The sequence below is a fragment of the Rattus norvegicus genome, chromosome 17 (genome assembly GCF_036323735.1).
Source record: "Rattus norvegicus strain BN/NHsdMcwi chromosome 17, GRCr8, whole genome shotgun sequence".
NCBI lineage: Eukaryota > Metazoa > Chordata > Mammalia > Rodentia > Muridae > Rattus > Rattus norvegicus.
The window spans coordinates 73,276,460-73,543,522 of record NC_086035.1 but is presented as its reverse complement, the minus strand read 5'-3'; the positions used below and the strand labels follow the sequence as shown (position 1 = coordinate 73,543,522).

The 267,063-nt window shown below is 44.1% G+C and overlaps 4 protein-coding genes, 1 long non-coding RNA gene and 1 other non-coding gene across 27 annotated transcripts; 2 read left to right on the top strand and 4 right to left on the bottom strand.

The window, feature by feature from the left end:
* Positions 1-25,469: 25,469 nt before the first annotated feature.
* Taf3 (TATA-box binding protein associated factor 3) lies at positions 25,470-178,361 on the bottom strand. Of its 2 annotated transcripts, NM_001271342.1 has the most exons (8): positions 178,060-178,361; positions 171,878-172,120; positions 60,254-62,079; positions 50,992-51,074; positions 31,507-31,756; positions 28,589-28,695; positions 27,314-27,467; positions 25,470-27,229 (listed from the first exon to the last, which is right to left on the bottom strand). In NM_001271342.1, the coding sequence occupies exons 1-7, from the start codon at positions 178,223-178,225 to the stop codon at positions 27,350-27,352; spliced, it is 2,793 nt and encodes a 930-aa protein (NP_001258271.1). In that variant the 5' UTR covers positions 178,226-178,361; the 3' UTR covers positions 25,470-27,229; positions 27,314-27,349. The 2 variants fall into 2 exon arrangements, with proteins under 2 accessions (NP_001258271.1, XP_006254290.1); XM_006254228.5 differs by having other exon boundaries at positions 25,470-27,467; positions 178,060-178,225.
* On the top strand, positions 176,771-199,597 carry LOC102546431 (uncharacterized). 16 transcript variants are annotated; one of them, XR_010059245.1, is made up of 5 exons: positions 178,512-178,635; positions 184,457-184,559; positions 184,809-184,970; positions 186,445-186,633; positions 190,614-190,897. It is a non-coding gene; the product is annotated as an uncharacterized LOC102546431 (long non-coding RNA). The 16 variants fall into 16 exon arrangements; XR_010059253.1 differs by lacking the exon at positions 190,614-190,897 and adding an exon at positions 199,463-199,597 and having other exon boundaries at positions 178,528-178,635; positions 184,453-184,559; XR_010059244.1 differs by having other exon boundaries at positions 178,528-178,635; positions 184,453-184,559.
* Atp5f1c (ATP synthase F1 subunit gamma) lies at positions 187,651-209,939 on the bottom strand. 5 transcript variants are annotated; one of them, XM_006254231.5, is made up of 9 exons: positions 202,275-202,372; positions 200,426-200,460; positions 199,585-199,716; positions 193,088-193,292; positions 192,431-192,639; positions 191,233-191,388; positions 190,751-190,847; positions 188,366-188,402; positions 187,651-187,778 (listed from the first exon to the last, which is right to left on the bottom strand). In XM_006254231.5, the coding sequence occupies exons 2-8, from the start codon at positions 200,442-200,444 to the stop codon at positions 188,396-188,398; spliced, it is 825 nt and encodes a 274-aa protein (XP_006254293.1). In that variant the 5' UTR covers positions 200,445-200,460; positions 202,275-202,372; the 3' UTR covers positions 187,651-187,778; positions 188,366-188,395. The 5 variants fall into 5 exon arrangements, with proteins under 5 accessions (XP_006254293.1, XP_006254291.1, XP_006254292.1 ...); NM_053825.2 differs by lacking the exon at positions 202,275-202,372 and adding an exon at positions 209,745-209,838 and having other exon boundaries at positions 187,661-187,778; XM_006254229.3 differs by lacking the exons at positions 188,366-188,402; positions 202,275-202,372 and adding an exon at positions 209,745-209,930.
* LOC120097988 (small nucleolar RNA SNORA17) lies at positions 204,968-205,096 on the bottom strand. The gene has a single exon (XR_005495941.1). It is a non-coding gene; the product is annotated as a small nucleolar RNA SNORA17 (small nucleolar RNA).
* A 41-nt stretch (positions 209,940-209,980) lies between the features above and the next one.
* On the top strand, positions 209,981-220,334 carry Kin (Kin17 DNA and RNA binding protein). Of its 2 annotated transcripts, NM_001109529.1 has the most exons (5): positions 209,981-210,141; positions 212,833-212,927; positions 217,588-217,631; positions 217,717-217,839; positions 219,354-220,326. In NM_001109529.1, the coding sequence occupies exons 1-5, from the start codon at positions 210,028-210,030 to the stop codon at positions 220,154-220,156; spliced, it is 1,179 nt and encodes a 392-aa protein (NP_001102999.1). In that variant the 5' UTR covers positions 209,981-210,027; the 3' UTR covers positions 220,157-220,326. The 2 variants fall into 2 exon arrangements, with proteins under 2 accessions (NP_001102999.1, XP_063132818.1); XM_063276748.1 differs by lacking the exons at positions 209,981-210,141; positions 217,588-217,631 and having other exon boundaries at positions 212,834-212,927; positions 219,354-220,334.
* Positions 220,335-221,967: 1,633 nt separating this feature from the next.
* Positions 221,968-258,242, bottom strand: Itih2 (inter-alpha-trypsin inhibitor heavy chain 2). Its single transcript, NM_001419801.1, has 21 exons — positions 258,051-258,242; positions 256,684-256,758; positions 255,232-255,264; positions 253,553-253,722; positions 250,848-250,952; positions 247,163-247,325; positions 244,927-245,034; positions 244,186-244,314; positions 242,818-242,934; positions 240,006-240,174; positions 239,057-239,182; positions 235,302-235,483; positions 233,830-234,015; positions 233,366-233,505; positions 230,982-231,151; positions 229,221-229,358; positions 225,643-225,756; positions 225,076-225,274; positions 224,209-224,381; positions 223,608-223,719; positions 221,968-222,272 (listed from the first exon to the last, which is right to left on the bottom strand). The coding sequence occupies exons 1-21, from the start codon at positions 258,132-258,134 to the stop codon at positions 222,125-222,127; spliced, it is 2,841 nt and encodes a 946-aa protein (NP_001406730.1). The 5' UTR covers positions 258,135-258,242; the 3' UTR covers positions 221,968-222,124.
* Between the last annotated feature and the right edge of the window lie 8,821 nt (positions 258,243-267,063).

Genomic DNA, 267,063 nt, shown 5'->3' with positions numbered 1-267,063 from the left:
ATACATTTCAGCTAGGGTGAAATGAAACCCCATAAAGCCAAGGTAGAAAAGGGACAGGGTCCATTTGTTTTGACAGGTCGAGTTTTCCCTTCACAATATTTATCCAAAAAGAATATGGAGACTGACTTTTAAAATAAATACATATTTGGGGAGAAAGAAAACAAAGTTTTGTCCCTGGCTGAACCATGAAGTCAATAAGCTTGGGTCGTTCCAACCGGTTGGGTAGGAAGAAGTGACTCAGTGTCCAGTTTGGGGGTGGCCAGTCCCTAAAGGAATGGTCAGACTCAAAGGCACTCCTTAGGTGGGGCGGAAGGAGGAGGAAGCAGAAGCTGGGAGGCCCAAAAGTGTTTGTGGGCCCCGGTGGAGGGGAGAGAGGTACCGGGTCGTGGATATCACGTTGCAGAGTGGGTGATACCACGATAGGCACGCTTTCCCCCTAGATACTGTCAGCACACTGTCTCTACCTCCACAAACCTGAAATTCTTTCCATTTAGACAACAACCCGCTTGCCAACGGGTCTGCGCCTCGGCGGGGCATCCTCTAGGGTGCGATGAAGCCGAGTGGAGTCAGCTGAGAGCACCATTTGCCAATCTGGCAAAAGGAAAGAAGAGAGGTGTCTTCTGGTCCGTTAGGGAAGAACCATCTTCGCCAAAGCAATCCTGCCTGTCCCCAGCCCTGTCGCTCTAGCTCTCCGCCACCAAGTGGCAGAGTCACTCTCTCCAGTAAGCTTTTAGGATTCGACTGGGGCCATGCTCTCAACAACAGACGCCCAACCTGTTGCCCTAATGCACCCTATGGACTGTCCCAGGAAAGCCCTGGGTCCTGGGAAGATGTTACTGGTTTCCGGGACGCAGAGGAGACACAAGCACCCTTCCTCTTTGCACATGACTGGCTGGGGGCTGGAGCAGAGACCGGGGAGGCACGCATGTGCCCACGTGACGCCTATAGTCGATCCTCCCAACCCCCTGCCGCCAGAGGTATCTAGACCCCACTTCTAGATCCCGCGGGCGGGTGGGGCCTTTCACGGCTTTCCCATACTCCCCATTCATGCTTCTTGCCCCCCTTTAAGCTTCCTGCTGTCCCTTTCCCTCTTTCTCCCTACCTTCAACAAGTTCGCCTCCAATCTGAAAGCCTTATTTTCCCTTAGAATGTATGTCCAGTGCTGACACTTTCGAAATTCAAAGCAGGCTTTCTTCCCTCTCCCACTCCTCTTACTAAAGCTCCCTAGCCCGAGCGCCTCCCGTCCCCTAGGTCTCCGCCGGTCTGCCCTGCGGGCCTGGCCGCGCTCCTTCCCTTCTGCGGACACGGGCTCCCGATCCCTTACAGTTCAAAACCGTAAAGAACCGTGAAAATGGGATCGCGTCTCCCCTAACCCCCGCCATCGCTCCCCAAAGCCATAACTGGAGGGAGTTGGGCTTCCAAAGAAAGTCGGGGGTTAAAAAAAAAAGATCGTAGGGACCCCAGTGGTCCGACAGGGGCTAAGGGCGTGATCTGTCTCTCTTAACCGAAGAAGCATGGGACAGGGAGTATGGGGAAGATTGAAGGTGGGAAGGAAACGAGGTAAAGAAAATAGAGGGTCCAGCGTAGTAGCAGGCCTTTAATAAACTGCCTCATTCCCAGCACTCCGGAGGCAGAGGCAGGTGGATCTCTCTGACTGGTCAGCCTGGTGTACAAAGCAAGTTCCAGGACAGTCAGGGCTTCACAGAGAAACCCTGTGTTGAAAAACAAAAAGTGTGGGCGAAGGAGGATTTTTTTGCCTGAGTACTAAATAAAGTGAGGGGAAGGCTCTGAGTCATTTATTCCTGATAACTAGACATCACCTAGGCACATTACAAGGATAATGTTGTAGTGAAGCCATGAGTCTGTCTGATTTTACAACGGAGTTGCTCATGTTCGTTGATTCTGTTGAAATCTCAATTCCTCTGTCTCTCTGTCTCTCTCTGTCTCTCTCTGCCTTTCCCTATCTGTCTCTCTCTGTTTCTCTCTCTCTCTCTCTCTCTCTCTCTCTCTCTCTCTCTCTCTCTCTCTCTCTCGTTTGCTCGCTCCTGAGAGCACGTGTGTGTGTGTATGTGTGTGCATGTATGTATGTGTGACAAGAAATGACATTGCCTCTTTCAAAGGTGACTGTATTTCACACTATTTACTAAAGAAGCCAGGGCTGCTGGGAGGCTGCCTGGAGTTAATCCACCAGAGAGCACAGGATGGTCCCACTCACTAATTTTAGGGAGTGATTTCCTTGAGGGCTTTTTGTGTGTTCTCTGGATACCTAGATCACAAAGACACAGGCCACTCCACCGCCGGGAGACCTAAAGACGTCACTGTTGGTCTGCACCTGTGGGTTTTCTAGCCTGCTACCTCAGGTTTTCCTGACTCCACTTCTCCAGCATGGACTAATCACTGAACCACGGAAATGACTGCTGATCTCAACTATTTAGTTTGTGTTTGGGGTAGAAATGGGACCAAGAGTCAGAGGTCACTACTCACTGGTAAGAACTGTGAGCTGAACTAGCTAGTATGGAGCCCTGGGCCTGAGGATACACACATATTGGCTTTGGGACAGTTCCTGGAGGCCATTGTGCCCTCCTAATGGCTACCATTGCCAGCTGCTTCAAATCCAGTTCCATAGCTTTTCTGAGATCAGAATCTAAGGCACTGGGTTTGAAATATAAAGGGAGGTCACCACGCACGTGGGAGAAGAAGATGAATCAGTAAAGGACTGTGGGATAAATGAAACACGGGTGCCGGTCTCTGTGATGGCCATGAAGATAGGTTCACTCGATGGATAAAGAAAGGGCTTCCCCAGATAGAGGAAATAATCCCTGACAGGATCGCCAATCTTTCTAAGACGGTGTGGTCAGTTAGTGGGGCATTGTTGGGTGTAAGGATGAGGGATTCTTAGCCATCCCGCTGCATCGTCCCATTTCTTCTTTCCCCTAAAACCAGAAAGTGTTTGTCACTGTGTCCATCCGTCTCCCCGACATCACCCTGCCTCTCCAACCTTCACGTGCACGCTTCGAGATGCCTTAGAGCTTTAAAGGACACTCCGCCAAAGGACAATACACTTAATGATTACCCCCTGTTAAAAAGTTCTAACCCTTCGAGATGGGTGTGGTTGTACGCTCAGCGTTAGAGAAGCTGAGGCAGGGGAATGATGGTTTTTGAGGCAAATGTGGGCCACAAAAATCTGGGCTTTCAATTGCACTTATTGGAGAATTTATTCTGGAACTGTCCAGGAAGAAGGTTTGGCTTGAAAGAATTCTAAGGCCACACAGCATGGAGCCCAGAACCCTCTGTCATTTCACATCCCTCCACCCCCCCCCCAACAAAACCTTTTCATCAAAATCAACTTCCAGGGTTGTGATCCAGAAAGTGTTTTCCTGATTCAGTGTGATGGGGGTGGGCTTGCTAAAAGGTGGCTGTGAAGGTCTCCAAAGGAAGTTTGGAAATAGAGCTACTAGAAATTCAAAATAAAACAAAACAAAACAGACCAAAAAAAAAAAAAAAAAACCACCAAACAAAAAACAAAACCAAAAATCCAATCCACTCAGCCATCCTAAATAAATAGCCCCGTTTGCAAATTCCTATCAATTATTACGCGATGGGGAGAAAAAAAATCCTATCCGAAAATAGGGCACGTGGCTGGGGAGAATTTTAATTAAATCTTACTGTGGATATAATGGCGAGGAAGTGATTTCTCATTCGGTGTTGCCTGCTCACCAGTGTTTTATGGCGTTTTCTTGCCTCTGACTTTATTTTAAAATATTAGGCGAGGTGGAGAATTATAAACGGCTCTCCCCTTATCTGTACTGCTCACATATCCAGGATCAGAGGAGCTGATTAAGAAAGAAGTCAGAGGCAACGCTGGATTCATAATGATTTGGATAATGAATCCTTATCTCCGCTTTCCAGATTATCTGCTTTTCAGCTCCCAATGTTTTGTTACATGGGATAATTTATTGCATCTAATACATCACAATGAATCTGATGGTGGAAAGTGATGGCCAACGTTGTGAAAAGGGGGCCCTTATTTTTTATCCCTGGGCAATGAAACTGCTTTTTGCAGTTTTTAATTGGGAAAATATAAGGTAGATCTGATAAAAAAAAAGGGGGGGGCTGGGTATAATCTTGCCTGCTCCTGCTTTACCACACTGCTCTTTAATTAGTGTGTCAATTTCAGGCTGAAATTAACAGGATCGACCTGAAAACCAGTGGTTAGTTTCTCCCCAGCGCCGAGATCCTAATTTTTAACATGATTTATTTTTATGAAAAAGGAGATAATTAATCATAAACACTGACTAAAGCTCGGGGCCAGGTTAAGATAAAATGCTACTTGCATCTCTATATAGAAAGATAGCAATAATGGTCACTTTCCCAAGATTCCCTCTCTCCTCAGCATCTCTTGTCCCCTCCCCCCCACTACCCACTGCAGCCCCAATTCAACCAGAAGATCAATTCCAGGCTCCTCCAGTTTCCTCCAGTCATCTTGTTCATGAAGTGCACACACACACACACACACACACACACGGCTTTCAGCTTGCCTGGCTTTGTCTGTTGACACATGCAGAACAGACACAGGTTTGATTTTCTTAGAGAGCACGGGTGGGGTGAGTGGGTTCCCCCTCCACCCCACTCACGTCCACTCACATCAACTTCTTTCCATTTTACAGAGAAGGTGGTGGGGCGGGGGGGGGCACATCTCATTTAATGGCTAATTAGTCCCAATAATTGGCATTTTTGTTTTCTTTTGTCTCTCGTCCTAACACCCAAGGAACAAAAGCCATCAAAATGCAACAGGCGCCACTCCTCAGAACTAAGCAGGACAGATGTCAGGATCTAAGACTAAGGCGGCAGCCCCTCCCGCCTCCCAGCGTCTGACAATACTTATGGACACCCAGGCTTAGGGACGAGAAAGGGACATGGGTCCTTGGTAATTCGCCCTTTAAGCTTTCTGTGCCTGTTGATTACTTTCTGGTTGTTTGGATCCAATAATCACTGGGAATATGTAAACGAATGAGGGGAGACTCATACATATTCCCCTCCAATTGTTTCTCCTGACGTCAGATGGCAATTTCTTGGTAATTGGATGGCTTGCACCCCCCTAACACGGATGGTCTGAGTTCCCGGACCCCTCCCCCCCACACACGTGTGTCTCTCAAGGAAGATTTTGTGGTGGGTGAGGAACTTTTTCTTAAAGTTATTTCCACGATTTCTAATTTTTTTTCTTACCCTACACTTAAGATTTACTTCTTACGGTGTGAGAATTTGAGGTGTGTTCCTGAAACTAACTGCCCCAGATAGTTCTGGAGGAGACTGAGTCGATCCTGGGTCTATGGCTAGGCCAGCAATGATGGGGGAGGTGGCACACAAGGGGAGGCAGGGACAGGAATGACTTTCCATGGGGGAGCCAGTCCAGGTCCTAGCATGGCCCTGTGTTCCCCCACAGTGGGTTTACCCAGGATTCACATTTATCTCAAGTTCAAGTCTCAATTCCTGAGCGTGCCCCACACCCTTTAGAAAAAAAGAGGAAGTCAAATAATTATAGTCTCTTTAAAACTTGCATTTTGGTTCTAAACAATTACCAGGTTTTAGGTTTGTACAAAAGAAGACACCTGAGTGTCTGCCTTATCCCCCTTTTATCCATCAGTTCTCGACCCGTCCTTGTCACAGTGGACCCCAGACCTCCAAGTCCTAAGTCTGTGCTTGGTATCTGGATGGCTTCCACTCTTCCTTCTCCATGGTCCCCTCCCCCCTCTCCGTGTCCCTCTTTCTCTCCTTCCTTTATGACACATCCCTCCAAGAATTTCAAGTATCAATTATAAGTAATATGAATTTCTCCGCCTCAGCCATCGAAGTGCAGATGATCTGATAGGAGACCGGAGACGCAGATTCCCTAGATGAGGCAGACTGCTGGAGCCTACTGGGCCGTTTCCCATGCCCAGATGAACATTCAATTTTCTGGCATTATTTCCACACTTAAACTCGCTTTCTCCATTTCTGTGCCAAGATAAATTTGCATAATATTTGCAGCTGTAATTAGCTGATGAGCATCTCCCAGCTCCCCCTTTTGTTTCCCCCTGCATTTGGTCCTTCTATTGATGCCACGTTTGATCTTAATATCACAGGATTCCCGATAGAGGGTTGAATATCTTATCTAACGGGTACCAAAATCTTCTAAGGAGGGAGAAAGGAAGGGGAGGAGGAGCTGGGGTAGAATGGCGAGCGAGGAAATGAAGCTTACAGTTATCAGAGTTGGAAAGGTTGCTTTGCAAGGAGGTGTAGGTGCTGGCAGAGCCAATACGGTGAATAGAGAGTTGGGGTGCCTCAGGGGTGGGGTGCCGGCACCATTCTAGGGAGGGGGAGAGTCTGTGATAAATTGTCATTATTAAATGCACAGTGCACTAGATAATAGAGGAGATAAGATGGAGAGTTGAGCCATGGACACCTTGTGGGGGAGTGTGCGTTTGTCTCCAGCCTCAACTCTAGGCCCCGGATCTCTTCAAAGGAGGGTGCGCGGGGGGGGGGGGGGAGGGGGGGGGAGGCAGAAGTCGCTCTGCATAGGAAGTCTTCACTCCCCTTAAGCGGAAATGGGAAGTTTCTTGATAAGTGATTCTCTCATCCTCTCGACCACCAGTTTGTCCCCCCTTTTGCCCAGAATGTCGTTTACAGTCTTCCCAGCTTTCACTTCTAAGAAATGGGAGCGCTAAGGGAAGCGGGGTGGGAGTGGGGGAGGGTACAGGAGACTAGGAAGAATAGATACAAAGTGCTACTCCCCCCCAAAGTAAAACAAAACCAGAAAAGCATTTACACTGTGGCCCCGCCCTTGTTATTTGTCTCCAAATTGGAAGTTTGGGAAGGACAACGCTGTGGGAGGGAAGATGGCTTTCAGGAGCCACTGGCCGTAGTGGTATCTGTGGGAATCCGGAGACGGGGAGGGAGAGAAAGCAAGGGGAGGGGGCGAAAAGAAGACAAGAAAGAGTCGATTTTCACGGCAATCATCGGAACAAATAGCTAACATTTAACATTTACACCCGCACTGGCGGCGCCCTGGCGCTCCGCGGACCTGGAGCCGGGCTAAAATGTCCCGAAAGCCTTTGGAGAAAACGAGTTTCCAGCTATCAGGTTCTCCCCATCTCCTTTTTTCATAAGGCTTCGATTTCAGGCTGGACTTGTCCAATGTCTGCGTTACCGCTGCGAGCTCCTAAGTGAGTGTCAAAGAGGCAAATATCAAATAGCGCCCAGGTCAAGGCGATTTAGTTAACCACAGGACGCTCAGGGCTGGAAATTTGTGTAGGACTCTGTGGGGGAGGGGAGGGCTCAGGGATGGATGGGTGGTTGGGCACCCCCAGCGCAGGTAGGTGGGTGGTGGGGAAGCACTCCCTGTGGCGACCGCTCACAGAGAGCAAGGCTGAGGGAGGAGTCAGCCTTCTCCCGGTCCTGGCCTCGCCTCGTATTTCGTTGCTCTTCACAGACTAAGGTTAAAGCTCTCAGACAAAAGTTCCCTTACAAGTTTTTTTTTTTTTTCCTTCTTTTAAATGGGACCGGTTTCCTGAACCAAGGTCCAGAAAACTGGGCTCTCGCCACAACTCTGGCTTTAAAACCTGTGCCATCTCCAGGTCTCAGTTTCCCCTTATGCTAACTGAAGGGGTTATACAAGATGACTGGCCAAGGCTACTCAGGAGGCCTATGTAGCTAGAAGAGAAGTGGGGAGTGAGGCGGCTGCCTAGTGTCCCTCTCCCACCACTAACCTAACCTGGTCTACAATCCCTGACAAGACAGATTCTCAGAAGCAAGAGCTCACAACCCCGGTAGCCCTAAGATACTAGGCTTCACCCAAAGGTTCCCCCACCTCAGCGGGATCTGTAGCCCTGAGCTAAGGGATTACTGCGGTATCACCAGCGCACAAATTCTCGCACATGCATTCAGGTTCCACTCCCACCAGCCTTGGGCTTTTCAAGTGTTTGGAGGGGAGTCTCTTTGGGGAGAGGCGGGAGGGCAACAGGTTGAGTATTCTAATTCCCAACTCAAGCGGCTGAATGGACAAGTGAACTGAGGCAGAAGCAGGACAGGGCCCCCAGTTTTTCACCAAGCCTGCTCCTTGGCTCTGCAGAGGGTCTCTTATCTGTGTTGAGACCCCGGGTGTCACGTGTGTGAGAAGCAGCGTGGGTGGGCGTATGTGTTCCTAGCCAGAGAGTAGGTCTCACAAGCTGAGGGGCCGGATGTGCAACACAATCGACTTCTCCCCCCCCCCCGCCCCCTTTCCCGGAACACAGAACAGAAAGCCCGAGAGTCTAGCTAGGCATCAGCTAGGGAGATGAGCCTTGCCTAGATTGCCTCTGCATTCCTAGGGCAAATGGTGGGGAGCATCGCTGGGCCCCCACCTCTTCCTCCTTAGGTTCAGTGCTCTGTTTGGAAGGGCATGAGCGCTCCCATCTCTCAGTCCAGGGGGGAGACTAACTATGGAGTGGGGGGTCCCTAAATGAAGCAAGAGGGAAGGGTAGAGACCCCCGGTGGCCAGGTGTGAAGGGATAGAGTGGGAAGGCACCTGTCTTAAATGCTTTTGATAAGCTTTTCCCTCACCTCAGTTTAATTATCAATGACAATCATGAAAAATAATCGGGATCCTCTCCTTAAACTGAAAAAAGGTATAGGGAGGGAGGGAGAGGAAAAGGAGAGAGAGAGAGAGAGAGAGAGAGAGAGAGAGAGAGAGAGAGAGAGAGAGAATGCTAACCTCCTACCATTTGGGCACGGGAGAAATTCTCAAATAGAGAGTGTAATTTCTCAGTTGATTTTGATTGACATACTGTCCCTGGGATCATGTGTTAATCCCTTCTTCACTCAAGCCTTTTCATAACTCATTTCTCTCTTGCTAGATGGGGACTCTGATGGTTACCGAGGCAACGATGATAGCACTAAGCTATTTCCCTCTCTGCAAGGAGGCCATTATTCCGCATGCATAGGCCATTTGCAACAGAGGTCGCCACAAAGTCATCCACGACATAGCACACGTTTATTAAACTTTTATTCTCTCTTTTTACCCAAACACAGAAACTAGTTTGTACTTGTGGGGAGGGGGTGGTAGCTCGTCCCGTTCTGTATTGGTAACAACTGCCCTGGAGTGGAGGAGGAGCCCACACAGGGGTTCATTTGCACAGTGACACAGACAGAGGTCCAGGCCACTGTCCCCTTGCCCTTGGCATCCATCTCCAGCAGAAAGCTCTCCTTACAGCTTCGTCCACCTATGGGGTCATCACAAAGATGGAAACGACTTCTCAAGCCACCTGCACTTCTGCTTCAGAGACCCCAGTCACCCCATTTGCTCAGCTCCCCGCCTCCCCACAACACACACACAACCTCCCCTGTCCTGGATGGGGAGGACCTCCTTGCTGGTTTAGTGGTACCTCCTGGCCTGGCACTGGGCTGTAAATTTCCTACTCTGACTTGGCCAGGGTGCAGGATCTTGGGTTATCCTGGTTCAGGCTTCTCTCAATAGCTTTAGTGGGCTACTGGAATATAACAAGGAGAACAGCTCTAGATACCTTGACTACCAAAGGGCATCCCAGGAGAGTCCTCACCGCAGGAAACTCGACAAACATTTCTATTCTCAATCCACAAAGCCACCCAAAACTGACCTGTGAAGGTCACTGACTGTGGAGGCTTCTCTCCCCCACCCCCACCTCCACCCCCAGTGCCTGCCACCTCCTTCCCTCAGGCCCTTCTCCCTTTCCCTTTCCTTCTTCCCACACTGAGTTCCTTTTATTTGGCTAAAGGAAGGCGAGAGACAGATCCACCAGGGCCCTAGGGCTCACACTCCAGTCCCTTCAGTCTCAGCGACCCACTGAGTCCCAGCACTGCACCGTCCTCCTTAGCCCTATTGTCCCCTAAAAAGGTCATTGCAGCCCCCTGGTGTGCTCTATGCTTGTGTTGTTAAACAATCAGAAGAATGTTCCCAAAAGACCCCTTTCTGGAACCCTCAAGACAGAAGCAGGTCTCCCAGGACAGGTTGCACCACACCACACATAGAGACCGGGGCAGGGCAGCCTAGAGAAGTGGTCCAGCTTCCTAAGTGATGGGCAGAAGCTACTCTAAAGCTGTCAGGGGTCAACGTCCTTCTGCTAACCCTGGGTCTCTATTCATCCCAAGCCATTTTTACTCTACATGCTAGACTGCTCCACACTGGGGTATATTTGCTCTGGAGATTTCAAACAAACAAACAAACAAACAAACAAACAAACACCCCCATACATCATTAACTCCCTTGGCACTGATCTTTAGAAATTCCCAACCTGTATCTACATTGCTTCCTAGTAGTCTTAGTAGTAGTAGTAGTAGTAGTAGTAGTAGTAGTAGTAGTAGTCGTAGTCATAGTAGTAGTCGTAGTAGTAGTAGTCGTCGTCGTCGTCGTTGTCGTAATGCAAAAGGCAAAGGGTGTGCAAACGCCCCTTGGAGGCTGTGTGCAGCCTCCCAAAGCAGGTGCAGGTCAGTGAGCAAATGGGGAATTGAGCGGCGCTGAGGAGACTGTGGCTACAACAGGCAGAGCCCAGTGCTCACATCTGGTCACCATGAAGTTCCAAGTTCCAGTGAGAAGAAGCTGAGGGCAGGAAGGGAGGCAAGGGAGGAGCAGAAGGAATTTCTCCCCCAATAAAAAGGTTAGAAGGCTCAAAGCAATGTCCCAAGTTCCTAAAACCGGGATGGGATAGCGACTTGGAGATGGCAGAGGTGTTCTACACACTCTTGGAAGCAGGCTTGTCAGCAGAATTGAAAGTAGTGATGGGTCTCGAGAGGTGGAGGCAGGGGGATTGCTGTGAACTCAAGGACAAAATGGTCTACCCAGTGACTTTGGGGTTGCCCAGGGCTCACACAGTAAGACCTGTCTTCATACATAAGCAAAGCAAAGCAAAATGAAACCCAGAAACTAGTAACAGAGGTGCTTAATTAAGAGCCTGTGGTACTGGAGTGGCAGTTCTCAACCTGTGGGTCTCGACCCCTTTGTGAAGGGGCCGAGTGACCCTTTCACAGGGGTCCATCGTAAACCATCAGTAAACACAGATATTCACATTAGTACTCATCCCAGTAGCAGAATTACAGTTATGAAGTAGCACTGAAAATAATTTTATGGGTGGGGGTCACCACAACGTGAGGAAACTATTACAGGGTCATGGTTTTAGAAACATTGGGAACCACTGAACTGGAGTTTCAGACTTTTGTGGGCCACCACATATTCTAGGAACTGAGCTCAGGTCTAACCACTGGGCAACCCCCCCTCCCCTTTATTATTACTCTTTGAGTCTCAGTTTGTCCTTGTGGTTTAGGTACCTGCGCTTCTCACTCCTTTGCTGAGCGACCCTGGGGGAAATGGAACTGAAGGAATTCTCTCCTAAGTCCAAAGCTGCCTTTACTGTAAGTTTCGACCTACGCACCAAAGGATCTGGCAAGGTCGTTCCTGAATGGTAGCACTTACATCCAGTGTTACATCCATTAGCTTGTTAAATAATGCAGAACACCAGCTAAGGTTGATTGTGGTCTGTCTGTCTGTCCGTCCATCCACCCATTCATCCAGCTGTCTGTCTATCTGTCTGTCTATTTGTTAATATTTTTTGTGCATATGCCTGCATGTATGTCTGTGGGAGGGTGTCAGGTCCCCTGGACCAGGAGTTACAGACAGTTGCTCTTAACCACTGAGCCACCTGTCCAGCCCTGTTATTGTGTTTGTATCATCACTATGAGTCCTGCTGACCATGACGCCTCTTCTTGCTTCTGCCAGTTCTCCTTGGGTTTCCCTCCAGCAAACCTCGGCCTATGCTAAAGTGTATCAGTGGAGTTAAGAACGTTAACATCCATTCATTCATCAATGCTTTCTGAATGGGACTCCTGATAAGCTCTAAGGCTGGCACGGAATTTTCTGTCTCCTTAAGATGCTCACAAGTCCAGCATGGAGAAAAACAAGCAGATAGCTCATTCCAGATACAATAAGAATCTACATGAGGCTGGGGGTGTGGCTTAGCCAGCAGAGTGTTTGCCTGGCTTGCCGAAGTCCTAGCTCGGACTCAGAACAGCATGAAACCAGGGTTGCATGACTCTAATCCCAGTACTGGAAAGGTAGAGACAGGAGGATCTGAAGGCTCAGGGTTCAAGGCCACCCTGGACTATAAGTCCTGGACTACATAGCCTGTCTCAGAAGAGAAGAGGAGGAAGAGAATGAAGAGGAGGAAGAAGGGGAGGAAGACTAGAGGGAGGAGTTACCTGAAATGTTGGTCCGACGGAATGGAAATCTAGAATCACGGTCAGAGATATTTCCCAACTCTACCAACGAGGCCAGCTTGCTGTGACTCTCAGAGGACGACTCAGAGTTCTCCATGGTGTCAAGAGCAAGAGGATTCCAGATGAAAACAAGTAGACAGACAGACAGACAAACGGGCTTGGTAGAATAGGATTGGGAAGGGCATGGATAAGTCAACCAACGTTGTGAAATATGATGTGCCCTAAGTAGGGGGGCAAGTAAAAATGATGGGTTCATGTCGCAGTGAAGAGAGGTGACTTTATTCTGTGAACCTTTGGGGACCAGTGGTGACCTTTTTTTTAATAGACTTATTTTATACATGTGAGTGCACTAGCTGTCTTCAAACATCCCAGAAGAGGGCATCGGATCCCATTACAGATGGTTGTGAGCCACCATGTGCTGGCTGAGAATTGAACTCAGGACCTCTGGAAGAGCAGTGCTCTTAACCACTGAGCCATCTCTCCAGTCCTAAAAGTCCCCCCCCCCTCTTTTTTTTTTTTAATGGAGATGGGTCTCAGTACTTAGCTCAGGCTAGTCTGGAGCTATCCCAAGCTATCCTTGAATTCGTAGCCCTTGTTCTTCAGCCTCGAAAGTGCTGGGATTATAGGTGTGCCCTACCACACCAGGCTCTCTGTGTGTTTTCAAGATTTCTGTGCAGATCCTTGGTCTTATGGGGCCATAGAAGTATTAGGAAGAGCAGCTCTGTTACAAAGCCACCTCTTCGCTCAGACCTAACGTTGTCCGTTGTCCGGAGTTTAACTAGAGCCACAGAGGTGAAGGGAAGCCCGGATGCGAAGCAGGATGCCGCACAGAGAACTAGGATCTATCTGCGATGAGAAGGGGAGAGAGCTGGGGGAATCCTCGCTCATGAATATATGGCAGGTATCTACAAACCTTCTCACTAATTGATGGGCTCTCTATATAATCCTGATAAAGGGCCACTGGGCAGTTAAACGCAGATGCTTCGAACATCCCGATAGGGCTTTGTTAACACGGAGATAACGGAAGAGCAAGATATGTTTGTTTCGGTGCCTGTAGATAAACCCAGTAGGTCTTTGTTAACTTCTCCTGACTGATGACCACCACTAACCATGATAAATAATCCCAAGAGGAGGAACTTCATGTAAAGGGCTGGGAATGGGGCTACATTTTTCACTCTTCCGCGTGCTTTTTCCTTAGCGGGGTTGTACGTGTCACGGTGCATCCACATCTAAGTAAGTTTAAGCCATCAGTGGAAATTCTGAGTAGGCCTGACCCTCCGTACTTCTCCAGACAATGCTATACTCCCACCAGCTGAGGCCTAAGTGAGTCTGAGGCGGTGGATCTCACAGAGGAGCTGTCAGAGGACTGGCAGGGTCAGCAGCCATTAGCTCACTCATTTTCTCTAGCAACGAGACCGGAAGAGGACACACTCAAGATGCGCGGTGGCTTTTGTTTGCTCAGTTGGGTTATTCTGTTTTGTTTCTCAGTGCTGGGGACCAGGCCTTCTCTTTTACACAAGTGCTGTACCTCTGACCTGTCTCCTCGGACCCCAGTATCTATGTAACACTTGTATGTTACATCTGTAACTCAGTGGTCACGGATGCTTTTCTCTTTACAGCACATTGTCAGCTGCAAAGTCTTAGTCCAAATCCATTGTTAAATGTATTTGTATGGGGGTCCCATACAAATATGTGTGTGTATGTGTGTGTGTGTGTCCGTGTGTCCGTGTGTGTGTCTGTGTCTGTGTGTCCCTGTGTGTCCATGTCTCCGTGTGTGTGTGTCCGTGTGTGTGTGACCATGTGTGTGTGTCCATGTGTGTGTGTCCGTGTGTGTGTGTGCATGTGTGTCTGTGTGTCCGTGTGTGTGTGTCTGTGTGTCCGTGTGTGTCCATGTGTGTGTGTCCGTGTGTGTGTGTCCGTGTGTGTGTGTGTCCGTGTGTGTGTGTGTGTGTGTGTGTGTGTGGGTGTGGGTGTGTGTGTGTCTGTGTAGCTGGTACATGCAGGCGCATGCTACAGCGTGAGTGCCACAGCGAGCATCAGGAAGTCAGGGGACATTTTGTGAAGTCAGTTTTCCCCTTCTATCCTGCGGGTCTGTGCAGAAGGACATTCTCAGGTCGTCAGTCTCAATGGAAAGCACCTTTACCTACTGAGTCACCTCATTAGCACTTCATCAGCCTTGGGTTTTAGGTATCTCACCAGCCTGGGCTGATTAAGCTAAATTTGTTGGCCAAGGAGTCCCAGGCCTTGGCTCATCTGGCTCCCCACTGCTGAGATCACAAGCCCGGGCCGCCAGGTCTGGATTTTTTAACAAGGGCCCTGGATGTGGAACGTCGAGCCCTTCAGCAGCTGAGTCATCTTCCTAGTGTCATTCTTGCCTCTGTGATAAAACATCCCCCAGGCAGGGTGAGACACGCGGGGAAGAAGAGTTTATTTATTAGCTTAGAGTTTCAGCTCGCCGTCCATTAGTGAGGCTGAGCTGAGGCTGCAGGGGAGTGAATCAGCTGGTTACATCGTATCCATAGTCAGGGGTGCTGAGGAAGAAACGTGTGGCTTGGCGTTGAGTTGCTTGTTTGTGCTCGCCTCTCGTTCTCTACTCTTAAACGGTTCGGGACCCCGCCCCGCACCTAAGGTGTGCTGCTGCCCAGTGGGCCGGCGAGGTCTTCTTATGTAAATTAGCTCCTGGGCTGCAGAGATGGCTCAGCGGTTTAAGAGCTCCGACTGCTCTTCCAGAGGTCCTGAGTTCAATTCCCAGCAACCACATGGTGGCTCACAACCATCTGTCCTGGGATCTGATGCCCTCTTCTGGTGTGTCTGAAGACAGCGACAGTGTACTCATAGACATAAAATAAAAATAAACATTAAAAAAAATGACTTGTAAGATACGCCACCCTCCCCAACGCTCATGGACGCACTCTTGGTACCAAGCTGTGCCAAGTTAACAATTAAACCTAATCACCATGCCAGCCCTAAATGCTTATTTTACACATAGTGCACAACTGTGACATTAGTGCTCAAACGGCAGAGCAAAGGGATCTGGCATTTCACATCTGAGGCTAGCCTGGGTTTACTCTTCCGGTCTTAGAAAAAAAGGAGGTGGGGAAGGGAGGGAGGAAGAGAGAAATGACCATATTGAGATTTACATTTATTTTGGTTTTATAAGACAGGAGTGTGTGTGTGTGTGTGTGTGTGTGTGTGTGTGTGTGTGTGTGTGTGTAGCCCTGACTGTCCTGAAACTTGCTCTGTAAACCAGGCTGGCCTCCACCTCAGAGACCTGCCTGCCTCTGCCTCCTGAATGCTGGTTAAAGGTGTGTGCCACCATGGAAGGACCTCAAAGTTTCATAGGTATGCTGTCTTCGGAACCCACTCAAAGCATGGCTATGTCTCATCCGTCCAGTATTCTTCCCCTGGAATCTTTAACGCTTTTTTTTTTTTTTTAATTTAAAGAAGGCAATCATTTCTATCACAAGTGTCGTTTGAATTTATCTTTGTTAAGAGACTTGGGAGGAAGGAAGGGAGTTTATAATTTTCCCTAACCTGCAGACAAGCAATTTCGATGGAAGCCATGATCCCAGACTTCCAAAGTTAACCAGATTTGCCATAAATGGAAGTTCCTGGGGATGAAATAATGTTTGCGTTAATAAAAAGAATATTAAAAATAATTTTGTCTTAGCATAGAAAAATTACTTCTTGCAAAAGGCACAGGATAAAATACATTTTAGGTTCATTTTAGGAAAGGTGTGTGTGTGTGAGAGAGAGAGAGAGAGAGAGAGAGAGTGTGTGTGTGTGTGTGTGTGTGTGTACAAATAAGAAAGAGCTATTGTAATTCAGTTTGCTTTTGGGTTCTCAGAGAAAGTGCCAGTTTGATTCATTGTATGGGGCAGCTGAGTCCTGAAAGCATCAAATTTGACTTCCTAGACTCCCTGGAACCACAGCCCACATCCCAGAGGGGCTGGGCTCAGCCCTTCCTCCTTCCCAGGCAGTAAATAGCATGGAAACCAGGTTATCTACATGGCCAACTTTCAGGAAAGACCTTGAAAACAGAGACCCAGGGGTGGACCTCGGAGGTCACGTGGTGCTTTCCATAACAGTGGGGGGTTTGCGGCAGGGGTGGCTGGAACTTATTGGGGCCAGGCGGCAACTAAATGCCACGCTGATCCCAGGAGATAGACAACTGAGGTTTTTCACAGAAGTCTATTTAGAAGCCTGCGACGGACTGGCCTGCCAGCGTCTCCACTTACCTCAGGCAAAGCACTGGTGGCTCCATCAGATCGGGTACCAGGACGTTAGGGAATCTGGCGTATTCGCTTTCGGCGGCATTTCTGTAGTGCCATAACGTTTTAGCACTCTGTTTTGTCTTTCTGATTAGCAGGTTGGCAAAGGTACAGCGTGATTAATGGTTCGTTTTGGGTCTCTCTCTCTCTCTCTCTCTCTCTCTCTCTCTCTCTCTCTCTCTCTCTTCTTTTTTTCTTTTTGGCTCTATGAGGCTCTACCCTCACCCAGGTCTGGTCGCTTGACGCTCTGACACTTTTGACAAACCCTGTGCTGATTCTTTCCATAAAATGTACTGTTTTCCTCTCACTTTTGACTGCGGCTTGTCTAATTCGGACAACAGTCCCCTTGCTAGTGATAATTTAGAGTCCAGTTTTTATCGAAGAAGAATGAAGAAAGGCTGGTGGTAACCCAAAAGTTAGGCTAAGGTTTGACTCGCCGTCAGTGACGTGGGACATTCATGGAGTTTGCTAATGGCCAGAGGCAAAGTAAGGGAAGCTACCTTTTTTTTTTTAATATTTGCTCTGAAACCTTTTTTTTTTTTCTTTTAAAGGTCGAGTCCTCAGAAAACACAGTTACGAACTGGATGAAACATATGAGTTTGGAGATATGCCAAGCATGTGGGTATAGCCAAGGGTATCAGATATATACAAGATGATAGCCGTCTGAGGCAACGCTTGTGCCTAACCAAGATCGTTGAGAAAGTCTAAATGTAGATGAGTGTGACCAACGGTGAGCTGCACACAGTGTACACAGGCACTATATTTACTTATCGATGTATTTACTTTTTAATGGTAGGCTGACTTTGAGTTCTCTGTGTGGCCAAGGGTGGCTTTGAAATTCTGACCTTTCTGCCTCTACCTTCTGAGTGCAGACATCTACCAATCACCTCGTGTGGTCTGGGATCAAGCCTGGGGCAGGTAAATGCTCTGCGAACCCAGGTTCCTCCCCGACTCCTTTTCACAGTTTTATTTAAATGTCTTTCACGTGTCTATTTATAAACTTAGAGACCTGTCTCAGAGATTGACCGTCAAACATCCGTGTCTGTCAGCTGCTTGTGGTGGATCTGAGGGACTTCTTATTTCTAAATTCCATGTTTTAAAAACAACCAGGATTTCTGTGGCTTTAAACTGCTTCATTGTCTTTGGCAACCCACCGAAACCCCGGGGGCTGACTTTGTTCTAGTGGCCCGGACACCTGAAACTCTCAAATAGGTATTGGTAATTTTGTAATCCACTGGAAGATCTTTCCTGTTGCTTTTCTAGTCGTTCGGAACACAGTTTAGTGACACCAATTTGTACATTTAAAAAACATTCGAGGGATGCCAAGATGGTTCTGCTAGCGAAGGCAGCTGTCGCCAGGCCTGATGACTAGAGTTCAGTCCCCATGGTTGGAGGGAACTGATTCTCGGAAGGTGGCCTCTAATCCTATATGCTGTGGTCCACACGCACTTATATGTCATGACAGGAATGCACTCATACACACGCACTCACCATCGAATGGACACTCGCGCGCGCGCACACACACACACACACACACACACACACACACACGCATACATACATGTAAATAAAAAAACAAAAATAAAAAATTCCTAGTCGGTACTGGACAGTGTAAAGATTACGGATAGAAGCGTTTCGCTGCCACAGGAGGTCCTGTTGTACCTGTGAAGCTCTGCCTTGAATGAGGATAAAGAAGACAAACGACTGTTGCAAGAACGCATCCCCAAATCTGTAGTGTGGTACCCACCAGTTGAGCAGGCTCTAGTCTATAAAGAATGGCTGCGGGGTTGGGGATTTAGCTCAGTGGTAGAGCGCTTGCCTAGCAAGTGCAAGGCCCTGGGTTCGGTCCTCAGCTCCAAAAAAAAAAAAAAAAAGAATGGCTGCAATGGCCGGAAGGTAGTCACCTGAGAGTAATCACTGCTCCTGTAAGAGCGAGCTTCCTTCCTTCCTTCCTTCCTTCCTTCCTTCCTTCCTTCCTTCCTTCCTTCCTTCCTTCCTTCCTCTACACCAAAGCCTGGGCAGACTGGGCTTGTCGAACATGGAGGAAACTAACAATAGCTTTTCTTCTGAGATTCGGCGTTTTAGTTCCTTGAAATCACTGACTAGAAACCATCAGTGCCACTCCACTGTACGTTAACTCGGTGGTGCTGAGTTCCTGTGTGGTAAGCTCTCTCCTTATGTAGCTCCGCTGACCTTGAACTCCCCCTGCCTCAAACTTCTGAGTGTCACCTTAGTGCCTTGGCTTCGTGCATGCTAACATCCGCTATGGTCCAGCATGTACCAGAGGCATGTGCTGCCACACCCCGGCTTAGAATGAGTTCCTCTGTTTGTTTTCTTGAAGCATTTTGTGCTGACGATTGAAAGACGCTTTCTTATTCATTGGTTGAGGTTCTGTGTAGCCTCCCAAGAGTTGGGATCCCCACCTCAAGATAGAGTTTCTCTCTTGCAGCCCTGGCTGTCCTGGAACTTGCTCTGTAGACTAGGCTGGTCTTGAACTCGGAGACTCAAAGGGGTGTACCACTACTACCTGGCTCATGTGGTTTTTCTTTTTTCTTTTTAATTAACTTAAGGATATCTTGGGGGGAGAGTCAATCTAGGGCACTCCTGAACTCTTCAAGTGAGGATAGCCTTGACCACTTGAGTATCCTGTCTTTCTCTCAGGTGCTGGGATAATAATCTGGCAACACCGGCCCCTCTGGTTAGTGAAGAGCTAGGAACGGCCCCTCTGGTTAGTGAAGAGTAGGCACTGTGGGAAGCAAGCACTACTGACTGAGTTACTTCTCCAGCCCATGGGTAGCCTCTGTGCAGCTTTACAGCTGACAGTGAGTCTATAAGTGGTAGCTATTATATATAGTATTTTTAAAAGCTTACACTCTTAGTATGAACTCCTTGTTTGTGTGCATGGGCACACACAGGCCCAGCATGGTGCCTATTAAAACACACACACACACACACACACACACACACACACACACACACACACACACACAGAGTTTGGGGTGACAGCATGATGCTTCACATGCACAAGTCTCAGTTCATCCCTCCCCCCTCCCCCCAAAACACCCCCAAACTAAACATTTAGTGCAGATATGAAGGCAAGGCTATAACAGCCCAGTTTACCTGCCGGGTGTGACAGGCTTCTGTGGCTACTTCATCTTCACTCTCCTAGTTTCATTTTTGTTTTTTGTTTTTGTTTTTTTTTTTTATAAACTTCTTCTACCTTGCACCCAGGTCTCTCTCTTTTACCTTTTGATTAATTTGTGGGGGTGACGAGGTGGGGATGCAGCTGGTCCTCTCTGTCTTCAGGGATCAGGCTTGACCACAAGTGCATCCAATTGGCCCCTGAGCACAGTTTTGAGCAGTAAATGCCCTTTGGGCATCTTGCCTGTGTGACTTCTTAAAGCAATGGCCACGGGTTCTTCAAATTCTCACAGGACACGACGTGTTCTTTCCACTGGGGATGACAAACATTTTCTTAGAGAAATCCACAGAAATAGGTGAGTCCAGGATGTTTCCTGCCTACTACTTAATTTTGTGAACGTCGACATTTAAGCATGCCACGATTGAGTGACCAGGTGTGGTGAACCTGGCCCTCAAGAGGTGGAGCTGAGGAGGAGCAGGAATTTGTGGTCAGCTTGGACTACAGAGCAGGACCCCACCTCAGTACACACAGCAAGTAGTGAGTAAGCAGACGTAGAACGGAGTGGAGATGACGAATTGTCTTGAAATTCTAAGAATTACTTTCTACAAGCCAGCAAAAGCAAGTTTAATCATCATTCCAGAGTCAGACAGGCCAGGTGATGGGTGATGGGTGCTCTGAGCTTCCTCTAGGAAGTTCTGCTGAAGATCTACCTGAGCAGGCTGGGCCCAAGCCAGCGCTATCATCAACCCCTTTAAGCCGGCAGTGGTTAGCTTGTTCAGGACAAAATTGTGAGGACTGCGTTGTTTTGCTTAAGGTAGACTCCTTCTACAGGGCCAAACAGGAGGCTTCAAAAGCTTCAGAAAGCCTGACCGAGCCTCCAAGATCATAGCAGGAAGTTACTGTGTCACTCCGGAGGCAAATGGCGAGGATGCCTGATGACTTGAGTTCAGTCCACATTGGAGAAGGAGAGAGTGGGTTCCTGAAAGTCATCCTCTCACCCGCACCAGTGTCCTGGTACACATGAAACAGCACACACACACACACACACACACACACACACACACACACACACACACTGATAAATAAGACAGAAAAATTTCAAAGGTTGCTTCTGTCCTGAAAACCTAGCATGTTTAGATCTTGCAGGATATATACTTATGCCTTTATATTTTTCCTGTATCATCTACTGTTAGCTCCTAGGACTGTTCATGTAAGCATTTGCTGAGTTTTTAAATTATATATATATATATATGTATATATATATATATATAATATATGTGTGTGTGTGTGTGTGTGTGTGTGTGTGTGTGTGTGTGTGTGTGTGTGATGATCATTGGTTTGTCTAAGGCAGTAGAAAATCAGTTAAAGAAAATTCTTGACTAGCATGTGTGAAACTCCAGGTTCAGTCCCCAGCATTGCACAAACTGGGCATGGAGGCCCATGCCTGTAAGCTCTGTTCTAGGGAAGTGAAGCCAGGAGGGTCAGAAGAAATATTCTAGGGACTCAGGGAGTTTGGGGCTAGCCTGAGCTAGAGACTCTAACCAAAAATAGGGGGAACAAGAATGCTTTGAATTTGATGAAATTCTTCTTTTTCCTTTAAACTTTTTAACTAGTCTCAAATTCTCCATGCTCCTGCCTCAACCTCTGGAGTCCTGGAATTATAGGTACATGCCACCATGTCCAAATGATGCAGTCATTACAAAAACAAAAAACAAGGGCTGGAGAGATGGCTCAGTGGTTAAGAGCACTGATTGCTCTTCCAGAGGTCCTGAGTTCAATTCCCAGCAACCACATGGTGGCTCACAACCATCTGTACTGAGATCCAATGCCCTCTGCTGGTGTGTCTGAAGACAGCTACAGTGTACTCACATACAGAAAATAAAATAATCTTAAAAAAAAAATCCAAGATTTATTTCCTTCCTTCCTTCTTCCCTTCCTCCCTCCTCTTCTCCCTCCCTCCCTCCCTCCCTCCCTTCCTTTCTTCCTTCCAGGGTTTCACTACATAGCCCTGGCTCTTCTGGAACTCTCTATATAGACCAGAATGGCTTTGAACTTACAGAGATCTGCTTACCTCTACCTCCTGAATGCTGAGATTAAAGGCATGCTGTACTGTGCCTAGCTTCTAAGATTTAATTCTTTTTTTTTTTTAAGATTTATTTTATATATGTGAGTACATAGTCACTGTCTTTAGACACACCAGAGGAGGGCATCAGAATCCATTACAGATGGTTGTGAGCCACCATGTGGTTTCTGGGAATTGAACTCAGGACCTCTGGAAGAGCAGTCAGTGCTCTTAACCACTGAGCCATCTCTCCAGCCCCTAAGATTTAATTCTTAATTGTGTGTATGTGTGAGTCTTTGCAAGTAGGCATATGTATGTAAGTGCAAGTGCTCCCAGAGATGCTGTGTCCCTCTGGAGCTGGAGTTAAAACAATTCCAAGAAACTTGATGTGGGTGCTAGGAACCAAGTGTCTTAACTACTAGCTCTCTAGTCCCTGCTGTGATCATTTTATCTCAGAGAACACGGAGGACAGCAGGGTAAAATCGTGGGAGAGTGCAGATGAAGGGACCGCAGAAGCCAACCATACGCAGGAGACACCACCTCACTGTGGGTGAGAGCTGCCTTCAAATGGGCAGCAGATGAACAAGTCAGGCCCCATGCTGTGAACAGTCATTTGTCTAGGGAAGATGGGAGACTAGTAGTCATTGAATTTTTTCTTTGATTTCACTTATTCAGTATGTTCTGGGTGGAGCAATGCGCCAGGACCCTGTTGTTGGAAGCCTGAGGACAACACACAGGACGCAGTTCTCTCTTTCAATCACATGGGCCCTGGGGATCAAACTCAGGTCCTTAGACTCAGTGGCAAGTGTCATTGCCAACATGCTGAGTCATGCCATTGCCAACATGCTGAGTCATGCCATTGCCAACAGCAATTACTTTGAGAGCTCATATATATGCTGTTTATTCATTTTGGTATATTTGTGTGTGTGTGTGTGTGTGTGTGTGTATGTATATATATATACATATATATATTTATATTTGTCTATTCATTTTGGAATATTTGTATATTATATATATTTGTATATATACTATGTACTATATACAAATATATTTTTGTAATAATATATATTATGTCTATGTAATATAGATATAATATATGCATGTATAAATATATATAATATTATATATCTATATCTATCTCATATATATACATATATAATACAATATTATATAAATTTAATCCAGGGCTTTGTGCATGCCAAACACACATGCTCTACCACACCCTCTGCCCAAATGTTCTGTTTCTTTTTCTTTCTTTCTTTTTTGGTGTATGTGTGTGTGGCGTGTGTGTGTGTGTGTGTGTGTGTGTGTGTGTGTGTGTGTGCATGTGGTGGTGCATGCCTGCATACCAGCGTGAAAGCTAGAGGAGGACATTGATGTGGTTTGCTATGTTGGCTAGGCTGGCCACCCAGTGACCTGTGGGGATCTGCTTGCCTTGGTCCATGCCCCTCAATGGGGTTACAGGCATACCTAGCCATGTGAGACCTTTATAGAGTTTTAGAGATTTGAACTAAGGTCTTCTTGGTCTTACAGTAAGAATTCTTACCTAACGATTCTTCTCCCCAGCCAGAAAACGTTGCATTTAAGTGAAATGAAAGATAAAGCGTCCAGCTGGAGTGCTCATTTCAATGTCATCTCCTGGCCGCATAGATGAATGCAGGCATCCCAAAGGGACGGTTTCCTAACAGAAAGGACTGGTAACTGCAGTATAAGAGAACACTCCCTCATTCTTCAGCCAAAGCAATTCTTCCTTAAAACTCCTAGAGAACAGAGACGATGGGAAGAGACAGGGTATGAAACCATTTGTATTGAGAACCGTGCGCTCAGTGAACCTCACTGGTTAGCCTTCTCGGTGGCCAGCTTTTCCTATCTCGGCGTTCATTTTATACTTTAATTTGGCTGGCAGGTCTTTGTTTAATCGTCCTATTGAAGGGAGAACAAAGGTGGTTTGGGTGACTTGGTTGAGTAACGCAGTGTATTTTTATCTCTGTAAAAAGCCCCCATGGTCGGCATACTGAGAGCCTCTGGTTCTCTCCAGGTTTGGGATCACACATCAGTTGGCGGATAAAGATCCTCACTGTATTTAGTGGCAGACGCCTTCTGAAGACAGACACCTCGTCGGCTACAGAGACGACGCCTTGCCAGCCACCCTAGTCCCCGATGGCTGGTTATCGCACCGCGAGCAGTTCAATTTCCTCTGGGTATCTGTTTCCTTCTATAAAACACTGGCAGGGTAAGAATACTTTGCCTCCCTTCTTCTTTAGAAAGTATGGATGCCGCTCAAATGATGGCCTGGGATAAAGAAAAGGAAAAAGAGGCTGCTGCTTTAAAGAGGCAACGGTTAGCCTTCCTAATGAGAAATACTTCTCATTCTTGTGCTTCAGATTGTTACAACTCACATTCCTGTAGCCGGGTGCCTTCGCTTTGCAGAGCGAGCAGTTTTCTTTATTGTCTGTGTAGTGTGTGTGTGCGGACAGTGTGTGTGCTTGTGGAAGCAAGAGGTTGCCTCTGGGTTTCCTTCTCTGTTGCTCTCCACATTAGTGTTATTATTAATGGTGTAGCCAGGCATGGGGGTGGATGACGCCTTTAATCCCAGCACTTGGGAGGCAAAGGCAGGTAGATCTCTGGGTTTAAAGTCAGGACTACACAGAGAAACCCTATGTTGAAAAAACAAAAACAAAACGGCCCATGTGTACATGCATGTGCATATCTGTGTGCTGGGGCTCATGGAGGACACAAAGCATCATACCGTTTGGAGCTGAGGTACCTGCATCTGTGAGCCTCCTGTTGGTCCTAGGATCTGGACTTTGTGGACTTTTAACTGCTGACCCATCTACCCAGGCCCTCTACTTGACTTTTGCCGTTGTTGTTGTTGAGGTCTTTTAAAGAACCTGGGGCCTGCTATGTTGGCTACCCTGACTGGTCAGCAGGCCTCAGAAGTGTATGTCTGCCTCCCTGGAGCATGCTTCACGCCCAGCCTTTTCTGTTGGAGACAGATCAGGTCCTCGTGATTGTCCAGCTTTACTTATGGGGACACCTCTCTTCCCAGGCTGTCACCATCCTGTATTCATGCCTGTCCTCTTTCCAGTCCCCTTCTGGTTTTACCATTTAAAGAAAGCTGCCTCCACTCTGGTGAAATCTGTGGTGTTTATAATTCTCTCTCTCTCTCTCTCTCTCTCTGGAGAATGATTTTGACCAAGTTTTTTAACTTTTCTTCGTAACATTGATGTTTCATTTTCTAATCCACACTTTTTAAGTTTCTTAAACTTCCTTAGGTTGCTGTCAGACAGCCCGTCTAGTGGAGACTGCAGCCACCAGTATGCTTTGCACGGGCCACTGAAGAGTCATAAGATGGTGACAACTTTGGGTCTTTAGTGACCTGGACTGGATTCGACTCACTGACCTAGAGGTGAAAGGCTCTGTATTTCATTACTAATCCCTTGAGCCATCCAGCCCCCTGAAAATGATTCTTTGGTTTTTATTACTGCAAAGACCATTTATAAAATCATGGACTGGATTTAGGAAAGCAACCATGAAATAGCAAGGGACAACAAATTGATTGAAATTTCTTAAATGTTATGTGAGCTGGAGACTCTCAGACTGGAGGAACGGGAAAAAGTTCTATCTCCTTTCTTACTTCAGGGGTGCGACCTGCTCACTTAGACGTGGCGACTTCAAATCCACTGACCATGCCTCAGGGAACCGATTCCTAAATAAAGAAGACGGAAAAGCAAGCTACGAAACAGCCAATAATCTTTATTTTGTACTTCCCCCATCCTTCGTCTTCTCCAAAAAGCACTAATGGGTATTCTTTGTGCATGTGAAAATATTGTATAAAGTATTTAGAATGATCTCTAGTGAATGAAAAAGAAAAGAGACACATATCTCGACATAGATACTTTTTGGGGGGCAGGGGTGACGAAAACTTCTGGCTTCTAGAACAAGGAGGGGAGTGACTTCCACACTCTTCGCAGGTTGACTCCGTTACCACTGTTCTGCAATTTAACATCAAGGCAGAGAACCACATTTCTGAAACCACATTATATGTTTTAAAATAGGAGTGACTATAATACTAATGTCAATTGAGTTGGCAGTAAAAAAAAAATCACATTTCTACTCATATATTTGTATTAGGTTCAAATTCCGAGTTCTAACATTCAAGATCGCCTTCACACATGCCCAGATTGGGATTATTTCAAAATCAAGTAAAGGTCCATAGTTATTTCAAAGCCACTAAAATATGCTAATAAAGTTAAATTTGATGCTTTTTTTTACATTAAAAATAAAACATTTGGTTTATGTTTCAGATATCTATAACATATAATAAATAGTGGGCAGTATAGCAATATAATAAAGTTTTGTGATACCCTGAAATTTGATGAGTTTTCTTAAAAAAATCCATAATATACTTCATTTCAACCTTAAAGCACAATATCCATGAACAAATCTGTAGAAATAAAACAATATAAACACAAAATGCTACAGTATTTTTTCTTTTTTTACTTTTGTGGAAACTACATGTCCTTTTAGTAAAAGTGAGAGAAATTTACAGGAAATATGTAACAAACAAAACGATTTCAAGCCATTGACTCGAGGTGTCAATTGCCTTGTTTCCTTCCAATTGCTAGGGTCCTCTGCCCGCCATGTGGGCAGGGTGTCTAGGGAGGGACATGGTCTGGGCCCTTCTCTCTCTTTGCCTATGTACAGCAGCAATTACAGACATGGCTGAAATCACAGTGGATTCCAGAGAAAGCCAGAATTAAACACGATAAAAAAATTTTAAAAATAACTACTTCATAAATATTTATTATTTACAGTGGGGGATTTTTCTCAGTATCAAGAGTTTTATACAAGTTGATGGGATGCACACGCAGCGAGAGGGACTCCAGCAGCTCACACAGTAGAATAAGAATCCAAGTTATAAAATACGCTAAATGAAAAGAATTTGCAGAGGTGGACAGGACATGATAGAAACCCTTTTCTTAAAAAATATAAGGTATCTCACAAAAGCCTGAACATTTTACACGCTAGTAATAAAAGTTGGGTGAGGTGGGGGGCTTCATATACTCTCATCACAAAAATATTTACCAGTCCTCTGACTGGAGCGCTCTCTCCTGCGGGTCACCTCGCTGTGGAGGGAGGGAGCGGCTTGCAAACTGTAGAGCGACTGACGCATCCTCCAGTCAGTCTGGGCGTTTGTACAGACGTCTTACCTAACACCGGAATAAAGGTTCTGAGAGAAGAAGGAAGTCAAGAGGGAAGATGTGTGGTGTCTTTATTAATACTTGTCACTGGTAATAGGCAGATGGAGGTGCCAGCCCTCAGGCCAGGCCTCTACTGGAGTTTCTCTTCAGCAACATGCTGTGGGAGCTCAGGCCCGTGTGTTTCAGAAGGGAGCGTCCAGAGCAATGGCATGTTCTTGTCCTTGCTCCTGGGGATGCGCTGTCCACAGGGCCTGGGGGAGACGGATGGCAGAACTGGGCCAGCCCCGGCCCGCTGCGGGGCAGCAGTCCCGCCCACGCAGACGTCAGTGCGCCCGGTCAGTGCGCCCACGCAGACGTCAGTGCGCCCGGTCAGTGCGCCCGGTGCGGGGCAGCAGTCCCGCCCACGCAGACGTCAGTGTGCCCGGTGCTTCCTCCTCTTGTGCTTCTTGTCTTTCTTTATCTTGTTGGCACACTTGGGGCAGAACCACTGCATTTCTTCCGGAGGAGCAGCCATGATTCCCACACAGGGCCTAGACACCAAAACAAGTTCACGTTAGCCAAGTTTCTTACTGTTTGTAACTTCTTTTTCCTGAGGCAGGGTCTGCAAGCTGTACGCTTCCTAAGAAAGAAACTTCCAAGTTTTTATTGTGTGTCATATGTACGGGTGTTTTGGCTGTGTATTTTTTGTGTACCTGGTGCTGCCTGAGGACAGAAGAGTGTGTCTGATCCTGTAAGTGGAGTTGCAGCCCACTGCGAGCTCCCAGAAGCAGCAGCAGACAGTGCTCTTACCATGGGGACATCTCTTCAGCCCTTGTGCCATGTTTTCAAAGGGGTCACTTCTTCCTGGTACGGTCAAGGCTAGCTCTGAACTCCTTACGTAGCCCAGGATGACCTTGAACTCCTGATCTTCCTGCCTTTACTACCTAAGCTGGGATGTGTGCACCCTACAGTCAGCTTTTGCAGCTATGGGGATGGAACCTAAGGCTTCTCCTCCTGCATGCTAAGGAAGCACTCTACCAACTGAGGTAAACCAATCCCTTCTCTTCTGGTGCTTTAAAATGAATCTTTAAGGCATGGTGGCTCAACAGATGAAGACACTGGCCATGATGCCCAACAGCACGCGGTCTCTGAGCCACGTGCTGTGCTCAGAAACAGGGAACGAAATGGTGTGCAAACCAATACAGCACGCTCCAATCCCGCAATGAAAATAAATGCCAAAAATGATGTATACACCAGAAATCTGCCCAAACACTGTAGCACTTACGCTGGGTATTTGGGCTATATTATATAGCGCCTTCTGTATAGTGAGACTAATTAGTTTATTTGTTCTTTCCATCAGGAAGAGTATAATGCAATGGCTTTGCTTGTATGTTTCACTTGGGGGGAGAGGCTGAGGGTGGGAAAGAGTCTCAGGTAGCCCAGGTTGACCTCAACTTCACTATGCAGCCCAATGCCAGGGGCAGGGAGGAGAGGGGAGTTACTATTCCTGTAGGAAAGGGTACAGAACTGAAGCAGGACATCCACAGTCAGGCTCAGGAACAACAGCACGACCAACAGTGCAGTTACTGACCCTGTCCTGAGTCGCTCTGAGATGCTCAGGCTCGGCTGGCCGTCTTGCGGTCTAGCACTCTGGGGATCTGGGGGCACTCACCAGTGGTACCAATCGTCACAGTCGTCACAGCCAATCATTGGGCTGCCGTCATCTGGCTTGTTGCAACCTGGACAGATCCAGATCTGATTGCCCCACTCATCACGGATCTGGTGGTAAGGTGCAGAGCCCGAAGAAATGGTGTGGGGAAAGAAGCAGAAGAGGCCAGATAAGAATGCTGCTTTATGCTGTGCACACTAAACCAACAAGCTAGGCGTACAGACCAGCACTGTCTGTGTGTCACCATCAGTCACCCCCGCTCTGGAACCACACAGAGGAAAACAGCTACTTAGTGAACAATAGTCCCCCTACACACACACACACACACACACACACACACACACACACACACACACACACACTTTCTTCCCCCCACACTCTCTCCTCACTATCTCTCTCCCTCTTGCATTTCTCCCTACTCTTCCCTCTCTCTACCCCATCCTGCATTGTTATTATTATTATTATTTTGGAGGTAGGTTCTATAAGCTTAGGCAGGCATGGCAGCCACTTATGGTCCAGGCTGGTTTTGAACTACAATCTTGGCCTCACTTCATGAGTGCCGGGGTTTCTGGTATGTGCTGCTGTGCCTGGATAGAACGACATGTTTCTGATGCACATTCTAAACTGCTCTGTAAATCATTAAAACAAAGCATTGCAGAGTCGTCTCTGAAACTGTCACGACTGGCAGACAGCTTCTCCTAAGAACTCCTCTCATCTCCCGAACCCCTCGTGAATCTGGCCTATCGGCCACACAACGGATAGTTCTGAAAGCTCTCGGTTTCCCTATTTTCTCAGCCACGCTCATAGCATGGGGTTAGCACACACAGTCGAGCGCGCATGCATTCCCTCATTACTCATTAGCCAAGCCTTCTCCTGAACTAGGTGATAAGATCAAGGATGTAAAAGAGCTGTTACTGAGTAACTTTCCATTCCCTGCATGGCATCTTAGAAAAGCACAATCCACTAGAGGGCAAAGGGAAGCAGAGGCTCATGGGCCAAAGAACTGCACACTTAATTATCATTATGCTCCAAATACCGCAGGTTCCAGGGTTCCGGCTTCATTCTCAGTAGGGAGTGTTCCTAACTGGATGGCTTTCTAAATGTCACAATATCGAAGCCAATTCTGCATGGGTGCAAAGGAGCACTGAGGCAAGTCTACTTTAGATGGCCACAGAGTAAGGTGTCCTCTTCCTATGCCTTCAAGTGCTACACTGACTACATGTGTGAAAGGCCAGGGTTCCTTATGAGGGGGAATCAAGAGTGGATATGTTCTGTTGTATGCATGGACTCATTCAAGGGTTACTATTTCAAAAATCTCTATAAAGCAATCTACACTCATCTGAAGCCTGTCTAGAGGAACGTGGAGAAAGCTGCTCTGACTGCCAGCTTTAACGTGGGGACAACTGCACCAGTAGTCACCAGGCACTGGGTGCTCAGTGGGCGAACCCACCATGCATGGCTGGTCTCGCTGCTGGCTGCCCTTACTTGACATTAGCAGGCTGTGACTTTGAGATACATTAAAAAAAAAAAATTGCTGTAGCACCACAGTAATACACAGTATTTTCTTGGGTACTGAGTTCTTTTAAAACACATCTTTGGATAGTTTAAAAATGGGGAAACAGGGCCTACAGGAATCTCACTGTCAATGGTACAGTAGTAGGCAGTGAGAGAATCGTCCTGTGTGTCCTCCATCTATAAAGTGTCTAGTTAGACTAGGAGACATTCGAGCGCTGTTCCAGGTGCTTTCACATCTGTGAAGTCAGTTCCGATATCTACTGGAAAGCCACAATCTTCAGAGCCAGACAAGAGTACAGAGATTACCGAGTCTAATACAAATCCCTTAATTACAGATAAACAAATGGAGGCTGAGGAGATTAAGTATAAACTCCTTCCTGGTCAGCTCACCTGGGGGTGATGCCTCAATTATACTCCTCGGTGGAGAGGAGTGGACCAATCGATCCTCACAGGTTTTTCTATCACATTGCCAATTTACTAATTTTAAGTTAACTTTTCCTGTCTATCTACTCTGTGAATGCATTCAGGATTTTTTTATACTTGTGTCCTTATACTGTCTCACATATATAATGGTTTATTTTTTTTCCAAACTCCCCCATGTAACATGCTATATAGATACTTCTCAATCATTCATCTCTTCAAGGGCTAGGCTAAGTCAACAGCCTGCGGAGCTTGTCATTCAAAGGCATCAATATCTCCATTTACAAATACTTAGTGTGCTTGTGTGTGTCTTCACTGTGCCCTGAGAACATATCTTTATAAAATACTTCATTACTGGATTGAATTTGGTGTTGGAATCAGACCCCACACAATTAAGTGTGGGAACAGCCAAGGGCACTCTCAGGAGAACGCAGGGCCATTCGATGTGATGAGAAGCGTTTGCTACTCACTTTCAGCACGAGGGGTTAAACTCAGGGCCCTGTACGTGCTAGGCACACTCTCTACCACCGAGCTAGGTCTAAGAATAAAAAAAGCACTTGAATGCTCAGAAATTCTTATGGTCTAAAGGTTCTTTCTAGTTAAGATGTAAGTTCCTATATATTCTGGATCTCAGCAAATAAAATATAATGAATAGTGCTACCATTGAGAAATAATAGCCAGCCCATAAGATCTATGTCTAATACATAAATTATATTGACGTCAGTAATTTACTCACTCTAGTAGGAATCCACTGAGGTATTTGAATATCACAGTTGTACACTGGTGTTCTTATATTCAGGTATAGACATGATTCAAATCAACACAAATGCAGGTTGGCCTCATTTATGTAGCTGAACATCATCTATGTGGTTTTGAGCCAAGAGCTTGAAAAGGCAATGGTAATGCTTCTCCATTTATCAAGCACTGCTGTGAGGGCCAGCACTGCAGAAGCAGCCCCCCCTTAAACGCTGTGGAGACACACGTACCACGTAAGTGCTGACTGTCTCGGTCACGACGCTCCGCACTGGGGCTTTGGCGCTCCCTGCTGCAGAGAGGGCAGGGGCTGGGGATGGCATCAGGGCAGGGCACACCGCAGCCTGGGCGAGGAGTGGTGGCGGCAATGGAGTAGGGCTCACTCGTACAGGAATAGGGACAGGGGCCGGAGGCGGGGTTTTAGGTCTGTTCAGAGAAGGAGCGGGCTTAGCCTCCGGGGCTGGCACCACCTTGCTGATGACACTGTCAAGGAGAAAAAAAGCCAAGGTCAAAATGTACCATAGATTTAACAATTCCTACAAAGACCTTTGTCTGGAAGCAAAGTAGATTTGCACGGCATTTATTTATGTTGTGAGACAGTCAGAAGACGATGTGCTGGGAGACGCTTCCTTCCACCACATGAGTTCTAGAGATCAAACTCAAGTTGTCACACTTACCTGCAGAGCCATACTGCCATCCATGTTTATTAATTTTATTTTGCAGTGTCTCATGCATGAATGGCAACCACTCTAAGAGCTGAGTTATATCCCCAGTCTTGAAAAATATGCTTTAAAGTGTCCAGAAACAGTTAAAGAGCTCAGAATTCAAGGCCTATCCCATTATCACTGTTGAAACTTAGGCTAACTTTCTCAGTGATCACACACGTAGAGACATTCTAACAATCAATACCCACGTGTATGTTTTTCACAGATACATAATAGAAGGATTGTGTTTTTCCATAACTTGGTTACACACTCCTCCCTCACGACTTCAGATGTGTCAACTGACTGACTTCTGAGAGGAAATGTGAGAAGTGCTGTGGCGTTCCTTGTGAGTGGTTTCTCTTGAGCCGTTGGCCTGGAGTCTTACTGGCTTCAAAGGAATCCCTTCCTCCCCAGAAGTCATGAAGCCCTAAAAGATATGCAGGTGTCTTTTCTATTTAATTTGAATGAGAAGGCCCATAGGGTCTGGTGCTTAAACACTTGGTCCCTAGTTGGTGACGTTCGAGGGAGATTTATATGGTACAGCCATTACTAGGGGTTGGCTTTGATGTCACTGTCTCACCTTGCTTCCAGTTTGCTCTGCTCCTTCATGCTTGTACCTAAAGATGTGATCCCTTGGTTTCCTGTTGCAGCCATCATACCTGCTACTTGTGACCATGCCTCTCCACCGTAACTGAGCCCTGTCCCTCTGGAACTGTAAGCCCCGCAAACCTCTTCCATAAACTGACATGGTCACAGTCCTGCCTTACCACAGCCATAACTATGTAACTAACAGAGAGGCTGGCAGAGAGTGGGCGGCTGCCTTACATTTACGTCACCATGCCACTTTTTCTGAGGAACCCGGAAGACTTGGAAGTCTGTAATAAAAGAGCAGTTAGGAAGCTGTGCTAACAGAAGCCTGGAAACAGCAGCGCCGACAGCAGTGTGGACTGTGAAGGCCAGTGTGAGTGGTTTCGGAAGGGATCAATACTAACAGCCCAACTAGAAACCTTTCGTGTGATATTTTGGTAAAGGATTCAGTTGCTTTCTGCCCGTATCTTGAGAACTTGCCTGAGGATACATTAATCTTCTGTGGAGATTATTATTTCTTCTTCCTTCTCCTCCTTTTTGGATGTCTGCTTTGTTTTAGAGACAGGTTTCTCTATATAACCCTGACTATCCTGGAACTCATTACTTGACCAGGTTGGCTTTTAACTCACAGACATCCACCTGGCTCAGCCTCCTGAATGCTGGGATTAAAGGCCAGTAGAGGAAATTTCAAAGCAACATAATACCATGGTGTGGTTGTCATTGATAACACTATGCAGTCTACAGCAGTAAAAGCACACATGGGCCACATGTACACTGACCAGTTTAGAGAAAAGGACACTGGCCAAGGCTGAGCTGGAAGCGAGGCTGCTAAAGATTAGGGCCATTAAAAAAAAGCCTGCTCTGCCCTGGAACAAAGGGAAGCTCGCCCTCAGGGTAAGACCCACCACCTACGTTTCTAACTTCCGGCTCTTTAGATAGCCTCTAGAAAGCAATTTCAAACAAGAGTAGCTGCCACTGTGGCTGAGGTGGGGGTGTGGGCAGGGTCCCTCTCATTTTGGAGAACTGGGGCAGTGTCATCTGCGTGGTGCTTGAAAAGTGAAGGGATGGGGGATGGTTCCCGAGTGAAGGCCCTGAGAAGCCATTGAAGGAAGCTTAGAAGGTGAAGTGTGGGTTTCAGTGGCGACCCTAAGATAGTGGCCCTGCCAAGAGTTCTGTGGAACCCATGGAAGATACTATGTATAGTATGTATGTAAGGAAGGCAGTGCATTCCAGGTGGATAGAAAGGAAGCGGCAACCAAAGCACACTGTAACAAAACCGCAAAACAGAGAGAGGCGGAGCAGCAGCTGGAGGTAAGACCACCTGCTTTCACACCGAGAGACGACACAGCAGCTGGAGGTAAGACCACCTGCTTCCACACGGACAGACAGACACAGCAGCTGGCTTGTGAGGCTTGCAAAGCAGAAGGCAAATATGGCAACGAAAAATAAATTCCGTTTTTGAAATCTTACAGAGAGAATGCCAAATAAAGATGCTTTAGTCAAATAAAATTTAAGGGTTTACTACCTGTAGGCTTATACTGAAAGAAACTGTTTGGGCCCTTACATTTTTAAATAAATTATTAATATTTACCATTTTATAAGGTAATTAAGATAAGTAACATTTATCATTTTATAAGCTAAGTGGATACATTAAAAAAAGATTTCTTTGGTAAAGGCTCAGTGGTTATCAACACTGGCTGGTCGTTCAGAGGACCCAAGCTCTATTCCCAGCTCCTAGATGGTGGCTCACACCAGTCTGCAGCTCTAATCTCAGGAAATGTAATGTTATTTTCCGGCCTCTGTGGTTATTAGGCAAGTACGTGGTACACAACATATATACAGTCGAAATTCTCAAACACACACAGATTAGATAAATAATAAAAAACATTTTTAAAAGTAGGGGTCTAGGACACAATTCCGTGGTGTATTTGCTGAGTACAGCTGTGGTTCTGAGTTTAAGCCAGTGAGCTTGACAGCTGTTAGCAAACACCATGCTTAATTTTCATCATCATGACGACTGGATTTGCAATTACTATGGAAACACCTATAGCTGCATCTATACGTGTGCTTCCATGAAGGTTTGAATAAGGTCAGAACAACGGCCCTGGGTGGGCCAGGCCGAGATCCTGGAGAGAGCAAGCGGCGCATAGCTCATCCTCTCTGCTTTCTTACTGTGGATGCAATGTGAGCCTCTGAGGTCGTGGCTTCCCCACCACGATGGGCTGTACCCTCACACTGTGATGCACAGTAAGCCTTTCCCATTGCCTTTGTGCAGCATTTTGTCACACCAACAAGAAAAGTAACAGCTGTAACACACAGCATCTTCTCTCACTGTGAGCAAAGGCCCTCAGAAGCAGGCCTGCGTCAGACGGGAAATGTGTGCTGTGGTGGAAATATGGATACAGTGGCCAAATGACTTTACAGTAAAGACTAAAAGGCCTGGACACACAATGCTGTAGGTCGGAGGAGGGACAGTTAACTAGCACGGTGCTTCTGAATGGTTATTAAAACCAGTGTGCAGGGCCGATGCCATGATGGATAACCAGGTAGGTCACATCTTTAATCCCAGCAGTTGGGAGGTGGGAAGGGGGGTTAGGTAGCCAGATGTTTGAGGCTAGCCTAGTTTACATAGTTAGTTCCAGGACAGTCAGGGCTATGGACTAAGACCTATCTTAAAATTACCACATCATTTGAAGTAGTCACACACGTATTTTTATTAAAAAAATAGTTGTGAGTAGTTTATAATAAAATCCAAGTTTTCTAAGGAAAAAAATGCAAGCATGAATATTTGTGTACAGTCACACAAAGTTTAAAAGAATATATATGCAAACTATTTAGAAACTGCTTCTATAAGGTGGGATTCTTTGGCTTATCCATAATTAATATATAAATCTTGTGGTAAAAATAATGAAAAAGTAAAAACATACACACGTAAGTGTCTCTGGGAATTCTCTAACATAATGATTGCTTGCCCAACACCTTCTGGGGAAATGCTGGCCACAGTTTAGTCAGACATACTGCAGAGAGCCCCAGGTGGAGTCAAAGGGTCACACGGTACAGATGACTCTGCTGTTGCCCACTGGTGAGCAAGAGCCTAGTGCTCAAGGAAGCGAGAAGAGAGTCTTCAGGAACAATGCTGTCTGTCTGTTTATGTGACTAAAACAAGAAACGAGTCATTTAGCTTTTGCCAATGTTTACATGTGGTTTGTTCCAGAAGATGTATGTGGTCATATGCTGGGTCTTCAGTGTGTTGATTTGAGAGGCAGTAGGATTTTCAAGAGGTGGGGTTTAGTGTGAGGGAACTTGCACGTGTACCCGTGTGTGCGCGTGCGCGTGCATGTAAGGACAAGTTATTAAAGTGGGCACATGATTTCATAAGGCAAACTATTCTATCTCTACTTTAAGGGTCAGCGTAGTATTACATTATAACTACTTTCCCGGCTCCTGAAGTTCAGAGTCTCCTAGAGTTTGAGTTATTTTGACTTTAGCTTCTAAGTGACTTAGGGTAGTTTTAAATATACAGTTTTAAAAGCAATTCTCTGACTTTCTTAAAGAAAAATTCTTTCATTATCTAGTTTTAGCAATGCGAAAACTCACACAGCAGTGCAACGCAGTGCAGCCCCTCGGCGATCAGCTGACACATCAGCACCTGATTTCACCGCTGTAGACACCATTTTGGCCCTGGTTGCCCTTGACCTCCTATTGCCATGCACAGTAAGTTCCCGTCCAGAGCTTCCTGTTGAGTGCCCAGCGTCTCCCAGAGAAAGCAATACGGCTCACCGCTGTGTCCAACAGTGGCTCTGCTGCTACCCTTACAGCTTTTGGAGGATTTAGTCACAGTGCTCCGACCGCTATAAACACTGGTGTTATTCATACAAATGTGCAGAAGGAGGGACTGTCTGAGGGATTTCTTTACCTGTTTCCCCACAACAAACAGAATGGGTCATGAGCTGTAATGCAAACTCACAGCTTGACAAGTCAATAAAGAGTTGGGCTGCGCCTCCCAGCGCCTCAGCCTCCAAGGTTAGAGGCAAACACACTTTGGATGTGTTCTGCACAGGAGGCTTAATGAGCCTCATTATTCCGCTATTGTGTGCAAACGCTATGAAACCAGTAATCTAAATGATCAAAGTCCAAGTAACTGGCTACCGAGTGCTCTCAGTTCAAAAGTCCCCTCACAATGGCTTACTTATGTACCTAACAGTAAATGGCCATGTTTAAATGGTGACAGCACAGCACAGGGAAAGTCCTGCAACCTTGTCTGTGGATGGGGTCTGTGTGACCTTCTGAACACAGAAATTACTCAATGGGGAAAAATCACTTTGAGGAAAACATATGTTGCCTAAATCGCAATTCATTTAACTTTTCCCTAAATATTTCACTTTAGATTTCAGACACACCATCTGCCACAAGAAACACATTCTCACAGATGTTAAATGAACCTCTTCTCACAGCAAATGCAGACCATTCCTGAGATTTTACAGTACTATGGCTGTGAAAGCTCTCGGTTGGCCTGTGGCGTGAATTTGTCTGTCTATTCTTCCTATTTTTGCATTTTCACTTTTATGGAAAGCCCCAGACATACCTGGCCTGAATGAGGTAGTCAGTCTGGTGGGCACACACTGGCAGATTTCAATAATCTGAAAGTCACTTCCAATGATCTCCAAGACTGGCTCTGAGTGCTCCATCCCCCCTCCCCCCTTCCCCAGCTGCTGTGTCTGCGCTGCTGTGTCTGCATGTACGGAAGCTGCCTTACTCGGGTGCTCACGGTCTAGGTGAACTTAGACCCAGTCCTCATGGAGGACTTCAGACAACACTTTCTTGACCAGCAGCTTCAAAGACCTGAATGAAAACTGATCAAACCCCGAGGAAGCTAGGGGGAGGGCTGCTGCTTTAAGGCTAAATTCCAGGCCTATTGTTGTGTGGGAATGGAAAACAAATACATCAAGCTTTCCATTTCTCTAGCTTCAGTATCTAAGCAAATATTCCAAACTTGGGAGGGAGTCTACTTTACAGTATCAGTACTTAAAATGCCAAACAGTGAGACAGTCATTTCCATATTTCACGTTGATCAAATACCCAAAGACAATTATGAGAATCAGTTTTATGTTGATTCTTCAAATCAATCATTATTCCTTATTCTTCTTGATCCTCACAGCTCAAAATTTAACATTGGTATAATTATAAGACAACGATAAATGGATTTAATTCCTTGAGCTCATGGCTTGCCTCCTGAATATTTACATCGTCCATAAAATGTGTATTTTATCTTGTCATAGCCCAAGTACACATCAAGTAGCAAACATTTTATCTTTTAATGCAGGCATGACCTATTTGAAAAATGAAACAAATTGCATGAAGTAATTAGAGACGAACATCACCACTATAGAATCTTGCTTCTAAGGGAGAGGCCCAAATGATTATACTTCTATTGTCAAATGTGTAAAATCTGTAAAATCCCCTAAAAGGGCACTGACATTCCGATAAGTAATGAATAACGAACGTCTCATCAGACTTGCGAGAAGATCCAGCAGAGCGATAAAGGACAGGGGAAAGCCAAGTGACGAGCTCTCAGGAAGCCGCACAAACGGGGAGAAGCAAATGCTTTCTAATGTCATAGTTCAGACTTTGGAGCCGGGTAAATAATCTCTATTTTCAAGACTATTAATTTGTTTTTAAGACAGGGCCTCACTATATAGCTCTGGCTGACCTAAAACTTGGTACGCGCACTAGATTAGCCTTGAAGGATCCACTTGCCTGTCACCCAAGTGCAGGACTAGAGGTGTGCGCCACCACACCTGGCTCAGAAAATGAACTTCTAAAGCTGTCTTTGAATGGAAAATAGGCAGAAATGAATAGATGCCCGAGTATGTCAATTGTGATGAGACAATAAACATCACTTCAGGAGACTAGGATGCCGGCCTATTGTTCACACAGCCACAGAAAAATGTAACAGTGTGTGTCATGTGAAGCAACCCCTGCTCCTGGGTGCCCAGTGGAACTCCAATAAGACTGTGGAACTGAGTGGGAGGCTTTATAGCTTCCTGCTGCTGATGCTATGCAGGCTGCTAGTGGACAATCATTAATGATCATATGCAGGTGGACACCCTCCATGATACAATTCTGTACTGCTTGGCAAGGTATGCTCACGGATACAATGGTAGCACAAAATATTCAGAGTGTGACCACTGCTTCCTGACTGGTTATGAGGCCCACTCCATGGGAGGGATTTATGCTTGCTAAAGCCTATGGCTAAGGAGCTCACAGGCCCTATGCAGGGGTATCTACTACTGATGTTTGAACGAGTGGTCAGAGAGTTAAACTGTCTTCTCAACACCCATGTTTACACTCATAGATTAGTGTAAGTCTCAGCCTTGACCAGAAAAACCTCTTTTAACAGTGGGCAATGGCACAGCAAAATTTACAACTGGTTAAAGTGCTAAGAATAGTTAATGCTTTATGTTTGACTCCAGACAAGACATCTAGGGAGCATCGTAGAAGGAGGACAGAAGGACTCTAGGAACCTAATGGCAGAGAGGCATATATAGGACATTGTCTCTGGACACAGTGTGGTGAACACACATTGGCTGTGACTGCCTGCATGGAGCCTGCTCACCCCTGCCTCCCTAAACCCCTGAAAGGAAGAAGGGAAGCGAGAATAGGAGCAGGACTGGTGGGGAAGGTGGGCATCATAGAGTTCTATGGCTATGAGGAGACAGTGCGTCCAACGCATTTAACTGAGGCTTGCTTACAGTTTCTGAGGGTCAGTCCATTATCATCATTGTGAGGGCATAGGGGAGCATGGCGGCACTCATCCTACTGAAGCAGTAGCTGAGAGCTACATCCTGATCCTTGGGGCAGAAAAAGAAGGGGAGTCGGGCTGGTGTGGGCTTTTGAAACCTCACAGTCCACCCCAGTGGCATGCTCCTTCCAAAAAGAGAATAGCCACTCCAATGAGGTCCAATCCTTTCAAATAGTTCCACTTCCTTCAAACGTATGAGCCCATGGGGCCACCCTTATTCATACCACAGTGGGCAAGAGTGGGACAAGGGATGAGAGACAGTGACAGGGTCAGGGTGAGTGTGATCACAGTGCATCCAGAGGGCCCTGAAGACAAGTTCAATATTATAAGGCAAACAAACAAATAGAGAAAATACAGTCATAAAATCTTAACCCTCCAATCAAAAAGAGCAACAGTGAAGATTAAGAAAACTTCAATCTTACTATTTCTTAATTAGATTTTTATCTGGTATTTATGCATGCATTGGGAGGTACGACTACGCTGTGGTGCATAGGTGGAGGTCAGAAGTCAACTTTCAGGAGTTGGTTCTCTCTTTCTACCATGTGAGTTCCTACGAGTGAACTCAGGTCACTAGGCCAAGATGGCAATCACGTCTATCCACTGAGCCATCCCACCAGCCACTGCAAGTGTTTGAGTGGCTTCCTTAATCTAGCTAAATAATGCTTTTATTTGGAAGTTAGAGTAAACTGGTTTTATTTAAAAGTTTTAAAATCATAATCCTTAACTTTAGTAGTCTTGTCGGTAGTAATAATGTGTACTGTCACAGGCAGATTACCTGCAGATTATTTCGTAGTTTTATAGAACAGAACAACTGGTGCTTGTCCTGCACTCAAGACTGCTAATGTAAAAAGGTACAGAATACATTTAGAGATGTCACAATAGTGCTGGAGAGGTGGCTCTGGGCTGGAGAGGTGGCTCAGCGGTTAAGAGCACTGACTGCTCTTCCAGAGGTCCTGAGTTCAATTCCCAGCAACCACATGGTGGCTCACAGCCATCTGTAATGGGATCCGATGCCCTCCTCTGGTGTGTCTGAAGACAGCGACAGTGTACTCATATGCATTAAATAAATAAATTAAAAAAAAAAGAGATGTCACAATAATGTTAAGTCTGATAAATTTAGTATCTGTATGAATATATGTGTGTGTGTACATGTGTGTATGTATGTATGTACATGTGTGTGTATGTATGTGTGTGCATGCGTGTGTTGTATGTATGTTTGCAAGTATGTGGAGGCAAGATGTTGAGGTGGAACTTCTTCCACAGCTGCTTCTTGACCTTTTTGTGACAGGGTTCCCCACTGAACCTGGGCCCAGACTTTGGCTGGAGTGGGTGGCTATGAAGCTGTACACGTGCTCCTAACTCCGCCTTTGCAGACCTAGGATTACAGCTGTGAGCCACCATGCCCAGCCTTTCCCAAGGGTGCTGGGGATCTGAACTCAGCCCTCAAGTCTGCACGTCAGTACTCTGTCCACTGTGCTATCACGGCTGCCTGATCTTTCCTTTACAAATACATCTGTTTTCCAGATCTGTCCTTTGTGAAGGCCTAGACATTCTAGTAGCAATGGGCACCTCTACAGCGCGATTTCTACTCCACTGACACAATCAGTGTTCTCTGAAGGAATGGTTAATTTGAAGTCTGTGGAAATGGCCGGTAACACAGGAAATACATGAAAGCTATTCAACACTAATGAGGTTGTATTGAATCTAACAGACACCATGAAAGAATTACCACTGGACAAGACAGGATAATTTGAAGATGAACATGAAAAAGGAGGAAGGAAAGGAGAAGGAAACAGATGGGGTGCGGTGGGCAGAGAGACCAAACCCAACCACCATTACTAGTGCAATTCTGAATCAGCTCCAAGTCCTTCCCCTGAAGGCAGCAACAGGAGGAGTTCAGTCAGCATTTCTCATCCCTTTCCTTGTTGGATTTACATGTCAAAATAACCAAATAGAAGTACACTTTCAATAAGGGTTTCAGTTAATAAATGCTAAAGAGATGGTTAGATTTTTTAAAAGCCAGCACTTCAGAGGGTGTAATGAGAGGACTGATCTAATATTACTAGGAGTGTGGAGCTCACCACGTGCCCTGTGCTGAGACGGTCGGACAGCGGCGGAGTTGGAGATCATTCATTGCTCTCCTGAGGACAGAGCTGTGTTATCTGCTGGCTCAGATGTACCTGGGCTTCTAGTCCCAGGGAATCCCACACCTGTCGCCTCTTCAGGCACAGGTACTAGTGTGCGCACACCCACATGGGAATATATACCTACACTGATGAGAAAACAGTAAGTGAACTGGGTTAAGAGCACTTGCCTTTCCGCACAGAAGTTCAGTTGTTAGCGCTCACGTGTGGTAGTTCACAACCGCCAGTAACAGCAGCTCCTGAGGAATCTAAGTCCTCTTCTGGTCCCAGCAGGCAAATCACCTGTCCCCCATCCCCTACCATGGGTAAAGTAAATCTTAAGGAAGTGCTATCTTTATTTCTTTTCTTTGTTCTTTTGTGTGTGTTTGCTTTTTGAAACAGGGGTTCTCTGTGTAGCTCTGGCTGTTCTGGACCTTGGTCCATAGTGTAGACCAGTTTGTCCTTGAACTCAAAGACCTACCTACCTCTGCCTCCCAAGTACTGGGATTAAAGTGTGTACTAATCCAACACCGCCCAGCAAGCGGAGCTTTCATCTTCTAGTTTTTAAAACTGTATAACGGTAACACTTAAAGCACACGTGCTGCTGGACAGACGTGCACTTGTACACACAAAGATAGCTCATGCTTTTAGAGAGGCCAAAAAGGAGCAGAAGGGGCAATTAGAAGCCTATTTTATAAGGCTCTGTGACAGTAACCTAAATTTACAAGGCAGATGTTAATTTCCTTGTATTTATTATAAACCAAATAAAATGAAAACAATAAAGAGTAGAAAACCACTGTGCTGTACTTCTCAGCTTTGAATGGCTTGGTGGTGGCAGAACATGGGAGCAGGGCCAGTTGGCACTTGTGACTGTGACTTACTCGTGCCCTCCACCTTAGTCTAACAAGGAGCATCCCTTCCTATCAGTGCCCTTCTGTGCTCCAGCAAAACTCACAGGCCCGTGTTCATATCAGTCAGTACCTCACAGCCAGGTCATAATAAGTGCCCGAGCCATTCCAACACCAGCAAGTGCTTTAACAGTTGAATTAAAAGCACATGAAATGCCCATGATCTAGTTATGGCCAGAGGGTGGAGCAAAGCTAGAGTGGCATATATGTTTTAATAGACTGTGTGGACTCCATGTGAGGGTCAGGGCTAACTCGTAGGAGTCAGATCCCTCCTTCTGCCTTATGGGTTTCTGGGCCTGAACTCCAGTACTTTTACCCTCAGAGCCATCTCACTGGCCCACAGTTAACTCTAAAGAAAATAATGACCATATATTTTTGCAATCAGAAGAAAAAAAAAGGTCAAGTACTTCCACGAATAGCAGTACTTGTTTAAATGATTTTTAATACAAGAACCCCTGATTTTATCCAAAAGACCTAAAATGCTGAGGTACCAAGTAAAGACCAAAGGAGGCAACCATTCTTTGCTCAGTTCTAAATCTCTGAAGCAAAGGAGCTTGTCTGTTGGTCGAGCACAGTATTGGAAAATACCACAATATCCCAATTCCACTACTCAGTCTTAGCCTTCTTTCAAGTTCTTCTAAGACACTCAGTGGCTTGGGGATAGAGGCCCCAGGTTCATCACCAGCATGTAGGAAACAAGAGGAACCAGTGTGGATGACACCACAGTGGTCTGACCTTTAAAGATGGGCTTGACACTCTTGACAATGACATTGGTCCATTCAGACAATATATTCTGAAAGGTAACTGGGCTAAATGCGATGAACAAAAAGGGCTTTAACAACACTGCTAGACTGAAACATAAAGAGTAAGCAAGGAGTGAGTGAGGGAGAGGAGCAAGAAGGGAAGGTGTGTGAAGAAACAGGAGTACATACGAGAAAGCAAAAGGAATGGTCAGAGAACAAGGCAGACAAGCAGGGAGAAATGGGTGCTAGCGATTTCCATGGGCAACAGGGCCCTGAAGAGCAAAGCAACACGCTTAGGACTCAGCCTGCTCTCTGCACCGATCCCGGCAAGAAGTTACAGAAGCCTCGGAAATGAAGACTGTAAGACAGCTACATGGAAACCTATGGCCCTCCGTCTCAAGAAAACAATTCAATTAGAGAGGATGGCAGGCTGCCCTGTTGTTGAAGCACTACTCACTCCAGTTGCAGGGCACAGGAAAATCAACCTTGAATAAGTAGAAACTCCTCCCTGAAGGCTGTCAACCTTGAATAAGTAGAAACTCCTCCCTGAAGGCTATCTTACAGAGTATCAGAAGGTGCTATGCAGGGGGGACAAAAGCCATCAGTGATCTTTCTCAGTACTAGACCCTGCGTTCTGAATGTTGACCTGCGGTAAGATATACCCACTGTGTAAGAGTGGCACGAGAGCTATGTGTGTAGCCACTGCATTCTGATCAGACATAAGGTCTGCTCTACAGGAGGGGTGACTTCATGCCTGTTGTAAATCCGGGAGCAGGTCCTAAGACTGGGGAGGTCATGGGTCTGGGGTTGGGAGATACTATTGTTATTTAGCTAAACTGTACGCTGTCAAACAATAGTTAATTTATCCTCATAAAGTCATACTGCTTTCTGTTTGGTTAGAGAAGATTCTTTTGGCCAGGGTAGTGCTTAATTAAGAACAGGCCATCTCTATCAATCTCCCATCAAAAGTTCAGGTAACTTCAAGGAAGAGGACGGAGAGCATGGAAGGACTGGTGGCCGGGGAGAAGAGCTAAGAAATGCTGATGTTGACCATGATATGGCTGTTGTACACATCAAATCACAGCAGTTATGGTTGTCTGAACAAAAATACAGCCATCAAAATTACAGCCTGCACAGGGAGAGGCCCTCAAGGACCCACCGAAAGCCGAGGAGCTATTGGTAGTTGGTGGCTGCTGAGGGAGGGAAAGCTCCTCTCTAAGGACATAGACATGGGTTGCTTATGACCCACTGGATGGCCACACACTTATCGGCATATGGAAAACATTATTCCAACCTTGAGGATTATTAATAACCAACCGTCAAAATAGGACCTGGTGGTGGGTGGGAGATGGGTTGGGGCAACAGCTGGAGTTGGAGAGAGGGGGTAGCTGACGAGTATGGTCAACATACATTGTATACGTGCACAGAACTTTCAGAGACTAGAAAGCATGCTCTACAAAGAGGCTACAGAAGTTCCTTGAGTGGAAATCAGGATTCAGTGGGCCAAAGAGTTAAAACAGAGCAAGGTGATCCAAAGGCTGAGTTATCCGATTTCCCTGACAGAGAGAAGCCTAGAGAAGGCATGGGTTCCCCATGCAAGGATAAGGTTGAAAGAAAAGCAAGAGAAAAAGGAAGAAGACAGCCGAGAGAGCAGAGGAATGAGGAAAGGGAAAGAGAAAGGCCCCAGCACAAGTGGGAGTTGTGAGCTGATAAAAGGCACGGGAAGAGACTGGCCCTCAAGGGTTGGTAGGGATGCTGCTCCAAGGTCTTTCTTGGAGCCTGGAAGACAGGCTGATAGGGGATACGATGATGTGCAACTCTGGAACCCCACAGAACAAATCTGGGCAAACAGGCCAACAAGGCTTGCCAGTTCTATGTGTAGAACTGAGGCCACACTGTAAGAAAAAAGGAAAAACTTCATCCCAGAACCCATGTTGTGATGTGAGGATCCGCTTTATAAACTCCTGAGGCGGAGGTGGAAAAGGGGAAGAAACAAGTTACTCCATGTTTCCACAATCTTTATGCAAGTGTCTGAGTCTACCACAGGGTAGACAGGGAACACAGAATGCAAATGATGTAGCAGGAGTGTAAACATTTCTATCCCCAGGCACCTATTGTTTTATAAAGACCTAAAATGTGAGCAGGTTGATCTTTAGGGAGAATTATAATCAGATAGTAGCCGAAAGGTTACCACGACACAGAATTATCTCTGCCCGTCACAGGTTAAAGAACATTTAAATTCTGGAAGTTCACATCAGCTTTTTTTTCAGATAACAAATCTTAAGTACCTTCCTATATTCATTCAATTAGCGATGTTGGGCCTTGATAAAGCTGTGAAGAGAAACTTTCCAACTATCATTCAAATCATATCTAAAAAGGTGGTCATAAATATTTTAAAACCTAAGTGAACTAATAAGACCTAGACCCATTAAGGATAAGATCTTTTACAACAAATTAAATAAAACAATTTATTGAAGTCTGGACTCCAGATAAGCTAGATTTACTGGCTGACCTTTTATTCATTTAAGGAACAAAATTAGCTCTAATTGCATTAGAATGGAATTCAGTAAATTTCCCTCAGTCTTCTAATGTGGCATCCCTGTAAGGAGTGCTGTAATTGTTCACAAGCAAGATGGAAAAGCTTTGATTGTAATCTTCCCACTTGTTTTACTAGGTCATAAAAGCATTCCCAAACCCAAAGCTGGATGTTCTGACAGCACACTAGTTTTTCTCTTAAATATATGTACTGCATTTTTGGTGTTGGTGAGCAAACTACAGTGCTCCAGAGGAAGAAATTAAATTAAGACTTTGCCACAATCCCAGGTTAGTGAAAAGAGTGATGTAATACACGAAGACCGGAGCTTTCTGGAAAAACAAAAAGCAAAAAACCAGAAACCCAGAACACAGCTGACAATCCAAACAAACATCCATCTAATTGCCTGTTTGTGTCGAGGGAGCTGAGAGAGCGAGGGGCACAGAGAAGACAGGACCTCACAGGCCTCTCAGTCAGTCACCCGGCAGCCAGGAGAGCCACTTGTGGGTCCCACACAACTGGAACAGAAGTTGTCTCAAAAGCTGTTGTCTGTCCCTGGGATATGTTCTTCTAGCTGGGCTGCCTTGTCTGGCCTCAGTGGGAGAGGAAGGGCCAAGCCTCAGAGAGACTTAATGTGCCACGGTGGGGAGATACCTGGGGATGGGAGGCACAGGCACAGAGGAGAAAGGGAGGGGGGATGGAGGGAAGGATTGTGGGAGGGGGTGACTGGAAGGGGTGCTGTGAGCAGGATAAAGTGAATAAGTTAAAAAAATTAAAATAAAGAGGTCAATTTAATGTTGCAGACACAATCTTTTAAAAAATTTAGATTGCATTTATAAAATCTAAATATGGTTAGTCTTGAAACACTGTTCTGTCATTGTCTCTGTTAGCAACCTTACAGCCTGGGAAGCACCTGGGGGAGGGCCCGTTTCCAAAATGATCTCCCCAGGGTAGGGCAAAGAAAGACAGCCCACGGTAACTCAATTAAAGATCAAAATCAAAACCAAATACTTTTGTTTCTGTTTTTGTGACGGGGAAGATATTGAAATTAGAAAATCAACAGGCCTTCCCCACCTGAAGGGCCAGGCTGTGGACCACCGAGCTTCACTTTGGTGCTACCATACAAAGGCCTCTTTGCTCTGGTCCTGCCCGCCCTTCTCTAATGACCATGAAGGCATCTGTTCCTCTTGTCCACCCTTGTCCCATATTCTGAGAACCCACCTTCCTTCTGGACTTCCCCTCTGCCCACTGCTGACAGGGTTTTGCTACATAACACAGGCTGGCCTCAAACTTGCAGCAATCCTCCTGTCTCAGCCCTCTAGTGCAAGGAATTACAAGCATACAGTATGTATGGTACATTTTAAAACAGGAAGACGTTTATTTTTCTTGAAAGTGTTAAATGGTTATTTTTGTATTTCCTTATGGCTACTCTATTTCTCTTGTCAGAAGTTTGGCAACACAGAGACAAGTATCTAGACCTATTTTATGTTTTTAAAATATCAGACCTTCTATCTTTTGATTAATAAGCTTCAGCTCTAATTTTCACAGTTTATGGAACTAACTGAGAAATAACATCTATTAAAAATCCCCACTCAGGGTTGGGGATTTAGCTCAGTGGTAGAGCGCTTGCCTAGCAAGTGCAAGGCCCTGGGTTCGGTCCCCAGCTCCGAAAAACAAACAAACAAACAAACAAACAAACAAAAAAGGAAAAAAAAATCCCCACTCATGCAAACCTGTAGCATACCCAAGATGGCATAAACAAGAGTGCATCAATTTTTCACCACCTCTGTCAGGAAGGAAGAAACTCTCAGGAGTAGAGAAGTCGACCAGTCACTACTGGAAATCAAAGTATCAACAGAATGAAATCTCCAGTAGTAAAGCAGCCTCCAGTACCTCAAGCCCAACCAGAGAACTGGGTGAAGCCTGTGAAACAGAATACACCATGCAACCCATGCAAACTCTCAGAGGAACCATGTTCTCACTGAGAGCAGGTACTGCTGTCCAACAGGCTCATCGCTGTACAGGCAGAGGAGGGAGGTTCGTGAATTCAACATCATGAGCCTCTCTGTGGGGGAAGTATAGCCTGGCAGATGGGAAAGGGCAGAGGCTCAAAGCTGGGGAACATGGCCACAGTCCCAGTTTAGGACCAGTCTAGCTACTTAGATCCTCTGTGGGATGGGGTGGGAGGTGTAAGGTACTCCTTCCTGCATCTGTGACAGCACAGCACTAAGGAGGGCATTTGCAAAATGTGAGGGAAGAATGGTCATTCTCCATCAGCAGTTACCAAAGTCTGTACAAATCTATATTATGTTTTTATTGCCTTTTCCTAGGAGACTTAACTGAATTTTCAATTATATAAATATTCAGAGGTTTAAACTTAGAAAACCTGCAGGCACCAGTCTGTCATTTCTGTCATGTTTCTTTCCTGATAATTGCTTTTTTTTTTTTTGAGACAAGGTCTCCCTTCATAGCTCTGACTGGCCTGAATGTGCTATGAAGACAAGGCTAACATCAAATTTATAGAAATCCACCTGCTGTTTCTTCCCAGAGTGCTGGGATTGAAGGTGTATACCATCATACATAGCTTCTAGGAAGAGACTGTGTCCCTAACAATCTCTGTCATGTTACTTTGCTGTGTTCCTCAGGAGAGGACCAGGGTAATGCCATCCCTTCTCAAGTTGCCCCAAATAACATAGGCCAGCAAATAGTAAGGTCAGGGTAACAAACACAGGACAGTTGTGCTGCCCCTGAGCACCATGCATTCCTTGTCACCTGACCAGCAGAGCTCTAGGCTCCTGGCCAAGATGAAAGCCCAGCAGGATCGTGGGCCTAGACACTTCAGCAGTGGCCTTGAACGCATAGCTCCCTCATTCACATAGCTGAGACTGTAGATTTGGGGTCAGTGCCTCTATTTCCTCTTCAGTGTGGATTGGAGGGAACTCTGGACATCTATTACTCGCAGACATGTTCAAGGAATCTGGGGTTTTTGAGAAGCTGCCCTGAGTTTTTACACTGTGAGGAAAGGCCCTGGTATCCTAGAACCCTCTACGACAGTTTTGAGGGACAGGAGACTGAGGAAGACAAACTGCTGCTGCGGCCTTGCTTTGAGGGGCACGAACAGAGGACAGAGGACCCGTCCTAACCACAAAGTTCTTTTGTGGATCAAGGGCAGAAGGCCTAAGTTCCTCAAGACTTAGAAGCTAAATATTGTCTTAAAGATCTTCTAAAGAAAAGGGTATAATTTGAACCTTGTAAAGCTTCTTCTTTCTCTTATAATTTCAAAAGACTTGGTCCTTTAGCAATAAACAACCCCCCCCCACCAACACACAGATACAAGGAATACACAGATTCTTTTGTTTTTGAATATCCAGCTGCTTGTTAATTTCCCCTTAAAAGAGCATTAGCTCACCCCCCAGGTGCACAGACAAGAAGAGAACACACAGTGATATGACTCTAGTTTCCCAGCACTACAGCCACAAATCAAGGTCTGTCCAGGGAAGCTCCTCATGTGCTACCGTAAAAGAGGGCTACGGTTTGAATGTCACCCACTACTCGAGCGCCATAACGCTGTTTTTAATTTTTAATTAAACATTTTATGTGTATGGGCACATAGGTGCAGACCCTCTGGACTTGAAGCTACAGGTGACTGTGTCACCGATGTTCATGCAAAGAATTGAACTCTGGTCCTCTGTGGGAGCAACAAGTGCCCTTAACTGCTGCACCAACTCTATACCCACAGAAGAATCTTAACTTTTTCAGTCATTTGAAAGCAGAAAAACCATTCTTAGCTTACAGGTCATACAAAAGCAAGCAGTAGGTGGACTACGGCTCACCGGGTGCAGTTTACTAAGCTCTAACTTAGACCTTCCCATCCCCCCAAATACTTACTGAATTTCTATTTCTATGAGATTCTATTTGACTTGAGCCCCTACCTCCCTCTGATTTTAATTTGACATGCAATGTGTTGCACGAATGTTTTGTCCTGTACACTTGTATGCTTGCTTTGGTCAAGTCATTAACTGTCCATGCAACTTGGCAGTCACCTAGGCACATCCAAGTTACACGTTATGTAACTCTGTATTTCCCAGGTAATCTGTCTAGAATCCAGGCTGTTCTAATTTCCCTCAAGCTGGACATTTGTTCCAGAGTAATAGGATCCAGCCTTGCATCTTCCTAGCTCTTAGGAATATGAATGATTTATTGAAAGGTGAAAACAGAACACACAGCCAACAGAATTACCAACAGGCGCTTCAGGGCAGAGAGATGAATAGAACCAGCAATGCCTTTTTAAATCTTAATTCCCTAAAGGGAGGAAGCCAAGCTTCTGTGTGGGAGTTAAGACGGTACCAATGAGATATGGAGAAAACAGGAGTTAAACGAGAGTTGGTAAAGTATCTTTTGAAGGATGAACAAGAGCATCCCTCAGAGCAGTGAGACAGGCACAGAGCTTCCCAGGAGAAGGTGCTCCCTAGAGCTTGAGCATGCAAGGTAAGTGCTCCTGCTGAGCTGGAGCCCGGCTCTGTCCCATCTCCCTCAGTAAGCTCAAGCACAATGCAGAGTTCTGAAGATAAACTCCACCTGCCACCTAGGTCTGTGCAGTCAGCACAGTGATGTGGAGATCAGTCAGAGAATGTGGGGGAGACTCGGTCCTTCAGCCCCCCCCCCTTACTTGAGCATAGACTTTGTGAAAGACAATGTTGGCCTCCATCTTACCCCATCATAATCCTGAGACTTCTTTAATGAGGGACATTTAGCACTGAGAGAGCAGTATATGGAATACACATGCCCTATGATGAAACGAACTGATGACAGTGATCTCCTGCATGATAAACCCTGTCAAAGGCCCAGGTCTGGGGAGGTCACAGGCCCTGGATTATGGTGGTGGGGGTCTTCTACTGTTGGTTTACCACACGGACTGTTGTCAAAAGGCCTTGTAAATATCTGTGTTTACACCCATGGGTTAGTGCTGCTCTGTTAGGTCTTAGAAACAAATGGTGAATGGAGGTGCCTATTAATTTAGCAAAGCAGGCTGGCCAGCTCTTCCAGCATCTTCCACAGTTCCCGTGCTCCTCCCAGCACTCTTCATCTAGGTCCTACCCTACACCTCTCCCTCCTGCGGGTCAGACTTCAGCTTCTCTTCCCTCAGCCTGATGCCTACATAACTCAGCTATGCTGGCTAAGCAACTCCCCAGGCGCCTGGCAGGAGCAGCCTCTCTTGCTCAGACTTTGGTTTAGCCTGCGGCCATGCTCAGTATGGACTCTCCCCTCTGCCTGCTTTCTCCCTTACATCTCACCCACTCCCAAGATTCATACTTACATCTTGTCCTGGCCAGCGCCAACTCGAAGAGTCAACCTGGGGATAACTGGACTTGGGGCTGGGATGACGGGCTCCACTTTTATCTGTGGAAATTAGTACATTAGTTAGAAAAGTAAATCCTCCTCCAAGTAAGGATTCCTTCTCTTCTACATTCCCATCCCACAAACCTAACAAAGCCATTGAAATGCTGGATAAAAGACATGGCTAGTATGTGTTCTGTGTGTAGATGGGAGTGTGAGAGGCCAGAGGTAGAAGTGGGTATCTTCCTGGATCATTCTCCTCCTTTTCTGAAGACTGCCCCCTCACTGAAGCAGAATCTCGTCAATTTGAAAGGTATTCCAAGTGTCTCTGCCTTTCCTCCCCCCAGTGTTGGCGCTCCAGACGCACGCTACTGGTTGCCTGCTTTTTACTGGGTTCTACGTTAGGTCCTTACGGTTGGAGCACCTAAGCCTTCTCCCGGCTCCACTCCATGTCTTTCAATAACTGAAGGATACACACACAGTCTATGAACTTTATTTATGTTATATTAATTGGCAGCAGTTTCTGGCTTACTGGTTTGTGCTCGTTTCTTTGGTTTTATTGTTTTACACACAAACAACATTCACAGACACAAGTGATATCATAGCATCTGAAAGATATTTACATAACCACCAGATTTTTATTTATCTTTAAAGGTCATTTTACTTTTTATTTTATGTGTATGTCTTGTCTGCATGTATGTCTGTGCGCTGCATGTGTGCCTGGTACCTGTGGAGGTAAGAAGGGTGTTGGGTCTATTGGTACTGCAGTTAGAGACCATTGTGAGCTACCACGTGGGTGCTGAGAACTAACCCTGGGTCCTCTGGAAGAGCAGCCAGTGCTCCTAACCACTGAGCATAACATAAAGGCTGCCACGAGATCTTCCCTATACGACAGCGTTCACTCACGGGTCTTGATGAATGCAAAGCTCACTGTAAATTTGTTTCACCACACCTGGAAGCTAAATATAATTACTGAAGCATGTGTGTGTGTGTGTGTGTGTGTGTGTGTGTGTGTGTGTGTGTGTGTGTGTGTGTATAGCACACTTTCTCATTTTAGAAAGGCTTTATGGTGAAGATAATGACTCTTGAAAAAGTTGATAACTTCACAAATATTAGTCAGAAAGAAAATATACAAATTGAACATTGTCTCTTGGCAGCTGAGATCGTATGGTATAAGTGTTTTGAATAAACGAGATGAAATTTATGTACTCCCAAATTCTTATCTTTTCCAGTGGTGACTGGCTAGTCAGAAAGTTTTTGGTGGGAAATTCTTTGTCATGTGGGACTGTCCCAAGCACTGGCAGATGTTTAACTTGTCCTGAAATACTTCAAGCCTGTATGCCACTGTTAACCCTGACATCTATCTACAAATACTGACTCACATTCTATCTGCCGTTCACTTACAAATTTATCATCACATAAGTCTGTCTGACTATTCCCTTGAACCACACAAAGCATAAACACTAGTTGAATCAATGCTTATCCGAACACAGGTCGTATTATTCAGTAACTACACTTCTCTTCCAGAATCAACCTAAAACCAAAACTTATGACTTTATGGATGCTTTTAATATCAGTTTATTTGAATGTCCATTTTATTCAAATACCATGAAGTCATCTGTTTTGTTTTCTGTTCTTTCTCAACATCTACCACAGTAACATGTAAGTGCGTAGAAACATTTAAATCCTCAACATGAAGCCAAGACTCCAAACCACCGTTTCTTTCAAGATTCTCCCCTGGGTTTCTTTTTTTGCTTTTGCTTAGGAAAAAGGTATGAATATTGAGGCTGGAGGTAGGTGAATTCCTTTATCTCCTAGGAATGTACAAACTTCTTAGGCCCTAAGTATGAAGTCCATCTCCTCTAGACTTCTTGAGAACCTTCTCCCTTCTGTACCATAACTTACAGAACATCAAGCCTCTTGACTCCATAAATTATTCTCACTAAACTTATTTTTTAAAAAGATTTATTTAATGTACGTGAGTACACTGTCACTGTCTTCAGACTGAGGGCATCGGATCTCATTACAGATGGTTGTGAGCCACCATGTGGTTGGTGCGAATTGCACTCAGGACCTCTGGAAGAGCAGTCGGTGCTCTAACCACTGAGCCATCTCTCCAGCTCTCCCATTAAACTTTTAAATGTGCTAAATTCTTATCTTTAAAAAATGATCTTCTCTTTGTCCTCTGGCTAACGACCTTCTGTTATTCTCTTTATTGTCTGTTTCCTCATTTATATTCATTTTGTTAGAGACAGGGTCTCACTGCACAGTCCTTGGCTGGCCAGAACTCAACATGGACACCACATTGACTTCAAACTCAAATCTGCTCTCCTCTGCCTCCCAAGCGCCAGAATAAAGAAGACCTGCACTACCTCACTTGGCAGAGCTTACGTTCTAAAGACAAAGCTGCTCCACTCCACCGTAAATAGACTCCTCTTTGTTAACTGTTCTACTCCGCACTGTGCTTTACCTGCTTCTCTTCTCTGTGATACCAGCGACTTAGACTTGTCCAGTATTTTAAGGAATCACCTGAACACCATCCAACTGATCTTCACAAACAACAGCGCAGGTATGGAGGGCAGACTCTCCCCACATAACTACTCTCAAACAATCCAAGGTTTGCTCAGGGTTGCAAAATTAGTAAACAAATTATGCAGATTCAAGCTTCCTGACACAAAATCAAAACACAATCCCTTGGGACTCAGGCATTCTTTGGGTCTCGGTGTATGTGTATCCTGGATGGAATCGCTCACTTTCTCTACCAGGTATCTTAGAGTAACTCATGAGCACTTGTATCAGTCCTAGGGCAAGCAGTAGGCACTTTTCTTTATGGAAGGCTAGTGAATGTATGGGAATTTGAGCTTAACTTTGGTTTTACCTTCATTCAGCTGAACAGCTGGATTTTTATTGCGAAGGATCTGACCAGTGACATGAACCAAAACATGGGCTATTCATGACTTACCCCAAAAGCTAAATGAAGCCTTTGTGCGGTGCTGCATGCCTTTGATCCTAGCCCTGGGGAGGCAGGGGAATGTGGATCTCTGTGGGTTCAAGGCTAGCATGGTCTACACAGAAAGTTTTAGGAAAGCCAGGGATACAGAGAAAAACCCTGTCTCAAAAAACAAAACAAATAAAATCAATTAAATGATGTGTACAAAACAGGCAAACAAAAATGGAAATATAGTCAGATTCAGAATGGTATGAATGCATCTTGAAGGCAACTGGCATTCTACCAACTGATATGGTTTTGCCACCTCAGCTCGAAGTTTATCTGTAATCACGATACCCAACATTGCCTGCACAGATACGTCTGGTAGTGAAAGAAGGAACCTTTAACTACATTCTGAAGCAGACATGAGCCAAGAGTATCTCAGGCAGCCAGGCCAATGCACACTCTACCCATAGAGCAGTCAAATACCTTAATTTCAGTCAAAAAGTTAAGTCATGTTTATTCTGAAAAGTAGTCCGGAAGTACAGAGAAAGAGGAGTAAGACCATTCTGCTCAAGGGAAAGAGATTAATAAGATGGTAATGCTATAAAGGGAGCAAAATGTCGATATACGTTCTCCCCGAATTTGTATGCTAACTCTATCTGCATGCTTACCAAAATAAAATAAAGACAGAGATCCTAACTACAAATTAAAAACAATGTCTCTCCTGAACTTTCCTGAAGACAACACCGAACGATAATAGCAACTGTTTACTTAAACAATTTGATGGATTTCACTTTCTAATGGCACAAAGCCACATCCTGGGGCCAAGGGGAGCTCCTAAGGGTTAAAATAAAAGAACAGCACTTTGGAGTAATGTTGTGAATTGGGGCGAGCAGAAGAGCATTTACAGTGGATTACTAAGCTTCCCAATTCACCAAAGAGGTAAAGTCCGGCCATATAAGACTCCTTTGTAGCTAACTAAAAATACATTGTCGGTGGATTTGTCCAGTTTTATGTATAAGCAATACCCCTTTCACCTGAGCTAACACTAGTAGTCATATAAGCCCCTTATTGCCATGTGCTGCAGTTTTTTTGCTAATCTTCAAGGATTTAGCTTCTTTGCCACATACCTCAGGGCACCAACTGATAAAGCCCTAACTCTCCATTTTTCCAGGACACCAGCAGTGCGGCCTTGCAAAAAATGAAAATCGCTCAAGAGATTTAAAGGGGAAATTTATTTTTTAAAATCCTGACTTGAAGCAAAGAGGTGGATTTTTAAAAAGCTTATCTCTAAAGAATCAGTTTAAATTTAAATTCTATCTTGGAACCCTTTCATGCGTTCCAGCTTTAAAGTTTATCTTTTGACAGGGACTTTCTACAAAGGTAATGGGCAGCTTTGTCAATTTAATCTGTCCAAGTTTATTTATTTATTTTTTAATGTTAAACTCCTTTCATTTAAAAAAAAAAAAAAAAAAAAAAGCAAAGAGCCTCCAGCATGTGTGTGCGCTGGCTTGGGTAAGCCAGGCTAGCAGGAAGTAGTCTTGATGTGCACCTGTGCAGGTGTGTCAGAAACCCTGCACTGCTCCTGACAAAGCCACATGGGAGCACTCAGCATTCAGGATGCTCATGGTGCTTGGTAACCCCTGTGCTGTCCTTCTCGGCAATTAAGCTCTTTCCATGAGTTCCTTTTTGAAACAGGCTAGCAAAATATCCATCAGCTATTTGAAACTTTCACAAGACAGTCTGTAGAGGCCTGGCTGTGGTTGAGCAGAGTGAGCGGTGTCCATTGTGGACAGCAAGCTCCCATCCACACCCATTCATGGGAGTAGCCCTTGGAGTGCAGTCATAGGAAGAAGGGGCGCAGCCTTCAGTAGCCGTATACAAACCCAACACACTCACTAAACGCTTACATTCCCGGCCTCCAGGAAGGCAGTGCTGAGACAGAGCAACTTTGTTTACTGCAAGCCCTTCATTCCACTAGTTATGTATGACAAGCAATGAGGAAGGAAGGAAGGAAGGAAGGAAGGAAGGAAGGAAGGAAGGAAGGAAGGAAGGAAGGAAGACATTCTGTTGTCAAAAAGAAAAGAGAAAAAGACTGATTCTCTTGTATTAAGCCGTCTAACTGAGCCAATGGTGATTTGTAGGCAGATACTAAAGGGCATGAGGACAAATGAAAGAGTCATTAAAATGTTTAATAGTTCTGATTACTGAAGTCACCGGACTCTGAGGTAATCACTTTCCCGTTTTTAAATTTATGAAGTTGAACAGGAGCTCATAAGGTTTCTCCAAGGACTGACAGTTCACTAGCCCTTCTGGTCACCTCATCCCTGATCAGCCTTTCTTACCTGTTCTGTCCAGTAGCATCCTGTGTCCTGGCCGTGCCAGAGTGGAGCGAGACTAATGTGAGCGGGCTGCTTGAGTAGCAAGGACACAGGATGTGGTTAGATGGGCCTAGTCAAGTCAGTCTCCCTCACTGGGGCAGCATGTCACTCAGACCTCTCAGTGCACAGCTTGCTGAACTGCAGAGTCAGCGTTATCAAAGCCACAGAGCAGTCTGGGGGATTAACTCATGGAGTAACCTGTCATACAAATACACTCTCAGGTGATCGCCTAGTATCGCTCCTATCTAGGTTAGCCCATTCATAAAGAGCCAGTGTCAGCTCAAATAAGACAATTTATTAGCCAGGTCCAAGTTTAGGGTATTCTTTTCAAAGTCTATACATTTTCCAGCATAAATTTTTAAAAATTATCCACGGATGATCAATATTGCTAGTTATTTGTAAGAACATTCTAAACCGATAGTCACCTACATATTTTAAATAACAAAGTCAGTGTTTGCTCAGCATGTTCTGGGGGGGGGAGCTTTCATGGTGAGCATTCTTACAGAAGGTATGAAACAAACATGTTTTCTTTGTTCGCTCGTTTTGAGACAAGGTCTCATGTATCCCAGTCTGGCTTCAAATAGACTATGGAAGCAAGCGTGACCTGGAGTCTCTAATCCTCCTGCATCTGCCTACTGATTGCTAAGACTAAAGGCCAGGGCTGCAATGCCCCTTTCTGCAGTGCTGTGCAGTGGAGCCAGAGTTAGGACGCTAGGCAAGTGCTCTAACTGAGCTACAGCCCTGCCTCCCAGGCTGATGTTAAACAGAAGTCAATGGACGGGGTGATGCTGTCTCTCCCAAATGAATGTGAGCAGAGACAGGAAGGAAGCAAAGGCCCCACAAGGATCACATGGCTAGACAGCGTAGGGTTGGGATGTGTACCAGATAATCGTCAATGCCCAGCTTCCCAAAGCTGCTGTGGGCCTAGGATGTGTCTCTTTTTCTACAATGGCAACATCATCCTTTTGGAGTGACACTCTGCCCTTAAGACCGTACTCAAGTAAGAATGCAGGGAAATAGGAGAACATGCTCTCCTCAGTCTGGTGCTGATGGTTCTAGCTTATCTTCTATTTAAGGTTGTAGGTAGAGCTATAGGCATAGTTCATGGTAGAAAGCTCACTAAGTACATGGGCGCTTGGATCCAAACCCCAGTCATGTACGTGCATATGCATGCATACATGAGATTATGAACACAGCTGTTTAGTTCCACCAGCACACATAACAGGTGGGGTTTTTTGTCATCATTTTTTCTGTGAAACACACTTAAAATACTAAAAACAGATCGTGGTTAAGGGAGTCCTTCACCATAAATTCCAACGATTCAGTTTGAAATAATCAAGTCTTGCAACACATGTACACGTACACACAAATATCAATCATTATGCATTTAGGTAGTATGTGTGTATGTATTTGCTTTGTGTGTCTGTGTGGGCCGGCATGTGCCGTGGCGTGTATGTGGAGGTCAGAGGGTCATCTTGTGGGAAGTGGATCTCTCCTTTTAGCACGTGGGTTTGCATTCAGGATGCCAGGTTTGGCAGCTAGTGTCTTTACCTATTAGGCCATCTTGCCGCCCCAGTTAGCCTCCGTTGACTATCTTTCTTTTGACCACATTTAAGGAAATTTGCAGGGCATACACAGTCCGTTTCAGCTTTGCTTTTGATGATTTGTTGTGCATGAAATTTGTGCAGATTAGTGGGTGGAATGAGGAAGCTTTAATGCTCTACCAGCCTTTAGTCTACTCCTTATTAATGCTTTCCAAATAATGCCACCTCTTCCCTTTCTGTTGCTACAAAGGACTAAGACATAACTGTTTCCATACTTCTATAGTGTAGTTCAAAATGAGTACTATTACTACTCCTGTGACCACTTCCATTACTCAGGTAACATTTACTCCGGATATGCCAGACATGTCCCTATACACATCTGTATAACAGTCTTATTTTCATATAAGCAATTTTACAAAAGGCAGGAATTGAACTCAAGTCTAATTCTATAATTCTACTTCTTATTTGTAAAATTCTTATAATGTAAGTGATTGATCATTTCTCTGATCTATATAACCTATCAAAAATGACACAAGGCTTGAACCCATCTATCAGGCAACAGTCTATAGAGCTACTGGTGAGCGAGTCTGCCTGAAGGGCTTTCCTTTTCCAGTCAGGAAGATCCTGAGCAGAGGCACAGACTCGGCCTGCCTGACGGTAACAGCTTCATCGGATGGGCTTTCATTAAGAGTCATAACGGCCGCTCAGCAATGCCTGACTTCCCAAAGTCAAGGTAGTGCTGGTTACAATGGCACCATGTTAAATGGTTAGGAGTCAGCTTCTGTTACTCCAGGCACATGACCCAGTAATGACTAATTATGATCAGAAAGCGTCTCTATGAAAACACTTCCAAATTTGAAGACTATCTGTGCAATAAGGGACTTGGCTCTCGTGAATAAATGACCCTCGACTGGGATGGCCATTCTCTCAGGCCTCTCTTGCTCCCCGGTGTGGAACCTGTGGGAGACCTGCAGGAGCTGTTTCACAGGTATGTCAGAAGGGAGAAATGTGTGGGAGTGCTTCAAAACCTGACAAGTATCATATTAAGACAACATAAGAATAAAATGATAACATGACGGTAAAGACAGAAATAAGATGTGTTGGAAAAACGGTTTAGTAGTTAAGACCACCCCTACTGACTGCACTTCCACAGGACCTGAGTTCAGTCCCCAGCTTACAACCACCTGTAACTCTAGCTCCAGGAAATCTAACATCCTCTTCTGGACACACTACTAAAAATAAAAATAAAATAAATCTTTTAAAATGAGAGAAATTATAGAGTTGGTATCCTGTTAGTAAGTTAATGGTGTCTCATTAATTTGCCAGTGTCCAATTACTGACATTATTTTCGTTCCATTTCTTTACTCATGGAAAAGGCAAGGGGTCTAAACAAATTAAAAGCAAGGCAGAAAAAAAAAAAAAAGTGGCTGTTGCCAGCCAAGTTAGCTTTTCCAAGTAGGTCTGAAGCTAAAATCATTGTAACATCATTGGTACTGTACTTGCTGTTAGGTAGAACATCATTCATTATGCAGAAAGAAACTTCTGGTGTTATATTGTGGCCAAGTGCAGACAGAGAAGATTCAGCATGAATTGGAGGCCCTGCAGTTCTACAGAGGGTCCTGAGTGTCAAGTGAATGTCTGTAACCTTCTCAAGACCAAGAGGAAGAGCAGAGCTGCCCAAATAGAGGTCACAACTTGTGTCCACAGGACAGCTCCCGACTCTTATGGAATCGCAGGGCTGACTAGCATCCCTGATGTTTACATGAACTCTGCCTTCCTGGCAGGACAGACGAGGTCTCTGCACATGGATTACTTTCTGACTACTGGCTGAGTCACCAGGTTAGCCCAGGAGTCCCCATCTTGACCTGGGAAATAAATAGCAGGAATAAGAGAAGCTGCGCAAGCCCTACATGAAGCCTCTCTCTGCCCCTAAGTAAACGGCAGAGTGGGTCTCCAAAAGGAGACAAAGGCCATTGGCTCCGTTGGCTTCTGTCTTCTTCCAGAAGGAACATGGGCTTACATGTCATAGAAAAATAGATGCTTTCAGGTACCCAAAAATCAGTAGTAGTAGACTTGACATTGAACAAGCTACTATTCACTTTAGTATTACTTGTGTGTGTGTGTGTGTGTGTAACTGAGAGAGATCAGCTAATGAATACAATTTACAGATTTTGATTAGATTCCTCTGAAGCTATACACTTTTAGCATCCAGTGTGTGTAGAGCTTAGTTAGAGAACTAAACTTAATCTTTGTAACCACATTACAAATAAATGTCACTTAACTGCCCCTCGGTTTACATCCGAGACAGACAGACCTCCTGGCTTCGTTTACCTCGCTGTGCACTAGGACCTTGCTCGGACAGTGCCGAGAATGACACCAGCTTACTTTTTCATGCTTGTGTCTCTCCTTTTCTTTCTCTCTCTTCTCTCGCTCCCTTTTCTCCTTTTCCTTCTCCTTCTCTTTCTTCTCCTTTTCCTTCTCCTTCTCTTTCTTCTTCTTCTTCTCCTTTTTGTCCTTTTTCCTTTCTTTCTCCTTGGGCTTCTCTTTTTCCTCAAACAGTTTTTCCGGGAGCATTGGCGAGAAGGCCGGCAGCATGGCCGGGACCCTCACTGCTGCAGGGCTGAATAGAGGCAGTGCCATTTCTTTTGGGGGCAACACCAGCTGCGTTGGAGGGGCCTTTATCTTGTCTTCTCTGCTTTTTTCTTTAAGCCTTTCCCTTTCCCGCTTATCTTTCTCCCGCTTGCCTCTTTCTCGGTCTTTCTTCTTGTCCTTATGCTTCTCTCGCTCTCTCCTCACGATCCCATCTTTCAATCGCACTTTCGCATCAATGTCTTCAAACTCTTTGATTTTAAACTTATAGGGATCGGACTCTTCGTCTTTCATCAACTCCTTCCATGGGTACTTAACCTCCTTTCCAGCTTCCTTCTCCTTCTCCCTCTCTCTCACTTTATCCTTCTCTTTGCTTTTTTCTTTGTTTCTCTCTCTCTCCCTCTCTCTGTCTCGCTGCTTTTCTTTCTTTTTCAACTTAGTCTTCAGTTCTTTTTTCAACTTCTTCTTCACATCCACGGAAGGTGGCGGCTTGGCTTTCTCCTCATACCCCTTGTGCAGAGGTTCAGGAGTGGGAGGAGAAATGGAGGGAGACGAGATATAGGGGAAGGTGGGAGGCATGTTGGAAGGGGCTCCCAGCTTTGCCTTCCGTACCACCTCATCAATAGAGGCATCCATTGTCCACGAGTTATCCGAACTGGAGGTTCCACCAGAGAGAGGCAGAGGAGTAGCGAGGGACTTAGTAAAGTTATTGGAGGAAGTGGAAGCTTTCGGAGTGGTGCACTCTGACACTGAAATCCTCTTAGGACTCGTAAAAGTGTCTCCTTCGGATTCTGATCCAGAAGAAAACTCGAAAGGGTCTGGCTCCCGCTCTGCACAGGCTCGTGCAATCACAGCATCGATGGAGTCATCGATGGTTTTGTCTGTCACAACACCTTTTTTCAGCTGCATTTCAATGTTCAGTTTCCCAGTTTCCGGGGGCGTCTGTGTTGGTTTCACTGGGATAGTCTCCTTAACAGTTTTTTCAACCACCATAGCTGAAGGGGTCCTATTTGGTGTTTCAGGTCTGACAGGGGGTTGGGGAACATGGGTTACAATCTTGGGGCTCTTAGGACTCTTGGGGCTCTTAGAACGTCCAGGTGATTTCTTCTCTTTGGGGATGGTTTTTGGTGACCGAATAGGACTTCCAAGCCTTGCTGGTGATAGGGCAGCCTTGGGTGATTTAGTTTTCTGACCGGGAGAGCTAGCTTTAGTCTTTGTTTTCGGTGTAAATGGTTTTGTTTCTAATGGCTTTGCAATTGGTAGTTGTGACTTTGCAAATGGAGCCAGCATGGGGGGCTCTGGTGATGGAGGGGCCAGATCCGTACTGTCCTGGACATGCACAGGAGAAAGCATTGGTGGGATCTTCTGTGGATTTATTGAGCTGAGAGGTTCTCGTGCTTCTAACAACACAACATCTAGGGAGTCCCCTTTAGAGTTCAGGAGTCGTGGGCGCTTCATGGAGGGCATTTCTTCCACTTCAGGACTGTCCAGTGGCCTCTTACCCAAGAAGTTCTCATCATTGATGACTTCCTCCTCCTCCAATTCATCATCTTCTTCCAAGGGCACCTGCATGGCTTCTGCTGAGGTGCCCCCATCAGTGGGCACCTGTTCCTCTTCCTCCTCTGCAAAGGGAGAAGAGGGCATCATTAGAATGGACAGAACAAACAGAACCTAGTCTTCAAATATCACTTCTTGGAAGGAAGAAACAGAATCTATTGAACAATGAGTTCTCCTAGGTCTTCCCAGCCTAGGGGTAAGCATCCAAAGTGGCAACAAGGAGGACCAGTGTCCTAAAGCTATTTCCTAGTCTGAGAGAATACTGACCTCCTACCTTCCAGCACTCACACAGCCCTCAGTAACAGAGCAGTGTTCATGCCTGCTAACCTCAGAGATGAAAGACATACTTTTAAAAGACTGTGTATGCATATGTATGTTTATGTGTATGGAAGCCAGAGGCTGACATGGGATGTCTGTCAGGTGCTTTCCACCTTACTTTCTGAGATAGGGTCTCTCACTGAAACTGGATCTTACCCATTCAGGGAGACCTGGGTTATGGTGGACTACATACAGGTCCACATGCTTCTGTGGCAAGCATTTTACTTGACTAAGATATCTTCCCAGCCTTATGAAAAAGACTTGTACAAAACATTTTAATCTCTGTACACAACTTGGATTATAGGCATACCCACTTGGGATGGCAGCACAGTATAGTGTGGCGAATTTGGCTCAGACATCTGAAGCTGTGTTTAGTTAGTGTCTGGCCCTACAGAGTGATGGGCCTTAGGTAATCTTAACCTCCTTGAGCAAGTTTACCGACCTTTCAAAAGGAGCTGATGTGCTTGCCCTGCCTATTTGACTTGCTTCTTATAAGATCAGATTCTGTCTTCTGCCCTGAAATATTAACTAAGCATACAGTGCACGTGAGAATGGCTGAAAGAACTGTATGATCAACTTCTGACCTAAACTAGTGCATGTGTACGGTACACAGAAAGGCAACTGATACCATAGGCAAATGCTCCAGGAGTTCACAGCAGAGAGGAGGACTCACTGTCCATGGGGAAGACTTCTGGAACAAGGCAGTGACTGGAATATTGCCAGGAGTGCCAAGGTCCAGGATGAACAGTTAGGTGGTAAAAAGGAGGACTCGAGACACAGGAAGTGTGCAAGAACCACGGAATTAAAAAAAACAAACCACGGAATAATCTGTCTGGAACGTGACGAAGGACGCGGCAGAACGAATGAAAGCTGAGTAAAGCTGTGTCCACATCACGGGGCGTCTGTACTCTGCTAGTTCACACTGAAGTGTGTCCAAGAGCATCTCCATCCAAACACACGGTGGGCACAGTGGGTGGTGCCAGACCCCAAAAGGAGGGGGCAGATGAGGCATGGCTGACACAGTGTAGTCAAGAGTGAGGAGGAGTCTAGACTAGAAAATGGCAGCAGACGGAAGCAGGAGAGGTAAATGACATTCTTTAGTCAGTGAACATGCTCAGGTATGAGATGAAGGAGTCAAACACAAGCCCACGGCTATAAGGTCTATAATGATCAGGGTCATCATTATCAGGAAGATGAACGGAGCGCAATGACTTTAGCTCAATCCCAGACACAAAGCTTGAGGAACTTTTAGCCAGTGGTGTTGACTGAGTAGCTCAAAAATATACTGAAATTCCAAAAATCAGAGTGGGATGTGAGAGGCTGCTGTCGACACTGAAACCATAGTCGATGAGTGGGATGAAATATGAAATGCGGGTTCAGAATCCTAGGGAATAACTGTGCAAGGATAAAAGGAACAATGAGACAGGGAAGATCGGACGTCAAAGAGCTCAAGGGACCAGGGAGTGTTGAGAAGAAAGTTAGAGGGAGAGGCAGGGCTTGGTGGGTGAGGGTGCTTGCCCTCAAGACAGATAACCTGAGCTTGAGTTTAGGGCCCACATGATTGAAGGAAAGAACTCATGTCACAGACTGTCCTCTGACTTCCACATGCATACTGTGGAGCTCGCGCGCACGCACGCGCACACACACACACACGGGGGGGGGGGAGCGCTAAACAAATGAGAACAATTTAAAGGGTTTTGGCTTTAACAAATGGAAGCCTAGTGGGTAAAGTCACTGCTCAGAGATCAAACGTCTCAAAGGCGTTGAGGGGTGAATGGGTGAGGTGATGAAAGTGACAGACGACAGCACTCTATAAACTGACACAACATCGTAACTGCCACCATGATGGTGGCTTGACACCGCTGCCACCACCTCTCCAGTAGCCAGCAGACACGGGAGTCAGTTCAGACCATTTCTATGTCCATTTCCCTCCTACCTCAACTTGTGAGTACATTGCCTGAGCATCCTCCTATATTCCGGTTACACACAAAAAATAGACAGCCTAGAGCTGGGCATGGTGGTACACACCCTTAATTCCAGTACTCAAGAGGGAGAGGCAGCCAGATCTCTGAGTTCAAGGTCAGCCTGGTCTACAAAGTGAGTTCCAGCACGGCTAGGGCTACACAGAGAAACCATGTAGTGGCTGTTCCTGGTTGTCAACTTGACTCTATCTGGAATGAACTACAATCCAGAATTGGAAGGGTCACCTGTGATCCTGCTCTTGAGGCGGGGAGATACAAGTTTCTGACCTGGATCTTGGCATGGAGACTTTGAGGCAAAGTGGCTATGAATTCCAGGAGCTTAAGGCAAGGAGATCTCTGAGTTCAAGGTCACCTGGGACAAAGCAAGACCCAGACCCAGACATGGTGGTACCCACTTTGAGTCTGGGACACACCTGCTGGAGATTTACATAAGGACATCGGAAGAAGGAAGAGTCTCTCTTTTTTGCCTGCCTGCCTGCCTGCCTGTCTTGTGGGACTGAGACACTGCTAGATCCTTGGACTTCCATTCACAGCTGCTGCTGACCATTGTTGGAGAGTTCGACTACAGACTGTAAGTCATCAACCAATTTTCTTACTATATAGAGACTACCCATAAGTTCGGTGACTCTAGAAAACCCTGACTAAGACAAACACTGTCTGAAAAAACAGGGGGTGTGTTGGGGTGAGGGGTGAGGGAAGACAGCCCAGAGTAGAAGGTCTGCAGTGATGGGCCGATAATGTTCAGATAATGTCTAAACACTGCCTCCTTTCCTGTCTATAAAAATGGCAGGGCAAACATCATTTGCTTAGCTGCTAAGAGGTAAACCTGTGAAAGATCAGAAAGAACATTGCTTAGAATAGTCTCCAAGGGCATACAGACTTCAGATTACTTATTAGTGGGCTGCAGATATAGCTCTGTTGACAGAGTTTTGTTTAGTATACATCCTGAGTTGGATCCATCCCCAGTAATGCATAAACCAGGGTATTTGGGAGTTGGAGGCAGGAGGATCAGAAGTTCAGAGTCATCCCTAGCTAAAAAGCAAACTGAAGGCCAGGCATAGTATATGTGAGACTGTCTCAAACAACAAAAAGGAAGAGTTACTAGTATTACACATCTTTTTTCTTTTGTTTCTATGCTGGGAACCAAACTCAGTCTCATGCACACCATACAAGCACTCTAATCACTGAGCATATACCTAACCCTCTATTTCCCTGTTTCAAAAAATCCCTTTTATTCTACAAAAGGTCACAAATCTAAAGATAGCAAGGTAGAAAGAGGAATGTTTTGGCTGGGTAGGAAAGAGGCCTGTAGACTCCTTTAAAGCATACATTGCTCATTCCAGAGGCTGGTTTGGGCCCTCATTAGTTCTCAGAGTGTGAGTCCCCTAGTGTGACCTTGGGAGACTGGAGGGGAACATATGAAAGCAGTCCCTGGGAAAGGTCAACTGAAGTCTCCCACATAAAAACATGTTTATAGTCAGAATAACTGCAGTATTTGTGCTTTCCTTTTCTCACATTACATTTACTTGTTTTTGAGAGAGAGAGAGAGAGAGAGAGAGAGAGAGAGAGAGAGAGAGAGAGTGTTTGCATATGTGTATGACCTTGAGGAGGTCAGAGGACAGTTTGCAGGAGTCAGTTCTCTCCTACCATGTGGGTCTTGGGGACTGAACTCAGGTTGTCTGGCTTGGCGGCAGGGGTCTTAACCAGTTGTGGCATCTTGCTGGCTCCCAAATTTGTATTTTCAATACGAGGTGTCTGAAAGTATTATTCTACTAGTGTGTGATCCTATCAGATTGACAGTGGCAAGATGCTGCCAGGTGGGTATGAGAACTGAAGAGAGTACTCAGGTTTAGCTAAAAAAAAAAGTAATAGTTTCATGCAAATACATTAGAAAATATATAGGTTTATTTTCAACTTAGATCTCAGATAACTCATAAAAGCCTAGAAAACTAATAATAGTTATTCACGATAGTAAAACAATGCAAAGAGCCATAAAGTTTTATTCAAAATTCAAAGCAGGGCCTGTAAGTGAGAAGGGGGATTCTGTTTTATTAAACTCTAGAGATGTTTTACTGTTTCCTATCTGTGGAAAGGCATTACTGTGGAATCTCCTCACTGTCTGACGGAAGCTAACTAGTACACAGAGTCTGCCACCTTCCTCCAGCTCAGTAGTTGGAGTCGAGGGATGAGGTGTCTGCTGTCCACATGTGTGACTTAATGGTGAGGGGCACCAGTGTGAGGGAAACTACCAAGGGGGGATTTAAGGAGACTCTTTTATTCCTCCATGTTTTCTTCCTTGCTTCAGAAGACGTTGCTCAGCAGTGTAGACCTACAGTAGAAGACCAACCTTATGCAACTTTGTGGAAGAGGTGTAAAAAAGGAAAACAAAAATCCACACACAACCACGGAAGAATGGGGTCAGGGCAGAGTGAACATCCAGTGAAGTGGCTGTCAGCTTTGCTACCTGTTCCAATAACCCTGCCTGCCCCAACACTGTACAGAGCGACTGGGCAGACTTCCCAAAGATATCTCAGTAAAAGAAGCCAGTTCCAGGTAAGTGTTTCATTCTCAGCTTGCTCCAGAAATCCCAGGGGCAGGGCATCCTTTCCTGCAGGGTCAGAATCTGGCCGATGTTAGATACAACTCTGTGTTTATGTGAGAAGTACTCTTAAGGAGGATTTGTTGGAACTGGTATCAGCAGTGTCCTTTATTGAAGGATACCGCGTCAGAAACTTACATGTCTAAGAGAGAAAAAGAAGACATCAATCTATCTGCTCTCCTACCAAAGAAGACATATTAAGAATCTTAATTAAGACAGGGTAGGAATCCTCAAAAATATTTCAATGTCTGTATAAATGTTCACGGCTGCTAACAATTTAGTTTGCACACTGATTCGCTAAGGTGTGAAGTCCACATAGTTCTGACAGAAAGCACTGACAGCGAGAACACAGGAACCCCTCATTCTCCCACAGAGCTTCCCACATGTGCTGACACAGTAGGCTCTTCACCGGCCCTAAAGACCCCCGTGTTAGAGGATGGCCCTGACCTCCTGATGAACTTCAGGAGTGGGACCCTCTAAAGGAAATGTGGATCTTATGTCTCTTTGTTCTCTGCTTTTGTTTCCTGGGTCATGAGGTCTGCAGCTTTGCTTTGCTATGTGCTCCCACCATGAGGTGCTGCTCTGCCACAGGCTGAAAGCAACAGTCAACTGACCCAGAGAAATCTCTGATATCGTGAGCAGACCTAAGCCTCTCATTTTGATCCTTACCAAAGCATTTGTTACAGTCAGTGGTGGGAGCTGACTGACATATCTGGAGTGGAAGTTGACTGACACATCTGGAGTGCCTCGCAGCAGCATTACAAGAGAAAATAATAGGAAGCAATATGGATGACGGAGCAGAGTCTTTTAAATTATACAAAAGGAAAACGCATAAACAACAGCAATGTCCATCTCTTTAACATCACAAATGCTGAAGAGGGCAGGACAGTACAAACTTCACTGTGATTTTCCTTCCTTGACAACACAAATAACCACCAGTCCCCACACTTCTCCGAGGAATAATGAAAAAAACATGCTGCTCCAGCAAACAAGACAAGGAGGTTTGAACACACCGCAAGGACTTGGGGATGTTAATTCTAAGCTATGATAAATATTGACTTAGAACAAAATATCGTTTTAACTAGAACAGTAAATGCCTTTAAAGAAACACTGTAATCTAAAAAGCTAGTAGACATTAGGAAAAAGAGGAAATTGTTTGCACATGGCATGAAAGCTTTTTATCTCATTAACTACACAGACGCATGCAACTCTTAACTGCAGTGGCCTGTTCTCCAACTAGGCAGAAAACACACTTCTGTTTTTAAACTTTAACTAAAAGGACAATAAAATGCTACCCACATATATTCCCCCAAATTAAATATATTTAAAGCTACATTACTTGTGTGGAATCTTTTTAAATTTTAGATTGGTTCTTGTTAGGTTGCCTAGGCTGGCCTCAAACTGGTAATCTTCTGCCTTATTCTTCTAGGTTATAGTGTTAAGGGGTGTGTTAATATTACCTTTATCAGCGGAATTATTTCTTTTTTTCCAGTAAAGACTACCTTCCCATTTGTTGGAGTCTTAGATGTACTTATCTTCACGAGTTCCTGGAGGTGACTCAATGACTCAATTACCTGCTGTGTGTCAGTGTAAGCAGTTCTGTGCTGGACTAGGGGTACAAGGTCAGATGAGCAAGCCCCAGCCTCTGACCTTCGGAATCACCTGTATCCTTGATGTGTCAGAGCAGAGATCTGAACACGGGACACAGAGAGGACAGACAGCGAGTGGGGATGGAGATGCCGACTAGAAATGGAACCATGCTGAAACTGAGGCTGGGTTTTCCCCATGGACACAACTGAACTCAGCAGAGCCCATTTAATCTCCCCAAGACCCATTCATCTGCGGAATAGAAGCATGGCCTCTGAGCCCTGATGAGGGGTTAATGTCATAACTACTAAGGACCTCTCGATACATAGTTGACTATGCATAAGGAATGACCTGAAGGGCAGACCACAGCTCGTCTTGAAAGATCAGGACACAAGGCCATTGGAAACCCAGAATGGTGCTTAGAACTCTACTTCGTTATGGCTTTGGAGAAAGGTTGGGGCTTAAACTGTTGCTTTCAACCTTGTGAAGGACAAAGAAGCTAACAAAGGCTGTGAGCTTACTTTTGGGGGCCAACAGGACAGAGAAGATGGCACGCAAATGAAACAATCTGATGGACAATGATGGTTAAATAAGTTAGGGACACGTGGTGCTGCTAAAAGATCAGGTTCAGAAAGAGGAGCAGTGACAGCCAAACTCACTGTAATCCATCTCAACAGTTTATCCCTTCTTCGAGACTAAACATTTTTAATTACAACTATATTGCTACATACAATATTTTAAAACTGTCCTGTCTGTAATTGAATCAAAATCAGAACCCTTTTAACACTCAACTTAACACATACAAGTGGGTTTGTATTTTTAAAAAAATTAACCTTACTTAAAAAAAAATTACTAACGAAGACAAGACAATTAGGCTATGACAATTCATAGAGTACAGCCAATCAATGACACGATAAATTAGCAATAGTGAGGATGTGTTATGAATACCTACACACACACTGACCTGTAAAAAAGCCCCATTCCACTAACATTCTGCACAATAAAACCTAAAATGGGATCTAAGCCAACCAACCTGAAATGACACCTAGCATTATAGATGGCCTAATCTATATGTTAATACTGTTGTATCACATAACTGCAGCAAGACCAAGATAACAATATGACTCTGGGGTTTCTATGGCTACATCCTGGCTAACGGGCCTGAAAGCACTGGCTGCTGACACCACACAGGCTTTCCGAGTACTTCTTTTTGGTTATTTATGATATGATTTATGATAACGACAACATCTCCTATTTTCTTTCCTCCTCAGATACAATAAATTGCTATCGTTAATCACCCTTCTCTGTTCAGCTAGGATTACAATAGCATAATAGGCCCAGCTATGGTAATATTGTGGATTTTTTACAAGAAATAAATACAAGTAGATCTCCAGACAATGTCAGTATCTTTAATATTTTAATCATCTTCCTTTAAGTCTTTCAGAATAAATTTTGCTACAGCTGAGACCCCATATCCAGAATGGAAGGCCTTGATGTGAATCAAATTCATAATCAAGCCCCACATACTCACCACTCGCCATGTCACAATTCACTTAAACTTGTCACACTGGAAGGCTGCCCACAGGGCACAGTTTTTCCAAGACGAAAAATAGCAGTTGCCTCTTCTGGCTTCATAGAGCCTATTTTACCACTGTTCCCCAGTCCTACAAGACAAACTAGCTATTCATCTATCAGAAAGAAACTAGTGGAGGAGAGTAACCATCTTGCAGTCATGGAGACACAGATCACAGCCTTTGCCTGTGGCTGGCTGCGCGGTCTCCTCGTCTTTCTGAACTACTTCCTTTTCTGACAATGACAATCTGTGCTCAAAGACAGCAGCACCTATGCAGCTTTTGAGTAACAGCAAAACAAGGCACAGATAAACACAAACAACAACAAACCAACCATGGCCCAAGGCCTGCCACATGGCTCAGCGGGTAAAAGGGCTTGACATGCAAGCATGGCAAGAGTCTCTTGGAACTCAGAGTAGGAGAAAAATCAACTGCAGGAAGCCTCTCTCTTCCATCAATAGCCAATAAACTAATCTTAAAAATAGAACCCAGTCAAGTGTTTAATTCATAAACTCAACTGTAAGAAACGAGAGGTTCTTCCCCTCCACAAATGCATCAATGGCCAATACAATGCTAATGAAGACAGAAGCCTATTTGAGCCTGGGTGGCCATCTGACTTGCACAGCTGGTCAGGGGTCAAAGGTTGGCAGATGTGACATAAGCAGAGGCTTGGAAAGCACTGTCCTCTGGAGCTAGCTAGTCCTCTTGCCTGATGGATGATGAGAACAGCAGAGCCTAGGGCACTAGTCAAAACACCAGAAACGGAAGGGAGGCCACAGATCACCAGCTGAACCACAGTCATTTGAGTTAGCCTACGTAGCCACATCCAGCAGAATTCCACAGTTGGGCCAACCTTGGCTAATTGTGAATCTGCAACATTGTGAGTAATAGAGCTGCTGTTTGAATGCAGTAAACTTTCAAGTTCCATGAAGTAACATTTTGACTACATATTTACACATATGTGCATAATGAGCTCTCATTACCAACATCATGCCAGTATTCACATTATCATAAACAACCAGCTGTCATCACTTCTATAATCTGCTGTAAGTACTGTTCCTATGGAATATACAGAATCCAGTTCCTGCGAATCTCTGGTCACATTTTCATCAAACGATCGATGTATAATCTTGTCTTATGTGCCTTCCTTCCCTTTGCTGCCACTACCCCTCCTCTTCATCTTCCTCCTCCCTCTGTCTTTCCTGCTGGTTGGAACTCACCTCCATCCTTGTTCCTCAGCCCCCTGAGTGATGGCATGCAGAGGCATACCCAGCAACATGCAGTCCACTTTCGGATCTGACTTAATACACATTGGAGAGGAACCCTGCACTCCCAACAGCAGTATAACCTGGGCTTCACAGGAGCTTACCCCACCTGGGCATATTTTCTGTAAGGTACGTCACAGCCTTTGAGCTTAAGGACAGTAGGCAGCACGCAGCGCTCTACAAGAGCCACCGACTTTACATAGAATGTGAAAAGACACTTGTTCAGTGAAAGCAGAAGGATGGTCAAAAGCAGTCTGGAGTGACAGGTAAGGCAATACTTAAAATCAATTAATTTATTATTTTAAGTGTGTGGGTTGTGTTGGCAGTCTCTATGTCTGTGCACCACATGTGTGCCTTGGGCCCACAGAAACTAGAAGAGAACATCAGATCCTCAGAACTGGAGCTACAGAAGGTTACAAGCACGCGTGTAGGTGCTGGGAATCAGTTCTGGGTCCCCTGGAAGAGTATTCTGAACTGCTGAACCATCTCTTCAGCCCCAGTAGTTTTTTGGAATGTCACTGAGTACTCTGGGGTTAAAAGTGGCTGTAGTGAGTAGGCAAATCCATGAAAACAGAATTTGCAAGTAAAGCCCAACTGCTTGTTGTATCAATATGACTTCATCAGTGCAACAAAAGCAACTTAGGGGAGGAAGGCTTTAACTTAGGCCACAGTTCCGGGTTAGTCATCATGATGGGGAAGGCAAGGCATTTGAATTGTGGTCAGTCAAGAGTGATGACCACAGGCACGCTCGTGCTTGGCTTACTCTCACAATTCTTACATAGGCCAGGACCCCTGCTTGGGGAATGGTAGGTCCACAGTGGGTGTGCCTGCCTCCGCCCACTTTAATCAACACCATGGACATAATCCCCCACAGGCAAGTCTAGAAGCCTGTCTCCTATGTGACTGCAGGTTCTATCTAGTTGAAAATTAGAACTAAAACCAGCCATCACACACTTAATGGTGACATACCTGGATTAGATGTTTGTCCAAATTCAAACAGATACATTTTAGATTAAGTCATGGAATATTCATACAGAGTACTCTGCTCAAACCACATGAGAAAAAACATTTTTTCCCCCAAATTCTAGAACAAAGTGAGGTCTTTTACGTTCTGTTTTTCTCCTGAAGGAACACTTGTCTCAGCTGGGCCTGCTTCTCTCACTCTGCAAAACTCAAGCTTAACAAGCCTTTTCTGGGTGTCTTACAGACATTATAAGGCTGCTGCTCATTGGTGTCATTCTTGTTTATTTCCCCAGCTAAGACTCAGAGTCAGGAACTAACTCACTACCCACTGTTAACCATAATAGCTACAAGTGGTCCCAAGGGATGTTGATGGCCAAGCTTATTTCTCCACCTTGCGATGGTTGACAACTGAGAAGTGTTCAGGAGAAACCAGAATTTGGGTTTTGAGATTTGATCTTTCCCAAGCAAGTGGTCTGTGTAAGAGACTTGCTATTTAGAGCCAAGTACACAGAATCCAAGGGCTCTGTTCTCACAGATTTACTAGGAGAGCAGAGGTAACAAATAAACAACAAGGCTAATTCACAGTGATTAAGGGCTAGGAAGCCAATAAAATAGGCCAATGTTTGTGGAGAGGGACAGGCTGGTGATAGAATCACCAAACAAGTGATACCACAGCTGTCACCAGACAGAGTAAAATGTGACCCTGGGTGATGCTCGAACAGACATGCCAGGGAAGAAAGAAGGAGGGTAAAAGTCACACGGTGGTGCCAGAGTGGCAGCACTGGCTGGGCCGTGGGGAAGGGAAGAAGCTACCTAGAGAGTGCCTGTAGCCTACAGGGAGCCACTGGTCAGCATTAGCAGTGCACTGTCACCTGAGGAAGGAAACCAGCTGAGGAGGAGGGCAGAAGAAGCTGTGGGCAGATCTTCAAGTGCTCACTTTTCTGAGAACAAGAAAAAATAAGACACATGAACCTACCCATGTTAAACTCTTAGTAGTGTGAGCTGATTGGTCAGACTGAACCACCACAGTCAGCTGGAAATCCATTATTAGATGATACGATATAGACACAAAGTCACCAAGCCAGTGTGAGGAGCCATCGATTATCACAAGTTGCACACGCTGACCTAACTTCATGAACTTGACTACAGAGCTAGAGAAGGCAGAGGGTAGAGGGCAGAGGCCAGGGCACCTCATAATTCCCGTGGAGAGCGGCTGTCTATTTCCAGGACCACATCTCATTCTGTCTGAACAGCTAGCGAGCACAGCATGGACGCAAAGCCACACCTACACTGATGCTGTCTGCCACTGCCTCTACATCTTCACAGTGCGCTCTCAAGGATGCAGTGTCTGAACCGCACCTGAGCCTAACACTGTCTCAATGACCTTGACAAAACTGAGGGGAAAAAAACCTCAAGACCCAGGCTTTAAAGTTATTTTAAAATTAACTGTGAATAATTGTCCCATAATATGAGTTTCTTGATTAATTGCTTAAGATAAGGTCTCTTTTCCTTTGTGGCCTCCTGGGCTCCCTTAGTTCCCACAATCACTTTTGTCTCCTCCTTCTAAGCCCTGGAAGGCTAAGAGAAAAATCAGAGATATACCAATTCCATCACTTGAGGATTAGTTGAAAGATAGCCCTCCGAATTCCAGCCCTGCCCACCGTGTGAGCGGTTACTCAATAACTACCACTCATCAAGAGAAAGCAAGAGAAAGCTCAGTGTTTTCTGGGGCTCACGGCTTCATCAGAAAAAGTCACAAACACTCCGTCCTTTAACACCTCAAGTCGACGTGCTGGCCACATGAGAAAAAGAACCACTCATTTTTACTGCAGTTTGCTTTTCTGATATTTTTTCCTAAACAAAAATCAAAAGCTAAAATGAGAATAATTAGTCTTTTGATGGTCTTACTAACTAGAAAATTAGGACTCTCATTTTTTTTTTAAACTAGCTCTGTCTTACAAAGTCAAATTTTTGCATAATTTAATGGAAAAATTGGCAGGAATAGCTCTTCCATCTAATTTCAACAAAATTAGCACTCAGCCACCTGAAATGTTGGCTGCATTCCAGTGTGTTTATTCAAAGCAGTAAGTCAAAAATAAAATTGACAAGTGTGCCTAAACAAGTTAGTTTCTCTCTCCCCAACTCAAAATTGTAAGAAATGAGTGAAATTTTCAAAAGTATACTTTATGAATAGATTTACAATTTTCCATTCTTCTTCTTCTTGCACATATTAACTGCAGACAGAACAAGAAAACCCCTATTTTCAATGTACAAAGAACTCTATTGTAATAGTTTGAATAAGAAATGTCCCCCTCAGGCCCTGTGTTGAACGGCTGGCCTCAGCTGGTAGTAGGATTGTGGGAGGTATAGACTGTAGGAGGTCCAGGGTTGGGCCTTTGAAGCCAAAGCCTCTCTTAGCTCTCTGTCTGTTTGAGGTGAGCAGCCTCTGACACACGTTCCTGCTTGCACACCAGCTCCTCTGGGCCACAACACCCTTCCTACTATGGTGGACTAGAGCCTAGGCAACTCCAAACTAAGCCAAACGAGGCTCCTTTATGTTGTCTATGACAGATGTTTGTCATTGTAAGAATCCAACTAATGCTGGCAACCGGTACTAGAAAAGTTTCATTGTGGCTGCAACTAAACTTAGCCACAAAGCTCTTAAGGCTTTGGAAGTGGGCTGGAGGAGACACTTGTTGAAGTTTGGATCAACAGACTCAGAAGACTGGGATGCCAATGGAGACGGGGGCAGTGCAGACAGTGCCTGTGAAGCTTCGGATTCTGTGGGGAACTGGACTAGCATTCATGTCACATCCTGGCATTTGTCTATTTCTCCTGTGTCCTGACGCTCTGAGGAGATGGACCCATTAATCTGGTCTGTGGAGTTACTGCACTGCTTTTAGCGAGGTTTATAGTTAAAGTTTGGGAGCAAAAAAGCACTGCAGAAAACCTGAAGCTTGTCAGAAAGGCCCATGCACTGGGGGTGGGGAAGAAAGTGATGGTATTAAGAAGTCAGGAACTTCAATCGTAGAAAAGGATAAACTCATTTAAAGATTTACCACCACGCTCAGCTGCCCAGGCACACAGAAACCACTAGAACAGTAGTCTCGCAGTAGTTGCTGGGTTGAGAACTGACTTCTGGAGAACAAACAATAAAGAAGAACTAAGAAGTCAAAGCAACCACTCAAGGAGAGTGGAGGCATTAGCCTGTGTTTACAGAACATGGTCAAACTACCCACAACAGTGGAAGGGACAGACAGGCAATCAAGTGCCAAGGCTTTCTGGTCTGCAATGTTTTGATTAAGGGAGGAGATGGGGGCTTATGGACAGGAAACCGGGAAAGGGGATAACATTTGAGATGTAAGTAAAGAAATATATCTTAAAAACAAAACAAAACGGGCTGGAGAGATGGCTCAGTGGTTAAGAGCCCTGACTGCTCTTCCAGAGGTCCTGAGTTCAATTCCCAGCAACCACATGGTGGCTCACAACCATCTGTAAAGAGATCTGATGCCCTCTTCTGGTGTATCTGAAGACAGCTACAGTGTACTTATATATAATAAATAAATAAATCTTAAAACAAAACAAAACAAAACAACAACAAACATTTTAAATTAACTGTTGCAATAGTTAGCTTTAACCTTCAACTTGACACAACCTAGAGTCACCTGTAGAGAGAGTCTCAGGAAGTGTGATGGTTTGTATATGCTCGCTAGGCCCATATAGTGGCACTATTAGAAGGTGTGACCTTGTTGGAGTAGGTGTGGCACAGTGGGTGTGGGCTTAAGACCCTCACCCTAGCTGCCTGGAAGCCAGTATTCTGCTAGCAGCCTTCAGATGAAGATGTAGAACTCTCAGCTCCTCCTGCACCATGCCTGCCTGGATTCTGCCATGTTCCCTCCTGATGATAATGGACTGAACCTCTGAACTTGTAAGCCAGCTCCATTTAAATGTTGTCCTTATAAGAGATGCCTTTGTCATGGTGTCTGTTCACAACAGTAACTAAGACAGGGAGAGATAATCTACACTGGACTGTGATACTGGTTTGTGTTATAACAGAACTGTCCCAACAGTCTTCCTGATGGACCTGTAAAATGTAAAGCAGACAGGGCATGTCTGTTGAGGGAGTGTCTTAGTTAGCTGGTAAGGAGACATAGCCCACTGTGGATGTTATATTCCCCAGGAAGGAAGTCTGGAACTGGCTAAGAATGGAGAAATCAAGTTGAACACAACACACAAGCATGCAAGAAGCATGAGAATGTTTCTTTCTTTCAATTTCTGACCATGGGCCTGAGGTGAGCAGCTGTTCTAAGTTCCTGACTTGAATCCCCCATATGATGGGCTATGACCTGGAACTGTGAGATGGAACAAATTCTTTTCTATAAGGTGCTTTTTATAGGAATATTTTACCACAGCAACAGAAATGGAGGATAGCTCCAAGATTCACAAATGTAAAAACTGCAGTGAAGAAATGAAAACAAACAAGCATGGCTCTCGCCTATTAAAACACTGGGTTTGAATCCCACATCTCCTGTGAGATTACGATGGGCATAACAGAACATGGGCCAGCCGGAGGGGACGCACAGTCCACAGTCACCCCAACCTCTCTTGGGATCTGGGTTTGCATGGCATGGCCTCTCCAGGATTTTCTGAGGTAACAAGAAGCCACGAGTAGGTTGGCTTCCTCTGAGAAATCACAATTTTACTTTTAGAAAGGGGAAGCTTATTGTTTGATATTTACAGTCCCATCAGGATGACTGAAGGAACACACAATGATGCACAAGCAGTGTTACATTAGCCAGAGAAATACATTTAAATCTTTTTCAGGTTTAAAAAAGAAAAGAGCCCTGAACTATCAGAGGGAATTCCTCTGATATGCACACATATGCCAGTGGCATTTAGTTAAAGCTCATGGGTTAAAGTGTATCTCACAAATGTTTACCTTAAGTATTTCCAGATCAGTAATATTTATCAGTACATTCTATGCAGGAAAGCTCAGTGAAGGCTACAGAAAAGAATGTATATACTGTTGCGGATGGCTGCTAGATTCCCCCGGACTTTCAAAAGTATGAATTATAAGAACATAACTAATAGAACATTATAGGACTTAATGAAAATGTCAACCTGTCACCTCCTGAAATATCAGTGAAGTGGAGCACATGACTCTCTACTTGTGGAGCAAGACACTGACCTTAGGACAGACATGCCTGACCCTCGAGGCTGTACTCAATTGAGAAGTAACTCAAATGAACTAACTACCCCCACCCCAGTGCTCCAAAGGAATATTTTTCTTAGTTTAAGGAAGTAGAATAGTGCTGATCCAGCACAGTGGTGTCTTTCTGCTCTGCTGCTGACGACGTGCCTGCTCGTAACTGTAAAACTCGGCTGCCTTATTCATCCCTTTCCTTCCTTTCAACACTGTTGTCCAGCTCAAGTACCTTCTACTAATGAGTGAGTCAGTCCTTCTACTAATCATTTCTAGTGATTATATGAGAATTTACTGAACATAGTAACAGGAAAAGGCATTCATCACTTGAACATCAATGAAGCAGGAAGACGACCTAGGACACCCAGAATATAGTGGGACAATCAAAGAAGACACACTTCAGCTCTGGCCACACTGTTCAAAGGTCACACTGGCCTGATCACTTTCTCACCCAGCTACTCGTGTGTGAGTGTGTGTGTGTGTGTGTGTGTGTGTGTGTGTGTGTGTGTGTACTGCAGCTGTCTTCAGACACACCAGGGATTCCATTACAGATGGTTGTGAGCCACCATGTGGTTGCTGGGAATTGAACTCAGGACCTCTGGAAGAGTCAGGGCTCTTAACTGCTGAGCCATCTCTCCAGCCCCTCCCCCCACCACTCTTAAACTCTTGATTATTGGTCCTATCCCAGTCTCATCAAAATGCTTTTCCATGGTCTTCTGTACTGTATCTCCTCCCTCCTTCTTCCTTCTCTTTTCTTTGGCTCTTTTACAAATGTCGATTGTGTTGCCTCAGACTCATTGAGTATCAGGATTCCATGTTTATAGCATGTACCTCTACCCCTCAATGTTTCTAGAACTCCTGACTTTCCCACTTCAGCCTCCCAAGTGCTAAAGTTGCAAAAGTGTGTCACTGCCCTTGAGACTCATCTCTAATAGCACTCAGCTTCCTGCTTATTCCCTGCCAACAAGTACTAGATCTCCCTTCCTGTGGTGGCGTGAATAGGTATGGCCACCATAGACTCATGTGCTTGAATGCTTGGCCCATAGGGAACGGCCTTGTGGGAGGAAGTGTGTTACTGTGAGGGTGGGCTTTGAGGTCTCCTATGCTCAGGCTACACCTAGTGTGGAAGCCAGTCCCTTCTGCTGCCTCCAGATCAAGATGTAGACCTCTCAGCTCCTGCAGCACCAGTGTGCCCACATGCTGTCATGCTCCTCTCCATGATGATAATGACCTAAACCTCCGTAAGCAACCCTCAATGAGATGTTGTCCTTTATAAGAGTTGCCATGGTAATGGTGTCTCTTCACAGCAATGAAAGCCTAAGACACTTCCTCTTTCTTGCATTCTCTAATAGTATGTTTGTAACAAACATTTACTGTGTGCATAGTCCATGCCAAGCCATCAGGGAGGGGCCAAAGAGAGAAAATACATTAAAGCCAGCAATGATTCCATCTGGTAGGCAAAACACAGCCAATTTGAAAGACTTTTCAGAAAAGGCCTGTCCTTAGTTGTCTTCCAGTAAGCCTCAGGAGCAAAGGGCGAAGCTCACAGCGCGCCCCGCACAAGCCTGACACAACATTCATCCCTTTCCTGCACTTCGGCAGCCCCAGTTACTTAGTGTCTTGTGTTTCCCATTAAATCCTAGCCACATTCTGTACTGACTACAACACTTTTCTCTCTGTACACGGTTGTGAAACGACTTATTTTATGAGAGATACCCCGAACAGTTTGTATGAAGCCCCTCTTCCAGTCAGAGCTGAGCGGTCATGGCACAAATCCCCGCTAACTTTATGAGCACTCGAGCATAGATATTTGTCTGCATCACCCCAGATAGTAAATGCAGTTATGGAGAGCAAAGCCTGGGTTTTGATTGAATTCACCTTTGTTTTCTGAACCTTTCAGCTCAGAACTATAAATATTTACAAGATAGTAATATGTGTGTGTGTGTGTGTGTGTGTGTGTGTGTGTGTGTGTGTATGTATATAACGCTAAGCATACACTAGGTACTGAATGCCTACTAGATTCCGCTGAATTTAAACCACATCATCTGATAGTTTCTGGGAAGAGATGCTTGGGAAGTGAATGTTTTCAGACAGTGTGTGTCTAAACTGTCATGAGCTGACAGTTTGGCTGAAGACATGATTTAAGGCAGACATTCCTTTATTCTATGTCCTGATGCTATGGTACCACTGTCTTCCTCCTGTCCCTGTCCTCTTCTCCAGCTCCCACCCCAAGCCCCACATTCTGAACTGCACTCCTGCTAATCTCTCATGTCTACTCATTTCCCAGTAATGTGCCTTCAGGAACCTCATTTTGAGTAAGAAGCAGTCTCAGCTCAGTGATAGCCTTACATGACCCCTGAAGCTCTCTTTTACCCATGATGTGTTTTACCCAGAGACTTGTTGGAAGTGGAGATATTTGACAAGTCAAGATCAAAAAAACTAATACTGAAAAAAAATATTCCTGTCACAGGAAACTATCTAGCAGGAGATTATGCAAACATCATAAAATGAAGATCTCCTGCCCAAAGCAAACTTTGGCATTGCCTAAGAGGTTTTGCTTAGGCTAGTTTTGGTAAACGTGTGTTGTAGAGGTTTTAGGCTCCTCTCTTATGCTGCCTAAGAGCCCAGTACATTGACCACTGGTGTGTGAATCTCACTACATGTAACCTCACTGCTAGCCGAGGCGGTTTAAATGCAAACTGCCCTGTAGTCTTGGCTATTTAAATGTTGGTTCCTAGTTGGTGGTGCTGTTTGGGAAGGCTCAGATGGTGTGACCTTGTTGGAGGGGGTGTGTCACTGGAGGTGAACTTGAGTGTGTAAAGGCTGTGCCACTGCTATTTACTCTTTCCTCTTCCTGCTTGAGGCTCAAGATGCGAGCTGTCAGCTGCTCCTGTTGCTGGTTGCCACAGTGGACTCTCACCCTGGAACTATAAGCTCAAGTAAACCCTTCCTCCTGCAAGTTGCCTTGATCATGTGTCTTATCACAGCAACAGAAAAGTAACTGAGACACAAGCCTTGGAGCACGTTGTCCTTCACCTCGACATGGTGAAAGCCGCCGTGCACCTCTACTCTTCATGTATTTTACTTCTCCCACATGTTTATTTCTAGTGTGGCACTATGATGAGTACAACGTGCCTTAGTGTGCATTTGCACTCCTTCATACATGTGGTGCCTCTGAGCTCTTTCAATATCTTTTAATACTGAGAATTTTGTTGTATTACTTCTTTGGCAGTTTTATGTCCTTGAGTTTGAGTGGGTCTCTCTTCCTGGGTTGATATCCTATAGTTGGCTATAGGACCATATGAATTAATTCCGTGTTTTCTGACACTGTGTCCCCTGTTAGTCTTCTCTTTATGATGAGTGCTCAGATTTTCTTAATTTTGTCTTCAAACTCTTCTGGGGAACTTTTCCAGCTCCAGTCTTTTTCTTGCTCTTTTACTGCTTGGTCCTACTTCTGCTCTTATCTCTCTGAAGGTGTGTGTGTGTGTGTGTGTGTGTGTGTGTGTGTGTGTGTGTGTGTGTCATGCCAGTGCACGGAAATCTCTCCTTTTCTCAACTCTAACTAATTGACATTTGATCCTTAACTACATAATCACAGCAACATTGACAGAATACATCTTACTTTGCAGTCTTTTTTAATTTACTTATGATTTCAATACCACAGGTAGGATGACACCATCTGCTTGTCTTGAAGTACGACTATCACACGAGTCAAAGACACCAACATCTCTCATCTTGAAAGTTCTCATTCCCCATTTACAGGCCTTGCTGCTCCCATGTGGAAGACCCTGCAGCTGGCACACAGAGATCCCAGCTCTAAGACTCTGCTCCTAGTACAAGTGCAGCTGCCTGTAGCTCCCACTCGCAGCAGCACTAGCTGAAGCAGGCGGCAGCCATCTTTCGTTCTCCCCCTGTCACTGGTTCCTGTCTAATCCCACCTTACTCCTGTGCTTTAGTGAGCTGCAGTCTAGCCTCAGGGTGATGACGCTATCCTCTGTGCAACTACAGTTTGACATTGAGTCGTGATCATAGTAAGACTGCTCCCTTATTTCCTTCCAGGTCCTATTTAATTCTCATTTATCAGACACCATTCTCAACAGCCTGGCATGCACAGTAGCCCCAGTACTCACTGGCACTTTAATCTAGGTTTTGTTCTCTTTCTTCTCCCTTTCCTCCTTCTCTTCTTCTTCCCCTTCCTGTTCTTTTTCTTTTTCTCTCCTCCCCATCTTTCCAGTTGTACCCAAGGCTAGCCTAAACTCTCTATGCAGCAGAAAATAATCCTGAACTCCTGATCCTCCTGACTCTCCCTCCCAGGTAGTAGGATTGCAGGTCTGTGACCCTATGTCCCAAATGTTACTTCCTCAGCATCTGTCGCCAGCCAGCAATGCTCAGCATTTTCTCCAGCACATAAGCTCTGTTAAGGAGAGACTGGCTTTGCCCACCAAGTACTTACAGCTTTGAACACAGTGCCTGCCTCCCAGGAGCTGCTAAGTGAGTGACTATGAAACAAGCACTAGCCAGTTAGCTTATTGCTACCAACAGCTCTGGAGGCCAGTAGCACAGGGCTCCACATGCACTGGACATTTAATAGCAGGTTTTCCCTCTCAAGAGCAGCACAGAGAAGAAGGAAGGACAACTGTGGCAACTGAGCTCCCTCTGACCCTACGGTGTCATCTCTTAAAGGCACACTTACTCCACTTCTCATTAGAGGAAAGCCCCGAGACAAGGCGTTTGTTTGTACTACTTGAATAATGTTTTCAGATTTACTTAGAAGTTCTCAAGGTGTCATTCTCTGAACCACAAAAGCTCTACTAAGCTGCACAGGAAAGTCCTATAACTTTTTGAGTGTCTAATTCTTCTGGACTACTCTGCAGTCCTGAGCTGTCAAAATCTATACTTTCTCACACAGTGTCCATCTGCACGCCATCAAAAGTGTCTGAAAGGCAGTGTTCTGTGCTTGGCGGACGTCTCTGGGCCTCTCTGCAAACCAGTGACACTCATTCTGCAGCTCTGGCCTGTGGTGCAGTGATGACAGCACGCTGTGACAGCTGCCAGACAGTGGCTATGAGAAGCATCTGGATTTCAGCAATGCTGGGAGGAAAAGTGCTTCCTCGCCCTCTATCACAGTACAAGAAAAGGAAGGCTTACGGGGTGCCCATGAGCTTGTGCTGGATACTAATATCTATCATCTCTCCCCTCCCTTTGAGGATTATCAGTAGAGTTACTCCTGAAGACCTAGAAGAGGTAGCACTGATGTGCATGTGTGTGTGTGTGTGTGTGTGTGTGTGTGTGTGTGTGTGTGTGTGTGTGTAGACACCAAGGACATTTTACTGACACCACTGCTCACACTGGAGGAGGGAGTGAACACACTCTTGGCCCAGTTCCGCTCTCCACTTTCAAATGAGGTGTCATCAGAGCTGGCAACAACACTTGGCCACTCGTCGGGCACTCATAGTCCCGCAGCAGGTGCCATGGCACTAGCATGTGGGAAAATGCGTAAGGTTGCTGGCACAAGGAGCCCGGTCCCCCACACACCTACGATCTGGAATTCTCTCCATGTGGTTGGTCACTTGGATTTCAGGGAATTGGCATTTTACGAAGCCAAATGCCTGTAGTGTTTGTACCCTCAGGGTAAATTTCTGGGAATACTTTCTGGAACAGTGTGTAAATACCATGGCCTACCAAGAGGTGAGGCAGCCCTGAAGACCCTACAACCCCTTGTTTCAGAGGTGCCAGCCATCCTGGTTTGCTGTAAATCACACCACCCCTTGTTTTAAGCAAGTTTCAAACACAAAAGATCCCAGTTTTAAGCAGAACTGGGATCTCTTCCAGTCTTGTTCCTTCAGTACCAAGTGCAGTCTGCACCAACGCTGGCCACACGTTTGTACTGCGGGGCAGAGAACAGCACTGGCAAAACTGTCATTTACATTTGGGATTACACCATGCTAGACATACACACATGCTTCTTCCCACACTGGCAATTCTGGTTGCACATTACAACATAAACCTGTGCCCTAATGGGCACTCAGTCAATCGTCCTCCTCCTTCCCATGTCTGCACTGTCTCTTATCAGAAAATGTGAGCCAGTACTTCAGCTGCTGAAGATGCTGGCCTCTTCTTGGTCGGTGGAGGCAAGCATGGTCAGTCTGCCTATACTCAAGGAGCTTTGTGTGTCTTCCAAACAGAAAAGCAATTTACCAATCAAGGTGAAAACTGCTACCATTCTAGTGCACAGATCTATTCTGTACACTCTCTAAACAGTATTAATGGCCATGCTGACTAACACAGGAACTTTTTATTTTTCAAAAGTACAATAATTGGATGAGAAAAGGAAGAAGTTAAGAGGAGTAGAATGAGATGAGATCAGTAAGAAAATACTGCAGATAATTGCATGATGTTTCATATTATTTCTTCAAACATAATTATATTCTTCATATTGAATGTGTTTCCAATACCTGTCCGAACACTAAATAAAGCACAAATCCATAGGTTTTGTATCTCCATATAAAGTAGGATAATTTTCTTGAATAGTGAAAATGTAAAATATGCTCTGAACCCATACTTATAACATGCACATTGCTCACACACCTGGTACATTCACTCCTGTGACCTCACCAACTGCAGTGAGTTATGAACAACCTCTCCCTTCTTCTGTCTTTCTCCTGAAGCCAAAGCCACGCAAGCCACCTCTGAGGAGGGAGGGACTGCACAGCCACTTCTGTGTATGTAGGACCACGGACACACCAACCGCTCTTAGAGTGCTGTGGAGCAACTGCAGAGAGCACACGCTTTCCCTCACTGCCTACCGCCTAACACTAATTTACACCGCCAAACTGAAGAACACCTAGGATTCACAAGCATGGGGTTTGTGGGGGCTGAGAGATGACTCGAAAGCTAAGAGTCCTTGCAGGTACCTTAACTATCGGATGAGTTATTAGGTAAAGGAGTCAGACATATAACATCTTAATAAAGCAAAAGTAACCGAAACTCAACAAGTGGGCAACTTTCCTCTAACCTCAAAGGTTCTTAAGGCCATCAGATGGCAATGACCACACAGTTCAAACCAACTCTTCTCTGTACAGTCATTGTTTGCACCTCAGATTTGGCAGGTAAAAATCATTTGATTTCAGATGCCAATTTTACGTATAGGGGAAAAATGGATGCTAGTATTAAGTACATCATAGTGTTGCTGACTAGGAGAGTTATTCAAGAGTTCCTTCCTGTTTCTTAAGGATCCATGAGTCATGCTTCAGTCATGCTCCTCCTCTCCCCTAGTACTCTACATAAGTGGACTCTGGCCTACAGAGCAGTCTCCTTTAGCTACACCAATGGAGAGAGCCTGTGCTGCAGACCTGGCCACACCACTCACTCTCGGCAGTCGGCTACAGAAGCAGTGAGCACACATTTTACTTTTTGTTCCAGATCTCTGTGTTGGATGGATGGGGAAATCAGTGTGTTCTCTGAAGTCCAGAGACAGGGTTGGCAAAGTGTGACCGTTTAAAGCCTAGCACTGCTGAGCAGGGATCAGGTATACATACACTGAGAACCTATAGTCGGCCGTCAGTATCAATGGGTTATCCGTGTCCTTGGATTCAACAACTACAGGTCACAAATATCAAATATTTGTGGGATGGAGGACATGGATCAGAGTGAAACAGGCTCTGGCATAAAAACAAAGGTTCCCCTCTGACTCTGACTCTCGGAACTCACATAAAAATGTAGGTGTGCAATTAGACAAGATGGATGAAGCAAAGAAGTGCAGGCCGACAGGAGCCGGATGTAGATCTCTCCTGAGAGACACAGCCAGAATACAGCAAATACAGAGGCGAATGCCAGCAGCAAACCACTGAACTGAGAATAGGTCCCCAGTTGAAGGAATCAGAGAAAGAACTGGAAGAGCTTGAAGGGGCTCGAGACCCCATATGTACAACAATGCTAAGCAACCAGAGCTTCCAGGGACTAAGCCACTACCTAAAGACTATACATGGACTGACCCTGGACTCTGACCTCATAGGTAGCAATGAATAGCCTAGTAAGAACACCAGTGGAAGGGGAAGCCCTTGGTCCTGCTAAGACTGAACCCCCAGAGAACGTGATTGTTTGGGGGATGGCAGTAATGGGGGGAGAATGGGGAGGGGAACACCCATAAAGAAGGGGAGGGAGAGGGGTTAGGGGGATGTTGGCCCGGAAACCGGGAAAGGGAATAACATTCGAAATGTAAATAAGAAATACTCAAGTTAATAAAAAAAGAAATGAAAAAAAAATGTAGGTGTGATGAAATGCACTCGATTCATCCAGCTCTGAGGAGATAGACAGATTCCTAGTCAGCCAGTCTAGCCTAAACGACAAGTCCCAGACTCAAGTGAGACTGTCTCAAAAGAGCAAAAGGGTGGAGAAGGGCTGAGCGATGGTTTAGCTGCTAAGGGTCACTATGCCTCAGAGAACTGGGCTCTGATCCCCGCCCCCACACGGAGAGGCTCGCAACTCCCTGTGACATCCTCTCTGGGCTCCCAGATGTATGTGATGCACATAGACACATATGGGTATGCTGCCCCACAATACGAACCACACGCAGTCCTAACTGCCAGGTGCACACAGCTGTACTTAACTGTAACTCACCAAAACGGTGAAATAATACACGCTTTCCAAGTTATCAACAAACAAGAAAGCTTTCTCATCCGAACAAAGATATCCCTGAATGTTAATTCTTATATGACTTGTCTCTACAAAACATTTTCTCATGCTAAGAATGAAATACTGAGTAAAATTAAAGAGTTGAAAGAGAATAATCTAGAAGGTGAAATTCTCCTTAAAAATACAGCCATGCATTTCGATACAAGCATACTCGTTACATTTAAACTCGAGTGAATATTTGGCCTTTCCCATAGTAAATCTCCCCAGCATGCCATTCTATACAGCACAAGCAAGTATAAGACATTAAAAAGCAATTCTCTTTGTAGAAGAAAATCTTTTCATGCCTTCAATTCTACAGCTTGCCTAATTTATAATAAGCCTGCTTCTCCAGGGGTCAGGCATCAAGAATGTTTGTTATTCAAAAAAAAAAAAAAAAAAAGTCAGCTCTCTGAACTGAAAAAGGAATTACTAAATGCGGGGCTAGTGAGATGGCTCATTGTGAAGGAGCTTGCTGCCAAGCCTGAAGACCTAAGTTCAATTCACAGTGGAAGGAGAGAAACAACTCCAGAAAATTGTATTTTGATTTCTATGACTCACTTGTGCTATGACACATAAGTCTCTTTCTGTCTCTTCCTAAATGGACATGCAATAAAAGTATTTTTAACAGAGAAATTACTAACTAGGAACCATTTGCCCCCCCCCAACACCTATTGGTATCTTACTAAGATAAAGATGATATGTCACGCCATTTCCCTCTACCTGTAAATAAGGGATAATCCCACATCTGCAGTAGAAAGAGCTTTCAGCTCTTGATACTGGTTTAGACTGACCACACAACAGCTACGGCTGTGATCACAGGCAAGTCCTACAAACTTCGAAGGCTCACTGAGGATTATAGCAACCATTATTCTAACTGTAGTTATAAAACCTACAACACAATTTGAAAATATCTTCATAAACAGATTGCAATACTGTTTTGATAAAGATAAAATTCATGTATGCAAATCCCTCCCCCCCCAGATGCCTAACAATGCAAATTGATGCAGAATACAAGTAAGTTTGTTGCACAGTAACTATTTTAATTAGACCATTCAATGAATCTTTAGAACTACGTCCAGGGACACAGTAGAGAATAAAGAGAGAGAAATTTCTATTCTGGAGGAAATAGAGAGAGCACTAAGAGTAGCTTCTATTTCAGTGCTTCTTTCCGTTGTGTAGGTCAAAAGTCTTTAGTCGGTGTTAATCTATCACTCTGTACATATGTCCAAAGCATACACAAATACAGTTTACTTGTAGAGTGTGCCTGGACTAGCCCAGACCTTTCCTTGTGGACCAAGCTGGCCTTAGGCTCACAGAGATCTGCCTGCCTCCGGCTCCCCAGTCCTGGGATTAAAGATAAAACAGTATCATGTTTGGCTCACAAAGGAATCATGACTTGATTTTCTTTCTTTCTTTCTTTTTTTTTTTTTTTTCATTTTATAAACCAAGTTTGGGAACAGGAAAGATGCCTCAGCAGTTAAAAAGAACTGGGCGCTTTTTCAGAGGACTCAGGTTTGATTCTCAGCACCCACACAGTGGCACATGGCTGCTACTCACTCTAGTCCCATCCTCCTCAGGCACTGCACACTTGTGCTCCAACTCACATGCAGGGAAAACACCTATACACATATGAACAAATACTGTTTTTAAAAAAATTAAGTTTTGATCAGTCACTTTAAATAAATTTCAAAGAGGCAATAAAACATGCAATTCTTAATCAAAAATTCAGAAATCAAAAGAAAATAATGTCCAGATTTAGAGGTCAGAGTATCCTCCCTGAGATTCCTTGGCAGACACTTTTATTTATTTGTTTAATGTGTGTGGGTGTTTTGTCTGCACATATGCCTGTGCACCATGTGTGTACGGTGCCTATGGAGGCCAGAAAGGGTGCCAGATCCACTGAGACTAGAGTTATAGGTGGGTGCTAGCCACCATGTGGGTGCTGGGAATTGAATGTGGGTCCTCTGGGAGAGCAGAACTTGTTAAACCACATCTCCAAGTTTGGAGCTCACACACTTATACAGGTTCCACTCTGAATAACAATGCCCGTTTGGGGCTGGGGATTTAGCTCAGTGGTAGAGCGCTTACCTAGGAAGCGCAAGGCCCCGGGTTCAGTCCCCAGCGCTGAAAAAAAGAACCAACCAACCAACCAACCAACCAAACAAACAAACAAACAAAAAAAAACAATGCCCCTTTGCTGGCGGGTCCTGCAGAGCCAAAGCTGCAGGATTACCATGACTCAGGGCAGCAGCAGGGTACTCCAGAGGAGTGCCAGTGAGGACTCAGGATTGATGGTGTAGCAGAAGCAAAGGCCTTGGACCAGACCACTGACTCAAGGCAATGAAACATTTGCAAGTAAAGGTGTCTGGGCAAAAGGGAATATGCTGTGTGTGTGACACACTGTGTGTGTGACACACTGTGACCCTGCAGCTTCCACAGCGGGGACAGGGAGATAGAGTGAGCCTGGAGTACATGATGTGAAACTTACAAAGAAGCAATCAAAAGGGTTTTTAAAACGTCCCTTTACAAGCAAGATCATCTTATAAATGTGACTGTTAGGATGGGGTGGCAGTGCTCCGAGATATATTTCATAAGCAGTCCTTCCTTGCTGGCCTAGAACTTGCTATAGAGACCAGTCTGGCCATGAACTTGGAGCAAACCAGTGAACCAGAAGTAGAAAGGAAAAGGCTGCAAGAGGTGTTTCCCTGTAGGACTGGGGTTAGAACCCAGGTCCTGTGCATGTTGAGCAAGAGCTCTAACACTGTGCCATCACATGGCCCTGCAACCAACTTTGTAAGCTTGAATTAGAGATACTTCACACACCATCTGTTCTTAAGACAACAGAAAACCATCCTGTAAGTTAGCTCTGGCTCGATACCTAAGTTTCTGTGATGACATCATCTAAAGTCAGTACCATGGCCTGAGCTACTGCAGAGGAAGTGAGAGGAAGTTAGGGTGCAGCAGCAACAGTTACAGTGTGTTTCAGGTTTCATGAGCTAACAGTTCTTAAAGGCATGACAACTAGCGAGGAGGACTTGTGAGATGGCCAACGTGTAGGAAGATGCTCACAATAAGTGAAAGGGAAGACAGTGGAGACTGGCAATGAACTCAGGAAGTCCCATGGCCGCCATGCATCACACAGACAAAACAGTTTGCGTTCACCAGCCCACCCTTTCCACACTTAGCCATTCAAAAGCACTTGAAATTAATTTTGTCCTCTTGGATTTCAAAAATGAGCAGGTAACACTCTCTCAGGTGGCTTTGGAGTGAAGGAACCCTTGGCACAGTGCGGCACATCTCTGCCACTTGATGAGGCGTGGCTACCTTGTGACAAGGAGCAGCTCTTCCCAGAACATCAGTTTCCCCATCGACTTACCGCTTAATTGATAGGCCATTTTATCTTTGGGTTTACACCATGCACAAGAGTGCCATTGGTTATGTGTGGATGATGATAAACCTAACAGAAATATACCATAATTTTCTTTCTGGTATTGTCAATACTAAAATGTTTTCTTAATCTAATATTAACTTCCTCCATGATGAAAAAGTAGTAATGTTTTAAATATATACTTTACTAATCTGAAATGTGATAATCAAAATTCTTCTTTTACATAGATTAAGCTCAAATTCAGATTCCAAAAAGGAAAACAGAAATAGGATCGTAAAATAAACAGATTAGTAGCCAATTTATTTTGCAACTGACATGAATAGCTGTTGAGATTTTAAGAGTCCTTATAGAATATGTATTACCAAAAAGGTATTGTAGGGTAATTTTCATCCAGCAACATTGCTGGAATATAGACTCATCCTTAGTACACACCTTAATCCCAAACAATGTAGGTAAGATTAGTTTGTAGAAGGAAACAGCTATGTTTGAAAGTGATATCTAATTGAGAGGCAACGTGATGAATCAAAGAAAGATCTGACAGAATGAGTCAGAGAAAGGACACATCCAACTCTCATGAGAACAGACAGGAAAGAGTCTACTTAAGGACAGGCAGTCAGAGAGAGAACAGCTAGACACAAGTAAAGGCAGAATGAACCAGAGAATGAGGAGCCAAAAGAAGAGAACAAATTACCAGAGTTAGTTTGAGCCCAAACAGAACAATTCAGTGAGAGCCTGAGAGAAGCAAGATTGAATTAGTCAGCTTACAGAGGCGTTAGAGCCAGAAGAGCTGAGTTGAACCTGCCAGCCAGAGTTCAAATTTCAGAGTTAGAAAGGGTGAGCTTATTTAGCAGCAAGCCTCTGAGATGACAATTACATTAGGCCAACAAAAGTTACTTTTACAAGGTATTTTGTTTGTTTCATTTTGAGGCAGGGCCCCTGTGGGTAACCTTAAATTCTCTGTGTAGACCTGAATTCGTACTCCTGAGCTTTTTGCTTCTCTGTCCAAAGTGTTGGGATGAAGGTCTGTACCACCACACTTGGCTACCCTGTACATGTGTGGGTGTGAGCGAGTGTGTATGTGTGTGTGTCCATGAGTGTGGTGATACACATGTGAGTGTACAGAGGCTAAAGGACAACTCTGTTCATCTACCATGCTTTTCATAATAGGATTTCTCTCTTTCTGGCCTGGAGTTAGCCAAGTACTAGGTTAGCTCTAGGTTAGCTGGGTAATGAGCCTGCTCTGTCGCTGTAGAGACAGAATTACAAACACATACTACACCCCTCTTCCTTGTTTGTGTTTTTAATGTGGGTTCTGGGGATACAACTCAAATCTTCATGCCTGTAAGGCCAAATTACTAAACCCTAAAATCTTGTTTTGTTTTGTAAATTGCTATAACACAAGCACTCTACAATTTTCTTTATAATTCAAGATGCCTAATAACTCTTTCCTCACTGGAATGGTAGAAGAAGATGACCATCGCCACCATCACCCAAAGTTTGACTACGTAACCGTTGCCCAATTGAGAATGGCATTAAGCACTGGACATTCACAAAGTCTATTATGGAGGTGCAGCCACTTGTTCTCGGCTTTAAGAGAAGTTGGCTATATTAAACATGGCCGAAGGCACTGAGGCATTAGCAAAGTGAGGGGGCTATGAAAGTATAAGTCACCGTGCACCTTTGGTTCAGTGCATAGAGAACATGAGTGAAGGCATTACAGCGCTGAGTTCAGATCCACAGAGCCCATGTGAAGCCAGACACAACGTGCCTATAATCCCAGCATTCCCACAGAGAGATGGGAAGAAAAGACTGAAAATTCCAGGAAGTTTGCGCCAGTTAGCCTGATATCCACATTGGCAAATAGCAAGATGCCCTGTTTCAAATAAGTTGGTAGGTGAAGACCAACAGTTGAGGTTATCTTCTGACCTCCGCACATGGCTCGTGCTCACATGGGGCACTAACACACAGGAACACATGTGGGAAAGAGGCAGCCTGCCAGAGACAGCAGGGACTAACTAAGCTAAGCTAAGCTAAGCTAAGCTAAACTAAACAGACCCTTACCCTAAAACTGGCAGCAAACATTCCATGTGCCAACACTTGTTGTATCCCAAGGTTAATTAAATTTGGTATCCTATATATTTGACCAAGAAAATTTAAAAATAATTACTTATATATAGTTTGAATATTAAGACATCAAGGTACTTTTTATTCTTAAAATTCTAAAAATGAAGTGAGAGAAGGTGTCAGAAAACTAAATTGACATGATTATCCCCAAAGTAGAATCTTGGTGGACACGAGACCCGGGTTGTGAGAATACAAAGCCGATGTGGCAGCTGGGAGACAAAGGATTCTTCTGGAGTGAGTACAGTGGTGTACAGACATGAACATGTACACTAACTACAAATGATAAAAAAAATCTATTGTGTAATTTTTCTGTAATACACAAACTAAAACCTTTCTAATTCCCACCAGTTGTTGGATCTCTACCAAACAGTCCTGTCCCTTCTTTCTTTGGACAGTGTGCTAAGGACAGCTCAGGGCCTCACATGTGCCAACCAGGCCTTCCACCAGTGAGCTACACTCCCTGACCAACAGGGACTTTTTAATTTTTGTCCAAAATCATGAATTTAGTGTTGAGAAAGGGAAATTGGCAGACATATCCATGTCAAGGTGTGTAAACAGCCTATGCACTTCTGTGTTTATGGTTTGATGTGTCAATCACAGGGCTTGAAGGCAAAGCTTGTGGGGAACTGCAGTTCACGTACGAGAGAGGAGCATGGAGACTAAGTCAGACTAGCTACATTACAGATAAAGCTTAGCCTACTCGGGCACCTTGTACAATCAAAACACACTATCTGAGCATGGTGGCTTTCTGCAGTGGCTTTGTGCTAATGGAGTTTTCTGTTGAGTAGCAGAAAGAAAACAGTCAATTCCACCAAAAGGAACTGCTGTCTTCCTGCTCATCCTTACCTCCAGAAAGCCTAGCACCAAGTGTAGGGTGGTAAGCAACAGTATCCAAAAGAGTATCTTCAGAGTTACTCCTGTTGGTAGAAAAGACACCAAGTGCTTCCTTTTTAAGCATCAATGCTCTAAGATGTTGTTAAGAAAGGACAGCATACATGCTGTGAGGTGCACAGTTTAACTGTCTTAGCCTTTCTGTGCATGGAATCAGGACTGACGGGTGAAGCGCGTGTGTTCTCTAGAGCGCTCTTTGTGTTCCAGTGAAAATGGACAGCTCCGTTATTACCCCTCACCAAATGTTAGCACTGTCAACGTTTCTTATTCAGGATATCAGCCTTGCTTTTTGTATAAAAAGTCAATCGTGTGGAAAAATTTAATTCTTTCTCCATTTATTCAATACAACAGCTGATCAGCTACAGTGATATTTGTACAGGGAATCAAAATAATTGGGGAAGAAAGTCCATATTTTGTTTGTACTTAAGGCGTGCTTTGTGTTTAACAGAACATTTATCATCATGCATCGACCACTCTCAGAATGAACATCAAAGCCACTGCAGGAAGGAAGAAATGGCTTTTTGTTTTTGTTTGCTTTAGAGTCAACACAATAACACTGGTTTCAAAAATAAAACAAGCCAGAAAACTAATGATTAAGTTCATTTTGAGCCACTTTAAACATAAAGATGCAGCAAATAGGAGAAGAAAGACGTCAGCACAGCTTTGAAAGTCTGACAGGCAAAGCACCATGTGCAGCTCGTAAGCCTCTTTCCAGGACACACACAAAACCTGCAGCAATGAGGTAAATAAATAGCCAAGTAAACCCTTTATGCTGTTATTTGAGATAAAACAAGGCATTTTGAAATTCTACCTGCAACCTGTTCTTACTACGACTTTAAGACACGACACACCAAGGAGCATGCATCACCCTCACCTGAGCCCAAGCTTCTGATGGCCATGACTGTGAACACAGGTGCTCAGCCTGACAACTTTTGCTTACTCACATTAAAAGACAAAAACTAACAGTGTGAAAACGTTAACGTACACAGATGGTGCTCATACATCAAGAGAAGCAGTGCACACAACAGTTTAAATGCATAAACTGGAGGGTATGGGAGCACAGTATAGTCCAGCAGGGCACTCAGTCTACTTTTAGCATCTTCAAAGTGCTATAACCAGGATTAAATGAACCTACCGTGCCTCCTGAATATCTCAAGGATGAGCATTATTACTGTATAACTTCAGAATACTTCTTACATAAGCCAGATGGGAACTGACAGTAGACTCAAAACACTAAAATCACTATAAGCCACAACCAAGAGACAGTTATCTACTTTAGGGATGTGCTATTTAAGGGTGAATGGGTACTTCTCTTTGGGGAGCAGGGTCTCACTGATGAGCCCTGACTGGCCTGTATGTTTTTGTCTTTAATCAACAATCCAGTCTCAGTGTGCCGTACTGTGACCCCACCACACTCACTATGGAAGCATGACATCCCACAACCTGAATCGGAACACACTGGTTTGCAATGACTAGGAGATATAAAAAGATATCAGGCATCAGTTTGATGTCTGGAATATATCTTAACTATCATCTATTTTACAGAGGAGAAACGTTTGGAGAAATTAAGGTTAACATTATATAATAAAAATACAATATGTATAACATCAATACTGAAATACAAATCTAGTCTAAAACTTTAAATAATTAACAATCGAGTTTAATGTTTATTTAGTGAGCAGAAAAATATTCGATAGGAAGAAATCTTCAGTTAAAATCTTAAGAGTCTGACACCGACCGGGTAAAGGGCAAGCATTTTTGAAAACAATTCTCAAGCTGGATGCTGAGGGACACGGTCACTGTTTTGAAGGACATAAAGTAAAACAAGTAGGGATCTAAAGGATTTGAACACGAGCCTGACCACATTTTTGTGATTTTTTTTTTGTACCTGCACCCATTCAAAACACGTGTTAACTTACATGGCTTTCTTAAATGAAACAATGGTTTCCCTCAGTGCATGGAAATCTTTTACAGAAGAGTCTGGGCTGCTACCGAACAACTACATTTCCCACTCGGTATCATTTTCTTTTTCTATGTGAAGAAACAGCTGTCCACTATGATGTGAGGGAAGGAGCACGAGTCCTGCTGAGTTTGCCTTTGGTTATAGGACAATGTTTGAATGAGAAAAGAATCCGTTTTAAAATGTAGTTTCTTAAACCCCTTGTCTTCGAAATTTCCTTTAAAATATTAATGAACTCTGGCATTAGCTTAGTAGCTGAGAATTGAAGGAATTAAAATGTAAACATTTAAGCATGAGATTATAAATCCTGTCTCTAAAATATTCTCCATAGTCACTTCCCAGCCTGAGGGTCATGCAGAGCAAATAAATAGCTTCCTTTTCCACACTTAGACAAAACCTCACACACACATCTGTCTAAATGGAGAGACACTGCGAGACAATACCTACCCTCACTATGATTGCTATATTCTATTGACTTTTTAAAATGCTGGTTTTAACCCACTAACCTGATTTAACGACCATTAACGGGTCATGACCTGAAGTTTGAAAAACACTGCTTAGTACACCTCAGAGGGTTTAAAGGGACTGACAGGTCAAAGGGAGTTGATACAGTACTTAGTTTTTCTTTGAACAAAAATATTTTGGATGTGTAATAGATTCCTAAAAAGTCAGACTTTTGAGACCCAAGGGCATGAAGCTCGACCTCAATGGGCTGAACTCCACACTATGTATATTAGCAACCGGCAGGGAAAGGGCAGGAAAGCTTCCAAATACAGCCCGCCCTACCCTCCACTTCAAAGGCACGTTAAGTACATCTTTAACTAATGAGATTTCCAAGAGGCACGGTAGGCATTATTAGCAGAGCACAGAAGAATTAAGCAATATGTAATATTGAAGACAGCCTCTGGCTTGGAAAGGAGCTCCTGAGAATTACCCAGGGTTCCAACCTCCCAAGAGAACACCGCTAATACCCTCCAGATTGGCTGGCCCAGCCCCTAACCACCTCAAGAAAATGTTTACATTTTAGCTAGGTTCAAGTGGAAGGTCAGTGAGCACTGAAATTTGGAAAACTAGCAACGACTTTTTAGCTATAGTATTGTCACAAGAATTATTAACTTTCTAAATTGACAAAAACAGTCTTCCTTCCACACAGTGCCACCACATTTCCTGAAACTATTTATAATAAAGGTAAGTTTTATTTGAGAAATGTTTTAGCAGTAAATATAAAAGCCATCAGGGTTAGCCCTGCCAGTTTAAAGAACGAAAACAATTAACTGTGATTTTTATCTTTACTTTGACTTTTAAAATGCCAGCTTCTATCAAATTAACAAGACACGGCATTCACATTGTTCCGACTCGACTTGCTCTTTACAAACTGCTTCTCTGGATTATACAGAGTAGACACTTGAAGATTATTTTCCATTTTGTTTTATGTTACATAAAAATCAGTGTGATTGAATTTAGGATAAGATGGCTAGAAACACACTTTATCACTTACAGATCAGAATGAAAGATACACCATGAAAAGCCCAACATTATAAGCAATGATTGAAATTACACAAAAACCAACAGCGTTCATGTAACCAACAAATGAACCAGGCATTTATTTATATACAAATGTTCCTAAGGCTTTTTAAAAGAATGTGTGGGGTGGGGGTGGGGGGTAGAAACAAAGTATTTTTCCATCTACATAGAAGGAAGACAATCATTAAGTATATACTGTAATCCAGTTCTTGGTAGGATCCAGTTAGGGTCTGCAGCCATCTGTTCTCTGTTATGCCCGTCGGTCAGCACAGCCTGTTTGGACTCCCCGTCTTTACTTCCTCATACTACATACAGTCTTTCTTCCACTTTGTCCCATCAGAGTTCTCCTCAGTTCCCTCTGAAACTGCTTGAAACTGTACTAACTAGTGTTTGTTTCTTTTAGATTTTGTCTCCAAACTAAAATGTAGCTCAAGTTGAAGAAGCCTGTTTTCTTCATTGAATGCTCTGTCATGTCAGCCAACAGGTTTGTGCAAACAGCAGGCAGTCAACAAGTGTGTACTCCTGAGTAGGTCTAGCCAGCAGCTGAGGCTGCCTCAGATACCTCCTTGACAGCGGCACACTGTGACGTGATCTGGCCAATCACTTTAAAATAAGGATATATCAAGAAAAAGAATGTCTTAATAGTAAAGAGGAAAGACATCTGTGTTGAAAAACAAGTGGCAGACATTCCTAGGTTGCCCCGAGACACGGTTTATGGCGACACAGGCTTACAAACCTAGGAATAAAACCAACCGTTAAAGACTCTTAAACACACACTCTTTAAAAGCCACTGTGAAAGAAAACATACCCTTCAGAACGCTGCCTATCCACAAAGTCTATGAAGCAGGAGGAAAATGTTAGATGTGGTGCTAATTGTACATGAGCTAAACAGGGATACGTGTGGATATGTGAACAGACAGACTGACCGGTTTTAGAATTAACTCAGAATATTGTAGAGAAAGGGTGGCAGGTGCATGAGGTTAGTGACATGTGCTTTTGTAGGTAATCATTTCTATGAGTACACACAACTGAAACATAATGGCGAAATGAGCACTGTAACATGGGTTGCCTGAGGAAGATGAAGACACAATAGGACAATACACCAACGAAGGAGAACATCTAGCTGGGTGACAGCAAGGCTCCTGTTTTGTGTAAATGTTTAATCAGTACACCGTAGCATCTAAGCAAACACTTCTGGGGTTGGGGGGATCCGCAGTGAACAACCCACAGTCTAGTCACTTAAGGGGTTCACCAGCCAGTGTAGGCAAACCAGTGAGCTTCAGGCTCACTACCCAATCCCTCCTGTGCTAGAGGGTGAGCTTAGGGCTTTCACATATGCTACGAAGATGCCCTACCACTGGGCTGAACAGTCAGCCTCTCCTTTTCTTTACCATACATGACTGTTTGAACCTGCCGACAAATGCAGCAGTCTCTTTAATGCTCTGAATACAGCGAAGGTCAAGGAAGCTTTTGGTAGAACCAAGAACTTAAACTAGTGGAAAGATCACTATGTTGGGCAGAGAGAGGTGGACATTGTGCTTTCTGTAGGGAGTTTCTTAAGCTGCTCCTAAGCTTGGGCGTAGGGCATGCCTAGGTGAACCGTTCCTAAACTTTGGCCAGTATAAGAATCAACTACAGTTTGTAAAAGTGCAAATCCTGGGCGTCAGATCTTCTGGGTGGCTTAGGACGAGGGTTGTGGACATGCTTTATAATAAGCCCCAGCTAATGGACCAGAAGACCTACTCTACTAAATGCACTGCAGACAACAGACCCCAAAGGCCCCAAAGGCAGAAGATATGGCCCTAGCTTTGACTGGTGTGTAAATGTCCAAGGCTCTGGCTGTTACCAAATACACCCATACCTTCTACCACAGTAGCTCTCATTTATGGTTCTCCCTGCTCCTATCATCCCATCACCAGCAGCAACAGCACGGGAACTCATCAAAAGAACATTCCTCAGTCTCATTCCAAACTCACTGACTCAAAAAAAATGTGGTTGTGCCCAGAAGTCTGTGATTCGAATGCTGGCTAGTTGGAGAACCAACACTCTAGTAGAGATTCAACTGCCCATAACGACTTCAAACAGAGCAGATCCAAGTTAATCTCTCTTTCGTATCGGGTTTCCATGTCAATGTTTGTTGAAGAAAGGGTTCTGTGGCTTGAAAACATCTTGTGTTGGCTTCCAAGTCATTATATGCTCTACGGCTCTAGCAGGCAGGAGCACCTGCCATACTTAGCATCAGAGAACAAGCTTTGTGCATTTTCCCTCAGTGGCCACCAGTGACCTGTTTTACTAAGGGAACAGTGGTGGGCATAAGAGTGGGGATGGTGACGGTGACGATGTTGACGTGTGCAAGAGTTAAGGGACTTGCCTAAGGCCTTTGCACTTATTAACAGGCAAATCTCAGGGCTGCCTCATCCAACAGCTACAGCTTAAGTTTCAAGGTAAGTCCCACATTGAAAAAAACAGGTTTCAACTAATGACTGAACTTTCAGTTTGTTTGTTTCATTCATTCATTTATTTTTTTTTGAAACTATTTCTCTGTGTAACAACCTTGGCTGTCCTGTAGCTCTTTCTGTAGATAAGGCTGAGTGCTGGGATTGAAGGCACGTGCCATCACACTCAGTTTCTATTTGCATCCCAGAGCATGCACTCCTGCTAGAGAGTAAGCATTCCAAGGCAAGCAACAGCCACCATTCTGTCCTCTCTGGTCCTAGATCCCAGCACCAAGCCCTCTTCATTTTCACTTATGTTTGGCATTGTCACATTTACTTTGGAAAAAAAATACACATCTATGGATACACACGCGCACACACACACATACACACACACACACACACACAGAGAGAGAGAGAGAGAGAGAGAGAGAGAGAGAGAGAGAGAGAGAGAGAGAGAAATGGAGGAGGAAGGTAAGTATGAATTAAATCAGGGTCATAATGCAGTGAAGGTTCTCAGCAACTTGTGCTGATCAGTACAGCGCTCGCCCAGTCTCTTCCCGTTTCAAGCAGCCTGGCCCTGGCTTCAGAGTGACCTTTGTCAAACACAGATTTCCAAATTTGGTCCACCATGTGAAGTTTCACATTATAAAATAGAAGCTTCCCAAATTCTAAAACACATATCTCCCTCCACAAAGCAGCAGCTTATTTATGGCATGTACATATGTGTGCATGTGTGTATGCGTGTATGTACATATGCACGTATGTACGTGTGTATGTATGTATGTATGTATGTATGTACATATGAAAAGGCACAGAACAGATAGGGCTCTGCTACAAACCATTATCTAACTTAGGGAAGCTGTTTCTACTAGGTTTCAACTAAGTTGGTATTTTTCAAACTTCAAGCATTAGTGTATTTTACCTTCAAAACTTCATGCAGTCAGCAAATCATTTGAATTATTCATCTCTTTAATTGTTTTCTTTTTACTTCTTAATTTTGTTTTTGTTTTAAGATAGTCTGGCTATACAACCAAGGCTGGAGTAGGAATCATTATCTGGCCCAGGCTAGCCTTAAACTTGGCGATCCTCCTGCCTCAGCATCCCAGTTACTGCAAGCTTGAACCATCACATTGAAGTTGACTTTTAAATTACCCAAGCTTAACTTATGTCCAACTTTTTCCTGTCCAACAGTACCTGGGACATCACAGGACCCTTGTGCTGACTACAATTTTTATATACATTACGATAGAAAGCACAAATGTAAACATTCACTTGTGATCTCACTTCTTATCAGAGACATACAAATCATCCGCTGGGACTCGTTCTAAAGTCTAAGTGGAAGCCGATGAAGAGCCTCCTAAGGGCAGCTCAGAAGCCCTGAGGCAACAGGTACCCAGCAGAGAGAGCTGTGCTACACTGGGCGTCTTACTCTTGATGAACACACTGCACAGCTGTCAGTCTGTGTGGGCCACACCCGAGTCTGAATTTTACAGAGCTTACTAAAAGCTATTCTAGTTTTTTAAGCCTATGATAGCAAAGAGCTTGCATCCAGTGAGTCACACAAACCTATGAAGAGAAGCAGCCACAAAAAGGATGGACTTAAATGTAAGTCAATGACAAAGGTGCCACTGGTGGGGAGGCTGTAAGCGGGGTCAGGGAGAGAGCTCAGTCAGTACAACATTTGCAAGAGCATGTGACTTGGACTCTGGGACAGCAGACCTAGTCTCCTAGGTGAAATTCTAGTAAGTGACCCTGTCTCAAACAGAAAGTGGAACGTGCCCGAGACACTGCAGGCTGTTTTCTGCTCTCCACACACATGCACACAAGTGTATGCATGTGTGTACATGTGCGCCTATACATTGAACACACACAAGAATGAGTAATAAAAGAACAAAGGCCAGGCTCCTTCTTATTGCATGAAGCTGAGTAACAGGAGCTTGGCAGGGACTCCTCAGGCCCCCAAAGCAGCTAGCTACCCCTTCGGTCCTCTATTTCCCCAGGGTTACCCTCTGTAAGGAGACGAGAGCTGTAGGCTATCCCTGGTCAACACTGTCCCCTATCCTATCAAACACAGGCTGCTCCTGTTGTGTGAGAACACAGCTACAGTTATCGCCTGCTCTGGATGGACAGCTTTGTCACCAGGCGAAGACACTGAACACTCCAACCTTGCCATATTTAAAAGTGCCCAACCTCAGAAAGCCTGCTTGCTTTACTGCTTAGAAGGGTGCCAATAACTGAGAGTAATGTTCCCATCTAATATTGAAATTAAACATAAGAGACTATAAAATGACACTTACATAGGACCATTTAAAGAAAAGTTAGGATAGGAGTGGGTTAGACAAGAGGTGAAAGCCACAAATATATTTTAAAGTACTCAAGCAACAAGAGGGGGTCAACTCCTTCTGCAGGGCATCTGTAGGCCGATCAAGCACTCTACACTGCCTTCTGGTTGACTAGCAGCTGCTAAGAAAATAGAATATAACTTCCTGTCTAAAAACCAGCATATTCGCCATATTTTCTTAGAATACAATTTATACAAATCAATATCTTTGTCTAGTTTTACTTTTAAAGGCATAGTATTGCCTGGCAATATTTTTATATTTCCAGTTTTAAATTTTTTCTTTCAAAATAGACTAATCTAGCCAAGATTTTATTAGTTAAATTAAACACTAAATATATTTAGACAGCAAGCACTTCCATATTTTTGTTATGCATGAAAATAAATCTAGTCTGTCTAAAAGAGGAAGACTACCTGATAATCTCTTTCTGTTAAAATGAGGAAACACTGCAGTGTATCAGTAACTAGTTCTCAGCACGGTGGTGTATGTACACAATACTAGTATGCGGAAGGCTGGGACAGAAAGTCTAAGCTTGACACATCCTGGGTTACATATTGAGACCCTCGCAAAATGAAACAAGCAGACAACAAGAAGCCCTTACTGACTTGCCCCCAAAGCAACCCTTAACTCATTACACCTACCTTTCTCTGTCTTACATAGTTTAGGACCCTCTGCCTAGGGAATGGTGCCATTCACAAGAAACTCGGTAAACTAAAAATCAAGACAGTTCCCTGTAGACATGTTCTCAGGCCAACCTGATCTAGATAATTCCCCGAATAAGAATTTCATTCCAGGTAATTCTAGATTATTATAAATTAGTATTTAAAACAACCAACAAACTGTTTAATACCAGCTGCAACTGGAACTAAGTAAAAAGGGAAAGACTTCTATTTTTGCAACATCCATCTCTTCTGGCCTTGCTGTTTTACAGAAAACCCTGCTTTATTTAAGCTTATTATCATTGGAAACTTCTTTATACACCCGTCTGAGTGGAAGCAAACTGACTTTCCAATGTACTTAAAGGCAGCAAGCATCATGCAGGCTCAAGAACTTAGCCCTTTTTGTTCCTTCTTGTCTAAGGTACCCAACTTTTGGGTGCCCACACCAACACTCCCTTTATTTACATAACAAAGACAAAGAACATTCTACACATTCACAAATATGCTCTCCAGGCTAGGAAGAGGGCCCCCAAAGAGTACCTGCTGCTCATGTGAAGACTGGGTCAGGTTCTCAGCACCACAGAACACTATAACCTAGTTCCAGGGGATCCAGTGTTCTCACCTGACCTCTCTGGGTGTGCGTGCATATGATGCACAGATGCACATGTTTGTAAAACATTCACACACACAAAATAAAAATGAATATATTTTTAAAGAAAGATACTGTTTGTTCTCTTGGAGTACATGGCTGGCCCTTTCATGCAAGAAATATTTCACTTCTTGACCTCCAGCAAAACAAAAAGGAAGCCTGGGAGGGTAGGAAGGAGAGGCAATGTCAGAGAAAGGACCTGGTGAGACAGCCCAAGACAGAGGACACTAGCACGCCAGTGAGCCGGAGCTCTTTAAAACAATACATACATGTTCCATGGCCAAGCTACACCAAAACTTCTAGCTTTTCAAGAGGATCTAGAAAAATCCCAAGTTCTAGACTTTTCCCCTTTTTCTGTGGTGCTGGAGATTGAACCTTGCCATCAATGGGCTAAAAAGTGGTCTAAAGATCCAAAAGTCAAGGTGTAAGCATTGGCAGTTGTTTCAAATGTCTCTTACCACAGGGCCCGACATTCTGTAGATAACACAGGCCCAGATGACCATTTAGGTGTTTATTGCTCAATCTGTGTTCCATTTCTGATCCACTCACTACTTCTGAAGAACATACCTGTGGGGCTAGTCTTCATTGTCACCTTGACCGGACTCAGGAGTCACCTAGGAGACATTCCTATGGGTGTGTCTTTAACAGAGTTGCCAGACAGGGTTAACAGAGAGACAGAACCACTGTGAACATGGTGGCACTATTCCACAGTCGGACCTGTGCTGAATACAGGAGAAAGTTAGTGGCGTGCTAGCATGCTTCTCTTGCTTCTTGACTGCAACGTGACCACCTGCAACACCTCTCCCCATGACAGACTCTGTATCTGCCTCACACCAAGAGTTAATTCTTTCCTCCGCAGTTTTTCTATTTCTTTACAGTTCTTGTACTTCCTTACAAGAACAAGAAAACTAATACAACATCCAAACACCAGACAAGAGCAGGCCCTCTGAATTAGCCTACCTACCTGACAACCAACAGTTTGACTGCAATCCCTACGAATGTGGTTTCATCTTATTTCTGATCATTTCTATTGCTCCTCTCTTTGTGGCTCTGATTTCCAGGGTTGTTGGACTCTGTTCTCAGTCATACATACCATGAAAATTCTCTGCTGTCCTGAACCAGGTCTGATGTTTTCTAGATACCTGCAACACTTAAATATTTTGTAGTGCTTACTGGAGTTTATCTCCTACTTTAAACAACAGAATCCTTACCCCATGTTCCCTAAGAGACAGTGAGCTCCTGAGAGAGCTGTGCCATGCATCCTAACCCCCCACAGAATTTCCTACACCTAACAACCTCTGAAACACACACAACATAAAAAGAACAATATATCTGCCAGAGAAAGGTGACTAAATTCAAAAGAAAAATCAATAGTCTGATCTTCACAACATTTATTTCTCTTTTTCTTAAAATTACATCTTTACAGGTGAGTCAAACTGTTGGTCTATTAGACAGAGTTGGGCTCTACATTATCTAAGCAATCATAAAATCTGACTCACAGATAAAAGTTATCTCCCTGGATAAAAGCACATCAAACACGGACCCTTGATAGAATTAGACACTTTGTCCCTTTTAAGAAAAAAATCATAAGTTTAGGAAAGGAAGTGGTGGAGGGGGTTGGTATCAGGAGATCAGAGAATAGGCACCAAAATGTATTCTGTATAAAAAGCATACAGCAGAATTATCACAAGCAGGATGGGTAAGTGCATATCCCTCAAAACAGAAGGTGAACATAGTTCATAAGTTTCAAAGCCCTCACTGTGCACAGTGACACAGACCTCTGCTCTCAGCATTTGGGAGAGAGGCTAAGGTGGAGTACAGGCAAGTCTGAGGCCAGACTATGCTATATAGCATGATCTAGTCTCAAACAAACAGAAAAGTTCAAAATATGTTAACAAAATAAATGTTAAGAAACACAACTTTAAAATATTTTTATTTATACACCTGTATATGTATATATGTGTGTGTATATATATGGATATCTGTGAATATATATCATTATGTGTGGGTGCCCAGAGAGGCCAAAAGATGGTGCTGGATCCCCTGGAGCTGGACTTAGAGGTAGTTGTGAGCAATACAATGTGGGTGCTGGGAACTGAAGTTTAGAAGAGCAGTGAGCTCTCTTGTCATCTCTCTGGCCCACACGCAATGGAATTCCTTCCTACACACCAAAGTCGCTAAAGGGAGCTGATCTTCCATGAGAAATGGCTCAGTCTAAGCTGCAATGAAGTAGATATGTACAGGATCTGAGGCAGGGGAGTTAAAAACAGTAAAGGCTCCAAGAAGGAGGCAGGAATATTTTTCAGGACTCAGGAGGCAGATGAGGAATCTCGTGTGTCCAAGCAGGGCATTACCACACAAGCGAGTGGCTTTTAGAAAACGTTTCCGATTGGCTGGGCGTGCTGATACATGGGCCTGCAAGTCTGAGGCAGGAGGATGCAAGTTCAAAGACAGTTTGAGCTGCATAGGAAGAGTGCTTTAAAAATTAGAACAGAACAGACAGAACCAGAAAGGAAAGAATTCCAACAAAGAAGAAATAAAAACAATAGGTATTTTGCAATCGTAACTTTAGTAAGTGATCTAGGTAAGACTCATGATTAAATGCCAGACAGAATGTCTTATATTTACACATTCACTCTACCTCTCATTAACTAAAAATGGAAAGGGATGACGTGCAATTAAAAGTATCAGGTAGTACTACTTGAACTAAGTGACCCTCAAACAGACAATTGCCCTGTGAGCCCTGGAAATGCAGGGAAATGCCAAGAGTAGCTCTACAAAGGGCTCCTACCCACAGTTCTCCCCAAGCTTGATGCTCAGGAAACAACCATACATATGCAGTGGGCTTGGGCTCTCCAATTAATGTTCCAGTGATAAAAGATTCTTCTATGTAAAGTTAGAGTGCTGTTGGAGATTGAAGGGATTCCCCAACTGAGAGCTCTAAGTACACGTAGGGAAAACGGGGAGACAGAACAGAGCAGTTCCGTCACACCAGTGTTGTCAATCCGATGTAGAGAGGACCGTTGCCCTTGTTCTTAGAACACACTGAACAAGGGTGAACCCGAAACCTGAGTAGTAACTCTTACACGGCTCAGAAAATACAGGGGGACTGTGGGTGTGCACCAACATGTTCAAAGGTAGAGAAAGCCAATGAGCAAAAGGACAGGATTGTTCAAAGCCTCCAAAATACAGAGGTGTTTACCTTGTAAAATATCAGAAAGAAAAGATACACAAGTATCTACTTTCAAAATAATCTTTTACATGTGATTGTCACAGGCCCTGACCAATAAGGTATAATTTGTTAGCAGTGTTATTACAGTATCAAAGTATCTTTTCCTGAAATCTAGTTAAATTTTTCTCTCGTTATTCTAGTATATCTGAGAGGTTGGCTCTGTTAAATACCAAATGTGTTCAAGTCACATCTTGCAGTGAGTTCAAAACAGAGCAGGCCACTGACTTCAGAGATCATGGGAAAAAGTCGATGGCCCAGTGAGCCCGACCACCTAACCAGCCATACACAACACTGCTCTCTGCTCCAGCCTGGTTTCAAAGGAAAGCAGTTTTCAATGGTTGGTTGGTCAAAACCAACATTAAGCAGCAAGCACGAAGAAGTTAATTGAATGTTTGCCAGAAAGAGTAGGCCTTGCTTTCGTGCTGGATAATTAATTTCTTTGTTTTTATAAGAATTTTAGAGAGGCCAACATGTGCCCTGTGGGCAATTAACTCCATTCATGAAATACTCCTGACTTTTGCAGCACAGAATCTGTGGAGTTAGGGAAACACTTCAAGAATATCTTTATCTCGATTTTTTTCTTCATAATTTTTCTATAAAATTATAAATATTTATATAGTACTCCTTTATGAAGTGTTGGTTTCTATAATCATTTTAAAAGTTAACATATATTGTCTGAGTGAATTATTTTGTATTTACTATCATTTTAACAAATTAGGATCTTATACTGAAAAGGGGGGAATTAGTTTTCCCCAAGGATTCTTATCTAATAGTAAGTGGTCAGCCCTAGAAACATGCATGTGCAGGCAACACTGAAAGCACCAGGTTATATTTATATTATTTACATGTGTGTATAAGTAGCAACAATGGCTAATGGGGAGGAGGGCATGAACTTGGGAAGGGCTAACACAGGAGAGAGTGGGTATGGTGCAATTCTATTTTAATTACATAAAAAATTTAAAATATGATCTCATGCTTAGAAAAAAAATCCCACAAGCTTCTAATCAAAATCTTAAACAGAAAAAATTTCCATGCCCTCTGCACCTTTATTTTGTACCCTCTCTTCAAACAAGTAACTTGCAGTTAAGTATATGATAAAGTCTTTCTGCAACAATGAAGGGAATCCTGATGCATCCCAATCCCTTTGTGAAGCCAGTTTCTCTACCCTGCAGTATAGGACCACTGTTTCTGCTTACTTCTTTTGGTCCTTGCAGGGCAGGGAGTCATAATGCAATAGTGACTCTCTAATCACTTTAGCCGCACTCACACATAGCCACCTGGAGCTGGAGAGGTTCAGTTCCCAGCACCCATGTGGCAGCTCACAAGTCCTGTAACTCTAGTTCCAGGGGATCTGACATCCTCTTTCTGCATTCTTGGACACTGCATACAGTGGTATACATATATACACTCATACACACAAAAATATACATAAAATAACATGCAAATCATGAATAAATCTTAAAACTCAGATGTCTATTTGATTTGCCACTTTGAACTTCTAAAATAGCAAAAGGTATAAAAGAAATGATAGCTTCATGATGTGAAGACAAGCGCCTCCATTAAAAGTTTAAGTCGTTCTCTCTCACTCACTTCCTACCTACTCTCCACACACATTGTTTCCACATCCTCAGATTCAGACAACTACAAATCAAAAATATTGCAAAGAAAACTGCCTCTGTTCTGAACACGTGCTATCCTTTGTCCTGATCACTCTTCCCAACCAATAGAGTAAACTGCAACTTAAAGAACAACACATTACAAGAGGCACTGTACACATTGGGTACAGTATCGAATTTAGATGTGACTCAAAGAGTATTTGAGGGCATGCGGTGCACAGGTCACCCTCAAGTATCTTCTTTAATCAACCACCTAAGACAGGGTCTCAACTCAGTTCAGAGCTCGACAATTGGGTAGGCTCACTGGCTGCAGCAGCAGGGCTTCCTCCCTATGTTCTCCAACTCTGAGGTTTTGGTGAATATCAGGATACCCAGCCACATGGGCACTGGACATACAAACCGAGGTCTTCAAACTTTAGAGGCAGGCGACTGACTAGCTGAGCCATTTTTCATAAAGGACTTCAGTACCTATGGGGAACTGATGCCAGTCTTCAGTAGATAACAGGGATGACTAATTTATTTGGAATTGCTCTCATATACTATTGTGTGACCAGAATGTGTTATATACATGCATGAAACTGTTGAAGAATATGTATTTTCCATCCTTTCTTGGCTGTTCCCAGTGTGTCCTGTAGCACAGAGGCTTCCTGAAGCTAAGGACCAGTTTGCTCGCTCCCTAGGCTTAGCACAGTGCTGTGTACACTAGACACAGACATGAGGTTCTCAGAGGTCGGAGAAGGGGGATGGACATCTGAGGCAGAGGGAACGCAATACTGACCCCTCTCTCAGTAAAGAGAATGGTAAATGAGCACAAAGCTCTTCTTAAGACACGGGCCCTTGGAACCAACAAGAGGGGAATGGGCCCTATAGGAAATAGGTCACTTGGATAGCTTTCTCAGACCCTGCTGGGAACTGCTGTCTCTTCACTCTGTCAGGAGACAAGAGGGTTGGCATCTGGGAAAATGGTCAGCAGGGGAAGCATAGGATCTCCCAAGAGCAAAGTTTCAAGAGGGCTCTGGAATACAAGCAATGGGCCTGCTCCTGGGGTCCAGCTGAGCAGCCTCATCTGAAATGTGTGGGAGCAGAAGTGTGTCAGAGTTGCATTGGTTTGGACTTGGGAAGTTGTCATGTTTCATCTGTACTTTATATTACTCAAGTGTGTGTTAATTTTATATGACATCATAAACTTGCATTTTTAACTGCAACCTGTCACATGAGGTCACCTGGGAATTCCACTTGTGACATGTAGACAAAACATTCTGTTGTTTTGAATATTGTAGATCTCAGATTTTTGGATTACAAATGATTAATCTATTTAGTAAAGGTTTCACTGTGTCCAATGAACAAACATATCACCGTTCTTAAGCCATTCTCTCAATGTTCTCTTCAAAATCCTGGCAGTTGGGTTACAATGACTCTCCTTTCTAAGTAGACAGGGGTGGTTTTCATACAATAAATGAAAAGACCTACCGGGACGGACACTGTTTCTCAATGAAAAATGCTAATTTCTAATCACCCCTCAGTTTGGTCAGCAGAAAGAATCCCTGATCACAAAAACAAAACTAATTTACTTTTTCTTTTCTTTTCTTTTGTTCCAGAACTGAGGAATGGAGAGCCTTGACCTTGCTAGGAAAGTGTTCTACTACTGAGCTAAATCTCCAATCCCCAAATTTTATTTATTTTTACATGACTGTTTTGCTCATACATATATGTCTGTGTGAGGATGCCAGATATCCTGGAACTGGAGTTGTGAGCTGCCTTGAAGGTGTTGGAAACTGAACCTGGGTCTTCTGGAAGAACAGCCAGTGCCTAAGCCATTTCTTCTGCCTAACGAAGCTTTCATTCAATATTAAGTCATCGCTTAAGTGTAAAACTACATCCAGTGATCACAAAGTATCTGAGATATTTCCATTTAAAGGAAAGGAAATGTATTAGGAGAATCAAGAATAAGAAGTTGCCCGGTGTGCCGGTGCACGCCTTTAATTCCAGCACTGGGGAGGTAGAGGCAGGTGGATCTCTGTGGTGTAAGGCAAGCCTGGTCTGCAGAACAAGTTCCAGGACAGCCAGGACTATATAGAGAAACCCAGTCTCAAAAACCAAACCAAACCAAACCAAACCAAACCAAACCAAACCAAATGAGAACAAAAAGGAGTATGAAGCTATTAATAAAAAGCAAGAGGATGCACAAAATCCGTAGGGCACAAAAGAGGTGCTGGGCTTAATTGTTTGTATATTAAAAACATGTTTCTTCTCTCCTCCCATGGAAACGCAGCTAGCAGTCTAGAACACACATGAAAGTCAAGAGATTGGCTAGATTTGAAGATGAGACAAAAATAAGCACTGCACACTTGACTTCTAGAGTTATTCTTATTGAAGCGACACACTCCATCGACAGCCCAGGGAACATCATGCAAGAGGACTCAGTAGAAGGCTTGACTTCGTGCCTCCCAGGCTCGCATCTGGGTCTACGGTGATAGCGCTCTGCCTTCCCGGGGTGAAGTCATGCATAGGAAGTCTAAGCAAGGGCTTACCCAGGCTCGTACACAGCAAATCATATCTAATGTATTCATTCTACTGAGTGGCAACAGCTGCCTTTGGCAAGCCACAGTGCCTAGTTCTGAAGACTGAGTCCACATTAGACCACCGGATCCACTGGCACATGATAGGGATGAGACGTAGCACAACTATTTATCTAGACCTGTCTGTAGTCATGTGGAGTGTCCTAAGGTCCAAGGACGACCCAAAATCAGCACCCAGGGACCGGTAAACCAGGTATGCACCAGGCCTGTTACTCTGCAGCTGGGAGTGGCTAAGTGACCTAATTCTGACTAATGGAACCAATACGATTCTTGAAGAGACTTTTCTTCCCTATTGAAAGGGGGAAGACTTAGAGACTGTTCATATCTTTCTGCTTTTTCGTGTTGTTATACAGTAAGAATTACAATGCTTTGCGGCTAACTTTGATGGGGCAAAGAGGCAAATACATCATCGCACACCAAAGAAAAGGGGAAGGTGGAAGGGGGCCCTGAGTTTGTCCCTGGCTCAGTTTTAGAAGCAATGATTCTTGACCCCTTGTAAAGTTAAAACACAAAATGTTATTGCTGCAGCTATTTTGAGTTTTCTATTACTTAGAAGTGAAAACATGTAGAAAGGATGACAAATAAAATCAAGAAAAGTTCTGATCTGGTCCATCCCAAAATCTGTGTTATCTGGACCGGTTGGGGTGTGTGAAGGGGCCAGTCCTGCTGTTCTAAAGCTGCAGGATCTCCATGGCACAGGGCAATGGCAGGATAACCAGGAGGAGCTCCAGTGAGGATCCAATGTTGATGGTGTCACAGAAGCCAAGGATCTCAAGCCAGACCAACGAGTCATTGCAATGAACATTTGCAAGAGAAGATGTGTGGACAAAGGGATCTATTGTGGGACACACTCTAACACACTATAGCTTCCGAAATGAGATGTTTTCTGTGCTTTGTTTTTGTTGTTGCTGCTGTTTATTTGTCTGTGTGTTTTCTTGGTGGGGGGTAGTTGCTGGGCAAAGGAAGAATGTGAAGGGAGAAGGAAACGAGCAGGACTAGAGTCCATAATGGGAAACTCAGAAGGAACTGATACGAAGTTCAAACAATTCTAAAACAGCGTTTAGAAAGAACGAGGAGACCAAAGAGAGAGAACCAGCATTAGGAGATGACTTTAGTATAGTCCACGTCTAGTCAATGACAATTCCAAAAGAAAGTAGTACACAGAAATGAAAAATTATCCAAATATTAGACAAGAAACTTTCTGAGGTCAAGGTCAAGATCCGCCAACTGTCCCGTGGCACAATGAGTGGGATGAAGCCCTGTGTTTCACTGCTGACGACGCAGAGGAAACTCTAAAGGTGGAGTAGAGAAGAGTGTCATCACGTCCTCCCTCCGCCCCCCAGGAAACACTTCAGATGCATGACCGGGGTTCTCACACACATCATTACCACTAAAGGCAGCAGAGTGACGCACACGGAAGTGCTCAGGACAGTAGATACCATCTGAGATTGCTATATTCAATTCAATGTTCAGAAGTAGGCAGGACTCTAAGAATACCCCGTACTGACCCTGGCTTGCCTAGAATCTCCAACTCATCAAATGTAAGAGTGCCATGGGAAGATGATGAGATATTAATTCCACAATTATGCAGAGAAAGACTTGGCCAAGTGGGCATGATCTAATAAAGTCGAGTTTCTTCTGCCTAATATTAGAAAAACTAAAAAGCTGGAGTTGCAGAACTTCTCTCGTCTCCATCTGTGCCCAGAGGGCTGTCCCACAGTACTTCGGACCCCAAAGCTACCCGAACAGAGTTGGTCTGCCAGGAGCACTCTTTACTCCTAAGCCCACAGGTGGGACTGCACTTTCTCTCCACTGACTATCCAAAGAGAGAACCTCCAGGAGCATACGGGACACGGGAGTCACTGGGCAGCCCACAACAGGACTCTTCCGGTTTTCATCTGCGCCCAGAGCTAAGGCTGTCCCATAGCCCTTAAGACCCAAAACCTGCCCTGAGAGCTGGTCTCCCAGGAATGCTTTTACTCCTAAGATCACAGGCTTACAGGCCTACAGAATGGACAAGCTCCAGTGAGAGACAGCAAGACTAACATCAGAGACAGTCAGATGGTGAGAGGCAAGCACAAGAATCTAAGCAACAGAAACCAAGACTACTTGGCATCATCAGAACCCAGTTCTCCCACCACAGCAAATACTGGATATCCCAAACACACTGGAAAAGCAAGATTTGGATTTAAAAAAAAAATCACATCTCATGATGATGATAGAGAACTTTAAGGAGGACATAAACAATTCCCTTAAAGAAATATAGGAGAACAAATAGAAGCCTTTAAAGAGGAAACACAAAATTCCTTAAAAAAAATTACAGGAAAACACAACCAAACAGGTGAAAGAATTGAATAAACCATCCAGGATACAAAAATGGAAATGGAATCAATAAAGAAACCACAAAGGGAGACAACCCTGAAGATAGAAAACCTAGGAAGGAGATCAAAAGTCATAGATGCTTGCAAGCATCATCAACAGAATACAAGAGATTGAAGAGAGAATTTCAGGGGTGGGGGCAGAAGATATCATAGAAAACATTGACACAATAGTCAAAGAAAATGCAAAAAGCAAAAAGCTCCTAACCCAAAGCATCCAGGAAATCCAGGACTCAATGAGAAGACCCAACCTAAGGATAATAGGGATAGAAGAGAATGATGATTCCCAACCTAAGGGACCAGTAAATATCTTCAAGAAAATTAGAGAAGAAAAGTTCCTTAACCTAAAGAAAGAGATGCTCAAAAACATACAAGAAGCCTACAGAACTCCAAACAGATTGGGCCAGAAAAGAAACACAAAATATACAAAACAAAGAAAGAATATTAAAAGCAGTAAGGGAAAAAGGTCAAGCAACATATAAAGGCAGACCTATCAGAATTATACCAGACTTTTCAACAGAGACTATAAAAGGTAGAAGATCCCGGACAGAAGTCATACAGATACTAAGAAAACACAAATGCTAGCCCAAGTTACTGTATCCAGCAATTAACTCGCAATTAACATAGATGGAGAAACCAAGATATTCCATGACAAAACCAAATTTACACAATATCTTTCCACAAATCCAGCCCTACAAAGAATAATAGAAAACTCCAAAACAAGGAGAGAAACTACACCCTAGAAAAAGCAAGAAAGTAATCTTTTTGCAACGAACCCAAAAGAAGATAGTCACACAAACATAATTCCACCTCTAACAACAAAAATAACAGGAAACAACTATTACTATTCCTTAATAGCTCTTAACACCAGTGGACTCAATTCTCCAATAAAAAGACATAGACTAACAAACTGGATACGTAAATAAGAACCAGCATTTTGCTGCATACAGGACATGTACCTCAGTGACAAAGACAGAGAGTACCTAAGAGTAAAAGGCTGGAAAAAATTTTTTCCAAGCAAAATGGTCCCAAGAAACCAGCTGGAATAGCCATTCTAATATCAAATAAAATTGACTTTCAACCAAAAGTTATCAAAATAAAGAAGGACACTTCATACTCATCAAAGAAAAACTCTACCAAGAAGAATTCTCAATTCTGAACATCTATGTTCCAAATGCAAGGGCACCCACATCCATAAAAGAAACTGTACTAAAGCCCCCCAACACAATAATAATGGAGACTTCAACACACCTCTCTCATCAATGGACAGATCATGGAAACAGAAACTAAACAGAGACATAGTGAAACTAACAGAAGGTATGAACCACATGTATTTAACAGATTATCTATAGAATATTTTATTCTAAAACAAAAGAATATACCTTCTTCTCAGCACCTCCAAAATTGGTACCTTTTCCAAAACTGACCATATAATTGGTCGCAAAACATGCCTCAATAGATAGAAGATTGAAATAATCCCATGCATCCTATCAGATCACTATGGACTAAGGCTGCTCTTCAATTAACAACAAAAACAACAGAAAGCCCACACAAACATGGAAGCTGAACAACGCTCTACTCAATGATAACTTGGTCAGGAGAGAAATAAAGAAATTAAAGACCTTTTAGAATTTAATGAAAATGAAGGCACATCATACCCAAACTTATGGGTACAAGGAAAGTAGTGCTAAGAGGAAAACACATAATTCTGAGTGCCTCCGAAAAGAAATTGGAGAGAGCAAACACTAACAGCTTGACGGCACACCTGAAAGCTCTAGAGCAAAAAGAAGCAAACTCACCCAAGAGAAAATAATCAAACTCAGGGCTGAAATCAATCAAGTAGAAACAAAAAGGACTATACAAAGAATCAACAAAGCCAGGAGCTGGTTCTTTGAGAAAATCAACACAATAGATAAACCCTTAAACAGACTAACCAGAGGACACAAAGAGTGTATCCAAATTAACAAAATCAGAGATGAAAAGGGAGACATAATAGAAACTGAGGAAATTAAAAAAATTAATTAGATCCTGCTACAAAAGTCTATACTCAACAAAACTGGAAAATCTGGAGGAAATGGACAATTTTCTAGACAGATACCAGGTACCAAAATTAAATCAGGATCAGATAAATGATCTAAATAGTCCCATAACCCCTAAAGAAACAGAGGCAGTCATTAAAAGTCTCCCAACCAAAAAAAGCTCAGAAGCAGATGGGTTTAGTGCAGAATTCTATCAGACCTTCAAAGAAGAGCTAATATCAATACAATATTCTTCAAAACATTTCACAAAATAGAAATGGAAGGAACACTACTCAATTCGTTCTTTGAAGCCACAATTATGCTTATACCTAAACCATAGAAAGACCCTACACAAAGAAAGAGAACTTCAGACCAATTTCCCTCAATACTCAATAAAATTCTCCCAAACCGAATCCAAGAAGGATCATTCATGTAGGCTTCATCCTAGGGATGCAAGGATGGTTCAATATATGGAAACCCATCAACGTAATCCACTATATAAACAAACTCAAGGAAAAAACCCCACATGATCATCTCATTAGATACTGAGAAAGCATTTGACAAACATCTACACCCTTTCATGATAAAAGTCCTAGAAGATCAGAAATTCAAGGCCCATAACTAAACATAGTAAAGGCAATATACAGCAAACCAGTAGCCAACATCAAACTAAATGGAGAGAAACTTGAAGCAATCCCACTAAAATTAGGGACTGCTCAGTCTCTCCTTGCCTATTCAATAACTTGAAGTCCTAGCCAGAGCAATTAGACAACAAAAAGAGGTCAAAGGGTATAAAGTGGAAAGGAATAAGTCAAAATATCACTATTTGCAGATGATATGATAGTATACTTAAGTGACCCCAAAAATTCCACCAGAGAACGCCTACAGTTGATAGATAACTTCAGCAAAGTGGCTGGCTATAAAATTAACTCAAACAAATCAGTAACCTTCCTCTACTCAAAGGATAAACAGGCTGAGAGAGAAATTAGGGAAACAACACCCTTCACAATAGCCATACATAATATAAAATACTTGGTGTGACTCTAACCAAGCAAGTGAAAGATCTGTATGACAAGAACTTCAAGTCTCTGAAGAAAGAAATCAAAGAAGATCTCAGAAGATGGAAAATTTCCCATGTTCATGGATTGGCAGGATTAATATAGTAAAAACGGTCATCTTGCCAAAAGCAATTTACAAATTCAATGCAATCCCCATCAAAATTTCAACTTAATTCTTCATAGAGTTAGAAAGAACAATTTGCAAATTCATTTCAAAAATCCCAAGATAGCAAAAATTATTCTCAACAATAAAAGAACTTCTGGTGGCATCACCATCCCTGACTTCAAGCTGTATTACAGAGCAATTGGGATAAAAACTGCATAGTATTGGTACAGAAACAGGCAGGTAGATCAATGAAATAGAACTGAAGACCCAGAAATTAAGCCACACACCTATGGTCACCTGATCTTTGACAAAGGAGCTAAAACCATCAAATGGAAAAAAGACAGCATTTTCAACAAATGGTGCTGGTTTAACTGGAGGTCAGCATGTAGAAGAATGCAAATCGATCCATGCTTATCACCCTGTACAAAGCTCAAGTCCAAGTGGATCAAGAACCTCCACATAAAACCAGATACACTCAAACTAACAGAAGAGAAAGTGGGGAAGAGCCTGGAACACATAAGCACAGGGGAAAATTTCCTGAACAGAACACCAATGGCTTATGCTCTAAGATCAAGAATCGACAAATGGGACCTCATAAAATTGCAAAGCTTCTGTAAAACAAAGGACACTGTCAATAAGACAAAACGGCAACCAACAGACTGGGAAAAGATCTTTACCAATCCTATATCTGATAGAGGGCTAATATCTAATATATACAAAGAGCTCAAGAGGTTAGATTCCAGAGAATCAAGTAATCTTATTAAAAAATGGGGTACAGAGCTAAACAATGAATTCTCACCTGAGGAATATTGAATGGTTGAGAAGCACCTAAAGAAATGTTCAACAATCTTAGTCATCAGGGAAATGCAAATCAAAACAACCCTGAGATTCTACCTCAGATTCCCTCCAGTCAGTATGGCTAAGATCAAAAACTCAGGTGACAGCAGAGGCTGGTGAGGATGTGGAGGAGTAGGAACACTCCTCCATTGTTGGTGGGACGGCGGCAAGTTGGTACAACCTCTCTGGAAATCAGCCTGGTGGTTCCTCAGAAAAATGGACATAGTTCTACCAGAGGACCCAGCTATACTACTTGTGGCATACATAAAAAAATCTCCAACATATAAGAAGGACACATGCTCCACTATGTTCATAGCACTACCAGAGGACCCAGCTATACTACTTGTGGCATACATAAAAAAATCTCCAACATATAAGAAGGACACATGCTCCACTATGTTCATAGCAGCCTTATTTATAATAGCCAGAAGCTGGAAAAAACCCAGATATACTTCAACTGAGGAATGGATACAGAAAATGTGGTACATCTACATCTACACAATGGAGTACTACTTGGCTATTATAAACAATGACTTTGTAACATTCTTAGGCAAATGGATGGCACTAGAAAATATCATCCTGAGTGAGATAACCCAGTCACAAAAGAACACACATGGTATGCACTCATTGGTAAGTGGATCTTAGCCCAAAAGTTTGGAATACCTGAGAAAAAATTCACAGATCACATGAAGCTCAAGAAGAAGGAAGACCAAAATGTGAATGCTTCACTCCTTCTTAGAAGGGAGAACAAAATACTCACGGGAGGAAATACAGGGACAAAGAGTAGAGCAGGAACTGAAGAAAAGCTCATTCAGATGGATCCACCTGGGGATCCATCCCACTTGTAGCCATCAAACCCAGTCACTATTGCTGATGCCAAGAAATGCTTGCTGACAGGAGCCTGATATAGCTGTCTCCTGAGAGGCTCTGCCAGAGCCCTACTGATACAGATGAGGATGTTTGCAGCTAACCATTGGACTGAGCACAGGGACCGCAATAGAGGAGTCAGAGAAAAGACTGAAGGAGTCAAAGGGGTTTGCAAACCCATAGGAAGAACAACAATATCAACCAACCAGACCCACCAGAGCTCCCGGGATCTAAACCACCATCTAGAGAGTACACATGGAGCGACCCCTGGCTCCAGATGCATCTGTAGCAGTGGATGGCACTGTCCAGCATCAATAGGAGGAGAAGCCCTTGGTCCTGTGAGGGCTCGTTTCCCCAGTGTAGGGGAATGCCAGGGTGTTGAGGTGGGAGTAGGTGGGTGGGAGTGAGGGCATCCTCATAGAAGCAGGGAGGAGGGGGTATGGGAGAGGGAGGAAAGGGGATAACATTTGAAGTGTAAATACATAAAATATCCAAGAAAAAAAATTAAAAAAAAAAAAGCTGGAGATTCAATACCTGAGGATTTAACCTCTGGAGGCAGATGCAGGCAGATCTATGAGGTCAAAGCTAGCCTGGTCTATAGAGTGAGTTTGAAGACAGCCAAGGTTATACAGAGAAACCCTGTCTCAAAAACTAGCACATATCAGATATCCTACATATCATAAATACTTTCATTATGACTCATAGCAACAGCAAGATTACAGTTATGAAGTAGCAATAGAATACTTTTACAGTTGGGGGTCACCACATCATGGACTATATTAAAGGGTCACAGCATTAGGAAGGTCGAGAACTACTGCTCATAGAACATGGCATACTCACTATGGGTTAAGTAGCCAGCTCTCTGTGGTCTAAGTGTTCTCAGCTCATTTAGTAGGTGTGAAGAGGCAAAACATGACAAAAGTGGGGTAAGTGGTAAGGCTGGGAAGGTTTTCCTTCACCCTTCTATCAGGGTCTCCTCCAAGACAAGAACAGGACAAGGTTCCAGTCTAAGCTCATAGCACACAGGGCACAGGTACCTGCCATGACCCTCAGTGGCCCAGTTCTTGCTCCTGGTTCTTGTTCCACTACAGTTCCTCTATTTATACTGACTTTACTATTCCAGCCAGACTTCCACTTCTGCATGGCACTCGCTGTCTGTGGATGATGGGCAAGTGACAGCAAGGAGCAGCAGCAGCAGCAGCAGCAGCAGCAGCAGCAGCAGCAACAGCAGGAACTCTGAAACGTCCGTGTTCATCTCAAGTGTACATCGGAGGTACTCCTCTCCACTCTGGAGATGAAGACGACAGACTCCAAGGCTACGGCGGCCACATAAAGGGTGCTGTGCCCCAAAGCCCACACCTTTACCATTAGAACCAAAGTCAGGCTTATGAAGAATCAACATAGGCTCCTCTATTTTTTTTTTCTTTTCTTTTTTTCGGAGCTGGGGACCGAACTTAGGGCCTTGAGCTCTGAACCCAGGGCACTGAGCTATATCTCCAACCCCAGCTCCTCTATTTTTAACCATCACTTTTCTTTCACTGTAAGAAAGACTTGTGGATTCATGATCTGGTCATGTCTTCTACCCCTAGCTACCTGGCTATGGCTGGACAAGGGAGCTATTCACTTTTCAGAGCCCCGAGACTTCTCCCTTAGATAGAAGAACTGTCACAGGCTTATCAAAGAACTTTCCAGAGAAGTTGTAATCGCTGACAAGGCAGGTGGTGCTTTTCTGGTTAGGAGTTTAGTGGGCCAGTGAAACAGGGTGAGGGCTTACTGAAGCTGTCCCAAAGCCCTTCATTTAGTGCTTGTCATTCTAAAGTAGAGGCCTGAAAGCATGCCAAGCAAACCCATGATGTTTCATAAATAAAAAGCTCAAAGTTGCCTACAGTTTGGAAGCTTTTGGAACAAGGCTTGCTTGTAGAAAGTAACACAGAAAGCTGCATCCTTCAGTCAGACCACTCCCACCTTCCATGTCTAAAAGACAGCAGACAGTGTACTCATAGAAGTAAAATGAATAGATCTTTAAAAGAAAAGAGATAGAGGAGAGAGAACCAAAAGAATTGTCTCTGACCTTCATATGCATCTCAGTCACCCACCACCCCATTCACCCCCCCACAAATACTTTTTAGAAAAGAATTATGTATTTATTTCATGTACATGAGTACACTGTAGCTGTCTTCAGACACACCAGAAGAGGGCATCGGATCCCATTACAGATGGTTGTGAGCCACCATGTGGTTGCTGGGATTTGAATCAGGACCTCTGGAAGAAGAGTCAGTGCTCTTAACCTCTGAGCCATCTCTCCAGCCCCCACAAATACTTTTTATATAGTCAAAAATGTCATGGATTATTTTGGTACTTGTAGTAATGGTTAGTGAATATTAACTGAATAAATGAACACAGGTCTTCATGAAGTAAATTCCAACTTAAAACAAAAACCAGAAGAAAAAAAAATCAGTTTCATGGTTCAGCATCTAATTGTCAAGTAAGAGCTGGCAGTGCAAACTGCCCCACAGCACACACAGTATATTCCAGCATCCCCTGCCATACACTGCTATACTACAACACACCACACCCAAGCCATGCTTCACTGCATTACCCAACGCTGCATAACACCACGCTATACACAAAACCTACCGCACTACTACCTATCCATCCAAGACCCCACACCACACCACATTGCACACATTGCTATACTGTGCTACTTTACCACACAGCACACCACCCACACCACTGTGCATACATCACTTCACCGGTGCTGTGTTGTACTTGCTAAAATGACGGACCTCACCCCTCCACTTCTGAGACCCAGTCATTAGACACTGAGCCGCACTCCAGGCAACTGCTACTTGGTTGGCTTTGCTGCTCTGCATGATACTGTTTTTAACTGTGTAATTTATTTTATTTTCTCTTTGACCAAATATGCTCCCTGAGGGTTTTCTCTGATGACAATAGTTATGCCACTGAGAAACATGCACTGGTCAGGGGAAAGAAACATTTAAAGTCTGTGCTACATTCCAAAGCCAATGCATAGTAAGCATAACTCCGCTATCAACTGTGGCTCTATTCAATGTCTAATCATCCACTGTGAGTTAACCACAACATAGTGTAAGAACACACCCAGTAGTGGGACAGGTTCATTTTAGAACTAACACAAGAAAATATCATTTCTTTGGTGATATGAGGTAGAAAAACTGCAGATGAAATAATTTGCATTTTATACCCACTGTACTGATTAACATTTGGTTAAAGACAGAAGAGAGCGAAATTAGAGAATAGTTCTATTCCTTTCTGCTTTTCTTTTTATCTAATTTAATTTTTCCCCATCTTTATTAAATTGAGTATTTCTTATTTACATTCCCGGTTTCCAGACCAACATCCCCCTAGCCCCTCCCCCTCCCCTTCTATATGGGTGTTCCTCTCCCCATCCTCCCCCCATTACCACCCTCCCCCCAAGAATCCCGTTCACTGGGGGTCCAGCCTTGGCAGGACCAAGGGCTTCCCCTTCCACTGGTGCCCTTACTAGGCTATTCATTGCTCCTTTCTGCTTTTCTTAAAGTTGCTTTAAGAAGATTGACTAAACAGATACAGGCTATAACAAAATACTTTTAAAAAGAGGTATTTCAATTGGGAGGAGCAATGTTCTAAGGTGCATGGAAATAAGGACTGGAAAGATCCATCTGTTGGCACATTGGTATGGGAAGAGAGAGAAGCTAAGGAGAAGACAGGGGCAGAGGTAACCCTGGAGAGCACACAGACAGGCCAGCCAGCACAATGCTAGATGCCAAAGGACCACTAGGAGGGAGAGCAGCAGTGACAGCAGAAGAGGACCAGGGTAGATCTGGCCACATGGGAACAATCCATGACATGAAGCAAGGAGCCAAGGCAACAAAACCCAGAGACACTCAAGCTCGGAGCATAGCCAAGAGTGTGAGAGCGCGCCACAGCGCCAGGAGCATAGCCAAGAGTGTGAGAGCGCGCCACAGCGCCAGGAGCATAGCCAAGAGTGTGAGAGCACGCCACAGCGCCAGGAGCATAGCCAAGAGTGTGAGAGCGCGCCACAGTGCCAGGAGCATAGCCAAGAGTGTGAGAGCGCTACAGCGCCAGGAGATCTAGGCTCTGATAGGATTCTGACAGGTTCCAATACAGGAGACATGTGCAGGAATGCACAAACAGTGGACCTGTTGCCCTTTTCCTACACAGCACATACATTATCTATCTGTCCATGTCCCTGGGGTTTTATGAAAGCAATCTAATAAAAAACTAAATTTATGTCAAAACTAAAAATTACAGACATTTTCATTTTAGCAAGTCCTCTCCTGATTTAAGTGATACATGTGTGTGCACACGCTTGTACATGCACGTGGTGTGTGCTGTGTGTATGCCATGACGTGTATGAAGGCAACTTTGTGGAGTTAGCTCTTTCCTTTCACCTTTGGGTTCTGGGGACTGAACTCAGGTGGCTGCTTTCATGGCAAGCACCTTGACTTAGCCAGAGTCATCTTGCTAGCTCAGTAGTTTCATTTTAATAATGTGGTAATATATTTTACCAGGTTACGAATATTATGTTGAGATTACAAAATGCCATCTGATATGCTACTTTAAAGAAACATTTTTATTGTAACGTGCAGTTAATTTTTTATCTTTTATTCATGTTTTGTATTCAATTTTCAAAGTGCCTATACTTGGGTAGTATAAAGAAAGACAGACGGGGTTGGGGATTTAGCTCAGTGGTAGAGCACTTGCCTAGCAAGCGCAAGGCCCTGGGTTCGGTCCCCAGCTCTGAAAAAAAAGAAAAAAAAAAAAAAAAGAAAAAAAAAAAGACAGACTATGGTACTTTCTGACATCACAAATTTGAAAGAAGGAAATCACCATTATAGGAAATAGAAAAAGGCCCACGGCTTTGAGCATCCTCGGTACCCAACACACAAGGATACCTGGAACTTACTTTTTGCTATTTTTATATTTCTTCACCAAGGCCTTATGAGATAGATAGATAGATAGATAGATAGATAGATAGATAGATAGATAGATAGATAGATAGATAGAGTGTCCAAAAGTCTTCCAGAGCAAAGGGTAGTGAGTGTTCACAATGTTTATCTGGAGTTTATATATGCAGAGCTGGATATGCAGCGATTGCTAAATAATTAATAAAGGGAATGATTAAACACCTAGATTTGGGAATTAAATTTTTAAGAAGAAAACTGTTTTAAATCAACCATCAGTAAGAGCAATTCACTGCTTAAATCTACACACACGTTGTTAGAATGCTGCACCCGAGTTAACAAAGCAGATACTCCCTTTGTGTTGGCAGCGTTCCACAAGCAACAAAGCTAGGTCCAGTAGATACAACATTGCAAAATGCATGTAAACTACTTAGATGAATTCCTTCAGCTCATAATCCCCAGAGAGACAAAAAGATGATGTGTTTTACCCTAAGAGCTCAAAGCTCTCTTGGGAAGTAATTCAATTGAAATTTTGCACTTGGTCTAGCTAGGCAGTGATAAACAGATGTTTAAATTAGCTGTCTACACCACAATCAAATATCTAAAGGAAGAAGTGCTTACCACAAATATGGAGGAAATACTGAAGAGAAGGAAGAAAAAGCAAAAAGTCTGTTGTTTTAGAAAAACAGGTTTTGAACTTCTTTGGTAAGCAGTACACACAGCAAACAGCCACATCTCTCGGTGCACATGCAGGACTGGCTACTCTGCCACTGTTCAGTGTGGCACGCTGACAGTCAACTTGAAAACCACAAACATTTCGATTGAACGCTCTGAAACTGCTGTGCAGGCTTAGCCAGGAGACTGCACACACAACATCTCACTTGTGTTCGCCTTTTACATGAGCATCTTCACCTTTTTTCCTAGACGTACATGGGGGTGCTGAGTAAAGAATATAAATGATCAGGAAATACACAGTTAAAACTGACTGACAGGGGTTGGAGATTTAGCTCAGTGGTAGAGCGCTTGCCTAGCAAGCTCAAGGCCCTGGGTTCGGTCCCCAGCTCCGAAAAAAAGAAGAAAAAAAAAAAAAAACCGACTCACAAAATTCCTCCCTCATATCAAAGTAGGTAATTATGAAACTGGCCTAAAAGAAAATCATTCGGAACCAAACAACAGAAAATAATGTCATTAAACCCAAGCACTTCCCCGACTCACTGGGCTAACCAAGGCTCTCCAATTTCCTGTCACTCTGTTGCTGCCACAGCCTCTTGGGACAGCCTTGGATACATAGCAGATGTTGTCATAAGTAAGTGCTGGTAAATCCCAACTAACACTAAGGAAAGGGTGCCATGTGCACTTAAAAAATAGGATGAGTGGGGCTGGGGATTTAGCTCAGTGGTAGAGCGCTTGCCTAGGAAGCGCAAGGCCCTGGGTTCGGTCCCCAGCTCCGAAAAAAAGAACCAAAAAAAAAAAAAAATAGGATGAGTATATATGTGTGCCATATATAAGATTATGATATATGTGTATATGTTTTTGAACAGTTCCCTATGAACTAACCAACTGCAATTTACTAGTGTTGCTAAATAAGGGTGATAAGATTCTGTACGCTAAAGTATGACTAGACTATAAGCAGGATGCTAAACGCATCCAAGGAGACTTGAGCAGAAGAGAGAAGAATCTGAAGTGAGCTGGATCTTAAAGGTGCTACAAAGGTTTAGCAGGCAGAGGAACAAAGGATGGTGGGTACGAGGGTGGTCAGTTTCACTGGCTGTTAAAGGCCTTATGACAGCTAAGGGATTTCAGTTCCATCAGTTAGGCAAACAAAGTTGAAACATTTCAAATACAGCAGAAACCAAACAGATTTCAGACTATGGCTTGTTCAGTGTTATAGAACACAGAATGGAAGCCTGACTTACTACCTGTAAAAGTAGCCATCCCAATTAGTATACAGTGCCATGGGGCTGGAATGGATACAGATTTCATGTATGGGAGGTAGACTGCTGGGAACAAGCAGGTTGTGACCAGGCCTTGGCCAGGAGAAGAAAGCTGGGTGATGATAAGGCTGCTGATAAGACACAGACACAGAAGCAGCTAGTGTAGGAGATTATCAATTCTGTTGGAGAAACAATGACTTTGAGGCAGAATTCATTTACTAAACCATTGAATAAAAGTCTGGACCTTGCAGAAGAGGCCAGAAGCTTAGGGAAAAAAATGAGAGATATACTTGAGCCTTCCACATAGACCTCCCTGAGCCATGCTGGATGCTCTCCTACTGCAGGTAAGTGACTTAAGCTCTCTCTCTGCTCCTACGTCCTCATTGGTAACAAGGGATAAGAGTAGCTTTTACCTCACTGAACTACTGTCAAAGTTTCATGCGTGCATGTGTGAAGAGGAGTAGGTGCCACCGTAAGCTGCTGTGGTTGCTGTAACCGAAGGATTTTATGTGGCTGAGACCATCCACAACTATGGAGAGTGGGAGGAGACAGACAGAATTCCACAAGTACTAAGACTGAAGAGATATAGGAACAGAAGCTGAGAAACGTCAGAGAAAGGGAGAGCAGTTCTGAAGACTACAAGCCAAGGAGAGAGTGGAGCTCTGAAAAAGTGACTCAAACTAGAACTAAGGAGCCACTGGATATTTCAGGAAAACATTTTTATAGAACAGTTGCCAACCTTCTCTAATAATAAAATGCAAACAATCTGTACTCACCGTCCTATCTATGCATCTTCACAGTCTGTACACCTACGCTGCAATTGTGGTCATGGTCAGCTCTGTGCATGCAGTTTCTTTAATTTAATCCGGGGATAGTTTTTTATTGGTCACGTGGTCATCTTAAAGGCATATTGTGATTCATGGCAAACGTGGACCAGGAGCAAAAATGTGTCCCTTGCCACGTCTAATGTGTTTAACTATATTTAGTCTAGCATTCAGCAGGCAGGGGCAGGAAGTTCTAGAAGTCCCAGGCCACTCTGGTTTACAAGAAGAGTTTCAGGCCAGCCAGGGCTACCTCGTGAGAGAAACAAACAAGAGCACCAGAGGCTTCTAGGACGGCTGCTGCTGCTCCCCTCCCTTCCTGTTTGGTGAGGACATCCATCTAGCTCACATGAGTGCCTGCCAGTCACAGACAGCTGTAGACTGCCGGCAAGCAAATGGCCAGTCATCCTGTCTTATCCCAGACTTCCCAGGCTTTCTGAGGAGACTTATGCATGTGAGGTGATTCACATCAGTATACATGTATGAAATATCAGTAAGGTTCTAAATGCAATTAGATAAGAAAGAAACTGAAGCTAAACATGTTCTCCCGAGTTCCCGTGAGTAAAGTTAAAGTGTGAATGCTGTGGGAGTCTAATGTCTCCCTGTCCAATGTCTGAGGAAGTGTGGATATAAAGAAGGACGGACAGACACCTGAACCCAAAGGAAGGTAGAGGCAAAGACAGGCTTCCAGTGTTTCTCTGGAGAAGACAGATGTCTGTGGGACAATGGAGCCTGATGTAGGCAGGCTGTCACCTCCCAGGGGCAGCAGCGGCAAGCAGACATTTAACTATATGGGCAGAGAGGCGGAAATCTCCACCTGAAACTCTGTGAGTCCTGTAGGTAGTGCCGACCTCAGGCTGGAGCTGGAGCCAATGGAATGATTCACTGTCTCAACTCTACAATCTGCTTTGACACTCTGTGATTGGCAATTAAAAGTATAAGGGAGTCTTAGCCATCTAAAAGGTACAATCAGGTATTGTCCCTCTAATCCACAGCTTTTCCTTTGTCAACCCAGAGGTAGTGTGACCTGAAAAGTCCTGTCCTGGGTATGTGGGCTGACGTCGGATGACTCAGCATCCAACACTCCAGGGCTCTTATCTGTCTCAGCGCCAGGCAGTCAGCTCATCAGAGCTCAACAGTCTGAGCTATCTATCACCTGGGGAGTCGGTCCTGTGCCTTCTCATCCACTCTGCTCTCTCATCTCCTGCAGAAGTGCAGGGAGTAAAGGGAGAGGGTAGAGAACAGAGGAGAGCCGCCCACAGAGGAGCTTCATTGTCAACACAAAGCCTTTCTTGACTCTTTTTTTTTTTTTGGTTCTTTTTTTCCGGAGCTGGGGACCGAACCCAGGGCCTTGCGCTTCCAAGGTAAGCGCTCTACCACTGAGCTAAATCCCCAGCCCCGCCTTTCTTGACTCTTGGTGAACACAAAAAGGTCTCTTCAAACTGACAATTTTATAAGCAAAAATGTCAAACAGGGGTCATAGCTAACCTATTTATATAAAACACAAGGCATAAAGGTCACCTAATTTTCCTCAGCAACCCTTTTTTAATGGTACCAGCTCACAAACTGCTAAAAACTTAATTTTTCAATCACATGTTTGTGCACACATGCCTATACAAGCGGAAGACATTGGGTATCCTCTGTCTTATTCCTTTAGGGTAGGCTTTCTCCATAAACCTGGAGCTGGGCTGACATCCAGCAAACCCAGTCACCCACCCCAGTGATCCTGTCTGTTCCCTACAGTGCTGCCCTATCCGTCATGTATACAGTCACGCCTGGTTTTTCTCATGGGCGCAGGATTCAAACACAGGTCCTCGGGCTTGCACGGCAGGAGTTTACCCACTGACCCTTCTCCCTAGCCTTTTAGTTACTTTCTTAACACGCTTGCTTTTATTCCACATAGAAAAGATATTTCAAACAACATTTAAGGATACTCTTAATATAGTTAGGAAATGTGGCACATGAACCAGGTTGTGGAACACAGTATGACCCCGCCCCACTCTTCTATAAGAAGGTATTTTAACAACTTTAAAGTAATAGCAATGGTAGTTTTTGCTCATCTTGTAAGTTTCACTTCCTGAATATAGCTAATAGGAGTACTGGAAGGCAGATGTCATATTATTCTCAAGTCAAAGAATTAGGTCACGATGCGGAATGGGAAAGAAGCAGTCAGTTGCTGACCATCTGTCCTATGCTACAATGTACACAAATTTCTCACTTAATTTCTGCAGCAACTCTGTGAACTCTCATTGCTGTAATTATTTTTACTAAGTAGGGAAACTAGCTCAAAGGGCTAAGAGCTGTGAAGCAGCAAAGCCCGAGTCTTCTTTTACCCTCTGGTCCTCATGCTAGAGAATGAGCGGGCGCAGGGCCTGGCTCACACTATCAGAGCTACAGCCCTCTCCAAGTAAGCATGTAAACCCCAGACTGCAGGTTTTTCTGAGTACCATCCCACTTCATGCAGCCCAGGGTTAAATGAGCCCTTTGTCCAACACAGCCCACTGCACACACTACTTGCCCACCTGTCCCTGAGTAGCTAGTTCTTGTGCCCATGAGTCACTTAGTAACCCTGTCAGTTATCAGATCTGTGCACAAGTATCACATAGCCTGTGATCAAGTGACCCTTACTTTACTTAATAATGGCCCACAGAGAAAGTGGTGATCCTGGTGAGTCAGATGTGCAGAGAAGCTGCAAAGGGCTTCCTCTAACTGAAAAGGTGGGAATTCTTGATTAAGTGGGGAAAGTGACTTCAGGGACTGCTAAGATCCATGGTAAGAACAGACTTGTGTTCAGGGCAGTGGAGGAGGGAAGGAGAAGTGTACCCTAGTTTTGCCATTGGACCTTGTCTTAAGAGTTTCTTTGCAGTGACACCACATTGTAACCTAAGCAACTAAGGGTTACTTCAGCTTACAACTTGTACTCCACCGTCCATGGAAGTCAGAGTAGAAACTAAAGGCAGGGACACAGAGGCAGAAATTGGAGCAGAAGCCATGGAGGAGGGCCGCTTACTGGCTGGGTCCTTTTAGCCTGCTTCTTCATATATCCCAGGATCACCTGTGAGGAGTGGCCTGCCAAGAGGCTGGGTCCTCCCCAGTCAATCACTAAGAAAGCGCTTCTCAGGCCTGCCTATCAGTCGGTTTATGAAAGCCTGTCTCGGTTTAGTTCCCTCTTCTTAGATCGCTCTAGCATTTATCAGAGTGATAACAAAACCAACCAACAGAGAAACAAAAGCACGCAGGGGCAGGAAGTGAGCGGTCACCACTTCAACTAAACATAGCAGAAAGGGCAAACTACATTCCCAAGGCTCACTTCCAGAAGTACTTCCTTAAGCAAGGCACCTCCAACTGGGGACCAAGTGTTCAAATCCTGAGCCTGTGAAGGACATTTCTGACTCAGACCACCATATTCTACTTCCTGGCCCCCAGACACTCAGGGCCACATCATAATGCAAAATTGTCCAACATCAAAAGACTTCACAGTCCTTTCTAGTCTCAGCACTGTCTAAAAGTTCCAAGTTTCATCTTGGACCCCAGGAAATCTCTTACCATTATCCCCTGTAGAATAAAACAGCAAATATACACTTCCAACATACAATGGCACAGGATAAACATTTCCATTCCAAAAGGGAGGGCTGGGGGCACAGTGGACCACAGCAAGACTAAAACCCAACAGGGAAAATTCCAAATTCTCTAGCCTCACGTCCAGCACCTAGGATTCAGTTCCCAAGTACTTAGGTGGTTGAGCCCCTGAGTTCTGCGGCCTGCAATATGACTCTCTTGAGGGCTGGGTCCACTCCCTGTGTGCGTCTCTCCTTGGCAGATGTCTCATGGTTCTGGCTTCTTCAACAGTTGGGATCTCCACTTCAACCTAGGCTTCACTTTCACATCTTCACATGAGCGTATCTTACAATCTCTTCACAAGAGATTCCCTTGCCATGTTGCCTGGCCTCAACAGCTCTCTGAGACCAGACCATGGGGAGAACCCTAACCTTCATGTCGTCAGCCAGTGCTACGTGAATAGCAGCCGAGTCTGACTGCCAGCCTCGGGTAAGCATGAATTACATCAGCAACAGCTCTGTTTGTAGGTGATTTCTAGTAGAAAATCCTTTAATCTCTTTCAAAAGTTGGAAGCTTAGCTGGGTGTGGTCTTGTCCCAAGAGCACCTTTGTTCTATTTGCATATGCACCTGTATAGCAGAAGAGGGCATCAGATCCCATTATAAACGGTTCTGAGCCTCCATGGTGTTGTTGGAATTGAACTCAGGATCTCTCCAGCCCCCAGGAGCCCTCTCCATAATGGCATTAATTTCCTTAAGACTTAGTCTCACAGCCCAGCCCTGGAATGTACCATTAAGCTTCCTAGTGTTATTTTTCTCTCCAAATTACATTTTCTATTTCTTCCTGCCCCACTTGCTCTCTCTCTCTCTGCAGGCCTGCAATGGATGAATAACCACATCACAGGCTCGATGCCCTGCTTGCTGTCTTATACAGAAATTAGCCCATTACTTTTTGATGTAACCTCATACAAGTTTTTAGGACATGGGCAGAAGGCAGCAGATTCTTTACCAAAATGTCACTCATCTGAATGCCCTCTAAGCCAGCGGCTGACAGTGCTCTTCTCTGGAGCCCCTTGCGCCGGGCATCCACTGGGCATTACTCTCAGCACCACTGCTTCCCAGGATTCTATGAGAATGGCCCACTGAGCTAGGCGTAGTGCATCCAACTGCTTCTCTAGACCAAAGATCCAAAGTCTGCCTTCGGCAGTCCTCCAAACCCATGATCGGGTCTCCCGCAGTGGCAGCTCTGGCCAGTTCTGCATTGGTTACTTGTCTGCTGCTGAGATGACGTACCATCACCAAAGAGACCCACAGAAGAAAGAGGTCACTTTGCTCTACAGCTCGGAAGGGCCAAGAGGCCAGCACAGTGGGGAGACACGGCAGGAAGCTCACCAGGAGCAGGAAGTGGACATTGACATCCTCAGCCTCAAGTGTGGAAGTGGGGCTTTACACTCTGAGTCCCCACAGAGAGGCACTTCCCTCAGCAAGGCTGAGGGCACTTCCTCTCCATCATCTCCCCAAACAGCACTACCAGGCCCAGTACCCAATTCTAGAATTCTACAGTCTTTTCTTGAAAAACAGGAGCAGGGGTTGTTGGGGGAAATTCCAGGTCTACGGCTGGGTAGTACAAGAGTAAGTTAGACAACCTTGTCGGGCCAAAAGGTAAGAAAGTGCCAAGAGAACACAGCAGAGAGCACAGCAGCGAGCTCAGCAGCGAGCACAGCAGCGAGCACAGCAGCGAACACATCAGAGAACACGTCAGAGAGCACAGCAGCGAGCACAGCAGCGAGCACAGCAGCGAGCTCAGCAGCGAGCACAGCAGCGAGCTCAGCAGCGAGCACAGCAGCGAGCTCAGCTTGAGGACGTTCCATGGATGAAATCAGAAACAAAAGAAACACCAATAATGATAATAATAGAGACCAATATACCAGAATCTAAGTGTATAGTAATAACAACACATGAATAAAAATTGTGAAAGAACCTGTGTCTTCAGCCAGCTTTCTATTACTGTAACTATATACCTGAGCAGCAAAGTTATAAAGAAAAGTGTATTTGGGTAGCAGGTTTGGCAGGACAAAGTCAGTCACAGTGGGTAGGAGTTGAGTGGTTTGACCTCTAAGTGAGGTTGGGGGTGAGGCTACCTCATGGAAGTCGATAGGAGTTAAGTTATCGTAACCAGAAGCAGAACGAGAGATCCAGCAGAACCAAACTTGTTTTGTTTGTTTGTCTGTTTGTTTGTTGTGGTTGGTAACAATCCTTTAGCGTGAATTAAAGAGCTCATACCTTCATGAACTACCTCACACCCCAGTGACCTAAGAACCTCTCACTAGGCCCAAAGAGTATACCACTTCACAACAGCACCCACCAGTGGACCAGATTTTAATTACATGTATCCTTGGGATACTTAGAGCACACCCAAGCAACACAAGAAATTTCCACTGCAATATCATGACACCCAGACATATAGAAGGAGGGATGGAATTAGAACTCTTTCAGCCTGTTGGTGACATATCTTATTTATAGAGGGCACGAGCCAGGTCTGGGTAAGTTTTTGGGTTGTTTTGTTTTGTTTTGTTTTGTTTTTTTAAGGGGCACTATGCCAATTATCCAGCAACCATTAATAATAACTGGTACGGAATATTTGATCATACTGTGAGTCCCAAGATTGTGTTATTTACTGAAAAACTGCTTCCTGTTGTGGTGCAGCTCAGCCCTAGCACATGCCCTTAACCTAAGAGCTTTCTATAAACAAGAGCTAAGTCAGTGATAGGTAGAGTTGGAGCAAGCAACCATCGGGCAGGAGTGAACATAAGAAAACCCAGGAATAAGAAAGGAGGGTCTTTGAGATGAAGGGTATTTAAGACAGTGTGGAGAAGGAGAAGGAGCTGTCTCCTTCTGGGATGTTGGTGGAGTAGGAAGGTCAGCTGGGTGCTTTCTCTGTCTCTCTGAGCTACCAGGCTTTCCGCACGCACGCACGCACGCACGCACGCACGCACGCACGCATGCACGCACAATTGTGTACAATTCTACTTTAGACAAAAAAGGGGTAATGTTGCAGGATATTTGATCACACTGTGAGCCCTAAGATTGTGTTGTTTACTGGAAAAAGCTGTTTCCTGTTGTGGTGCGGCTCAGTCTTAGCACACACCTTCAATCCCTCTGGCTGGAATACAGACATGTCCTTAGGGCACACCTCTAATCTCAAACAATGAAGGTAAAATTAGTTTGTAGAAGGAAGCACGGGGGTTGAAAGTGATGTCAAACCAAGTAGCAGACAAAGTGATGAATCAGAACAATGTGACAGAATAGGACCTGCCCAACTCTCAGGAGACGAGAGGAAAAGGAGGCAACTTAAGGGAGCAGGGCAGAGAGACAGAGAAAGTGCTTGGGGGAAAGAGAGGCAGTTTTACCAGAAGAGCGTTAGAGACAAGCTGAAGAGAGAGTAAGCCAGAGAATGACAAGGAGTCCGAAGATTAGAATATACTGCTAAAGTTAGTTTGAGGCTAAGCAGAGCAACTCAGGAGAGGCCGAGGGGGTGGGGGGCAGATTAAATCAGTCATCTTGAAGAGGAGTTTGAACCAGAACAGCTGAGTTGACCAGCCAGCAAGAGTTCTGAAAGAACTAGAAAGAGTGAGCATATTCAGCAGTAAGTCTCAGAGGCTGAAAACATTCTAGACCTAGATAACACTGTACAGAGGCTAGGAGCTTCCAGGACTAGGCCTAGGTGAGTGGACTGAGGTAGTAAGCCTCAGAGATAACAATTACATCAGGTAAATAAAAGATAACTTTAACAACCTGAGAGGGATGGGGAAGCACTCAGTAGGTAATGTCTCATAGATGTGAGCATCAGGGTTTGATCCCCAAAACCCATAAGAAAAGCCAGATGTGGTAATGTTTACCTATAATACCTATTGTGTTGAGATGGGAGGGAGGCAAAGACAGATGGGTCCCTAGAGCTTGCTGGCCAACCAGTGTGGACTAACAAAGTTCCAGGCCAATGAGGCTCACACAAAAGCTACAAGGATGTCTGAGGAGCAACAGCTGAGGTTGCCCTGTCCTACAAACCCGGGTGTGTGCATCCACCCACTACATATACACTTAGGTCCAAGGAGAAACAAAGTTACATAGTCTCAAACATCCCTCTATGGAATGGATCTCAATGACAAAAAGCGAAACAAGAACTTGATTTTAAAAAGAGGGGGGGGGAGGGAGGGAGGAAAGAAGGAAAGAAAAAAAGAAGGAAGGAGAGAAAGAAGGAAAGAAGGAAGGAAGGAAGGAAGGAAGGAAGGAAGGAAGGAAGGAAGGATGGAAGGAAGGAAGGAAGGGAGGAAGGAAGGAAGACCAGCATCTGATTTAAACAGTCTCTAACAGCCCTGCCTAAGAGCTGTGATATGTAGCTCTGCTTCTGTTTTTATGGGTCAAGTGGAATACAGAGAAGGAAGGGAGCTTTATTCCAAGTCACACAGGTGAACTGGATTTCAGGTGGTGGACAGCAAAGACGGCCGTGCCTGTGTGAAGCTCAAGGTCAGCAATGCAATACTGTCACTCTGTCATCCCATCACTCTGCCAACATGACACCAATGATCCCTTACAATGATTATCACGGTTTAAATGTACAGATGTGAATATATCTGATGTTGAGGGGCCTCCGGAAACCAAAGATGTCTTATTCTCTCTGTTTGAAAACATATACAAATACCTATTTGATACTAAAAAACCAATTATCAAGCTCACACTTTATGGTTAAATTTTGTGTTGAAACTTGCTGTCTATTTTGTATATTTGAGAGATAAATGTCTACATTGCTTAGGTCTTTGCTAATTTAGTTAGATCTCACTATTTTACAGCACATATCTTTTAAAGAGCATTATGCAGTTTTTGATATGTATTACAGACAGCTCTTGAAGACACTTAAGTCTATCAAGTCAGGTGGTAGGGAAAAGTTAATTAATAATAGTAATTAATTAATAAAGATCACTTTTTAGGAAAGTATTTGGTAAAGTGAATACTTCCTAAGTGATCTCATTGCTCCTCAATCAGTGATGTAATGGATTTGCAGAAAATGAGGAATGTTAATCTTTAATACTTACGTAGTTTAAATGGTACAGTCTCAAAACTAATGTTTGTCAAATTAGACCACGAGCAGCACATGAGCAGCAGGGACTTGATTCTGCTGACCTGGGTGGTCAGAACAGAAGGTGTTTGGGAAATGCACGCACTGGGGACCTCAAGGCATAGGAAGGCACTGCTGCTTTGCAGAGAAGTAACTGTGAGCATGAGTACATGTATGAAGGTCTGGTCTTACAGGACCAATGGCAACAAGATGACACCAATACACAACTGGAGAGAGTGAGGATGGTGTAAAACCCCCTGGTCAATGTCTGTTGGCTTGGAGCACTGCTAGTGAGTCCTAGGGTGCTGGACAGGAAGGAGCCCTGTATGGCGTTGATTGCTCATGTTCACTGCTGCACTCCAGACCCTAACCTCTACTGCTGAAATGCATAAGGTGATCACAGTCATTAGAAAACACCTGGCTTCAGGTAGCAACAGTGTGGGCAATGAAGGCCACTTTTAGTGAGTCACCATTCCCTCCTCACCCAGAAGGCTGAGCGAGAGCTTCTTGGTACTAGGATGATTTACCCCAAATCTAGGACAACAGAGAACTTTTTCTTGGATATTATTTTTTTATTGTTTTTTTTTTTACTTACATTTCAAATGTTATCCCCTTTCCCAGTTTTCCATCCATTACCCCCCTATCTTATCCCCCCTTCCCCTGCTTCTATGAGGGTGTTCCCCCACCCATCTCTTTTCACCTCCCTGCCCTGATATTCCTCTACAGTGGGGCATCCAGCCTTGCCAAGAACCAAGGGCTTCTCCTTCCATTGGTGACCAACAAGGCCATCCTCTGCCACATATGCAGCTGCAGCCATGGGTCCCTCTATGTGTACTCTTTGGATGGTGGTTTAGTCTCTGGGAGCTCTGGTTGGTTGTTGTTCTTATGGGGTTGCAAACCCCTTCAGCTCCTTCAGTCCTTCCTCTGATTCTTTCAGTGGGGACCCCATTCTCAGTTCAATGGTTGGTTGCGAGCATTCACCTCTGTATTTGTCAGGCTCTGGCAGAGCCTCTCAGGAGACAGCTATATCAGGCTCCTGTCAGCATGCACTTCTTGGCATCAGCAATATTGTCTAGGTTTGGTGGCTGTATATGGGCTGGATCCCCGGGTGGGGCAGTCTCTGGTTGGCCATTCCTTCAGTCTCTGATGCACACCTTGTCTCCGTATCCCTCCTGTGGATATTTTTGTTCCCCTTTTTAAGAAGGACTGAAGCTTCCACACTCTGGTTGTCCTTCTTGATGTTCATGTGGTCTGTGAATAGCATCTTGGCTATTCCAAGCTTTTGGGCTAATATTCACTTATCAGTGAGTGCATACCATGTGTGTGTTTTTTGTGGTTGGGTTACCTCACTCAGGATGATATTTTCTAGTTCCATCCATTTGCCTATGAATTTCATGAAGTCGTTGTCTAAGTATGCATTTCATACATATACTACCACCTCAACAACGCACGCTGCTTACAACTCGGACTTATACAGAGGGCCCCTAAACCAATCAACACTCAAAAGGCCACAACCAAAGGCTGAAAGGTAAACAGCTGTGTCTAAAGGACAGAGAATTACCCCGAGTCTGCATTCTCATACTACGTCTCTATAAATTTGTTGTCCTCATATTGGTAAAGATGCCTTTATATCAAAGGTTTATTCTCATCAAGCAAACAAACAAAGCCACAGAGAGAAAATAAACACGTGCCATTACTCACTATGGGTTACATTAGCAAAGCCTTTTCTCTAACAAAATACAGAAGCCAAAACAAAGCTCCAAATGAGAACACATTGAACAGCTCATGGGTCTGCCTGCCCTCCTTCCTGAATGGTAAGCTTAAAGGAATAAACACCACGCCAGGTGAGTTACACATATTATGTATTTTTATGCTTTTCAAATCAGAAAAACTTCAGTATATCATTTGAAGTAACCCAAATATCTTACAAGGATAAATCAGTAAGATCAATTATAGTCTATTAAGAAAGGGTTACCCATAAGCTACGACCTTCGGACTACAGATAGGATTGAAAACTTTTTGTCAAATATAATAAATAGGGCCTCGCACTTGGTATATGCCTTGGTCCCAGCATTGGAGGGTGGAGGCAGGGGACATGTGGATCTCTCTAATTTCTAGACCTGCCTGGTATACAACGTGAGTTCCAGAACACCCAAGGCCAAAGAGAGACCCACTCTCAAAAACAAAACAAAACCCCCCAAAGAACAAAACAAAAAACCCAACCAAACAAAAACAAACCACCACCACCAAGAACAGTAAGAAAAAATACACACAAGGCACATCCATTTACAATTGTGGCTCTTAACAAGTTGGACATACTCAGATGAAGACAGAAAACTGTTCCCAACCAACCATGTTCTGACTGATCACTGGTCTGACTGATCACTGGTCTGACTGATCATTACTCTGCCACAAGCACAGGGGCTGCCTGAACCTAAATTCTATCATTGAACTGACATCGGAGAGATTTTTCTATACTCTGTGCTCCTAAAGAGCCTTTTTAGTGTTATATAACATTTCACAGCCTTTATTATATTATTGATAGGTATTTTAATCAGCTTTTATATCTGAAATTTTATATATTACTCTTTTAAAAGGCTCCCAAAAATAACTAAAAAAATATTTTTTGAGTGGGTCCTGCCATTGAGTAGTTCAGGCTGGCCTTCAAGTCACAACTCTGCCTCAGTCTCTAAAGTGCTAAGAGCCAGGGAACCTTACTCAAGTGTCACCTCTGTCAGGAAAAGTTCTGAAATCCTCGTTCAAGCCATGCATGCCCGCTGAAGTTGTATTTAGCATGCCTTGCACATGAGGTCAGAGGCTCAGCACCTGTGGCTTCTCATTATGCACACTGGTGGCATGTAGTACGCACTCAAATGTACTCTGGAAAAATAATGATTTTAAAGTAAGTGAGTCTATCACAAGGGAACCATGACACAAGGAGACAGAGCTAAACTTCCATCAGCCAGCCCCCTCAGCCAGCCACTCTTAAAATAGCACAAGAGAGTCCGGAGGAGGGACATGTGTCGTGTGAGTAAAGGCTACACTCTCTATTTCTGTCTCAAACCAGCTTGTAGCTCTTGGTCAAGTCCCTTCCTCAAAGGCGTCCATCTCAGCCCCAACACTCCTGCACTTGACTGTGGCCCACCAGAAAGGCAGTATTTGCCTAGTGTATGAAAATAGAACCCCCAACGCTACTATAGATGGTACCGTGTTTTGTTCATGGTCCAAGGTTTTAGAAACAAACAGGTACCATAATATTGTGTTTCCCCCTTTGTGCCTTCAAGAATTGAGCAATCAATTATAACTATATTTTCTTTAACCTTTGCAGACAATTATTGTCTGCAATTTGACTTGGGATTTTTAACACTGAGAAATTAACTAATAATTACAAACACAGTCAACTCTGAAAGGAATGGCAAAGCCTCTAAGTATTCCACCTCAATGCCCATCAGGTCCAAGATCCGTCTCAAATCTACACAATCAGTCGATCTTCAGAAACATTAAATCAGGATTAGTCATCTCTAAGGACTCACACACTGCCACCATCTCACATATTCTGAGGCTTTCACCTAAACATGCAGTGATGTGACAGGAGCAATAGCCACATTATGAAGGAAGAGTTGACAACCCGAGGAAGGAAGGGCAGTAACAGCAAAAATAAAAAAGTCAGGTGTGGGATCGCCACTGAAAACGAGTGCAGACAGCAAGGTGAGCAGCTCGGGGAGGGAAACTCCGAAGAGCCCCCAAGCCAGGATGACAGAGTTATTTAGATTGCTGAGGATAAAGGAGGCAGATCAAGGTCCAAGCGGCAGGCTGGTACTGTCCTATTTCCAGAGTTCTACAGGGAGAAGCACGCTTCCCAGTGCGCAGGCGACTTATCTGAGGAAGGGAGAATAGTTTTCTGAGGTGGAAAAAGCACTTAAGGCAGAGTCAAAGTAGAAATGATGATCTTGACATCTTTCCAGTGATAACAATAATTAAACCAAGGAACTTTCCCAACTTTTGAAAATGTGTGTCGATGTCCAAATTCACAGATTATACACGACATGACATAACAATTTACATTCATGACTGTGCACAGCTACCACACAGATTTCTATGCTGTCCTTTTCTGTTGTCCCCTGAACAGTATGTATCAGCAATCTTTCCTAAAGTAACAATTCAGTAGCTGCTCTTTCAACAGTAAGTCGTCCACTGATGAAACCAACAGGAAATGTCTAGAGAGAGTGCACACTTAAAGCAGCCACACCTAGACTTCCTTGCCCCAAGTAGCTTTATATAAAATTCTCTACTTCAGCTTAGAGAAAACCAGGTTCACAGTTTAAAATACAAGCGTTCCCCAAACACGGAGCTAAAGTGTTGTTTTCAGGAAACAATTATTATCTTAAAATTCTAAAATACACTTTAGACTGTTTTAGAAAATTAACCTTAAACAGTGCGCTCATCTTTCTCTTATTAAAATTTTTACTTAATAATTACTTAGGAACAAAGAAAAGGAAAATATAAAGAGTGCTCCAAGCTATTTACCACATGTGAAATGTCTGCTTCTGGTCAGTAGGTATGTTCCTTGACTCTACAGAGACGGCAAAGCCAACACTAGGCATGAAAAACACACTCATGTCACAACTACAAACTCACATCCCGCAGCAGTGTGAGCTCCTGACTGCTGTTTGCAGCCTATTTTGTATCAGTAAAACCAACCCTATAAGAAAACACCAAGCTTTAAAATTTTCCCTCTTTTATTGCCCTCTTGATTAAAGTTGAATTAAAATGTCCTCAAAGAGAGTGACCATTTTCCCAATGCACTTCTTTGCTGGCTGGACAGTTTCCCCTCTTTCTTTTCTTTTTTTGAGTAATGAGACACCGGAGAGTTTGGGGGATAAATTCACTACACTAAATATATTTTAAAAGGACCATTGTTCTGTTTTTAAAGCTCTAACTCTTAATGGTACATTAGGTCCGCCACACAAAGATAACTTTGAAAAGAGACGTCAACCTCTCTTTCATGTAACTTTCCAGCTAGAGGCCACAGCGCCCTTCATGCCCGCCAGCGCTCTAGAGCTGTGGCCCTCAGCTCAGGCAGTCCACCGCAGCCTTTGGGCTTTCTCTTTCTCACACCACAATCCAGAGGATCCAGAAGTAAGATACATCTTTCTGTGTGTGTGTGTGTGTGTGTGTGTGTGTGTGTGTGTGTGTGTGTGTGTGTATAGGAAACATTCTCATTGCTTAGCCAGAAAAATGATCACTAAACTGGTGGCTGTGGCACCCACATTATCAGAATTAGAAAGCATAGGACCCAAGGATCATCTTGTGCTGGAACTTTTAAAGGAAATGCTAACAGTTTCTAGAAGGGTGTCAGGTATTTATATAACTTTTACTGAAATGGTCTAACACATGTATTAAGGACTGAGAGAGAAGGGGGAGTAAAGAACACACGAGGCACAGTTCTAGGGCAGTGAGGCAGGCATGCTTTCCCGAGTAGGAGTAAAAACACCTGAAATCAACACCGAGGCTGGGCTCAGTCTCCTTACCTCAATTACCCACTAACATAAGAAAAGTCCCCTTAAAGCAAGGAAAAGCTACCAACTGATCTCTAAATGAGCACGAGGGAGCAGCATACATTTTTAGATATTAAGAAGCATAAACTCATACAGTCATAACAAAATACGGACTCCTAAGGCTGTAAAGTTTAGAAGTGATGTTTTTCCCTAGCACTGGAAGAAAACCCACCGACCTGGTCTCGTGTAACTTCTCTAGAGTGTGGCTCTAATGCGGTTCCTGCCTGGGAGCCGTCTGGCAGAATCGCTACCAAGAAAGAAAAGAAATTCTAGGTACATTCTAGGTCTTAGGTTGATGGTCATCTTACCTCAGAAAATTGAAACAAACAGAGTCAAAACTCTTTAACGTATCAAAAAGGTGTTCCTCTGAGTGGAAAACGAACTAGTGAATGTATCTGAGCTCTTTCTGTCTTCGCCGTCACACACTCTGGTAGCGGCTTGTACAGAGTGCTGAACACAGCTCCTCATAAGGGTCTCTTTACCCAGCACAGTTCCTTAGCTAAAGAAATTAAAATCTGCGGCAAGGCCTCTGGGTAAGATGTCTATCTATACAAAGTCAAAAATGATTATTTTAACAAGGAAACTCAAGTTATGTTTTTAATTTATAAATGCCTTCTATAATATTTATTCTTTTGCCATTTTCTTTAAAAAGAAAAACAAGCAGCCTCTCAGACTTCATCAGTATAAGTCTAAATCTGGAGCAACTCATGGTTTCCAAAATGCTATTTTAATCGGTTCCTGTCTCTTTAAAAAGCCTGCAAAAATTAATGATGCTCTCTCAGTGCCATTCAAATAAATAAAAACACTATGGGTATATTCCACACGACCAGCTTACAGCTTTAAAAAATCAGTAAGAACTTGGCAATAATATTTTCAGTGAATTTTACTATTGCCTATCGATCCTAAAGCACTTGACTTATCTGTGGAGATAAAACTTATCTTGACCTTGCTGAATACAAACAGCCCAGACTAAAACCTCTGATAGCCTCTGTGGGAGAAAAGGCAGCGATAACCATTACAAGACAATACAGGCAAGTCCCAGACTCAATACAAACACTCCAACAAAAGGAAAATTTGCTTTATTCCTTCCCTCTTAGGTCCTAACAAATAGGAAAGCAACAGTTTTATGCCTCCAGATAAACAAGACTCAGTTATTTTTTTCTACTCTATTTAATATATATTAAACAAGAAACAGCAAAGCCTCTGTCTCAAGAAGTTCCATGAAGCACAAAGGAGCAGGAGACCAACAGGGAAGAAACTGTCTTACTTTGGGGACAGCTATAACACCAAAGAAACTCCTCGAAAAACAGCAGAATTCTTCTTCAACTTACCCTCACATTTTCAGCTTTCACTTTAATTAAACTCAAATATTCCAAAACTACACCTCCAGAGACTGATGTCTAAAAGATATTTCCAAGTGTTTTCCTTTAAGTTATGACAGTGTCTTTAAACAGTCTCGCGCTCCTCTCAAACGTTAACGCCACATTTTTTTTTTTTTAAATCAAAGTAAAGCGCTATATCAAAGTGGACTGGCCCACTCTGCTTCAAAAGCCTGCACGCGCAGAGGGAGCTAACATAAACCCACTCTCACTTCTAGGAGCCTGTCTCCAGACAGAGCTACTGTGTCACCACTGGCCTTTTAACTGAGTACTTCGTGAAGTTAAATAAAACTCCCGAGGAAATGCTGACTCCTTCATTTTACATGGCTACTCAGGAAAAGAGTTAAACACTAAGACTTCTGATTCCCAACTAAATTTTCTCTTGCACATTTTAAAGCACACAATGAAATAATTTCAAAATATTAGTCATAAAGTTTCAGTTCCAAAAATCAAAAGACTTTATAATTTGGAGTTGAAATCATTTTCTTTGATTTTAGACTACTTGGGGAGGCAAACCATAAAACTATGAAGTGTGTCCTGACACTTGAACTCCAGGCTGGGACGTGCTCTCGTCTCACTGCCCTCCAGCAGTCAGCAGTGGCCAGGCCACGAGTGCACAGTTAGTTGCTCTGTATGACATTTATGAGCTTTAAGCAAGAGAGGCAGCCTGAGCCATCTTTCCACATCACTTTCAGTAGTTTGATAACTCTATCAGTGGCATATGATTTTAAGGAAGCATGAAAGGAAAGTTATCAGCAAATTTGCTAGGTTGATCAGTGGCTTTCACCAGGAGAACACTAGTGGTCCTCTTTACCATGCGGGGCACCAAACACACCTATCATGACCACGGCATACTAACTCCGCTGGGACCAACATTTTTAAACGTTCCCTACTGGATAATTAGCTCATAGGACCTAAATGAAACCTACTGTAATTTTTATACATTTCCATCTCCAGCAATGCTTAGTGTAGATAAAAGCAACACAACTCCCTATAGTTTAATAGGGGACAGTTTAGGCACATGGCTATAGATGAACACAGACTTAAAAAAATAATGCCATTCACAAACAAACTCTGCCACAAAGAATGCAGCTCGACTGCTAATTATACAGGGAACTGATTTTAATTACATAGAGAATATTGCTTTTAAAAACACTGCAAATTGCAAAGGCAGACAAGGAGTTAGGGAAGCAAAACATTTCTCTTGTGTTACAACAGTGCCCTCTACTGGCAGTTATAGAACCCTGCCGGCATAAAGTATTACATTTTTACAGTGGGGAAAAAGCCAGGAAGAACAAACTCTAATTATGGAAAGTGTGCTGCCTTTAATGTAAATGATGAAATTCAACTTGTGTCACTTTAAACTTAAACCAATATTTAACCTGACATATGAAAAGCCTTCTGATGAAATTTGTAATTTTAAAACAACTGAATTAAAAACGTTTCCAACTATAAATCTAGTTAAAGACAAATCATGTTTAAGTGATAAATATTAGAAATACTTGGATAATTCAACATTTCTTAGTAAAAAATTCAGATAGATAAATAAACTAGGATCTCCAACTAAGTGTATGAATATTTTTCTTGGCATGCCATAGAAAATGGCCACCCAACTCCTTAACAACAGCTCTCCTCACAAGTCACTGACACCAACTCACAGGCAGAGACAATACATGACTTTATTTATCTCGTGTAACTAGCAATATTTCTTTAACACAGAAAACAGTTCAACAAGAACATCCTTGTTCTTAGCCACAGTTGGTGATGCACAGACAACAGCTATCAGTAACAAAAGAACCATGGAGTTCTTAGCTGGAACAAAAACTCAGATGTTTCTAAGAAATCACAATACAAGCCTCTAAGTGACACGGGATCAGAGCTTTGAACCTCACACTGTAAGATAGGACATTAAGAAATACTGCTTATGGCCAGGCAGTGGTGGCAGAGCACGCAGGAGGCAGAGGCAGGAAGATCTCTGGGTTCCAGGCAACCCTTGTCTACAGAGTGAATTGCAGGACAGTCAGGGCTACAGGGAGAAACCCTGTCACAGAAAAACAAAACAAAACACCAACCAACCAACCAACCAACCAACCAAAACCAAACCAGTGTTTCTGAACTATCACATTAAACATTGATTTCAATTATTACTATTGACTACGAGCTGACTAGACTACAGAAGACTTTCTGTGGCTTTTACTTACCTATAATAAATAGGTTAATTCTATCAGAAGGACCTAAAATCTGCTGCTGCTGAAACTTGATCTTAAACTCAGTTGAGATGAACCTGATTTCAAGACCGGCAAAGCCTTGAGTGCATTCTGAAGCACAAAGTGGCCGCAGCGGGAACTATCAGGCAGAGTTTCAAGTCTTAGGACAAGGGCTTTGACAGCTGGGGGAAGGAAGGAGACAGACAGACAGACGGAAAGATGTCAGGCTCAACAGCTCCTGGCCTATTGAGGACTGAAAATTTTCAAGAGTTAGGTTAAGAGTTACCACTCGACTTCTCAACAACAGGTCTTCATACCTTACTAACTGTAATGTTTTCAATTCTATAAGGGGAACCAAGAGAAAAATAAAACTTATATCTAATCTCTTATTTTATAATGAACTACTAAAAGCATCCTTCATTAGACTGCTATGCACAAGTAAAGAAATTATATTCTACATTGTCACTGGGAGGAAAAACAGAAGAAACAAAGAATGATTCTGAAAGTGCCAGAGAATTGTAATAGAGATAAAAGTAAATAGAATACACCCATATCCTGAGGATCAGAAATTAATTTTTTACAAGGCTATACTTTCTTCCAAATGATCAGAACTTAAACAAGTGGTGAGATTTTCCCACTTAAAGGCATGGTGGACTACAAAAGGCAAGGAGCAAGGCGATTGTGGGATCCGAATTCTACTGTTCCCTCCCCAGAGGAGAAGTTCATGAATGTTTCTGTCCACAAAGGAGAGAGAGAGGGGGCAGGGGAGAGAGAGAACATGCATATGCACGCTTGTGTATATTTTCACTATTATACTATTATTTGTATAATATTCCAAGCCACTTTTTCTACCTCTTAATTATCTACACTTTTTAAAGGATACGCACCCGAAATCTCTAAATTTAAACATGCACAAAGTGATATTTTTTTTTAAAAAAAAATCTACATAGAGGGGCTGGAGAGCTGGCTCAGAGGTTAAAAGCACTTGTTCTGTTTCTAGCATCCACACGGTGGTTTAACCATCCCTAACTTAAGTTCCATGGGTTCTGAGATCCTCCTGTGACCTCCCTGGGCACCAGTCATACACATGGCACATATACATGCATATATACAAGCAAAACACTCATACACATAGAGTAAATAAATCTAAAAAAATTAACAAAACAGATACTTTGGCAACAAAGACTGAATTAGAAAGCGACATAGCAGCCCATGAAGGTAATGTCTGCAGTACAGAAGGTAAAAAGAAGCAAAAGTCTAAGCCTCACAGAATCATGAGATGACACGAGATGACAAACAGTGAAGAAAAGCGAAATAGTCCCAGCATGGTGGAGAGCAGGAGCCCACAGTAAGGCAGACTAAGAGCAGTCGATCCGTACAATATGAACTGCCTATTCCTAAAGGACACTGAGCCACAAAATGCAGCTCAGAGAGACTAATACGGAGATGTTCCGATGACCTCAGAAAGGGAAAACAAACAACAAACTCCTTGGAGCATTTAAAGAGCAAAAAGGTCAGTTACATACCAGGGGGAAAGGCTTGGAAAAAAGCAGTGGCCATCGGTGTCCCAGGACCAGAGTAAGGTTCTGAAACACAAGTCTGAAAACCTGTGGGTCAGAGTCTAGCTCCTACAAAGTGTACCTGCATATCAGAGAAAGCCTTTCTTGGGTAATAGGAACTCTGGATAAAACAATGAAAACAAGTATTTGAAGGTTCTAGAAGGCAAGGAAGAGCAAGCAGACTTGAAAGACAGTTGCGGTTAAAAAAAGAGGTCAGCACTGAGGAGTGTCCCATCTTTGGGGCCTTTTATCTCAGGGCAGACTCTGGCCTGTGCTAAGTCACTGGGATGTAAACAACGACCTGCACTGCTGCTCTCTGTGGACTCGGGGTGGAGCACGAGACGGACAACCCAATTCTACAAAGGAGATCGATGGGGAGAGGGAGAGGGCCAACCAGGAGTGGGGTGTGCTAGCCTCTACTACAAGCTCTACCTTAAACAATTATGGTGTTATTGTATGCCATTAAAATGGAAACACTGAAGAGCAAGGGTGAACCCAAGAGCAGGGCAGAGCTGGAACGATAGCAACAGTGCGCTCCCTGGTACACCCTCAGCCTGTCAGGGCAGCGACTGTGGGTGAGGACGCAGTGGGCATGCCAAACGTTTCTGTATGTTCAGATCAATTTTGCTTTTTGAACTTAAAATGGCTCTTAAGCTAAGTACATAATTAAATAAAACACAGGTCATGTAGCATTAAATATAGAATATTTATGGGTACATTAATAAATTATGTACAAGAGGCACACTGAAAACTACTGCACAGTGCTGAGGAAAATCACATAAGACTAGGAAGTGAGAACTGAATCATGCTCATTAATTGGAAGGATCAACCCTGCCAGGACAGAAATTTTCTCCAAACTGACCTATAGATTTTATGCAGCCCCTAAATTCCCTGAGCCTTTTCTGCAGAAGTCACGAGACTGACCAAAGTCCGACGTGGGCAGACAAAGGCCTCGTGGCGAGAGCTCCGAAGAGTCTAACGAGCGAGCCTACTTGTAAGGTAAGGCTGGTCTGCCACCACTCTCTGCATCTTCATAGACAATATCTGATCCCAAGATCAGAGATTAAAAAGTTTATCTCTCCGCCTTCCTGGGTATTTATGTGAGATAAATGAAAGCATAAATGCTCACTGTAACTTTATCAGAACTGTAAAACAAGAAACTACTGAGATGTCCATTAACAGGTGAACGGGGAAATAAACAACTGTGTTGTGTATATATAATAAACTGTGCTGTATATATATAAAATACTGTGTTACTATATAATAAACTTGTGTTGCATATATATAATAAACTGTGCTGCATATATATATAAAATAAACTGTGCTGCATATATATATAATAAACTGCTGCATATATATAATAAACTGTGTATGTAATAAACTGTGCTGCATATATATAATAAACTGTGCTGCATTTATATAATATATATGTGCTGCATATGTATAATAAACTGTGCTACATATATATAATAAATAAATTGCTCCTCCCTAATAGACCAGAGTATAGTCATTTGCAATGACAAAGATGAGCTTCAGTATAACTAAGTGAATGGGGAAAAGAGATGTTTTCAATGAAGGCCGGCCATATTATCTGGAGACAACTGGAAAGAAAGGGAGAGGAAACTCCTGGGGAAATGGCTCTTTTCTCATTTTGTCTGGGAAAATGATTTCAGAAGTACTTACGCATCTCAAATTTATCAAAACATAGACTTTAAACACATGGGATTTGTGCCACACAGACATACATCAATCAGGACTTAAAAAGCAGGGTCCCAAGCAAGCACCAGGTGTGACAGGCACAGCACCCCTGCAACCCCAGAGCTCAGGAGCTGAGATCTGACAACCATGGCCGAAAGGCCAGTCTGGAGTACATAATGATAGCCCATCTCAGAAGAAACAAGAGGAGCGCCCACAGCCACATGGAACCACCAGACTTCAGCTGCTGCTTAGCCTGGGACACACAGCTGCCAGTCTGAGTTTATCCAAACGAACTTCCTGCCGACACAATCAACCAACAGAACCAAAATCAGCCCTCACTGGTGAAACTCTTCTACGGACTAAGACTAACAATGTCAGAAACATAAGTAGGACTTATTAGCTATAGGAAGAAATGCTAATAGAGCCTGACGTATATAGCAAAGAAAAGGCAGTCAGAGTTATCTAACTCAGGATCAAAAGAGGCTCCTGATCACTGTCTCAAAGAATGCAAAACACAAAAGTTAACCCTGAGGCTGCTGAGATGGTTCAGCAGTTAAGAGTGTGTACTGCTTTTACAGAGGACCTGGATTTGGTTCTAGAAGCTACGTCATGAGCCTTACAACTATCCATGATTCCGGGCCCAGAAGATCTGAAGCACATGTACCCACACAGACACATATACATAGTTACAATAAATCTTAAAGAATGAGCTCTAACATGCCTAACTGAGGTCTTACAAAGAGACGATAGACGAGAGAAGAAAATGTATGTTTCTCAAGCATAAGAGGATGAAACCACAAACTGCTGAAAATTAACTATAAAGTCTTGAAATTAAGTGAAAAAGAAAAATATCTATCTTACAAAACAATATCAACACGTAGACCCCATGACACAGCACTGCAGAGGCTCCCGACTTCTTACAGAAAGAGTGGATGCTAACAGGCAGTCCTGCAGTATCTATGAGGTGGCGAAGGAAAGGAATAATCCCCAGCACACACAGACACCTATCCACAGAAGCTTGGTAAAGCCAAGACTGCCCTGAGAAGTGGGTAATTCTAGAGCCAAGCAGGAGCATGCACAGTGAGCCAGCATCATCCTGGCCCAGCAAGAAGCCTAAGTCCACGATGATGCCTGGGACACAGAACAGACATGGCAATGCCCCTGCTGCTGCTGCGGGCCTGCAGCTGAGCTACACAGACGCTGACAGGCTTCCTACTCGCCAAGGACCTGAACCTGCTAGTCAGAATGCTCAAACTGCAACCATTCTGCTGACCTCCACAGTAAGCAATGTGAAGGGAGGGTCACACATTTACCTGAATTTTTAATGATAAAACAGCACATAAAGACAAAAATGTCTTTACCAAAGCTTTAAACCCAAAGTGTTGACTTACTTTTGGAGGGCAGCAGTGGTTATGACTCGGGGAGGGAGCAATGTAACCCACAGGAGAACTTTCGCCTTGGCCCTAAGCTTTTTTCAAGACAGATTGTGTGTGTGTGTGTGTGTGTGTGTGTGTGTATGACCCTGCCCAATTAAAACTCTGAATCTACCAGGTATAGTGGCACAGGCCTATAATCCCAGCAGAGGCAAAGGCAGGAGGGTAGGAGGGTGTGTGTGTGTGTGAGGTCAGCTTGGTCTACCCAGAGAGACCCTGTCTTAACAAACACACACTGAATCTGGCGTTGTCTGGTAGGTAAAACCCGGGTCTTCAACCAAAAGAAAAAAATCCTTTCTAAAAGGAGAAATCTTGAGAATGATATGGCTTCTATATGTTTGCTACTGTAAACAATTCTAACAGTTCTAAAGTAGAACTTTCTAAATAAAGCTCACTAAACATAGATTTTCTTAAACCAGGACTTAATAAATATGCATAGTTCAAAGAATTCCAGAATCATGACTGACAGCAACTCAGCGTGGGCCCCTTCGGTTTATAGATTTCGTTTTGCTCCCCAGCTCCCAAGTGTTCCTGTCCAGGACGCTATTACCTATACTTGAGCGTAACCAAGTGGCAGTGAAGCCTTTCAGTTTAGTGTCCTTTCTGACTCAGGCCACGAACGTGATCCTATTGGTTAAGTAGTTATTGACTAACAATTCAGAATTCATGTAATAATGAGTTAGTCACTGTTTAAACAAAATATTCGCAAGTATTTAAAACGATGCTAATTGGATCAGCTACCCATTTCCTGTTTTTCATTAGATTTTATGTACCTCTTACTTTTTAATCATACCAATGACTAAAACTCTAGTTTTGAAAACTAGCTATGACGTCATGCAGAGGAATTCAGTGTGACCTAGTGCTAAGCCTGCAAATCCTGGTGAGCGAACGAGCTGCACACAGCGTCTGGTAGACATTAAGCCTGCGTGCTTTCCACTGAGAATTCTTAGGGCAACTGTGAGCATTCACTGCACCCCCTAAGCCATCAGCACAGAGCCGGAAATGGGAAGGCTAGACCGCTCTGCTCCTGTTCCTGAATTACCAATTACTTTGGAAGACAATAAACTCATGCTTTTTTAAAAAAAAAAATTATTATAGCATAGGTTAAATAAAGCAATCTAAAGCTTCAAGGATCACGGCTTTACAGAAAATGCTAAAGTTCAGTGTGTGTAGTGGCCATGCGTCACTGTACTAATTTATCTACTGTACGGTGACAGGGCAGGACAAGTGCTGGGTCTGGAGAGCTGCTCGGAGGCTAGAAGCCCTGCAGAGGACCTGGGTTCCATTGCCAGCACTAACATGGGGCTCTTCAACAGCCTTAGTTCCAGGGCACTGGACGACCTCTCTGCCCTCTGAGGATGACAGGCACAGCCGTGGAATATATACATACATGCAGGTGAAACATTCACACACGTTAGATAAAATAAATAAATTCACACACGTAAGATAAGATAAATAAATAACATATATATATAAAAAGACAGCAATGCCATGTCACTAAGCACAATAATTAGCTTAATAATTATTATAGCGTAATAATAATTCTCAAGAGAAGGGTAGCTTACCCAAAAGACACTTTGTATATATTAAGCACTGTGTTATAAGTGCAGGACTGAAACAGTCAACAACAGAGGAAAGACAGTACCAAGTAAATCTTTCCGGCAGGGTACACCCCGGTTGAGAGAGGTTAAAAAACAAGCAAAAAACCTAAATGAACAGAATAAGGTGCCGTCCTCATTCACCAGGACATAGGATACAGTACAGTTAGCAAACCAATTCCTTCCTATTTCCTTGTCAAATGAAAAGAGTTTAAAGTTATTTTGTCAAGAGCAAAGACAGGTGACTGAAGAGATGGCTCAGTGGTTAAGAGCACAAAAGAACACACACTGCTCCCGCAGAGGACCTGAGTTCAATTCTGATCAACAGCAGGCGACTCACAACTGCCTGTAATTCTAGCTCTGCAGGGATCCGTGCCCACCACACTCATGTACACACACACACACACACACACACACACACACACACACACACACACACAGGGGGGGGGAGGGGGAAGGGAGAAGAGGAAGAGGGAGAGGGAGGAAGGAAGAATGGATCTGACCAATGACAAGCAAAGAAAGGGAGCCAGGAATGAGAGAAATGTGATCAGCCCAGAAAACGGTGAGTGATTTCAGCTGAGCCCTGATTTTAGAAGGCAAGGGTGCTGGACAGACAGGCAGACAGCATCATTACTCTATTATTCTAGCCCATCCTAGAATGAGCTGAAGAGAAAGCTCATGTCAGCGGATTCTGCACTGTGGTGCTGCTCTCCTGGAATCCAGAGTCCATAGAGCAGCGATGAAGGGCACGTCTCCATGTACAGAGGGTAGGTTACAATTCTTGGTATGGTATCCCAGAAAAGCCCAGCTGAAAGACAGTGTGTGAAGAGCAACCTGAAGAAAATGAAAAAGCAAGCAAACTGGCTTTGGTGCCCTCTGAACCAACACTCAGGTCATCTAAACCAAACAAGGAGAGATGGTCTGATTTTTAGAATCTCTGTACACTCCCAGTTGCCTTACGCTTACTCACTGCAAAATTAAGAAACAAAATCTCAGGCTGCTGCACAAGCCTGGCTTTGTACATGGATCTCCACTCTAAGAACCAAGTGCGCTCTTAGCCAGTCAGGTGACTCCCTGTACCTCTGCGGGTTTAGCTTTGGTTTTTGCCTACAATGAGGATGAGGATCAAACCTCAGAGTAGCTGTGAGGACTGCACAGACATTCCTGAAGTAATATACAGGGAGTGACAGGGAAGCATTCGGTACGAGAGAAACTTAGTTCCCACGTAGACTTGATACTAGCAAGCATCAGTCCTGAGTGCCACACCTACTTGAAGTGACACCATGCCTGTGAGATTAAGTGCTCTCTGAGAACACCAAAGACAGCTTTATTACAACAAATTACAAGACACTAATTTTTTGGCTTCCATCAACACTTTTGTGATTTGGGTGGGGGGAGTCTGGTCATGAAGTAAAATTCCTCCTGAATCCAAGACCTTGAATTTCTGATGCTCTCTGTCCACTGTCTGAGTGCTGGATTACTGGTAAGCCCACGTGACCAGCTTCAGTGATGTGCTAGGTCTCGAATGCAGAACACTGTGCATGCCGAACAAGTATTGGACCAACTGAGCCAAACCCCATTCGAGGTGCTGCATTTCTTATAGCAGGTGGGTTCTAAGGGCCTGGTCATTCTGGGTCACTCCACGGTGCACACACAGAAGAGAGAGGCCAGAATTCTTTCTTTATATAATACCAACAACAATGGCTTGTTTTAACTGCGCTAGAAAACAAAGGGATAGACTCCAAGGGCATTCGGTTCTCTACGTCACTGTAGTACAAAGAAAACCAGACTCAGGTAAATTAAGCCAAAGGTACTGTCTCAAAATTTCATATCCCAGTTTGTACTAAAATATATAAAATGTACTATCTCTGATGATCAAAAATCAAAAACGCAACAAAGAGATCTCTATAGTGCACCAGTAGATCTCATGATAAAAAATGATGTTGAAGTAAACAGATATGAAAAGAACAGGGCCAACAAGGTGGTTCGGTGGACAGAGGTGCTTGCCACCAAGCTTGCTAACATGCGTTCAATCCCCGAAACCCACACGGCAGAAGGAAAGAGGAGACTCCTGGAGGCTGCCCGCTGACCTCCACAGTCACCTCCTCTCCCACAAATGTAAATTACAAAAATTTAAAAAAAAAACAATTAACATCACTGTAGTTTATGTGTTAAACTCACATACCCTGAGGCGAATTCTCATCTATGAAACACTCACTAGGAAACAGTGACTTAGGGGTTGAGGTTAGGCTTTCCTCCCCCCATTCAGTAGAAAAAGAAGGTCTAGAGTCTTCTAGCTGATGAGTGAGGAGGAGAGCTGGGGAAAAACAAAGTGTGTTGGAGAATAAGCAATCCCTGTGCCAGCAGGTACAAACTTTACGGACCCTAGACTATCCCAACACACCAACTACCAAACAGAAAAATAGAAAGCACACACGTCTACATGACATCGGCCTGCTATAAGCCACTGGTAATGCCACCATTTCTTTGAGAGCTTGTAAATAAGTAGATATGTACTAAACATGAGGATTTGATGATGCTACTACCAAAATTCTTTAGGAAAAGCCCTTGACACCCGGGTCAATCACTATCTCAAAAGTGTCATTCTTTAACCCTAGTATATAAGAAAGTAAAATGATTTCATATTCCAATCTGTTATTAAGCAGAGCTCAAGTCAATCTGCTAGTGAAGACATCTGATGCTGTTTGTAATCTGCCTACCCTGTAAACCTCAAGTTCCACTCTTCCTATCTTACCTTCCCCACTCAAGTAATTCAACTGACATAAGGTTTCTAAGAAATCCCTAAGGTCAGTAGAAAAAAACAAAAAACAAAACCCAAGCCAAGGAATGCTGGGAGCCGCGGGTGTCAGAGCTGGCAATCAGCTCCCAGGCAGAGTGAGCAGTGGTCTCCCAGCCTCTCCAGTGCTCAGGGTCCTATCGCTTTCTCTCTTGACCTTAACAACATCACTTAGTGTACTGGGTAAATAGTCACAGTCACAAGCACAGAGGAAGCCAAGAGCTCTGCTTACATATTCATACCCGTGTGAAAGGAAAAGTCATGATTTCCCTCAGATCAAAATACAATTGCCCTTTCATGAAATAACTACAAATAGGATGATGAATTCAGGTAACATAAAATCAAAATGCTTTTTAAAACTCTAGAGCAGGTCTGAGTAGAGTCTTGTGACAGTCCTCCACATAATACACTATCCAGTGTCCACTTTAATGTTCCAAAGACTGGCCGGCACCAAGCCTTCCACTCTGGGAGTAGCCATTGCGATCCCACGGGCATCTGGCCAAGTCCGCCTCCAGTTCCAGAGAACTTGCTACTCCCACCTCGGGGAGCAGAGCTCCAATGGGTAAAGGGGCAAGCTCAGCCCCGGGGCAGTGGAGAGGAGTGACCAGCGGTGAAGATCCTGATATGAAGTTGGTTGGTTTTGAGTTCTGCCTCTCTCTCCCTTCCCCGTCATTCACTTTAGGGACCAGCAAGTAGTCTATCTCCTCGACACAGGGTGCTTCCTGCACTAATTGCTACTACAACACAGAGAAGAACAGATTCCACTAAAGTTCATCTCAGAGGGAACTCCAGGACACTGTGGAGTATACTGTGCTCAGGTCCTTTTGTGGGGGGTGGGGGATGACAATGTTGTTAACATAATATTTTAAATACAGGCCACTGTCTACCTTCCCTCCAGCGACAGAGAAGCTCAAAATGGTTCCTCAGTCTTATGATCTTATGAACAGTCTTATGAACCATCTGATTAGATATTCCTCAAAATCTAATCACACAGCATAAATGGCAAGGAAGAAGTGATGCTGCTAGAGGAGGGAGGGTTCAGAAGTATACATTACCTTTGACTGAAATGTCCTTATGAAACTGAGTGCTATATACGATGAATATGTGCCAACTAAAAATGTTATTAAAAACTAGGAGATGAGTACATGACTTGGAAGGACTTGTCACTTCACAACACATGTCCTTTGGTGGACAGCATTTTATTTTTATTCTAAATCACTTTGTTAAAAAACTGAGTAAACAGTAACCTTCCTCAGGATCACCAGGGGTGTGTGTGCTAGGACAGGTCAATCACACAAGCTTGTGACTCTTCTATCACTAACAACACTGTTGCACAAGTCTTACAGCCCCTCCCACCCCAACAATGGTACACTGGGGACCCTGTGACAGCGAAAGTCTCTGACCTCTTCTACAGTCAACAGCATTCCACTGTAGACTTGAAATTGGCCATGGAACTTAAGATGGATGGATAAATGGATGGATGGATGGATGGATGGATGGATGGATGGATGGATGGATGGGTAGGTGCATGGATGGATGGATGGATGGATGGATGGATGGATGGGTAGGTGGATGGATGGATGGATGGATGGATAGATGGATGGATGGAGATTGATGGATAGGTGGGTGGATGGATGGATGGATGGGTAGGTACATGGATGGATGGATGGATGGATGGATGGATGGATGGATGCATGGATGCATGGATGCATGGATGGATCCATGGATGGGATGGATGGGTGGATGGATGGAGATTGATGGATAGGTGGGTGGATAGGTAGATGAGTAGATGGATGGATAAATAGATAGACAAGTAGATGGAAAGGTAGATAGATAGCCTACAAAACACAGAAAGACTCTTATGTTGACTATGAAAACTGTAAGAAACTTATAGAAGAAATATTGAAAATGTAGAATAACTGAAGTGTGCTATGTGTCCACAGCTATTGTGCCGAGGAAACATTCTTCTAGTATTTAGAGACTAGATCTGATTCACAAGACGCTCAACTCTGTCCTCTTCACTAACATACGAGATGTCAAGCAGGTTCAGGTTGGAATAGTACAATCCATCACTACTACCAAGGGTGTGTTACAGACCTAAGAGTTCAATAAAAATTAACTGAATTAATCGAGCATGTATGTCTTTCTGTGTCCAGCACAACAATGGATACACAGAACTAATGGTCTGGGCCAAATGTTTTCTTCTACTTATCTACTGTGGCAGCTTAGGGGCCACAGTTTTACAGAAACCAATAGCAAATTTAAAATACAAATTATGGGGATGGAGAGATGTCTCATAGGTTAAAAGCACTTGCTGCTCTTGAAGAGGACCTGGGTTTGGTTTCTAGTACCTATATGGTGGCTCATAACCATTCCTAACTCTAATTCCAGGGACTCTGACAACCTCTTCTAACCTCTGTAGGCACCAGGCATGTATGTGGTACACATACACATGAGTAGGCAAGACACTCAGACATACTAAATTAAAAATCTTTAAAGATACAAACTATGAATATTTGTAATACTCACTGGTTGACAAGAATTTGAACTCCTAGCTATCCCTGCTGAGTCTCACACACATCACATGTTCCTTTTAAAACTCAGGGCTCTCTCTGCTCACTCAATTTCCAACTCCCCATTCAGAGGGAAAGTAATTCCGGCAATGGAATCAGTTACTTGATTCATTTACTAGATGGCAGTTCAAGTAGACAGAGGGGTGTGCTGGTCAGCATTTAGCAATTGCTTTGGGTCATGGCACTATGCACACCTGCTATGTTTAAGCTCTAATGGCATAAAGGATTCATAGAACATAATTTAAAATATAGTTGTCATGAGTGCTATATGTGTGATTGTTACAGAACACTTTTGCTGATATTTGCCACCATTATGTTTCAGTAGCTACTCAGCTTGGCAAGTGAAGAATGAATGTGAGCACAGAATTGGTTTACCCAGAGGAGCAAGTTTACTCAGTGGTCCAGATGGTAAACAGCATAGGCTTGTCACATACTCACTATCTGTCCCACCTAGTCCTGGCCAAGGCAGCACCAAGGCTGCCACAGACAATACATAAGCAAATGGACACAGCTAGGCTCCAATACAGTTCAGTCTACAGAACCCAGAACTCTGCTGACCTCTGCTTGAAGTGGAAGCAAAGGTGGCAAGTGTCAGAATCCCACTGCATGTCAGTAACAGGAACGGGGCCTTTTGCTGCGGCATCCCAAAAGGATATCCCTCATGACTTACAGTCAAAGAGCTACAGACAGGACTCATGGGAGCCCAATATGCATTTTCAATATTTTCACCATCACTTTTGAAATCAGCAAAAGAATAAGCCAGGCCATGATGGAGACGCTTGCTGCCTCCTCTGATGCAAGCGTCCCACTGTGGCCAGCTTCAGCCCAGCTGTAAGATGTGCAGTTGAGCACCGTTGAGCACAGACAGCTGTGCGGCATTCTCTACACAGTGCAGCAAGCTTAACTAGAAAAGAACTGAGAGGAGGTGGGGTTTGAGTGTCTTGCTTTTAGTATAACTTATTTCAGTTTGCATGACTTTTAACGAGGACTGTGCTTCACAACCAGCCCACAAACTTCCTGAAATCTTGGCAGTGCTTGTCAGTGAACCAGTGAGACTTTGTAAGAGAGTGGGAGCCTCCTACAGACCACTAGTCCCTGAGTCGAGACAATCCAAACAGTCAGTGGACAGTAACAGTTGTGCTGGACTGACACTCATCGAATTCTTTTCTTTCTCTTTTTTCATATTTTGCTTTCTTGAGACAAGGTTTCTCTATGCAGACCCAGTTTTGGAACTCACCCTGTAGACCAGGTTAGTCTCAAACTCAAGAGAGCTGCCTCCCTCTGACTCCTGAGGTGTGTGCCATCACGACCATCAAATGTCTTTAAACCCATGGATCAGAATGATTTTAAAAATGGGCACAACTAGTTGGTGACCACCTGCAATAAGCCAAGGAGTCACTTTATTATAGCGGCAACAATGACTGACCAGAGAAGCCACTTGTTAGCTGCTTTGCCAACATAATACTACCAGGTCCCCAGCGCACATGGAGGGGAGTTCTCTTCATAGGAGCACATTAGCTAATAAAGGCTTGAGTTGTCATTATTTACAACCCGAAGTGACCTAATGACTGGATGGACGTCTGCTGAGATCACACACTCCCAACTAAGCCACTGAAGTGGCATGCAAAGGTTTTGGAACTACCATCAATGTACAGGATACAGAAAACCATGTGAGCACACTGTCAGGGCACTGTGAGTGAACGCCAGACTGCGATGGCCTGTGGAGGGCAAACAATCCAGACACTGCAGCAAATATGAAGATAGAAATAGGAAAGAGACGAAAGGGTGGGGAAAAAACTCATTACAAAGTAGAGATACCAAGAGTTTGACTGAAACAGTCACAATATGTCCATGTTCACCTCTGAGAAAGAACTGTCACCTGATGACATCTGTGAGGCATTGATCTTTAGAGAATGGCAACATGACTGCACCATTGCTAACGCACTCGGTTTTTTTTTTTTTTTTTTTTTGTTCTTTTTTTTTTTTTTGTTCTTTTTTTTCCGGAGCTGGGGACCAAACCCAGGGCCTTGCGCTTCCTAGGCAAGCGCTCTACCACTGAGCTAAATCCCCAACCTCTGCTAACGCACTCTTATCTTTTAGTGTTATTCGAGTCACCGTTTATGGTGGAAGCTAGGCATGTCGTACATACCTGCAGTCCCAGAACTTGGGAGACCGACAGTAAGATCAGGCATTCGAAGGCTGGCTTTGGCTACACAGCAGGCTAGAGGCCAAGCTGTGCTATATTAGGCCCTATCTCATAACACAACAAAAAGCTCTGGTGAAATAATATGGGCCTGGGAAGAGCCTAGAGAGAGAAGAAATGAGTGAGCATATACTGAGGACTGACTGGGAGTTACCTGTCGAGCTGACAGATAGACAAACAGACACGGGAAGCTAACCAGTCAAGTCTCATCCCTTTGCTCTTGTATTTGGAATGTTAAACATAGTAAACTGCTTCAATCTCTCTCAATGAGGAGTCAAATATCCACCTGGCCTCCAGTGAAGATATTGTACTTCCTCTGGACCTCTCTCCTACATGCCCCTCCCAGTGTCCCAGTCTTATCGCCCACTTTGGACTTCCCCTAACACCCTCGGCATGTGCCCTTTGGGGGCCTTGAATTAGATTTCCTACTACTTGGTGTCTCTTCCCCAGATACCTTTAATCACTCTTTAATTTTTTTATTTTATAATATATAATAAAGTACACTGTAGCTGTCTTCAGACTCACCAGAAGAGGGCATCAGATCCCATTACAGATGGTTGTGAGCCACCATGTGGTTGCTGGGAATTGAACTTAGGACCTCGGGAAGAGCAGTCAGTGCTCTTAACCACTGAGCCATCTCTCCAGCAATAATCACTCTTTTAAATGTATGCTTAATGAACCTTTCACAATATTCCATGCCTTTATATAACTGAAAAATTTTTGATTTATTTTTATTTTATATGTATGTATTTTACCTGTATATATGCATGTGTGTGTATGTATGTATGTATGTATGTATGTATGTATGTATGTATGTATGTATATATGAATGTGCACAACATGTATGCTTGGTGCCCTTAGAGGTCAGAGGAAGGTATTTGATCTGCTGAAATTAGTGATTGATTATTGATTGATATGAATGATTGTGACTCCTCCCCCATGAGTGCTGGGAACTGAACCCAGGTCCTCTGCAATAGTAACAAGTCCTGTTAACCACTGAGCTATCCTTCTAGCCTCCAATGTAATTTTAGTGAACTCTTGTTTGCCCGCCGAGCATTTTCACTTCCCATTTATAATGGTCACCTTTCCCTTTAGCATTGATTGTAAACAGACCATAGAGTCTACTTGTTATAGGATTGTTCTTTCCTGTTTGCTCCAACATGAATGTATAAACACAGAAGTGCAGATTTCTCTGTTTCTGGACAAAATACTTTTATATTTTGTGTGTTTGCAATACTTCTTGATGCATAAAATAAGAGAACAAGGACAACGTGAGCCCAGTAGACAATACTAAGGGCCTCTCCTTTGATCCGACCACAAAGTGTCCAGGGCAGAAAGGCTTTACAAAGTATCGGATGCAGAGCCACTTTATAAAGAGAAGACTCTCTTGTTCACAATTGAGAAGAGACTCACTTGGTTCACAATTCTAGATGCTCAAAGGCCCAGCCGAAGAGGAAGCTAGGGACCCTATCCTAACACTGCTGAGGTCCTAATAGCACAACAGCAGGGACCCACTAGGGAGGAAGCCATTTTATCTTTATGCTCTGAGACAGCATCTCACTTTGCAGCCCAGGCTGGCCTTAAAATCATGCTTCCTCTTCTGCCCCACCTGTCTGGGTGGTGGGCCACAGTGTGGAACACCAAGCTCAGAAGACAGATTACATCTTGAAATAGGAAGCCATAGTTGGATTCAGTGGCCAGCCCCATTCCTAACAACTCCCTCAAAAGAACTCACATTCCCAGGAGAGCTAACTTAATCCCTTCTGAGGGCAGTGCCCTGAATGATCTAAGGACTTCTCATTAACCCCACACTGGGAAGCCAGCTTCCAAACCATAACCCTATCTTTGTGAGGGAAAAACCACAGCCTAGCACAGGATGAACACAGACAAAGTTCCCTAAGACACTGAAGCCCACTATCACTGATATAGCAGTCTGGGGAAATTGAGAATTTAGCCTCAAAGTTAAACTTTTATCTCTAAATATTACAAAATATAGAGCAGGGCTGGTGTGTTAGCACCAGACTTAGCTTTCTGGGTGCTGTGGATTTGCCTTCCACAAACTGACAGGAGGGGTTTTCTACCAGCACAGAATAATGTGAGCCAGTGCCTCCTCACCCCTGAAAGAGCAACCAGAAGATGTGCACGTTTAATGCACACGAATCACTGAGGACAGAAAGCACTGAATGTTACTGCTGACTGACTGACCTGAGCTAGCAAGAGGGGTGCAATCAGCACATGAGGGGGCTCCACACGTGAAGTAAAGCCCGTAGCTGTTCTCTCAGTGGATCTTACGTATCCCTGCAAACCCTGGTCGATTTCATATAATTAATTCTTGGAACATCGCTCATAGAAAGATTCTAACTACAAAAAATGGCCAGTAAGTGAGAAAGAGTTCTTTAGAGTTAAACTGCCTCAATTCAAGCCTCAGACTTCCCCCAGTTACTAAGGTCTGATCTTAAAAGTTGCTATTATCTCACATCTCATTTGGTTCACCCATAAAATAAAACTCTCATAGTTTCTTCTACAGTTGCTGTGATAAGTACTCAAGACAAAAGAAACTAAAGAGTACAAGGGGATTTTTTAGCTCAAAGTTCAAGGCACAGCCAGTCACAGTGGCAGACACCTGGGAGAACTGGCCACATCTCGTCCAATCAAGATGACACCCCCACCCACCTTGCTTAGTTCTCTCCCTCTGTATCTCTCAGTCCAAGAAACAGTTCCCACCTCCCACTAAGAGGGCCCTTTCCACATCAATGAACACAAGCAAGGTAACCTTCCGTGTATGGGAAAGGCCCACTGCTTAGGTAATGTGATTCCAGACACCATGAAGTTGACAATTAGCACTGTTATCACAGACGTGGTGGCATTTACTTTGTGGTTATTACAAAGAATAAATGAGCTAGGCTTGGTGGCACGGGTCAGTAATCCTGGCTTCTCAGGAGACTATGCAGGAAGGTTATAAGTTTCAGGCCTGCCTGAGCTATAGAGTGAGGTTAAGGCCAGCCTTGGTAAGTTAGCAAGTTAGAGTTAGTAAGTCAGAGCTATCTCAAAGCAAATGCAGCTGTGCGGATGGCTCAGTGGGTAAAGGCCTTGCCATACACGTGTGAGGAGCTGAGTCAGGATCCCTGAGTCTGTGTGAAAGCTGGATGCATGTGGTAGGAGCATCTAATCTCCTCGCTCCTACAGCAAGATGAGAGACACAGACAGGGATGGATGGAGGCCTGTCTACCATTCTGAGCAGGGAACGATAAAAGATCTGATCTCAAACAGGAAGAAAGTCAGTAGACAGCCGAGGCTCTGCTCTGACCTCTACATATGTGTGTCTTGTGTCTTGGCATTTGTGTGCCCACATTTAGATACATTCAAAAAAAAAAAAAAAAGAAAGAAAAGACAAGGAAAGGTGAGAAAAGAAAGAAAATGAACAGGGCTGGCGAGCTCAGTGGTAGAGCACGGCCCTCATGCCAAGTAGCCTTCTGTACAAGCCCTCCTCCTAGGCAGGACGGAATTTTACTTCAACTGCAGCCCTAGAGTCAAGAAAGTCTCCCAGCAGGGGTTGGTGATTTAGCTCAGTGGTAGAGCGCTAGAGCGCTTGCCTAGCAAGCACAAGGCCCTGGATTCGGTCCCCCCCCCCCAAAAAAAAAAAAAAGAAAGTCTCCCAGCACCGTGTGTGAAGAGGGCAAGTGCTATTGAATTTTTAAGTGGGGGGAAAAGTAAGTACAAATCAAATAAGTGAACAAAGGGTTAGTGTGCAGAAACCCTCAGATGTGTCCATGACATTTCAGTCGAGCACACGGATGCTGTTTTTACAGTTAAATTTCCTCAGATCCAGAATCCAGCCTTCTATCCCTCAAGGTCTAACCTTATCCACCATGCTTATTTCTTGTTACTCAGAAAGCACAGAAAACAAACTTGAAAAAGAAAAGCGTCAGGAGAACCCCGCTGGGAAACACTGGCTGAGAACCTTGACCTTTCCACGCTGCAGCAAGTTCACCACAGGCCGCACTTTCATGGCCACCGACCCTGTGGGAGTTGTTTACCAGGAGAGTTACTGTATGTGCCACGTAGACATGGAAAGGTACAGGACTGCACGGCACTCACTTTCCCTCGGCATTTTCTAGAATGCCATAGAGACAGGCCAGCTATCGCTCCCTTTTCCACAAAGCCAGCGTTAATAAAAATGCATGCACCAACAACTGCACTTGAAGCTGAATTTGAAGAAATCCTTTCAATGCGAGACTAAGTACATCCCTGTTTCATATTTAATTTGCAACAGGATATCTGGCAGTTGTCAAGGGGCTGGCAAGGCTTGTTAGCTGATGACTGGACGCCTGCTGAGCTGGCCTCCACACACAGGTAGTACTCAATTGTAGACACAATCTTCTGACCCACCTCGCATGCTCCTTTAAAGTTAATCTCAATGCACTGGGCATGAAAGGAAATGAGAGATGAGCGTTTCTCCGTCACCACGGAGTCACCACGGAGCTGGGACTTCCTGAGTGCTCACCCCGCTGACGACTGGTCCAGAGCTGCCATTTTTTCTAACTATTCCCAATTGTGTCTGTCAGTCACAATTACGGCTGTGCACTGAGGAGAGGTGTTAAAAAGGAATGAGGCCATTAGCTCTGACAAGTATGGTTTTTCTCACTTTAACCCTTCCCTGTGTTAGCAAACACAACTCTTGCCATTTAACAAATGGAACCGATACAATCTTTACATTTGTACACTCATTTTGTGCATAAAATACAGGGGTCTATATAAAGGATAATGAAAATTTCATTAGAGATTTTACTATAAATGTGGAGAGAGATTTCAGTGATTCTGAGTGCCTGCTGCTCTTCCAGAGGACTCCAGCTATTCTCATCGCCTCACAAGGCAGCTTACAACAGCATATAACTTCAGCTCCACGGGAGGCCTCAAATACATACATACATACATACATACATGCATATATGCACACACATATATACATACCTAAATACACATAATCTTTTTTTAAAAAATTAACAAAATAAAAAGTTTTACCACTATGTAAATACTGTTGTATGAAATATTTTTCATGCTGTAATATATCTTTTCAAAGTAAGACAATTTGTTTTGTCCCAAGATTCTTCTTGTGTGATAAAAGCTTTCTTGTTCAATGGTGTGTGTTTCTACAAATAAAAGTTCCCATAGGCTGCTACCACCCATGCCCTTAGAGTCTGCACGGCCACTACACCATCGTCACCATCAGAGCCGAAACACTACCTCTGCATTTATTTTCGTTTGTCTTTCTTTTATCTTTAAAAAGGTTTCTTTTGCCTTTTAACTCTGTGTACCCTGTGCGGTATGCACACGAGGGCAGGTGTCCTAGGGGCACAGGAAGACTTCAGATGCCCTGGAGTTACTGAAGACTGAACTCCAGCTCTCTGCAAGAGCACTCACTCTGCACTGCTGATCCGTCTCTCTAGACCTCTATTTTAATTTTTCTAATAACTGTAAAACACATTAACTTTATCCTTTCTATTATACATAGAAAAATAAAATACTTAGACATTTTAGCTGTATTGAACAAAAGAAAATCAGACAAATAATTTTCTGGTTTGTTTTTGCTTTTTGTTTCGTTTCTCAAACAAGGTATCTGTCCATAGCCCTGGCCAGCCTGGGCTCTGAACTTTGCTATGTCTACCACACTGATAAAGATGGTGGGTGGGCACCCCAGTGTGCCCACTCCTGAATCCCAATAGTCTCAGAGCCAAATAAAAAAATAGATGATAACAACTGGTTCACTTTTATGTAAGCAACTTAATTGTCCACTGTATTGATACTTTATATTTTAATGCATATTTGGAAGTAGTTAATAATATTTTATGAAATAGTGGAAAATATTTGAAGATCCTCTCAAATAATCTCTCAAATCTTTTTTTTTTTTTTTTTTGGTTCTTTTTTTTGGAGCTGGGGACCGAACCCAGGGCCTTGCGCTTCCTAGGCAAGCGCTCTACCACTGAGCTAAATCTCCAACCCCTAATCTCTCAAATCTTATACTGCCTTCAAGTTACAAAATAATTCCAAAGCTACAAGAAGTAAATCTTTCTTTATTCTTCTATGACCTCTAAGCAAAAAATACAAACCACAAAATTCTAACCATTACAAATTCAAAACTTCTCCAAATGAAACTCAAAACCAAAGCTGGAGTCCAAGGACCCTCAGTGTGCTGAGGACATCACAATCATGGCTCTGCAAGTTCTGGTTCACGACAGTGACAGAAGAACTGCGAAGCTGTGTGAAGAGAGTCTGTGTGCAGTCCCAGAATGTGAGAGGATGAGGCAGCAGCTCAGTCATCCTCAGTGAGTTCAAGGCCAGGAGACAGTGCCTCATAAGGAAAAAGGGGAAGAAAAGGAGAGCAGACACTGCAAATAAAACACCTACTGTGTCAGAAGGCACCTACTCTATCAGAAGGCTCCACTGAGGTGGGGATGAAATGAAAGACTGCCTATGTCATTGAGACTGGCATGGCCATTTGCAATGATGTCCAGCATTCTTTACCTTTATCTCAGAGACCTCTCAACCCTCACTTTAAATATGAGTGGCTGTTTTCTGTAGGTATATATGTACAAATATTTACTTAGTAAGCATTCTAGACAAAACTACGCAGCACACTTGCGTAAGTCTATAATCGTGCACATCTCAAACACAACCTCCTATCTACACAGCCAGCCACGCCTCACAGACCCACTCAAACCACATCACTCCAACCCACCTTACACATTTCTATCAAGCAAGGCCTCCCAACTGTCCAGCAAAGAGAAAACGGCCGACGGCCAGCACACAGTAGGTGTGACTAAGCATATGGGAAATGCGTGTGACATCACATATGCTAAGCTACTGTAAAATGGGCACTGTGCATGCCCGTATGCGCACTTAGAGAAATACAGAGAGACTCTGAGGACATCAAAAATCACCTCAGTGGCCATTCCTCTAGTTAGGGTCAGGGGTGTCAAGGTTTTTGGTAGTTCCTACATTTTAAGTAAATTCTTGAAAAACAAATGACCATGTCCCCAAAAATGTTTAAGCTACCCTTCTAGGGGAAAAGAGGCTTTGAAATTCATTTGGTGAGACTGTTGAAATTGGATCCAGTCGCACACTCATCGTGGCTTTGTAAATTGACACAACTCTTTTGGAAACCAATATGTAAGATGTGTCAAAACCCATAAACCTTTGACCTAAAACTCCTGAGAATTTGTTAGAAGGAAATAAAATGAAACAAAAATGTGCACAAGGAGCTCTGGTGTGGAGCAGCCACATCTGAAAATGAGGACCATGGCCGACACTAAGAGAGCAGCCAAGTAAATTAGTGCTCGCTGCTCAAAACACACAAAGAATAAAGGACATACATGGAGCGAGTCAGCACTGTCATACAGACACAAACTTTAAGCTGGGAAGACATACCCTACTCCAATCACCCGACACTCTCTCCACAGAGCAGGAGGGCAGGGATCTGCTAAAAATAAGGAAATCTGCTGCTTTAGAGTTGGAGAAATTAGTTAATTTCTAACGTGTCTTTTGATGGAACTTGGATGAGAATGTTTCAAAAGAAATTATAGAGGGAAAAGAAGATGGCACTGGAGAATAACTTCAAACTTGGGGAAGAAAACTGGCTCCCGAAAGACAGCACGGGACTCTGCTAACAGAGTCTGTTCTAGATGCAGAGGCCTCCTCGAGGCAGACACACATCCAACAGATTTACATTCGACCATGCCCAGAAAACTCCAGAGCTAAGTGGGAAAGCGGGAAGAGCTAAACAAGTCATGAGTATCTTACACTGTTTCTACTCAGGACTGAAAACAGTCTTACATGTGATTGCGTGCTCATTGATACTCAGAACGGAAAAGGAGCCACCTCGTGAACTACAGTCACCCCCACAGTCAACAAGGACCAGTTTCCTTACACTACTGAGCACTATGTCTCCAAGGAGGATAAAAGAGCTAAGAACGTTACCAGCAAGATCAATGTATATCTAAATGTTATATTGTGACCATATAGCGTTTTATTAAAAACTGTTAGTTGAAACCAAGTCTGATGAAACGAGAGGAAAGTGTACACATTGCACACAGGGCTTTGCATGAATAAGGAACCAATTACCAAAAGCTAATTAGCAACGCAACAAAATTCATTATAGAACCAGTGAGCAGAGAGAGAAGGGGGCAGGGAGGGAGGGAGGGAGAGAGAGAGAGGGACAGACAGGGGACAGCAAGAACGAGAGAGGACAGAGCAAGAAGCATTATCTGTTTTTTCCCCTTTAGTAAAATAAGATGCAAATAACTATACCTAAATATTTGTAAATAAAAATAACTTCAATATATCTATAAGTTTCCAAAAAAAAGAAAGAAACTAAATTACTAAAAAAGAAACAATTACTAAACAATTACTAAAAATAAAGTCCATCACTACAAACCAATGGAAAACAAATACAAAAAGTAAAAATACGTTCTCATGGAGCTAAAGAGATGGCTCAGTGGTTAAGAGCACTGACTTCTCTTCTGGAGGACCTGGGTTCAAGTCCCAGCATCCACATAGCAGCTCATAACTGTCTATAAATCCAAGATCCAACACCCTCATACAGACATACATGTAGGCAAACACCAATGCACATCAAATAAATAAATAAATAGATAATTATTTAGAACATACATGCTCACATAGCTTCGTTTTTCTTACAGTACTAACTATCTTTCCAAGATAAAGTTACACTCTGCTCTGTGGAAGTGGAAGCAGGGATAAAGTAGAAGATCCCAAGCAGTGCAGAAGGATGTCCTAAGTGGGAGCACACTCAGCCCTACTGTGTGCTGCACTTTCCACAGGGGAAGACATCATTCCAGATGTACTTACTACACTGATATCCATTTGATCAGATCAAACAATTCTGCACTTCTATCGTAACCATTTCCATCTGTTCCTCTGTCAGAGAGCAGAACACTGACAGCTTAGCCCTGTCCTGTTGCAGTAAATGCCACACTACGGGTCAGGACAACAGAGAGATACCCCAGAGCAGCAGCAGATGCTGTGGCACCAGGTGCAAATGCAGTGAGAGAACTTCAAACTCTCATCCAAACCCCTCAAACCCCCTTCATCTTCTTCTTCATAAGAGACCTGATTTTAGACTTCCAGCACTTTCTGCGTAAGAACTGAAAGAGACAGACACCATGGCACAGCCTGTGTCAGGAGATGGCGGCAGAACGACTGAGAGTTCGGGCTAGTCTGGGGTACATAGCTAGACCCCACCTCAAAAGTAAATAAATAAATAATCAAGTAAGCAGCCGAGACTATAAGCTCACTTTCCTATGATGGAAGGTGAAGGCTTTAAACACGTCCACTAAGTCAAGAGCTGAGTGAGAGCCTCTGTCCCCAGCCTGGGTCACAATCACTATCCGGCGCTCGAAAGACGCTCGGTCAGCGGCGCAGATCTCCGCCCACCTGTTGGACAACACGTGCATCTGCTGCTCTTAACAAACAGCCCTGTCTGCCCTGGGACCATAGTCCAAGGTCCTTGGCTTATTATATAGTCTTAAACTCTATGTGACTCATATTTTTAAAAAATCAGCATAAAAGGTATGTTAAAATATTCCCTTACTGTAAACTTTAACTCAATATCTGGCCTATTTCTTTAAAGTCTAGTTATTGACGTATTTGATCATGCACACAGTCTCCCACTGTGAGCCCTTGGTTCTCGTACATTCTCTATACCCAGTCTTACGTATGAACATGCCCCACCTGTGCTCCTTCCTGTCATCATCCTGATGGCCACATGGAAGTCTACTAGGTCTTTGGGGGCTGCTGCACCCCTGGAGTCCTCCCTCTCAACAGTGCAAGCATTTGTCAACTGAACCACCTCATCCCACATACTTAAAAAAATCCATTCATACCCTTCGTTTTTATTGTATATTAAGTTAAAAAACCTCTGATACTTGAAGTTTGGGAATATTCTTTGTTTTCTCTCAAGGAATCCAAAGTATAACTTAAAACAATGCATAGACGCTAACCTTTCAAGAGCGATAGGAAAGCTAACTTGAAGTAAAAAGGAAGATCCAGATAAAAGCGTGGGGGAGCAGGGACCGAAAAGCGGTACAGTATTTGGGGCATTACACAAAAGCAACAGAAGAGGGCACTGTGGAGCTGGAGAAACTACCTTGAACCATGCAGGTCACCAAAGCAACAGCTGAGCTTATGAGTTTAGAAGTTATTTACGATGAAGGCAAAGGAGACATTGTACTTTGAGGTTTGAATTCTCAATACTTCTTCCAGATGTGGGCAAAGCCAAGGAGCCCTGCCTCTGGGCCCCTGGGCCCCTGGGCAAATGGAATTCTCCAGGAGCTCTCCAGGTTTGCCCATCTGATGGTCAAGTCACAGCAAGCTCACTGGGGGGTAACTCGGTGATGAGTCAAGCAGCACCTGCAACCACACTTACAACAATTTCTAAAGCAAAAGGTCAGTAAATACCCCAAATCAACACCCCAACAGTCAAAGGTGAGAGAAGCGCACTAACGAGGTGGTAAAATACAAGAGAGTGCCATAAGACCTGGCAGTGAATACACGACAGAGCCTTCTCGAACCTAGGATAAGACAGTGTGTGCAAACAAAACAACATAAAACACTTCGGCCTGCTTTAGTGATCCTGGATGACGGCATCGATATGATGTGCACTCTGGGATGCAAAAACGAGTGAACACAGAATATTCTAACACTATGATCCTCATTATCTCTAGAGCTGGAACTGTTAGCAAAGATAAAACAAATACTGATACAGCACAGACAGCAAAATCCCTAGAGCCCTGATCTTGAACTAGAGATAGCAGTGTAAGAGCAATGGGCATTTCCAAGAAGACACATGGACGGCTAAGTCACATTTAAAGATGTGCAACTTCACTGGTTTTAGGACAACTATAAACTGAACCCACGGCATTGTCTCACGTGGGTAAGAAAGGCGGTTGAGACAGATGGTGCATAAGAGTTGGCAAGGATGTGAGAAAAGGTACTCACTCCTGCAGACTTTTGGTGGGAGGCCCACTTAGACCTGGAGTTCGAGACCAGCTTAGGCAGTGAAGAGAGATTCCCTGTCTCAAATGAGGGAGTACGTATGGCGCTGTAGCATGGCTCAGAGGTAGGACGACTTGCTGACCTTCGATCTGCAGCAGCCACATCACGGCTTCTAACTGTTCCTATCTCCAGTCCCAGGAAATATGACGGCCTCTGCAGAGGACCAGGCATGCCTGTGGTGCAGACGCACAGGCGCATTACACATAACGTTCAAGTTCAAATAAAAAATCAATATAATGGCTTTTCTTTAAATGTTTATGCTCTCTTTCTTTCTGTTTTATTTTCTTTTGTTTCCTGAGGCAGGGTTTCTCAGTATACCCTAAGCTGTCCTGGAACTTGATTTGTAGATCAGGCTGACCTTAAACTCAGAGGTCTGCCTGCCTTTGCCTCCCTAGTACAGGGACTAAAGGTGTACACCGCCATGCCTGGCTATGTTCATGGTTTCTAATGCTAATTTCTCCTTTAGTTTTTCAAGACAGAGTTTCACTGTGTAGCCCTGACTCTCCTGGAACTCACTCTATAGACCAGGGTGGCCTCAAACTCACAGATTAGCCTGCTGTTGCCTCCCATGTGTCAGGGTTAAAGGCGTGTGCCAACATGCCTGTCTTGTCAAAAAAATTTTAAGTGAAATCATTTTGTCTCAAACAATCCAGAGAAGAAAGCCCAATGTTTTTTCTCATGTATTTTCACTACCGAGTATAAAGTTGATATTTTAACTACATCTATTTGGCAGCACCTAAATATGGTAACATAACTTTATAAGGATTTTCTTACAGCAAACCAAAATAAAGGAAAACAAAGCCAGAACCTCCTGGGTCCAAGTTTCTTTCCTCTTATTCATTTGCTGCTACAGGGGTTGTTTCCCGCAGGGCTGGGGCCTGACTCCAGGGCTCTGCAGTCCAAGCGAATGCTCTAACCACCATGGTACACCATCTGCCTCACTGGACCGATGGTTAAAGACCCATCCCACATTGTTAAGCGACTTAACTATTGAGCAGGCAGCCTAGAAGGTGCTGGATAAGAAAAGTGCAAAATGGTTCAATTTAGAAAGCCTTTAAGGGTGCACTGAATGTGAGGGACTCAGGTTTTTAACTGAGAAAGACACCTGAAATCCCAGCCACAGACAGGGCTGCCATCAGTCTGAAGCCAGCCTGGGCTACAGAGTGAAGTCCATGTCCATTTAGGCTATAGAGGGAGACCTGTTCCTCAAACAAACAAACAGACAAACAAAACAACTATGGGGGGGTTGGTCTAGCTCAGCCACATGCCATCCACATACGCTCTGGTTGTTAACGTGGCCTCTATCTTCCTCACAAATATAAAACTCACCATCGCATCATTTAAAAACCATCGCTGTACCGATTGCTAATATATTACCATCACTCTGTTGGTTTCTTTTTCCTTGTTTCCTTCCAGTACCACTTACACAATTACAATTACAACCACACATACAATTACAATTCCTAGTAAATGCTGGGGGACTAAGAACTTCATAAACAGACAAGGATTCATCTTCACAGTCTAACAGGACACGCTGTAATTCTCAGTACTATCTCTGTGATGATAGATTGGATGTTTAAGCAACCACATTTTATTAACACCAACAAGAAAGAAGTTCCAGAACCACCTAACACAGCCTGACTTAAGGGAGACAATGGAGTTCCAGTCAATCCAATTACTACCTTGGACAGTGCCCCGCCCTAAATCCTTTGTTAATATTGGCTTTACACAAACTGGTTTTACTTTTAAAGTAAATAATTTCTGTTTAAAGCAGATATAACAAAGTAGGTTTCTAAGCTAAAAAAACCTATTATCATTAAACAATAAAGGGTTTTAAGAGAACTAAATTTAAGTAAGATTTTCCCAACAGTAAATAAAGGTCATAAATACAGACAATCAAAGATGGTGTTGAGCAGAACGCTTAGCAGTTATTAAGGGAAGCTGAGTTACATCCTAGCTCCCCAGTCTGATGCTGACAGTGGGAGGCCCAGAGAGAGGAGGAAGTGGGCCTTCTAATGCCACGACTGAACAAATGACGCCTGACTCCATTTATAACATCCGCGGAAATGACAAAATTCTCAGACCAGTGTCACTAACACTGGCTCCTGTCAGTATTACTCTACAGGATCCTGAAGGGAAACCGTTAAGCTATTTAGCACAGTCTGTCTCTGAAAGGGCTCAGTCCAGAGAATGTCCATAACGTGTGAAGAAAGTCACAGCGAAGGGAGACAGATGGCTCAGTGTGTGAGCATGCAGGCTGGGTAAACCCAGCCTTGGATTTCCAGCACCCTGTAAACAGCTGGGTGTGGCCATGCACGCCCGTAACCCAGAACTGTGGACCACTGGCCGGCCGGCCAGCCCAGCCAAAATGCTCTAGGTTCACTGAACGCCATGTCTCAACGAGGGGACAGGAAGGCCACGCTGAAGAGCATCTGCTGACATCTCCCTCTGGATTCCACAGGAGGGCACATGCCCTCTTCCCAATTCTAACCATATTCACACACATCGCCACCTCCCAGAAAAGGAAAGTGAAAGCTTACATGAGCACCTTCCCCGTCTGCCATGGCTACTGCCCAGATGAGAGGGGCTTCAATTTCAGAAAGAAGCCCTACAGCTCCGCGCTTCTCAGTGGAGCACACTGCACACAAGAGCCAAAGTCTCACGGCTCGCAGGGTCCCACCGATCCATGAGAGCGCTCTACAACTCACATCCACTGTCTGTCCAGTTTTCAGATAGGCAGCTTGTAAAACAACCTCCTCCAGGTTTAAGTCTAGTCCATAAAACAAGCTAGGGGAACACGAGATTTCATAAAATGAACTGCAGGAAACTGCTGTCTTGGGCAATTCCTGGTTCGAAGGTAAACGATACCAGTTGCTTTGGAAAACAGTACCTCAAATATTAGAAACATACTGGGGTGGAAGACAGGGCTCAGCAGGAAAGGGAGCTTGCTGCTAAACCTGATGGCCTAGCTCTGGACTCACATAATTGCAGCAAGAACCAATTCTGATCTCTACACATATACCACACATGATATGACACTCTTGTGTGTATGTGCACACACACACAAACAAACAAAAAGATAAATAAATGAAATATAAGAAAATAAAACTTTGCAGGCGGAACGTGGGCAAAACCCCAGCAGTGCCTGACCCTCAAACTAATAAAATTCTGCATTCTGTATTTCGTCCTAACACTGTGTTCATTTTTGACTCAAGAGAGCTGAAGGCACAGACACGAGTTTACACTCTTACAAGGTTCGTCTGATCATAACAGCTTTACTCACAGAGCTAAAGGCAGAAGCAACCACCGTCTCCTTAAGAGGTGGTGAAATAGATGGAACAAATGCAAATGTCACAGCCTCAAAACAGAGGACAATTCACCTGGCATGGTGGCACACACCTTTAATCCCCGCATGCGGAATGCAAAGGGTGGATCTGATCTGAGTTCAAGGCTGGTGCAGTCTACATATGAACCCCAGAGATAGACCCTGTCTCAATACACTAAACCAAACCAAACCCCAGAGGTCAATGCTGGCACACAAACACTGGAGACAAGGCTTGAAGACCTTACGCTGTGTGAGATCGGCCACTCACAGAACACAGATCCTGTATGATTCCATACGTCGGCCATTCTAACTACTTTTTACTAGGACAGTTTCCATTCTTCCGTAAGCATCACTACCATCAATCTCTAAAATGTGCTGTCTTCTGAAACTCCAACTCTGTTCAAATTAAACATAGATTCCCACTCCTTACGTCCCTTGGTCGTAGCAACTGCCATTCATTTTGTTCTGTAAGCCAACCTGCCTCCCTTCCTGACAGCCACCTGACCACCTGTCTTCTTTCCTTTCTTTCTTTGAGACAGGGTCTCAGGTAGCCCAGGCTGGCCTGACCACCTGTCTTCTTTCCTTTCTTCCTTTGAGACAGGGTCTCAGGTAGCCCAGGCTGGCCTGAGCTCACCTAGTAGCCTCTGATGACCTTGAACTTCTGATTATTCTTCTACCTCTGAGTCCTGGCATGACGGGTACCTAGTTGACTCAGTGCTTGGGGATGAACTCAAGGCTTCGTACATAGCAAGAAAGTACCCTACCACTGAGCTACGTCTCCACCCTCTTTATAATCCAAAGTTCTAAATGGCCAATTAGAAATGATTTCTACTCATACCCCATCTCCCCCAACAAATCCAGAGCTAGGTTTCAAGTCAACAAGTGCTCACAATGTACTCACTACCCCCGTGGAGAGAGCGGTGGCATTCGGCTCTTCAGAAATCAAATAAGAGGATAGGAGATACCTCAGGTTTCCTTTTTGCTCGTCAGGTCTTCTAACTCACACAATACATGCACTGAGAGTCTGCTGGTCACATTCTGCTGTCCTATCTACGAGTCACAAAGTAGATAAAGACCTTATCCCAAAGAACCTCGCTCACACCAAAACTGTGCCTGACCCCAGCTGTGAGCATGTCTGTTCAAGGGTTAGAATAATTTGTAAATCACTTTAAAGCACTGAGAATGCATTTCTAGAATGTGGGCATTGGCAGTGTGGAAAGCTTAAAGCACCGGGTTGCTAACACAGGAGGAGGATTAGACAGCAAATACCTTCTTGAGAAGACACGATGGGGGGCAGGTAATCCGGAATGTAGTCTTTTCTTTCCTCTGCATCTTTACTTCCTGGCTGAGGAAACTGAAGGACACTGTTCTTGCTAACAGGAAAAGAAGGAATTTGATGTGGGAAAGTGACAGGTTCAATATTATGAATATAGTCTTCTAGTTCGTGCAGATTAACCCCCATAAGTTGGAAGGCTTCACCAACGTCATCCAAAATGGGATCTGTTCGGCCATCTGAAACAAAGTCAAAAGGAAATGATATCACTGGGAAGAAAGTGCAGGGTTATTTTCAAAACATTAAATATATATATTTGGTTTGAAATGAAATATATTACTGACATAAAACCTAGTTACATGAAAATATTAGATTTTAAACAGAGTATCATTTTGCTTAAATAATACAAAGCTGACTGACAGACAAGGCGGCACACACCTTTAGTCCCAGTACTCAGGAGACAGAGACAGGCAGAGCTCTGTAAATTCATGGCCAGCCTGGTCTACAGAGTGAGTTCAAGGCCAGTCAGAGCTACATAATGAAACTTCTCTCTTAAAAACAAAACAGAAGAGAAAAAGAAAGAAAGAAAGAAAGAAAGAAAGAAAGAAAGAAAGAAAGAAAGAAAGAAAGAGGGAGAGAGAAAAGGAAATGTGTGGGGGTGGGGAGAAGGAGGAAGGGAAGGAGGGAGGAAGGGAGGGAGGGAGGGAACAGCTGGCTGGAGTCAGTCTCTTTCCACCTTGAGGTGAGTCTGAGGTAAGGGCTCTAGGCTTTACAGCCGCCTCCTTTACCTATCAAGCAATCTCACTGGCCCATCAGACACTTTTTCAGCCCAGTGTGATGGTGGCACTCGCCTTCAGTCCCAGAACTCGGGAGGCAGAAGCAGGCAGATCTCTGTGAGTGTGAGGCTAGCCTGGTCTATACAGTGAGTTCCAGGAGAGCCAGGGCTAAGTAGATAAGCCCTGTGTCAGAATAAACAAAGACACACAAGCAAGCACACTTTCAGTGATGCACAAAAACAGAAAAAGAACGTGCATGCCTCCTAGTACTGAATGCAAACATGCACTGCATTTCTCCTCAGTAAAGTCGTTAGCACTACTGTGTAAAGAACAGAATCACCTTAATTCTGCCCGCCTCATAATGTCAATCTATGACATTCTGATGCTCCCCCCGACCCGCTTTTCCTGCCAAAGAGTTCAGGTATTTCCCCCCCAACTCTATATTGTTTTCTATAATTACATCAGTAAAAATGGTCTCCGGCTTGCCAAGTGTGGTGGCACACACACGCCTTTATTCCCAGCACTGGAGACAGAGGCAGTCAGATCTCTGTGTACACGACCAACCTGGTCTACAGGTTGAGTCCGAGTCCCATAAGAGCCAGAGCCACACAGAGACACAAAAGAACGGTCTCTCTTTATCCACGGAGATACATTATGCCAGTCCAAGGAAATGCTGGGAACCCTGAAGAGCACCAAACCCTGTGTACAGCTTAACTGTGTTAAATAATTTATACATTAGGGGCAGTGAGACATTATAAGCAATGGCAAAATAGAAAAAAAAATCACAGTATACTTTTAAAAAGTGACTTAAGATTCATGAAATGCTTATTTTTATAATATTCTATCTATGACTAGGGCACCTAAAAGGTTGTTGTGTGCTGCGGTGAGTGGTTTATTAAGACAAAGTCTAAATGCATAGTTCTCACTGGCATATAACTCATTACACAACAGACCCATGTCTCATGTCTCTCAGCCTTCTGTGTGTTGGGAGGACAGGAGTAGACGTGGCGTCTAGTGAAAGGGCAGATAGGGAAGGGCTGTGCCGTAAGTTCTGCCCACTCAACACATCACTGGCTGCGCATTTTCTTTTTTTTTTTTCTTTTTTTCGGAGCTGGGGACCGAACCCAGGGCCTTGCGCTTGCTAGGCAAGTGCTCTACCGCTGAGCTAAATCCCCAACCCCGGCTGCGCATTTTCTTAAACTAAGTGTCTCATCAGAATATTACCCTACATAGGAACATGGAGTGTTTCCTACCACGTCCCTTCCCTCCCTCTGCATTGCTAGCCTTGAACATGCAGTGTCCCTCAAGTACCTTGCCAACATTTGGATTACAGATGTGTGCTACGGTTACTGGTCTAGTTTACTCCTTCCTTCTGTGACTCTGCTTTGGTTCGGTTTTTGGAGACACAGTTTCATTTTGTAGTCAAGGCTGGCCTCAGCAGTCGTCCTGCCTTAGGCTCCTTTTGTAAAGCCTTAAGAATCTCTCTTGAACAGCCTTCTAATGAACTAGCAAGGTTGATGTCTTCATGCACGAAGGCAGGTACAGGATAGAACGAGGCCTGTCAATGGACGGGAAGGAAAGATGGAGAAGGAGGAGAGGGAGTCGGAGGAAGAGCTGGAAGAATATGGCGGCAGATGTTAAAATTCTTCTCTGCACATAGATACAGATTCTTATGAATATTTTTAAGGGATGGATGTGTACAGGATTTTGTGCTGTCTAGATGGGCAAATTATGTCTTATCAATTGGATCAGAGGATATTGTGTGGTGTGTTCTTTCATATGGTGACTTGAGTTCAAGAGAAAGTGTGATGGCAGGACGCACCAAGCCCGCCACGGAACTGGGATGCGTATGTGGTGTGGTAACAACTGGACAAGGGAGCTGTGAGTGAAAGCAAAGCAATGAGGCAAGGTGCACGCTAGAATGGCTCTCGGTGCCCAGGTTAGAGAGCAATTGCCACGTATGCGCCCTTGACTCGCCTTTTTCATTTTTACTGAAATAGAAGGCAGGGTTAGTGGGTACTTTCACTATTCTCGTTTCATGATGTCTTCTGACCTATAACTCTCTCCATTTTTACACAATCATACTTCTTAGTTCAACTCAAATCTTACCTTTTTTTCCCCCAAAGCAAGTCTTTTCTGGACTCCACAGCTAAAAACACACTCCCTTTGTTTTATTCCTTTGACATATATTGCCACTACCATAAGATAATGAAGTCAGGGTACGAAGCATAGGCCCCATTCTGAATGAGTTAGCACCGGCTTTCAGTATGACACAGTAATGACCACACCTAGGGACCAATGTTCCCGTATATGTAGGAGAAACTGTCACCTTAGAAAAATTTAAAACTTGTTATTTGTGGAATCAACAGCAATGTATAGTCCTTGTTTTAATTTGCTTTATCTATTTACTTATTTTAGAAAAAGGATCACACGACGTCAGTTTGCTTGTGTTGATATTCCGACACCCTTTTAGGCAGAGGTTGTTTCCACAACGCTCAGCCCTAGGCTCAGTTCATAAGTAGTGCTCAATAAACATTTGTCAAAAATACCAAGAGAATTTATTATAGAAGACAAGATGACATAATGGTAACCCAAAGTTACAGAATTCAATTTTAAAGGAAATTTGAACTCACTCTCTCTCTCTCTCATTTGAACACTCTCTCTCTCTCTCTCTCTCTCTCTCTCTCTCTCTCTCTCTCTCTGTGTGTGTGTGTGTGTGTGTGTACATGTGTGCATGTAGGTACCCTTTCCCAGGGGACAAATTGACTATATTCATATTCTACCTCAGTCCTAATGTGGTAGCAGATTGGAAAACCCTGATTATATTTGTATCACTCTATTGTGGAGCCAAAATAGTATAGACACTCAGAAAATTGTTAGCTAGTAAATGAATAAACAGTCTGCAACCCTGCAATCTAAAACTGTCTGTTTAATAGATTAGCATTTCTAATGAGTCACCAAATCCAAATGGGGAATAATGAATCTTAGAATCATACCTCATTAAAAAAAAAAGAGTGGAAAGGAGGAAAAGAAAACTGACTAGAGGGGCTGGGGATTTAGCTCAGTGGTAGAGCGCTTACCTAGGAAGCGCAAGGCCCTGGGTTCGGTCCCCAGCTCCGAAAAAAAGAACCAAAAAAAAAAAAAAAAAAGAAAACTGACTAGAAAAAAAAAAGGGTGATTATAAAAAAGTTTCATGCTGGAGAGTGGTGGTACACATGGGTGGATCTCTGTGAATTCAAGGACAGCCTGATCTACAGAGAGAGTTCTAGGACAGCCTGGGATATGTGAAAAAACCCTGTCTCGAAAAGACAAAAGAAAAATGGGAGGAGAGGAGGAAGGGGGCGGGAAAGGGTTCATGCTAAATGTGATGGCCCCACACCTTTAGTCCCAGCACTCATGAGGCAGAGGCAGGTGTCTGGTCTGCATAGTGAGTACTAGGAGAGCCAGGGCTATGTAGAGACACCCGGTCTCAAAATAAAAGAGGAAAGAGGGAGGGGGAGAGGGAGGACTGAGGAGGTTCACAGTAAAGCACAAGGATTTGGACACTGTGAGATGCTTAAATCCATGAAGTACCTGGCATGGAAGGTAACTATGTATTCAGGGGTAGTGGTATCCAACAGCTGCCTTTAGTTTGGGAACTAGGTAACAAAATAAAATCTATCTTAAACATAATAGTAACAATATACTGAAGGACAATGGAAGAGGGCCCTGATGGTAAAGAAGCAAAAGCTAGAGATCATTCTGTCATGACAAACTTTTAAGGTGCCGCTGAGTGAAAACCACTTTGGAGTTTACAACTTAGAAAATCAAGCACTCAAAAGAAAAAGCACATTTTTAGGAATTCATTAAGTCTTTGTAGACTATCCATTAATTTACAAGCCAACTGTTTCTTATTTGTAACAACCCTAGGGTAACACAAATACAGTCAGGGCGCTCCAATCAGCACCATAGTACTTATGCAGAATATGACTATGATCAATTTATCTTCTGGGACAGGGTACATATGTACACAAACAACTACAAAAAAAGATGATGAATAGCAAAGCAGAAATATGCACAGCATTATGACATCCAATAACACAAGTTTCCCAGAGCAAGTAATAAGTAAACCTCAGAAGGTAAGTGGTACTGCTGGTGGGCCAGGGCATTCAGTAAAAAACTGTGTGCGCAGGAGTGGAGAGCTTCAAAATGTGTTGGAAAGGTAAAATAGCACAACAGGGTTGCAGTTTAGGATGTCGGGCTGGCAAAAGATAAGAAAAGACACTAGCTCACAAAGGGAACTGTGCTGTTAAGATTTTTAGATAGTACCCAACAGAATGGAATTGAAATATTTCTTAAAAGATGACTGACAGGATGGGATTTATCGATTTATATCACAGATAGGATCTGATTTATGTTGTGGCTTGCTTATTTTGTTAAGGATGGCATTTGGAGTCTTAAAGGTATAGTGATATAGGTCCTAATTTTACACTTCATTTAGTTATCCATCTTACTACCTTAAAAGCCGTTTCTTGGAATTTAAATGAATGGTATAACCCGACCCCCCCCCCCCGCCCCGCAACACATACACTCATATATCGATAACATCACACATCTATAAAATAATCCTTCTGAGACGTTCCAAGTCATTAAATATCACCGGCCAAACAGGCTATTGGGCACTCACTTAAAAGTCAACAGATACTGCAGCACTGAGTACCCGGAAAACCTTGCAAATTACCCTATGATCCCTCCCATCACACTTAGATCAACACTGACATAGGAGCATAAAGGAAGGACTCCGTGCGTAACTGAGATGCTGTTAAAGTTATTCAGCGAAATCGACAGAACCGGCCTTGAAAAGTAGCAAGTGGAGAAGTCTGTGAAACGAACAGATAGGGGGGAAAAAAGAGGCAGCGACCCTGACTGAGCAGAGCTGTCAACGAGTCTAGTTAGGAGCTCAGGAATGGCCAGCCTTGTAAGAAACGGCCGGTAGACGGAGCGCCTGTGACAACTAGTTGTAGTAGTTTGCAGGCAGGGGAGGCAAAAGACCAAGGTGAGCGAGGTGGAGAGCATTCTGGGGGTGGCTCTGGCCGCAGCAGACCCGAGACAATGAGAGAGAACGAAGCACCATTCCAGGACCAGCATAGGTGAGAGGGCGTGTAGCTGCGAGCCGGGACCCCGCTTCCCTGCTGGTGGCGGGAAGTTAGCGGATGAGGAAGAGGCACCTAAAGGATGACTGGAGTTCGCAGGAGACGGTGGAAGCCCCAGACCATCGGAGTCTGAGAGGATCCCCATCTCGAAGCCGGGTTCGGAACGCCACCCCTGGAGGGGACGCCCAAAGGGGTGCGGGAGGGGGGGGCAAAGGTGTCACTCGTGACCGGCTTGGGGCAGCCCTCCCACAACCCAGCCCCAGTACTCACAGAGTTCAGAGTACCGATGGCAGCCCCGGCCCAGCTGCTGCAGATAACGCTGCAGGACGTCGGTGAGGAGGTGGCAGGCACTGAGCTGCACCGAGTCCCAGCCCAGCGCCTGGCAGATCTGCGCCACCGAGACCCTCAACAACGACCTGGAGTAACTCTCGCACATCCCGCTGCGTGGACGCCACCGCAGCCCTTTGCTGCCACTGCTCTCCAGCCCTGCCGTCTCGCTTCAGCAGAGCCCCCGATTCATTCTCTGGGGGCCCCGCGGCGGGGAAATCGTCCCCCTCCGGCCCCGAGCGACCACCTCAAAGCCTCAGCAGCACGGAGCGCGCCAGCCTGAGAGCCGCCATTTTGGACTCGCTCCGCCTCCCGCTGGACGGCCGCCGGGACTAGGCAGCACAAGCAGAATACCGAGAGGGAGGAGGTACAGGCTCCGCCCATTAGGAAGGGAGCGATAGTCTCCGGATCGACTCTAGGGCCTGAACACCGGCCGGAAGCCGAGCGACTGGGCGCAGGTGGAGTCTGCGCCTCCCTGACAACAGGTGCCAGCGTCTTTCTCTCCCGACTGATGGAAAAGTAAGAGGTGACCATCGCTGTGTTCAGGGGCAAACCAGGGAGGCAATGCGTGACATTGGAATGTTAAAGAGTTAACATTAATAGTGTTGCTAGCGATTTACATGTGAGACTAGGGAATTGGGAATTTAAGCCACTCCTCAGCACACGGATTCGATTCAGTTTTCCTTTGAATTTAAAAAAAGTAAAAAAATAAATTAAAAGACGAAATAGAAGATAATATTCGGGATGAAATAATGGCCACTTGGGCGGTCTGAGTCAAATCCAAGGTGTTCACTCAGGAGGCTGGGGAAAGAGAATCATAAGCTAGAGGCCAACCAGAGTCACCGAGAAAGACCCCGGCTCTAAAAAGCAAACAGAGCAATAAACTCAAGTTGTTCATTGTGTCGTTCAATGCTCTTCATAACAGGGCTGGGAAAATCTTACGTGTTCAATTAGTGGGAACCGCCCCTACCAGTAGTGAGCAAGATATTATTTTAATGAAGTTTATTCTTCCCTTAAAAATAGTTCTGGTTTGCGTCTTACTAGTCAGTAGTCTATCAAGGACATGGAGAATGCAGTTTCCTACAGAGGTCGAATATGCCTTTAAATCCTTGAGATTGATTTTTATCCAGAGAATGGTTGCCTTGTCTTTCCCGGAGCTGTCTTCCAGCACTAGTTGAATTTTGCCTGACTCTTACACGGTACCAGAAACCGAGATGATATGATAAATAGCTTGGGTTGAAATAGTGGGATGTTTTTTCCCCTGTGAGTCTCAATCTTGTTATGTTGTCTGATCTGCCCTTAGTCTTTTGGGCTGAAGTGATCCTTCCACTTCAGCCTCTACAGCGGAGGCGGCTGCTGTAGATCCTGATTACTCAGATGCAGTATGAAAGTTTCAATTTGCAGCCTTTAATCTCAGTGCCGGGCAGGCAGAGGCAGGCGGATATCTGAGTTCAAGGCCAGCCTGGTCTACAGAGCTAGTTCCAGGATGGAAAAATAAAAAGTTTCAAATTAGAAGCCAAACTAATTCCAGTGACTACTCAGCTAAACCAAACCCACTTCGGCTGAACTTAGCCACTCCATTTCTCAGTTGTGCCTGCCATATGAATTATTGCATATTCGGTATATAACTTTATGCGCCTTCTCCAGTAAATCGTTTCTGCGCAGCTGTGATGACCAATCTCAGTAATCAACATTTATTTACTACATCTGGAATCAAAATGACTAACACCCAAATGACTGGTCACACCGGTGAGGGATTACTTTTCTTCATTAAGTCATCTGAAGGGGGACGAGCCACTACTCATCTAGATCTTTTTTTTTTTTTTTTTTTTGGTTCTTTTTTTTTGGAGCTGGGGACCGAACCCAGGGCCTTGCGCTTCCTAGGCAAGCGCTCTATCACTGAGCTAAACCCCCAACCCCCTCATCTAGATCTTTGAGGTGGGACTATCCATCTTTAATATGGCTCACTCCTTCTGCAGCCGATAGATAGATAGATAGATAGATAGATAGATAGATAGATAGATAGATAGATAGCTTGCTTTCCCTTTGCCTGTTTGCCTTCACTCTAGCTCACAAGTGCGTTCCTTCCCTGAAAGTAGAGATTTCAGAGTGTACTAAAGATCAGCTGAGACATCCAACCTCTCGCACTAGACACCTCCTGAATTATTGGACCTTCTGTTTGTAGGCGCCATTGTTGGGTTAGCGCCTATAGCCTATAAGCCCGTCTACTAAATCCTCATTTTATATATCCAGAACATTTCTTTTTTAAGTCTTGAAATCCCAGTAAATCTGAAAACGTTAAGTTTGACAAATGGCAGTCGGGAGGGGAGCAACAATACTAGGTCCATTGATAGTTCTGTACCCAAGAATCAGGAGCCTTTTTGATGCAAAAATCTCAAGGATACTTTACATCTCTAGTCTTAATTGAACTTTTTTATTTTTTGATTTTTCAAGACAGTGTTTCCGCGTAGCCCTTGGCTGTCCTAGAACTCTAGAGCAGGCGGGCTTTGAACTCAAAGATCTGCCTCCTTTTGCCTCCCAAGTTTGGAGTGTGCCACTGGGCCTAGCTCGTTTCTACAACTATTTGATAACATCTAACATTTCCTTCCTTTGAAACTCATACCTTGGATTTCACCGCCCCCCCCCACCTCTTTATTTGCCTTTGTATGGTGGGAGAATTTTAAAACTACAGAAAAACTGAAACAAGATTCACAAATTATTAACCTTTTGCCACATTTACTATATATGGGTATATTTTAATTAACTTATACTCACTTTTTCCAAGAACGGTTTGAAAGTAAGCTTCAAACCTCATGGTACTTAAGTCTGAAAAGCCTCAGCACTTATCTTCCCAAACCAGCATAGCTCCCTGTGTAACATATGGTTCTATGTATGACCATATGTCCACGACTTCGGTTTCCCAGGAAGCTAAGTGTGGGATGGAGCGAACTCTACAGCAGGTTTATCCGGGAGCACTCTCAGGACACCAAATGTGGGAGGGGAGGAGTGGGAGCCAGGCAGATACACTGTCAAGGAAGCCCTCAGCTAATCTCAGAGTGCTTGCTGAAACTACTGGACCTTTACAGTGCCAAATTCATAGGTCACTTGGTGTAGACTTTCCAGGAAAGGGTGTGTGCTCTTAGTCCAATGTGCCGTTTATAGCTGAGTCAGTTCCAAGGAAGGCCAATGTCCTTGAGGCCTGAGGAGCTCGCTAGTACCTTATAATATTCAGCACAGTTCATCTGTTTCCCCTCTCTTCTTCCAGAGGTAGTGGGAGTTCTCTTCTGAGAACATCATCAAAAGGGAAGTCTGGAAGCTGTTACCACTCTTCCTACTGCAGATGGCCCCACTTCTATTTTCAGGGGCTTGGTCAGGCCCCATATGTAGGGGAGGGCTCTGAGTTCTAGGTTTCCATGTCCTTTCTAGAATGTGGCTGCTGACCTTGTCATTTCACCATCGAAATTGAACAAAAGCACCCAAACAGACCACCAAGCAGTGATCTATTTATTGCCCATTAGGGTAACAGCCCAGTCTTCTCCTATAATCAGGATCAGCTGCCTAGACGGGCCTCCCCACTGCTGCCTCTTGGCTGAAGTACTAAAGTAGTACCTACAACCTTTGTTCCTTACAATAGGACGTTTACCGTCTCTGCTGGTAAAAGCCGTCCATTTTGGAGATTAGACCCATAAGCCTCCAGAACTCTGGGTTGCAGGAATTGGAACAATTATCTAAGTACGTCCCTGGGAGTGACAGCAGGTGGAGAAACGTCAGCCTCTACTCCACGTTAGCTGCCTGTTGAGAACAAAGAAAAGCCATCGACTAAGTTATGTACCGAGAGGGTCCTCAGAGACCACCCCACCAAGTGCTTCCTATCAGCTGTGCCAGCATGGTGATTTCAGGTGGTACAGGGCATTGACAGTGGATTTCCCATCTGGTGCCTTTCCTAAACACCGCTTGTAAAACAGATCCCTGGGCTGGGACAGTTGTGTTTTGGATGAGAGTGCCCCCCATGGGGTCATACATCTGAATAATTTGTCCCCGGTTGTTGGAACTGTTCTGGAAAGATCAGGAGGCGTGACTTTGTTGGAGGAGATGTCACTGAGGGTAGGCTTTCAGATTTCAAAAGCCCATGTATTCCCAGTTCTGCCTCAGGCTTTCAGATCAGAGGTAAGCTCTTAGCTATTGCTCCAGTGTCCTGCCTGCCTGCGTGCCCCTTCTACATCCAGCCATGGTCATCATGGATTCTAACCCTCTGTAACTGTAATCCCCAAATCGAGTGCTTTCGTTTATGCATTGCCTTGGCATAGCGACAGGAAAGTAACCGAGACACCAGTGGATCAGAACCGTGGGCAGGAATGTCCACTCAGCAACACAGTGGCTGCTCTTTCTAGTGTTGAAAGGGCAGATGCTGTCTGTCACCTTGGTCTCTTTGAAAAGCCTCAAGGGACTTTTCCTGAGCATCTGTAACACAGTTCTGCAGCTTGGTAGCTTAATCAACAGCCGCTGTCTTACAGTTCTGCAGGCCAGCATGCTTGGCTGTGCCTGAGCCCCTTCTGTCTGGGTTACAGACTGCTGCCTCCTCTTGGTGAACTTTATGACCTATGTCTCAGTGTGCACAGTCCTCGTTTCTCTTCCATTTCTTAGAAGAACAGCTAGTACAGTGAACTAGGACCCGTCCTTATAACAGTTTAATATGACCACTTTATTTTATTCGTTAACTTTGTGTGTGTGTGCGTGTCCACTTACACGTATGTGCAGGATTAGAGTACAACTTGGGAATTAGTTCTCACCTACACTTGGACCCCAGGGGACAATCTCAAGTCTTCAGGTTTGGCTCCAAGTGCCTTTACCAAGCAAGCCATATTGCCAGTTCAGCATTACTTCTGAAATGCCTTTTCTCACCCAGGTGTGCACGCCTTTACTCGAAACCCTGGGGAGGCAGAGGCAGGTGGAGCTGTGAGTTCACAACCAATGAGACTCTGACTCAAGACAAACAAAACAACAACAAAAACCCTAAACCGAAAGGCTGTATCTCCAAATCCAGTCATATTCTGAGGGGTACCTGAGGGTGGGGTTTCACAATCCTATTAGAGGAGACAAAGCTTACTTACTTCATCACACACACACACACACACACACACACACACACACACACACACACACACACGCGCGCGCTTTGGTTTCCATTGCAAGAAAGTGCCCTAGAGGTTGTTTATTGCTCTTGCCCCTAAGAAAGCTTTCACAGTCCAACAGTGACATCGTGGTACTGTCCCATTTCATTCTGTTCTTGATCTGCCTCTTTGGCCATTCATCTATGGATGGAGGTTGGCCTTTCCTCCTCTCCACCAGCAGGACATGAAGAACTGTGGTGTGATCGTTGTTCTTGGTGAAGGCGAAGTGCTGGTACAACCTTAACCAAGACAAGTGGGAACGGGCTTCCCTTCTCAGTAGCTTGCTTGTACCCTGTGAGCCCTGATCACGAATTCTGGATGTGCAGTCTTACTGAAAGTGTGAGAGCAAAGTCTTTGAGACAGGCTCTCTCTGTATTCCTGGCACTCACAACATAGACCAAGCTGGCCCCAACTCACAGTGGGCCTCCTCCCTGTGTCTCCATGCCACCTAATCTAATGTGCCAATCTAATGTGCAAAGTTTTGGCTTGGCAGTTTATCCGACCTAGCTTGTGTTCCTTGCTATCCCTCCACACCCTTCATCTCTCTTGTAACCCAGCGCATGGTAGGTATCTCTGCAAGGCTGTATGGTTCTGGGTCATACATACGGCCTTAGAATCAGGGCTTTGCGTTGTGGTTTACCCTTTAAGGCTTGTGCTAAGCCTACAGGATTACTCCCACCTCAGGTGTCTGCAGTACTGCAGTCTACTACAGGCCTGGCCCTTCACAGACGCCCTCCCTATTCTGGACCTTAATCAAACCCGGGAGCCATTTATGCCATCAGTGTGTAGTTCAGAGGGAATTCCTAAGCATGACATTCTGCTTCCTGGCACGGTGCTTCCTTCCCCAAACTAGAAGGTGCAAGACGCGATCCTCTAATTCCCCATGACTCTGTAGATGTACCTCAGTGAGTTAGGCCATACGATCATTAAGATCTTAATCGCATGGCAATCCCTCGGGTTTTGGACTCCCTCCATCTCCTCCTTCCTCTTCCCCTTTCACCTCAGCCTTGGAGGCTAGCAGGAGCTCTTGGTCTCCTCACTCACAGCAGAACTGAGTCAGCAATGACCAAATAAGGCCCTTTTACAACAACCTATCGTCCCATAAAATGGGGCAATCTACAACTCCTAATATACTAAGTTGAACTCCTTTTTTTATCCCTTTGAGACAGGCCTGGGACTTGCTATGTAGACTTGTGTGAACTTAGAGACCTTCCTGTCTCTGCCCCCAAGAGTGCTGGACCTACCTACCTACCTGGTTGAATTATACTTTGGGTGAGTTTTATGGCAAGTGACCTGTATCTCAGTAGAGCTGCTATTTTCAAACACGAAGTTTAGAGGCAGCAACCTCCCTTCTCTCTGCTTATATATGTGGTACTGGGATTGAACCTCTGATGGTCCAAGCCATAAAGCATCAGACCAGCACATGAGGTTAAGGGCAAAGGAAGTCAAATGTCTGTAGCCAACTTACTAGGACACAGAGGCAGACTTCTGAGCCCAGTCCCCATTACTCTCTCTTGCTAGATGATGAAAAGAGCAGAGGATACCATGACAAAACCTGATATTGAGATAAAAACCAGTGCTCAGCTACACAGAATCCCAGTGTTTGGCAAGGTTGGGGCAAGAGGATTAGGAGGCCCGGCCCAGCCCAGCCACATAGGAAGCTCCACGTCAGCCTCCTTTACGGTAAGACAATATTTCAGAACAACAAAGTGGGCCAGAGAGATGGCTCACTGACTGTTCTTGCAGAGAACCCTGGTTTAATTCCCAGTACCTACTTGCTCACAGCAAGTCATAACTCTCCTTGTTCTACCAAAACGTCAGCCAAGGACAATTTCCCAAGGATCAAGAGAGCTGTAGAGAGATGAGGAATACCCCAGTGACTCTGAAACTGGGCCTTGCGCCTTTGCAATAACTCCCCTGCAGTCCAAGGAAACAGGTTTGTTTCCTCAGAGAGCATCAGATGGTGGGGCGTGGAGTTTGGCTGGTGCAGGTGCTGGCTGAAGAGTTAGGAGATCTGAGGTGGAAATGCTTAGCTCCATCCCTCACCCACCTTGATGCTGACTTCAAAGCCTCCACTCTCCAGGGAGCTGGCAAGAATCTGCTAAGACCTGAAGATACTGATACAGGTAGTGGCCCAGTACACAGCCCAACAGCTCACGAAGTGAAGCTCAGGGCCTCCAATACATTCACAAGTACAGACATTTTATTGTTTTTAATGATTTCTTTACACATGTGAACTCAGGACCTCTGGAAGAGCAGTCAGTGCTCTTAACTGCTGAGCCATCTCTCCATCCCTTCAGTCCCAAGTACAGATTAATGAGCCTGGAGTAGACACATCAAGGATTTCCAGGCCTCTAGAACAAGAATTGGCAGTTAAAACAGGGTCAAACTGGGTACACACACACACACACACACACACACACACACACACACACGATTTGTACAAACAAACTGACTGTGCAAGAAGAGACCTTATGTGGCCCAGAGGCCTAAGGTATTTACTGTATGGCACTTTATGAAAGTTGTCAAGCCTTTGGAACGTGAGAACTAGGCATTTATGCAGGGAAACACTGAGTCATAACATTTAAAATTAATGTTTTAAATAATTACAATACTTGGGAAAGAAATGGAGTAGGAGATTTACCAGAAGAGATTGGAGAACATACAAAGAAAGGAGAAATTTGCAAACCAATGTGAAAATGGATTCTGGAAAGTGGGGCAGTGGGAAGGAGGATGACAGGGTAGGGGGATCTGTCTTTCTCCTCACTCAGCTACTACAGCTGAGTCACCGCTCAACGCCATCATGCCAAGACCACCATTCAGAAAGACCAGGCCTGAGCCCTGCATGTTTTCCGGGGGAATTAGAGGTGAGGCTCATCATTTGCTTACCGTGTGAGACTGTGTGTTCCCCTACACTAAACATGCAGTTCTCACAAGAAAAATATCACTGATGAAAGGCCTCAATAGAGTCATTTGGCGGCTTAGCGGACAAAATTAGGGGAACCACTTTCTAACATACTCAGGGAAACTGGTGTGTGTACCACTAAGAATGACAAGAAAGTGTGGTCCTGCTCAGAAGGCGAGTCTGCCATAGGTCGGGCGGACACAGGCTATTCTTAATGTCGACTCTGTCAAAGCCCTGCTTTCCTCCCTCCAGGCATCTGGGATGCAGAGAGCACCAGTCCTCCCAGCACTCCGCGCTGTCCTGGAAATGGAAAGTGAGCTGACTGTTAAGCCAAGTCCTGAAGAGAGAGACCTGAGAGCCCTCAGGAGTCTGAGGCCAGCAAAGACAGGATCCTTTCCTGACAATCACTGACCCGTCCACGAGGGGCTCGTCTAATAGAAAGTAACCAAATTCCCCTATGATTCCAGAGCCACTGTGATGTCTACATTCATCCATCTGTTGGTGGACATCTTGGTTGAGCCTGTATCTTGGCAACTGTCAATAGTGCAGTGTTAAAAACACAGGCATGGGGGGCTGGACAGATGGCTCAGTGGTTAAGATGCCATCTCTCCCAGAGGTCCTGAGTTCAATTCCCAGCAACATAACCAACCATCTGTAATGAGATCAGACGCCCTCTTCTGGTGTGTCTGAAGACAGAGACAGTGTACTCATACATAAACTATCTAAAGAACAACAACAAAACCCCAAACAAATCCAATAAGCCCACAGGCATGCAGATACCCTTAGGGTATGCTGACAGACTTCTTCCGATATACAACAGAGTGGTGGTATATAGCTGGGCCTGTGGGAGTTTTGTTTGTGTTGTTTTCAGGAGCCCTTACACTGATTTCCAGTGACATTAAGTGCTCTATTTTAAACAAATAGAAAATCCCTGACCATCCATCCCTGTTGGAATGGCTAATATAATGTAGTACATGCACTTCAGGCATTCACATTTTATGAGACAAGTACACTGACGCTAGGAGGCCAAAATACAGATCAGACCCCTGCAGATGGAGTTGCTGGAAACTAAACTTGGATTAACTACTAAGCTATCTCCCCAGCCCTCCAAATCTTAACGGTCATCTATGTGCGACATCCCTTATCAATGCGCACAAAATATTATTTAAAAATTATTGAAACTATCTATGCGCCTGAAATTGTGAGGCACTTTGGTGAGAAACAGTAAGCTGCCCCAGCTGTGTGAATGACATTTCCCAGCAGGCATGGGAAATGCCTGGGACTGGCCTGCAGATATTCCTGCCTGGGACCCAGAGCTCTAGGCCATTGAAGGTGGGCAGAAACCTGTAAATCCAACCTGAAATGACCTTCTGCTGAAGGACTTTAACAGCACAGGGTCACCATTCCCAACCACTTACAGTACCTCCTTCTGAGAACTTTATTAATAGTAAGACTGAGTTTCTCATTGTAAGTTGTTTATTGTAAGATAATTTACAAACATCCTGCTGTCTTTGTGACTCAGTGGACCAAGTTTCTTCTAACAAGGACAGCAATCAGTTAAAATCAGCTGCGTTTTCCTTCTTCACCTGAAAAACAGTACAGAAATGGGAGTCAAACAGGAAGTCCCGTGAAAAGTAAGAACACACCCTTAACGGGGCCCAGAGGCCTGCAGTTCCACAGAAGGTGCAGGTAGCTCATAGTTCTGGTCTGGGACTCTCGGCTATGAGGGAAACTCGTATATAATAACACTGCCCTCCTCATGGAACTCATGGAAATGGCTGTTTCTCCACAGGCTACAGCAGAGTGGAGAAAGGACTCTCCTAGGAGCCAGCCGTCAGGAGTCAGGACCATAGCCTTGAGAAGCACTGCTCTCATTAACCTATACGTAATACACTACAGTAATTCAGGTTCTCAGTGCCTGAATTTACCTCCTTGTATCCACACCTTCCAGAACACAAAGGCTCACTAGCAACACCCACATCTAATTCTCGGCCTGCACCCCGTACTACCCGACCACACCCACAGTTGGCTGCACTATAAACCAGCCTGCCCAGCTAGCCTGTCTGCTAACTAGAAATGCTAACTAGTAACACTAACTAGTAACTGCTAGCTTTGGTGATACCTAGCAAGGTTTCCTTGTTGAAGGCTTAGGGGAAGAGTATATGAACTTTACCTCTTGTCTGAGGATGTAACTTGATTCTCATTAATCCCTGGTTATTATATTAAAAGAAACAAGAGCACAAAACAAGCAGGTTAGTAAGCAATCCATGCTAGTTAACTACAGGCTATTTCTTTACATGTTATCCTGAGCATACAATGCAGCAAACAGTTACAATCTTTAACAACCATTCAACATATGATGCTGTAGACTGCAATGTAGTTAGAGGCAATAAAAAAATGTTCAAATAGGCAAGACAACATATTTTTATATCTTTAAAAATGACATACAATTGAAGAGATTAAGCTGACAATGTAAATATGATTCATTCATTCTTTTCATTTTAACACTAAAAGCCAGTTTTTGTACTAAAATCTGAACAACAATCCCTGGTAGGTTTCAGAGCACGCAAACCCATTAATAAAAGTGAACCACTGTCGAGACTGCACAAGTAACCTTCACAATACACACGTTCACTACCTAGAAAGTGAAAATATAGTTCCAATAAGATTACTTTCTCTAAAGTCTTAGCTCAACGTCTCAGTTTCCCTCTTCTCACTGGTTTAAGTGAGGTTTCTCACATCCCTAAGCAAGAAAAAAGGCCCAGTCCTAAGCTACAGAATTTAGATCCTCACAGTTCATACCTAGCATCTCCCATTTTAGAAGCAAAAAAGGGAACTTGGTATTTGCTGGTTCTCATACTGCTCTCAGATTTTGAGAAGTCTACTCTTTCCCCTAAGCCATGTCACAAGATATACCAGCTTGGCATTTGACAAAAAAGTCATGACTTAATCCTAGTATTAGTCTTATGTCATAGGAGACAAAGTCCCGGGAATCAGACAGAGTACCTTAACCATGTTTATAACCTGGACATCAAGGTGCTCTATGCTGATAAGGCAGTGATGGCCTGCTGGGTCAGTCATAACAAAGCTATGTTAGAGAGCAAAACAGCTTAGGACCAGGATGCTCACCCAGACAGAGAACAAGCTGTAACTTTATATGCCACTGACTCAATCAGTTTTAAACCCCGCTCCCTCCAAGGCTTAAGGACAGGGACCAATAAAAGTCAATTCCTGATAAAATAGCATAGCACTAAGACACAGTGTGTGGTCAGGTGCTAAAAGATGCCTCACTTAGACAACAAAAGTTAGGTTTTTTTGGAAGAAAAGATTCCCCTCGCCCAATCAAGGAAGGTGAAGAGTTGTCAGATGAAGAATGAACAATCAGAGAGGAACTGAAGCCCAGACAAGACCAGACACCTCTTGGAAGTGAAAAACAGGACGATGTGTTTAAAGACCTGGGAAGATCAAGGTTCAAGCAAGTAACTATACAATTCTATATGAGAAAGATTGCTGATGGCCAGAAAGTACAGGTTTACATGCAACAAAGTAGACTTTTTTGAAGGCTGAACCTGTAAAAAGGCAGCAAGGAAGTATCTTCCCCTTGGGGGCTACACACGGTCTTCTTTAAACCCTTTACAATATGGCCCCAGACCAAAGTTTCAGTAATCGCCATAATTCTGTACTGTCTTCTTTGTGTCCTCATAACAAAGATAGTATATTCTCTGAAAACAAGCACAGCCTCTACTACACCTTGAGGGTCTGGCATCTACAAATTACATCTTTCTTCAGACTAGCCCTGATGCCACTAGGCAGGCAGAGAGGAAGCCCGAGCCTATGACTCTGGGAACCGCTCAGGCAATGCAGCAAACCCCTATCCCCAGCAAACCCTTTTACAGTTTAAAAAATGGCATGAAGACAGGAAAGATTAGAGCGTTCTAGAAGGTAAAACTCAGAGAACTCAGTGGCCAGTCAGGAGGAGGAAAGCCTTAGCAAGCCAAAGGCAATCACCACATGCTTCCTCTGTTATAACAACCTGCCTGGGAAACTGCACGTGGTTGATGGCCAGTTTAATCTTTCAACAATCCAGACATTATCTGGCGGAAAACAGCATGCTATTTTATGGTACTCATTGGTATTTACCAATGAAGAATATTTAGTGACTTAAAATTCTCATCATCCAGTAATTAACAGAATTATATAAAATCAAACCTAAAACTAGTCTTTAACTGAGAAAGTTTGGCTTATAGATACAATTAGTTCCAAAACCAGACTTTCCAAATTGATACTGAATTATTCACGGCTTTCTCCCCAATACTTCAAGAAAGTCAACTGCATACAAAGGCCTCTCTCAAGATGGGAAATTAAATTTGAACATTTCAGCTCAAACCGTAAGGATAAAGCAGAGATGTCTTTTCCATCAGGATTGATGAAAGGACACAGACGCTGCAGCAAGTCTTTTCGGTTGTAACAGAACAGAAAAGTCAACGGCCCGAGGCTCGCTGACCCACGTGCGTGCGGAGAGAAGAGCGGCTTCACAGGCACCAGCTACACTACTTACAGAGCAGCAGCCCCGGAGATGATCTCTATCAGCTCCTTCGTGATGACGGCCTGGCGGGTGCGGTTGAAAGTCAGCGTCAATTTATCAATCATATCAGCTGCAAACAAAAGGGACAGACAGACACCACAATAAAACGTTTTGAAAAGAGTAATTTCTACTTAATTGAAGCAATTAAGAGTTGAAGTAAATTCTGCTGCAATTTGGACCCCCAAACTGGCCTTTCAGGTTGGTAGGAATTTAATCAAGTTATTTTTCACATTTTCCACAAGCCATGTTCATGGTGCTTGCAAATCCACTATCAAGTAAGATGGACACCTCAACAAAACACTCTTTTAACATTTTTGGTGCCACTCTGAGCAACACTCAGACAGACGCACGCACGCACTCTGGCAGAGATGCAGCTAGGCTCTAAGTGTTCCTGGAGCTTTGTCCAATCCCTTGTTTCTAGCATGGGCTAACGATGTTGTCTAGCATGGGCTTACAGGCGTTCTTGCTGGCGTTGTCCATGGCGGTCATCCTGGCACTCTGCTCACTGGTGGTGGACTCCTTCAGGGAGTAGTAGATGATGTTGGCCAGATTGTATTCCTGGTAATTCTGCAGCACGTCAGCATCAATGTCATCATAAATGCTCATGTTCTCTGTTAAAACAAGTCAAGAGTGTCCTTGAAGAATATAGATGAAGCTTATTCATATAGCTCATGACTAAGGATTCTAAATGATCTTGAGTTAAATGACTGTTCTAATAATTCAATTTCCATAGCATATCATCAGCAAAAACATGCATCAACAGGTATTTAGCTTTTAACCCCAAAGATAACTTTAAGCTGGCATTTAAAATAAGCACTAAATTTCAAAATTAGGGGGTTGAGAATTTAGCTCAATAAGGAGAGTGTTTGCCGAGCAAGTGCAATCCTCAGCTATCAGGGGAGTGTGTGGGGGCTTAGGTTTCATGGTTATAAAGCTCTCCAAATAGCAGCTAGCCAAGCATTTGTCACATATACATCATTCAATATTTTTTTAATTAAAAAAAAATCAAAGACAATCTAATAGTGTTATACAAAGGACTGTGCATTTGGAGACCAGCCTGAGCTAAACAGCAAGTACCCATGTCTAAGGAGGGGGAAAAGGGGTAATTATACACAACACCCCAAAGTAAACTCCACAGATGAAATATAATACACACAAGGTATGCTGTTTCTGGCAAAGGTGACTGTCCAATAATAAGATGACAGAGTTCAGTGGGCATAAAAATCAGTTACCATGAGCACTTTAAACCTCTAACATCTGACTGCACAGCAGTTGTTTGCAAACTGCATCAAGCCAATTTTTAACAAGGCTTTTCAGTCACTGGAAACAGGAACTTTCTTACTAACACTGGTCAGTAAAATGACAGATCAGAGCTCGGCTGTCTCCAGCTTGGTTAAGGTGTCCTGGAGGGCACAACAGTGCTGCTGCCTTTCTTATTTTATCTTATGAGTATTTTGCACACATGTATGCTGTGTACTATGTGTGTGACTAATGCCCAGAGTCAGAAGGGGGTTAGATGTGCAATGACAGACAGCTGGGAGCTGATATGTGAGGGCTGGGAACCGACCCCACGTCCTTTGTAAAAGCAGCAGGCGCTCTGAACTACAGAGACAGCATCCCAGTCGCCACACCTGCCGTGTGAAGGCGGCTTACCAGCAGCCACGACGGTACTGAAAGAGAAGATGGGCTTCTCTTCTGTCTTGTAGGAGATAACAGACTTGAACTGATTAAAGATAATAGAGCCTTCATCAAATTCATATCCCGAATTTAACAACTCCAAGGCAATGACCGATGCATCTCCAAAAGTAGGGGGCTTCCGCCCCACGTCTTTGAAGGACACCAAAAACTGATCAGAGTGAGTCCTGGAAAGCACACAATAGGTGAGTGAGATACTGCGTTGTGAGAAAAGAGCAAAAGAAAAAAGTTATCATAGGCCAGGGCTTTTTGTAGGGATGTGGGAGGTGGGTTAAGTTGTTCTATACATCATGACTTCCTTTAAGGGCACCTGCAAAAACCAAGATCTACAAGTCAGGCCCGTCTACTGTCCAGTCTTAGTGGACTAGTGGTCCTTTCTAGGATTACTAGGCTGTGACAACTCAGGATTCCTTCTTTAGCTTAATGCCAACAGCTCTGGTAAGCTTCACTGTATTCCACTCCTGGTATAGAGGAGAGCCCATGCACACACACAGTGTAAAAACCAACACACAGTATACACAAACACTCCAATGTATCACGAAAAACTTCTCTATCTCAGTCTTCCATTCGCTCAGGTTCCCACTCTTCTGAACATGGAACACATGTCTCATTTACCTATAAAGTATGCTCTTGATTTTTTCACCAATTCCAACAATCATAACTTCTTTCCCAGCTGCTGTGAGGGCAGCCATGTCATTCTTCATTTGTTTAGCCACGGAGGAATGAATAGCACCACAAAGGCCTCGATCCGAGGACACACCAATAATGAGGTGCTTCTTCTTGTCCTCAGGTCCCTTAATCTCAGCCTTCTCATACAGAGCTGAAAAACAAAGTGAGAAGACCGCTGAAATGACATTTATAGTGACTGTAGTGATAATCTCTAATTAAAAGGGAATGAGGTAATTTACACTTTGCATGTCTGTTGGATCCGTCCTGGTGAGCAGAATCAGGGGTGTTTGTGTGTTTATTCTATTACTACCAGGAAGGACACCACTGAGGGTCAATTGGTGGCCAGTTCTTTGTGTCTTAAATGACTTAAATGCCTAGATATAACCAAAAGCAGAACAGAACACAAAAGTACCTGCTTAGCTAGACATCAGATTTCTATACAATGTGAATTCCCAGCATAGATAGCTAAAATAATAAGCAAGCATTCCTGAGCCACTCACTTAATCCCGACACCATTAAGCTCTTGTTTTATAAGAAATGTTGATACTGAAGTTATGGGTGTGATTTACCTTTGGTATTACTCAATCAACTTTCCTGGTCTGGTTTTTAAGAGGTAAATGCAAAGAAGAAAATCAAGTTGGATTAAAATACCTGGATCTTACAAAATGAATTACCTGCATCAGAAAACAAGTCGAGGGGCTGAAGAACCATCAGACCCAGGGGTGGCCCTCAATAGCTGGCTACAGCCAGGACTGCAGGAGCATCTCCACAGCCACCACATGCACTCACGTTCTGTTCTCATTACAAAGCATGGATCTCACGTGGCTAATGTCTAAGTGTCCCTCCCCGAGCTGAAAGAGAGCCTGAAACTACAAAGTCCAGGGAGTATGGAGGACACATACATCTACTTAGATCTGACTACTGCATAGGAGATATTTAAATGAACGTCCATTTACTGGCTGGTACTGTCTGGCAGTAGGACTCACTCTTTAGCTCAAATACATCAGAAGTTGCCAGGATCTGATCGCTCCATTTACAGAAACTCGTCAGTTCTCTCAGGCAATTTCTCCCACATAAGTGAAGAATTTTGTGGTTATAAACATGAAGGAAGGATTCCTTATTAGCAAGAAAAGATAAACAATTAAGTGACTCCCCCTTTCAGAAAAATAAGCTACAGATTTGAAAAGAACTTTCTTTCCGAACATTAGCTTCAATTTCTGATTGAGCAGCAAACTATAGGGAACCAGAGGTATGGCTCAAGAGTATAGTGAGACCCTGTACAGATTATTCAGTGTCCACTATGGCACACATTTTATGCAAGTTAGGTGTCCAAGGCTTCACTGGCCGAGGCAGCTCACTAGCTGTAAATAAAGCACTTTGTCTTCATGTAAAATGTCTTTTGCGGGATTAAGTGTATGCTAAAAGATAGGGAAGAATGCAAGAGAGCTTATCACAAAGGCAATCCACATGTAATGAGTACACATGCTATATACACACACACAGATCACGCTATCTTCAATTTGGAAACAAGCAAAATTTCAGTTGAAGTGTGCACATATGTATTGGTGTCTATGTACATGTATATGTGTGAGGGTGGCCTCAGAAATCAGAAGGGGATGGAGGGTCTTCTGGAAGAGCCAGTTCTTGCCACTAAGCACCTCTCCAGTCTCCCCACTTTTTTTTTTTAATAACTCATTACCTTTTATGTTTAGCAAGTGTTTATTGTCCTAGTTTTGGGCCTGCAGGAAAGATGTTTTTATTCTAGAACAGTCATTCAAATAATAAAACAAACAAGGACACAATGGGCCAAGTTCTAATTGTTAAGTTAAAAAGACATCACCACCACAGCCCACCCCCACCCCCACGGGATGGGGGACAAGATGGCCCAGGTAGTAAGTGCTGCCCAACAGCCATGACGTAAGCCTAAGGACTGCACATGTAAACCCCACAGGTGCTGCTGCACACTGTACTACAGTGCTGGGATGCAGACAAATGATGGATCCCTCTATTCAACCCCCGGGCTCACTGGCCCACCAGACCAGCCAAAACTGTGAGTTCCAACTTTCCGACCAGTCAAAGAGCCTGTCTCGGCCAAAATCAAACTAAATGGAAAGAAACTTGAAGCAATCCCTCTCAAATCAGGGACGAGACAGGGCTGCCCACACTCTCCCTACTTATTCAATATAGTACTTGAAGTCCTAGACAGAGCAATCAGACAACAAAAGGAGGTCAAAAGGATACAAATTGGAAAGCAAGAAATAACACTATTTGCAGATGATATGATAGTATACTTAAGTGACCACAAAAGTTCCACCAGAGAACTCCTAAGCCTGATAAACAACTTGGGCAAAGTGGATGGATATAAAATTAACTCAAACAAATCAGTAGCTTTCCTCTACACAAAGGATAAACAGACTGAGAAAGAAATTAGGGACATCACACCCTTCACAATAGTCACAAATAATATAAAATACCTTGGTATGACTCTAACCAAGCAAGTAAAAGATCTGTATGACAAGAACTTCAAGTCTCTGAAGAAAGAAATCAAAGAAGACCTCAGAAGGTAGAAAGATCTCCCATGCTCATAGATTGACAGGATTAATATAGTAAAAGTGGCCATCTTACCAAAAGCAATCTACAGATTCAATGCAATCCCCATCAAAATTCCAACTCAATTCTTCATAGAGTTAGAAAGAGCAATTCGCAAATTCATTTGGAATAACAAAAAACCCAAGCTAGCAAAAACTATCCTCAATAAAAGAACTTCCGGGGGAATCACAATCCCTGACCTCAAGCTGTATAACAGAGCAACAGTGATAAAAACTGCATGGTATTGGTATAGAGACAGACAGGTAGATCAATGGAATTGAACTGAAGACCCAGAAATGAACCCACACACCTATGGTCACTTGATCTTTGACAAATAAGCTAAAACCATCCAGTGGAAAAAAGACAGCATTTTCAACAAATGATGCTGGTTCAACCGGAGGTCAGCATGTAGAAGAATGCAAATTGATCCATTCTTAATACCCTGTACAAAGTCCAAATCGATCAAGGACCTCCACATAAAACCAGATATACTCAAACTAATAGAAGAAAAAGTGGGGAAGAGCCTCGAACACAAGGGCACTGGGGGAAATTTCCTGAGCAGAACACCAAGGGCTTATGCTCTAAGATCAAGAATCGACAAATGGGATCTCATAAAACTGCAAAGGGCACTGCCAGTAAGACAAAATGGCAACCAACAGATTGGGAAAAGATCTTTACCAATCCTACATCTGATAGAGGGCTAATATCTAATATATACGAAGAACTCAAGAAGTTAGACTCCAGAGAATCAAATAACCCTATTAAAAAATGGGGTTCAGAGCTAAACAAAGAATTCTTGGCTGAGAAATATCGAATGGCTGAGAAATACCTAAAGAAATGCTCAACATCCTTAGTCATCAGGGAAATGCAAATCAAAACAACTCTGAGATTCTACCTCACACCAGTGAGAATGGCTAAGATCAAAAACTCAGGTGACAGCCAATGCTGGCGAGGATGTGGAGAAAGAGGAACACCCCTCCATTGTTGGTGGGAGTGCAGACTTGTACAACTATTCTGGAAATCAGTCTGGAGTTTCCTCAGAAAATTGGACATAGTACTACCTGAGGATCCAGCTATACCTCTCCTGGGCATATAGCCAAAAGATTCCCCAACATATAACAAAGACACGTGCTCCACTATGTTCATAGCAGCCTTATTTGTAATATCCAGAAGCTGGAAAGAACCCAGATGCCCTTCAACAGAGGAATGGATACAGAAAATGTGGTACATCTACACAATGGAGTATTACTCAGCTATCAAAAACAATGACTTCATGAAATTCATAGGGAAATGGATAGATCTGGAAAATATCCTGAGTGAGGTAACCCAGTCACAAAAGAACCCACATGGTATGCACTCACTGATAAGTGAATATTAGTTCAAAAGCTCGGAATACCCAAGATACAATCCATAGACCACATGAAGCTCAAGAAGGATGACAACCAAAGTGTGAACTTGAGTCCTTCTTAGAAGGAAGAACAAAAATATTCATAGGAGGAGATATGGAGACAAAGTTTGGGGCAGAGACTGAAGGAATGGCCATTCAGAGTCTGCCCCACCAGGGGATCCAGCCCATATATATGCAGCCAGCAAACCCAGACAATATTGCTGATGCCAAGAAGTGAATACTGACAGGAGCCTCATATAGCTGTCTCCTGAGAGGCTCTGTCAGAGCATGACAAATATAGAGGTGAATGCTCACAGCCAACCACTGAACTGAGAACAGGGTCCCCACTGGAAGAGTTAGACGTAGGAATGAAGGAGCTGAAGGGGTTTGCAACCCCGTAAGAACAACAATACCAACCAACCAACTAGAGCTTCCAGGGACTAAACCAACATCCAAAGAGTACACATGGAGGGACCCATGGCTCCAGCTGCATATGCAGCAGAGGATGGCCTTGTTGATACCAATGGGAGGAGAAGCCCTTGGTCCTGCCAAGGCTGGACCCAGCCCCCAGTGTAGGGGAATGTCAGGGTGGGGAGGTGGGAAGGAGTTGGGGAATAGAACACCCTCATACGGGGTTGGGGATTTGGCTCAGTGGTAGAGCGCTTGCTAGGTTCGGTCCCTAGCACCCCCCGGGGGGGGGGGGAGAACACCCTCATACAAGCAGGGGAAGGGAGGCTGGAATAGGGGCATTATGGAGGAAAACCAGGAAAGGGGATAACATTTGAAATGTAAATTTAAAAAATTGAATTTAAAATAAAGTAAAGATGTGGCCGAGGAAGACACTCTCCCCCTCTGGCTTCTACACACACCAAGTGTATCCATATACTTATCTGACACAGACTGAATGGTGGAGTAGCGAGAAGAGTCCTGAAGACAGAACAAACCCTGATTGTACAGTTAAGATACAATAGTCAGGTCTTGGTCCAGAGTCCATGCCAATGCCTCAGCCATAAGCAGCACAGACTCTTGAGCAATCTCCTAGGAGTTAGATGCAAGGGCATCACCAGCCTGCAACTGGATCTCCTCGGGTCTCTGACTGTTGGAATGGCCTTCATACTTAAATGACCTTGAGACTGCAGAAGAATTGTTGTCACATCAAAACCTGAGGCACAGGCTGGAAAGATGGCTCAACAGTAAAGAGCACCCAGTGCTCTTGCAGAGGACCTGAGTTTGGTTCCCAGACCGCATGGCATCAGGCAGCTCACAACCATCTAATTCCAGTTCTCGGGGATCTGACGGCCCTTCTGACCCCTGTGTGCCCTTTTACAGACAAACAATTCAAAATCTTTAAAGCAGAGCATTTCCCCACAGATGCATTAATAAAAAGGTGTGTAAGTTCAAGAGCCCTCCGCTACACGGCAGTGTTGCTGACAGTGTGGACTGCTGTAGATGGTCATGAGAACCCTGAAAGGACACTTCAGTCTTGGAACCCCCCACCCACTTCAGAGTTTTCTTCATGTTCCTTCAATAACTCTATCTCGGCCCTTACCTCTGAAATATGCTGCCTACCTCAAAAACATTTCTTCAAAATTCACAGTGGAAAAGCCACTGTCCTACTGCCCTCATGAGCACCCACTCCAGCCTTGGGACAGTGTGCTTTGCTAAATAAAGTGTTGTATTTCCTGTCTCTTCATTCAGTTCTTTCCTTCAAGATGAAAAACCTGTGAACCCTATCATAACGATGTGAGGAATAAAGTATAGGAAGTGACACTGAAAGAGAGCGGGCTGGGAGTGTAAAGGTGACTGTGGAAACCTGCACAGAGCAAAGTAAAGAAAAGGATCAGCAGCAGTGTGGGCAGGGAGGCAAAGCAGGAATACAACTGCAGAGAGGCTTGAGGGCCACTGACTGACTCCTGCATTCTAACTGTGAGCAGAGAGTTGCAGGAGGACAGAATGAGGTCATTCCCGGGTAATCACTGCGGCATGGGGCAAGCACACACTACAGAAGAGCGGAGGCCAGGCACCAGCTGGAAGGCTGTAAAGGGCTGAACAATAGGCACTGATCTAATCCTAACCTGCTGTCATGTCCCTCCAGTTCAAATCTGCACCATGCACTTCCCACAGCAAGTCAGTGCTTAGGGCTTGCTGGTCCTATAGAGTGTGGGCACAGAGGACACATCTTAATCCAGGGTAAGAAAGCACAATACTGCAAGAATTTGGATAATGCAATTACAGTTAAAATGGGAAGTTTCCTACCTCTTTAATTTTGCTCATCTCTAAGACAAATAAATCAGTACAAAATTATCTAAACACAAAATCTAAGTTCCTGCCACTTTTCTCTGCAGGAAAAGCAATTTGGGATTCCCTCTCCCCAAGTGTGTCTCTTCTGCAAGTAGACAAAACCACCCAGCACAGATTCCTGTGAGCAGATCCTCTTGGTGTGGCAGGCCAACTCTCCCAAACTCACCCAAGGAGCCTGTCCCATACACTCGAGCTGGCTTCAGCTCCCGCTCAGCCCGGGCGTACTTCGCTGCTGCCACCATCTTCATAGACTTGGTAATCTTCTGGATGTTTTTGATGGACTTCAGTCTCCTGGTAACTAAAACATTGAGGTGTCATGTTAGACAAGGGGCAGCAGTACACCATCATCCGTGAATTCAGAGGCCCTAGGAAAGTGCCAAGCAGAATAATGAGCTAAGGCCTTCATCAGCAAGTACTGGAGCTAAACTAATCTCAATGACAAACTGTCAGCAGCCTCCAAGGAGCAAGACTGGCTCCTTAGGACATAGAATGAACACTACATACACATACTCTATTAAATTGAACAACAGCCTTACCTACTTACCTCATACCACTATTTTTAGTTGTTTTAATACTAAATTTAATGAACACACTGAAATAGTATAGATTTACTAGTTCATTATTCTGCAGGCGATAAAGACCAACATTCTTCTGTGTCATCTCAGATGGTCTTTCAAAGATAAAAATCCAATACACACAATGTAAACTGATTTGTCAACTCTTAAAAAAGACACTTACACGGCATATATACATATGTATCATGAGTATGTGTATATGTGTTATTTTGCATGAGTGCACGTGTGGACCAGTACCACGGTATGCATGTGGAGATCAGAGGACAACTTGCTGGAGTTGGCTCTCTGCACCGAGGTCCGTAAGTTTTGTGGTTAGAACCTTTATCTGCTACGCTATGTTGCCTGCCACACTGGCATATTTAAAAAATTATTTCTACTTGTCAAACTTCAGTTTGTCTTAATTTGCATATTGAGAGAGAACAACATACTTACTGTCTTTCAGGGTTGCCATGTTTCGAACTTGGATCCTGAGGATAAAGAATTAAAAAACACCTGAGTTCTTTTGTTTTAAAGTAACTTTGTTAAACAAGAATGATCAGTTACGGCTTGCTTTAATACACTGTGAGGCAGACTATAGATGCCGACCTGAGCAGCTCTGAATAGAAATGTCTGCACATTCACACTCTATAGGACCAGCAAGCCCTAAGCACTGACCCCTGATGGCTTCCCCAACACTGGACTTCTACTTCCCTGCTTTCCAGCGCAGAAAGTCTGTCCCGCTGTTAGCTGTCTAATTACACTTAAAATTCAGGACTGATATACAACCCACCCCTATGAGGTCAGCCTGGTCTAGACAATGAGTTCCAGGACAGCCAGAGCTAGTGAGTCCCTGTCTTAAAAACAAAACACGACAAAACCAACAACAATGGAAAATTACACTCAGACCTATCACACTGGCAGGACCCTGAGTATTTAATGTGGATATCAGAGGACAATTTTTTCTCTTCAGCAAATATATTTCCTACAGTTTTTATATTTGGGGGTATTGAACAAATCATGTTCTCCAAACATTTCAGGCAAGATTCACAAAGTCTCAATTTACAGAAGATGTAGTCAAGCATTTGTGAAGTCTTTAAAATTAGAGTGCTGATACATAAGAGAGAACGGTTAGATTTTAAGAATATGCTCCATAAAACTAAGGTCTCAGCCCTAGGAGCAGAGCCGGCATGCTACATGCCTGACTGCACAGGACTGCAATCCAGCACTCAGGAGGCAGAGGCTGGTACTACCCCAGCCTGGTCTACAAAGTACGTTCCAGGACAGTCAGGTCTACACAGAGAAACCTTGTCTTCAAAAGCCAAAAGGAAAAAACCAATCCAATCTTTGGATTACTACAAGTTACTAATATCGGTAGTTGATGCTGTGCTAAGAAATAACTAATCAGCTATTTGTGCAGAGAGGACCCAAGAAGGGCATCTTCAGAACACACTTCTGAAGGGCAAAGTCTTGTTGGGGAGCAGTAAAATAAAGTCATGGGGAAGCAAGGGCCATGAGTTGTGTTGGAATATTAAATGTTTTATATCTTTAATATTTTTCTTATAGATGCCCTAGGAGTTTTACACACACACACACACACACACACACACACACACACACACACACGCAGGCACACACATAGCATGAAAACGGAGGGGGATTACTTGGAGCAAGAGAGGTGATGAGCAGTGAATTAAGGATGATGAATTTAAAGACTACCACAGAATGCACTTCTAGTTCTAAAACCTTCCAATAACAAGTGGAGCTTAGAGAGTGGGCTCCAGGCCTTCAGCAGTGCAGCAGTGCAGCTTGGGGTGCTCCTGTCACACGTCTGTCTGTCCACGCTGACTGTTTAGGCCACTCACAATAAAGCATTCTGGTTTCCATTAACGTGTTTTCTTTCCTTTAAATTATGTGTTAGGAAAAATATGACAGCTTATACCGTTATAGGAGTGGGCAGAGAACCACAATGCAAAAGCTATATACTACACGGACTCATCCTAACCTACACATCTGGTACAATTTGTTCTTAACATGAAGTTTTGTATTAGCATATACTAATTATACAAAGTAACAGGTTTCAATTATGACATTTACATACATGTATGTAATGTAGTCCCATCATCCTCTCCTTCTTCTCTACGAGTTTCTCTTCCCAATCAATCAACCGTCCTTCTGTTCCATTTCTTTTTTCCTACCCCTGCTCCCTTTTCTGGTGAACCAATGAATTTAATGAATTAATTAAATTAATGAATTTAATTACCAGAGTAGGAATAGGGGCTATTTAGGAGTAAGTGCAACTTACCAGTGCTAGCACCAGTGGGAAAAAATGTCTCTTCCTTCCTCAGCAACCTTTAACTGCCCACAGATCCTTAGGAAGGGGCGGGGCCTATAAGCCCCTCCCACCTGGCAACAGTTAACTGCCAATAAAGTCTCCCACAGGGGGCCGGGGGTGGGGGTGGGGTGGGAGTGTGGGTTTCCTCTCTCCCCCAAGATGAATGCTGAAGGACTGAATCCATCACAACTGTGCACAAGAGTGCCACAGTCGTGCAACACCAGAAGACTGAGTTCTACAACACTCCACTCCACCCGATGGCTCTTACACAGTTTCTGTCCTTCGGGGATGATCCCTGAGCTTTGGAGGGAGTGACACTGATATCCCATTAAAACTGAGCATTCTACAGTCATCCTCTCAGCACCCATCCAGCCGTATGAAGCTCTGCTGCTAACTCTGACCACAGCTGGCTGTGGCACGCATCGGTGAGCAAAAACGTAAGTATTAGGAGGGGGCTTGGTAGGCACACCACGCGGTTTACCAAGACAGTAGCAGCAGCTTCCCTACAAAAGCTTATTCCCAGGATTACGCGAACTCCCTGCCACGCATTAAGTAACAAAAACAACCAGAAAGTAGATGGTCACGGAAAAAAATGTTTATAAGCCCACAAATTTTATTTCAGATGGCAGTCCCCAGTAGGAAATGAGGACGGGACAGACCCTGGCATAGGAGAGTACACGTGCACGCATTCTTAGAGGAAAGAGAAGCAGGAAGGTAACGGCAGGGGCTCTCTGTAAGGATTAAGTGGACCCTGGAAGAAAAGATAAGCTCTCTGGAGGAGCTGATTTTTTAGTAAGGCATAGAAAGAAAGACTAGGGGCTACCTGGAAATGTGTAAACAACAGCAGTTCTGAGAGCTTAGGTACAAATTAGAAAACCAGGAGAGATCATAGTTGATTTGAAAAACTAAAACCTACTCAAGCAAACAAGGCACATCCAGTTTCACATAGAAAGTATTGCCCTAGCAATGGAAGGCACGATGCACACAAAACAGACACTAACGCCTCTCACGAACTCAGGCACAAATATTTAAAAAACTCTACCCCATGACCAGGTAGGGCGCGTATTTCAGCTACATAATGCTTGTTTACTTTTTAAAAATAACATAGGCCCATCATAATACCAGGCCACAGAGAAAACATCATCAGATGCAGAATCAAACAGACTCTAACACCAATTCACAACAAAGTGTCTGAAAACCAGGGCAGAAAATATCCTTAAGCAAAACCTCTGACTTTGTGGTGCGCTTTCCCCCCAAATCTGGGAACAACCCAAGAAGCATCTCAAGCCTGAGTCACAGCTAAGGCAGCAAGGAAAGAAAAGAACTGAAAAGAATGTGTGGCATCTCCATACACGGCACAACTGTCTCCTAGAAATTCCCAAAGAATCTGGAGTGGCAAAAAAAAAAAAAAAAAAAAAAAAAAATCTTTGAGGCCAGAGAGATGGCTCAGTAGGTAAGAGAAATTGCTATGTAAGAATAAGGATCTGAGGCTTCACCCCTACAAAAAGAACTACAGGCAACTGAGTAGCCCCAGGGAATAACACCTCAGTTGGTTATCCAGTGCCACATGGTCAGCCCTGATAGTACATACAGATATTATATATTCTCAACAAGATATATTTAGGGATTTGTATGTATCTATTGTAGGGTAAAAGGGCCAGGGAAAGAACACACTGACCTTGATTCCAAGTCCAAGCCAAGAAACTGAATCCCACCAAAGATCACCCTGGAAAGCTCTACCCCCAACCACACCCCAAGAAACCCTAGGTGAAGTCTGCCTTCTGCTCAGTTAGTGCTGCTTGTCAGCTCTCCGCCCATGCCCAAGTGAGGGTGTGCGCAGTTCTGCCCAGCCCTCAGACATCAACATGTCTCCAGAGGCAGCCCAGACCAGGGACATCCTCCTGGCTTTGGTGGTAACAGGCAGACCCCTGCTACTGCAAGAACAGGTCTGGGGCTATGTCAGCGCAGGCCAGAACCCCACCATGGTACCAGGCAGCATCACCAGCTATTTCCATCAGACCAGTCCTAACTACCCTCAAGTCTCCAATTCTGCCTCTCTTCATTGCACCTACATCCTTCTGTTTGTCATTCTCTTTCATTTCTCCACCACTTACTTGCCCCCTCTTTTTTTTTTAAAAGATTTATTTATATGAGTACACTGTATCTGTCTTCAGACACACCAGAAGAGGACATCAGATCCCATTACAGATGGTTGTGAGCCACCATGTGTTTGCTGGGAATTGAACTCAGGACCTCTGGAAGAGTAGTCAGTGCTCTTAACCACTGAGCCATCTCTCCAGCCTTATTTGCCCCTCTTAGTGGCAGCCCGAGTCTCTTGAGTGTCTGGAGTCATCTCAGGAGTGGTCTCAGGAGTTCTCTGCTCTGTTAGTGTATTATGGCGCCAGGCAGGAGTCATATTGAACATGGCATGCCCCCCCACCCCCGCCAGGCTGGGGATGCCAGACTGGTGTTCATCTCAGGCTAGCTCTCTTTCCCCATGGCCCTTGCCTAGTGATCTGTTCAAGCTCACGCCTCTATGAGCCCTTCTAGTCTCCAGCTGGCTTCCCATCAAACTGATCAGTCTCAGGCTAGCTCCATGCCCTGGCCCTCTGGCGCCAGACTAGTGGGGGCTCAGTTTTTTTTTTTTTTTTCAGAATTCTGAAATGATTAGGCTACTAATCATTCAGATGTCCATAGGTCAGAACACTGAGCATAGACATAGCCTCTCCCTCTCATCCACCTACTGACACACGTGACACAGCAGCCACACCTGCAACGCCTCTAGGGGCGGCAGCAGTGTGAAATTGTGTATTCCTTGGATTTTGGATGCCAGGTACAGAGGCAGGTGTGTGTGTGTGTGTGTGTAACACTTTTGTAGAGGAAGCCTTTCCCTTCAGATCTACAACACTTACACATACAAATACATATATGCATGCAGTAACAACAAAGGAGTGAGGACCCGAGTTCAAATCCCTAGTGCCTACATAACAGGCCAGGTTGGGGAATGGTAACAGAAGGCTCACTAGGGCTTGCTGGCCACCAGCACAGTTCCAGGCTTTAGGGCAGCTGGAATGCCTGTTGTCCTCCTCTAGCCTCGGCCCTAACAGTTAGTTCACACTGTACACACACCTAGAAATAAGTAATTTTAGGGAGGTTGCAGGACAGGAGATTAATTACGTAAAAGCTAATTGCTTTTATATATACCCTCAGCACCCACAAGGTTTAGTTTCAAACCCTTCTTACATACGGAACCCTTGATGTTCAAGTCCCACATATGAAATGGAATAATATCTCTATCTTCACAAATATCTCAATATCTCAGAAAGGATGGTCACTCATACCAGTACAAACAGTTCCAGTAGGAGGTTAAGAAATACATTTTATGTATAGTTTTCAATTAAAAAGCACCAAAAATGGAAGTAGGTATGCATATAAGGTCTGCATGAAGGAAGCTAAAATACCGAGGAATGAAAATAAATTTTTAAATAAATGAAGATTCCACGAGTGAAGACTTCACAGCTAAAAGACGATTCGCAGCTTCAAAAACACTGCCAAAGCCCAGTTCTCTTCAACTTGACATATAATTCAACGCAATCACAACCACGAGCTACTGACGACAGAATAAACTATGGCAAAGTCTCTGTGGGGATGCAAATGCTCTATGGTCATGAGTAATTATGAAGGAAGGAGCTGAAGCTCCCACTTGAGACTTTTATAAAGTTACAGTAGTCGGGACTTGTTTAGTGGACAAGGAACCTGGGCATTCAGACTTCCACTCACAAAAATAGCCATCTGAACAATGATCCTAGTGATTGCAGACATAAAACTTCTGGAAGACAAAAACCAGAGTAGAAAAAAAAATTAGGTTGGATTTAATAAAATTAAAAACTTTTCAAAACATCTCTTGATAATAGACTTATACACAAAAGATAAACCTCTTCAAACTTCTTTTAAAATTTGTTTAGCTGCATGAGAGTTTTACCTGTATGCTGTCTATGTATCACATCTGTGCAGCCCTTGCAGAGGTTAACAGAGGACATGGGAGTCTCTGGGACTGCAGTTAGAGACGGCTGGCTGTGAGACGTTATGTTGTTGGGAAACTGAACTTGGGTCCTTGGATGAGCAGGTAGTGCTCTTGGCCCCCAAGCCATCTCTCTAGCCTCTAAACCTCTTTAAAAACTAAACAAATCCAAAACCATTCTTGGGTATCTGCCATGTGAAATGACAAGGCACACGTCAGTGTCACATGTCAGTGTCAAAAGGACCACTCACAAAGAGTTGGATCTCTCCAGCTACCGTCAAGAGTTCTGGGGATCAAACTCAGGTCAAGCTTGGTGGCAAGTGCCTTTACCCTCTGAGCCATCATGATGGCTCTAAAATATGTGAAAACATAAAACTCACAAAACGAGTGATTCTTAATTAACTGCATCACACCACTGTAATACATGACATGGAGCAGGAGGGGGACGGTTCTGAGTGGTGGGCAGGGATAGGAACTCCCCATACTTTATGTTCAACACCATACAAATCTAAAACTACATTGAAAATTGTGGCTTTCTCTCAGTTATAATTTTCAAATGCAGATTGGAGAATGATGCATGCTTTGTGTCTCAGTACTGCTGCTAGGCATTTATAACTGTACGAATGATATAGGTTATAACCAAAACAGTTGTTTTAAACAGTCAATGTCTTGGCTTATAAATTGGGAATGAAACCCCGTGGTACAGCATTTGCCTGCCATGTTCAAGGCCCTAGCACTAGAAAAAATTAAAAGCCCCCAGTCCAAACAAACAAACCCCAAAGTTTTGACTTACATATTTTTTTTTTTTTGGTTCTTTTTTTTCGGAGCTGGGGACCGAACCCAGGGCCTTGCGCTTCCTAGGTAAGCGCTCTACCACTGAGCTAAATCCCCAGCCCCTTGACTTACATATTTTGATTCTGGTACTACTTAGGCATAGAGAAAGAAAAATAACAGACTATACAGAAAATACCAGGTTTGGTGGTAAAAATATAGAAAAGGTCAAAGTTGGAATATATGACAAACCATGTCAGCACACCAGCTCTTGGATGGTGGTCGTTCTCTCAATCCCTTCTAGAAATGGCACAACAGAGGTAACAACACTGAGCTGCTTCGCTTTTTCCCTCTCCTCAACGGTGCTACCCAAATGCTCCTGATTTACTGCGAGTCTTTTTAGGCACGTGCTTCACTTGAACCGACACGGCCTCCTCATAACGGAATACTGCATGGATACAGTGTGAACCGCACACTGTATTTGGATTGATATGATGCTTTTGTTTTTACATTCTGAGTCTGTGGTCTATCAAGGAAATGTCTTCCCTCTGTGCAGTGCATGCTACCACTTCAAGCTCAAGACCACATACCACTCAATCACTGAATGGCCGTGAGGTACCTGACTGCCTAAAAATATTATGGGGCAAAATATAAATACGGAATGTTGAGTCTCAAGGGGAGAAGTCAAAGGACAAATTTTGGGAGTTGCCTCTCTCCTTCAACTGTGTGTCTAGGGAGCTAGAACCGGATTCAGGATGTCAAGCGTGTACCTCTTGGGCCCCCCCTTTGAGCCTTTAGGACAATCTACACTACTGAATTTCACACTGAGAGGAGTCCACACTGAGAGGACAAAGGGTCAGCTACTACATCATGTCCCGACTCATCTGAGGAGGCTAGAACAGAAAGCTGGCAACACCAAACATGCTGATGGAGAAGCAGGTGGACCGTGGGTAAGTTTCAGCATCTCTGATCGTACAGTGTTATTTGAAGACTTCAAGTCAGTATAGGAAGGAATCGGGATCGATGCCTATGAACGAATTAGCAGTCTAGAAGGAATGTTGGGAGTGTGTAAGGCTGCACATAGAATTAAGGAAAACACCTAGCATTAGCTAACTCAGGAAACGTTTGAAGTTTATCAAATGCTGACAATGGCCTCAACTACACTTGACAACAGAATCGTCTTTTTACACACTGTATATACACACTCTGGAAAGAGCTCGTGTCTGCTGAGCAGCACCGGATGTCACCAACTTTCCCAGAAGCTCAAAGACCCTTCACATCTTAACACCTGTGCCGGGCCAACTGGTGCAGGGCAGGCACTCCACAAATGTCTGCTGAGAATTCAACTGCTGTTGACCTCCACAGTTAAGTAACCCAACCTGAGGTTAGACTCAAGGTTAATCTAACACACACCCCCCGCCACACACACACACACACACACACACACACACACTGAGTTTCTCTGGAACTCCCTTTGTCCACTAGGACTACCTAGAAGGCACTGAGACCACCTGCCTCTGCCTCCCAAGTGCTGGGATTAAAGGTATCCACCACTACCATCCGGCCAATATTCTTCATATACATAGTTTATATCATATTTAATTTCCTCACTACTTTGGAGTCTTAGCATATTGCTACAAATTCTTTGCTTAATGAAAGAACGATTTCAACTAGTTCGTGGCAGTTCCCTAAACTAGTTTACAAAACCCTAGTTTAGTGCTGGAGCGCCTTAATATTCCATACAGTAAAACCAAGGAATCGCTAAAACACTGTCCACAGTTAATCTTATCACCAATTCTAGCCACCTAGCTTCAAAGTAGTTGATGTTATTATACAATGTCACCCATAACCACATTTTATCTGTCCATCCCTAGGCATTCTAATATACAATTTTATTGTACTCTGCACAGAGAGTATTAAACCTTACCCTATCCCTTTATCACATGGCAGTTAACAAATGTAATTTTATTAAGGCCTCCTTCTCCTACCGAGGGACCTTGGGACAGTTTTATGACCTTGCAAGGATTTTACTTCAACATGAGGGCGTGTTGACATCGGCAGATCTTTTTAAGCCCCTTCAGCACCAAGGCGACCAGCAAGTGCGGGAGGGGGCTGATTTTGAGTTCCTTCGTTTCTTCAGTAACCAGCAAAGAGCCTGATGGATACACAGCGAGTGCCAGACCAAAGAGCTCAACCAAGCGATCACACCTTAAAGGGTCACTCCCCAGTGCAGTGTTTCACAGGGCGTCAAAGACAAAAGTTACAACTTAACTAGGGCTTTCTGCCGGATCTCCCCTTCACCTTGAGGCCCTTTCTAAAGACTTTGCAAGATGTGCTCCCTAGTACGGAGCGGAAGTACGGAGTTGATCGAAACCCAGATGGCTCCAACGCTCAATCCGACTCTCGTACGGGTCCTGAGGTCCCAGGTGGCCGTTCCAGTCCCAGCGGATCAGGCCGTGACCTTGTTCCCTTTGACCCCAGCCCCGGGACTGGCACGCGACCTTCCAGCTCTGCAGACCTTGCCGCGGCCCGAGTGGCCGGGCCGTGCAAGAGCTGGGGTCTTCCTCCGCCAGGAGCGAGCATGCAGCCCCATCCCTCCTGTCTTGCAGCAAGCCCAAGCCCCGGCATGCCTCCCGGCGTAGTCATACCATTGCGGCTGCAAGGAGCAGGCCGACAGCCCGACAATACTCGCCCGCGAGAACATGGTAGAACCTTGAAGGTCGGGCAGACGAGGCTCACTGCGCGTGCGCGGGAGCTCGGGGAGCAGCGGCCTGCTCCGCTAGCGCCCTCAGTCTCGCTAAATCTCGTGAGCGCGGAAGCCGCGAGGTCCCTGGCCCCACCCACTTCCTGCTGTCAGTTTTGGTCCCGCCTATCCGCGCGCGGGTCCAGTTCCGCTTCCGACGGCTTCGCTGTTGTACTCTCAGGGTCGCCATGGGCAAGTCAGATTTTCTGAGCCCCAAGGCCATCGCGAATAGAATTAAGTCTAAAGGGCTGCAGAAGCTTCGCTGGTACTGCCAGATGTGCCAAAAACAATGCCGCGACGAGGTAAGTGGCTCAGGGTGGCCGCGACCCCGAGGGGCCTGACGGCGACCCTGGTACCCTCGGCTCTGAGCGCTCTCCGGCTCAGTCTTCCTCAGCTCGGCGCCTGAGGTCTGTTTCCTCACAGCCCTTAGCGCCGCCCTCCAGCTCCCCGAGAAGTGATCCCAGACAAGCACGCACTGACACGTCCACTTGCTAGGCTCCGTACAGCATTGACGTTTTACATTTAGACTTCCCTGGTGGGGTGGGTCAGGATTAGGAACTCAAGTTTCTCCTCTTAATAGTGATAGGGGCTTGGACAATACTGCTAAAGTAGGGGTAATAGTTGTACCTACCTGCAAGGTTGTCACTGAGGTTCTTTTTTGTTGTTTTGTTTTGTTTGTTGTTTTGTTTTTTGATATTTTTAGACAAGGGACTCCCCATGACATAAATACCCCAACCCCCCTTGCTATTGTTATCCTAGAGTTTCAATATATGGATTTCCAAAGGGACAGGTTTGCAGTTCATCACACCTAGAAGTTACCCCTTAAGTGGTTTTCCCTATTTCCTTTTTGTCTGAAATAGAGTAAATTATATAACTATCAGTATACCTTCACCCCTGAAAACTTCATTGTGATCAACATAACAAGTAATCATATTAATATTTCAATTTATGTCAAAATACCACCAATATAACAAACCTAATAAAAGTCCTGTACATTATTTGATACACACTTTATTATTTTGTTTTGGACACAGTGTCGATGTAGCTTTGGCTGGTCTGGAACTCACCATGTTCATAGACCAGGCTAGCCTCAAACAAGATCTACCTGCCTCTGCCTCCCAAGTGCTGGTATTAAGCACCACCCCTCTCCATATTAATAATTTCTTGGTGGTCTCATGGTGGTGATGGGGACCAGGAGGCTTGATTATTAAGCAGTGCTCCAAGTTCAATGTTTTTCCAAGACAGAGTTTCTCTGTGTAGCCTTGGCTGTCCTGGAACTTGGCTGGTTTTGAACTCATACAGATCTGTCTGTGTCCGCCTCCTTAGTCTGGAACTAAAGGTGTGCACCACCACTGTCCAGCTTCAAAACTCTGGCTTACTTGCACTCATTTCTTTCTTATTTGTTTCTTTTATTTTTCATGATAGAGTTTGTGTAACCTTGGCTGTCATGGATCTCACTCTGTAGACCCCACCTTCTAAATGCTGGGTTTAATGGTGTGCTCCACCACCCACCACCCAGCTCATTTCTTAACCTTTTAGTTATCTGTGGGCCACCTACAATTTTTGCCTAATTTGTGCACTGCCTGAAAGAAATGGTTATTTCAGTCTTACTTGAAAAGAAACCTGCGGGGTTGGGGATTTAGCTCAGTGGTAGGGCGCTTGCCTAGCAAGCGCAAGGCCCTGGGTTCGGTCCCCAGCTCCGGAAAAAAGAAAAGAAAAAAAAAAAAAAAGAGAAAAGAAACCTGCTATCAAAGACCAGTATTGCATTCCATAAATTAAAATATAAATCGAAATGTTATTAAATTTTAGAGCCCTAAGGAATGGTTTAAGAGGGGTAGGTGGGATATCATGGCTCTGATCTTCTTTCCTCTCAGTTTTCCTGGTATTTCAAGATAGGAAGAGGAAAGGGAACATGTAAGAGCCAACCGCCTCCTCCCCTTGACCACTTTTGAAGTAGGGAAGACAGTGAGTAAGCCTGAGGACAGCCAGCCAGAGTCAACAGAGCCCACAAAGAAAACAGTTAACTGAACTGCTCGTGTATGAGAATGTAATTTCAGAAGAACATCTGAGATAATCAAACAGGTGCTGGACGTGGTGGCACACACCTGGAGTCACAGCACTCCACAGGCAGAGATGAGGGTCACAAGTTCTAGGCCTTATGCTGAAGGTGTATGCCCCCATGCCCACCTCATTACTTCTTTGTTTAAAAAACATTTTTAAACTATTTTCCCCCTCTTACTAATTCCCTTGTAACTCCTAGGATAGAGTCCTTTCTAATATTACTTTGTAATTAGGCTGTCACCTCTAACGTTTCTTCATGAATCTTAGACTCTGAGGACTTCCTTCCATGGCACACATGGGACCACCCATAAATCGGTCTTCCCCAAAATGTTTACTGACATCCTGAACCTAATCTAACTGAAAGAGTTCCAAGAACTAGAGAAAGAAGGCAGAACAAAGTCATTCACCATCACGAGGGTGCAGTACACAACTCTGTGGCATCAGTCTCTCCACTTAGGCAGCCAAGAAGAAAAGGATTAGGCAGAGAACGCTGGTTACGTTTAATGATATGTTTGCCAGTGTGTCTATGTGTGTACAGTTGCTTGCCCATGGAGGCCAGGAGAGAAAGAAAGAGAAAGAGAGAGGGGTGGGGGTGGGTGGGGAGAAAGAACACACGTGACAGAGAATCTATATGTTGGAATATATAGGGTTATTTTTTCATTTCTACTACATATGTACTATTGAAATTTCAGGTTCAAATATAGGTAGTAGAAATATACCAAGACGTATGCTTTTGTTTCTTTGCGTGTGTGAGAAGAGGTGTTGGATCCCTGAGGTTGGTGCCATAGGCGGTTGTGAGCACCCTGATACAGGTGCTGGGTACTGACCTTAGGTCCGTCACAAGAGTGACTTGTTCTCCTAACTACGTAACTGTCTCTAGCCCCAGTGTGAGACTGTAGAAAGAATAACTGCCTGCTTTGCCTATTTTGTAGAATGGTTTCAAGTGTCACTGTATGTCCGAGTCTCATCAAAGACAGCTGTTGCTGGCTTCAGAAAATCCTCAGCAGTTTATGGATTATTTTTCAGAGTAAGTAATTGAAAGGCCCTTACCCTGTAAGGTTACTCAGTGGGCGTGGAAGGGAAGGGCGTCATATACTGTATATATTGTAGGTCCTTGTCCCTGTGTGTCCAGACGGCTGTAGTCTCATCATTGTCCTTACCTTCTTTCAAAATTAACCACAGGGCGACATTGTTAGCAATGCATCTTGGAACTGTTTTCCTGCCTTTCACTTCAGCTCTGCCTGGCCTCAGCTCCCCCCACCCAGGGGCTTTGGGGCAGCCCTTGGGATGAGTGTTCTGCGTTTTCCTGTGTTTTAGGTACATCATGGGTATAATGGCACGTAAGTGGCCCCTCATTCAACTCTTGGGCTCCTGTGTAGGACTGGAAGAAGATGGAGTGAGTTAATACTTCTAAAGGGCGCAGAAGCTCATCTAGTGTTAATAAGGCTTTTCTGACAATTATTAGCAGTACTAGTCTTTTTCTTTTTTTTTTTCCAAACTTCTAAATCTTTTCTGAGGACCACTTTATACATGTGATTGAAGATACCAAAAGGCTTTTGTTTCTATGGGTTATATGTGTTGACATTTGAAATTAAATCTGAAGAAATTGCAAATATTATTTATTAGTCCATTAAAAACACTGGTGTGCTTACCATATGTTCAAATAAAATGGGGTCTTGGGGGAAGACACCTTGAATAAAGTGCGTGCCAACCCCATTTGAGGACTAGAGCTCCAGTCCCCAGCATCCACAGAACAGCCAAACAGGTATGGCAAGTAGCCCTGAATCCCAGTGCTCAGGAACAGTGACAGCGGATCCTGGGCAAGCCACTAGCTAGACTGTACACTGTAGCTGTCTTCAGACACACCAAGAGAGGGCATCAGATCCCATTACAGATGGTTGTGAGCCACCATGTGATTGCTGGGATTTTAACTCAGGACCTCTGGAAGAGCAGTCAGTGCTCTTAACCACTGAGCCATCTCTCTATTCCCCCCTCCCCCCTTTTTTTCTTGGTTTAAGACAGGGTCTTACTGTGCAGCCAAGGATAGTCTTGAACCTAAAATCCTCTTGCTTCAGTCTCACAAATGCTAGAAAAACCAAACCAAAGCAGTATACTATATTCCCATTTTTACAAATGTCTTCACTATCTCACTTAAAAGGCGACTTGGTTCTCACCTTTCCTTGTCCATTTAGCCTGTTACAAAATATTGTTTGATTGGGGATATAAGGGAAGCTCAGCCTTAGCAGAGATGGTTTGTCAGATGAGGAAAGCGCTGAGGTAGTGCGTGCCAGGTTCTGGGAGCAGTTATGGCACTGAGTCCAAAACCAGGACAGTGGGCATTCTGTTGAGTTAGCATCCACTGGTCCACATTTTGGGTGGATCTTGTACACCCAAATGGTCTTGTAATGAATGCATCTTAGTCTGAAAAGTATTGGGTGACTGAGTTCCAAAAACCTTCCTTTCTAATAGTGGACTCATTTATCGTCCAGTGTCATCCGATCGCACTCACTAATGGCAACACAGATGTCAGAGCAGCTCCTGGGTGGCGAGGTACGTTGAGCTCGCACTGCCAGGCCCTACTTGGTACATTTCTAATCGTGACTCAGAAGCTCAAGCCTGTCATCACAGCACAGTGGCTGTTCTTATTTAATTCTGAGAACATGTATGCCAGATGCGCAGTTAGGAATAATGGTCTTTTGGTTTCTTATTCCTCGTGAGAGTAAGTCAGGTCCCAGCTCGGTTTTATGGCTGCTGTCCTCACAGCAGCTGTGAGCACAGTGGCAGCAGTTCCTCGTAACTTGCACTCACCACAGCACGTTAGCAAGGTGGCATTGAAGGCTGGGATGTGACACAGCCAAGTGTTACTGCTCCACGGGAGTCTAGGTAAAGCTCGTCTCAGTTTTCCGGTTGTTGGCATGGTGTTACAGAGTACACCCACTGTCGGATGCTTGAGATCACCCACTACCTGTGACCTTGCTTTGGATGCTAAGCTGCTGGTGGGTTTACCTTCCATCTTAAAAATGTCATTCATTCATTCACTCATTCATTCATTCATTCACTCATTCATTCATTCATTCATTCATTCGTGTTTTGAAGCAAGGTCTTACTATGTAGTCCTGACTGACTTGGCACTCTCTATGAAGTACGGGCTGGTCTCAGATTCAGGTCAGTCCTCCTCTCGGAGCCTCCCTGATGCTGGCATGACAGCTGTCTTCCATGAAGCCCATTTTCTTTCCATTGCTTTTAATCTCTGATAAAAACCACAACGACAAATGCAAAAGTAGTCTGCGAATTACCTAACACCATCTTGAATACCACTGGATGCTCAGGCACGCATTGGGCAAGAACACTGTGGCAAGTGCTACACACTTCTGCCTTGACCTCCTTTCTCCCTCCTGTCCATGCCACTGTCTGCTGGAGGCCCTCTGTCCCTTGAAGGCACTAGGGCTTTTCCCATCTTCATCTGTGCTCTGTCCTGAGGGGATCGAGTATAACTCCTAACTGACATACCTCTCTCTGTGCCTTCATTCATGGCAGTCTTACTTCTACTCCCTCCTTTTAGCACCTTGATTTTCAGAAAGTTCTTCAGGATGATTCTCTGATCTTTTTGTGTCACCCCACAGTCACCTTAAGTCATGAGTCACCATAGGTCACAACCATTTAACTCTTGCCTTTATGGTCAGGTGTCTCCTAAATCTTTCCCCCCTCTAAATCTTAATGTTCATTTTTAACAATCGTCCTGAGTTACAGATGAATTTTTTCCTTGACAGCTCTGCTTTTCTGAAAGCTTGTTCAGAGTTGGCGTTTATTTATTTATTTCTATTTTTAAATTTTTAATTTTATGTGTATGAATGTTTGGCTTGCATGAACATGTGTATAGCATGCTCATGACTAGTGCCCGTGGAGGCCAGAAGAGGCAGTGGATCCCTGGAATGGGAATTAGGATAGTTGTGAGCTGGGAATTGAACCTGGGTCCTCCACAAGAACAACAAGTTCTCTAAGCCACCGAGTAAGTAATCTCGCTGGCCTTAGAGTCAGCATTTCTGAAGTTGAACTCAGTATTCTATTAGCTTTGTTTATCCACCAGACCTCCTTGTCAGCTCATAGAACCCCTAGTCCACTGGCATCCTTCTGCCCCAGTAATGATTCTCAGCACTTCTCACTTGAATCACTCTTATGTTCTACAAAGAACTGTATGCACAGATTAGCTTAGAGTTTATAGCAATGGCGGAACCCACAGCCATCTTCCCATTGAGGAGATCTCGGATGGGGCATAGGTTTTGTGATTCCATGACATTCCCAATTGATGATGTGCTGCTGGCTTGGGGAGCATAACTTGAGAATCCAGTGTCCCTATCCTTTGTCCCTCCCTCACTTTCTTTCCTCCTTTCATCCACTTCCTGTTTTGTACATGGTTTGTGTATAGATTGCATTGTTCTAAGATAGCAAGCAAAGTAATGGGTTTCCTCATGGCATTTTCAAATGTGCTATTCTACTCATAATTGACAGTTCCCTACTGGCCTGCCTCCCTCCCTTCTCCACTGCTCGTCCCATCCCTTCCCCCCAAGTAATGTACTCCTCTCTTGTCATGTCACATGTTTTCTATCAGCTTCATTTTCCTCTCTCTCTCTCTCTCTCTCTCTCTCTCTCTCTCTCACACACACACACACACACACACACACACACACACACACACACACAACTTTAAATCTAGGTTTTACATATGAAAGAAAACATATTTGTCTTTGTGATCTGGCTTTTTTTTTCTTGTAACTATTATTTCATTTTTCTTTGATTATTTTATGTATGTGTGTGTCTTGCCTGTATGGAGACTAGAGGAGGCTGTTGAAGCCCCTGGGACTGCAGTAAGAGACAGTTGTGAGCAGCCGTGTGTTTGCTGGGAATCAAACCTGAGTCCTCACAAGGATCAGCCAGTGCTCTTATTGGCTAAACCATATTGCTAGCCCCTCTTTAGGACAGTATAATACTGATCATCTTTCAAATTACAGTTTTAACTTACTAATTTTCAAACTAAGTTTGAATGGTTTTCTAGTGCCTGCCTAAAATTAGATCTATATAACATGACATTCAAGATGATTCAAAACTTTGGCTAGACCTCATCTTCCAGACATAACTTCTCACTGTGGGAAGTTCCTCACATCCTCATCTCTCTTCTCAGATTTCTGCCTAAGTAGGTTAAGTGTCATGTCTCAAACACCCTGTGTTCATGACTGTTAACCGGGAACAATGGCCTTCCATTTTGACCTTTGAGTTATAGTTCACTGTCCATATTAAAATCGCCTCTGATAATGTTCTCAAATTTGTTAATGATGTCCTCTTACTTTCCTTTTCAGTTGGCTTTATTGGAAGTGCTTAGGTGAGGTGTGTCCCTCCTCACCTGGACAGAGTGTATTGTTACACTGGAGTCATCGGCACAGGGACCCTGGGGGGATCCTCTCTCGTGTGCTAGCTTTACTAAGGCCAGACAGCTCAACTCCAGGCTGACTTACCACTTTCCTTCGAAAGCCAATCTTTGCAGATCTTTCTCTGTTCTCTTAGAGGTTTGTGGCACATGGTAATGTAGGTGATTGGTCACTAAAGTTTGTGATTGCCCAGACTTCAGGAAGATGGCACATTATGTTTGTAGCCAGTACCTTAATGGCTCTCTGGCTTTCTTTCTTCACTAGGGAATTCCGAAATGACTTTCTGGAACTTCTGAGAAGACGCTTTGGTAACCATCTTAAATATTATAGAAATAATAATTTCATAATTGTGTGGGTTTTTTCAGGCTCAACAGTGTCATATTTTGTTTTCAGGCACTAAGAGAGTCCACAACAACATTGTCTACAATGAATACATCAGCCACCGAGAGCACATCCACATGAACGCCACTCAGTGGGAGACGCTGACTGACTTTACCAAGTGGCTGGGCAGAGAGGGTAAGAAGAACGAACGGGAACTGGTGATCCATGGCTCAGTTTCTAGGGGAGACGTCATTTCCTGTTTCTGATTTTATAGAAGGAGGATATGTAGAGCAATCAGAAAGGCAGGAGGCTGTACTGTCCCTCAGGTGAGCTTACTATATGCCACTTACGTTGTTTTGTTTCCTTTTGAAATTGGGCCTTACATAGCCCAGGCTGCACTGGAACTTCCGACGTTCCTGCCTCTGCTTCCTGGGTGCTGGGCTTACAGACTTTAAAGCTGCAGTAGCCAGCCTGAGGACTTCTTTTGACAGTGCACATAGGCACTTTCGTCACAGTGACACAACACCCGAGAACAATCTGTTTCGACTCCCAGTTCCTGAGAATTCAGCTCACGACCACTTGGCACCTGTGCTGCTAGGCCGTAGTGAGGGAAAGCATCGTGTCAGGGAGCACCTGATGGAGCAGAACCATGAGACAAGGCAAAGAAGGGGCCAGGGGTTTGCGGTGAGCTGTGCCCTTCTGGAGCATGGCGCATGGGGGCCTGCTCCCTCCTGCCAGGACCTACCTGTTAGTCTCTGCCACCTCCCAACGGTGCTCTCAGATTAGGAGTCCATGAATGGATTAATTCCCTGATGGAGTCTGGGCCTGCAGATCCAGTCACTTGACAATGAAGGAGACCAAGCTCTCAGCACATGAGCTCTGGGAGACGTTTGTATCCGAACCATAATGTTTGCATTTGGGTAAGAACTGTTATCAGTCTGATGGCCTGAAATTGATCCTTAGGGCACACCTTTCAGATTATTGAAAATTTCCAACCTCCACACAAACATATGTGTACATCACACAAATACACACATCACACCACACATAAACATGTGTATCACACATAACACAATAACATAATAAAAGTTATTATTAGAAAAGTTATTACTGCTAATAACTTTCTACTGTTTCTTATGGTCATATTTATCTTTCCTTCCTTCATTCCTTTTTTTTTTCTTCATTAGTTGAGACAGTAGTTTGTTCACACTGTACTCCAAGCTCCTCTAGAACTCAGTATGTATCCCAAGTTGGCCTGGAACTCCAGCTTCAGCCTCCTAAGTGTTAGGGTTATGGCATAGGAAATGCTTCGCATTCTGTCCTGACGTTAGTGGTCAAGTTTGCTCTTTCTCATTTCTAATCTCTACATGATGAGAAATTAGGAAGACAGGAGCTTGGTGTCAATATTTTGCTTATTTAGTATGTGACTTCATTCTGAGTTAACAGATTAATATTCATCAGACAGCAGAGACTCTGGTGTAGTTGAATAGTTGCTCCTGCTCCTAAAGTATTTCCTTCTGTGTCTCTCGTTACCTGTTACCTCAGTGCAGTTGTGTGAGCACGGAAGTGGAAACTCCTGTCTCAGGTCTTTGTGATTGTGGATAGTGATTGGAGTTACTGAGTGGGTGAATGTGCAGAGGTGGGAACTCTCCATGGTAGTTTACTCTGGATCTAGATAGTCATGCTGCCATTTTGACTTTTTTTTTAAGGCTTGTGTAAAGTGGATGAGACACCAAAAGGCTGGTACATTCAGTACATAGACAGAGACCCAGAAACTATACGTCGGCAACTGGAATTAGAAAAAAAGAAGAAGCAAGATCTTGACGATGAAGAAAAAACTGCCAAATTCATTGAGGAGCAGGTGAGAAGAGGCCTAGAAGGGAAAGAGCAGGAGACGCCTGTCTTTACAGAGTTAAGTCGAGAAAATGATGAAGAAAAGGTCACGTTCAATCTGAATAAAGGAGCGGGTAGCTCAGCGGGAGCAACAACGTCCAAGTCAAGCTCGCTGGGACCGAGCGCACTGAAGATGCTGGGGAGCACAGCATCCGTGAGGCGGAAAGAGTCTTCACAGAGCTCAGCTCAGCCTGCGAAGAAGAAGAAGAAGTCTGCCCTGGATGAGATCATGGAGATTGAGGAGGAAAAGAAAAGGACCGCACGGACAGACTCCTGGTTACAGCCTGGGATCATTGTGAAAATTATAACGAAGAAGCTTGGGGAGAAATACCACAAGAAGAAAGGGGTCGTTAAGGAAGTGATTGACAGATACACAGCTGTGGTAAAGATGACTGACTCCGGAGACAGGCTGAAACTGGACCAGACTCATTTAGAGACAGTCATTCCAGCCCCAGGGAAAAGAGTTCTAGTTTTAAACGGAGGCTACAGAGGAAATGAAGGCACCCTCGAGTCCATCAATGAAAAGACTTTTTCAGCCACGATAGTCATTGAAACGGGACCTTTGAAAGGGCGCAGACTTGAAGGTATTCAGTATGAAGACATATCTAAACTTGCTTGAGTTTGACAATTTGTTAATAACACATTGAAATTGTAAAGCATCAAATTGATGTTAGCCACGGCACTGTGTAACTCTACTGTGTTAGGGGATTTGTTTATAAAGAAAGTCATCTATTTAAATACCACTGGATAGCTGTTTGGGTAAATTTATAATAAAATCTAATTTTTTTTAAGTGTCATTTTATCTTTGTTCTGTTTTCCTGATGGATTTTTACCATCATTACAGAATATTATTGTAAAGTGTCATGTAAGAGAATTTGGAGAAAAATAGCAAATTCTTAAAGTACAGTAGCAACTGTTACTAGTCGGGCAAGCTTGACCTTGATTCTGAAGTCACTGAAGTGACTTTTCTTTTGCTAGAATAAGACCAGCATTTTTTCTTTTGCATTTTTTTTTTCAGAGCCGAGGACCGAACCCAGGACCTTGCACTTGCTAGGCAAGCGCACTACCGCTGAGCTAAATCCTCAACCCAAGACCAGCATTTTTTAAAATCCTTTAGAGTCTGTTGAGATGGCTCAGGAGTTAGGAGCACTGATTGTTCTTCCAGAGAATCCATGTTGAATACCCAGTACCTACACAGTGACTCACAGCTATCTGTAACTCAAGTCCCAGATCCACTGCCCTCTTACGGCCTTCATGAGCACTTCATGACATGCTGTCCAGACGTCCTTGCAGGCCAAATACCCATACACGTAAAATAAGTCATATGTGTGTCCAACCTTTGGTTTCTCTGGGCCCTACTGGAGAAAGAACTGCCCTAGAATACACATTAGATCTAGTAGTGTCTAACTAGTGGTTCATAGTTCTTTAAACACACACACACATACACACACACACACACACACACATCTATATGTGCGTGAAATAATCCTTGTAATGTCCGTCAATGAATATATATATATATATATGTATTTTTTTAAAGAACTATGGTGTGTGTGTGGTGTGGTGTGTGTGTGTGTGTGTGTGTACAGCATGTGTACAGGCCTGCAGAGGTCAGAAGAGGGCACTGGATCCCCTGGAACTGGAGTAATGGAGTAAAATGACCTGGGAGCTCCGGAAACTGAACTTGGACCCCTCTGCAAAAGCAGAAGTGCCCTTCACTGCCGAGCCAACTTTCCAGCCGCTTGCGTTTATAGTCTTTACCCTAAAGAAAGCGGACTTAGTTCACAATCACTTTTAAAACACGGTTTTAAAAACCGAAAACAAACTTCTGACTAAGGTGCAGTCTCAGCTAAGATGCATTTTTCTCAAACGAGGTTTCCAATCATTTAAGATAAGGTGCACATTTAGTTGATTTCATGGTAACTGTGTGATTGATACTTGAGCCAAACTTGTGAGCACAGGCCACATGAGACAAAAAGGTGGTTAATCTGACTGCCTCTCAATTTTATGAACAATTAGTTACTGATAAAGTTACTTTCGCAGGTGATGTTGAAATGCCAACTAGTAAAGTCTCGTCCCCTGAGTTACACTATGGGGTTGAGTGTTATAGAACTATTCTACACAACTAATATCCCAGTTTTTGCACATAAATGTATGTCCCATTTGGGCAGTGTTATCCCTGCATTGGAGTTCAGTGTAAACCTCTGGTATAAAGCAGCCATGAAGAGGTAATGTTCCCTGTTTCTGTCTGTGGTCACCCAAAGTCTCGTAATAGACCCTCCTGTGAAGTGACAGCAAGTGTTTAATCCACAATGCAGTGGTGGCATTTAGAAATAAGTGGATTTTTACAATATAGCCTGGGTTTGACCTCAGTGGCCGAGCAGGTCCTGGCTTGCTGATTAACATGGCATCTGAAAACAAACTCCTGAGTCTTTTTTGCAAATATTTATTTTTTTCTCAGCCGGGTTAGCGGGCATTTAGGCCACCCTAATATCTGGGTTTATTTCAAGTTACTGAAACTGAGGACTAACTGCAGAAAGTGTCAAGAGAGAAAAACGTACATGTACAGTTTCCAAAACCAAAGCCATTAAGGCCGTTTGAGAAAGCCGTAGAGCTGAGGCACGAAATAATCCTTGTAATGTCCGTCGATGAAACCCTTCCCACTGTTGTGTACGAACCAGCAGGGAACGTCTGTTCCAAACACTATATTGGTCCTGTAGTCTTTCTGCATGCCTCTGGAAGGAAGAGGGTGCGTAGGGTTAGGGAAGGGCCAACACAGTCACGAGGCAGAGCTGGAAACGGCCCTTGCTCCAATTCTGTGTGCCTTTCTTACTATTTCTACCCACCCTCTACCCCTTCCCTGCCACCCCCACCAAGTTAAAGGAAATGTTAGTGTCTGGGGTTGGTGCTAGAACACAGGCACCGATGTGTACTCAGACAATTAAGACAGTCCTTCTAGAAGCTGACCTCTGGATTCTTCCAACAGCGCAACAGCAGCAAAGTGACTAGTAAAAAGGGAAAACCTCAGCGCCCCGGGCTAACCCTGCTACTCGATGAATCTGAGGCACGGACCTCTCAGTTTGTGGATGTGTTTTACTTAAGGGTGATGCCAGCAATTTATGAGGAAATCCAAGTCTTCCCCTTGGAGGATGAAGAAGATACTATTTTAAAATACAGATGGCCCACTGCCATCAGTGAGCCTTAAAAGAACACAGTGGGGCCCGTCCAGTTTCATTTACCAATCGGCAGCTCTTGGGGACTTGTGGGAGCCAAAGGGCTCAATGTTTGCCCTTCGTCATACATGGTTTGCTGTGGAGCTGCCTATGCTGTAAGGCAATGACCGAGTGAGCCTCACCATTTCTCCATGCGTACAGATGTCTGTGAATAACCAATTGGTTTCTGTCTGGTAAGCCAATACCATTTGGGTGGTATCGTCAGATTCCATCAGTTTATTTCATGTGTCTATTTTCTGGTGGCATGCATCATACATAGTTTGGAGATTTGTCACTGCAAAGTTACATTTTAATTACACAGAAGATGACAGCATTTCTGTACTGTCATCTCTAATAAGGAAAATTAATTGCTTTCTAAAATATCAAAAGGCAAAAATGCTTCAAAATTCTGTCAGTTGAGGCATGAGGGAGATGAGAAGGAAGGGGGCTGAAATTCAAAGATTTATAATTTGTACTCAGAGTGCTAAGTTCCTGCTTTGAAATGAAGCCCATGGATGTGATACGTGTAAGAAAAACTACCCCAAGACACACACAGCATAGCCACGTTCAGGCTTTTGCATGCCTTCTCCAGAACTGTGCCTCCTGGATATTGTATGATCTTTCCCTTTGGTTAACATTTTCAATTCTTCGGTGTCTGAGTGTAGGACGTGCTCTAATGTTCAGATGAGAGCACTAGATTAATTCACCTTGCCATTTCATGATGTGTGCCTGCATACGTGTGGTCACAATTTGCATCTAGTCTGGGCTATCCTCTGGCTAAATGGTATATGTTTATGGTCAGTGACTTGGGAAGTTTGACAGTGTGCCAAGTGGCTTTTCTTATGACCCAAGGCCTACCTGGTGACAGTCAACTTATGTCCTTTCACTTCCATGCTCGCTTCTGGTTTTCCCGGCTCTTTTCCTGGCCTCTCATTGAAGATATGGATGTCTGGTTCATGCATGAACTGTCCTAGTGACACGAAACATAGACAGTAATTTACGTAGAATCCAAGGCCTGTCACTGGGCTTGAGTGACATTGATCTTCCCTCTAGAATCTCTTTATACTTGATGCTGGTTTACTACAAGACCATCTCATATCAGCAGGCTAGGTAGATATTAGAAAGTATAGCTCAGATCATAGACAGGGTGGTTCGAGATGTCACATGCTTATGTCCGAACTCTTCTTAAAATACCTGATGGGTTGAGTCTACTTGTCACAGACTTCCTAAACCAAGTCACCTCTCTTCAGTCACAGAAAAAAATCTTAGTATAAATCATGTTTTATCTCTTGTCTTAAGTTGCCACCTCCCTGTCATCAGGCAGATGGTCTTGGCCTTAATGTCCCCCAGTCATCCTGCCACGTTGGGCCCTCTGCTCCCATAGCTCCCATCTGTCACCTTTCCAACTTCTAGCCATAGTCATCCAAGTCACCGCATGCAGATAGTTGAAATACTTTACCTAACAGTCCATGCACACTAGGTGAGAACTTGTCTGTCGGGGGAGCGTAGATCCCCAGGAAGTCCACATTAACCGGATGCTTCTTCCACACACGGTGCAGCAGAACGGAAAAGACCAGCTCTTTGTTCACAGTGAGAGTCACAGATTTTTCTTTCTTCACAGAAATAAGAATCCTGTGGGAAAGTCGACACAACTAGTTTCTAGATGATTTCAGAATATTTTATTAAATGTTAAACTATTTTATTTATCCATTCTCCTCTCTCTCTCTCTCTCTCTCTCTCTCTCTCTCTCTCTCTCTCTCTCTCTCTCTCTCTCTGTACATACTAGTGGAGGTCAGAAAAGGAAAACTTGCAGGGCATTCTTGTCTCCCTCCACTTTGTGGGTCCTGAGATTAAACTGAGGTAATCAGTCTCAGAAGCAAGTGCCTTTACACACCGAGCCATTTTGCCAGCCGAAAGACAAGCTCTCCATCCCTCCAGTGAGAGCTTCACTGGATCAGTGCTATTTCATGTGTTATATCCAAAACAGTCAGTGACCACGTCCTAATTGGGAAGACACTCATAATGTAGTCACACTGTTTGGAGCATGCGTGATGTAGTCAGCTACAGATTCTAATGGATGGATCTGCTTACATGTATTGAGTACTTACTGTATGCATTTCACCAAGCCTTGTCACTGACACACGGTGAGCTTTGAAAACAATTCCCGGTCCCAGGGATAGCACAGAGCATAAGGAGTGCTCCCCTGAACCTCAACATTCCTGAACCTAAAATGATGGCTGTGTGATCTCTTCTGAGGTCGAGGCTAGGCTTATTTCTGCAACCGTGTCCCAAGGGCGGATGGGAATCAAGGCGGACTAATACTTGCCTCTCGTTCCCAAGACGAGCTGTGTCGGACCAAGACAAGCGAGATGTGGACGAGCCCGAGCTCAGGGTGATGGCCTCCGTGCTGATTTCTATCTTCATGTCTTCCTTTTGGAAATAGAATCCCAGTTTCCCAAAGTAGGTGCTCAGTTTCCCGTTCTCAGTCTTTTTGGCACCAATAAGCTGACCGTTGACTGAAAGCCCTGCAAGGGAAGACGTGCTTCCTCTAGCGCGCCCCACGGTGGCCACCACGGTTTGTGCGCATCAAGTTTGGCAAGTTGACAACCTCATAATACAAATATTCTCTCTTTATGGGATTTTTTAAAGTTAATATTTTTATAAAATAATTAAACCAAAACATCAGCCAGCTCATGCTCAGAATATATATTTTTAAGTAATACTTGCCCGAAACGATTAATATATGTGATTCAATTCCTCACTAGTTATAATGTTTTTAAAACTCTAGTATATCTAATGAGGTGAGAAATAAAAGAATCCCAGGTAGTCACTGCGAAGCCGGGCCATCATGCAATTAGTTAATTCAAATGTAATCAATCTGCTTTTATGTTACCTGACTCTGGATCTGACACCAGGCTGAGGATTTTTCCAGGTTCTGAGTCAATATTGAAACAAATATTCTTTTTGCTTTTTGGCAGGTAAATGATGAAGTGGGGGTCATTTTCCACTAGAAAATATACAAGAAAAATAAAAAAACATAAAATTATAAAACAGAAGATGATTTTTTTTACCACTGTTGTTTATTGAGACAGGATCTAACTTTGTAGCACAGGCTATCTTTGAACTTGTGGCCTTCTTAGCCTCCAGAAGGCAGGATTGTAGGCATCCATTACACCACCTCCTGACCCTTCCTTTCATTCCTCAAGCTACAGTTTCATGTTAGGTGGTCAACAGACTTGGTTCGTTGGTTAATTACTAGAGTGCATTGTTAAAATTCGAAATAATGATTTATTTGGGAAACAGTTATGGTAATATTTTCCTTCTACATAAATATAGTACTTGTGGTGTTTTGAATAACATTGCTTCCTACTCCCACCCCAAGTTCATATATTTGAATGCTTAATCACCCAGGGAGTTGCAATACCGGGAAGGATTAGGAGATGTGGCCTTGCTGGAGGAAGTGTGTCATTGGTGGGGTGGGCCATGAGGTTTCAAAGGACAAAACCAGACCCAGTGGCTCTCTCTTCCTGCTGCCTACCGATCCAGATGTAGAACGCTCAGCTACTTCTCCAATACCAAGGCTGCCTGCATGTTGCCACGGTCCCTGCCCGGGTGATGTGTTTCTGGCCAATGGAATGGAACGTCTTACATTAGTCAGTTGGCTTTAACTTTTGATCAAGTTGGAAGTGGGTTGAAGATCTCCGTGTCAACCTTATGTATTCCTGAAATCCTAAGATTTATGGGCCAAGCACTAGTTAGACTTTGTTGAATGTCTAGGTATGAGAATCTTGCTCTATAACCACCCTATAGCCATTACCCCATAATACAGGTGGGCTAACAGAGAGCAGAGAAGTTAGTGTGTGGCCCATTGGAAGAATTTGACTCCAGGATGGTCTGACTCAGAGGCAGCCTTTCTGTTGCATCAAACAGCAGACTTGACATGTGGAAGAAGCTTTGTGGTCTTACAGAGAATGTCATTTTAAAATAGGCTATCCTGTCCTTTTGTGCTGCAAAAGCAAAAACCTTACTCTGAAAACTGACAGCGTGCGTGGCTCCCATGCTGGACATCACCACACAGGCCCTGCACGCTAATCTTCCACGAGGGGTCCCTACTCGGAAGTGCAGCTATGAGGAGCGTTATCATCAGCAAAACGGAAACAGCTTATCATTCGGGCCCCGCAAAGAACACTATTGGAGATAAGCCAGGGGGAGTGAGATGAGGCCACTTAACACGGTCACCTTGCTGTCGCCTGTCACAAAACGATGCTTGGTGTATGTAATAAACCATCGGAGTCTTTCTTTCTCTTCCCTCTCCCCTCTCAGCTGCACTGTGATATGACACACAGGACACTGCACACACTAGGCGTGTGCTCTCCCCACATGCTGACACCATCAGCCGTTCTCCCGTGAGGTAGGGGTACTGCTGTGTCCACGTTGGCCTCACAATCACAGTTCATCTGCCTTCACCTGGAGTGCTGGGATTGCAGGTGCCACCCACCCAGTCTACAGTCGATCTTTAAACATTACTTTATTTAATTTTAATTAATTTTGGGGACAAGACTTCCCTGCAGAGCCTAAGGCACCTATTCTCTCCCCGCCTCAGCTTGGCAGTGCCAGCCTATGCTGCCATGCTGGCTCGACAGTCCTAAGATCTCAGTTCTGAAGATTACCCACACGTGTGTGTGTGCGTGTGCGTGTGTGTGTATGTGTGTGCGTGCGTGTGTGTATGTGGGGGTGTGCATGCGTGCGTGTGTGTATGTGGGGGGGGCCCATGTTCTAGCATGTATATTGAGTTCAGAGGGTTACTTGTGGTAGTCTATTCTCTCCTAACAAGTGGGTTCCAGGACTGGATTCGGGATATTAGGCTTGTTATCAAGAGCCTTCACCCTCTCATCCTCAGGGCCACCTCACTGGCCCATCTGAATATATATATATTTATATATCATATATATATCATATATATTGATATGAGAATCAATTCAACCGAGGGATCTGTAGTTATATTAACAACAGGAAGTAGCCTTCTGGTTTCATTTCAAACAACTCACATGCTGCTGACCAGCAAGATTTTCCTTTAGACAGGGAGCCTGGAGCACTCTTAGAGTGTCCAAAGTTTGTTCTCTAAGAGAGAGGGGCCACAAAGCACATACACTCTCCTGGGAGCTGCCAGGAAGTCTGTGAGGGCCGCTGCAAAGTCAGAGCATGGGGTAAAGCAGAGAAACCTGGGTACACCCTCAGCTCATTGGCTCTCTGTCAACTTTGACAAGCACTAACCACAGAGGTGCACAACTGAGCTATATTCTGTTTGTCTCCTAGCTTTGCTGTGGCTAACACTCCCGGTGTGTTTGGATCACGGTGATTAACAGTTACCTAGGTTACTTCTCAGAGACTTAAAGACCTCACTTGTTGAAGCCACTCCCTCTTCCCTTGGACATGAACAGGTGTCCAGTGGGTGACTTTATGATGGCAGAGGGCTGTTACTCCATTCTCCAGTGATGCTAACACCTATGTTTTCTGAATGTGCATTTCACAAAGGCCTCTGGAATCTAATTGTGTGTTTGTAAACCACGGATCCCTCCTGTCATTCCCCACTCCCCACATAGTAATCACTCTTTCTTTGCCCTATATGTTTCTCAAGCCCCAGGGCATGTGTCTTTGAGACCTGTATGTCCCCTGTCTCCCCATGTCCGGCCACAGTGTGAGTAAGCTTTTGCAAAGCTGGACACATTGGTAATTGACAGAGAGCATTTCTGTAAACTCTTGGGCATCGAGAGGAACTGCATTTACCGTGAAGTCCTCCAGGTGGCACCTCTGTCTCACACGTTGAACGGAAATGTGTCCATTGTGCACTGAGAGTGGGCAATGGCGCCTCAGCGCCCAGACTTTCCAACAAATACGTGTTACTGGCTTCCAGATGACCACATCTATGATCAATGCCTCCCCCGTGCAAGCGACAACGAATGCCTTTGAGTAAAAATTCCGCTAGCTCCTGCTCAGTGGTGACAGCCATTGGGCAACTAATAAGTGCTTAGTCGATCGAGACTATTCACCAAACGTGCTCTATTGGTGCATTCCCGTAAGAAGAACATCTCTTTCCAGAGAGTTCACCCTCAGACAGTTGAAAACAGTGTGAGGTATGGGTTTGTCCCCATGCGAATTCATATTCTGAGCCCTACCCCTCAACATATGATGGTGTCTGGACATGGAGCCCTTCAGAGGTCATTAGGCCTCCATGATGTCAGAGAACGAGGCTCTGATGATAGGGTTAGCACTCAACAAGAAGAGACACCAGACACTTTCCAGCTAGTTTGTTTTGGCACCGCAGCAAGCTAATTCACTGAGCTTTTGGCTCCCCACAGAAGGCAACGGCACCTGTAAAAGTCAGCTAGCTTCTCAAGACACTGAGATTCTATTCATTTACGGAAATCCACACAGGGCTCTGACGGGTTAAGAAGGGAGAAATGCTTTTACCTCGAATCACATGAGGAGGTGGTGTAGACTCGAGTGGCTTCGCTCCGACTGCAAGCATGGCCGTCGCTGGTGTTGGGGATGGGTTGGCCCACGATGGGATGGGACCTGAGGCAACCTTGGTGCCATAATACAGTGCGCCTGTGCGGAAGAACTCCCACTCATTAGTTCCCATGTACCCTGCCATAGAAATCGTACTCAACTTAAAGAATCTGGATTTCGCCTCCTCTTTCCCAACCAAAGATTCTCAGCTAAGGTTTTCTCTCTCTGTCTTTAAAAAAAAAAACAAAAAACAAAAAACCAAGGCATCGCTAAGCATCAAACCAAGCAAGGGTTTTGAGCATGCAAGGTAAGCACTCTGCTACTCAACTTCAACCCACAGTCCCCCTTTTGCTCAGAGTCCCCGCTCCTCTTTTTCCCTCTAGCATCAGACTGTGGGAACCTGTGAACCAATTCTCCCAGTATCTAGGACTGTAAAATGGATCTGTGGGGAAAGAGCTCCTCATCTGAGCACGGCTGCCACATGCCTAGCACTCAGTGGAGGCAGGAGGAGCAGCAGCTCAAGGTCATCCTGGTCTAAATAGAGAGCTGGCACCATGCCATCGAGCCCAATGGAGCAAAACTAAAAACCCAGAGGATCATTGGTGTGAATGGCAGCCACACTCAGGACAATGAAAGACTCTGCACCAAGAGAACACAGGAAGGAGAGAGTCTAATTGGTTCAGGCTTAGCTACAAATATCCTAGGGCGTTTCTGGAGACTTTGCATGAGGCATAGACCACAAGAATGATTTCCAAGGCTGTTTCTAGGCCCCCAGTTTCCACATATACTTTTCTTTGAAAATGTGTGTGTGGGAGTAGGGTTTGTTTGTGTGTATGTATGTGTGTGTACGTGGGTGCACATATATGGGCAGCTCAGGGGTTAACGTAGGAGCTGTCCACCTTGTGATTTGAGAAGTTTTGTCTATTCTTTGCTATTTTAACTGAGAATTGAGAAGAGGGTTTGGAGAGATGGTTTAGTGGCTAAGAGTGAGTGCTGGTCTTCTAGAGAACCTGAGTTTGTGGTTCCAAGCACCAAGGCTGGCAGCACCCAACTGCTTGTAACTCCACTCTAGGGGATCTGATGTCCTCCTCTGGTCAGCACAGACACCAGCACACACATACCATGCACTCTCACAGACTCATAATAAAAGCAATCATTAAAAAAAATGATTAGAGAAGTACATTGGCAACTTAAATCATCAATAAAGTTTTTTCGTTTTGCTTTTTAAAATGTTACTTATTTTTGTTGTATGTGTTTGAGTGTTTGCTTGCGTGTATGTCTGTCCGCCTGCATGTCTGGCGCCCACAGAAGCCAGATCAAAGTATGAGATCCCCTGGGACTGGAGGTACAGATGGTTGTGAGGTGCCACGTGGGACTCAAACCCTGGTCCTTTGGAAATGGGGCAAGTGCTCTTAACAACTGAACCATCTCTCCAGCCACACCTTTACTTTGAGTCGGCATCTTGTTACGCAGCTTAAGCTGGCCATGGATTCACTATGCAGTTCAGAGTAACCCGGGACAGCAAACCTTCTAGCCTTGGCCTTGGAAATACAGGGATTTCAGGCACTCACGACTCGTCAAACCAAACTCAAGCTTGAACATTTATGGACACGAGCTGGGAGCAAAAGGTGGTTGGGAGATGGGAACAGAGGCTTTGGGACATCAACACAAGACAAGAAGGCCACTCCATCTTGTGGCCCCAGTGGGACCCGAAACCCTGACCTGAGCAGCAGGAGTGGTCCTGTGGTGGGGAGTCGGCCAGCATGCGCTCATCGCCAGCATCGTTCTCTATCACCATGGCAGTAAGCGGAGTCACGATGTGATGGTCTAGAGACATCTGCAGGATGGCTTTTGTGATTTTCCTCTTGCTAGCGGCGGTAGGAGCCAGACTTCTGCATTCAGAAGACAGAAACTGTAGACCATCACCACGCACCAGGGGCAACTTGGGCCCCAGACCTCTCTACTTCCCCTTCTGATAGTCACACAAGACCTGGGCCCAGGGCGAGGGTGCCTAAGGCAAGAGGGAAACAGAACCGACTGGCTGCATGAGCCTGAGTATTTTATGTAGCCATGTGCTCTCTAGGGAGTATTTTTTTTAAAATTGGGTTTACTTGTATGCATGTGTATGTATGTATGCATGTATGTATGTATATGTATGTATATGTATGCACACGTGCCATAGTGCCTGTGTGAAAGTCAGAGGACAACTTGTGGGAGTTGCTTCTCTCCTGCCATCATCTAGGAGCCCAAGAGCAGACTCAGGTTGACAAGCATTGTCACAAGCACTTTTATCTGCTGAGTCACCTCACTGCCCCTCAAGGGATTAGTTTTAAAGACTTTTTTTTTTTCAGAGTGGTTTTAGGTTCACAGTGAAATTGAGTAAAAGGTACAAAGAGGGTCTCCATATACCCCGCTGACCCATGGCCTCCTGAATCACAGACGTCTCATACCAGAGCGGTACATGTGTGACAACAGATGAAGCAGATACAGATGTATTGACAGAGAGGCAAGTGGTTTGCACTGCAATTTCCTTGTACGTCCTGTGAATCATTGCGGAGTCATAGGAAATAGTTCTTCTGCCCTAAGATGTTCTGTTCTCTCCATCCCCTGAAATCCTAGAAACCACCGATCTTTCTTCAGGGATTTAAAAATCAATGCTTAACTTCCAGAGCAACTTCTCTATGCTTTTAGGTATAGCCAATGTACTCCTGTCCAAGGGCCAGGGATATTTCTTTCTTACTTCAAAACCTCAGCTTATAGCCATGCGAATTTTTGAAAATATAATCTTATTGACACCAGGGATCTTCTCTGGGAGATCCGTTACATGGTGGTTCATATAACCTAGTTCGATGACCTTGGTCCATCTTCCTGAGAATCCTATTCAAGAGGTGAGGTGGGAGCGTTGCAATGGAAAGTTTCAGCAAATATCCCTCATGAAACTCGGGTGCATGTGTGCAAGTGTTTTCCCAGGGACAGGATGTTACGGTAGAGGTGTGAAATGCCGTCGGGTGAGAAGCCAGTGATGGTGTAAGACTCAAAGTGCTGTTCCTTGGTAGGACATTGTAATCACACAGTCAGACGTTTTTTCCCTTGGACCTAATTTTCAAGAGGACAGACAAATGGACTATTGACGCGCACAGCAGCACGGCTGAGCCTAACAGTCATCAGCTGAGTGAAAGTCAGAAATGGATTATGTGGTTAAGTGAAAGTTAGCGGCAGACAAAACCAATCAATGGTGATACATATCAAGAACCAGCGGCTTCCTCTGGGTGTACATAAGAACAAGATGACCTTCAATAGTTCTACATTTACAGAATGATGGCCATAGATATGATGATATAGACAGAGATACGGTTTTATATATATATATATACATATGTATATAGTGTATATATACACATATGTATATATATATGTGTATGTATATATGTGTATATATATCTTCAATGTATATATGTATACATACATATATATCCATTAAACTACATACCTAAAATCAATGCACTACACACATCTCATTTTATGCTGCATTTAAATTTTAAAATGTATATAGGTGTTTTATCTGCATGTATGTTTCTGTGTTCCACGCGTGTACACGTGTGCCCACAGATACCAGAAGATGGTCCTGTATTCCCTGGAACTGAAGTCAGAGCTGCCACATGGGTGCCGGGAGCTGCACCCAGTCCTCGGGAAGAGCAGCCAGTGCTCTTCAGTGCTGACCCGTGTCTTCAGGCTCTTTGTTCCATTTTAATGAAAAGACAAGAAGAACAAGAAGAAGAAGGAGGGGGAGGGGGGAAGGAGAAGAAGGAGAAGGAGAAGGAGGAGAAGAAATAACCCAGCTTTCGTTAAAGTGCTGTGGACAAGTCAGCAATAATCCAATCCCTCCATTAATTCCATACCTTTCTTGGTTGCAAATACTTCTCGCTCACGATGTCAAATGTTCCGTTTTCTGTTTTGTTGGAAGTATGGGAATCGTACCCAGAGCCTTGGGTGTTCTAGGGCAAAGGCTTTCACACTAAGCTATAGCCGCAGCCCTGACTTTCAAATATTCTAGACCGACATTACATGTTTGTCAACGTTCATGGCATACGCTCTCCCAGCCTTACCTCTCTGTTAGCAGTTGGTTGACTGTGAGGTAGGCCCAGAGCTTCTTGGTGAATTCAGGGTCTGCATGCTTGTCCTTTGATAGAAACTCCTCCAAGTCATCCATCTGACTGAGAGTTTCCAAGACCAATTCTGTGTTAGCCTGGACAACGGAAGCATCAGTTAGTGAACACCTAGGCAACAGGATTACAGTTAACTCATCTGCTGTAAATGCGCTTTGGGGTGATACAAGGAAGAGGGCCTTGACTGGATAGGCTTAGAACACAAAGTCCAGAAACTAGGGTTGGGCTTGGTGGAAAGGTGGTTTTATAGCATGGTTCAAAAGATGGCCACACCTTCTCTTTGAACCCTTGCTTCTGTTCTACACAAATGCTTGGGGATGAGGAATGTTAGCTTGTTGACACAGAGACTGAGTGTATCAGGGGACCAGTTAGTGTTTTTACAGTACACAGGGGAACAGAAGTACCGAAGTCGCGGTGATGACGCTCTGAACTTCCGACAGTTTGCTGGGATCAAATTTCCCCGCCACCACGATCTCAGAACCTCCAAAGTAGTTATGGAAACTGTTTTGGGTGACGTCTGTTACTGATGCCTGAGGGTAGTTGAACTGAACGTTTCTAAGCAGCGGAGTAGAGACCTGGTTGTAAAATTTCTAGAAGTCGTAGGAAAGAAAATATTACACAAATGGTTACTTTCATAGTGCTTCGTAGATCTAAATTATCCCCCCACCCCCCAAGGCATCTCAATACGTAGCAGATATCTCTTAATTTATTTTCATGGATCTCTGGTATGATGGATACCCACGGTTATTACCTCTGGGCAGGAATACAAATGCATATTGTTAGGGAATTACCTACAACCTAAGAGCCAAAATTTCTCCCCTTTTTGTTATGATCAGAAACACAAGCTTTGTAGGCATTTATTATAAAAGCTATCTGGGTTAAAATAACATGAATCAGAACCCTATCTTCTAGGTAGCCCAAACTTCCAATGCTGTTCCTGGCGTTGGCATAGTTTGGTTGTCCATTTTATAAACACAGGAATCATGGGAAAGGTTATGAAGATAATTATTTGCTAGTTTCAAGTCAGTCACCATTTCTTCCTTCCTTCCTTCCCTTCCTTCCTTCCTTCTTTCTTTCTGTGATAGAAAAGTAAATAAAAAGGTAACTGAGAGTAATGTGGGGGAGCCCTGTGGGGAGCCCCCTGAAGGCCATTGTAACTATACAGAACATCACAGAGAGGTATAAAGTTTAGGATTGTGAAATTGGTCAGTGACTTCCTTAAACTAATAGTGTGAGTTTTTTTTGTATCAATTAGAATAAAGTGATTTTATTTAAAAATCCAAAAAAAACAAACAGTAGTGAGTGAGTGAGTGTGTGTGTGTGTGTGTGTGTGTGTGTGTGTGTGTGTGTGTGTGTGTGAATATGTAGCCTTGGGTGGCCTGGAACTTGCTATGCACATAGGTTGGCCTTGAACCCACAGAGACCCACTTGCTTCCTGTATGTTGCAATTAAAGGCATTTGTCACCATGCTACCCGATTGGTCTCTCTCTTCCCTTATTTAAGGAAGCTTAAAGGGCACAGTTGGACTTGGTTTACATCGTAAAGATAATATCCAAATGCCAACACAATCCAGAGAGAAAATAGCTGGCCATGAAAGCGGGGTGAGCAATTGCTCATGGGACGAGGAGGCAGAGACGGGAGGCGGGCGAAGGCCTCATGGTTCACAGAGCAGACGAGGGTTTGGCCTTGGCTTTCCTGTTTCAAATTAGTCAGTGCTGAAAGCAGCGATGGGAATGTGTGAGAAGGAAACTGAATGGTTGCCGGAATTTTAAGAGCAAATATGGCTACGACAAATCAGAGCTACGTTCAGGTGTCTTCTGAGGGGCTCGGTATGAGCAGAGGGATGAGCTTCAGGAAAGGAGAAACGGAATGCTACCTTGAGCTGGGAGGATGTGTCCCGGTTCCCGTAGATTCGTTGAGCAATCCCGCGATTTTCATTGGACAGCCTCTTCAAAAAGTCATAGTCGACATCAAATCCGATCCCCAGACTGAAGAGGGAGATGTTATCTTGGATGTTCTGCTTCACGTTTTTCTGAATTTTGGACAGTTTTAGTTCACCTGGAATTGGCAGTGACAGGAAAGCAAGAGGAACCCGTGAGAGGAGGTTAATCTTCAAAACTGATCAAAACTAAAATCGCATTAATCCTCTGATCCAGTGAGTCAAAATTTAGAACTTCTAAAATGCGTGCACTCATCCATGAAGATCTGAAGTGGCGGCAGCGATGGCGCCTAGCAACATTCCTTGGGTGAAGCGACAATAGAAACAACCAAAGCGGATCCCCCGTAAGAGAACTTGGTTAGACTATGGTGCAAATGAGCTGGGACTCCTATGCAGCCCCTCTAGGTGTTCATATTCAGCAATCTCAAAAGCATTCCAATGTTTTATTAGCATAGGTCATCTTATGTGACAATGCATTTCGTCACGGCATTTTCTACACGTACATAACGTATTTCAGGCCAAGTTTCCCTGTTATCACTTTTTGTTGATGCGCATTCCTGCTGATCCCTTTTCTCCTCCCAACTAGCCACTCCTCTGCTTTCATGTTGAAAGACATTGCCTTTTGGTTTCTGGCAGAGAGCAAGAGGTATGTTTATGTGTGTGCAGGGGCACAAGCCCCAGACGTGCATACAGCAGGGTGACACCCAGGCTCTTCCTGCATTGCTTTCCACCTTATCACTTTGACACTGTGTCTCCCACTGAACTGGAAACTTGCTGTGTCAGTGAAGTAGATTGGCCGGCAAGCCCTTGAGACTCTCCTGTCTCTGTCCCTATAGCACTGGTGTTACAGGAATGAAAAGTCACGTCAAGCGTGTGTGTGTGTGTGTGTGTGTGTGTGTGTGTGTGTCTGTGTGTCTGTGTATGGTGTGCCTGTGTATGGTGTGTGTGTGTGTGTATGGTATGTGTGTATGGTGTGTGTGTGTAAGGTATGTGTGTATGGTGTGTGTGTGTATGTATATGTGTGTGTGTGTGTATGTCTCTCTCTGTGTATATGTCTGTGTATGTGTGTATGTATGTCTCTCTCTGTGTGTATATATCTGTGTGTGTGTTTGTGTGTATATGTCTGTGTATGTGTGTGTATGTCTCTCTGTGTGTGTATATATCTGTGTGTGTATGTCTCTCTGTGTGTATGTGTATGTGTGTATGTGTTTGTGTGCGTGTTTGTGTGTGTGTGTGTGTGTGTTTGTGTGTGTGTGTGTGTGTGTGTTTGAGACAGGCTTTCTCTGTGTCTCCTGAAACTCATTCTTTACAGTAGATTGGCCACAGATTCAGAGATCCTCTGGCCTCTGCCGTCCTTGTGCTGGGAGTAAAGGTGTACAGCATCACCCGCCACTATGTCTAGTTTTTTTAAGAGCATGGATTCTGAAGATTCAAACTCAGATCTTTATGCCCGTATAGTAAGTACTTTTACACCCTGAGCCATCTCCTCAGCCCCATCAAAGGCATTTAAATAAAAAAAAATTTACTTAACTTATGAGTATGAACGGTTTATCTACATGCATGTATGTGGACTGCATGTATGCACCATGCATGTGCCTAGTGACCTTGGAGGTCAGACGACATCAGATCCCCTGGAACTGGAGTGATGGTGAGACACCTTATATGTGCTGGGAATCAAACCCAGGTCCACTGCCAAATGCAAGTGCTCCTAACCACTGAGCCATCTCTCCAGTTCTTTAGAGGTACTTTCTTTTATTAAGATTTATTTATTTGTTTTATGTGTGTGAGTACACTGTAGCTGTCTCCAGACACACCAGAAGAGGGCATTGGATCCCATTACAGATGGTCGTGAGTCACTACGTGGTTGCTGGGAATTGAACTCAGGACCTCTGGAAGAGCAGTCAATGCTCTTAACCACTGAGTCATCTCTCCAGCTCCGAGGTATTTTTTTTTAAAGAGAATAATCAAAGTAAATGGATGCATGTAGGTTATCCTTATGTGTAATAAATCCTAACATATATATGTACACACACACATATACACACATATACACATGCACATACACATATACGCATGCACACACATACACATATACATGCATGCACACACACATATACGCATGCACACACATACACATATACATGCATGCACATACACACGTACATGCACACACATACACACATGCACATGGACACACACATACACACACACACATACACACACATACACACACACACAGACACACACACACACACACACACACACACACACACACACATATATACATAGAGTAAAATAGGGATGAACTGATGCCAAAGAAGCTAGTCGTCAGAGACTTACTCCAGTGAAGAAACTGAATGATCAGGAAAGAAGAGTAAGTAACAGGCATAACATATTTATCGGTGTATGTCTGTGTATAATTTCCTTTTATTCTTAATGATATTATTCAAAACGTATGTTTTCAAAGCTACAAGATATGAATGGAGAAAAAAGGGACTCTATCACAAACACATAACAACTGCTCGGGTGGGTGTCAGTGCTAAGGGAAGGGGATGTTCCCCCTCTCCTCCTGGAACCCCTGTTGCCAATGTAATATTTGCCCCGCCATGCTTTCCCCTCATTCCTCTGTACAGCATGGGTTAGGTGCCACCCTTGTGCACGCGGCAAGACGTCCATGGCCGTACCACCCAGCATCTGTTATTTCTAATTCTCATCAAAGGGAAGGCTCACATAAAACTAATGGCAGGTAATAGAAACAGGAGCTGCTGGAACCATTTTGCAGATAAGGAAACAATGATTTATTTAAAGGCTGTCCAAGCCAGTGGTCATTTCTCCCGTGGCAGCAGGGAAGGAAGTGAAGAACAACAGAGACTGCATTCCTGAGGGAACTGAGATGAATACAGACTGTTCTCCACTCCCATCTACCATCTTCCCTGGCCTAACGATGAGGAAATGAAGGCACTTACCACCCTCCACTGGCAGCTCTCACAACATAGATGACAGCGCAACCTTCCTTTATGGAGCCTGGTGTGTGTGTGTGTGTGTGTGTGTGTGTGTGTGTGTGTGTGTGTGTGTGTGTTGTGAGTGTGTGTGTGTATGTGGTGTGTGTGTTGTGAGTGTGTGTGTGACTGTGTGTATGTGTTATGTGTGTGTGTGGGTGGGTGAGTGTGTGTGTGGTGTGAGTGTGTGTGTGTGTGTTATGTGTGTGGTGTGTGTGTGTGTGTGGTGTGAGTGTGTGTGTGTATGTGGTGTGTGTGTATGTGGTGTGTGTGTATGTGGTGTGTGGTGTGTGTGGTGTGTGGTGTGGTGTGTGTGTGTGTGTGTGTGTGTGTGTGTGTGTTTGTGTGTGTAGAAACAGAGGCATCCAAGAGCAACGTCCGGTTAATAACGCTGCTGAAATGGTACCCTACTCTGGTTTTGCACATTTCTATATATTTACTTCCTTTGAGTTTCATTTTTATTTCTGTTTCCATGCCTTTCACCTTTTATTAGTTCTCCCTGTGCAGAAGCAAATCTTCCCACACAATTGCTCCTAGGTGCTTCTGGGCCAGGAGACTTCCTTGCAGAAGCCAGGGTTTAAGATGTTTTTAGAAACATACAAATATGCCATCACAGTTCCCACCCTGAGCAAATAACATTCTTCAAAGCAACAGGGAAAACACCCGTCCATAAGAAATGGAGGTAATACTTGCCCACTGTTGGATCTCCATCAGAAACCAAAATGATCAGAGAGACTGAGTCGGGGTTCAGCAATCCCATGTTACTGGCTTCGTTCAGAATGAAAATTGCTCTCAGCAGAGCCTCATTGATATTTGTGCCTGTTAAAATAATATAATGTGCTCACACATGTGTGTGCACACACGCACACACACGCACACACACACACACAGCCACAACTTGGATTCAGGCTCATCTAACTTCTTATGCATAACTTGCTCAATATTAAATTCACTTGATTGCTTTCAAAGTGACAAATTTCTTTATCATCAAGACCTTACAGTGCAGTAAATCATTTACTTTAAACTATCCCCTTTGAGATAAATAAGCCTTTTAGTGCATTGGTCTGTCTTCTTGTAAGGCAACAAACACAAGGAATGGAAATGACCTTGCTGAAATGCTCTGGAAGACATTTATATTTTACACACACACACATACACACACACACACACTATATATATGTATATATATATATATATTTAACAAAGAAGCCTAGATTGACTTACAAACCTTTTTTAATATAAAATTTTGGACTTTTTAAAGACATGTGTGAGTTGTATTGTGTATTATTTCTCCACAAACACATTGTGTGCTATTATTACTCCACAAACACTATTAATTTAAAAAGAAAACAAAAATGTATTTTTAAAGAAAACTACAGCAGATTGGGCAAATACCAGTTTGGTAGAGAATAATAATTCTTGGTTGCTGTTATTGGAGACAGGTTTTACTGTGTTCTCCAGGCTGGTCTTGAACTAGCTGTAGCTCAGGGAGACTCTGAACTTAGGCTTCTTCTACCTCATTATTGTACGTGATAAGTTTTGAAGACCTGTCACTATGCTCAGCAGGGGATATGAGTCCTGTGAGAACCTAGACTGAACCTTTTTAAAGTTTTCCTGTAGGCTTTGGAGCAAAACCACTCACCTCCACTAGGCTGGATTTTCTCAATGTATCTCTTGGCATCTGCAATTTGTGTTTTAGTAGCTGAAACTAAATCATTTCTCCAGCTTCTAACATTATGGTTGAAATCAACCACAGAGAATTGGTCCTCGGTTCTTAGGTCATCCAATATGGTCTTCATCGCTTCCACAGTCTATTTCAAAGGAGAACCCAATGAAGTCTCATTACATACAATTCAAGTCAAAGGAGAAATCAACAGACCCACCACATGCCCCGTTCACCCTCCAAGCACTGATTCAAGTTCAACTTGTTAGAGAAACTGTGCAGTCAACACCGACCTGTCCCTTATGTTCCGAACATGTACTATTGGACTTTAGATACTCATTTTTTTTCTGTATTCTTAAATACATCAGTTTGACTAGTCCTAATTTAAGAATAAGCAGCACAAATTTAAGTATTTCCTTGGAGCTGCCAGACACACAGTAGGTACTTCACAGATATTTGTTGACTGAAGACAGGGAGAAAGAAAGGAATGGTAAATGAACAATTGTTTTGTGTCTCCTGAGAGGCTCTGCCAGAGCCTTACTGTTACAGATGAGGATGCTTGCAGCTAACCATCGGACTGAGCATGGGAACCACAATGGAGGATTAGAGAGAGGAGTGAAGGAACTGAAGGGGTTTGCAACCCCATAGGAAGAACAACAATATCAACCAACCAGATCCCCCAGAGCCCCCAAGGACTAAGCACCAACCAAAGAGTACACATGGAGGAACCACATATGCAGCAAAGGACGGCATTGTCCAGCATCAATGGGAGGGGAAGCCCTTGGTCCTGTGAAAGCTCAATTACCCAGTGTAGGGGAATGCCAGGGCATTGAGGTGGGGGTGGGAGCATCTTTATAGAAGCAGGAGGAGGGGGTATGTGAGGGGGGAAGGGGATAACATTTGAAATGTAAATACATAAAATATCCAAAAAAAAGAATAATGATGCTAATGGGGTCTAACTTTTTGTTAAAAATAGAGGGCAATAAATGAAGTTTTTTTTTTTGTGTGTGTGTGTGTGTGTGTGTGTGTGTACATGTGAGTGTGTGTGCGCGTGTGTGTGTGTGTTTGTTCATGTGTGTTTTGTTCATGCACAGGTGTATGTGTGTATGTAGAGGCCAGAAGTGAACCTAGGGTATCATTCCTTAGGTGACATCTACTTTGGTTTTTTTCACACTGGCCTAGCCTTTGCTAATTATGCTAGGCTAGCTGACCTGTAAGTCTCAAAAACTTGTCTGTTTCTGCCTTTCCAGTGCTGGAACTACAAAACCATACTTGATTTTTTTCATGGGTTTGGGGAATTAAACTCAGGACACCAGCGGTACAGGACAGAGATGTTAGCCTTTATCCTGTCTCCTCAGGATGCGATTTTTAGCTGTCACAACTAAGTTATGCTACTGAAGTCAGGTGGGTCAGGTCATGGATGATGCTCAACTTTATAAAATGCATGGGAAAGCCTCCCGCAGAAAAAAAGGACCACAGCAGATTTTCAGGAGCAGGATCTGTAGCACAGTGGAAGCTCGGGTAGCCAGGGATCATCCAGGACACTGACGTCTTTTGTGTAGTTACAGAATAGTAATCACGTAAGGTGGTCAAAATGGCTCCTAATAAAGGAATACTTAATTGATTGTTCAAATTATTTGGCTTAATGGGTAAATTAAGAAATTACTGCTGGGCAGTGGAGGCACCTGCCTTTAATCCCAGCACTAGGGAGACAGAGGCAGATGGATATCTGAGTGTGAGGCCTAGTCCACAGAGTGAAAGGATAGCCAGGACTACAGAGAGAAACTCTATCTTGAATACCACGAGGAGGAGGAGGAGGAAGATGAGGAGGAGGAGGAGGAAGAAGAGGAGGAGGAAGAAGAGGAAGAAGAAGAAGCAGTACCTCACTTATTGTTTATATTTACTTCTATTCTGTTTATGAAGGATAAGCCAATGTTTATCTCTGAACTAGAAGACTTCAGATAGGATACACACCCCAATAGCAATGTAGATTAAAAAGGGTAGAGTAAAGACAGGCAGGGAGATGGCTCCATGGGCAAAGAGCTTGTTAGGAAAGTATGAAGACTCATGTTTGGATCACTGACACCCATGGAAGAGACAAGTGTGGTGGTGTGCACATATAACCCCAGCACAGAGATAGGCAGATGTCCAAGGACTCACTGGGCAGCTAGCCTAGCCTAGAAGGGTACACTCTGGTTTGGAGAAGAGACTCTGTCTCCAAAGATAAAGTGGAGAGTAATAGAAAGAGATGCCAAAAGTTCATCTCTGACCTTGATGTACACTACATAAACATAGACACTCACATGTACATAACACACACACACACACACACACACACACACTCATGAGACGTTTATGAGGATTTTTCAAGTTACTTGGGACTAATGGCAGTATACTAAAGCTAAACATCATGCTGAGACATGATCAAAAAGAGAACACGTCATATAAACACGGGACTGTTCAAAGGGTGAGTTGTGAGACATAAAATTAGAAAATGAAACAGCAAGAGAGGGAAGAGAAAGGAGGAAACTTGGAGATGAGAAGAATTTTTTTTTACAAGGAAGCATTGATTTTCATATAAGCCCAGTGATTATACAGTAAGCTCCCCACTTTGAAAAGGGCTGACCCCCTAGGTCAGTAAGGTCAGTAAGTACAGTTCCTGAGGTCTAGCCCAAAGTGTGGGGTCAGAGGGAACACCGACTTATTACTTATAATAACTTACAATAACTCCATTATTAAAAGAGAACAAAAAGGGAACTCTCAGGAACCCCCACAAACAAGGAGTCCTTACCTGTTTCATTTTAATTCCCCACATGGAGCCACTAACATCAATAACAAAGAGGATGTTTTTGGGAATTGGGTCCAGGTTCTCAGGAGCAAAGAAGTGCACAAAATATCCATTAAATACCTAAGAAAAACAAAACCGAAAACTTGTGTATGAGTCCAATGATGAGCGATGTTTGGAAGGTAAGATGTGGAAGCCGGAGACCACAGAGGAGAGGTAGGCTGCAGGAGAAGCTAACACATGTCCCATGATGATGAAAAAGAACAGAGGTGGAAGCTTGGTGTGCACCCATCCTTTTCTTCTGATCTTTCTCTTGCCCCTGCATTCTGAAAGTCCAATCCATTCTGCCTTCCCACTCCAATCTGCTCCACTCTGCCCTGTTCCCTATTCATCTCAGGCCCCTGCTGCAGTGAAACTCTGCCAAGCAATGGGGAGTCAGGTGGTCTTTGTCCCCACAGGACTCAACTAGTGAGGACACAGACAGTTCACAAGTGTTTTCAGCACAGCATACTAACTGATCTGATTACAAAGGAAGTCTCCAAAACAAACAAACAAACAAACAAACAAACAAAAAAACACATTCTTACCAGACCCTGGGAGATACGTTTAGCACAGTCTACACTGAGGGAATTAGACTCAGTGGGGGGTGGGGGGAGAGGGAACAAACACCTGCTTTATGGTCACGTTTAATTGACAACTTGATATAATTTATAGTGATTAAAGGAGAGAGAGTCTACATTGGGTTGGCCTGTGGGCATGACTGTGTATGTGAGGCTGTCTTAAGTTGTGGGAAGACCCAGCCCACCGTGGGCATCACCATTCCCTTGTCAGGGGGATTCTGAATTGTATAAAAGAAGAGAAATTTAGCTCAGCTCAAGCAAGTAAGCAAGTGAGCATGTATACATCCATTTATCTCTGCTTTTAACTCTGGGTGTGTTATGAACTGCTCTTGTCATTGTGACTTCACTGTTTTGATGAACTAGAACCTGAAATTTTAGATGAATCAGATCCTTTTTCTCCCCCCAAGTTTTACATCAGGGTATTTTATCATAATAACAGAAATAAAACCAAGACAGAATGCCACCATCACAACCAAATTCTTTATGTATGGTCTAGAGGTAGAACTTGGGTCTTCACACTTGCATGGCAAGTGTTTTAACCAGTTAGCCAATCTCTGTAGCTCCTCTTATTTTTTTTATGGCATAAAGGATGATTTTGATGCATAGCAGAAAAGTATGGTTATAGTCCTTTCTCTGGATCCTGAACCCTTCCCTTGACAACCAGGAGTCACTCATGAGCCAAGGAATGTGTTCAACAACAATGAGGTTCTTTTTCGGCCTCAGCTTGGTAGTCCTGGAGCCAGCCAGCTCTCACCTCAAGTTCCCCAGCCTTTTCTTCTCTGTTGACGTCATACACGACTACCAGCTCTCCATCCACTGCAGTCTCTGTGCAGTTGGGGCATTTTCTTTGCTGTGCTACTGTGGGCTTGAAGGACACATGTGCCTGCAAAGGACAGAGACATCAGAAGCTGATCTTTGCTCCCAGATACTGATGGGGTGGGTGGGGGGCCATGGTAGTTGCCTCTACTCATGTATAAGGAGAACATCACGCTGACAACATCCACTGGCCCAATACTTGTGGAAAAGAATGTTAGAGCAATTGACTGGAGTGTCCAACAGACCGTGGTGCTGTTTTCCAGGTATCAGGCCTTTAAAAAGAGAGATCCAAAGAGGTTTCCACCAGATACCGTGGAAGGAATGTCTCTCACTCTGGAAAGAGTCTGTGTACATTCTGAGGGGACTCTGACCTTTTCATAGTTGTTTGTTATTGGCCATTATGGCAAAGACAATTAAGGTGAATATTTTTTGTGTGTAATTTATGAAAATTCTTTATGTGAAAATTGACTCTTGGCAAAGGAGGCTCCAAAATGGATACAATGAAATTACATAATTGGGAGTGCTTCTTTGTATATTTAATAGGAAAGAAACTCTAGCCTTTGACCTCAGCCCATCAGACCACTCTCTTTTTTTTCCCCCACTGTCCAGGGCACAAGAGAAAAAGAGTCAGGACCCAGTGACTACTGGGATAGCTGGCAATGTGCAGTTTCTCTAGTACCTTCTGTTGTCCTTTGGATATGACTGGGACACCTTGGAAATGACCTTCAAATGTGTCAGGAACATGAAGAAATCTCATTCCTTGAGGTTCAATAATCCAGACATTCACCTAAAAAGGCGGGAAATGGTAGAATCAAAACCCTTTAGGGATCTTTAAAACAGGAAAGGAAATTTACTCTTAGGCTCTCTGATGCTTTTTCCTGTCTCCCAGTTCCCCGAGCATAGTGCCGTGGTCACTCTGGGAAGTCCTTTAAGTTCCCGGGATTCCAACTTTCTGTCACCTCACTCATCTCAGGGTTTACTTCCCCTGACTATGGTGTAGACACATGACTCAGTTTCTTTTAGTGTTGCTATGATAAAATCCTCTGACAAGGGCAACTGTGGAAAGAACGGGTTTGTTTTCGTTCTCAGTTCACGGCACAATACATCACGGTGGGCAAGGAGAGGCAGCAGGAGCGTGATGACGTAGCTCAGATGACACCCAATCAGGACCCAGAAAGGGATGAATGCAAGCCACTGCACTTTAACCCAGCCCCATTTAACATAGACCAGGATCCCCTGCTCAGGGACTGTCCCCTTCCACAGCTAAGATTTGTCTTTCCACATCAGTTGATATAATCAAGGCGCTTCTACTGTGTGAGTCTAGATTCTGTCAAGGTGACAATTAACACAAGACAGGACATCAGTATGCCTCCTGAAGGGTCACATGCTGGAAACCTTGCTCACCAGGGTGGCATTAATTGAACGGGGTTGTGCTTCTGGCTGGAGATAGCTCAATGGATTAAGTGCTTTCCCAGGCAAGCATTAGAATTTAAGTTCTAATCCCCATTACTCATGCCAAATCTGGGTGTGGTGGCATGCACCTCAGTACTTCAGTACTGGGAATGGAGACAGGAGGATCGTGGATACTGGCCAGGCAGTCATGCACGTGGGTGAGTTTACCCACGAGCACACTCATATAACCCCTACACACACAGACAAGAGATGGGGCTTTATGCAAGGCAATTGGGTGTCACCTTGGAAGGGTGAATGCTGCTGCTGTTGCATGAGCGAGTTTTCAAGACAGGAAATGAGTATAAAGGGGGCTCAGTCACATATTTCCTTCTGCATAGAGCAGGCTCCCTTTCTGTGTCTTCACTACCTTACAGGTCATCTAAGAGCCCCTTGGCGGGATGTTAGCTAGCACTGCGCAAACTTTTAAAAGATTTATTTATTTCATTTTGTGTGTGTGTGTGTGTGTGTGTGTGTGTGTGTGTGTGTGCGCGCGCGTGTGCATGCACACACATGTATGTCTAATAGAATAATAGGAAAAAGTGTTTCATTCTTAGGGATGTTAAAATTCCTGAGGCTAACCATTTTATAGGCAGAGTAGTTTATTGGGCTTATGATTCTGGTGGCTGCAAAACTCGAGTCTCAAGTCTTGTCTTTTACAGACAAGAAAGCAGAGACTCATGACACCTTTACCCTGAAGGTTAATTTCAAGGGTTGAGTGGTGGCTCCCTGAAGAACGCATTCCTCAAACCCTGGAATCCGAGTTTGAACTTATTTGGGAATAAGTCTGTAGGGATGTGATTAAGTTAAGCGTCCTGGGGGCTGGGGATTTAGCTCAGTGGTAGAGCGCTTGCCTAGGAAGCGCAAGGCCCTGGGTTCGGTCCCCAGCTCCGAAAAAAAGAACCAAAAAAAAAAAAAAAAGTTAAGCGTCCTGAGGGTAAAGTCATCCTCTGCTACTTGGATCTTAAATCCAGGAAGGGCTGGGTGGAAGAAGATTTGAGATGCTCAGGGGAGGAGCAATAAAGAGTAGAACGCCACAAGGCCGAGGGCTGCCAGCACCTGGTGGATACCAGAAGCAAGAAACAATGTGTTCTCCGCTCTCATGTTGGAATTGATACTTCCCAAGGATTAATCTGTCCTCTCAGTTTACAGACAAGTCATAGGCATTCTGCTTACATCCTGATCGCAGAATTCTGCTTGTCCATGAGGGAACAGATTTCTGCTGTTTTAGGTGACACGGTGGTTTGTGGTAACACGCTACAGCAAACGGTGTACTGCTTTAGCGCTAAGGGGCTGAGCTTGCTTTGGGATCCATGGCGAAACGGTGCGGTGGACTCTAACTCTGAACCTTTTTAGTAGGCTCCATTGCTTTTCAGAGCCGAGGGCAACTAATACCGCCCGTGGTGGTGGCGACAAAAATATAGCAGAGATGCGTGCGGTCGCCAACCCTGTACATCTAGGCTCACCTCCAAGTGCTTGGCCAGCTTCCCAGGCTGCAGATGAATCTTGTGCTCATAGGATCCCAGTTTCCTCCATTTCACTTCCTGGTAATGAAGTTCAAACTGCACCTTTGCTCCAGGAGGGATGTTCACCTCCGTGTTGAAGTTCTCCATATCGAGAGTTCTGCTCCTAGACGCCAGAGACCCCAACACAAGCAGACATGTGCGTGAAGAAGTTGCAAGGCACAACATTTAGACAGACAGTTCTCGTCTTTAGTCTGGGCGATCAGACTTGCTTGGTTGTTCATGGACTCCGTTCATCAAGGAAAAGTGGAAGTTGAAGATAAATTTAATCAAACCAAGGACTTTAAGTTTTCCCATCTGGTCTATTTATTAATTGATTGATTGATTCAGCTTCTCACTGATTTAAGTGTCAGTTGTCAAAGGACCACTGATTTGGTACGTGTCTGTGAGGAAGCCAAGAGGTATCATTTCTGGTCCAGCAGTTAATGTAAGCTGAGGTCATGACCCTCAACTTGCAGATGAGAGGTGAGGTTCACAGAGGGTAAGAGACCTCATCAAGATGTCTAACTAGTCAGTCATAGAGCCAGGACCAAACAGGAGCTTAGGTGTTTCCAAAGGAGGCACTTAGTCCCTTCACTGCGTTCTGAGACTTAAGTTCAGCCTGTTAATATGTATTGGGAGATCTACAGAGAGTAAAACTTCCATGACTTTAGACTTGAATCTGTATTTCCAATGTAAGGCCTTATTAAGTCACTATCAAATCCAGTATGGTGGTTGCTTTCAAGGTGCTTGCTTAGGATTTTAAAGAGGAAGAGGAAAGATTTTTCCAGTGAGGTTGAATCCAGCATCAAGACTCACACTGACTGATGTGTATGTTCCTATGTGTGCATGTGTGGATGATTTTATTTCTTTTGAGACAATGTCTCACTGTGATGGTTCGTATAGGCTTGGCCCAGGGGGTGGCACTGTTGGGAAGTGTGGTCTTGTTGGAGTAGGTGTGACCTTGTGGGTGTGGGCTCTGATACCCTTGTCCTAGCTGCCTGGAAGCCAATATTCTGCTAGCAGCCTTCAGATGAAGATGTAGAACTCTCAGGTCCTCCTGCACTGTGCCTGTCTGGATGCTGCCATGCTCCCACCCTGATGATAATGGACTGAACCTCTGAACCAGTAAGCCAGCCCCAATTAAATGTTGTCCTTTATAAGAGTTGTCTTGGTCATGGTGTCTGTTCACAGCAGTAAAATTCTAACTAAGACACTCACTGTGTATCCCTAACCTGGAAGTCACTATGCAGATCAGGTCTTGAACTCACAGAGACCCATCTGCCTCTGTCTCTGGCGGTCTGAGGTTAAAGATGTGTCCATCTGCACTCGAGTGAATAGTTTTTAAAATTAAATGATTAGTGGAGGTAGGATCGTGCATAATTAGCTACTTTGGGTTCAGAGATGTAGTGTGGGATGTTCAGCCGTGGAAGAAAAAAGCTGAATATTCCCAGTACAAACTTTCTAGACAAAGCACACTGAAAGAGAAGTCATGTTATACAAGGAGTGGCCTGGATGTTAAGTTCCAGATCTTGTGACAAGTGTGCAGTGCCCGGATAAATTCTGTTACAAAGACAATTGTGGAATTAACAAGTGAATTGACAACAGGGTCTGATCGATAAAAAGGGTGGAAGGCAAGCAGGGGGTGCTAGCAGACTGAGGCAGGAGAATGTTGAGTTTGAGGTCAGGTTGTATATGTATATACATACATGCATGTATAAGTACACTAACCCAGCCTCAGCAAGGCAACAATACATGCCAGATGGCACAAAGATTCACGGAGGTCCGCGGATGATTAACACACTGCAGTAGTGGAGTATCCCTCTGCTTGGGTTTCTCTCCTTCCTCCCCATGGCTGGACTCTGTATCTGGTTGAGCTCAGATGAACTACTATTCCCCTGTGAGAATTTTCTGGAGTTCCCTACAGAAGTGTGTATACACACACACACACACAGGAGTCAGCTCCCCTGAGTGCATTAGCGTTCCCCCACTCTCTGCATGGTGGTTATCGCCTCCTGTCTATGAGCTCTGCGAGCCTGAGGATGCTTGTCTTTATGTTGCCTCTAACGCAACTGGATGCAGAGTTGACATACAATGTATTTTGCTAATGAAAGAAGTACATGAGTGAAATGAAGGGATTTTTTCTACTACAGGTCAGTTTGGGATGGAGAGGAGGAGGCGGAAGGGAAGAAGCATGACAGGATTTGGATGAAGATGATGTACGTGGTATGAAGAGGAAATTCTGTGTTGAGCGTTCTTTGGAGTCTCGGAGTGAAAGACTTGTTTTATTTTATTTTAAAAGTTTACTTATTTTTCGTGGTGTGTGTATGTATGTATGTTCATATGTTCATGTGTATGAAGATAAATATGTTTGTGTGTACCAGAGTACATCCTCGGGTGTATGTTTTAAAGATGCTTTTTTAAAGAAAAAGATTTATTATTTTATGAATGTGCGTACACTATCCTCAGACACACCAGAAGAGGGCATCAGATCTCATTACAGATGGTTGTGAGCCACCATGTGGTTTCTGGGATTTGAACTCAGGATCTCTGGAAGAGCAGTCAGTACTCTTAACCGCTGAGCCATCACTCCAGCCCTTAAGATGTTTTTAAGAAATCCATGTATGTGTATGTCTGTGGGGGTATAAACACACACACGTGCAGTGTCTGTTGCAGCCAGAAGAGGGCATCCTATCCCCTGGAGTTGGAGAGACAGAGACTTGAGAGTCACTCAGTATTAGTGCTGAGAATCAAGTCCTCCAGAAGAGTACTGTGTGCTTCTAACCTCTAAATCTTCCCCCAGTCCTTCAAGGCCTGGAGGTATTGTTCTTTCACAAAGCCATCCACTCACTATGTAGACCAGGTAAGGTCTTTCACGGGCCTAGTTCTTACCAATCAGGATAGGCTGGTTGGTCAGCAAATTCCAGGGATCTACCTGCCTCTGCTCCCTTGCACAGGGATTACCAGTGGGCGCCATCACTTCATCTTCCTTAGAGAGGGTCTGTGGGATTGAGCTCAGGTTCTTATGTTTGTCAGGCAAAACTTTAGGAGTTGTGCCATTTTCCCTGGCCGCAACAGTCACTCTTTTGAGATGAGTCATATGTAAGATGTAAAGAAAAAACACACCAGAAGCTGTTTTGTGATTGATGCTTTAAAAGCCATACCCCATAAAAATAAGGCAGAAGCTTTTCCTTCTGAGACATTTTAGTTGACATGTATGAGTGCTTTATCTGCATGTGTGTTAGTTTACCACATGTATGCAGTACCTGTGCAGGCCAGAGGACAGAGTTGGAGCCCCTAAACCTGAAGCTTCTCATGGTTGTGAGGAACCCTGTGGTTGCTGAGTCTTGAACCTGGGTCCTCTGGAAGAGCAGCCAGTGTTCTTAACTACTGAGCCATTTCTCTAGCCCCTGTCTACTTCCAAGGAAACTTATACAAAAACAAGCTGTGTAAAACTTCCAAACCACAGTGACAGAAAAGAGATCTTTAGGGAAACAGACATTGTGACAACTAATTCTATTATTCTGCAGGACTTGGCCATTTTCCTAGGCTCCCAGTCACCCTGGAGCCTGGTGCGACCTGTGAGGAATGGAACAGGAGGGAACCAGGTGGAGAGGCAAGATGTCGAGCCCTGGTCCTCAATCCTTACCTCACCCATCCGGCCGTCTTGCCTTTCGCTCTTGCCTGTGAATAAAGAGCTCGGCCCACAGTTTTCTCTTTAATGGAGCTTGTAAAAGTCATACCGTTCACAGTCCTAGAACAGACGGAAGTCAACAGTGGGCCACGTTAGTAGTCCCAGGGAAACTAACAGAGAACAAGCAATCAGTTAGATTTCATCCATGAGGCCAACAGGCATTTTGAACTTACAGGAAGCAAGACCAGTGATCTTTGAATAATTTATACACAACACTCTCTTATCTGACTCTAATTTGAAAGAAGTTAAGTTGGGTTCCAGCTCCCCGGATTTCTCCTACGTACAATTATGTGCTTAAACTTCCCTATGTTGAAATCATACTTTTCAGGGGAAGCATTGGGAGATAGATGTGTCCTTTAAATGTGGGCCAGGAGAGGTGGCGTAGGGGAGGTGGCTAATAAGTCATGTGTTAGTTAATTTTCATTTGGTTTTTAGATCATTCTTGAAAGAGATAAGAATTAAACATAGACCAGTAGAAAAGAAAGCAGGTGTTCCACCAAAACTGGTATGTGGAATTCTCCCCCCTCAGGAACGAAAACAAAGTCCAGTGTCTCTTCCCCTCAAGTCCCAGAGAGGCTTAAATATGAGCTGTTCTCTGGAGACACAGACGTCTTCCATCACTCTGCCTTTGGGATCTTAATTAAAGGTAGAGAAAGACTTTGCCTGATTCTAAGGTCTGCATAGCCCATTGCATCTCCTTCGGTCTAAAAATTCAACCCAAGTAAAAGCAGATCAAAGTAAACATTTCGGGGTGTCGTCTTTGGCTACCTCAATTTGCCGAGGGATAAGAGGGGAAAAAAGGAAGAAGGTGAATGAAGAGAAACCGAACCCCAAAATATCTGGAATAAATGGACATATGCCACACACACACACACACACACACACACACACACACACATACACATACACACATACACACACACATACACATACACACACATACACATACACACACATACACACACATATACACATACACACATACACACACATATACACATACACACATACACACATATACATACACACACAGAAACACACACACACATACACACACACATACATACACATACACACACATACACACACATACACATACACACACATACACACACACACACGAGAGAGAGAGAGGGGAGAGAGAGAGAGAGAGAGAGAGAGAGAGAGAGAGAGAGAATAAATATAATTAAATCATTCAAAACAGGACAGTTTACAAAGATCTACAAGTTCTTTAGACAGTCAAAGCACTGGTTAGTCAAAACCCCTGCAGGCTGAAGTCTGTATTTGACAAAGTAAAAAGCAAACGAGACGTAATTCAACCTAAGGTTTTCATTAAGAAAAAAATCTGAGGTTGTATGTAGAGCAATATACTGTGTTCCAGGCAGTCTAAGGGGGACGCTGACCAACGAGAATGCTGTAGAGACAGCCACATGGGTGTTCAGACAGCCACACAGGTTGGAATAGACACCCATTCCAATCACCTATGGGAGCATTATTTAGCTTTAATACACACATGCCTCCAATGGATAATGGATTTAGCCATGGATAATAGCAGAGCTGTTGACTTCTTTTATTAAGAAAAATTCAAAATTATAAAAATATAAAGAGGAGAGTACGAGAAGCCGTCATGAGTGCATCCCTGGCATTTGCTATAAACACCGGGCCAACCTTGTTCATTTGTAACCTCTTCTTGCTCCTCACCTCAATTATCGGAAAGCCCATCTCAGATCTCACATCATTTCACCTGGGAACACTTTAATATCCACTTCGTAGTAGAGCTTTAAAATGTCTATGTGAGTAACCGAATCATTGGGTAGAAAATGGAAAATTTTTAAACGAAGCATAAGAAATAATTCCAACAGAGCTGCCGACCATTGAAATGGTCACCCGGGGAAGCAGCACAATTTATGATGAAGGGAAAAGTCAAGTCTAACCTTTGGTGTCCTCCACAGAGGACTCCAAACACTGGCTAAGAAACTGGGTTTAACTGCTGGTTCTCAACTACTTCCTTTCAAAGAAATGTGGGGCACATAATACTGGCAAATACACTCATATGGTATCCTATAAGATCCACATATTTTCTCTCTCAGGGGAATCACATGCAAATGCGAGTGAGTAGAAGGCAGCTACCATAGTGAGAGTCTTCCATTTGCTCCAACACGTTACAGATGAGAAGCAGGGGCTGGAGAGATGGCTCTGTCAGTAAAGCTCTTGCTGTGTAAATATGAGTTTGACACGTCACACCTATGTAAGGACCTGGCAGGGGGACACGTGCTTGCGTTTCCAGCACTGGTGATACAAAACCCAGGGGATCCCTGGAGCTACGGTAGCTTACTGGGCGAGTTCCAGGCCAGCAAGGAATCTCATCTCAAATAAAAGGTGGACAGTGCCTGAGGGAAGGCAACTAAGGTTGGTCTCTGCCCACCCCACATGAATATCCATGTGCAAGTTCACACACATGTGCATACACACACACACACACACACACACACACACACACTCAAAACAATGACAAGCACCCATCCCATAGTGACCCAAAGCAGCTCTCTAGCTCAGACAGTAGGAGTCAGTGAAGCAGTGGCCTCTTGAGCTCTGTTGTACCGGGAGGGCTTTGGATTCCTGGAGTGTGCAACCCCTGCTTCCACATAGGAGCTACTCACATGGTGAAGTTGGAGATAAAGGCCCCTTTGGGGATCTGAACATCGAACACGACATTTTGGGGCAATGGGGAATGGTTCACCAGTTTGCTCTGAATGGTAGTTGTAGCCATCCGAGACGTAATAGTGGACTGGACTTTGTAACTATAAAGAGTTACTGGATCAACGGAGTCCTGAAATTGGCAAGAAAGCATAATTGTAGTAACAAAAAGCTCGCATAGAAACACAGAAAGCAATATATATATATATATATATATATATATGTATGATGTTGTAAGTCATGTATTTTATTAGATTTGGTAAATACATTACTCAGGTATTGCTAAGCAACCGTCTAACTTCCTGAAATACCCTATAGAAAGAGATTGGTCATCATTTTGAGATGTATCCCTGACTTTTTTTTTCTGTTCTCCCTCCCTCCTTTCCTCCCTCCCTCCCTCCCTCTCTCCCTCCCTCGTGCCCTCCCTCCCTCTCTCCCTCCCTTCTGCCCTCCTTTCTTGCTTGCTCCCTTTCCTTATTTCCATTACTTTAGAATCTGGGTAGAAAATGAGTGCGGAGCACAAGATGGACTGAAAGAGTTCAGGAAATAATTTCAAAAAGCTGAGCTGCAACTAGGGCCAGGAGTTGGGGGGTCACAGGGTCGAAAAAGACCCTGTCTGTGTCTTTAGAGTGAAATGAAAGCAGGGTGCTGTAGAGCTGAACTCCATATGCACCCCGCAAACTCCACATTGCTACCTCTTTCCTTCAGTCTCACTGCTAACTCTCACGTCTTCAGCTTGCTTCCTATCCTGTACAAGCAAGCTAAGGGAAACTGCTGGCTGCACACAGCAAACGGAACTGTCCTAGAAAGGGCGCTTTGATGCAGTTGCTTGTTTAATAATCCCTTGGACTCCCCTTTCCCTCTGCTATGTGTGGAAGGTAGCCCCAGCTTAAGCAAACAAAACAAAACACTGTGCCGGTATGATCACAGGCAAGGCATGAAGAATTCCTCCTTTAGGATGCTCCCAAGACCTGCAAGGTCCTTCAGGCCTGTGGCAATGGGTGACTGCTAGATATTGCTTTTCTTCCTCTAAGATTTGCTTTACTTTATTACCAGGTCTCAGCCCTCAGAGTTTGCTGTCTGTGGCTAATGCTTCCAAATGATGCCCCCAGCCTATCTCATGCATAGATAAAATCAAAGCCTATTTTCCCTTCCTCCTGCTCCAAGGCGGAAGCTCTCAGTTCAGGACAGGACACCGACACAAACCACTCCCTTTGGGTGTTCTCTTGGGACCAAAAGGTCTACTTTGGACCTTTCAGGAACTTGGGCCATGCTGCCTGAGGGTGGTTTCCATAACCACTCTTTTACTGCTACAGGTATCAAGTGTCACGTTTTTAAATCAAGGTTACTCAGTTGGTATTTAATGCGTATTGTTGGGCAAAACCTGTATCGTTAGTAAGACATGAGAAGATAGGAAAGGCGTGTGAGCCTCAGTGGCATCTGCCCTGCCTGCGAGCACTGTTCTCTTCAGTACTGTTTCAGGAGAACTTTCAAACAGAATTGGGCAAGGGGAAGTTTCAAAAGTCGGGTAAATACCCCCAGTGACAGAGAAAGGAGACACCTGGATTGGTTTCCAGGTAATAGATAACAGGAAAATCACTCACACACCAATCCATGACGCAACCAACCGAAGCAAACTCACCATCTCCTCTCCCGAGTCTTCAGAAAGGCTTCTCTGTGGAAAGAAGCCAGAGATAGTCATCCTTTAGCCGTATGCGGCTACTACCTCAAGGCAAAAAACCCTGTTCTCAGAGAATTACGTGGCTTTCCTACTGTCGCATAATTTATTCATTGAAGTCAAGGCAAGAATGTGGAGTATTACAGAAAATGTTTTCCTCACATGGGAGTTTCTCTGAACAACTTTCGCAGACATTTTTGTTGGGATGTGTGTTGCTCTGGGATAGCATAGTTAGCTTTGGAAGAACTTTCTCTATGAGATTTTCTGAGCCTCAAGTCGGCTTCCTTCATTGTTTACATAGTGGTACGAGTTTTCCTTTAGATTACCCGCCTTGCTCATAATGATCCATTCTTACGTATGGTATGATTTAGAGTCTGCCTCATCCTCTCAAACTAAGCTACACGATAGCAGGGAATGAGTTTCCTACATTGTTAGCTCCCGAGCCACACAGGATGAATGGTACCTTGAAAACTCTATACTCTTAACTACCACATCAGAAGATTGGCCACATTGAGTCCTGTAAGCACAGACAAAGGGTACCACCTTACTTTTGAAAGGTAACCAGGTTAAGAAGCTTGAGTTAACACTTAATGTCTGAGGGATGACAAAAATGTCCAACGTTGTACGTGAGCTAATTTGTTTCAGGTGATGTTTTAGTGGATACTGTGACACAGGTCAGGACTGCCTTTTGGCTGTCTTTCAGATACTCTGTTTCTGGTGACCTGGAGCTCACCATGTAGTTCCAACTTTGTAGCCTCTAAGATGGCCTCAATTTTGTAGCAATCTTCCTTCCAGAGTGTTGGGATTATATGCATGACCGTAACCAACTCTTTAGATGTTTTGACACAGTGGTCAATGACTAAGTTTTCTCTCCAGTGGTGAGGTAGAAGCCATGATACAAAGTCCTACCTACTGGGTTTTAATAGTATTGATCTAGCAAAGCTGGACTTTAGAAAGTCAAACATTCATAGCCAGACAAAGCCAGTTACTGTTATTTCCATAAACACCCCTTTTCTCAGCATGTGGGCTCTGTGTGAGAGAAGCCAAGCCCTTGTTGGCATGGCTCTCCCTCTCCCACAAATGAGGAGATTTTCCCTGTCATCTCAGTGGCTTCCGGGATGTCTAGTTCTTTGGACCAAAGTGTTTTCCAGGCTGGTCCCTTTGACAAAATGGCCAGAGGAAGGAGAATGGGTGGTTTTACTAAGTGCCCTTTATGGGGTAGAAACTTAGGAAAACAACATCAAAGTCCCATTGTACACCACCTTGACAATATTCTACAAGAGTGGAGCAACACTAGACTACCCTTTGTTAGAAAAAAAAGCACACGTTTTTTAGAAAATAGAGTCGTTTTTTACCTCTTCTCCACTCACGGTCTCTTACACTTATTTTCGCCATTTGGAATTGAGTTTACTATACCTGATGTCTTCTGTTCTCTTGAACAAAAGGAAGTTTATCTGGAGCCAGTTCCACAAGATCATCATATTCTGCAAACTAAAGACATAGTTGTGGCTGCTTATCTCTTTGAAAATCATTTACAGAAAAAGAGGCGTTCGTTACATTGCTCTATGTTCATTCCTCTGGTGTTGGACTATCCTGTTTTTGATACAATTTCTTCGATATGTATATTTGCTGGTCAGGTCTCAGAAACAAGTAAAGGAAAACGAACTCAAATTCTCGTCAGATGAGAAGTCAGGTTTGAGCTTGCCTGAGTGTGATAAGGCCGACGTGTAATCAGATGATAAAAGGTGCTCAAGAAAGTACTTGGACGGATTTAGAGGGTGCTAATCAGCAACGTATGAAAAGAAGGCTGGTTAGAAATTACTGGAAAAGCACAAAGATGTCTGGGTGTTTCACCTTCAATCTGAGATTTCTGACACTTTTTGGTGGCTTTCAAAGTGTTGGAAAATAAGTTTCTAAGCAAAGTGATTTTCCCTCCTAAAAACATACTCCCCCCCCCCCCCGCTCTAGTATTTTTGTGTGCAACCCACTCTGGGGTATTCTCTGAAATAATCCTGTAACACAGTTTTCCCTGCCAGCACAGAAGTAGCTCTTGTGTGATATTCAGAACAATTCAGTTCAACGCTTCTGCTGCCATACTGGGGTGTCCAGTGGTCGCAAGTGGAGAGCTGAGACCAATGACTGCTGTTCCTGAATTTTGCCAGCTCTGTCGGCACCGTCTTTTCTCAGAATACTTAATGTGTCCTTATTACAAAAGTGATTGCCCACTTACATGTAAAAGACCATGATGCTTTGAGAACGGCCGAGCGAAAGAGTAATAATAGTTTTTCTTTTCTTTTTTTTTTTTTTGGTTCTTTTTTTTCGGAGCTGGGGACCGAACCCAGGGCCTTGCGCTTCCTAGGTAAGCGCTCTACCACTGAGCTAAATCCCCAGCCCCATAGTATTTCTATATAACAATGCCAGCGACCACTGAGCAGTACTAGTCCATGTACTGTGCCTGGTAGCTTACCAACTTAGTTCTCATTGGAATTAGGAATAGGTCTGTTATTACACACATTTTTATATAGGGAGTGGACAACTATGCTTGGTAGATGCTATGTAAATATCTGACCACTGAATTTGATTGAGATTTCATGCAAAAATCTGATGATGTCTTAGTAAGCAGCTGCACTTTATAATCAATTAGACAGGAAGTGCCAGTCATCAGACGAAGGTCCCCCCCCCCGCGCCCCGCCATTTCTGTTCTACATGGAGCAAGTTCATTGAACAGGAATTGCACCCAACTATTCACGGCCAATAGTAAGGACTCCTGCAGCAGCATTTACCTCAGAGTATCCGTTTATGGGGATTTCGAAGGCTCGTGCTTCCAGAAGAAATAGCCAGACGAGGAGGTGCACGAGCTGCTGCATTTTGCCAGACATCTGTGCCAAGCTCTCCAGAGCAGATGGTCTGGGGACGATTCCCCACTGCTGAACCAGGTTCACAGGAACTTGTCTGTTGGTGAGAGCAGATCGTTTCAAAAAGAAGCAAAGAGAAGAAAGTGCTCTAACTTTGCTCAAATTCAGGACAAATATTTGTTGTGGAGCTCAAACTGGAGCTGTGGGGGTGGAAGGGAAACCTGGGGTTATTCAAACAGGCCAGGAGCAGTTCCTGGGCTGTGGGGATGAGTCAGGGCCAGACCTAGGGTTAGACAGTTGTGCATTCCCGACCCCTTGATTGTGTTGATCGTAATTGATCTCAGAATCAGAGACACCTGAAGATAATTATCTCCCTCTTTAAAGGTTCAAGTAAGGGGCTATACTACGGAAAAAATATTCAGAAAAATGAACTAAACTCACAATGTCTGGAGATAAAATGATTTTATTTAAATAGCAGCAGGTGGGCCAGAGAGATGCCTCGGTGGTTAAGAGAACTGACTGTTCTCGCTGAGGACCCAGGTTCAATTCCCAACACACATGTTGGTGCACATACACACATGCATGCAAACACACACACACCACACACACACACACAAGATAAAGAAATCTAAAAAAAAATTAAAAGAGAGCAAGAGGCATTTAGGAAAAGTAAGAGAAGAAATAGAGTGGTTTTCTGAGGAGAGAATTCATGGCCCGGGTTTTCCCCTCTCACTTTGATAACTACGTAGTTGCTACATGTGAAGAACAGGGGAAGTTGATGCAGGGGACCAGGGCTCACTTCCCAGGGAACATGTTCACGAATTGAAGTGACCCCTCTAGCTGCCTCTCATCTCTCTTGGCATAGTGGCTCTGTCCTTTGAGTGAGTCATGTGGTGAGAATACAAACTATGAATTATAAAATTGTTACAATGTTATTACAACACCAGGCACACATTTCTGGGAAATGATTCAAAGAGAAAACTGTGTGGAAAAAAATCCATATCTACGAAAGAGGGACAACAAGCACGTTGGCAGATAAGGGGGAGCCCTAAGCAACAAGCTGAGCCAGGTAGTGGATTTAGTTCCCATCCTGTGAACATCAGTGGAGGCTTTGTTATGTACTGGGTACCAAACCCTTAAAAGAAAGCATGGGAAGCATCCTGGAGCCACTCACTGCAGTAGTGGAAGAGGACGGAAACTACACTGAGATGAGGGGCAAACTAGGTCATGCCCAGTACAAGGATGGGATCCACTGACCTGGAGACGTGGAGAGAAGGCGGGGCTTTATCAGCTGGGTCTACAAAGATTGGAGCAAGTGCCCCAGGCTCACTGGGCATGCTGTAACTCAGGGAGCAGGATGAGCATGACCCAAGAAAGAGGGATGCTATAAACATGTCAGGAGATGGAGGGAAAGAAGAGGAGCAGGCAAATGAGACCCCATGCATTAGGCTGCAGGAGCCTGAATTCTGTGCTGCGGGCAGAAAGAACTCAATAGAATTCGAAGGGGAGAAGACAGACGGAACCTCCTTTGGGTGTGACTCAGATGATGAAATCAACAAGGCATGAACTCAAGGACCTACTTCAGGGACTGACACTCCTTTTGCGATAGCGTAAGGCCCTGAACCAAGGCAAAGGCAGTGGGGCTAATTCGAGATGACCTGTTGGTTTATGAACCTGTCATACAAAACTCTAGGTATGAATATGAAACGGTAGGTATGCACATTTTCCAAGCATTCACTTTTGATATGAAGATGGGTGTGTGCTAATTATTGCTAATGAAAGCACTGTGCTGACTTATGAGGCTATGAGAAAATCATACAGATAGACAATTCGCCAAGACATCATGGTGATTATCGGATTGCCCAGCTTTAGGGCAACTTAGAATTCCTCTCTTTATGATAGCAGTTAAGAATCTGTCTTCCTAGGTCATACCTGCTTCTACCATTTACTCACTGTGAGATAAGCATCATCTCCCATTGCTGTAGACTGAATTGTGTCCCTCTCAAATCCATAAGCCACACCCCCACTACAGTGAGATTTAGAGTAAAGGAGCAATTACAGTTAAATGATGTCAAAGGGATGAGGTCTGTGATCCAGTAGGAGCAGTGTCCTTATAAGTCTCCCCATGAAGACTCAACAAGAAAGCGGCAGTACACAGATCAAGAAGGGGACCCCAAGGAAAGCTAATTTAAGGGTAACTGGATCTGAGATATTCATCCTTTAGAACTTTAGGAGTAAATTTCTATTATTCAATCTGCTCAGCTCGCTGTACTTTTAATTATACTAGGTTCAGCTAGGACATGGATCTCCTCTACATCATGGATTTTTAGAGCATTAAATATGATCATGTACTTGGAAGACTTGGCACTGGGATTGGAAAGGTGCTTTCTCGGTGGTTAAGACCACTCGCTGTTCTTTCAGAGGAACCAGCTTTGATTTCTAGCACCCACAGCCAGCCACTCACAACCATTTCCTGCAGACTTCAATGCCTCTAGCATCAGTAGACACCTGCACTCACATGCTCATACACATGTACACACACATGCTCATACACATGCACACACATGTATACACACATACACACTTCCCCCCACTCACATTCTCACACACATGTTCATACACATGCTCATATACATGCACACACATGTATACACACATGTACACACACTTCCCCCACTCACATGCTCATACACATGCACACACGTACAAACATGCTCATACGCATGCACACACATGTATATACACATGCACATACACATTTGCACACACATGCTCATATACATGCACATACACATGCTCATATACATGTCCCACATACATAATTCATAATAATAAAAGTAAAGAAATAGTAAAAGTTTTGCAAATTGCTAATTGTTCAGTAAATAACATTTACAAATGATGCTCCTGAAAGGGGATGTAGATTTTGGTGTGAATACATTTGGGCACACGAAAGTGGAGCTGCACAATCATTAGCTATACTTACCCACGAAATGACTATACTTACCCGCAGAACTACTTCTGTTTCAGATTTGTGAGAGCAGATCTTAGCTCAGTGCCTGGCAGTCTGTTTCTCCACATGTTGTGAAGAGCAAACAAAGACTCGTTCAATTGATTTTTTTCCATCATAGATTCTTTTGTTATATGCCTGCTTTTCTTTCTTTTTGGTTTCTTCTGAACAAGTAACTCATCCACATATACCTCCTGTCTCCTCGATTTTGCACACTGGTTTGCACACGAAGTTCCTCCTGCACTGTAGACCAGGGAGCCCTGAATGCCGATGACATCTCGTGTACTGTCCGAGCCTAGCAGAATTTTATTTTCCATGTCACAAAATATGGACGCTTGGATGCAGACTTATAAGTCTAGGATGTACTAACACCAAACCCTCATGGGAAGGATTCCTTCTGCTTGTCATTCTCCACTGAGAAAATGATTTGGGACAAGTTAGACCCAATGACACATTTTTCATAAACAATTATAATCTCTCAGTATCCTAGTCCCTTTCATTCACTATTATATCTTCACTGACTTTAAATTGATAATCAGAATTATCTCTGAAGAAACCAAATTTGGAGCAGCCTAGGTCCTACTTTCCTTTTCAGGTGCTGGCTTGTCTCTAAATGCCAAGGTCTCCAGGAAAAACACCCTATTTGCTTTCCCTTGATGTTTGGAAGCACAGTGACTCTCATTGGGAAGGGCATGTGTGTTCAGGTCACTGGGTCTTGAACCTGTGACCCTTCCCCCCCACCTTCTATGCCCAGGCCTTGATAACATAATGAACCAAAGCTACCCACTGTTGCAAGTGTTCATGATTTACAGGAGGAAAATCAATATCATAAAGACCACAAGAATATTCACTTTCATGTGTGCGGAAAGTCAGTGGTAAATCCATATGGAAAAAAAATCACACTATTTCATGACATGTGGATGGAGTAATAACTCAGTGAGTGCTCACTGAGAGTTCTGAGAAGTGCCAATAAATCTGAAAGTTGTCACTGAGTGTGTTGTGCACTTTAGACAGTGGCAACTGCGTGCTTATAAGAAGCTCAGTTTTATCCTATCTGAAGTAGAGATACAGACAGACAGACACACATCTATATGTAGGGGCACTTGCCTGTGCGTGCATGTGTGGAGGCCAAAGGTTGATATTGGATGTATTCTCCAATTGTTGCCTACCTTAAGACAACGTTTCTCGCTGAACCAGGAGCTCACTGTTTTGACTAAGCTAGCTGGCCTGGATCTGTTTCTGTGGCCTTAATGATAGGGCCACATTCATGACTGTCACATTTGACTTTTACTTGAACGCTGGGAATCGAACAGAGGGCCTCTTGCTTGTGTAGTTATCAGTCTCTGCTCTGAGGCTCTCCCCAGCCCAAGACTATGTTTAGAAGTTCTAAATCAAGGCCAAGCTAATGTATACATAGCCATGTCTGACTCTCACCTCCTGGGCCACTGGGTCCAATGATGCACAGTACAGAGAAAATCTCTTTCTCTACAAATATGGGCTCTGATTACTTCATCCTCATAGTGAGGCCAGAGCGTTTTTGTTAGAGATTTTAAAGGATTATCTGTTTGCATTTTAGAGAAGATGTCCTACTATCTGGCCACATCTGTTCCCTTACATTAGGTACAGGTATAAGTTAGTGTCATTTAGATCCATGGTATGAAAACATTTTGGAAGAAAAATATTTGGAACGAAATATCTGCACTGTGAGTAAACATGACCTAGGGGTCACAGAACTGGTATTTCCCTTACTTTTTATGCCAATAAAATCTTCGTTGTTAAGTCATCTTCTTCCCCGCACTTCTTGTGTTCAACATTCTGTGGGGTGAAATAATAAATAGGGCACCACTCCACACTAGCGCCCATGCGCTCTGGCCTCGGCTGTCCTGTGGCTTCCATGGATAGCCCGTGCAGTGATTGTCCATCTCATGGTTCCCATGCGTGGATTCTGCTCCCATTCCCACCCATCTGCCCTCTGTGGTTAGGAGTCACAAATCCCCATAACCCGGTAGAATCAAAACTTTAGAGGCTTGTAATCTATCCATCAGATTTATATCAGTAAATTCTCACCCCACAAAACATCCACACAGTGAACTCAGAGCCAATTGATATTGATATAAACAGCCCACCTAGACAGAACAAATTGTCCTGAAATTATCCATCCCTTATAAGATATTTATAGTTACCTGTGGTTATCTAAAGCCACTAGGAATCTAGATCTAGATTGTCTTTCTATTCCCTCCATCTTCCTTCCTTCCCTGTCTCTCCGTCTCTCTGTCCCGTCTCTAAAATTCTCAGCCCGCCTTCCTTTTCTACTGCCCAATCACAGGCTCTCGCCTTATCTTGTGCCTGCCCTCACCTGCATATAGACAGCAACCCACAGCATTCAAATTCAACCATCTGCCGCCATAGAGATAATGGGCCTAGGGTTACAGAGCTATCAGCCATGCTAGGTCAATTGCAGTAGAACATAACAGGTGTAGGCATTCTTCCTATGGTGTCCAGATGCTTCTGGAAAAGTAGGGAGCCAATCTAACACCCAAACATCTAACATCAGAATCCATCTTCTGGTCAAGTTCTCCTTCCTGTGTCTTATCAGGTCTCTCTCCAAGGTGTAACGAGTACAGAGGATGGTCGGATGCCTGAGCCATGGGAAGGCTAGAGCTCTTCTGAATGGTGATGAAGCACGGCTCAGAGTGGTTGGCATGTGGCCAGGGCCGTTACAGGCAGTGACTAGAGAGGATCTAGAATGGTGGGCACAGTGAGGTGGTGTCAATAGGGTCTGAGTAAGCAGTCTTGTTCCAGATCCTCACTGCCCATCACAGAGGCAGCATCTCCCCTCCCATTCACTAACGATGTCATGCTTGGGCAATCTTTGCATACTTTAATGCCCATAACTAAAAGATGGGGATAATAAATAATACCTACGAGAACATGTAAGGCCCTCTAACTATGCATCACACTGAAAAATTGAATGACTATTATTTCTGTTATTTTTGTTTGCTTGTTTTTGTTTTTTTTCAAAACAGGGTTTCACTGTGTATCCCTGACCATCCTAGAACTTGCTCTATAGACCAGGTTGCCTTCAACCTCAGAGATCTGTCTAACTCTGCCTCCCCAGTGCTGGGATTAAAGGTGTGTGCCACCAAGCCCCGCTTTATTCATAAAATTATTAGAGCAACTTTATCTAAGACATTCTGATCTCCAGGAAGTAGTGTGTGCTTCTTTCACTTCAGGTCACTTCACGTGCCTCCCAAGAGTATTTTAAGAGCACATCAAATAGTACCGTTGTAGCTAAGGAAAAGACAGTCCTTATTGATTTTAATGTAATTCAAATTTACCGACCCTCACTCATGCTTCAAATTAGTCCAGTCCAGAGTCAGGGCGATAGACCCAACTCTTCTTTCTAATGAGAGGAAATTGGAAGGAGGTATTTAAGGAAAGGTGGAATGGTAATGTCATGACCAGTAAGTGGGGCAGCAATTAAGAACAGTGCCTTAATGACAATCAATATCTTTATGCCTAGATAAGGCTTGTCTCTACCTGGCATCACAGAAACTTCTCTTTTCAAGATGGCGACCACTACAGAAAACCACATCCAATCAAAAGGCAGAGATGTGGATGGAGTCCAGTCCCAATGGATACATCAACAAAACATTCCTGTATCGGTCAGGGTTCTCTAGAGTCACAGAACTTATGGAATCTCTCTCTGTATTGAGGGACTTTATTGTGATGTGTAGTCCAACTAACACAACAGGGGTCAGTTGTGAATGGGAAGTCCAAGAATCTAGCCCAGTCCCATGAGGCTAGTTGTTTCAGCTGTTCTTCTGTGGAAGTTGATCCAACAGATGTGCTGGCAAGTAAATACAAGCAGGTGAAGGAGAGTGAATCTTCCTTCTTCCAATGTCCTTATGCAGGTCTCCAGCAGAAGGTGTGGCCCAGATTAAAGGTGTATACCAACATGCCTGGATCTGGGATTTGCTGTGTCCCAAATTGACCTTGAACTCAGAGATCACCTTACCTCAGCCTCCTGGAATTAAAGGAGTGTACTGCCTTGCTTGGGCCTAAGCTTTTCACGGCCACTACACCTCAAGATCTCCATGCCAAGGTCTAGGTCAGAAACTTGTAACTTCCAGCATTAAGATTGGGATCACAGATAAGCCCTCCAATTCTGAATTGCAGTTCATTCTAGATGTAGTCAGGCTGACAACCAGGAGTCGCCATTACAATTCCCAGAGGAGCAGTGAGTTTGCTGTGAGATTGTGTTGCCTAGTTATTTTCAGAGACTACACCCAACATGATTGTCCAAACATGAGCTGAGCAAGAGTGACACCAGTGGAGGTGCCAGACTATACAGGGAAAAGCCCAAGAGCCCTCAACCCGAAGAATGATAGGCAATTGAGGAACACTGAGAGGTGAGCTGGGAGCAGGAGAGGTGGCCTTCCTCAGGGATGAGCACAGCAACTGGCTGTCTAGTGCCAAAGGGACAGCCCTGAAAACATACTAAATAGTAACATTATAGGACTGAGCAGGTTGTAGTTAGGAACATACACACATATGTGTGTGCACACGTGCAGAGCACACAATAGCAATGAATGAGCAAAGAAGTCATGGATTTGAAGGAGAGTGGAGAGAGGTAGATGGGAGGGTTTGGAGGGAGAAAGGGGAAGGAAAAATTGTAATTGTATTATAATCTTCAGATAAATATAGATAAAATAAGTGGCTGAAAGGGAGACTATTTGGAGAGGGAGGGAAGAGACAAGTGAATAGGACAAAGGTTGATGGGGCATAAATATGACTAAAGCAGAAGGCTATGAATGTATGAAATGTTACAGGAAAGTTAATAATAATGATAATAATAATAGTAATTAATGATAATTAATACTACTAATAAAAAGCAGTGCTGAAAGTCTAGAAGAGAGTATGGATGGCGGAAATCACACCAAAATGCACTCTTCCTGCTGCCTTTGCCTGGGGGGATGGCTCACTTGGTCAAGTGGTCATACTGGGCAAACACATGACCTGAGTTCAGAGCTCAGAACCACAGAAAAGGCAGAAAGTGGCTGTAATCTTACAACTGGGATTCCCGAAATCCAGCTAGCTTACCCAACTCAATGAGCCTTAACTTCACAGGAAGATTGTCTCAAAAGCAAGTAAGCAGAGAATACTGGGAGGAAGCTCGACCTTGAGCCCCTGTACACAGGACCACATGCAAACAGACAGAATAGAATTAAGAGAAATAAAGAGATTGGCAGCCCAGCAAAGATGGCTTAATGTTGTCAATAACTTTTTTGAGTTGTTTTTCCTGGGAATACAATGTCAAGCCGTAAAGAATAAAGCACGCAATGGGAAATATAAGCCCAAAGAAATACAGAGCCAGCAAGGCTGTGAGAAAAGAATTTAAGTGATTCATTTCTCAGACCAATTACTCTGCTGGACTGGAAGAAGTTCTGAGTTGAAAGAGATTCTAACTTGTGACTATTAGATCACCCCAATATTCAAAAAGAATTTGGGGTCTGTAAATTACAAGTTGGGGAACTTGAAGTGGACTTATTTGAAAAAAATATAATAGAAAAAATGATCTAAAAGGTGCTTGGTGATTCTTAAAAAGAAAGAATTCAAGGCGCATACATGTGCATGCATGTGTGTGTGTGTGTGTGTGTGTGTGTGTGTGCGTGCGTGTGCGCACACGTGCACACGTACGTGAATTTGTGTAAGGCAGAAAGCAGGTGAGTATTCAGCATTTACCTCTCCCTGCTTTGTGGCTATAGAAGCAATGTGAACAGTTGCATCTCATTTCTGCTGCTAAGCCTTCTCTACCACGAGGAGCTGTGTCCCCTTCAAACCGTGAGCCAAATAAGTCTTTCCTCTGCTAAGTCTGTTTGTCAAATCCTATGCTTCAGAAGTGAGTATCGTAACCAATATACTCAAGGACCT

Coding starts and splice junctions, on each gene's coding strand:
- Taf3 (NM_001271342.1), bottom strand. CDS start 178,225: ATGTGCGAGAGTTACTCCAGGTCGTTGTTGAGGGTCTCGGTGGCGCAG. Junction 51,075..60,253: donor AGAGACACAAGCATGAAAAA/GTAAGCTGGTGT, acceptor TAATTTCCACAG/ATAAAAGTGGAGCCCGTCAT. Junction 31,757..50,991: donor GGCGCTGGCCAGGACAAGAT/GTAAGTATGAAT, acceptor TCTCCTTGACAG/TGTCATCAGCAAGGTGGTGC.
- Atp5f1c (XM_063276021.1), bottom strand. CDS start 209,800: ATGTTCTCGCGGGCGAGTATTGTCGGGCTGTCGGCCTGCTCCTTGCAG. Junction 199,717..200,425: donor CATGGCAACCCTGAAAGACA/GTAAGTATGTTG, acceptor TCAATGTTTTAG/TTACCAGGAGACTGAAGTCC. Junction 193,293..199,584: donor GTATGGGACAGGCTCCTTGG/GTGAGTTTGGGA, acceptor TTTGTTTTTCAG/CTCTGTATGAGAAGGCTGAG.
- Kin (NM_001109529.1), top strand. CDS start 210,028: ATGGGCAAGTCAGATTTTCTGAGCCCCAAGGCCATCGCGAATAGAATT. Junction 210,142..212,832: donor AAAAACAATGCCGCGACGAG/GTAAGTGGCTCA, acceptor CCTATTTTGTAG/AATGGTTTCAAGTGTCACTG. Junction 217,840..219,353: donor CAAGTGGCTGGGCAGAGAGG/GTAAGAAGAACG, acceptor TTTTTTTTTAAG/GCTTGTGTAAAGTGGATGAG.
- Itih2 (NM_001419801.1), bottom strand. CDS start 258,134: ATGCAGCAGCTCGTGCACCTCCTCGTCTGGCTATTTCTTCTGGAAGCA. Junction 255,265..256,683: donor AAGAGAACAGAAGACATCAG/GTATAGTAAACT, acceptor TTCTTTCCACAG/AGAAGCCTTTCTGAAGACTC. Junction 253,723..255,231: donor AAGACTCGGGAGAGGAGATG/GTGAGTTTGCTT, acceptor TGCCAATTTCAG/GACTCCGTTGATCCAGTAAC.